The sequence below is a fragment of the Trachypithecus francoisi genome, unplaced genomic scaffold (assembly GCF_009764315.1).
Source record: "Trachypithecus francoisi isolate TF-2019V2 unplaced genomic scaffold, Tfra_2.0 Lachesis_group1, whole genome shotgun sequence".
Lineage (NCBI taxonomy): Eukaryota > Metazoa > Chordata > Mammalia > Primates > Cercopithecidae > Trachypithecus > Trachypithecus francoisi.
In genome coordinates, this window is record NW_022681454.1 from 158738055 (window position 1) to 158954173 (window position 216119).

The 216119-nt window shown below is 39.4% G+C and overlaps 3 protein-coding genes and 2 non-coding genes across 10 annotated transcripts; 2 read left to right on the forward strand and 3 right to left on the reverse strand.

The window, feature by feature from the left end:
- Positions 1-91243: 91243 nt before the first annotated feature.
- Positions 91244-96826, reverse strand: LOC117086093 (elastin-like). The gene is made up of 2 exons (XM_033215615.1): positions 95383-96826; positions 91244-92099 (listed from the first exon to the last, which is right to left on the reverse strand). The coding sequence occupies exon 1, from the start codon at positions 96697-96699 to the stop codon at positions 96181-96183; it is 519 nt and encodes a 172-aa protein (XP_033071506.1). The 5' UTR covers positions 96700-96826; the 3' UTR covers positions 91244-92099; positions 95383-96180.
- Positions 96550-215230, forward strand: KLHL2 (kelch like family member 2). Of its 4 annotated transcripts, XM_033215608.1 has the most exons (15): positions 96550-96895; positions 109563-109688; positions 119387-119493; positions 129081-129202; positions 152977-153139; positions 185356-185465; positions 188763-188879; positions 190474-190623; positions 197715-197832; positions 202988-203185; positions 203600-203701; positions 205332-205460; positions 206132-206272; positions 209932-210075; positions 214114-215224. In XM_033215608.1, the coding sequence occupies exons 1-15, from the start codon at positions 96870-96872 to the stop codon at positions 214140-214142; spliced, it is 1782 nt and encodes a 593-aa protein (XP_033071499.1). In that variant the 5' UTR covers positions 96550-96869; the 3' UTR covers positions 214143-215224. The 4 variants fall into 4 exon arrangements, with proteins under 4 accessions (XP_033071499.1, XP_033071501.1, XP_033071500.1 ...); XM_033215610.1 differs by lacking the exon at positions 119387-119493 and having other exon boundaries at positions 96607-96895; positions 214114-215230; XM_033215609.1 differs by lacking the exon at positions 209932-210075 and having other exon boundaries at positions 96611-96895; positions 214114-215230.
- Positions 142541-142687, forward strand: LOC117086586. The gene has a single exon (XR_004438462.1). It is a non-coding gene; the product is annotated as a U4 spliceosomal RNA (small nuclear RNA).
- Positions 167563-170564, reverse strand: LOC117086092 (glycerol kinase 3-like). Of its 3 annotated transcripts, none has more exons than XM_033215614.1 (2): positions 168634-170564; positions 167563-168543 (listed from the first exon to the last, which is right to left on the reverse strand). In XM_033215614.1, the coding sequence occupies exons 1-2, from the start codon at positions 170294-170296 to the stop codon at positions 168533-168535; spliced, it is 1674 nt and encodes a 557-aa protein (XP_033071505.1). In that variant the 5' UTR covers positions 170297-170564; the 3' UTR covers positions 167563-168532. The 3 variants fall into 3 exon arrangements, with proteins under 3 accessions (XP_033071505.1, XP_033071504.1, XP_033071503.1); XM_033215613.1 differs by having other exon boundaries at positions 168631-170564; XM_033215612.1 differs by having other exon boundaries at positions 167563-170564.
- On the reverse strand, positions 184143-184328 carry LOC117086563. The gene has a single exon (XR_004438454.1). It is a non-coding gene; the product is annotated as a U2 spliceosomal RNA (small nuclear RNA).
- Positions 215231-216119: the final 889 nt, after the last annotated feature.

Below are 216119 nucleotides of genomic sequence, written 5' to 3' on the forward strand. Positions count from 1 at the left end.
AAGGGAAAGGAAAAAGAAAAAAGAAATGGTGCTGATAAAACTGGAGATTCAGAGGCAAAAGAATAAAGTTGGACCCTTTCCTTATACTTTATATGAAAAGGACTCAAACTGGATTAAATATCTAAATTTGAGAGCTAAAACTATAAAACTGTTAGCAGAAAATATAAGGACAAATCTGCATGACCTTGGATTTGGCAATAGTTTCTTAAATATGACACCAAAAGAACAGACCGAAAAAAATAAGTAAATTGGACTTAATTAAAATTAAAAGACCAGGCACAGTGCCTCACACCTATAATCCCAGCATTTTCAGAGGCAGGAGGAACACTTGAGGCCAGGAGTTCAAGACTGGCCTGGTCAACATAGCGAGACCCTCATCAAAAAATAACAAATTTATAAGAACTTATTTATCTACAAAAAATTTTTTTAATTGGCCAGGCACAGTGGTACACATCTGTAGTCCCAGCTACTCCGGAGGTTGAAGTGGGAGGATTGCTTGAGTCCAGCAGATGGAAACTAATAAGCTATGATTACACCACTGTACTCCAGCCTGAGTGACAGAGTAAGATCCTGTCTCAAAAAGTTATATATTATATAATTACATATATAATATTATTTATAATGTATATGTATATTTTTGGACCTATATATATAGTAACAATGAAGCTTGTCATTAAAGAACATAGGAATTAAAAAACAAAAAACAAAAAACAAAACAGGAATAGGCCAGGCACAGTGGCTCATGCCTGTAATCTCAACACTTTGGGAGGCCAAGGCATGTGGACCACCTGAGGTCAGGAGTTTGAAACCAGCCTGACCAATATGGTGAAACCCCATCTCTACTAAAAATACAAAAACTACCTGGGAATGGTGGCATGCATCTGTAATCCCAGCTACTCAGGAGGCTGAGGCATGAGAATCACTTGAACCCGGGAGGCAGAGGCTGCAATGAGTCAAGATCATGCCACTGCACTCCAGCTGGGCGACAGAATGAGACTTTGTCTCAACAACAACAACAGCAACAACAGAAAACACAGGAATAGATTTATAACCATTGATTTATATGTGCTGCAAAAAGATATAGTTAAGTTAAAAATTTAATTTGTAATTATGTATATTTGCTTTTGTATACTTGTGAAAATTTTCTGCAATAATATATAAAAACCATTAAAGGTTATCTCTACTGAGGAGGACTGAAAATGTAGAAAAATATTTTCATTCCAGTTTAAATTTTTCTGCACTCTGAGATTGTTACCATGTGTGACTTTTCAAACTTTATTTAAAAATTTTTAATTATACACATAAATCACGATTACACAGTAAGCAGTTTGGTGTGTGTATTCCTGCAGACTTTTTCCTGTATACTTTTATAGCATATAGTTTCATGTTAAAATATTTGATTTTTCTATTATACATACTTTTTTCATGAATAAAATTATATCATAGTTGCATATATATATATTTTAGACAAGGGCTTGCTCTGTCACCCAGGCTGGAGTGCAGTGGCATGATCTCTCGGCTCACTGTAGCCGTAAGCACTCAGGCTCAAACAATCCTACCACCTCAGCCTCCTGAGTTGCTGAGACTACAGGACTGCACCACCAACAAGGTTTCATCAAGTTTCCCGGGCTCATCTCCAACTTCTGGGCTCAACCTCCCAAAGTGCTAGGATTATGGGCATGAGTCACCATGCCCAGCCTTATTTTTTCCTATATTGTAGAGCTGGTTTTTTGCTAATATATATAGATCCACCTCATTTTTTTTTTCTTTTGAGACGGAGTCTCGCTCTGTCGCCCGGCTGGAGTGCAGTGGCCGGATCTCAGCACACTGCAAGCTCCGCCTCCCGGGTTTATGCCATTCTCCTGCCTCAGCCTCCTGAGTAGCTGGGACTACAGACGCCCGCCACCTCGCCCGGCTCGTTTTTGTATTTTTAGTAGAGACGGGGTTTCACTGTGTTAGCCAGGATGGTCTCGAACTCCTGACCTCGTGATCCACCCGTCTCGGCCTCCCAAAGTGCTGGGATTACAGGCTTGAGCCACCGCGCCCGGCTCACCTCATTTTTTTAAAACTGCTGAATAGTGATTAAATTATGAATACTATAGTTAAATCAGTCCTCAAATAATGGATATTTAGGCTGCTCAGCTACTTGATATTTTAATAAATGCTATAAATGAATGCACTTTTACTTCCTTCCTTGTATATACTTACCCTTCTTGGTGCATATGGGGGGGTATTTTTCTAGAATAGGTACATTATTTTACAATTAAAAATACTTTGAAAAAGAAGAATGCTTTGGGAAGTTAGTAGAAAAATTTCTTTGAGATATAAGTAACCAAAAATATAAATAAAATATATATTTAAAAGATTAAGATGTCTCTCTACATGTCAATGGAAAGTAGCCAAAGAAAATTAAAAAAAAAAAAAAAGACCAAGACAAAAATCCACCCCATAGTCCATATGCCTGACACTTGGACTTTTTAATTTTTTTTTTATTTTTGAGATAGAGTCTCGTCCTGTTGCCCAGGCTGGAGTGTAGTGGCATGATCTCAGCTCACTGCAACCTCCACCTTCTGGGCTCAGGTGATCCTCCCGCCTCAGCCTCCCAAGTAGCTGGGGTGACAGGCACGCACCACTACATCTGGCTAATTTTTGTACTTTTAGTAGAGACGGGGTTTCACCATTGTTGGCCAGGATAGTCTCAAACTCCTGACCTCATGTGATCCGTCTGCCTCAGCCTCCCAAAGTGCTGGGGTTATAGGCGTGAGCCACCGTGCCCAGCCAATTTTTGAATTTTACATATATATAATCAAACTTGGGGATTTGTAACAGAAGAAATAAATTAAATGAACACAAACAGGAATATGGAGAGGAATCCTCAGGGACCCCAGACAAAGAGGAATTGGAGAGTGAAGGTTTCCTCAGCCTTAAGCAGATCGTAGCTCAGGGAGAATGGCTGAACTTGTTCATCAGAAACCATGCCAGTCCACACACTCACAGACACCTGCAAAATGCTGACTGCCCCTTTTGTCCTAACCTTTCTCCAAGCACTTGAAAGTAACAGGGGAAGTGGCACCACTCACTATCACCCCTAGTGATCCACTAGGAAAATTTTTGCTTCCTGTTCCCATGACATTACATTCTGCGGGCCTGGAGGTCTTAGGTCCAGAGGGAGGAACAATGCCACCAGGACACGACAATGATTCCATTATACTGGAAGTTAAGATTGCCACCTGGCCACTTTGGGCTCCTCCTGCCTCTAAGTCAACAGACTAAGAAGGGAGTTACAGTGTTCAACAGAGCTACAGTGTTGTACAGAGTTACAGTGTTGATAGTCCAGGTGATTGACCCCAACTATCGAAATGAAATCAGTCTACTACTTCACAGTGGAGGTAAAGAAGAGTATGCGTGGAATACAGGAGATCCCTTACAGTGTCTCTTGGTATTACCATGCCCTGTGATGAAGGTCAATGGAAAACTACAACAACCCAATCAAGGCAGAACTGCAAATGGCCCAGACTCTTCAGGAATGAAAGTTTGGGTCAATCCACCAGGTAAGAAAACACAACCAGCCAAGGCGCTTGCTGAAGACAAAGGGAATACACGATGGGCAGTAGAAGCAGGTAGTCATCAGTCAACACCAGTTACAACCATGTGACCAGCTGCAGAAACAGGGACTGTAACTGTCGTATTTCCTCCTTATTTATTTAGAGACGAGGTTTCGCTCTTGTTGCACAGGCTGGAGTGTAATGGTGCGATCTTGGCTCCACCGCAACCTCCACCTCCCTGGTTCAAGCGATTCTCCTGCCTCAGTCTCCCGAGTAGCTGGGATTATAGGCTTGCACCACCACACCTGGCCAATTTTATATTTTCAGTAGAGACAGAATTTCCTCATGTTCTTCAGGCTGATCTCAAACTCCCGTCCTCAGTTGATCCGCCCGCCTCGGCCTCCCAAAGTGCTGGGATTACAGGTGTGAGCTACTGCGCCCAGCCTCCTCCTTATTTTGTTAAGAACATGTTTGTGCATATATACACCTGTACGAAGGACAATCTTCATTTTATTTCCTTTCTTTTTCCTTTATCATGTTACATAAGATGTATTGACTTCATATCAGCATTTATGTGCTATTCACTTTATTTAATAGCATTCAGGTTAAGGATTAGCGTGCTTCCAGCTGTAAAAGGATAGCTGTATTATGTTCGGCATAATTACAACCTTATTATTATCTGTATTTGGAGATTAAGTATGATTTCAGGAGATGTGTATGGGTTCAAGTTGACAAGGGGTGGACTTGTGATGGTTAATATTAGCTGTCAACTGGATTGGATTGCAGGACGCCTAGATAGCTGTTAAAGTATTGTTTCTGGGTGTGTCTGCGAGACTGTTGCCAGAGGAGCTGAACATCTGAGTCAATGGACTGGGAGGGAAGACTAACCCTCAGTGTGGGAAGGCGTCATCCAATCCGCTGCTGGCACGACTAGAAAAAAGCAGGTGGAAGAAGATGGGATAAGCCGGCTTGCTGAGTCTTCTGGTTTTCATCTTTCTCTTGTGCTGGTTTTTGTCTACCTGCCCTTGGACATCAGACTCCAGTTCTTTAGCCTTTGGACTCCCAGATTTACATCAGTTTGCCAGGGACTCTCAGGCCTTTGGCCACAGACTGAAGGCTGCACTGTTGGCTTCTCTACTTTTGAGGCTTTCAGACCCAGACTGAGCCACTGCTGGCTGCTTTCTTCCCCAGCTTGCAGATGGCGTAATGTGGGACTTTGCCTTGTGATCATGTGAATCCATTCTTTCTGATAAAATCCCTTTCATATAAATATATATCCTATTAGTTCTGTTCCTCTGGAGAAACTGACTAGTGAAGTAACAATCATAAATTATTTGAAAGCATTTCAGTCGGGCATGGCAGCTCACACCTGTAATCCCAGCACTTTGAGAGGCTGAGGTGGGCAGATCACCTGGGGTCGGGAGTTTGAGACCAGCCTGAACAACATGGTGGAACCCTGTCTCTACTAAAAATACAACATGAGCCAGGCATGGTGGCGCATGCCTGTAATCCCAGCTACTCAGGAGGCTGAGGCAGGAGAATTGCTTGAATCTGGGAGACAGAGGATACGGTGGGCCGAGATCATGCCATTGCACTCCAGCCTGGGCGACAAGAGTAAAACTCCATATCAAAATAAGAAAGTATTTTTTCTCATATATTACACATTTTTTTTTTTTTTTTTTGAGACGGAGTCTCGCTCTGTAGCCCAGGCTGGAGTGCAGGGGACAGATCTCAGCTCACTGCAAGCTCCGCCTCCCGGGTTCACGCCATTCTCCTGCCTCCGCCTCCCGAGCAGCTGGGACTACAGGCGCCGCCACCATGCCCGGCTAATTTTTTTGTATTTTTTAGTAGAGACGGGGTTTCACCGTGTTAGCCAGGATGGTCTCCATCTCCTGACCTCGTGATCCGCCCGTCTCGGCCTCCCAAAGTGCTGGGATTACAGGCTTGAGCCACCACGCCCGGCCTATTACACATTTTTAACTGATGTTTATCTTTTAATGAGAAATCAGCAATGTTTAAACTAGAGATTCAGAGTTTACATGGTCTAAAAGAAGACCTTTAAAACGTTAAAAGTTCTTCTCATCTATTTAAATCCTAATTTGCAACATTTTTTCCATCTGACCCCTAATAATAATTATTTCCTGCAATCACCAAGACTTTCATCATTCTGCCTCATCCCCCTCAACCAAACGGTAGATACTCTAAGGTGTAACCCATCACACACAACCCAGCATTGAACACACAACAAATGGTGTGGAATTGGACTCAAAGAAAAACGAGGGGAAAGGTGTAAAAATAGGATACTAATGGAAGGTAGGAAGTGAAATCAAACAAAACAAGAAGGATAGCTTAGAAAGAGAGATATGGCCAGGTGCAGTGGCTCACACTTGTAATCACAATGCTTTGGGAGGCCAAGGAAAGAGGACTGTTTGAGGCCAGGAGTTTGCGACCAGCCTTGTCAACATAGTGAGACTCTGTCTCTACAAAAAATTTTAAAAAATTAGATGTGGAGCCAGGCGCGGTGGCTCAAGCCTGTAATCCCAGCACTCTGGGAGGCCGAGACGGGCGGATCACGAGGTCAGGAGATCGAGACCATCCTGGCTAACACAGTGAAACCCTGCCTCTACTAAAAAAAAAAAACTAGCCGGGCGTGGTGGCGGCCGCCTGTAGTCCCAGCTACTCAGAGGCTGAGGCAGGAGAATGGCGTAAACGTGGAAGGCGGAGCTTGCAGTGAGCTGAGATCTGGCCCCTGCACTCCAGCCTGGGCGATAAAGTGAGACTCTGTCTCAAAAAAAAAAAAAAAAAAAAAAAAATTAGATGTGGTGGCACGTGACTGTAGTCCTAGCTACTCGGGAGGCTGAGGTGGGAGGATCTCTTCAGCCAAGGAGTTTGAATTGCAGTGAGTTATGATTGCGTCACCACACCCCAGCCTAGGCGACAGAAGACCCTGTCTCTAAAATGAATACATAAATACATAAATAGGAGAGAGAGAGAAAGAGAGAGAGAGATGGAAAGAAGAGATGTGGAGGAATAGTGAGGAGAAGGCTGAGGGGCAGTGAAGGGCCAGCACTCATGGTCATCATGAATTAGATCAAGATACCCACGGGAGGATCTGTGTGAAACAGCAGCAGGGTTGGTAGGAAAATGGAAAGTGCAGCACGCCCAAGGCAGGCAGGGGAGGACCAGCCACATCCACAAACATCCACGCTGACAGGGAGCGGCACGCCGATTCCAGGTGGTAAGCACGTGGCCACGTGGGTGATGGGCTCCTGTCATGTTACCAGACCACCAACAGCAGTGGATTCACATTTGAGCAGGTTTGCTCTGGTTCATGTCAGAGCCTTGCCACTTTACTCCTATAACACCCCTGAGTCTGTGGATGATTTCCCATCCAGGGTACAAGCATTCAATCCCAACAAAAATCTCCAAATTTCATAAATCGTCTAGAGGAAAGATAGAAAAACAGCTTCTCAGGCCACTACTTGATGGTATACCTCAAGCCTGAGATAATAAGCAAAACAAAATGTTTTCACCTCAAATTTTAGGGTCTGAATGAAAAAGTCCTTTTTAAGCCAGATGTAATGGATCACACCTGTAATCCCAGCACTCTGAGAGGCCAAGCACTTTGGGAGTCTGAAGCCAGAGGAACACTTGAGGCCAGGAGTTTGAGACCAGACTGGGCAACATAGTGAGATCTCATCTCTTAAAAAGAACAACAACAAAAAATGTAAATCCTTTTCAGAATGTCTATAGAACACACTTTCTTTGATCCCAAATTATGTGATATAGGTATCTCTGCCTTCCATCTCTGAATGCTTGGACGTCGCCTATTATTTTAGGGGGTCCTTTTATTCTGAGCACATTTGCCCATAATGGCCTGTCGTTCTCCCATAGACGATGTGGTATCAGGGAAACAGCATGGAGTCAGAAGACTTAGCTTGAGTCCCACCTCCTATAACTTACTCCTCTGAGCTTCACTTTCCTTATCTGTACAATGGACAAAATGAGACTTATCTCAAAAGGTGATGGTAAAGATTAAATCCCTTACTCTAGGAACTCATGAAATTTTACCTTCCTTCCTGTCTCCAACACTCCCACTTCTGTATATTGTAAACCACAGAAGAGAAGACGTCAGGCACACACAGTTCTCTCTGTGGGTATCCATCACAGCACTGCATGTAATTAAATACTTGATAAGTGCTTTTTGATTAAGTTCAGCAGCATCATAGCAAGTGAAAAGCACCTTGCTCAATCGCTCTGATTAGATGTTTTTCCTTGGCAGAGGCTCAGATGGCACCAATACTAAATTCAGAGTGTTGTTTTGGCAGATCACATAACGATGCTTCAATTCATTTTTCCCCAAGATGGGAGGATAATTCTCTCTCTCTCTCTTTTAGTTTTTTGTTTTTCTAATTTTGGGAGGATAATTCTTTCTTTCTTTTTTTTTGAGATGGAGTCTTGCTCTCGTCGCCCAGGTTGGAGTACAATGGCACGATCTTGGCTCACTGCAACTTCCGTTTCCTGGGTTCAAGCGATTCTCCTGCCTCAGCCTCCTGAGTAGCTGGGATTATAGGCGCCCACCACCACGCCCGGCTAATGTTTTTATTTTCAGTAGAGACGGGGTTTCGCCATGTTGGCCAGGCTGGTCTCGAACTCCTGACCTCGTGATCAGCCCGCCTCGGCCTCCCAAATTGCTGGGATTACAGGCGTGAGCCACCGTGCCCGGCCGGGAGAATAATTCTTACACCTGTGTTACAACTCTGCTTCTATGCTTCTGGACAGTCAGTTGTCTTGAATTTGAGGGCCTTTGGTCAATAACATAGTTACAGAACATAGAGACAGGGAAGTGTTGAAGCTGGGGTTAGTCAGAGAGCCTGAAAAAGTAGTGTGTCACTCATTACTGTCACCCACCACCTCACAGGACAGGAAGACAGGGGCAGCTATAGAGGTGAGGCTTTCAGAAGAAACCCAGATGGTAGCTGTGATCTTCTTGCCCTCCTCCCTTCCCTGATTTCCACAGGAAACAGTTTACACCAGGTGTTTGTAGATTCTACAGGATTTTCTGAGAACTTGGACCTTCTTCTTTCCTGGTGGCTCAACCTTTTTTTTTTTTTAAATTTTTGAGAGAGAGAGAATCGGGGGGGGGGGCGGTGGAGAGAGAGAGAGAGAGAGAGTGTCTCACTCTGTTGCCCAGACTGGAGTGAACTCAGCTCACGGCAATCTTGACTTCTGGGCTCAAGTCATCCTCCTACCTCAGTCTCCCAAGTAGCTGGGACTACAGGCACGCATCACCATGCATGGCACATTTTAAATTTTTTATACAGAGTCTCACTGTGTTGTCCAGTGTGGTCTTGAACTTCTGGGTTCAAGCGATCTTCCCGCCTCAGCCTCCCGAGTAGCTGGGAATACAGGCGTGTGCTACCATGTCTGGCTAATGCTTGTATCTTTTGTTACCTGAGCAGGCTCTGGACGACCTATACCCCTTTCCCCAAACAGATTATCAAAATGTTTCTTTCAAACAAGCTCAGAGATCTCCATAGGAGAAAGTATTCTGTGGCATGAAACTTTCTCCATCTCATTGCTCCTTCCTTCTCCTTTGCTCCACACAACATTCCCTGCACCACTCTAGCAGCTGCTCTCTAGAGTAAGCAATGAGGTTCGGGCAGGATGCAATGCCCGTCACTATGCTTTTGGGGACTGCAAACTATCCAGAAGTCTTGGGAGCTGACTTACCTCATAATAGCTGAGCAGCTTGATTGTGAGGTTCCCCAAACCACGCTTGCATTCAGAGGTGCAGTTCTCAGACAGACCACTCGGTAGCGCTGTGTCTCTTTTTTTGCTTCAGCTATTTGTCAGCGGGAGACTGCAGACTCCGTGTCACCTTTTCTCATCAAATAGGACAAATATTTAGTGTTTCCGGCTAAGCACTTGGAGATAGATGTTCATGTTTCCTTTTAGTGACATATTTGAAAAAGCTTTATAGCGAATACGAAAGAAGCGAAGTGAGGTATTATTTGAATAGCACTTAGTATGTTTCAGGCATTGTGCTAGGAGGTTGATGTATCTAAACATCCAAAGGCTGAATTTAAAATATGAGACCTCGACTAATGTACCTCAACTATCATCATCATCGTCCTCCTCCTTCTTCTTCTTCTCCCTAATGCCAGATCTTTGAGTGCAACATTAAGTTTTTGCTGTATACCTGTGTATACTCCTCTTTGGGCAGGGAATGAGAGAATGAAGCCACATTGCATAACCAAAATTTTTAACTGTGATTTTGAAAAGAGACGTTCTAGGCGCCTTTATTTTCTCTTTCGCAAGAAGGAGAGCAGGGAAAGGATATTAATATTTATTAAATACCTACATGCCCGCCGTATATCAGATATTATGCTGCTGCTTTACAAAGGTTATCCCATTAAGCAGTGGCTCACGCCTGTAATCCCAGCACTTTGGGAGGCCAACGCGGGTGGATCACTTGAGGTCAGGAGTTCGAGATCAGCCTGGCCAAATGGTGAAATCCCGTCTCTGCCACATAATACGAAAATTAGCCGGGCATGGTGGCAGACGCCTGTAATCCCAGCTACTTGGGAGGCTGAGGCAGGAGAATTGCCTGAACCTGAGAGGTGGAGGTTGCAATGAACTGAGATCGCGCCATTGCACTCCAGCCTGGGTGACAGAGCGCTACTCTGTCTCAAAAACAACAGCAAGGCAGATGTTTCTAGCGGGAAATAATTTTTCTGTTTTCTGAAATTATTCTAAAATTACAAGATTGGGAAACTCAAATAAGATTGCTGTGTTGTCAGAAAATTGATAGTATACATTCACACTTTAAAACAATTTTCTTCAATATTGCCTTTCTAGAAATGTTCGATCACTGGAAATTTTAAACTAAATGGGAAGCAACAATAAAACTTTCATAGCAGAGTCTGAGTCAGTTCATTCTTCTCATTTTTCAGCAGATATTATATTCAGCGAGTCTGCAGATTTTAGGGAGTTTCGGTTTTTGCTCCAAGGAAAGAGATTAAATGACCTTTACATGCTAACGTAACAGCATAATACAGATAGGAGAATAATTTCTCTTCTTTTTGAAATGAAAGTTATTGCTTTATTTGTTTTTGTAGTACTATAACATTTTAAGCTTCGCCGATATGAAAAATAAATACTTTTCTGAGCTACCTTTCACTGCTACATCTGAGAATTCCGTGCTCAATTCCTACCTACATTGTGAAGGAATAATTTCATTTGGTTCCCTGCTTCAGGTTTTCTTCAGCCTATCAACAGAAGATTAAGGAGGGAATGAAACTTGTTTCCTCAAGAGAATCTGTCTGGTTATCGGAATATTTCCTTCTCCTCCACTATTTTCATGCTAAATTTGGGCACCTGACAAACTTGAGGGTATCTACCGCCTGGTTACAGATATCCCTAGCAATTCCAATGACCTTTACAAGTACCTACTCCTATTAACTCAGTAACAGTGAGGAAATCAACCAGAAGCAAAGTCCCTTAGAATGTAGGTATTGTAAATGTTCCAATTTTGCTTCAGCTATTTATGAAACAACTTTTAAGATTTCCTGCCATCTGTTTCTAAAAGGGGAAGGAAAGGGAAATTATTTGCAAGCATTTGAAACATGGTGTCTATATTTAGATTTTGGTTTAATCTCACATTTCTGCAGTATCTTTAGTTGGGGAAAGAAGGCTTAGTTAGTTAGTGTTGCTCCAATTCATTAGGACATTTCCTCATGGTATTGGAGGAACATGGGATGATTCACGTTCACGAATCAAGGATTTTTGAGTTCCTATTGTTTGCAAGGCATCATGTTAGACATCTTCTAGTGTATTGGTAGGTTAGTTTACTAGAGTTGCCATAAGAAGGTACCAAAGACTGGGTGGCTTACACAATAGAAATGTATTTTTCTACAGTTCTAAAAGCTGGAAGTTTGAGATCAAGGGAATGGCAGACTTGATTTCTTCTTATTCTTTTCTTGGTTTACAGATGGCATCTTCCGTCTTCACATGATCTTCTGTGCATGCAAATGTCTGTGCACGAACACTCTTCTTATAAGGATGCCGTTGTATTGGATTAGGACACATCCTAAAGACCTCATTTTAGCTTTTTTTTTTTTTTTTTTTTTGAGACAGAGCCTTACTTCATCACCCAGGCTGGAGTGCAGTGGCCCCATCTTGGCTCACTGCAGCCTTCACTTCCCAGGTTCAAGTGATTTCCATACCTCAGCCACCCAAATAGCTGGGATTACAGGCATGCACCACCACACTCGGTTAACTTTGTTTGGTATTTTTAGTAGAGATGGGATTTCACCATGTTGCCCAGGCTGGTCTCGAACTTCTGACATCAAGGGATTCACCCACCCAGGTTTCCCAAAGTGTTGGGATTACAGAAGTGAGCCACCACACCCAGCCTATTTCAGTTTATTCTTTATGAAGTAGACACTATTACTATTCTTATTTTACAGATAAGAAACTGAGGCTCAGAGAAGTTACATAGGTCGCACATGTAAGTGAGTGGCAAAACAGTCAGGGAGTCTAACTTCAACAAATACATGTTCGATTTCCATGCCAGAGTGAGTGAGATTGTATATAACTGGGGAGGCAGCAAGACAAAAGGAGTGAAGGAGGAAGGCTTGAAAAGGAGGTTGAGGAGAGATAAGAACTTAACTTTGAGACGTAGGTATCTAGTCAGAAAGGGCCTTGTCACCCAAGTGATAAGCTGAGATTTTATCCTATAAGTGATGGGTAGTCACTGAAGTGAATATTTATTTATTTATTTTTAATTTCTTCCCTTCTTTCTTTCCTTCCTTCCTTCCTTCCTTCCTTCCTTCCTTCCTTTCTTTCTTTCTTTTCTTTCTTTCTTTCTTTCTTTCTTTTCGTGAGACGGAGTCTGGCTCTCTGTCACCCAGGCTGGAGTGCAATGGTGCAATCTTGGCTCACTGCAGCCTTCACTTCCCAGGTTCAAGTGATTTCCATACCTCAGCCACCCAAATAGCTGGGATTACAGGCATGCACCACCACACTCGGTTAACTTTGTTTGGTATTTTTAGTAGAGATGGGATTTCACCATGTTGCCCAGGCTGGTCTCGAACTTCTGACATCAAGGGATTCACCACCCAGGTTTCCCAAAGTGTTGGGATTACAGAAGTGAGCCACCACACCAGCCTATTTCAGTTTATTCTTTATGAAGTAGACACTATTACTATTCTTATTTTACAGATAAGAAACTGAGGCTCAGAGAAGTTACATAGGTCGCACATGTAAGTGAGTGGCAAAACAGTCAGGGAGTCTAACTTCAACAATACATGTTCGATTTCCATGCCAGAGTGAGTGAGATTGTATATAACTGGGGAGGCAGCAAGACAAAAGGAGTGAAGGAGGAAGGCTTGAAAAGGAGGTTGAGGAGAGATAAGAACTTAACTTTGAGAGTAGGTATCTAGTCAGAAAGGGCCTTGTCACCCAAGTGATAAGCTGAGATTTTATCCTATAAGTGATGGGTAGTCACTGAAGTGAATATTTATTTATTTATTTTTAATTTCTTCCCTTCTTTCTTTCTTTCCTTCCTTCCTTCCTTCCTTCCTTCCTTCCTTCCTCCTTCCTTCCTTCCTTCCTTCCTTCTTCCTTCCTTCCTCTTTCTTTCTTTCTTTCTTTCTTTCTTTCTTTCTTTCTTTCTTTCTTTCTTTCTTTCTTTTCGTGAGACGGAGTCTGGCTCTCTGTCACCCAGGCTGGAGTGCAATGGTGCAATCTTGGCTCACTGCAGCCTCCATCCCCCAGGTTCAAGTGATTCTCCTGCCTCAGCCTCCCAAGTAGCTGGGATTACAGGCATGCACCACCATGCCTGGCTAATTTTTATATTTTTTGAAGAGACAGGGTTTTGCCATGTTTGCCAGACTGGTCTCAAACTCCTGGCCTCAAGTGATCCTCCCATCTCAGCCTCCCAAAGTGCAGTGATTATAGGCATGAACCACCACACCCAGCCTGAAGTGAATAAATTTAATATAGAAAGATCTCTATGGATTTACTGTGATAAGTAGACTTTGTATGTGTGTGCATGGGGTAGTAGGCTATGGGTGGGGTGTGGCAGGAAATACAACAGTGTGTTCAGGGAAATCAGATAGGAGTCTATGGCAAAAGTGCAAATGCGAGAAAGTGCTGACTGATCTACTGGGCTGAGTACCATTGGTTGGATGGAGGAGGGATGGGTAAAAGGAAGGTAAAAGGATACTCGGGTATCTAACTGGAGCCATTGATGGTGTCAATCATGAAGAAGATCAAAAGAAGAGGAATAGTTTTGAGAAGATTGGAAATGACTTCAGTTTTGGACCTGTTGAATTTGGTTACTGGTGAGAAAATCAAGAAGAGATGAAGAATAAGCAGTTGGATGTATGCTTCTGGAGCTCAGGAAGAGAGATCTGGACTAGAGATTTAGGTTAGGCAGGCATCAGCCTATAGATGTTACCTAAACCCATTAGAAAGGATCAGATGGGCCGAGCATGGTGGCTCATGCCTGTAATCCCAGCACTCTGGGAGACCAAGGCGGGTGGATCACTTGAGGTCAGGATTTCAAGACCAGCCTGGCCAACATGGTGAAACCCCATCTTACTAAATATACAAAAAATTATCTGGACGTGATGGCAGGCACCTGTAATCCCAGCTACTTAGGAGGCTAAGGCAGGAGAATTGCTTGAACCCAAGAGGCGGAGGTTGCAGTGAGCCGAGATCATGCCATTGCACTCCAGCCTGGGCAACAAGAGTAAAACTCTGTCTCAAAAAAAAGAAAGAAAGGATGAGACGACAAGAGAGGACATTTAGAGCCAAAAGGAAAGAGGGCCGAGGATAAACCCTTAGGAATGACAGTATTTTAAAAATGGACATGGAGGCTGGTGTGGTGGCTCCCACATGTAATTCCAGCACTTTTGGAGGCCAAGGCAGTAGAATTGCATAAGCCCGGGAGTTTGAGACCAGGCTGGGCAACATAGTGAGACCGCATCTCTATTTCAAAAAATTAAAAATTATATTTAAAAAATGAACATGGAATAAAAGCAGCAGCAGAGAACTGTGCTGTCAAAGAAATCAAGGTAAGGTCAGTTGAGTGCAGGTAAAAGAGAGCTTCAGGAACGACTGGTCTACATTGTTCACAGCTGCTGAAATTTAATTAGAACTGAGCCACATCTATTGTATTTAACAACAAGGAGGTGCGACTGAAGTTGACAAAAGCAATCCAGTGTAGTTGTGTGAGTGAAAGCCATGTGACTGATGGAGGAAAATAACCATATGACAGAGAATTGGAGACAGTGGAGTGGGGCAACTAGTTTAAGAAATTTGGTTGTGAAGGGTAATAGACAGGGTACTAGGTTGAAGTAAAGTTTTGTTGTTATTTTAAGAAGGAAGAGCCTGGGCACGGTGGCTCATGCCTGTCATCCTAGCACTTTGGGAGGCCTAGGCGAGTGGATCACCTGAGGTCAGGAGTTTGAAACCAGCCTGGCCAACATGGTGAAACCCTGTCTCTACAAAAATACAAAAATTAGCCAGGCATGATGGCGGGTGCCTGTAATCCCAGCTACTTGGGAGGCTGAGGCGAGAGAACCCTTCGAACCTGGGAGGTGGAGGTTGCAGTGAGCCGAGATCAAGCCGTTACACTCTAGCATGGGTGACAGAGCAAGACTCTGTCTCAAAAAAAAAAAAAAGAAGGAAAGAAGATGACACAGAGTTCACCTATATGCTGATGATCAATAGAGAGAGAGGTTGGGGATGCAGGAGACTGAGGAATAACTGACTGAGAAAGATCCTTGAGGTAAAAAGAGAGAGAAGCAACTTATAACTTGAATGTGGGAAAGAGTCTAGGGGATTATTGTAGACCTTTTACACTGGTGGCCACAATGAGCCATGTCTCTCTTGTGTAGTCCATTCCCACAGTGACAGGCTCAATGTGTGATTTGTTTTGCCCACTGGTGTGTTAGCAAGTGTGATGCAAGCAGAGGCTAAGTATTTGTACACCAGGGTTTGTGCTCTTGGAACACTTTTTTTGAAGCAGCAAGCCACTGTGTAAAGAGAAAAAGAACCACCTACCTCAGTCCAGCCCCAATTACATATTTTTAAGCAAATAAATAGTTGTTACTTTAAGTTATCAAGTTTTGAGTGGTTAGTTACAATAGCAACTGAACTGAGATCCAGATGGATCTAGCTTATATACCAGAAGCATCTAGTATGACAGAAATACTAGATGCTGTATTATACTAGAAGCATCTTCTAGTATATAAGCTAATAGAGCAAACCTCCTGCAGATAACAATGATAAACTCTGGAAATAATACAAAAAACAACTATCTGAGGGTTCTGATGAATGAACAAAAGCAATATGTTTTTTATTTTTCTGTGAAGCATGTTGAGGAAAAAAGATAAAAAAGCAGTAAGTTGTTGGAGAAGAGTTGAAACTTAGAGGAAGGGACTATGACAGAGTGGGTTTCTTATTTGCAGCTTTGTTTTGAGTGAAGGGCACAATCACGGCAGAGCACAGAGCAGCTACAACTCCAGTGGAAAGACAGCCATATTTCTGGGCTGAAGAATAAGCTTACGGCAAACAGTTAAGGCATGAGACAGAAATACTAAGAAGAAAGCCAGAAATTTTGTACATAAACTTCAGGAACGATTGGTCTACATTGTTCAGAGCTGCTGAAATTTGCCGTACCCTAATCTGGCCTGACTCCTGAACCATGCATTGTGTCAGACTCTAAGCTGAAGTGTAGCTGAAGATAAAGAACAGAACTAAGATTTGAGCTGCCACCCACCGTAGGTGAGTTAAAGTTTGCTGCTTAATTCTAACCAAATTAACTGTCTGCTAAAACAAAACTATCAACATTCTTGAGAGAAATAGAATAGAATCTAGAATCTTGATAACATGCACAATGTCCAGAATACAACCCAAAATTTCTTTTTGTGTGTGTGTAAGATGGAATCTCACTCTGTCGCCCAGGCTGGAGTGCAGTGGTGTGATTTCGTCTCACTGCAACCTCTGCCTCTGAGGCTCAAGCGATCCTCCCAACTCAGCCTCTTGGGTAGCTGGGACTACACGTGTGCACCATCACACCTGGCTAAGTTTTGTATTTTTAAGTAGAGATGGTGTTTTGCCATATTGGCCAGGATAGTCTCAAACTCCTGACCTCAGGTGATCCACCTGCCTTGGCCTTCCAACATGCTGGGATTATAGGCATGAGCCACTGTGCCCAGCCAACATTTCTTGACATACAAAGAACAAGGAAAATGTGACCCATCCTCGAGGGAAAGAAAATCAGCAGAGGGCAACTATGAGATGACTTAGATGTTAGCATTTAAAGTGGCTATTGTAACTATGCTGAATGAGATAAAGGAAAATATTCTCATAATAGATCTGGATAGGATTTGCAGAAGGAGAAGGAAATGGGGAGAAAGAAGGACAACTGACATACACAGACAAGTTCTTTATTTCCCTCTGTTAGGTCCACAGCAAGTATTTGAATGTCCTTTCATGGTGGCAAGGGTAAGTACCTTGGGAAGGGCAGTGTGTATTTTCTTGAAAAAGCTTAGATAGAAAAGTTACTGTTTCAAGGTAGAGAAAAATGGATCAAATTTGAGTGGATGTTGTGTGTAGGGAATAGGAAAAATGGAAAAGAAGCAGCATGATATGGAATCTAAAGAACTAGCCTAAAACCTGGTTTAAAGCTGTCATTGATTATATAATCTTAGGCATATTTCGTAACTTTTTTGAGCCTCAAATTTTCTCCTTGCAAAAGAGGGACATTAACACTTGCTCCAAGAGATTGCAGAGACCAATTAAATAAATATAATGTATGTGTAAGTATATTTTGTAAAGTATGTCTTGGAAATGTTAAGCATAACACTCTAAATTTGGTGCAAGATATAATAAAATAAGGGTTTTTATTTTGAAGAACATTTGGAAATAAAAACATAAAAATAAAGTAAGGGTGTTTTCAGCAATGTTTTCTGTTGGACTATTTTAGTGAAATTTTTCTTTCTTTCCAGCTACAAATCCAATTAAAGAAATTCAGTTTAGCTATTGAGAAATATAGTTAACTTTAAGTACAGTTTACAAAGATAATTTATGGCTTTTTTGCATATAACTAAAGTCTGACTTTAGGCCAGGCACCAGTGGCTCATGTCTGTAATCCCAGCACTTTGGGAGGCCGAAGTGGGCAGATCATTGAAGGTCAGGAGTTTGAGACCAGCCTGGTCAATATAGTGAAACCCTGTCTCTGCTAAAAACACAAAAATTGGCTGGGTGTGGTGGCCGGCGCCTGTTGTTCCAGCTACTTGGGAGGCTGAGACAGGAGAATCCCTTGAACCCAGGGGGCAGAGGTTGCAGTAAGCCAAGATCACACGACTGCATTCTAGCCTGGGCAGCAGAGCGAGACTCTGTCTCAAAAAACAAAAAAAAAGGTCTGATTTTAAAACACTAAAAAAAAAATTTTGTGTGTGCCCCATCCCATCTAAAATGTTTTTTATATACTATATTTTTCTCACATATAATGGTATGGTGCTATGACTTCATATCTTTATGCCTTTCCGTATAAAGTTCCACCTGTTAAATATTAGCTGTCTCTCTCTCTCTCTCACCCATGTTAAAAACCTAATGGCATTCACTGAGTATTAGGAAGTAAGTTTAAGATAAATTTTGGCTGGATGCAGTGGCTCACACCTATAATCCCAGCACTTTGGGAGGCTGAGGCAGGTGGATCACCTGAGGTTAGGTTAGCAGTTCAAGACCAGCCTGAACAACATGGTAAAACCCCGTCTCTACTAAATAAAAAAAATTAGCCGGACGTGGTGGCGTGTGCCTGTAGTCCCAGCTACTTGGGAGTCTGAGGCAGGAGAATCACTTGAACCCAGGAGGTAGAGGTTGCAGTGAGCAGAGATTGTGCCATTGTACTCCAGCTTGGGTGACAGAGTGAGACTCTGTCTCAAAAAAAAAAAAAAAAAAAAGACAAATCTTACCAGCTATGTTTAACTAAAACATATTTAATCTAAGAAATTATTTTTGCAAAGTAGTAAAAGATCAAGACACTCTGCTGGGTGTGGTGACTCATGCCTGAAATCCCAGTGCTTTGAGAGGCTGAGGCGGGTGGATCACTTGAGACCCGGAGTTCAAGACCAGCCTGGCCAACATGGTGAAACCCCATCTCTACTAAAAATACTCCCCAAAAATTAGCCTGGCATGGTGGCATGTGCCTGTAATCCCAGCTACTCTGGACGCTCTGGAGATAGAAGAATTGCTTGAACCTGGGAGGTGGAGGTTTCAGTGAGCCAAGATCACATGACTGCACTCTAGCCTCAGTGGCAGAGCAAGCCGCTGTATCAAAAAAAAAAGAAAAGAAAAGAAAAAAATAAGACACTCATTGACATTTCTGTAAGCGTATCTACTCCTTTAACATTGAGATTATCACAGAACCGATCTTACAGGTACTATATATAGCTGCCTATGTTGTTTGGCTCAAGTAGTACTTAGATGCCTTTTTTTTTTTCTTCTTTTTTTAGTAATGGGATCTCACCATGTTACCCAGGCTGGTCTTGACCTCCTGGCCTCAAGCAATCCTCCTGCCTCTGCCTCCCAAAGTGCTGAGATTACAGGCATGAGCCTCTGTGCCTAACCAAGATGCCATTTTTATTCATCCCAAAGTGGAGTGATATGAATATCTGAAATTTCACTGTCAGAAAATGGCATAGCACTTTGTTCCTTATTGAAATTAAACTATTTCTAAGAGGAGAATGTTTAAAATTTCCATCACAATTTGTAGTTTTATGTGAGTTAGTTCACTAAGTCTTTGCTTAAGAGCATGAAGAAGATACAAAAATGAAGTTTCTTCTTCTCCAAATTACAGGTTCTCGGACTGTGTGGACAAAGGTAACCAAAATAAAATAAAATGGGTAGAAAAAAGCAACCAAAATAAAATCAAATAAAGACTATACGTATTTAATATCATATATTTAAATGCCTACAGAATATTGCTCCTAGAATGTCTAACAGGCATCTCAAATTTAAAATATCAAAAACAGAACTCTTCGTATTTTTTATCCTTCTCCTCCATTGACTACTCCTTATCATTGGCTAGAAAATCTAACATTCAACCAGTTTCTAAGGCCAAGAAACTTGGAAGTCATTCATGTTAAAGTCAACAGCAAATCCTATTGGTTCTCATTGTAAAATGTATTAAAAATTGATTTCCCAGCCCAGGCGTGGTGGTGCGGTGACTTACGCCTGTAATCCCAGCACTTTGGGAGGCTGAGGCAGGCGGATCACTTGAGGTCAGGAGTTCGAGATCAGCCTGGCCAACGCGGTGAAATCCTGTGTCTACCAAATATACAAAAATTAGCCAGGTGTGGTGGCACACGCCTGTGATCCCAGCTACTCAGGATGCTGAGGCAGAAGAATCGCTTGAACCTGGGAGACAGAGATTGCAGTGAGCCGAGATAAAACTACTGCACTCCAGCCTGGGTGACAGATTGACACTCCATCTCAAAAAAAAAAAAAAAAAAGAAAAAAAAGAAAAATCTGTTTCCCACTACCTCTTCTACCACCTCCCTAATCTTACTTTCCTCATTTTGTAAATGGGGGTATTAATTGTACCTACGTCATAGGGTTATAAAACTTTGAATGAGTTAATAAATATAAATGTAAAACACTTAGAACCAGTTCTGGTACACAGTAAACACTCAGTAAAAGGACATTTTAGCTAATATTATTAGCACTGTATCTTAGTACCTAACCATAACCATCTCATTCAGTAACATAACTGGTCTTAACTCAAATAGTAGTTAATTCCACTTACCTGTCATCAGTCATAGGCAGTCATTTACATGGGCAAAGATAAAGGTTAGGACAAATTTATCCCAAAACTTTTTTTTTTTTTTTGGCTTTTGTTTTTTGTTTTGAGACAGAGTCTTGCTCTGTCGCCCAGGCTGGAGTGCAGTGGCATGATCTCAGCTCACTGCAACCTCCGCCTCCTGGGTCCAAGCAATTCTCCTGCCTTAGCCTCTATAGTAGCTGGGATTACAGGCACACACTACCACACCTGGTTATTTTTTGTATTTCTAGTAGAGATGGGGTTTCACTATGTTCCCCAGGCTGGTCTTGAATTCCTGACCTCAGGTGATCCACCTGCCTCAGCCTCCCAAAGTGCTGGGATTACAGGTGTGAGCCAACACCCCTGACCAGTAAATATAATTTCTGAATAATTCATTTTCATTGTGTTTTCTGAAAAGACTCTTTGTCTGGAATAGGGGCCGACTTAATGAGAACTTTAGTACTTGACTGCCTGAGAAGTGTAACTCAGACTTACCCACCACACAGCACTTAGGAAACTCCATCCTGCCATTCTGTAATATGGCAAGAATTCAAAAAGTTCTTCATGAACCACTTGGAGATCAAAGAGAAATGTAAGCTGTGTGTTCAGCAGTCAACAAACAAAGAAGAATAGTGTGTTGTCAGAGAGATAAAAGGTCCAGTTTGTTTTAGGGACCATTAATCATTTAGCCTTGTTCTAATATTTGTCTTTGACATCAGTTTTTAGAGAAAGTGCAGAATTCTAGAAAGAGGGTAACAGCCTCGATCCACTTTGAGGGCAGTTACAAGGGAGGTAACATGGCATGAGTACTTTTCTACTCTCTGAGGACTTCCATCCTTCTTTTACACTCAGTTGCTCTCCTCTCCTTTCTTCTCCCTACTCTGCAATCCTACTCCTTACTATTCTATCATAGACTCCAAGTACTAATGCTACTCTCTAGTTGTCCAGGACTTAGCATGACATATCCCATTCCTTGACCACTGCCCACCTTCTCACCACTATTTCTTCACCCATCAACCACCCACATCAAGGAGAACTTTTTCATCACATTTTCTCTCCTCAAAGCCCTAACAGGTGACTGCTGCTCACCAGACTAGTTAGCCAAAGGAGTGAATGGCCAATATATATATATTTTTTTTGGAGATGGAGTTTTACTCTTGTTGCCCAGGCTGGAGTGCAATGGTGCGATCTCGGCTCACTGCAACCTCTGCCTCCCAAGTTCAAGTGATTCTCCTGCCTCAGCCTCCCAAGTAACTGGAATTACAGGCAAACACCACCACGCTCAGCTAATTATGTATTTTTATCAGAGACAAGGTTTCTCCATATGGTCAAGCTGGTCTCGAATTCCTGACCTCAGGTGATCTGCCCACCTCAGCCTCCCAAAGTGCTGGGATTACAGGTGTGAGCCACCACATCCAGCCACCAATACTGTTTTTTTTAGATAAGCCTGCAAGAATTTATTTGCTTATTAACAGGGTTTCTGGGAGTGGCAATGCCTTAATTAGAGGAGCAATTTCTCCAATAATAGAATTAGGGACATTTTGGCATCCCGGATGGAAAGTGATTTTCTTTCTTTTCTGCATTATATGATCAACAAATGTAATTTTATTACATCAGTATTATTACAACCAACTGGAACATGTATTACTCACTCTGGTCAGGTATTTTGTTTTTATTTGTTTTTTAAAAATTAATTTTTATTGATTTTGAATTCACATACCCTAAAACACCCTAAATTTTTAACCAAATCTTGAATTCGATCAAAATTCCGTGGTTTTTTAGTATATTTACAAAGTTGTGCAACTATCACCACTAATTCCAATATCTTTTCATCATCCCAAACAGAAAGCTATTTTTAGAAAAAAAAATTGCAAATATTTATGTCTGAAAACATGCCTACCCTGTAAGACTGTGCCTAGTTATGAAAAATAGGTCAAAATGTTCTTTAGAAGTTTTAGAACTATTTTGAAAAAGAGGAATACCCAAGGTAATCACAAAACAACATCTTTCTGCAATTAAATTGATTATATTTACTAATTGAATTGATCAGGTTTATGATTAAATTGATTATATATATATATATAAGTAATAGTAAATGGTTTGCAAGTATTTTGGTCGGTCTGCTAAAGAAAAAAGAACAGATGGGATAAAGGCAGTAAGGGAGAAAATACATCCTTTCTTCAACAGTTTGAAATAGTTATTTATTTTCAGGTAGCATGACAGAAAAAGGGATTTGAGTGTTTTATTTCAAATTCTCCTGGCTGTATGCAGTAGAAACGAACCTTGACCCACACTGCACTAAGGGGAGAGAGAGAGACAGAGAGAGAGAGAAAGAGAGAGAGAGAGAGGGAGAGAGAGAGAGATGCAGGGATGCATGCCCCGAACAGACTGGAACGAGAGCCTACAGCATTGTCATGCAAGGTACTGTTCTTGTAAGCAAGGAAATGGTTCCGAACCATTTCTCTCCATTTGCTGACCAATTTTCTCTGTTTCCCAAGGCACATGGTAGAAAACTTGACTGCCAAAACTTCCTAAATTTTTACTAGCTGACAGTTTCAGCCACCTAGTGAGAACATTTTACATTTCTCAAGGACTGGGATTGATTCACTTGGTGACAGTTGTCCATAGTAGGACCAATCCATTGCTAATTCTTGACATAGACTTCAAGGGTAAGAGTGGGAAAGAGTTCCCAGAGAAAGAGAGATTTGGGCAATCAAATAGATTTTCGCTATAATCACCTTTGATCTTTGTGGTCTTATTCATCTAAATAATATTGTTACTGTTTGAAATTCCTACAGTTCTCTGCTCTAACTACCACTAGCGGGGGGGGGGGGGGGGGAAGAGAAATGTGCCAGCTACCTTGTTTAGAAATTAACTCCCGTCTACACTTCTCATATCCAATATTTTCTTTCAAACTTGAGGAAAGAAGTGGAACTTAATCACACATGGTAGAAAGGTATATAATATACAGTCTATTCAAGCTAGCCTTTGGATGAACTGTGAGGAAAACTAACTAGGAAATAGCAATCAGGAGAAGATAACAAAAGCTCTGTTACTGACAGTCTCAGGTGTCCTCTAGAGTTTTCCATCCCATCATTTAAATAATGAAGAGCTATTGGGAGTTGAAGCCAAATGCCTCCATTACCCAGCCATAAGCTTAAAAGAAAACAGAACAAAGCTATCTCTTGCAGAAAGCATTATTTCTGGGGTTCTAGTAACGGTACTTAAAAATAGGTTCCTGTGTTTGTCATATTTTACCTTAAGAAGTGTTAAGATTTTTTCCATGAAAAACAAATGGCCAATAAAAAATTTAAAAGTGTCTGCCTAGCGCTGTGGCTCATGCCTATAATCCCAGCACTTTGGGAGGCCAAAGTGGGCAGATCACTTGAGGTCAGGGATTCGAGACCAGCCTGAACAACATGGCAAAACCCCATCTCTACTAAAAATATAGAAGAAATCAGCTGCACATGGTGGCACATGCCTGTTTTCTCAGCTACTTGGGAGGCTGAGGCATGAAAATCTCTTGAACCTGGTAGGCAGAGGTTGCAGTCAGCCGAGATCAACCCCTGCACTCCAGCCTGGGTGACAGAGTAAGACTCTGTCTCAGATAAATAAATAAATAAATAAAACTTCATGTTAATAATATTGGCTATTTATTAAGTACTAACTGAATGTGATGCACTTGCTTTTACAGGCATTATTTCATATAATTTTTAGAATAACACTATGAGGTTGCTATTTATAGGAGAGAAAACTGGAGCTCCAAAAAGTTGAGTAACTTCTCCAACATCACACAACTAGAGGGTGACAGGACCATATTTCAAATTCAGATCTGTTTTAACTTCAAAACCAACATGCTCCTATACGTGGGCTGATCTGCCTCTAGCATTTGACCACTTCTTGCACTTCCTTTGTGTAGACCCTCGTATATGATCCCTTTTCCCTGAAGCCCCACCCACACATTGGTAAATAATTTGATCTGAGTTGCCAATTTTGTACTTGATTAGTAATTACTGGTCCCCTTTTAAGGCCTAATTTATCTCTGCTCCTGCTGGTCGTTTCTTAGTTTGCCATCTACCTTGCCTCACCATACCTGAGCAGCTAGCTGACCACTTGTCACTCCTTCTGGGTTCTTTCTGTCAGCCTTATGGGGACTGTCTTGCTCATGTCCTCTTCCCTACCCTTTCTTACTTTCCTTTGACTATTTCTTTTCTTTTCTTTTTTTTTTTTTTTTTTGAGATGGAGTTTCACTCTCGTCCCCCAAGCTGGAGTGCAATAGTGCAATCTCTGCTCACTGCAACCTCCGCCTCCCGGGTTCGAGTGATTCTCCTACCTTAGCCTCCCAAGTAGCTGGGATTACAGGTGCCCGCCACCACACCTGGCTAATTTTTGTATTTTTAGTAGAAATGGGGTTTCACCATGTTGGCCAGGCTGGTCTCGAACTCCTGACCTCAAGTGATCCACCTGCCTCAGCCTCCCAGAGTTCTGGGATTACAGGTGTGAGCCACTGCACCTGGTCTGTTTCTTTTCTTTTCTTATTTTTTTAGACATAGGGTCTTGCTGTGCTGCCCATGCTTGTCTCAAACTCTTGGGCTTAAAGCAATCCTCCTGCCTCAGCCTCCGAGTAACTGGGATTCCAGTTGTGCACCACCATGGCTGGCTGTTTCTTTTCTTAAAACTTCTATTTTATTTTATTTTTTGCACCTAACATGGTGCTATACACATAGTAAATAGTCATTAGGTGTTTTTTCAATTAAATTTAGTCTTCTTTCTATAACAGTTATCAATCTATAATTTTACTACTTTGCAGGGTTACTCTTCTCTATGGCCATCCCAATAGCCTTATCAACCACCTTTCCTTTTTTATTAACTTTTATTTTAAGTTCATGGGTGCACGTGCAGGTTTGTTACATAGGTAAACTTCTGTCATGGGGGTTTGCTATACAAATTACTCCATCACTCAGGTATTAAGCCTAGTACCCATTAGTTATTTTTCCAGATTCTCTCCCTCCTCCCACCCTACACCTTCTGATAGGCCACAGTGAGTGTTATTCCCCTCTATGTATCCATGTGTTCTCATCATTTAGCTCCCACTTATAAATGAGAACATGCAGTATTTGGTTTTCTGTTCCTGTGTTAGTTTGCTAAGGATAATGGCCTCCAGTTCCATCCATGTCCCTGCAAAGGACATGTTCTCATTCTTTTTTATGGCTGCATAGTATTCCATGGTGTATATGTACCACATTTTCTTTATCCAGTCCATCATTGATGAGCATTTAGGTTGATTCCATGTCTTTGGTATTGTGAATACTGCTGCAGTGAACATACACATGCATGTGTCTTTATCATAGAATGATTTATATTCCTGTGGGTATATACCCAGTAATGGGATTGTTGAGTTGAATGGTATTTCTGTCTTTAGGTCTTTGAGGAATTGCTGCACTGTCTTCCACAAAGGTTGAACTAATTTACGCTCCCACCAACAGTGTAAAAGCATTTCTTTTTCTCCACAACCTCACCAGCATCTGTTATCTTTTGACTTTTTTTTTTTTTTTTTTTTGAGATGGAGTCTCACTCTGTTGCCCAGGCTGGAGTGGAGTGCAGTGGCCAGATCTCAGCTCACTGCAAACTCCGTCTCCTGGGTTCATGCCATTCTCCTGCCTCAGCCTCCCGAGTAGCTGGGACTACAGGCGCCCACCACCTCGTCTGGCTAGTTTTTTGTATTTTTTAGTAGAGACAGGGTTTCACTGTGTTAGCCAGGATGGTCTTGATCTCCTGACCTCGTGATCCGCCCGTCTCGGCCTCCCAAAGTGCTGGGATTACAGGCTTGACCCACCGCGCCCGGCCTATTTTTTGACTTTTTAATAATAGCCATTCTGACTGATATGAGATGGTATCTCATTGTGGTTTTAATTTGCATTTCTCTAATGATCAGTAATGTTGAGCATTTTTTCATATGTTTGTTGGCCACATGTATGTCTTCTTTTGAAAAGTGTCTGTTCATGCCTTTTGCCCACTTTTTAACGGGGTTGTTTGTTTTATTGTAAAATTGTTTAAATTCCTTATAGATCCTGGATATTACACCTTTGTCCGATGCATAGTTTGCAAAAATTTTCTCCCATTCTGTAGGTTGTCTGTTTACTCTGTTGATAGTTTCTTTTACTGTACAGCAATTCTTTAGTTTAATTTGATCCCATGTGTCAGTTTTTGCTTTTGTTGCAATTGCTTTCGATGTCTTCGTCATGAAATCTTTGCTCATGCCTATGTCCTGAATGGTACTGCCTAGGTTGTCTTTCAGAGTTTTAATAATTTTGGGTTTAACATTTAATTCTTTAATCAATCTTGAGTTAACTTTTGCATATGGTGTAAGGAAGGGGTCCAGTTTCAGTCTTCTGCATATGGCTAGCAGTTATCCCAGCATCATTTATTGAATAGGGAATCCTTTCCCCATTGCTTGTTTTTGACAGGTTTGTAGAAGATCAGATAGTTGCAGGTGTGCAGTCTTATTTCTGGGTTCTGTATTCTGTTCCACTCGTGTATGTGTCTGTTTTTGTACCAGTACCATGCTGTTTTGATTACTGTTGCCCTATAGTAGTAACTTGAAGTTGGGTAGCAAGATGACTTCACCTTTGTTCTTTTTGCTTAGTATTGTCTTGGCTATTCAGGCACTTTTTTGGTTCCATATGAATTTAATTTTTTTTCTAGCTCTGCGATGAATCTTAATGGTGGTTTAATAGGAATAGCTTTGAACCCAAAAATTGTTTTGGGCAGTATGGCCATTTTAATGATATTGATTTTTTTCTATCCATGATGATGGGATGTTTTTTCATTTTTTTGTGTCATCTCTGATTTCTCTGAGCAGCATCAACCACATTTTCTTCCCAGCAACTTGGCATTTATCTTTACATCTTCGCTAACGTTACCCTTTCTCATAACCAGTGATTTCCTGAGTATTAAATAATTTAACTCATTTTTTATGTGTTCTCATCCTTTTTGATCTTTTAGTTACCTTTAATAACATTTTTATCTTTTCACTTTACCTTAACCTGAGCTCTAACATGCTATTATTTTTCATTTTCCTTCTACCTTTCTCTTCCTCTCTCTTTCTTCTTCACTAAAATTTGCTTCTGTTCTTTAATAGTGAGCTATCTCTTAAATGTGGTCTTTGGCTTTGGTCCCTTTCATAATCACCTCCAGAATGAGTTATTCCAACACCCTGCCTTTCTCCAGTGACCTCTTTATAGTCATAATGAACAATAGATATGTATTTTTTGAGACAGGGTCTCACTCTTTCACCCAGGCTGAGTGCAGTAGTGCAGTCATGGCTCACTGCAGCCGCAATCTCCTGAGCTCAAGTGATCCTCCTACCTCAGCCTCCCGAGTAGCTGGGACTACAGGCACGTACCACCACACCTCGCTAATTTTTTATTTTTGTAGTGACAGGGTCTTGCCATATTGCCCAGGCTAGTCTTAAACTTCTGGCCTCAAGCGTTCCTCCCGCCTCCACCTCCCAAAGTGCTAGGAGTACAGGTGTGAGCTACTGCACCTGGCTCATAATAAGTAGGGTTTATTTTATTTTTTATTTTTTATTTTTTTTTGAGATGGAATCTTGCTCTTTCGCCCAGGGTGGAGTGCAGTTGCATGACCTCCACTCACTGCAACCTCTGCCTCCTGGGTTCAAGTGATTCTCCTGCCTCAGCCTCCCAAGTAGCTGGGATCACAGGTGTGCGCCACCACACCTGGCTAATTTTTGTATTTTTAGTAGAGACAGGGTTTCGCCATGTTGGCCAGGTTAGTCTTGAACTCCTGACCTCAGGGTGATCCACCTGCCTCAGCCTCCCAAAGTGTTGGGATTACAGGCATGAGCCACCACGCCCGGCATAATAAGTAGTTTTAAGTGTAGGATTGCCTCCACTGAATAAGAAGGTAGCAAAAGCAAAGAGGATATTTGTTTGATTACAACCTCTGCTGTGATACCAGAGTTTACCATGGTTCATGAAACTCTGTTTGTAGACTTGCAGAACTTATTGGGTAGATTAATGATCCCTATTTCACCCTCCTGCTTTGACTGATGCTCTGTTTGCCGAAACTTTGCTATCTGATTGATCCCTCCTGCCTGGTCAGAGGTTCACTTCTGGCTGCATCTGGGTAGACCTGTCCAGACCTCTTTTCTTGCACAAAATGTACTCTCTATTCTGTTTTCTCATCTTTTTCAACCCTCTATTCTCTAATGATCACCTAAATAAAGGACTTTCACATATAAAGGTCTAGCACTCATTTCTCAGTTTTCTCCAGATTTGTGCCACCAATTCCTTATGAGAGTCTCACTTGATTATTGACACCTGAAGCTTTACTTATCAGCCATTGGATGGGTCATGTCTAGTCACCCTCTCAACATCTCCACCAGTTACTAGCATCACTGTCAGTCTGGTGTACTTGATATAAAGCCTTCCTGTATGTCTTTTGACTCATTCTTGTTTTATTTTTGCCTTTTTTTTTTTTTTTTTGAGACTGCATCTCACTCTGTTGCCCAGGCTGGAGTGCAATGGTGCGATCTCAGCTCACTGCAACCTCCGTCTCCTGGGTTCAAGTGATTCTCTTGCCTCAGCTTCCCAAGTAGCTGGGATTACAGGTGCCTGCCACTAGGCCTGGCTAATTTTTTTGTATTTTTAGTAGAGTCGGGGGTTTCACCTTGGTGGACAGGCTGGTCTCAAACTCCTGACCTCAAGTGATCCACCCGCCTCGGCCTTCCAAAGTGCTGAGATCACAGGTGTAAGCCACCGTGCCTGGCCTCTTTTGACTGATTCTTCATTCACAGTTTGAATGGTTCTTTTTTCCTGGGCCTTGAGAATCTTCCTGTGCTTGATGTCTCCAATCTCATCATTTTTTTTGATGTATGGCCCCAGACTCCTTATTTCTAACACATCATTTTTTTTTATTCCCTTTTATGCTGAATTCTTCAAATAATTTCTCTTAAACACAGTTTTCATCATAACATTTCCCTTTGCAGAGCTCCATAGTGGCATTTTGTATGCCTAATCATAACAGATAAAAAACCTTCTAACTACATTAAGACTGCTCATTAACTTCCTTTTTATGTGCTTCCTCGAGCTTATTTTCTATCCCAGGTCTTCTGCTCCATGCAAAACTTCCTACTTGCCTTCTCTTGCACCAACACACAAAGGTTATCCAAGGAAAAGTCAAATATGTTAACTCTCTCTGCCCGGGCAATTATTTTGATGAGGAACATGTGAGTCAGCAGACATAGATTTACATCCCAGCTATGCCATTCACATGTGTGACCTTGTTGAAGCAACTTCTTGGAGCTTGGATTCGTCACTTATAGAATAAGATCGATGGTACCAGGACCAGGTTTGTTGTTGTGAGAACAGCCTGAGATAATGTGTGAGAAAGTGTTTTATAAATCACTGGGCAATAGGCAAAATTAAGGATGGTCAGTGAAATGGACAGCTGAATATTCAGAAAGCTGCTGGGTGCAATATGATTTTGTCTGGAGCAGCATGAACTGAATTTTTTTTTTAATTTACTTTTTTTTTTTTTTGAGATGGAGTCTTACTCTGATGCCCAGGCTGCAGTGCAGTGGCATGATCTCGGCTCACTGCAACCTCCGCCTCCCAGGTTCAAGCGATTCTCCTGCCTCAGCCTCCTGAGTAAGTAGCTGGGATTAGAGACGCCCACCACCACACCCCGCTAATTTTTGTATTTTTAACCAAGATGGGGTTTCACCATGTTGGCCCGGCTGGTCTCGAACTCCTGACCTTGTGATCCATCCGCCTCAGTCTCCCAAAGTGCTGGGATTACAGGCGTGAGCCACCATGCTCGGCCTACAGTTTTTTAATAAGAAAAAAGACAAGACTCTTGAATAAAAAACATCAGACTTGGAGATGTCATTCTGCTTGGTCCCTGCCTTTTTCTTGAGAATCTGTTCTCTGCTCAGCGTCTTGGTTCATCATGACAATCTTGGCTCCTTAAAAGTTGGCAAGCAAAATTCTTGTCTCTGAAGATATTTAAATCTTTCTTGGCTCTTGATCGTTTCCTCTTGGGTGTTGAAATGAAATGATGCCTTCCAGCCTCTCTGAAATAGAGCTGGAAGACTCGTGATGCTCTGATTTTGATAAAATAATCTTCATAAATCACAGATATAATGGACTGTGGTCACATTTCATGGCTCCTCAAGGTCTCTCTCATCTCCTACTTTGGTTTTAAATTCCCATTTTTTTAGATTGTTTTTCTACCTCTCTCTTCCTTTTCTCTCTTAGTTTTAATTAACTGAGGATATTGATCTGATATTTTTTTCTCTGTTATTTTCCCAATGCTTGCATTTTTTCTTGTTAGTTCTGACAGACCATCTGTCAAAATTTTGCTGGTTTCACAGCAGTTCCATGCTATTTTTTTCTTTCTGTCTTTTTAAAGTTACACAAATGATACACAAATAAATTCTCATTGCAAATGGTTCAAACAACAGAAAAATTTATAGTGTAACATTACGGTTTCTGTTCGCCCTACTCCCATTCCTAATTCCCTTACCAGAGGTAACCACCACTGTTACAGTTTGATTCATAACCTTCACTTTGTTTTCTATAAATCTGTATTATGAACATATACATCTTCTATGGATCTATGATGTGTGCTTTTAAAAAAATAATGTATCTTATAGAACTTTTTATGTGAAAATACATGTGTCTATCTGAATTTTTGAATGGCTGCATAGTTCTACATACCAATATGCCATCATTCCTTTATCACTTGCCTATTATTGTTGCTCTTCAATGTAGAAAACTGCTCCAGCCAATACCCTTGTTCCTACGTACATTTAAGCATAGATCTGTAGAACAAATTCCTAGAGGCAAAAATGCTAGGTTAGACGCATGCAGTAGAATATAAACTTGGTGATGGCAGCGATTTTAAAAATACATACACTTTGGGCCAGTCATGGTGGCTTACACCTGTAATCCCAGCACTTTGGGAGGCCAAGGTGGGCAGATCACTTGAAGTCAGGAGTTCAAGATGAGACTGGTCAACATGGCGAAACCCCCTCTCTACTAAAAATACAAAAATTAGCCAGGCATGATGGTTGGTGCCAGTAATCCCCACTACTCGGGAGGCTGAGGCAGGAGAATCGCTTGAACCTGGGAGGTGGAGTTTGCAGTGAGCCAAGATCGCACCACTGCACTGTAGCTTGGGCAACAGAATGAGACTCCACCTCAAAAACAAAACAAAACAAGACAAAACCAAAACAAATATACTTATGTCTGTATATATGTATGTGTGTATATGTGTGCATATGTGTGTGTGTATATATATACACACACACACACATATATATATGTGTTTGTTCACCACTGAATATCCAGTGTCTAAATTAGGAGCTGGCCCATGGAAAATACTCAAAAAATATTTGTTGAATTGTATGAAATGGTATTGGCATTTTAATGTAAAAATGTCCATTATATAAAGAGATTAGAGAGAAAAACATATGTTCTTAAATGACAAAAAACATTTGATAAAATGTAACACACATTCTCTATTTTAAAGCAAGAACTAAAACAAAAATTCAGTATCCTGGGAATAGAAGAAAACTTCTTAGTTTGATAAAGAGAATATACCAGAAAACCATAGCCAGTGCCATACTTAATAGTAAAATAGTAGAACTATTGTAGCTAAAGCCAAGAACCAAAATGAACCTGCATAATAAGTAGTACTATTCAACATTTTACTGGATATTCTAGCCAATTCAATAAAACAAGCAGAATTAAGTGAGGTAAAATTATTGGAAAAAGAGAGACAACCCTTTTATGATTATCTCTCTAGACAACCCAAGGCAAATCATAATTCATGAGAAAACAGAAACCATCAAATTTCAACTTCCTCATTTTCCTAACACAAAACTATACACATGCCTATATGGACCTTCAATTTTTCTTTCTTCCATTTGGTTACAAAGGAGTAAACCTCTATCCTTCCATCATCAAAAAGGTATTTGACATGTATGGTACACTAAAACTCAAGATGAGCATCTTTCTCTCCTTTCTTTTCTTTTCTTTCCTTTTTTTGAGACAGGGTCTTACTCTGTCACCCAGGCTGAAGTGCAGTGGTGTGATTTTGGCTCACCCCATCCTCAAGCTTATGGGCTCAAGCAATCCTCCTATCTCAGCCTCATGAGTAGCTGGGACTAGAGCATTTGACAAAACACCCAGCTAATTTTTTTGTACTTTTAGTGGAGATGGGGTTTTCCAAGCTGGTCTTGAACTCCTGGCCTCAAGTAATCCACCCACTTTCACCTCCCAAAGTACTGGGATTATAGGTGTGAGTCACTGTGTATATTTCTTTAGCTGAGAGATTTCCCTATCTATGCTTCCAATTGAAATGGAAATAATTTTTTCTTCTTTTTTAGTTTTTCTTTTAAAAAATTTTAATATAATTGAATTCTTGGGGATGGGGCTAGGGTCTTTGTAGACAAATCTGTGTTTTATCCCTGTGGCAACTGGGCAATTATCATAGACTGCTGTATTGGTGTATAGCCATGGGGTGTTTTAATACATCAAGAATCTGGATAAGTTCCCCTAAAATTTTCTGTAGCTATAATTTGCTGAGTTAAAAAAAAAATCTTGGACTATAAGTCTCTGCAGATGGGCCAAGGTGTCTGGGAATTGTGTTTAATGCTATCAGGGGAATAACTGGCAGTAATTTGAATATGGAAGTATGATATAATTCGATTGAGCTTTTGTCTCTTATGAAGTGATTCTATGGAGTACAGCACAGTCAACAAAAATAAAACAATTATTCCAAATAAACTTTCTAGGAATAGAATTATCTCACTATTCCATTTAATAAAGTTTTCTAATGATTTTGGCTATAATTTAGTTTTATTTTCAGATTAGTTTGCCTGGTTTGGATAATTGAGTTTGAGACAATAGTTCAGTATCCAAAGACTTCTGAAATTGGAATTCAGCCCTAGACAGCCTTAAAACAAATGAATATGCAAACAAACAAGCATATTGTTTGTTTGGCACAAGCATTAAAAAAAAGAGGAAAAATCAACTCTAAAGGAGAAGGCTAGAAAAGCATTGTTAAAAAAAACGAATGAGCCGGTAGTGGTGGCTCACGTCTGTAATCCCAGCACTTTGGGAGGCCGAGGCTGGCGGATCACGAGGTCAGGAGATCGAGACCATCCTGGCTAACACGGTGAAACCCCGTCTCTACTACAAAATACAAAATACTAGCCGGGCGAGGTGGCGGGCGCCTGTAGTCCCAGCTACTTGGGAGGCTGAGGCCGGAGAATGGCGTGAACCCAGGAGGCGGAGCTTGCAGTGAGCTGAGATCCGGCCACTGCACTCCAGCCTGGGCGACTGAGCGAGACTCCCTCTCAAAACAAAACAAAACAAAACAAAACAAAAAAAGCAAGTGAACAAACTTGGAGAACCAATGATTTGCCCATTGGATGTTAGTATCTTTTTTTTTTTTTTTTTTTTTTTTGAGACGGAGTCTGACTCTGTCACCCAGGCTGGAGTGCGGTGGCCGGATCTCAGCTCACTGCAAGCTCCGTCTCCCGGGTTTACGCCATTCTCCTGCCTCAGCCTCCCCAGTAGCTGGGACTACAGGCGCCCGCCACCACGCCCGGCTAGTTTTTTTTTTTTTTTTTGGTATCTTTTTTAGTAAAGACGGGGTTTCACTATGTTAGCCAGGATGGTCTCGATCTCCTGACCTCGTGATCCACCCGTCTCGGCCTCCCAAAGTGCTGGGATTGCAGGCCTGAGCCACCACACCTGGCCTCAGATTTCCCTATTATCTAAAGCAGGCATTTGGTTCCAAATTTCTTTCCTCCCAAAAATGTATAAGTAACTAGAATTTCTGTAAATCTCCGAATTCCATGCTGAAACTCATGTCAGCAACCCTTGCTGACATTAAGACACTAAAATGTCTACAAATGTAATCATTTTCATGACCTGTGTGGCTAATACGATTCGAATTACCCTTAAGCTCCCGCCTTAAGGTCCATAAATGCTCCTAAGGAAAAATCCACTGCAAGGTGCTCACTCCTCTTGCTGAGGCTCCCCAGCTGCAGAAGAGTGCACTCTTCTGTTCTTTCTTTCTAATACACTTTCCTTTCTCAAACCTATACTGTTGTTGGTAATTTTTTTTTTTTTTTTTACCAACCTGCAAGTTAACCACTTCCCAGTCCAGAAAAGTTTCTGTCAGGAACTAAACCACAGATGCAACACAAGCAGCCAACAGAATACATGCAATCAATAGACACTTAATTAAAGATAATACAATAAAATACCTAAGAATATAGGTAACCAAGGAGGTGAAAGATCTCTACAAGGAAAACTGCAAAATACTGTTAAAATCATAGACAGCACAAATGAAAACACATCACATACTCATGGATGGATAGAATCAATATTGTGAAAATGACCATACCACCAAAAGCAATGTACAAATTAAAAGCAATTCCCATCAAAATACCATCATCATTCTTCACAAAACTAGAATAAACAATCCTAAAATTCAGATGGAACAAAAAAAGACCCTTCATAGCCAAAGCAAGACTAAGCAAAAAGAACAAATCTGAAGGCATCACATTACCTAACTTCAAACTATACCACAAGGCTAAAGTTACCAAAACAGTACATGGGTACTGGTATGAAAACAGGCACGTAAACCAATGACAGAATAGTGAACCCAGAAATAGAGCCAAATATTTACAGCCAACTGATCGTTGACAAGGCAAACAAAAACATAAAAGTGGGGAAGGACATGCTACTCAACACATGGCACTGGGACAATTGGCAAGCCACATGGAGAAGAATGAAGCTGGATCCTCATCTCTCACCTTATATGAAAATCACCTCAAGATGGATCAAAGACTTAAATCTAAGACCTGAAACCATGCAAATTATAAAAGGTAGCATCAGGAAAACTCTTCTTGACATTGGTTTAGCCAAAGAGTTTATGATTAAGTATCCAAAAGCGAATGCAGTAAAAGCAAAGATAAGTAGATGGGACCTAAAGCAAAAGAAATAATCAGCAGAGTAAACAGACAACCCACAGAGTGGGAGAGGATACTCACAAACTATGCATCTGACAAAGGACTAATATCCAGAATTTACAAGGAACTCAAACAAATCAGGAAGAAAAAAAACCGAATAATCCCATCAAAAAATGGGCAAAGTACATGAATAGGCAATACTCAAAAGAAGATGTACAAATGGCTAACATGAAAAAATAACATCATTAATTATCAGGGAAATGCAAATCAAAACCACAGTGAGATACCACCTTACTCCTGCAAGAATGGCCATAATTAAAAAATTTAAAAATAGCAGATGTCGGCATGGATGTAGTGAAAAGGAAACACTGTTACACTGCTTGTGGGAATGTAAACTAGCACAACCACCATGGAAAACAGTGTGGAGATTCTTCAAAGAAATAAAAGTAGAACTACCATTTATTCCAGCAATCTCACCACTAGGTATCTACCCAGAGGAAAAGAAGTCATTACATGAAAAAGACACCTGCACATGCATGTTTATAGCAGCACAATTTGCAATTGCAAAAATATGGAGCCAACCTAAATGCCCATCAACCAACGAGTGGATAAAGAAAATGTGAGGCCAGGCATGGTGGCTCATGCCTGTAATCCCAGCACTTTGGGAGGCCAAGGCAGGTGGATCACGAGGTCAGGAATTCGAGACCAGCCTGGCCAAGATGGTGAAACCCCATCTCTACTAAAAATGCAAAAATTAGCCAGGTGTGGTGGCGGGCGCCTGTAATCCCAGCTACTTGGGAGGTTGAGGCAGGAGAATCAATTGAACCCAGGAAGCAGGGGTTGCAGTGAGCTGAGGTGGCGCCATTGCACTCTAGCCTGGGCGATGGAGCAAGACTCCATCTCAAAGAAACAAACAAACAAAACAAAACAAAAAATGAAAATATGGTATACATATATATATACCATGGAATACTACTCAGCCATTAAAAAGAACAAAATAATGGCATTTGCAGCAACCTGGATGGAGTTAGAGACTATTATTATAAGTGAAGTAGCTTAGGAATGGAAAGCCAAGCATCGTATGTTCTCACTTCTAAGCGGGAGCTAAGCTGTGAGAATGCAAAGGCATAAAATAATATAATGGACTTTGAAGACTTGGAGGGAAGGGTGGGAGCAGGTGAGGGATGAAAGACTACACACTGGGTCCAGTGTACACTGTTCGGGTGATGGGTTCAACAAAATCTCAGAAATCACCACTAAAGAACTTTTCCATACAACCAAACACCACCTGCTCCCCCCAAACTATTAAAATTAAAATCATAATAAAATAAGGATAATATATCAGATAAGTAGATGATTGGTTCTGAAAGTTTTATTAAAAAAAAACAAAAATAACATGGCCGGGCGCCGTAGCTCACGCCTATAATTCCAGCACTTTGGGAGGCCGAGGCAGGCAGATCACGAGGTCAGGAGATCGAGATCATCCTGGCTAACACGGTGAAACCTCGTCTCTACTAAAAATACAAAAAAAATTAGCCGGGCCTGGTGGCGGTCGCCTGTGGTCCCAGCTACACAGGAGGCTGAGGCAGGAGAATGGCGTGAACCTGGGAGGCGGAGCTTGCAGTGAGCCGAGATTGTGCCACTGCACTCCAGCCTGGGTAACAAAGCGAGAATCGGTCTAAAAAAAAAAACAAAACAAAACAAAAAGTTCTCTGGTCTTCTCCTCTTAAGCTGATTTTCCCTTCTACTTTTTCCTATATTGTCTTTCCATATTCATCCACTTTAAGGTAGTTTTGATGCTGAATTCCAATTCCCAAGTCCAAGTTTGTACAAGAAACTTGACTATCTGTTGATAGGTACAAAGATCAAGATAACTCAAACCATTCTTTAAAAAAAAGGTCATTGTAATTCATTCCTATTTCCAAAATTGCCCACAAAGTGTTGAGAATTGAGTTACCCAAGTTATGTGAGTTTTTTAACCTCTAGGTTAAAACTGCAAATGTACTTTCTTTTTTCCAGGGCTAAAGATACACATGAAAAGTGAGAATATACTGTGGAAAGTGGGATGATACTTAATGGATGAACTGAACGGAAAACTGTAGCTAAGATGCTATTAAACAGAAAAATGTACTGGAAAGTGGGAAAGTAAATTAACTAAAAGATAAGGAAAAATGTTTAATGTAATATAATCCCAAGTAGATACTTTTTTATAAGAAGATAAAATTGAACAATTATGTGAAATAAATGAATTTAACAATTACGTGAAATAAATGAATTTAGGAACTGATGATAGAAAACAGTTAAATAAGAAGGGGAAAACTGACATTAAAATATATTAATACAAGTAATATTTTAGAAATAAATGTACTTAGAGGAAAAACAGTGAGAAAAACAAGAATAAAGCCAGCATCACCACAGAGAAGCAACTCTGGCTCAGGAGGCGCTGCATGCATTTGCCAAACCGGTCTGGAATCTCTCTCCTGGAGTTCTGGGTAAGCTGGTCGGGACAGCTTGTTGAGCCAATCACAGAGGGGACCTAATGCGGAGAGGTGTAAGAGAAGCCAACAATGCTTTAGAACAATCAGAGCTTAAAAACTGCAGAAAGAGAAGATAATGTCTTATCAAGGATTTGGGGGAAATGACCTCCATTCTAGTTTTCCCACCATGGCTGCATCTTTGTGAACATGATAATATCGGAAAGACAAAAATATTCATTTTATAAGTTTGCTGAATTGTATTGTCATTTCCATTCAATTTTGTTTTGTTTTTCTTTTTTTTTTTTTTTTTTTGGTAAAGATGGGTCTTGCAATGTTTCTCAGGCTGTTCTTGAACTCCCGGCCTCAAGCAGTCCACCTGCCTCGGCCTCCCAAAGTGCTGGAATGACAGGCATGAGTCACAGCACCCGGCCCCATCTCCATACTAGTCAGAGGTCATATGAAAATAGCAGTCTTGCTGCTCAAATGCTCAAATATTACAACGATTCTCCAAACGTTAAGACTCAGTTCAATGTGTTTCAATATTTTCCATATAGTTCTGACCACTGCTTCTTTTTTTTTTTTAATATGGTCTCTCACTCTGTTGCCAGGCTGGAGTGCATGGCATGATTTCGGCTCACTGCAACCTCCACCTCCTGGGTTCAAGTGATTCTCCTGCCTCAGCCTCCTGAGTAGCTGGGACTACAGGCGCCCACCACCACGCCCAGCTAACTTTTGTATTTTTAGTAGAGATGGGGTTTCACCATGTTGGCCAGGATGGTCTTGATCTCTTGACCTCGTGATCCGCCCGCCTCAGCCTCCCAAAGTGCTGGGATTACAGGCATGAGCCATTGTGCCTGGCCTCTGACCACTGTTTTTATATCTATAACTATTATTATACACACATTATTACATGAATGTTAACTACCTAGCTAAGAGAAAGTGTTGAGCAATTGCTTATCTGGTGAATAAAATGCATATTTGAAACCAATTGGTGTAAATTAGTAACCGTATTGTACTTTAGAAAATATATTTTTTCCTTCAAGTGATTTTTGGGGGCTTCATTTACCTGAACAATGCCCTAATTCCTCCATTCTGCCTGAGTAGATGATCTGAGACAGATTATTGAAAGCACAGGTGTGGATGAGGCACTTGGGTTAAGGGTGAACTTTGCTGCAATTGGTAGGATCTGTTCTCATTTGAAAGAACACAAGCCAAACATAATTGTTTTGATTCCCTGGTCTCTGGCTAGATTTCTTGCATAAAAAATAATAACAGAAGGCAATTAAACACATGAACAGACTGAGTAAAACTGTAGTGCATTCACCCTAAAAGACAGCACACCTAAAATGCCATTCTCATGATTGTAAGATCTCATCACATGTTCAAAAGTTCTTGCAGATGTATGTCTGGCAGAGAAGATGGTTTAATTTCATACATAAACCTAAATCATACATGTATATATAAATTCAACACATTCATGACATTGAAACACTTTTTCATTCTTCTCCTAACTAGAATTTTTTCTCCTTTTGTATTATTCTTGGTTGTTGTTCACTGAGTAAACTCCAGAGAGATTTTTCTGTTTTTAACTATTATATAAATAATTCACCCGGCTTTAAAAGCCAGGAAAATAAGTGTTATAATCAGAGTCATATGATTGTCTAGATTTTAACAATAGAGTACTTGAACGCTAGTTTGTTGTATAAAGTTAAGAAGCTCAAGATCTTCAAGGCTCGGAGGGAGATCAAGTCTAAGTATGGTTGGAGAGCTGGACAGAGGCAGGTAAATCCATGCTTTCCAAATGTTTCTATCCATCCTACCTCTGTGTACCTCTGCCTTTAGTTCTAGAAATATTCATTTCTTTCTCTCTCTCTCTCTTTTTTTTTTTTTTTTTTTTTGTGATGGAGTCTCACTCTTCGCCCAGGCTGGAGAGCAATGGCATGATCTTGGCTCACTGCAGCCTCCACTGCAAGGTTCAAGAGATTCTCTCGCCTCAGCCTCCCAAAGTAGCTGAGATTATAGGTGCATGCCACCATGCCCAGTTAATTTTTGTATTTTTAGTAGAAACGGAGCTTCACCATGTCGGCCAGGCTAGTCTCCAACTCCTGGGCTCAGGTGATCCACCTGCCTGGACCTCCCAAAGTGCTGGGATTACAGGTGTGAGCCACCCTACCTGGCCGTGCACGTTCATTTCTAGATCCACCTAGATTTTCTTTAAACTTATTTTTCTTAAACTGTAAGCTTGGTGACTATTTTTCTTTTTTAATTTTCCTGTATGTCTCTAAAATGGAACTAAAGGCAAATGGAATGAAAGGAACATATTTTCCATCTTCCGACTCTCATAATGAGGGTTGGCAAATAACTACGTGGTACACATTTCAATTTAAAATGTTGTAAACAGTCAAGTTTATTATTTTAGTTTTTGATACAAGTTAAAATACACTTACATGTGCCCATTACTGGGCTTCTTTTTATAAAACTGTTTTATTGGTATATATTGTCAACACAGCAGTAAAGATCTTAAAACATATATTTTACTTGGATCATTTGCAAAGTAACCATGTGCTTCAATATGACTATTAAGATGGAAATAAAATTGGCCTCAAAAAAAGGAGAATATAATCTATATGTTTATATCTCTCTTTCCACATATTTTCTATTTCCAGACAACATGTAAAGAAATTAAGAGGCAATGACAGTAAAAGGGAAATGCTGTAGTCTACATTTGGCAACGTAATTTTTTTTTCCTTTTAAAATAGAGTTTTGAAAGAGTGTATTGTTTTGGAAAGGAACTAAGATCACCTGAAATTTGAAGAGCTGCTATGAATACATTATCTAGAAACAATTCATTTGCCAAGTTGATGTGATTTCTCTTTTTCCCCTGAGCTGGTTTCATCCCAATTCTTCACTTTCCCTTTTTTGGTAACAGTAGATCTTCTTGTTTAGGCACTAAAACACTCATTTTGTTATTTTGAACTATCAGAGACTTGGCTTATAGGCATAATAATTCAAAAATTTTAATTAAGATTTTTTGATGGGGTCATGGGGAACATTGCCCAAATATGTGATAAGGACAAAAATCTTTCCTTTTTTTGAGACAGGGTCTCATGCTGTCATCCAGGCTGTAGTGCAGTGGTGCAAGGATCTCACTCTGTAGCCTAGGCTGGAGTGCAGTGCTATGACATGGCTCACGCAGCCTTGACCTCCTGGGCTCCAGTGATCCTTCCACCTCATCAGCCTTCTGAGTAGCTGGGACTACAGGCGAGCACTACCATATTCAGCTAATTTCTTTTTGTATTTTTTGTAGAGACAGTTTTCACCATGTTGTTCGGGCTAGTCTCAAACTCCTGGACTCAGGTGATCTGCCTGCCTTGGTCTCCCAAAGTGCTGGGATTATAGGCATGAGCCACCATGCTGGGCTGGGACAGAAATATTTTTAATGGATAAATCATGGTTTTGTTTGTTTGTTTTTAATTATATAAATACTTGACACCTCTAATTCCTGGACTCTAAGCAAGTAAAAGTTTATTGAGAGACTGGGCACAATGGCTCACGCCTATAATCCCAGCACTTTAGGAGGCTGAGGTGGAGGTATCACTTGAGGCCAGGAGTTCGAGACCAACCTGACCAACATAGTGAAACCCTCTTCTCTACTAAAAACACAAAAATTAGTAGGGCGTTGTGGCATGATTCTGTAATCCTAGTGACTCAGGAGGCTGAGGCAAGAGAATAGCTTGAACCTGGGAGGCAGAGGTTGCGGTGAGCGGAGATCATGCCACTGCACTCCAGCCTGGGTGACAGAGTGGGTGAGACTCCGTCTCAAGAAAAAAAAAAAAAAATTGAGAATTGCTTAAATTTAAGCATTTCTATTTAGTGACAATTAGCATATTTGTAGTAATCATCACTCCATTTACAAAGATCTGAGTTTTACCAACCATTTGCTTGACCTTGCAAACCTATCAGTCTTAGCATCCAAGGCAGACTCAAAACCAAGGGAAAATCTAATTTGGCCATCTTAAGATTCTTAAAAAGTAGTAGATTCTATATTTCTACAACCAATATCTAAACTATGTTTTGGTTTTCTTTCTTTTTTTTTTTTTGAGAAAGAGTCTCATTCTGAGGCGCAGGCTTGAGTACAGTGGTGCCATCTTGGCTCACTGCAACCCTGCCTCCCAGGCTCAAGTGATTCTCCTCCCTCAGTCTCCCAAGTAGCTAGGATTACAGGCGTGTGCCACCATGCCTGGATAATTTTTTTAGTAGAGATCGGGTTTCACCTATGTTGGCCAGGCTGGTCTCGAACTCATCACCTCAGAGGATCAAGCCTGCCTCAACCTCCCAAAGTGCTGGGATTACAAGAGTGAGCCACCGCGCCCAGCCTATGTTTTGGTTGTCTTAATGTCCTTTTAGCCACTAAATCCACATCTTTTTTTACTGCAACACTTTTAGAGCTGTTTGTTAGAGGTGTTTAGAGCTTCTCTGAGGACTTAAAATGAGATAAACTACTTCTGATTCCTTTTGATATCATGACTTCCTTCTTTTACTCCTCAAGATTACAACCAATGTCACCTTTCATATTTACTAAACATTTATGATATGCCAAAAACTACATAAAAGAAAAATTTTCTTCTCTTGAGATATTAGGTTGGTGCACAAGTAATTGTGGTTTTTGCCATTAAAAGTACCAATGCACCACCCTAATAGTAACTTAAAAGTTATCACCTTACTTTGATCTTATTATGGGTATTTGGGAGCTGTTTTTCTTTATCACATGTGCACACATATATGTATTAGCAGTAACTACAGGAGCTGCTATCCATCAGTGAATGGGACATTTTATTCACATATTAGACAAGCTGATTGTGAAAGGAAAGGTAATCAAAGGCTGTTCCTCCCAGTGTCTGCAGTGTGACTTGAAGCTGGTCAGACATTGGCAAAAATGGAAAAAGGACGTGTGGCAGGACCGTGGAAGGAGAAAAAGGACAAAAAACTGATGTCCAAGAAGTGAGAAAGAAAAAAGTGAGATAATAATACATTATTTTTAAGTTAAAAAAAAAAATTAGCTACATGTGGTGGCGTGCGCCTGCAATCCCAGCTACTCAGAAGGCTGAAGCAAGAGGATCCCTTGAGTTTTGCTTGCGCCACTGCACTTTAGCCTGGGTGACAGAGCAAGACCCCGTCTCTTAATTGAAAAAAAAAAAAAAAAGAAAAGAAAAGAAAAGAAAAATGAAAGAAAAACGCAGCTCTTAATAGCTGGGAGCTGACCTGGTACTAGCAACTGGGCCTTAGGGCTGATGGCACTTGCAGCTAAGCCATGGATTCCTCCTATTGAACATAAACAATCTCCTAGAGCACCTGTAATAGGTGAGATCACTCTGTGTCCATGAAGAAGTGAGACAAAAGCAAGACCACTTGGTAACTGTGTTTGAGTGCGACAGGAAAAATCAAGGCCACCGTAAAACCGTAAAAATGCCAACTCACCCAGTAGAGTAACTGCCAGTTTTCTACCAATTGAATTTAGCCCCTCTTAATTTCTCCTGCCTTCTAGATAAAAATTATCATGATACCCAATCATGGAATTGTTCGTTTCCTGACAGCACCCAATCTCTAGCTAATGCCTACTTTCTTGAACCCTTCCCCATAACACCTAACAAGGTGAATTCCTTGAGAAAGTTCTTTCTAACTCTTAATGCAATGCTGTCAAAGTTCCCCCATGGTGTGTGGGCTCCCTGGTTGCAATGAGCCAAGCCGGTGAACTCAAATTTGTTTGACTGAAGGTATGTTACTGGTGGTCTTTGGCTGCAGCTCATCAATGAAGGCCCAGTTTTCTATATATTTCTTTATATGTCAGAATTTCTATGTATTGTCTTTTCTAAATGCATCAGAATCACTGGAACCTGTTTTTAGAAATGATTTCTGGGCTCCAAAATCTCCTTAAGCTGATAAGCAACTTCAGCAAAGTCTCAGGATACAAAATCAATGTGCAAAAACCACAAGCATTCCTACACATCAATAACAGACAGAGAGCCAAATCATGAGTGAACTCCCATTCACAATTGCTACAAAGAGAAAAAAATGCCTAGGGATACAACTACAACTTACAAGAGATGTGAAGGACCTCTTCAAGTAGAACTACAAACCACCGCTCAAGGAAATAAAAGAGGACACTAACAAATGGAAGAACATTCTATGCTCATGGATAGGAAGAATCAATAGCGTGAAAATGACCATACTGCCCAAAGTAATTTATAGATTCAATACTATAAATACTACTGACTTTTTTCACAGAAAACTACTTTAAAGTTCATATGGAAACAAAAAAGAGCCCACATAGCCAAGACAATCCTAACCAAAAGAACAAAGCCGGAGGCATCACGCTACCTGACTACAAACTATACTACAAGGCTACAGTAACCAAACAGCATGATACTGGTACCAAAACAGATATATAGACAATGGAACAGAACACAGCCCTCAGAAATAATACCACACATCTATAACCATCTGATCTTTGACAAACCTGACAAAAACAAGCAATGGGGAAAGGATTTCCTATTTAATAAATGGTGCTGGGAAAACTGGCTAGCCATATGCAGAAAGCTGAAACTGGATCCCTTCCTCACATCTTATACAAAAATTAACTCAAGATGTATTAAAGACTTAAATGTAAGACCAAAAACCATAAAAACCCTAGAATAAAACCTAGGCAATACCATTCAGGACACAGGCATGGGCAAATACTCCATGACTAAAACACCAAAAGCAATGGCAACAAAAACCAAAATTGACAAATTGGATCTAATTAAACTAAAGAGCTTCTGCACAGCAAAAGAAACTATCATCAGAGTGAACAGGCAACCTACAGAATGGGAGAAAATTTTTCTAGTCTATCCATCTGACAAAGGACTAATATCCAGAATCTACAAACAAACAAATTTACAAGAAAAAAATCAAACAACCCCATCAAAAAGTGGGCAAAGGATATGAACAGACACTTCTCAAAAGAAGACATTTATGCAGCCAACAAACATGAAAAAAATACTCATCATCACTGTTCATTAGAGAAATGCAAATCAGAACTACAATGACAGACCATCTCATGCAATCATTAAAAAGTCAGGAAACAACAGATGCTGGAGAGGATGTGGAGAAATAAGAATGCTTTTACACTGTTGGTGGGAGTGTAAATTAGTTCAACCATTGTGGAAGACAGTGTGGCAACTCCTCAAGGATCAAGAACTAGAAATACCATTTGACCCAGCAATCCCATTACTGGGTATATACCCAAGGGATTATAAATCATTCTACTATAAATACACATGTACATTTATTGCAGCACTGTTCACAATAAATGCCCATCAGTGATAGACTGGATAAACAAAAGGTGGCACATATACACCATGGAATACTATGCACCCATAAAAAAGGATGAGTTCATGTCCTTTGCAGGGACATGGATGAAACTTGGAATCATCATTCTCAGCAAAGTAACACAAGAAAAAGAGAAAACCAAACACCGCATGTTCTCACTCATAAGTGGCAGTTGAACGATGAGAACACATGGACACACAGAGGGGAACATCACACACTGGGGCCTGTAAGGGGGTGGAGGGCTGGGGGAGGGATAGCATTAGGAGAAATACCTAATGTAAATGACAAGTGGATGGGTGCAGTAAACCAGCATGGCACATGTATACCTATGTAACAAACCTGCACGTTGTGCATATGTACCCCAGAACTTAAAGTATAATAATAAAAAAAATTTAAAAAAAAAGAAATGATTTCTGGGCTCAACCCTAGATCATCTGAACCTCTGCGGAGGCACAGAACCTGCATTTGAACAAAGTTCCCAGGTAATGCTTATGTGTATGAATGAGTGTGAACATTGATACATTTTCCAAGCAGGCTGAAGAAGTGTACATCCAAGCAAAGCCAGAATGATACTATGCCCCTTACCCAAATGTGTACCCATCTTATTGGGGGATCACTTCCAAACCCTGCCACACCTAAAAATACAATTTAGTAAATACAGTTGATCCTCCACATTATGCACAGATTCTATATTTGCGAATTCCCCTACTTGCTAAAATTCACTTGTAATCCCTCTAAATTAACACTTGTGGCACTTTCTTGGTCATTTGCTGACATAGGCAGAGCGTGGAAAAATTTGTCGCCTAATGCAAACATATCCAGCTGAGGTCACACAAGGCAACGCTGTCTCATTTCAGAGCTCGTGCTGATGGCCAGAGGATGAGGCAGCACAGGGTAGTGTGAAAGCTGCAGCTCTGGGACCAACTGGAACGAGTTTGAAACCCAACTCGCACCTGTTAGCTTATTCGTGAAGCAGCCTCAGGCAACTCACCTAACACGTTTGAACTACATTCTCATTCTCTCTCTCTTTCTCCCCTATCCCCCATGATTTTCTTTTACTTTGTTCAAATATACATAACATGAAATTTACCATTGTAACTATCTTTAAGTGCACAGTTCAGTGGCATAAGTACATTCACAAAATTCTGCAACTATGACCACTATCCAATTTCAGAATTTTTTCCTTATTCCAAAAAGAAGCTCTGTATCATTAAACAGTAACTCCCCATTCCCTCCTTCCTGTAGCCCCTGGTAATCTCCATTCTACTTTCTGTGAGTTTGCCTAGTCTAGAAAACTTATACAAATGGAATTAGAAAATAGTTGTCTATCGTCTGGCTTATTTCGCTTAGCACAATGTTTCAAGTTTCATCCATGTTGTAGCATTTACCAGAATTTTATTCCTTTTTCCAGATGGATAAAATTCCACTGTATGCATTACCACATTTTATGGATCCATGCATCTGTTGATGAACATTTGCATTGTTCCCACCTATTGTGAATAGTGTCGACATGAGTATAGGTGTACACATTCTCTGAATTCTTTTTTTTTTTTTTTTTTTTGAGACGGAGTCTCGCTCTGTCGCCCAGGCTGGAGTGCAGTGGCCGGATCTCAGCTCACTACAAGTTCCGCCTCCCGGGTTTACGCCATTCTCCTGCCTCAGCCTCCCGAGTAGCTGGGACTACAGGCCCCTGCCACCTCGCCCGGCTAGTTTTTTTTATTTTTTAGTAGAGACGGGGTTTCACCATGTTAGCCAGGATGGTCTCGATCTCCTGACCTCGTGATCAGCCCGTCTCGGCCTCCCAAAGTGCTGGGATTACAGGCTTGAGCCACCGCGCCCGGCCCTGAATTCTTTTTTCAATTCTTTTAGGTATATACCTAGGAGTGGAATTGCTGGGTCATATGGTAATTTTGTGTTTTAAGTTATTTGAGGAGCTGCAGCACTGTTTTCCGCAGCAGCCACGTCATTAAAACATTTCCACCAGAAATGCACGTGTTCCAATTTCTCCATGTACTTGCAAACACTTGCTGTTTTCCATTTAAAAAATAATAACAGCTATCCTATTGAGTGCAAAGTGGTTGTTTTCTCTTTAGTAAAACAAACAAAATAGGATCTATCAGAATGCCTTGCTTTTAGGTTTTAAGATTATACATGATGTGAGATACAGACACACACACACACACACACACACACATCTCTCCAATCCCTAGAAGCAATGGCTCAGTATATATTTCCCGTAAGAGCAATGGCTCAATATTTGCTAATTCAATGTTCAATAGCTACTTTATGGAACATAACTACCATGAATAATGAAAATCAACTGTAACTAAAATAAATGAAGATGCCAAAGAAGCTGTGCAAGACAGAACATGCCATTTGATGAACTCAGAGTTAAGTGAGATTTCTCCTGTTTGAAGGATTTTTGCTGTCTGAGCAACAATTTCCTATTAAGTAAAATGAGAATATTTATGCCAACATACGTTAGTAATGTAGCACATGGTCTGCAACCTAGTACTCACTGGAAATATGAGTTCTTATTAACGCCCCAAGAATAGATCTACAGATATAGGCCCAATTACCACTGCTCTTCAGAGTAAATAAGCAAAATAAATTGGAAAAAACAATGTTGAACTGCTTTTTAATTATTTACATACTAACCAATACAAAATTGTATAATATAAAATAGCAAGTATCCAGGTTGTTGCTACCCAAGATGGTTTCATTTGTATCAGATGAAAACAAAAAACAATTTTTTTTTTTTTTTGAGACAGAGTCTCACTCTGTCACTCAGACTGGAGTGCGGTTTAGTGATCTTGGTTTACTGCAACCTCCACCTCGTGGGCTTAAGTGATTCTTCCACCTCAGCCTCCTGAGTAGTTGGGACTACAGGCATGCGTCACCATGCCCAGCTAATTTTTTTGTATTTTTAGTGGAGACGGGGTTTCAGCATATTGCCCGGCTGATCTTGAACTCATGGACTCAAGAGATCCACCCACCTTGGCCTCCCAAAATGCTGAGACTACAGATGTGAATCACTGTGTCCCTCCTAGAATTTTTTAAGAAATAAACTTTATAGGTGATATTGAAATGCCCCTGTCCTCCTCTCTCCAGTTCTACTTTTTTCCCTCTGTTTCCAGACCTAACTACTATAATGAATATGGTGTATTTCCAGTTAATTACTATATATTTGTAATGCACATACAGAATTATAACATGACCATTAAGGACACTGGCCCTGAAGCTGAGACATGAGTCTTTGCTCTACCACTTTCCAGCTGTGTTACCTTGGGAAAGTTCTTGAACCTCTCTGTGTCTGTTTTTGTATCTATAAATGGAGACGCATTAGATTGAGTCCTCCAAAAAGCATATTCTAAGATGACATTAGACACCCAAAGGATTTACTGGGGGAACACTTGTTAGAGAAAAAGAGGATGAGGTTTATTGTCTATTGCTGCATAACAAATTACCCCCTGGAATGTAGTGGCTTAACACAATATACATTTATTATCTCAGAGGTTTTGTATGTCAGGAAACTGGGAGTGACCTAGCTGAGTGCCTCTGCTTCAGGATCCCTCAGAAGGCTGCAATCAAGATGTCAGCCAGAGGTCTTGTCTCTTTGAAGCGTAGACTGGGGAGGAGCCACCTCTCATTTCCCTTACGTGGTTGTTGTCTGGATTCAGTACCTCGTGGGCTATCGGACTGAGAGCCTTAGTTCCTTACCAGCTATTGTCTAAAGTCTTTCCTCAGTTTTTCGCCACTTGGGCCTCTACAAAGAGCAGCTTTTAGCATGGCAGCCGGCTTCCCTTGCAATTTTTTTTTTTTTTTTGAGCTGGAGTCTCGCTGCATTGTCCAGGCTGGAGTGCAGTAGCGTGATCTCAGCTTACTTCAACTTCTGCCTCCCGGGTTCAAGGAATTCTCCTGCTTCAGCCTCCTGAGTAACTGGGATTACAGGTGCGTGCTACCACGCCTGGATAATTTTTGTATTTTTAGTGGAGACAAGGTTTCACCATTTTGGCCAGGCTGGTCTTGAATTCCTGACCTCAACTGATCCACCTGCCTTGGACTCTCAAAGTGCTGGGATTACAGGCATGAGCTACCGTGCCCGGCCCAACTTACTTCACAGTTAAGGAAAAAGCTAAGCGCTAGAGAGTGCATTTAAGATGAAAGCCACAGTGTTTTTGAAATTGACTCTCAGAAGTGGCATTCCACCTCTTTACTATATTCTATTTATTAGAAGCAAGTCTCTAGGTCCAGCTAACACGCAATGAGAGGGTTATACAAGGATATGGTTACCAGGAGGTAGAGGCTGCCTGCCACAGAGCTAGGGAACTTTGGAAGACCTGACAGCCAGTGGCGTATATCTGATCCCCGTGAAGGGGAGAGCAAAGGAAGAAGAGTTGAATTGGCACAGATTTAGATGCAGCATAGTTTTAATAATATTTTAGCTAGGCTGCTAGAACTAAGTCACCTATCAGAGGAGTCTCCATATCACCAGAAGAGTCTTGCTTTTAGAGCTCTGCAATATACAGTCACTGGCCGAAAGCAGCAAGTGGGAAATACGGCCTCAGAGTGAAGAAGTGGTGGATTCAGCATGCAATAGCTGGGTAATCAGTCAATTACATGCTCAGCAGCAGATCTGAGTGGCACATTTTTCATGGCTGCAACAGGGAATAAAAGTAGTACCTCCCTTAGAGGGCTAGGGAATTAAATAGACTGTTTGGAAGGGCACATAGAATAGTGAGGGCACATAGAATATAAGCCCTATATATGCTACAGTTATTTATTATTATTACCTCAAAAATATAGTATTGCTTTATTTTTTAGTCTACATTTTTAGTATATCACTGTATATAATATCCTGCAGCTTGCTTTTATAATTCAGCATCATGTTTTTGAGGTCTCAAATTGTGTGTTACATATTATTCTTTTGCAAATATTTTCTCCCAGTCTATGACTTGTCTTCTCGTCCTCTTGACATTGTCTTTTGCAGATCAGAAATTTTTCACTTTACTGGTATGATCCTAGAGACAAAGCACAGTCAAAGCAATGGCTACCAAGAGGTGGAAGTGGTCCAGTCAAAGCAGTAGTGGGTGGGTCAAGAGCAAAATCATAGCAACAGTTTTTTTAGATGTTCAAGGCATTTTGCTTGTTGACCTTCTGGAGGACCAAAGAATGATAACATCTGCTTATTATGAGGCGGTTTTGAGAAAGTCAGCCAAAGCTTTAGTGTAAAAATACCTGGGAAAGCTTTCTGATGTGTTTAGGGTTTGTCCTTTTATTTCTATGAGTCCATGCATCTTGGATACGTACATATTTTATTCACATAGTGTTTTGTGTGATTTGTCTCATTTTGTTTCTTGCTCTTTTCAGTCAGCACAGGTTGTTGGGATAATCCATATTGCTATGCACATATCTGGCTTTTTACTTCTAACTGTGATACTTCAAGTTAGGCATCTACCGTATTTGCTAGTCTATTTCCCCAGTGATGGATATCCAGATGGCTTCCAACCATCATCATCAGTACTGCAGTGAATGGAGTGACACACGCCTGTTCATGGACCTGTGTGAGGATGTCTTTGGGATATACACGCAAGAGGGAGACTGCCAGGCCATAGATTATACATGTGCTTAATTTGACTAAGCATTGCTAGATTCCTCTTCAGAATGTACAGGAACCTTCCATCCATAGTGCATAGTCCTACAATCTCCATCCATAGTGCATAGTCCTACAATCTCTTCAAAATATTATCCAGCTGTCTCATTTTTGCCAGTCTAATGGGTGCAAGGTGATAACTCATAGTTGTTTTAGTTTACATTAATTTAGTTTTTAATGAGTTTAAACAGCTTTTTATATGTTTGTTAACCTCTTGGGATTTCCCTGTTGTGAATTCCCTGTTTGTATCCTTTACCCATTTTTCGAGTGGGATTAATTCTTTCTCCTTTCATCTGCAGGAGTTCCTTGAAGATTCTAAGTTAATTATTCTAGGTTAAATCCTTGTTGAGTTAAGCATTGCGCTTATCTTCTCTCAGTCTGTTATGTGTCTGTTAATGCTGGCCATTGTGTCCTTTTTTAAGTAAAAATCTTTTCTTTTTTTGTAATCAAATTTATCAATATTTTGCCTTTTAATTCTTGCTTTTAAATTTTGAATTCCCCCCCCCCCCCCCATTTTTAGATTACAAAGATAGGCTTTTCTTCTACTAACTTTATAGTTTTTACCTTTTCCATTTAGGTCTTTAGTCCATCTGGAGTCCATATTTGTATGCAGTGCTGGGCATCCAGTTTTATATTTCTCCATTTGGCAAAGCACTTTTCCAACGCTACTTAGAAATAGTCTCTCTCCTTTAATTTTTTAAAACCCCTATAGCTTTCTACTATATTTTGTTATCTGGTGGGGAAAACGCTCCTTTTTATTCTGCTTTATCAAAATTAAGGCAATTTTTAAAAAGCCGATTACTGGAAAAATTACAAAAAATTAAAACAGTTTATTTTTATTTTATTTATTTTTTGAGATGGAGTCTCGCTGTGTCACACAGGCTGGAGTGCAGTGGCATGATCTTGTCTCACTGCATCCTCCACCTCCCAAGTTCAAGAGATTCCCCTGCTTCAGCTTCCTGAGTAGCTGGGATTATAGGCACCTGCCACCATGCCTGGCTAACTTTTGTATTTGTAGTAGAGACAGGGTTTTGCCATGTTGGCCAGGGCTTGTCTCAAACTCCTGACCTCAGGTGATCTGCCCGCTTTGGGCTCCCGCAGTGCTGGGATTACAGGCGTGAGGCACTGTACCCTGACTAAAACAGTATATTTTAAAATGTAATAAACACATACATAAAACAAAAATTCAGTTTCACAAATTATTATAAGGAAAACAACTGTGTAACCAAACTAGGTCAAAAGAAATCATCACTAGTTCTCCAGTATTCTTTCCCAAATATAAATTTCTCCCTCCCTTCAAAGAGCCATTCTTATAGTTTTAATAGTGATACTTTGCTTTCCTCTACAGTTTTATTATCCACATATCAATTCCTAAGTAATAGAATTGCTATTTTTGTCACTATATAAATGTATAAATTCAGTCAACATTTTATTTTTAAAGTGATCCGTTTTGTTTTAGTAGCTGCAATTTTTCACTTTTCATTGCAGTATGGTATTCCATTGTTCCTTGGACCTTTATGCTTTCATGTAAATGGTAGCATAGATTTATTAAATTTCTCAAAAAAAATCCAGGCGGAATTTTAACTGCAGTTGCCCTAAATATCTAGATTTATTTAGGGAAAATATCCATGTATATATAAATACATTGTCTCAGTCAAGCATGTAGAATTTATCTTCATTTCATCCATCATCTTCTATGTTTATAATTAGAATCTAAAAGTGTTCTCTATAGAGGTCTTGTGTTCTTTGTTCAATTAATTCCTAGATGCCTTATAGATTTGTTGTGGTTGTGAATGGTATCTTAATTTTTCTAATATTTGTAATTGTTTTTTGATATGGATGAATAACTTTGGTTTTAGAAAACTGTGTATGCAGTAACCATACTGAATCTATTTTATTAGCTCTAATAATTTATCCATTGATTTTGTTTGTTTGTAAGTATTTATATTACCTAAAAGAATGATAGTTTTGTCTCATTTTACTTCTTTTTGTTTCCATTTGCTTTATCCAGGGCTTCCAGGACTTTTAAACAGTAAAACAGCAAAAAGAGTAGACATTCTTTTTTTTTTCATATTTAATCATTCATGTGTTTATTGTCTGCCACCCGTTAGATGATAAGTACATTGAAGGAAAGATTTGATCTGTTTCATCACATATCCACAGTACCAAGGACAGTGCCTGCCACCCCACAGATAATCAAAAGTTCTATATTGAAAAAAAGAAATGAGGCCAGGCTCAGTGGCTCACACCTGTAATCCCAGCACTTTGGGAGGCCGAGGCGGGTGGATCACGAGGTCAAGAGATTGAGACCAGCCTGGCCAACACGGTGAAACCCCGACTCTACTAAAAATACAAAAATTAGTTGGGCATGGTGGTGAGCACCTGTACTCCCAGCTAACTGGGAGGCTGAGGCTGGAGAATTGCTTGAACCCAGGAGGTGGAGGTTGCAGTGAGCCAAGATCGCACCACTCCACTGCACTCCACTCCAGCCTGGTGACAGTGCGAGACTCCATCTCAAAAAAAAAAAAAAAAAAAAAAAAAGAAGCACTATGGTTAAAACAACAAATACTTTCCAAATGACTGGAGAATATGTAAAGAAATAAGAGCACAGTCAGTTTAACCAAAAACACTGAACTTAGGAATTGGCCGGGTTTCATAAAACCCAAAAAGCATAAAACAATATGGCAGAAATTAAACCAAATTCATTAGTTGGGTTTAAAAACAAAATCCAATCAGGGTATATGTTGCTTTTTTAAAAATTATTATTATACTTTAAGTTCTAGGGTACATGTGCACAACGTGCAGGTTTGTTACATATGTATACTTGTGCCGTGTTGGTGTGCTGCATCCATCAACTCATCAGCACCCATAAGAGTAGGCATTCTTTTCTAATTCTTTTTTTTTTTTTTTTGAGAGACAGGGCCTCTTTGTGTCACCCAGGCTGCTCTACTAGAGTGCAGTGGCATGATCACGGCTCACTGAAGCTTCAATCTGCCAAGCTCAAATAATCCTCCCACCTCAGCTTCCCTAGTAACTGGGACTACAGGCACATGCCAATATGGCCAGCTAATTATTTTTTGTTTTTTTAGAGATGGGGGTCTCACTATGTTGCCCAGGCTGGTATTGAAATCCTAGGCTCCAGTGATCATCCTGCCTTAGCCTCTCAAAATTCTGGGATTACAGGTGTCAGCCATCATACCTGGCCTCTTTTCTAATTCTTGAACCCAAAGGCAATGCATCTACCAAATACTACTATAGGTTGGCATATAACCAAAGAAGTTCTTGTTTATCCCTGTTTTGCTGTTTAAATCATAAACTGCTGTTGAACATTATCAAATACTTTTTCTACACTAATGTAGGTAAGTATGTAATTATTCTCCTTCAGTCTACTAATGTGGTAAATTATACTACATTTTGTTTCTGATGTTGAACTATCCCTGCATTCCTAAGATAACTCTAGCCTGATCATTAATTCTTTTTTTTTTCATTTCTGCAACATCTTTTTTTTCCCCAATAGTGTTTGGGGAACAGGTCATATTTGGTTACATGGATAAGTTCTTTTGTGGTGATTTCTGAGATTTTGGCGTACACATCACCCAAGCAGTGTACACTGTACCAACTGATCATTAATTTTTAAACACAATGCTGGATTTAGATAGCTAACATTTTAGTTAGGTTTATAAGTAAAATGGGCCTATATTTTTCAAATCCTTGAATCTTCCTTATCTCGTTTTGAAATCAAGAACTAATTTAGCCTCAAAAATCAGCCATTCATCTTTCTCTCTTTGTGCCAGCCAATTGCCTGTTTGCTTTCAGCTCCATTTCTGTCCTTCTCTGTGCCCTACCAGCACCTGGTTCACAGTAGAGACTTCATAAATATCTGTTATGGGCCAGGCGCAGTGGCTCCCACCTGTAATCCCAGCAGTTTGGGAGGCCAAGGCGGGAGAATCACCTGAGGTCAGGAGTTTGAGACCAATCTGGCCAACATGGTAAAACCCTGTCTCTACTAAAAATTAGCTGGGTGTGATGGCGTGCCTGTAATCTCAGCTACTCGGGAGGCTGAGGCAGGACAATTGCTTGAACCCAAAAGGCGTAAGTTGCAGTGAGCTGATATTGTGCCATTGCATTCCAGCCAGGGTGACAAGAGTGAAACTCCATCTCAAAAATAAATAAATAAATAAATAAATAAAATAAAATAAAATAAAATTTGTTATGGTGGAATGGGAATGCCATCAAATCAAAAGTAGGTCAAGCTCGAGGTGGTTTGGGCAGTTGGCCAGGATTTCACTGACCTTATTCTTCTCACCCTTGTTGCCTATTCATCCATCATCTGTCATCTTGCCTCCAGATCACCAGCAAGAAAGGAAACTCATAGTTTCTGTGTATTGCCTTTTTGTTTTCTTAACTGTATCTTTTAAACCTCAGAAGATTTTAATTATGATGAACTCCAATTTATCAATTTGTTTCTGTTTTGGTTTGCACCTTCTGTGTATTCTAAGAAATCTTTGCCTAACCTAAGACCATAAATATTTTTTTCTATGTTTCCTTCCAGAAGTTTTAGTTTTTACATGAATTCAAGCTAATATTTGTTTCTGGTGTATATGGGTTTTTTTCATATAGAGATTCAATTATGCCAATGCTGTTTGTTAAAAAGACCATGTTTCCTCAACTAAATGGCCTTGGCATTTTTGTTGATAATCAATTGACCATATATATAGATGTATTTCTTTACTTTTTATTCTGTTCTATTCATCTATATCCATATGTCTCTCCCCATTTCAATATCACTCTTGATTACTGTAATATTACAGTGAGTCTTGAAAGCAGGTAAGGTAAACCCTTTCACTTTCTCCTTTAAGTCTAAGCTTTGTAAGTAAAAGTTGATTATTAGGTAATTTGGGAAATAAACACCCTTCTCTGCATGTGAGCATCAAACCATCTCTGTTCTTTTTCCTATTACTGAGCTTCACTGAGTTCAATGAGGTTAGAAACGGATGAGGGGAGGGGTGGTGAAGCTCCCATCCCTGTTAGTTGGCAGACCCAACCCAAAGCACAACTCCAATCTTCCCAGTCAGTACCCTCCGTGTGTCCATGTGACTCATTTCTGATTAATAAGACATGATATTTCATCTGTCACATCTGTCACAATATTTCCCTTATGAGAAAATCTTGGCAAGAAAGGGATAATAGGTCAGATAAATTCATCCCTACTATAGGAAAGAATCTTAAATTTTATGTCTATTAATAGTAAATAAATAGTGACATCTTCATCCTTAAGGACATATTTTATAACATTTTCCCCCTCTGTGATTCTTGTTCTTATAAGAAATGCTACCTTTTATGTGATTGATTACCAGGAATTTTATGGTAATGAATTACAGAGTTCAAAGGTATGTCTGACCCTACATAAGTATCATTTTATTACTACTACCAGTAATATAGCCTGAAAGTAGTGATAATACAGTTCTGGATTTAAAAAAAAAAAAAAAAAAAACATTCTTCATGTGGTGATTTTTTCTCAAAGCAGTCCTGTAAGGCAGATACTGATCTCAACAGTTAGATCATAAAACCCCTTAAAATGATATTGCAAAAATTAAATCCAAGTTTCTCAAAGACATATGGCTGCACACATAGTGATTGCAGGTGAGGGCAAACACAGAGGTAGAATTTTTCCTGTGTGAGAACTAAAATCAGTGCTACTGCGCCCTACAGTATTACAATTTCGAAATTAGTCAGTGTTCATTAACACACCCTACTGAATTGGGAATTCGGTATTAAACACAGACTTCATTATGTTTTTCTAAAAGATCCCTAGACCAGACTCTGACTGATTGCCTGAAGCAACGTGATCTTTTAGACAACAACAACAAAAAGATAACTTGGGTTTTGACTAGTGACTTGCATGAGTTGGTGTGGCTTTTTAAGGATTGAAGTGAGGAGTAACTGTCTCAGCATGGTTTTGGAGTCTGACAACAGGAGCCTTCTTAAGGAGGGTGTGAAGCCCGGACAACACTTTCATGGATGAGAACACCTTTCCCTGACAGACAGGTCACTGTTCTGCACGACTTCTTTTGCTTTTTGCATATCCTACCTACCTATCCACCTCCCAACCCACTGCCAGCAGTTTTGTCATTACCTCTGTAGTCAGAAAGACACAGATAATCCACTGAACTTGTGCAGATGTATTTTAAGTTTATGTCTTCCAAAATGTAAAACTCTTTGTTAGGAAAATTGTACAGATCAAGAATATTATTAATCTGTCATTCTCTGGTTCTAACCCATGGTTGTTGGCTGGAAACCCCCATACATTTCTCAGTTTGCATAACACAAGAGGTTTAGAGTGTTCTTTGCTCCTTTGGAAGCAAAACTTCTGTTTTTAACAGGGGATTTCAAAATTCTTAGGCTAGCCTTTGGAAAGAGGGAGGAAAAGGATTAACTACTTCCCATCTGTGATGGCTGATTTTGGGTGTCAACTTGACATGAATGTGGGATACTCAGCTGGTAAAGCATTATTCATTCTCAATGCTTCAGTAGGCACTGAACTTGTTTTTCTTCTGCTGAGAGGCAAACCCAAGTAGATTTGCTTTTGATTCGAATGATTAGGCTGCCCCAGGGGTGACTGTGAGGGTGTTTTCAGAAGAGACTGGCCTGTGAGTTAGTGGACTGAATGAGGGAATATCCACCCTCACTGTGACCAGGCAGCATCCAATCAGCTGGTGGTCCAGATGAACAAAAAGGTGGAGGAATGGGCTGCAATGTTGTGAGAGGCTGAGGCATGAGGATTACTTGAGCCCAGGAGTTGGAGGCTAGCCTGGGCAGCATAGTAAGACCCCAGTCTCTTTCTAAAAGAGGGGTTGGGGGAGGAAGGATGCATTCTTGCTCCCTCTCTTCCAGAGTTGGGATGCCCTTCTTTTCCTGTCTTTGGATGTTCAAACTCGAGGTTCTCTGGGACTCAAACTAACAGCCTCTCAGGCCTGCAGCCTCAAACTGAGAGTTACATCAGCTCTCTTGGTCCTAAGGCCTTCCAACTTACACTGAGCCATGACACCAGCTTCTCTGGCTTCCCAGCTTGCAGGCAGCCTGTTGTGAGACTTCTCAGCCTCCACAAGCGAGCCAATTCCCTAATAAATCCCTTCTTATATACCTCTCCATATGTGTCTGCTATTGGTTCTGTTTCTCTGCAGAATGCTGACTAAAACACCATCTGTGACTCCTTTCCCCCATATAATTTTTTAATAAGAGTTTTATTGAGATATAACTTACATATAATGAAATTCAGTCTTTTAAAGTGGATGATTCCGTGATATTTAGTATCTTCAGGGTTGTGCAACCATCACCACTATCTAATTTGAGAACATTTTTATCAACCTAAAAAGATATCTTGGCCGGATGCGGTGGCTCACGCCTGCAATCCCAGCACTTTGGGAAGCCGAGGCGGGCAGATCATCTGAGTTCGAGACCAGCCTGGTCAACCTGGTGAAACCTTGTCCCTACCAAAAATACAAAAATTAGCCGGGCATGGTTGTGGGTGCCTGTAATCCCAGCTACTCGGGAGGCTGAGGCAGGAGAATCCCTTGAACCTGGGAGGTGGAGGTTGCAGTGAGCCGAGATCGTGCCACTGCACTCCAGCCTGGGTGACAAGAGCAAAACTCCATCACACACACACACACACACACACATACACACACACACAAAAGATATCTTATACCCATCTGCAGTCATCCCCTATTTCCCGCTCCCCTCAGTCCCTGGCAACCACTAGTCTGCTTTTTGACTATAGATTTGCCTGTTCTGGATGTTTTATATAAACGGGATGTGTAGTCTTTTGTGACTGGCTTCTTTCATTAACGTATGTTTTCAAGATTTTTATCCATGTTGTAGCATGTGTCAGTAGTTCATTCCTTTTTATTGCTGAATAATATTCCATTGTCTGGATATACCACATTTTGTTTATGTAGTCATCAAATGACAGACATTTAGGTTGCTACCAATTTTGGCTATTATGAATAATGCTATGGACATTCGTGAACATAGTTTTACATGGACGTGTTTTCACATCCAGAGAGAGGACAAAGTCATGTAGACTGTTTCACTCTCTAAGGGTGAATTCACATGTGATAGTTGTTCCATTTTACAACACATACAATATTTTGAGTTAATTGACTACGAACTTACTCTTCGAAGTTGGACCAAAAAATGGTGGGACTGATGAATTAAATGTTATGATACATTGTTTACAACTGAATTATAAATATAAAATTAATATTGACTATCTTGGACAGAAACCAGAAGCGCCTTAAAAGACTGATACTCCATGGCCAAGTAGGATTTATCCCAGGAATGTAAATATGGCTTATAGCTTTAAAAAACTATGAATATAATTCACCATATTAATAAATCAAAAAAGAGAAACCATATGATAATCATAATAGATGCCAAAAATGGATTTAATAAAATTTAGCGTTCTTTCTTTTTTATTGGTACTCACTGTTATAGCAAGCACTCATTTACTTTCTTTTTTCTTTTTCATTTTTTTGAGACAGAGTTTTGCTCTTGTTACCTAGGCTGGAGTGCAGTGGCGCGATCTCGGCTCACTGCAACCTCCATGTTCCGGGTTTAAGTGATTCTCCTGCCTCAGCTGGGATTGCAGGCATGCGCCACCACGCCCAGCTAATTTTGCATTTTTAGTAGAGATGGGGTTCACCATGTTGGCCAGGCTGGTCTCGAACTCCTCATCTTAGGTGATCAACCCACCTCAGCCTCCCAAAGTTCTGGGATTACAGGTGTGAGCCACCGGGCCTGGCCAGTTCAGTGATTTTTTAAAACTCATTAACATCAGGAATAAAATAGAGGTGCTGCTAATATATTAAGTGAAGGAATCAACTAAGAGCTGGAGTGGAGACCACAAAAGGATTATTTTCAGATGATTTTTGAACCATAAATACAAAATTGATAGTCTGATTACATATAATAAAATTACCTAGTTAGAAAACATATTGTCAGAAAACACACTAATTTATAATAGTAACTAAAATGTAACTTACATCAGAAAACCTTGACGAGAAGGGTTATGTAAAGAAAATGATCAGGGCTGGGCTGGTGGCTCACTCCTGTAATCCCAGAATTTTGCGAGGTCAAGGCAGGTGGATCACTTGAGGTTAGGAGTTCAAGACCAGCCTGGCCAACACGATGAACTCTCGTCTCCACCAAAAATACAAAAATTAGCCGGGTGTGGTGGCACACACCTGTAGTCCCAACTACCCAGGAGGCTGAGGCATGAGAATCTTTTCAACCCAGGAGGCGGAGGTTATAATGGGCCAAGATTGCACCACTGCATTCCAGCCTGGGTGACAGAGTGAGGTTCTGTCTCAAAAAAAAAAAAAAAAAGAAAGAAAAAAGAAAAAAAAAATGATCAAATTTTACTGACTTCTCTCTGATTCCAAATACAATTATTCACCATTGTGGATATATTTATACATATTCACTTATATGATAAAGGTAACATTTCAAAAAACATGGTAAAAAAAATTGATTACTCCATAAGGGTTTTGGACAATAGGTCAGTTATCTGGAAAGAATAAAACAGAGCAAGATTTCAACTCCCAAGAAGAATTGTGGTTATCAGGGGCTGGGGCCGGGGGTGGGGTAGAGCGAGGAGCCCTTGGTCCAGGGATACAAAATTTCAGTTAGACTGGAGAAATAAATTCAAGAGATCTATCGTAAAACATGTAACTATAGTTAATAACAATGTATTGTATACTTGAAAATTGCTAAGAAAGTAGATTTTAATTGTTCTCACCACACACAAAATAATGATAAGTATGCGAGGTAATGCTAATTAGTTAGATTTAGCCATTTCACAAAATATACATATTTTATAACATCAGGTTGTACACCATAAATATATATATATATTTAGTTGTCGATTAAAAAAAAGATTTCCATGCCTTTCACACAAACGTCTTCTAGATGGATCATGGGTGCAAGTGTGACTGATGAAATGTCAGAAGCGCTAAAAGAAAAATAATGGATGTTTTTCCTTTAGGGGATGGCAGGCCTTTTTAAACAATATCACAAAAATTCAGGAGCCAAAAAGAATAAAATTGATAACTTTGACATTTTAAACTTCTGTGTTGCAAACGATCAAACAAAAAAAAGTCACAACTCACTATAAAGAAGGAAGAGAGAGAGGACAAATTGAGAAATGTTTTTGCAGCATGATCTATAACAAAGGGCTGAAAATAAAAAATATATTTTACATACAAGGAAGAATAAACAAAAGAAAAATGACAAAAGACAATGGACAGAAAATTTATAAAAAGAAGATATCCAAATGACCAATACATATATTAGATGCTCTAGTTTATTAGGAACCAAAGACCAGACGATATTAAAACCATCGTTGAAATTTTTTTTTTTTTTTTTTTTGAGATGGAGTCTTGCTCTGTCGCCCGGGCTGGAGTGCAGTGGCCAGATCTCAGCTCACTGCAAGCCCCGCCTCCCGGGTTTACGCCATTCTCCTGCCTCAGCCTCCGGAGTAGCTGGGACTACAGGCGCCCGCCATGTCACCCGGCTAGTTTTTTGTTTTTTGTTTTTTTTTTTTAGTAGAGACGGGGTTTCACCGTGTTAGCCAGGATGGTCTCGATCTCCTGACCTCGTGATCCACCCGTCTCAGCCTCCCAAAGTGCTGGGATTACAGGCTTGAGCCACCGCGCCCGGCTTGAAATATTTTTTTTTTGTCCAATTATTAAATATTTTAAAAGATAGTAACATTCAGAGTTGGAGATGATTTCAGGAAATGGATACTTTCATATCCTATTGGTGTAAATGTAAATTAATATAATACTTCTAGAGGACAGTTTGGCAATATGCATAGAAATAACCCAAACTGCCACATAGAGGAATTAATTCAAAAGGAATAACTGAAAACATGAGAACAGCTGGAAACATAAGGATACTCACTGTGGCTTTGTTCATAATAGAAATTCAAAATCAGCCCAGATGATTAAGTAAATTACGGTACATGCATTCAGTAGAACACACTGCAGCCTGTACAAGAGAAAAGTAGCTCTGTACTGATAGGTAAGGAATGATGTCTGGGACAAATGGTGGACTGAAAGGAAGCATGTTTCAGAACAGCATGTGCAGTATGATTTCATTTATGTGAAATTGTGTTTGTCTATAAATGTGTGTATTTGCCTATAAATGTGTGTATTTGCATAGAGAAATGTCTAGAGGATATTCACCACACTGATATCAAGCTTTCTCTATGGTGATGAATTTTAGGTATATGTTTACTTTCTTTTCTGTACTTTTCTGTTACATGAGATTTTGTTTACATTGAGCATGCATTATATTTAAGAAACAGTAAGTTGGTTTTAATATATTGCCCTACATGTGGCTCCTTTCAACATGGCAGGGCATGTGTTAGCAGTCTTGTACAGACATGAGAGCAATGACCATGTCAACGGTACTTCTCCCCTAAAAGTACACTTAGTCCTAAAGGAAAATGTAAAAACAGCTTGGTGGCTACAGGAAATACTGGAAGGTACATAGTACACTGGAAAAAAAGGGGGTTCATATAGAGTCAGACAACTCCATTCCCCAAAAGGTGGCCTCGAAGAGTTCGAGTAGCATTCATGTATCCCTTTTTACAAATTGTTTATTTATTTATTTATTTAGAATAGAGATGGTGTTTTGCCATGCTGGTCATGGTAGTCTCGAACTCCTGACCTCAAGCAATCCTCCTGTCTCGACCCCCCAGAGTTCTGGGATTACAGGCATGAGCCACCATGCCTGGCTTCATGTAACCCTTTGAAACATTCTACCACCAAAATACCACATTTATATTCAAAAGTGACACTCAGTGTTCAGAAACTTAAATTTTTTGAATTTGCAGACATTCTTGTGGTGAAATATTAAAAAGTAATATATCACAAGACCAGAAAAGGCATTATTGTAAAGCATCATTGACTCCCATGAAAGAAACATACCTGCAGCCAGAAGCCAAAAAATAGTATTATGGCAAGGCCAAGTACATTTGCACATCATTGCCAGAAACATATTTCTGGCAAAGAAACAAAACTTGGTAATTGAACTATCAAATATATTTCAAGAGGTTATTATGTTTCAGAGAGAATTGAATACATTTAGAAGTAGATTTCATCTCATTTTCCCTGACCTGAAGCATGTCTGAATGCCAACATCTATTAGGCAAGATCTCCGTAATATTGAATGCAATAAAAAGTCCTTTATATTTCTTATAAATTTTTACTTAGGAGGGTTTTTTTTCTGTATAACAGACATCCTCTGAAGAAAAGTTTGTCTTTAGTAAGTTTCCTTGAAACCATATAGAGTCAATACAATTTGTTATTGTATTAAAGCATGATTGAGAAATTGTAGACCCTGCCATCTTGAAGTATATTTTTACCTGCAGCACCATTACACTGTTTAGCTTTAACAAACTTCTTTATTTCTAGATTCTGTCAGCCACAATTAAAAACTTTTTTAAAAAAGAGAACATTACTGCATTCCACAGGGAGCAGTAGGGTTATGATGAGATAATATTGATAAATTATTTTGATCAAAAAGAAAAAATACTATGAATAAACATATTGTATATTGATAACTAAAAGGAAAAATATAGTTCCACAATGAAAAACAGGTATAAATTTGAATATTTTCAATATTTCATGTTCATAGAGGAATACTAGCTCAGTGCCTTGCCGAGGAAGATTTAAAAAAAAAATTCAGTTTTAGAAAGCTCAAAGTTCCCAAAGTCAGAGAAATGTGAACAGAGTCAAGCTTACTCCATTGTTCCAATTTGTTCAGCTTTATCCATTAGTTTGTCACTAACTTCTGGATTTTTTTTTTTTCTCAGTAATGTGCATAGGCCAATTTAGTATGAAAGCTACAATGCAGAACCACATATTTTGAATAAGAGATTGAAAACTGAAACCTTGTTTAAACTAGTCAAACAGCTCTCTAAATTTTCTTTAGCATGGATGGAAGCACAAAGATTACCATGGGCTGCTAGTTTTTATTAGAATCGAAAGTCATTATTGTAAAGTTCTAGTATCAACCTAAAACTTAAACATTTTCCCCAGGGACTAGCTACATCCCTATTTATAGCCCAAACTCTTGGTTTAATGCAGTTTAGAATATCTACAACAATAACAACTTCTCTTTAGGATTTTTTCATCAATTTTGACAGTTCACTAGTCAAGCTCCAAAGAACCGTACAGTTAGACTGGTGATTCTTGAAGAGGGCCATGTTGGAAATTGGAGAGTCAAACCCCTCCACTCCTCAGGATGGACAGGAGGAAAATAATTCAATATCATATTTTTATGTTTTTGAAGGAAACACTTTGGTTTTTGTAATAAAACTATAGAAAGCAAAACTTCAGGGAAAAACTATGTGTATATGTTGAAAATGATTGAGAAGCACTAGCAAATACTGATATCTACTGTAAAGGAAGGAGAATATAAAAGAACTGGTCATTTAGATGGAAGCTGAGGAAAATTTTTGGCTGGGCGCAATGGCTCACACCTGTAATCTCAACATTCTGGGAGGCAGAGACAGGTGGATCACAAGGTCAGGAGTCCAAGACCAGCCTGACCAACATGGTAAAACCCCGTCTCTACCCAAAACACAAAAAATTAGCTAGGCATGTGGCATGCGCCTATAGTCCCAGCTACTCAGGAGGCTGAGGCAGGAGACTCGCTTGAACCTGGGAGGCAGAGGTTACAGTGAGCTGAGATCACACCACTGCACCACAGCCTGGTGACAGAGTGAGACTATCTCAAAAGAAAAAAAAAGAAAATTTTCTTGGTGAAAGAGGTGACAGAGGGACAAATAGGATCATGCAGTACCCAGAGTGTTCTGTTCCAGTTTCCTCCTCCATTCCATACTTGTCTAGTTCATTAGCAAGCTGTGAATTTGGATGGCTTAATCTGTGACTTGATTTGCTTGATTAAAGGCCGAGTTAAGTTGAAATATTTGGCACTGAATTTCAGAACTGAAACAGATAAACATCATCCTTGCCAAGTGGCAATTCCAAAAGTTCACAGGTTTTGTTGATTGGGGCTGGAGGTGATTGGGAAAGTAAAGAGGGGGAGATTTGGTAATAAGGAAGGCGGTAGAGGGAGCACTTGGAGAGAGACAGAAAATTAAGAAAAATACACTTGATTTTTAAGTTTAAAAAGAACCACAAGATCACAAATAATAAATCATCATAAAATTGGATCTGTGGTAACAAGTAGAAAATGCTGTTCACTACAATGCACAGGGATTTAACATTTTAGGATAATGAGTCTATTGCTGCCAGAAACTGGAATTACAAAATAATAATCAAAAGCATATATAATTTGGAAGTAAATAACATAGGAAACACAAACGTTTTCATATTTATACCCCTCTGTTTCATAATAACTATGCTGAACTCTTAGAGAAGAAACACATTCCTGAGAGAATAAATGGGGCTTTCCACCTGTATTCCATGGAGGAAGACTTATTTCAAGACCTAAGCAGAGCCACTTGTAGAAGGATACTGCTCCTATCTTTTTGTGTTTTTCATAATCTTTCTCTTCAGGCAATGTGTTGCAGTTTGGTCCCATAATATGCAACTAGGTTTGTCTGGGCTGACTTATCTGGGTTAAAATATTCAAAGTAATTCTCCATTTGCTATCCTTCCCAAAATGCTTTGTTAAAAGTTATCAGTAGGTAGGTAAAATAGCTTAACACAGTGAAAATTCTAATTCAGAATAATTATCTTAAAGGCTCAAGTGAATTAAAATCTGATTTAAAAGTTCTTTTTGATATTTACGAATGTATTTTTAAGTTCTCTCAGAATATGAGCTGATTCTCCGAAATTTCCAAGGAGAGTTCCTTTTGGACCTGTTTTAACAAATAGGTAAAAATCATTTTTAATTAGTTCATAATTCATATGCAAATAAATGCTGCTACAGAATTTCAAGAGTGCCTGAAAGGACTTCCTAAGGAAAGCTAATAGTTCCCTCATGATTTTTTTCTCATTTATAATTTATTTAGAAAACATTTTCTTAGAAAAAGTACAAAGATCGTGATCTTACCTATGCTAGAATTATCTCAGCTTCTTAAATAGTGTTTATTTAATGAGATTTTACTGGAATGCTCATCGTTAGTTTTATCACACAGGAACGGTAATTGTGTCATGTGTATAAACCTTGTGGAAAACATTCCAGACGTCGGTTCCTTATGGTTTGATTTTAGCTATTTCTAGGACACTTATTTTAACATTAAACAGGATTCTGAAAATTTTGTGGATTTTCTGTTGATTTGTCTAATGCATATGTATCTGCATCTTTTTCCTCATAAGCAACATGTTGGGAGATGGTGTAGAAAAGGTAAGGATCCAAATCATCAGTTGAAAGTGACAGCAAGAACAAACATCAGCATACTAAGGTTGGAGTGTGAAGCAGGCCACCCAGCAAAGTCCAGACTGGGTCAGTGTATTAGTTTGTTTTCACATTGCTGAAAAAGACATACCCGAGACTGGGCAATTTACAAAAGAAAGGTGTTTAATGGACTTACAGTTCCACTTGGCTGGGGAGGCCTCACACAATCATGGCGGAAGATGAAAGGCACGTCTCACAAGGTGGTTGGCAAGAGAAGAGAGCTGTGCAGGGAAACTCCCCTTTTTAGAACCATCAGATCTTGTGAGACTTATTCACTATCATGAGAACAGCATGAGAAATACCTGCCCCCATGACTCAATTACCTCCTCCCAGGTCCCTCCCACAACACATGGGAATTCAAGATGAGATTTGGGTGAAGACACAGGCAAACCATATCATTCCACCCCTGGTTCCTCCTGAATCTCATGTCTTCACATTTCAAAGTCAATCATGCCTTCCCAACAGTCCCCAAAGTCATAACTCATGTCAGCATTAACTCAAAAGTCCACAGTCCAAAGTCTCATCTGAGACAAGGTAAATTCCTTCCACCTATGAGCCTGTAAAATCAAAAGCAAGTTAGTTACTTCCTAGATACAATGGGAATGCAGGTATTGGGTAAATACAGCCATTCTAAATGGGAGAAATTGGCCAAAACAAAGAGGTTTTCCCACACAAGTCAGAAATCCAGTGGAGAAGTCAAGTATTAAAGCTCCAAAATGATTTCCTTTGACTCCATGTCTCATATCCAGGTCAAGCTGATGCAAGAGGTAGGCTCCCATGGCCTTGGGCAGCTCTGCCCATATGGATTTGAAGGGTATATCCCCCCTCCTGGCTGGTTTCACAGGTTGTCATTGAGTGTCTGTGGCTTTTCCAGGTGCATGGTACAAGCTGTTGGTGGATCTACTAATCTGAGATCTGGAGGATGATGGCCATCTTCTCACAGCTCCACTAGGCAGTTGCCCAGTACAGACTCTGTAAGGGGGATTCAACCCCACATTTTCCTTCTGCACTATCCTAGTAGAGGCTCTCCATAAGGGCCCTGCCCCTGCAGCAAACTTCTGCCTGGGCATCCAGGAGTTTCCATATAGCCTCTGAAATCTAGGCAGAGGTCCCAAACCTCAATTCTTGACTTCTGTGCACCGGCAGGCTCAACACCACATGGAAGCTGACAAGGCTTGACACTGGCACCCTCTGACACCATGGCCCGAGCCCTATATTGGCCCCTTTCAGCTATGGCTGGAGTGGCTGGGATGCAGGGCACCAAGTCCCTAGGCTGCACACAGCACGGGGACCCTGAGCCTGGCCCATGAAACTTTTTCCTCCTAAACCTCCAGACCTGTGATGGGAAGTGCTGCTGTGAAGACCTCTGAGATGCCCTAGAGACATTTTCCCCATTGCCTTGGTGATTAACATTCGGTTCCTGGTTATTTATGTAAATTTCTGCAGCCAGCTTGAATTTCTTCTCAGAAAATGGGTTTTTCTTTTCTACTGCATTGTCAGGCTGCAAATTTTCTGAACTTTTATGCTCTGCTTCCCTTATAAAACTGAATGCCTTTAACAGCACCCAAGTCATGTCTTGAATGGTTTGCTGCTTAGAAATTTCTTCTGCCAGATACCCTAAATCATCTCTCTCAAGTTCAAAGTTCTACAGATCTCTGGGTCAGGGAAAAATGCCTCCAGTCTCTTTGCTAAACCATAACAAGAGTCACCTTTGCTCCAGTTGCCAGCAAGTTCCTCATCTCCATCTGAGACCTCCTAAGCCTGGACCTTACTGTTCATATTACTATCAGCATTCTTGTCAAAGCCATTTAACAACTCTCTAGGAAGATCCAAACTTTCCCACATTTTTCTGTCTTCTTCTGAGCCCTCTGAACTGTTCCAACCTCTGCCTGTTACTCAGTTCCAAAGTTGCTTCCACATTTTCGGGTATCTTTTCAGCAGCACCCCACTCTACTGGTACCAATTTACTGTATTCGTTCATTTTCACACTGCTGATAAAGACATACCCGAGACTGGACAATTTACAAAAGAAAGATATTTAATGGATTTACAGTTCCACATGGCTGAGGAGGCCCCATAATCATGGCAGAAGGTGAAAGGCACATCTCACATGGCAGCACACAAGAGAATAGAGCTCTTGCAGGGAAACTCCTCTTTTTACAACTATCAGCTCTTGTGAGACTAATCCACTATCACGAGAACAGCATGGGAAAGACCTGCTCCCATGATTCAATTACCTCCCACCAGGTCCCTCCCACAACACATGGAACTTCAAGGTGGGATTTGGGTGGGGACAGAGCCAAACCTTACCAGTTGGATACCCTAGAAACCTGTGAGTGTTAGAAGTAATGTCAAAGCCACTAAACCATGGCGGGGGGGGCGGGCAGCAGGAGTTAAATGCAGCATAATCATGGCAATGGCTGACAAAGATATAAGTGGTGACCATTTTATTATTAACTTAAACAAGATAAATGGGAAGAAATTAAGGCAAAAAGAAATGTTATAATGGCAAGATAGGTGGAAAAGATTTTGGTCAAGATCCAGGCAAATGTCAGCCAGAGTTCAACTGAAGTCTGTGTTGCATGCTAGGACATAGATGAGTTCAACTGAAGTCTATATTGCATGCTAGAACAGAGATGACTTGGGTGGGGGGGCAGGAGAGCTTCAAATTTTCATTTTATAGAGGAAAACTGAATTTCAGGGAGATAGAGTTACAAGCTTACTGCATGGCAGAAGTAAGTCATTATTTTTATCTGTCATCTCTGCAATGGAAATCCTACCCATACTTCAAAGGTCAGTTCAAAAGCCACCCTCTCTTCAATCAGGCAGGAGAAAGAAATAAAGGGTATTCAATTAGGAAAAGAGGAAGTCAAATTGTCCCTATTTGCAGATGACATGATTGTATATTTAGAAAACCCTATCATCTCAGCCCCAAATCTCCTTAGGCTGATAAGCAACTTCAGCAAAGTCCCAGGATACAAAATCAATGTGTGAAAATCACAAGCATTCTTATACACCAATAACAGACAAACAGAGAGCCAAATCATGAGTGAGCTCCCATTCACAATTGCTACAAAGAGAATAAGATACCTAGGAATCCAACTTACAAGGGATGTGAAGGACCTCTTCAAGGAGAACCACTGCTCAAGGAAATAAAAGAGGACACAAACAAATGGAAGAACATTCCATGCTCATGGATAGGAAGGATCAATATTGTGAAAATGGCCATACTGCCCAAGGTAATTTATAGATTCAATGCCATCCCCATCAAGCTACTAATGACTTTCTTCACAGAATTAGAAAAAAACTACTTTAAAGTTCATATAGAACCAAAAAAGAGCCCACATTGCCAAGACAATCCTAAGAAAAAAGAACAAAGCTGGAGGCATCATGCTACCTGACTTCAAACTATACTACAAGGCTACAGTAACCAAAACAGCATGGTACTGGTACCAAAACAGAGATATAGACAATGGAACAGAACACAGCCCTCAGAAATAATACCACACATTTACAACCATTTGATCTTTGACAAACTTGACAATAACAAGAAATAGGGAAAGGATTCCCTATTTAATAAATGGTGCTGGGAAAACTGGCTAGCCATATGAAGAAAGCTGAAACTGGATCCCTTCCTCACACCTTATACAAAAATTAACTCAAGATGGATTAAAGACTTAAATGTTAAACCTAAAACCATAAAAACCCTAGAATAAAACCTAGGCAATACCATTCAGGACATAGGCATGGGCAAGGACTTCATGTCTAAAACATCAAAAGCAATGGCAACAAAAGCCAAAATTGACAAATTGGATCTAATTAAACTAAAGAGCTTCTGCACAGCAAAAGAAACTATCATCAGAGTGAACAGGCAACTTACAGAATGGGAGAAAATTTTTGCAATCTACTCATCTGACAAAGGGCTAATATCCAGAATCTACAAAGAACTCAAATTTACAAGAAAAAAACAAACAACCCCATCAAAAAGTGGGCGAAGGATATGAATAGACACTTCTCAAAAGAAGACATTTATGCAGCCAACAGACACATGAAAAAATGCTCATCATCACTGGCCATCAGAGTAATGCAAATCAAAACCACAATGAGATACCATCTCACACCAGTTAGAATGGCAATCATTAAAAAGTCAGGAAACAACAGATGCTGGAGAGGATGTGGAGAAATAGGAACACTTTTACACTGTTGGTGGGAGTGTAAATTAGTTCAACCATTGTGGAAGCCAGTGTGACGATTCCTCAAGGATCTAGAACTAGAAATACCATTTGACCCAGCCATCCCATTACTGGGTATATACCCAAAGGATTATGAATCATGCTGCTATAAAGACACATGCACACGTATGTTTATTGCGGCACTATTCACAATAGCAAAGACTTGGAACCAACCAAAATGTCCATCAATGATAGACTGGATTAAGAAAATGTGGCACATATACACCATGGAATGCTATGCAGCCATAAAAAGGCATGAGTTCATGTCCTTTGCAGGGACATGGATGCAGCTGTAAACCATCATTCTGAGCAAACTATCACAAGGACAGAAAACCAAACACCGCATATTCTCACTCATAGGTGGGAATTGAACAATGAGAACACACAGGAAGGGGAACATCACACACCAGGGCCTGTTGTGAGGTAGAGGGAGCGGGGAGGGATAGCATTAGGAGATCTGCCTAATGTAAATGATGAGTTAATGGGTGCAGCACACCAGTATGGCACATGTATACATATGTAACAAATCTGCATGTTGTGCACATGTACCCTAGAACTTAAAGTAAAAAAAAAAAACCCAAAAAACAAAAGCCACCCTCTGTTACTCACTTCTCTGTTTTTCCTAACTCCTGATCTCTTTCACCTCTGAATTTCTGCAGATTTTAGTAGTGTTTATGTAACAATTTCTACTTATGTTTTGGTCACTTGTATGTAATGTCTTAACTTTCATAGTCTTCAGACTGTATACACCATGTACGTGACAACCATAAACTTTTGTTGATATGAATAAATGAATGGACCAGGCACAGTAGCTCAAGTCTGTAATCACAACACTTTGGTAGGCCAAAGCGGGAGGATCTTTTGAGCCCAGGAGTTTGAGACTAGCCTGGGCAACATAGTGAGACCTTGTCTCTATAAATAATAAAAAATTAGCCAGGTGTGGTGGCATGTGCCTGTAGTCCTAACTACTCAGGAGACTGAGGCAGAAGGGTCGCTTGAATCCAGGAGAGACTGCAGTAAGCTATGATGGCACCACTGCATTCCAGCCTGGGTGACAGAGTGAGACGTTGTCCCAAAAATAAATAAATAAATTTCAAGACCATGTAATGGACAGATTCCTTAGCCCTGTCTGAATTTAAAAGCTAAACAGTTTTGTCTTATTTTTCATGGCTTACTATCCTGTTCCTGTTGCAGGCTGCTTGAACTCAAAGAAAGAGGCTCACTGATGAGTATGTAGGCAGGGAGGGCCTTCAACATAGTGTGTCCTCTTGCTGGAGAGAAAAGAATAGGAAGAAAAATGAAATGTACCCTGTCCTCATCATTTTTTTCTCTTTTTCAATAAATGACCTTCATGGATTCGACTTGTTTTATTTCTCCCTGTTCCTATGAAACCAGAAGGTACGTTTTTTAGGGTTTCTCCTTAGAGCGTTCTATCACCTCCATGTTATGATTCCAGTAAATAAATAAATTCTAGGGACCTTTGGTAGACTAAAGGCCAGACCATGTTAGCTTTTCTCTGCTTTCTACTTTGAGTGACAGTCAGGTAGTACAAATGCAACCCAAACTTGGCTAGTGTGGTGTGGGGTCACAGAACCAAATAAGTCAGATGTATGATAGCTTACTGATCATTTCAAAGTAAGAAAGGATGGATTTAAAACTTTTGCTATTATTATGATGATGGTAAAAGAGAAGTCATTATGAAATTACGTTAAAAGAAAAAAGATGGTTTATACCTAAAGGAGGAATAAACAGCTGGGAAATAAAGATTTTTTTTTCTGTCAGTGAGCACTTGTGAATTTAGAAACCCCAAGGAGTGAGTCACTGAAAATGTCCCAACAGATAACATATTGTTAATCTTTTTCTTCTCCTGGAAAATCCAATGTGAGAGACTAAAAATCTAAAATAAAGTCCATGGCCTATCAAATATCTGGAGAAACTAATGGTAGAACAGTGATGAGATCAAAACAAAATAAAACAATCAGCTGATCTAATTCCAAGAACTAGAGAGGGTGTGTTTTGATTTCTGCAAAGTTCTAGAAAGCAAAGCATCTGGGCAAATTTTTAACTCCTTAAGGGCAGAGCTATGTTTTATTTTACCTATGAATTCCCTTTAGTGCTCAGCAGCAGAGTAGGTGCTTGGTATATGTTTGCTGCATTAAAAGCTTTGAGACACACTTGGCATAGCAAAGGCAACCATGTGCCTATGTTAGTTACCTCTCATATCAAGCCTTTCTTTTTTTTTTTTTTTTTTTTTTCAGGTCAGCTGGATTCTTTTTGTTTTTTTTTTTTGTTTTTTTTTTATTATACTTTAAGTTCTAGGGTACATGTGCATAACGTGCAGGTTTGTTACATATGTATACTTATGCCATGTTGGTGTGCTGCACCCATCAACTCGTCAGCACCCATCAATTCATCATTTATATCATGTATAACTCCCCAATGCAAACCCTCCCCCCTCCCCCCTCCCCATGATAGGCCCCAGTGTGTGATGTTCCCCTTCCCGAGTCCAAGTGATCTCATTGTTCAGTTCCCACCTATGAGTGAGAACATGCGGTGTTTGGTTTCTCTTCTTGTGATAGTTTGCTAAGAATGATGGTTTCCAGCTGCATCCATGTCCCTACAAAGGACGCAAACTCATCCTTTTTTATGGCTGCATAGTATTCCATGGTGTATATGTGCCACATTTTCTTAATCCAGTCTGTCACAGATGGACATTTGGGTTGATTCCAAGTCTTTGCTATTGTGAATAGTGCCGCAATAAACATACGTGTGCATGTGTCTTTGTAGTAGAGTAATTTATAATCCTTTGGGTATATACCCAGTAGTGGGATGGCTGGGTCATATGGTACATCTAGTTCTAGATCCTTGAGGAATTGCCATACTGTTTTCCATAATGGTTGAACTAGTTTACAATCCCACCAACAGTGTAAAAGTGTTCCTATTTCTCCACATCCTCTCCAACACCTGTTGTTTCCTGACTTCTTAATGATTGCCATTCTAACTGGTGTGAGATGGTATCTCATTGTGGTTTTGATTTGCATTTCTCTGATGGCGAGTGATGATGAGCATTTTTTCATGTGTCTGTTGGCGGTATGGATGTCTTCTTTTGAGAAATGTCTGTTCATATCCTTTCCCCACTTTTTGATGGGGTTGTTTGTTTTTTTCTTGTATATTTGTTTGAGTTCTTTGTAGATTCTGGATATTAGCCCTTTGTCAGATGAGTAGGTTGCAAAAATTTTCTCCCATTCTGTAGGTTGCCTGTTCACTCTGATGGTAGTTTCTTTTGCTGTGCAAAAGCTCTTTAGTTTAATCAGATCCCATTTGTCAATTTTGGCTTTTGCTGCCGTTGCTTTTGGTGTTTTAGACATGAAGTCCTTGCCCATGCCTATGTCCTGAATGGTACTACCTAGATTTTCTTTTAGGGTTTTTATGGTATTAGGTCTAACATTTAAGTCTCTAATCCATCTTGAATTAATCTTCGTATAAGGGGTAAGGAAAGGATCCAGTTTCAGCTTTCTAATGGCTAGCCAATTTTCCCAGCACCATTTATTAAATAGGGAATCCTTTCCCCATTTCTTGTTTCTCTCAGGTTTGTCAAAGATCAGATGGCTGTAGATGTGTGGTATTATTTCTGAGGACTCTGTTCTGTTCCATTGGTCTATATCTCTGTTTTGGTACCAGTACCATGCTGTTTTGGTTACTGTAGCCTTGTAGTATAGTTTGAAGTCAGGTAGCGTGACGCCTCCAGCTTTTTCCTTTTGACTTAGGATTGTCTTGGCAATGCGGGCTCTTTTTTGGTTCCATATGAACTTTAAAGCCGTTTTTTCCAATTCTGTGAAGAAAGTCATTGGTAGCTTGATGGGGATGGCATTGAATCTATAAATCACCTTGGGCAGTATGGCCATTTTCACAATATTGATTCTTCCTATCCATGAGCATGGTATGTTCTTCCATTTGTTTGTGTCCTCTTTGATTTCACTGAGCAGTGGTTTGTAGTTCTCCTTGAAGAGGTCCTTTACATCCTTGTAAGCTGGATTCCTAGGTATTTTATTCTCTTTGAAGCAATTGTGAATGGAAGTTCATTCCTGATTTGGCTCTCTGCTTGTCTGTTACTGGTGTATAAAAATGCTTGTGATTTTTGCACATTAATTTTGTATCCTGAGACTTTGCTGAAGTTTCTTATCAGCTTAAGGAGATTTTGGGCTGAGACGATGGGGTTTTCTAAATATACAATCATGTCATCTGCAAACAGGGACAATTTGACTTCTTCTTTTCCTAACTGGATACCCTTGATTTCTTTCTCTTGCCTGATTGCCCTAGCCAGAACTTCCAACACTAGGTTGAATAGGAGTGGTGAGAGAGGGCATCCCTGTCTTGTGCCAGTTTTCAAAGGGAATTTTTCCAGTTTTTGCCCATTCAGTATGATATTAGCTGTGGGTTTGTCATAAATAGCTCTTATTATTTTGAGGTACGTTCCATCAATACCGAATTTATTGAGCGTTTTTAGCATAAAGGGCTGTTGAATTTTGTCAAAAGCTTTTTCTGCATCTATTGAGATAATCATGTGGTTCTTGTCTTTGCTTCTGTTTATATGCTGGATTACGTTTATTGATTTGAGAATGTTGAACCAGCCTTGCATCCCAGGGATGAAGCCCACTTGATCATGGTGGATAAGCTTTTTGATGTGCTGCTGAATCCGGTTTGCCAGTATTTTATTGAGAATTTTTGCATCGATGTTCATCAGGGATATTGGTCTAAAATTTTCTTTTTTTGTTGTGTCTCTGCCAGGCTTTGGTATCAGGATGATGTTGGCCTCATAAAATGAGTTAGGGAGGATTCCCTCTTTTTCTATTGATTGGAATAGTTTCAGAAGGAATGGTACCAGCTCCTCCTTGTACCTCTGGTAGAATTCAGCTGTGAATCCATCTGGTCCTGGACTTTTTTTGGTGGGTAGGCTATTAATTGTTGCCTCAATTTCAGAGCCTGCTATTGGTCTATTCAGGGATTCAACTTCTTCCTGGTTTAGTCTTGGGAGAGTGTAAGTGTCCAGGAAATTATCCATTTCTTCTAGATTTTCTAGTTGATTTGCATAGAGGCATTTATAGTATTCTCTGATGGTTGTTTGTATTTCTGTGGGGTCGGTGGTGATATCCCCTTTATCATTTTTTATTGCATCTATTTGATTCCTCTCTCTTTTCTTCTTTATTAGTCTTGCTAGCGGTCTGTCAATTTTGTTGATCTTTTCAAAAAACCAACTCCTGGATTCATTGATTTTTTGGAGGGTTTTTTGTGACTCTATCTCCTTCAGTTCTGCTCTGATCTTAGTTATTTCTTGCCTTCTGCTAGCTTTTGAATGTGTTTGCTCTTGCCTCTCTAGTTCTTTTAATTGTGATGTTAGAGTGTCAATTTTAGATCTTTCCTGCTTTCTCTTGTGGGCATTTAGTGCTATAAATTTCCCTCTACACACTGCTTTAAATGTGTCCCAGAGATTCTGGTATGTTGTATCTTTGTTCTCATTGGTTTCAAAGAACATCTTTATTTCTGCTTTCATTTCGTTATGTACCCAGTAGTCATTCAGGAGCAGGTTGTTCAGTTTCCATGTAGTTGAGCGGTTTTGATTGAGTTTCTTAGTCCTGAGTTCTAGTTTGATTGCACTGTGGTCTGAGAGACAGTTTGTTATAATTTCTGTTCTTTGACATTTGCTGAGGAGTGCTTTACTTCCAATTATGTGGTCAATTTTGGAATAAGTGCGATGTGGTGCTGAGAAGAATGTATATTCTGTTGATTTGGGGTGGAGAGTTCTATAGATGTCTATTAGGTCCACTTGGTGCAGAGATGAGTTCAATTCCTGGATATCCTTGTTAACTTTCTGTCTCGTTGATCTGTCTAATGTTGACAGTGGAGTGTTGAAGTCTCCCATTATTATTGTATGGGAGTCTAAGTCTCTTTGTAGGTCTCTAAGGACTTGCTTTATGAATCTGGGTGCTCCTGTATTGGGTGCATATATATTTAGGAGAGTTAGCTCTTCCTGTTGAATTGATCCCTTTACCATTATGTAATGGCCTTCTTTGTCTCTTTTGATCTTTGATGGCTTAAAGTCTGTTTTATCAGAGACTAGGATTGCAACCCCTGCTTTTTTTTGTTCTCCATTTGCTTGGTGGATCTTCCTCCATCCCTTATTTTGAGCCTATGTATGTCTCTGCATGTGAGATGGGTCTCCTGAATACAGCAGACTGATGGGTCTTGACTCTTTATCCAGTTTGCCAGTCTGTGTCTTTTAATTGGAGCATTTAGTCCATTTACATTTAAGGTTAATATTGTTATGTGTGAACTTGATCCTGTCATTATGATATTAACTGGTTATTTTGCTCGTTAGTTGATGCAGTTTCTTCCTAGCCTCGATGGTCTTTACATTTTGGCATGTTTTTGCAATGGCTGGTACCGGTTGTTCCTTTCCATGTTTAGGGCTTCCTTCAGGGTCTCTTGTAAGGCAGGCCTGGTGGTGACAAAATCTCTAAGCATTTGCTTATCTGTAAAGGATTTTATTTCTCCTTCACTGATGAAACTTAGTTTGGCTGGATATGAAATTCTGGGTTGAAAATTCTTTTCTTTAAGAACGTTGAATATTGGCCCCCACTCTCTTCTGGCTTGTAGAGTTTCTGCCGAGAGATCTGCTGTTAGTCTGATGGGCTTCCCTTTGTGGGTAACCCGACCTTTCTCTCTGGCTGCCCTTAAGATTTTTTCCTTCATTTCAACTTTGGTGAATCTGGCAATTATGTGTCTTGGAGTTGCTCTTCTGGAGGAGTATCTTTGTGGTGTTCTCTGTATTTCCTGAATTTGAATGTTGGCCTGCCCTACTAGGTTGGGGAAGTTCTCCTGGATGATATCCTGAAGAGCGTTTTCCAACTTGGTTCCATTTTCCCCCTCACTTTCAGGCACCCCAATCAGACGTAGATTTGGTCTTTTTACATAATCCCATACTCCTTGCAGGCTTTGTTCATTTATTTTTCTTCTTTTTTCTTTTGGTTTCTCTTCTTGCTTCATTTCATTCATTTGATCCTCAATCGCTGATACTCTTTCTTCCAGTTGATCGAGTCGGTTACTGAAGCTTGTGCATTTGTCACGTATTTCTCGTGTCATGGTTTTCATCTCTGTCATTTCGTTTATGATCTTCTCTGCATTAATTAGTCTAGCTGTCAATTCTTCCACTCTTTTTTCAAGATTTTTAGTTTCTTTGCGCTGGGTCTGTAATTCCTCCTTTAGCTCTGAGAAGTTTGATGGACTGAAGCCTTCTTCTCTCATCTCGTCAAAGTCATTCCCTGACCAGCTTTGATCCGTTGCTGGCGATGGGCTGCGCTCCTTTGCAGGGGGAGATGCGCTCTTATTTTTTGAATTTCCAGCTTTTCTGCCCTACTTCTTCCCCATCTTTGTGGTTTTATCTGTCTCTGGTCTTTGATGATGGTGACGTACTGATGGGGTTTTGGTATAGGTGTCCTTCCTGTTTGATAGTTTTTCCGTCTGACAGTCAGAAGGACTGTCTGTAGGTCTGTTGGAGATTGCTTGAGGTCCACTCCAGACCCTGTTTGCCTGGGTATCAGCAGCAGAGGTTGCCGAAGATAGAATATTGCTGAACAGCGAGTGTACCTGTCTGATTCTTCCTTTGGAAGTTTCCTCTCAGGGGTGACTCCACCCTGTGAGGTGTGGGGTGTCAGACTGCCCCTAGTGGGGGATGTCTCCCAGCTAGGCTACTCAGGGGTCAGGGACCCACCTGAGCAGGCAGTCTGTCCGTTCTCGGATCTCAACCTCCGCGTTGGGAGATCCACGGCTCTTCCCAAAGCTGTCAGACAGAGTCGTTCGCGGCTGCACCGGCCCCCGCTGCTTCCCCTATTGGACTTCAGCTGTGCACTGTCCCCAGAGGTGGAGTCTACAGAGACAGGCAGGCTTCCTTGAGCTGCTGTGAGCTCCACCCAGTTCGAGCTTCCCAGCGGCTTTGTTTACCTACTGAAGCCTCAGCAATGGCGGGCACCCCTCCCCCAGCCTCGCTGCTGCCTTGCGGATAGATCGCCGCAGACTGCTGTGTTAGCAGTGAGGGAGGCTCCGCGGGTGTGGGACCCTCCCGGCCAGGTGTGGGATATATTCTCCTGGTGTGCCTGTTTCCTTAAAGCGCAGTATTGGGGTGGGAGTTACCCGATTTTCCAGGTGTTGTGTGTCTCAGTTCCCCTGGCTAGGAAAACGGATTTCCTTCCCCCTTGCGCTTCCAGGTGAGGCCATGCCTCGCCCTGCTTCAGCTCTCGCTGGTCAGGCTGCAGCAGCTGACCAGCACCGATTGTCCGGCACTCCCTAGTGAGATGACCCCAGTACCTCAGTTGAAAATGCAGAAATCACCAGTCTTCTGTGTCGCTCACGCTGGGAGTTGGAGACTGGAGCTGTTCCCATTCGGCCATCTTGCTCCGCCCCCTCCATCAAGCCTTTCTGAGTCTCTGCCAATCTTCTGTGTTCTTTGTACTTCACAAATTGGTGACAGAAAAGCAGATGCCCTTAGTCTTTTGTACTATCTGTTCTAGCCTGGGTTTCACAGTTACTTCTTTCCATTTTTGTGTGTGTGCTAGTGAAAAAGTGATGACTTTTCTGGTAAATGATGTATGTTTCCACTGTGTCTAAAGATGCTACATCAAAAGACCTCCAGGACTCCTATTTTTCCTGCCTAGCAACTATTATTGATTGGAATTCAGTCTCAGAGTTTAATAATTTCATTCCCAAATCTCTGGGGTGCAGAGAGCTAGACTTGGGGCAGGGGGAGCTCCATGTTTGACTTAAATACCTGTCCCTCTTGTTTCCACTCATAGGCCCATTTCACATTAATGAGCCAGACAGCTCTGCCTAGAGAGCCTATTGCTTTTTTAAAAAAAAAATAATTTTCTTGATCTTAAAAGCATACATTTTATTGTTAAAAAGTGAGTGCAGACAACCGTATGGAGTAAAAAGGAAGAGTGTTCCAATCTTTTGCCATCCTATCATTGATCCCTTTCACCAGAGGTTACCGCTGATAACATCCTGACCTTCAGAGATTCAGACAGATTACATCACTGCCAACGTTTGAAAAAAGAAAAATCTTACATTCAAAATAATTCTGTCTGCATGCCTTCCCATAGTTCATTTTACAGTTTTGATGAGACACTGGTCAGGTACTATAAAAGATCTGAAAGTTATTACTCCCAGTACATCCTGTGTGTGGTAGAGACTGTCAAACGTACACCTTGTATTATTCTTCATACATCCTGGATTCCTGGGGAGAGGGTGTATGATGTGGGCGTGTTTCGTGTGCTTGATATCTATAAATACACTCAGAGGCTGCTCAAAGCTGCTCACTGTTATTTCAGCACATTCACTATTCCCAGTTTTTACATACACCCGCACCCTCACAAAAAAGGAGTAAAACTGAATTTATTTCTGTGATCATGACCATGATTCCAGATAATTTGCTACAAAACTAGTCATCATTTTCTCAGTGGACCTCACCCCAAACATGCAAAATTAACTTCTAGTTTTTCAGCAGCAATGTGTAGAACACTCTGTTTCTACTCATTTTCTTGACCTCCTTCAGGGCTGACTTCTGAGATACTGACTTCTATTTATGCCTCCACCTGCCTTCTGCAGTTTGACTCAGGGATCATCTTCTTTTAGCTCGTGACTCTGACACCATTTTTCTGCTAAAGCTTTTCTTTTTTTTTTTCTCCAGGAATCCCAACCCACAGGTCTTCCACCCACTGCTGCCTGTATCCTGCCCTTGCAGTCTGCACTCATCTGGAGGATGAGACCTTGACAGTGTTCAGGGCCCATCATGATCGGCCCCTATTCACCCAGCCGGCCTTACCTTGCATGGCTCTTTCTCATATGTAACATTGTGGTTAGGAGCATAGATTCAGGACCCAGTGTCTGGGTCCAAATCTTGCCTTTGTTTCTTATAAGTTGTGGGTTACTTAACATCGTATGAACTTCATTTTCCTCATCTGGAAAATGGGGATCTTAGTCCAGTTACCTACATCACAGGGTTTTTATAACGACAGTGGGTGGACTGTTGCAATAATAGCAAACCCAGTGAATCATGCCTGAAACCACGCTCTTGCAAAGTCCCCTTTGACACTGATTTTGGGTTTGGTCATGTGGCCTGCTTTGACTGATGGCACAAGCAGGTATTTGATATGTGCTTGTACGTTGAGTTTTGTACTCATTTGCTTGCTGGTTTTTGGAACTTGACCACCACCTGAAAAAGCCTAGGGTAGCCTGCTGGATTCTGAGAGATGCTTGTCTCAATGGACTCCATCCCCCAAGACAACTGAGACATGCAGGTAGGGGGACATCCAGGACTAGCCAGCCCCAGCTAACTTGCCAAGTGATTGCAAATACATGAATAATTCCAGCTATTATATGGAGCAAAAAAATGGACTGTGCTAGCCCAAATTGCCAACTCACAGAATCTTGAGCTAATAAATGGTGAAGGAGTCACTAAGTTTTGGGGTGATTTGTTATGTAGCCACAGTTAACTGATAGAAAGACAAGTGAGTTTTTACTTGGTACATGCAAAGTATTTAGAAAAGTGTCTGACACATGGTATGTCAGTAGTTGTTTATTATTATTTATCATTAGCTTGAGTCATAAGGGTCATCCTGAAACTCCTGAATAGGCTGAGCCTTCTTATGCTTCCACGCCTCTGCATATGATTACAGTTTTCAAAAATGCATTCACTGACTGCCTACCTCCTATGTGTCCCTCAAGAAGGGGGATATTTAAAATATTTATCCATTAGTGTGGCATGGGCACCATTAATCAGAATCAGGTGTGTACCACCTAAATGTCAGGTATGCCTTCAAGACTCTGATGAAGCAGCATCATCTTCGGTCATCTGGGTTATTGTAATACCTCATCAGATTTCTCTGCTTCTCTTCTTACATGTCTCCATCCTCACCCCATAGTTTGCTCTAAACGTGGTTGTCATTTTCCAATGGAAATGATCCTTTAAAAATATAAGTCAGATCATATCACCACGCAGAGAATCAAAGCTGCAATGGTTCTTCGGTTCACTCAGAGTAAGATCTAAGGTCCTTGCAATGGTTTACAAGTCCTACAAGTTCTGAGTCTTCCACTCCTGCTCCTTACCTCTGATTTTTCTCTCCTTCCTTCATTGTGCTCCAGCCACACTGGTCTTCTTGTTCTTTCTCAAAAATCCTACCTTAGAGATTTTGTTCTAGCTGTTATTTCTTCTCAAAATGCTTGTCCTAAAAGAACAGACTTGCCTAACTACTTCACCTTTTCCAAGTCTTTGTTCAAATACTTCTCAATGAAACCTAAACTATTAATCTGCAACCTGCTCCCTAATGTTACCCTACACCCTCACTCTCCCTTTTACTCTATCACCTTCTGTAATAGTCAGGAATCCCCCAGAGAAGCAGAACCAGAAGGATATATATATATATGGATATATATATATATATATATATATACACAGAAGGATGTGTGTGTGTGTGTATATATATATATATACATATCCTTGCAAGGAACTGGCTTATGCAACTGTGGGGGCTGGCTAGGCAAACCAAGATCTGTAGGGCAGGCTGTCAGAAAAAACAGACTGAATTCCCAAGCACAAGCTAAGGCTTCAGTCCATAGGCAGAATTATTTGTTTTTTAGGGAGACCGCAGTTCTACTTGTAAGGTCTTTCACCTGATTGGATCTGTTCTAAACTGGCCCATCTGGATTTCCAGGATGATGGTCACAGCAACACCTACACTGGTGTTTGATTGAATAACTAAGGACTATAGCCTGGCCAATTGGCACATAAAATTGGCCATCACATTTTCTAATATACTATCTAATTTTCTAATTTCTTATGTCTATCATCTCTCTCCTTCACTAAAATATAAGTTCCATGAGCATTGGGGATGTTTTTGTTTGCTGATATATTTCATAGTAAATATTCAATAGATGTTTGTTGAATTAAATAGAAACATCACATCCCCAGGAAGTCTTTTGACTACCCGCTGTCCTCAAAACAGACACCTACCTACCCTAAATTAGGTGCCAATCTTCTTCTTTCTACCTCCTGGTTAGCTAAATCCATCCACTTTAATTAGACTGATGTAACCTCATTTCAAGAGATTAAGTAAAGCACCAGGAATAACTAAGCATCTTATGGTTTTATTTATTTAACTTACCTCTTTGCTCCCATTAGCCTCCTATTTTGCATCTATTCCTTTAGCTTTCTTCTACTTCTTTCTTCTATTCTACTTCGAATCATTAGGAAAAATAAAAAGGAGGATGTATTATGATGAAATCTATAAAAATAAGCCTTACACTAAAGGCAGTGTTGACTTGTTTGATATCTCCACCTGCAGAAACAGTCTTTCAATTTAGCAGCATGCCTCCATTTATTTTACCATCATTTATTAAGCACCAAATATGTCAGACATTGTATAAAGTACTGAGACCATGGAAATAAAAATCAATGTCAATGCTTATAATCTTTAGTAATTATTAATTGTCATATATTATCGATCATACAATTAATCCTATCAATTATTTCTTATTTCTCATTAATTAAGCCTTTATTAATTATTAGTTCATTATTGGTATACACAGTGTTTGATATTTAAATCGGCTGTTCACACTGAAAAATTGGGCCGGGTGAGGTGGCTCATGCCTATAATCCCAGCACTTTGGGAGGCCAAGGCAGGTGGATCACCTAAGGTCAGGAGTTCGAGACCAGCCTGGCCAACATGGTGAAACCCCGTCTCTACTAAAAACACAAAAATTAGCCAGACATGGTTGTGGGTGTCTGTAATCCCAGCTACTTGGGAGGCTGAGGCAGGAGAATCGCTTGAACCCGGGAGGCAGATGTTGCAGTGAGCTGAAATTGCACCATTGCACTCCAGCCTGGGTGACAAGAGGGAAACTTCATTAAAAAAAAAATTGAAATATTAGAATATTTTACATAGAAAACAGAATTTCTAGCCTCCCTTGAAATATCAAAAGATGTAACAAAGTGGCCTGCATTTTTACATAGAATAAGCAGCTCAGATTTGAGGCAGGGGCTCTCCATTTCTAATTCACCATATTCACTACTTCTCTGCATTGCTTCTCAACATTAAGGTCAGGTATCAGTTGCTATTTATCATCTTACAGCTAGCCTGATTAGTTATTTAGCTACCCTCCTGGCCTCCTGCATGGATTTCATTTGTGTATCCCTAGTCTAGTGCATTATATATGAGAATACATTACTAAAGCACTTTTTAACTCTGCAAAATAATTCTGCTTCTGTGATATAATTTGATGTTCACAGTAAATCTAAGATGTAGGTAGGCCAAGTACTATTGGCTCCATTTTTTTACACAACGTAATGAAAAATTGAAGTGGTTAATTTATGGATTTGGGGTCTAGTGGTGGTTCTAGAATTTACACATCCCTGTTAGCTACCTTAAGTCTAAAGAGTGTTGTAGAGGGATCTCACCGCCTTCCTCACTTTCCCCAGTGAGAGATTTTAGACTGAAGTAGGTCAACGACTGGAAGGGGCAGAAAAATGAACACAAAGTTAAATTTGGAATTTTAACTATTACTTAAGACTGAGTTGTGGCATTTTAGGACTAAGTGGCTGGGGGACTTTTATTATCTGAGAGTCATGGGCCTGTTCGATATTTCATCTTAGGATAGAAAAAGATCACACCAACGAATACATGTGTAAAGGCACAATGGAAGCAAAAATCAAATTGTTCTATGCAATCAAGATGTTTCATATTTATTCAGCTTACCAGTTAGAGAGATGCACACACACCACACAGACACTTTTTTTTTTCTTTTACATACATGGGCTCATACTATCTACAGTGTTTTGTTGTTGTTGTCGTTGCTGAGAGAGGGTCTCACTCTGCCATCCAGAATGGAGTGCAGTGGCGTGATCATGAGTCATTACAGCCTGGATCTCCTTGGACTCAGGTGATCCTCCCACATCAGCCTCCTGAGTAGGTGGGACTACAGATGCATGCTACCATACCTGGCTAATATTTGTATTTTTTATAGAGACGGGGTTTCATCATGTTGCCCAGGCTGGTAATATTTTCTAACTTGCTTTTTCCTTTCAACAATATGTCATTTTTTATGACATTAAGTTTTCTTATACTGCATCAATTTTAATGGTCTCATAGTAGTCTACTATATGGTGGTTTTTTTTTTTAATACTTGTTTTCTGTCTTTATTATTATTATTATTATTATCATTATTATTATTATTATTATTTTTGAGAAGGAGTCTTGCTATGTCGCCCAGGCTGGAGTGCAGTGGCGTGATCTGGGCTCACTGCAAGCTCCGCCTCCCAGGTTCACGCCATTCTCCTGCCTCAGCCTCCGGAGTAGCTGGGACTACAGGCGCCCGCCACCACGCCCGGCTAATTTTTTGTATTTTTTTAGTAGAGACGGGGTTTCACCGTGTTAGACAGGATGGTCTCGATCTCCTGACCTCGTGATCCGCCCGTCTCGGCCTCCCAAAGTGCTGGGATTACAGGCTTGAGCCACCGTGCCGGCCTATATGGTGGTTTTATAATAATATTTATCCAGTAACCTGTGGGCCAATTTGGTTTTCCAATGTATTATTTATTTTTATTTTTATTTTATTTTTATTTTTTATTTTTTTTGAGACGGAGTCTTGCTCTGTCACCCAGGCTGGAGTGCAGTGGCCGGATCTCAGCTCACTGCAAGCTCCGCCTCCCGGGTTTATGCCATTCTCCTGCCTCAGCCTCCCGAGTAGCTGGGACTACAGGCGCCCGCCACCTCACCCGGCTAGTTTTTTGTATTTTTTTAGTAGAGACGGGGTTTCACCGTGTTAGCCAGGATGGTCTCGATCTCCTTACCTTGTGAACTGCCCGTCTCGGCCTCCCAAAGTGCTGGGATTACAGGCTTGAGCCACCGCGCCAGGCCTCCAATGTATTATTATATAAATAAGTTGCACTAAATATTCTTGTAGCTGACTCATGTGCATGTATGAATACTTCTTTTTTTTTTTTGAGACTGAGTCTCTGTTGCCCAGGCTAGCATTCAGTGGGACCATCTCAGCTCACTGCAACCTCTGCCTCTCAGTTTAAAGTGATTCTCCTGCCTCCGCCTCCCAAGCAGCTGGGATTACAGGTATCTGCCACTACGCCTGGCTAATTTTTGTATTTTCAGTAGAGACTGGGTTTCACCATGTTGGCCAGCTGGTCTTGAACTCCTAGCCTAAAGTGATCCACCTGCCTCAGCCTCCCAAAGCACTGGGATTACAGGCCTCAGTCACCACACCTGGCCATATGGTTACATCTTTAGGATAAATTCCTAGAAGTGGAATTGCTGTATCACAGGATACATGTATTTTTAAAATTTTGATGCACGTGTAATGACTCCTTAATCAATGCCCTTCCTTCCCAAATCTCCCAACTCCTAACTAGGTCTAACTACTTCAGCCAGATAAATCTCACTAAATATCATACTTGAATATTGTATTCCCTTGTTAAAAAGTCTCAGTGGTTTCTAGCTTATTAAATTTAAAAACTCTGGGGGTGCGGGGGGGGGGTGCCCTGGGAAAATATCTCATCTTAACTTCTTTAATCTCACTTACCACTCTTCAATTCCAGTTGGAGCTGACCTGTACTTTTTGCTAGGTCCAACATTTCTATTTTTTTTTTTCCCTACATGAGGAAGCTGCTCCCTTTTCTTCTCTGCTAATTTAAAACCTATATATCCCCTGAAGTCTGGATCAAATTATACCTCTTCCAGAAAGTGTTCTGGAATAATCCCACCCGCAAATTATCATTGCACCCATAAATCATATTCCTCGATAATTTTAGTACGTATAGTCTAAAATTTCCTCGGGGTGAGCAAGCTGTTTCTGGGCAGGTTATATTTTGAATCTGCCTCCACAGCAAACACAGTGCTAAGTTCTGAATCTTGAAAAGGACTGTAAAAGTGTACAATGAGTTATGGGAGAAAGTTCTTGAATATTCCTTGAATGCCTTTAAACTTGGTTATACTGCCATTTGAAATTAGGTAAATGGACTAAATGAGTTTTCAAAGAGGCTTCAGCCATATTTTTCTAAGAGTATAATTATAATTAGTTATTGATGAAGTATGAATCATTTTCAGCTGGCCCTGTGAAAGATACCTCCACTTACTCACAAAAATTATTTGGTATGGAATAAGGTATGAGGAAAAAAATCTCTCAAACATCTCAAAGATGATTTAATCACCACAATTACCAAAGTAGTTGGTGGTGGTCACATGATGGATTTTGAAAACCACGTAAGGCCGGGCGCAGTGGCTCAAGCCTGTAATCCCAGCACTTTGGGAGGCCAAGACGGGCGGATCACGAGGTCAGGAGATCGAAACCATCCTGGCTAACACAGTGAAACCCCATCTCTACTAAAAAAATACAAAAAACTAGCCGGACGAGGTGGCGGGCACCTATAGTCCCAGCTACTCGGGAGGCTGAGGCAGGAGAATGGGGCATAAACCTGGGAGGCGGAGCTTGCAGTGAGCTGAGATCCGGCCACTGCACCACTCCAGCCTGGGCGACAGAGCGAGACTCTGCCTCAAAAAAAAAAAAAAAAAAAAAAGAAAACCACTTAAGTGAGGTTCCATTGTATAAAGATATTTTTATTTACAGCTTATGATACAAAACTGAACCAATGAATTTTCAAATTATCCTAGATACTGAACATTAAGAAAAACTTTGATTCATTTAATACATAAATTATTTTCATTTCACCCCCCCCAAACTATGGTGCTTCACTGTTCCAAAAATACTACACATTCAAATAAACTGTAATTATGAACACATATAGCTTTCCACAGTTAGAACTTTAAAAATGAATTGTGTTAAATAAAATGCATGTTGCTGCAATATTTAAATATGCTTTAAAGTAAATCATTATTATAAGTAGGCATGTAATTACTATGGCTTTAGGAAGGTTTAACTGGGAACTAAAATATAAAAGAATAAAATTTCTGCAGCTTTTGACCAAAATACAATGAATAGATATCTACCACAACTCAGCTCTCTAATCCCTCATTCCAGGTCTTCCCAGATGACGTAACTGGAATGAAAAATCATAGACAGAAAAAGTAAAATTTGGAACAAAAGATATGAAAAATAGAGATAGAGAATATAGAAATATTAAGAACTTCAGGCATTGTAAAATCCAATTTTTTAAAAAACCAATCTTTACTGGAGGAATAGTGGCTTTGAATCTATCTCCCTAAGGATTAGAGCAAAAATAAGGTTTCCAAAAGAGTGGGTGTGTTTTGGTCAGAATGGAGGAGGAAGTTGTCTGTGGTACTAAGACGCAATGTAGTACTCACCTGGCACTAGGTACTATTTAACCTAATGCATTAGTCAACCTTCTAATATTCAAGTTTTCCCCTGAAATTTGTATTATTTTAACTCCTAGATGTACTGGCAACTGGCAGCTGAGCTCTCTCTGCCTGGGTCTCCCACAGCTACGGCAAATTGGCAGTAAGCCTTCCCTAGCAGCTGCTAATGGGCTGAAGGTACCTACAGCATGATTCCACTTACATGAAACAAATACAAACCCACCTATTTCCGTGTGTACCACATATATATTCCACTACACAGAAAAATGTTAGAAAAGATACACTTAAAACTGTTAACATGTGCTACTTCTGGTGAGAAGATTAAGGGAAAGGTCAATGAGAACTTTCATTTTATGGTTTGAATTTTTACTATAAGAATGTAATCATTTTCTTTCCAGTAAAGCCTTATAGAAAAAAAATGTAATCATGTATTATTTGCTTTAAATTATTTTAAAAAATTAGCAACCAAGAAAGCAGCCCTGCGATGCCAGCTAATGCCCAGAGCAATATGAAGAACAATGTAGTTGACCACAGAAAGCTGCATTACCAGTTTCTTCAGGGGCCAATAACTTTATGAGAGTGAATCTATCTTTATACCAGGTATCCTTGATCTGGCTAATCTACAACTTTCTGCTAGACATTTTACTGGGATATCTTGAGGTTACTGCAAACTCTGTAGGCCTAAAACCACACACATCATCATCTATCCCATGTGACTTTCTTATTTTTACCAGCTCTATCATCGTATTTTCAGGCTACTTCATCCTCCTTGTCCCCCATATCAAATTAGTCACTGAGTCATGTTTATTCCACCATTGCCATTTGGCTTTTTCATTTGTGCCACACTACGCTACTTCATGCTTTTATCATATCATGCATACACGTTTTTTCTTTTCTTTTTTTTTTTTTAGATGGAGTCTCATTCTGTTGCTCAGGCTGGAGTGCAGTGGCACTGTATCAGCTCACTGCAACCTCTGCCTGCCAGGCTGAAGTGATTCTCATGCAACAGCCTCCTGAGTAGCTGGGATTACAGGTGTGTGCCACCACACCAGGCTAATTTTTGTATTTTTTAGTAGAGACAGGGTTTTGCCATATTGGCCAGGCTGGTCTTGAACTCCTGGCCTTAAGTGATCCACCCACCTCAGCCTCCCAAATTGCTGAGCTTATGGGCCTGAGCCAGCACACTTAGCCCGCAGATAAAGTCTTGTAATAGTTTCCCAGATAATCTTCCTGTTTTCAGTCTCTCCCAGCTGTCATTAATTTTGTAAAGCAATGCCAGATTAAAACTCTTACAAGTACAGTTTGTTTATTCTACAACCTGGACAAACACACACACACACACGCACACACACGCACGTGCGCGTGCGCACACATACACACACGGACTTACCCCTCTAATAACTGTCTACTTACTCCACATAAAACCTGAAAGGATTTATGGAATCTGATCTTAACATTAACAGCTTGGCTTTATTTCTTAACATTCTATTCTTGGATTATTTGCTTAAAATCCTCCTTTATTATCCACTAAACATATTCTCTTTTCCCACTATGTACTCTTCTCTTTCTTAAGCGCTCAAGTCAGAGTTTATCTTACTTGTGAAGACTCTGTTGTCTGGAATTTTTGTTTAATTAGTTTTGATTTATTTTTAATTTTTTTTTGAGATAGAGTCTTACTCTGTTGCCCAGGCTAGAGTGCAGTGGCAACATCTTGGCTCACTACAACCTCTAACTCCCAGGTTCAAGTGATTCTTCTGCCTCAGCCTCCCAAGTAGCTGGGATTACAGGTGCCTACCACTATGCCCAGCTGAGTGTTTTTGCATTTTCAGTAGATAACGGAGTTTCACCATGTTGGCCAGGCTAGTCTCAAACTGTTGACTTCAGGTGATCCGTCTGCCTCAGCTTTCTGAAGTGCTGGGATTACAGGCATGAGCCACTGCTTCTGCCCTAGTTTTATTAATTTTTTTAGAGACAGGGTCTGGCTGTATCACCCAGGCTAGAGTACAGTGGCACAATCATAGCTCACTACAGTTTTGAACTCCTGGGCTCAAGCAATCCTCCCACCTTAGCTTCCCAAAGTGCTGGGATAATTAGTTTTATATAAAATTTGGATTTATTTTTGTGACTGAAGTTTATTACAATTATCTTAAGGGGAGAATCTTTGTCCTAAGTTTCATGTTATTCCTAACTGCTCCCCCAGATGGACTCACCTATCACAGTGTAATCATCAAAGAAGACATTCAATAAATTTGTTGGCTGGTTGACCGACTGAAATCAAAGAAAATTTCTCCCTACCTTCTTTATTTCTGGGGACCATTATTTATATGCTTCCAAAAGTAAAAAAGAATGAATTTGATACATTGATGTAGCCATATATTAAAATGCACATTGCTTGAATTTTGAGTTGGAATAAATGTTCCTGGAGGTAAACACTTTGGTTGGTGCCAGTTTATTCACTCAACAGTATTTGTTGAATGTATAATATGTTAGGTATTTTGCTAGGCCCTGGGACTGAACAGGCTAAAATTCATGACTTCATAGAGCTTACATTCCAAAGAAGAGAACAGACAATACACGAAATAAACAAGTAAGACACAGAGTTGGTCAAATTGTGATAAGCGCCTGGGGAAAAAACAAATCAGAAAAGAAGTTTAGGGAGTGTTGAGGGTGCAGGAGGAGTGCTAGTTGCAATTTAAAATAGGGTGGTCAGTATTTTCCCTATGTGACATAGAAAAAAAGTTGATACGTATATCTAAATATAATACAATCAAGATTGGCTTGAATCAGTTTGCCTCAGAAAATATGACTTGGAATATTTTTCTCATGATTTAATTTTAGTTGGCTTTTAACAAAGACTTCAAAATGGCAGCTCAGGTTCATTTTTAGTTCAATGAAGAATAGTTCTCATGCATATGCAGCCTGGATTTAATTCTATTTCTTGGGTTGGATTATTACCAAGATCTTAACAAGGAAAATGAAGAAATATGGATGCCTCAGGAATTGACTAACCACTTATATCCTGCATTAAACATGCTTCTTTGCATCCAGAAGCTGACTAGTACCAGATTAAGAACTAGAAAGGATTTCTTGGCAAAGGACCCTTTCATGCAAAAATAATTCCAAGACTTGGGCTGAGCTCAATTTTAGGATTTATGTGGAAATTCAAGACTTATCTTTTTATATTAGCATGTGAACAATTTGAACAAGTAATACAAACTCCCTGAGGTATGGTCTCAAAAGGTCTAGAGTTTAAGAAGAATATTTTTTATCTCTTATACTCTGCATGTCACTTGTCGAAGTAAAGCATTCATTTCACAGCGTTATTCAGTAACACCTTTATTAATGAAAGACACATTTAAATATCACAACTTGTAAATAATTTTGTAATTAAAATAATATAGATGACATTGGAATGCATTCTAGGAAGGAGAATGGGGTAGGGTATTAAGATATTATTTAGCTCAAATAATACCAGTATGAGGTTACCCCATGTCTAAAAGCCATTTGTTTTAAAGTATAGTTCACTAATCATTCTGTTAGCTGATGTCTGATCATTTCTAAGTTTTGATTAGGGATGGAGACAGGATACTGGAAACCTGTAGATGGTGTCAAAGGTGAGAGATGTGTTGACGCATGAAAAAAGAGAAGAGAATGGGAAAAATGAGAATGCCAAAGCAAACTTATTTCACAATTTTGCTTAGGGCCTGTGCTATTAACACTCAGCTGTAATGGACAGGCAGAAGCTGTGGGGCAAAGTTTTTGTGTATGTGCAGATGCATAATTTCAGATGAATGACAATAACCTAATAATGCTTCGCATAATTTATCAAGAATTTTTACTTGCTTTTTCTTCCCCCCAGCACTGCTGACTGTGTAGAAAGATGTTCAGTCCTAGATAATTCTATAATGAGGTATTACATCACCAGACTACATAAATAGATACCATAAAGCTATATACAAGTAAAAATAGATTAAGTAAATTTCCTTTTCTTAAAGCACAGAGAAACTGCTTACCTGATATACATTAGTGTGAAACCTATTTTTGGATACTTCCTGTACCAATTCCAACAGATTTTCAATTAAACTTTGCAGCAAACAATTTGCATTCATTTCTCCAGGAAGCTCAGACACAGGGTAATGGAGAGGTATGCTGTGTTGGAAGTAAAGTTGGTATCTTAAAGACTACAAAAACAAGGAGGCAAGCATTTGAAGAGCAAATTGGATTCATGGAAACAAGGGACTCCATCAATTAAAGATTTTCTATTGATCTGGAGCACAAGACTCACATCACCCCATCTGACACCATAAAGCTTGTAATAAATATCTTAATGTATTGACAAATCCATTTGCTAAACAGCAAAGTATCACAAGAACATTTTGAAATGCTTAATATATTATGCATGCGATGTTTCTGCTAGTCAAAATTTTAAAAGCAAAACCCCTAATTGAAAATTAGTAAAGCAACTTAAACTAAGTCTTTAGGATAGAAAATGAGACTTTTTAGAAGGCCTTTATCTAAAGTACCTAATTTTGAATGAGTGAATCTTTTCATACTTGCTATCTTTGCACTGGAAGGAATTACAAATATAGCATCTAATGGTTTTGTATTCTTCGGTGAAGTTAAGTCTTTTCTTTATAGGAGCAATTCTTAGCTCCCGGATAGTTGCCATGAGATGTATTTGTGCCTGCCACGTCATGTCATCAGTTCTATTGCAACATCTGATTTCAGCTCAATCTAAGGAATTTTTGCCACTAGCTACTCTCATGGACTTGTTCATCTGAGTGGTTCCATTTTCTTTACAAGTGATACATTCCAATTACTTACATTAGCTTTAGATTATGGTTACTAATATGGTTAAGGAATTGTTCTATCTCAACAGTATAGCAGGCAGACGGACTTTTGTAAGATCTCATTCCTCTGCCAAGGGTGTGAAGGGCTCAGCTAAAGAATGATGAAAACGTGGGTGGAGGTAATAACCTAAGCAAGGGGAGCTCAACACCGTTACATGTTTAGTCAGACCTTATGTCAGCGGAAATGAAAAAGAGAAGAGCTTGGTGGTCTTAGACAGCTGCTCCTAATCCTTAGTGTCCTTCACTTAAGAAGATGGTGAAACTGAGAGTCAAAGGAAGAAGTATCAAAAAGTTTCTTCCCCACTGTAGTGTTGGATTTGGGCTCAGCCTGTCAAGCATTTTTGTTTACTTTCTCTTGTGAGGGGAGAGACAGGTTAAGGGTGGAGGCTGTAACTGGCTGAGCACCAGTTTTGGTGTGACATTTAACTCCAAGTAAGGCTGAATGGTATGTGGGTAATGTACTCTTTCCCAGTCTACTTGTGAAGCCTACAAATGGGGGTGGTTGTGAAAAAGGAAAGGTTTGGGTTGACATTTAGCATGCTAGATGAGTCGAACCCCTTAAGCAAAGAATTATGATAAACAAAACTAACTCAGAGGAGGATGTGAGAGGGGCTATGGTTTGAAGCGATGTGCCTGTCAGATGGACACATCTTAATTTTTTAGTATTTATTTGTACACATAACACTATTTTGGGTGGGAAGATACAAAAGCAATAGAAAAAGTCCACCTCCCACCCCCCGCCTCAAAAGAGTTCCTGAAATGGCTGATGAGTCAGCCCTACTCACCGAGCTTGCATGCAGAAGGAAGTCAGGCCAAAGGTTTGGTAAAACCTAAGTTAGTATCTCCTGGTTCTAGGACTTAACCCAGTTCCTAGCAGAGTCAGGTATAACTGATGGCCACAGAAATGTACAGAAATAATAACAGCAACTAACATTTATTAAGTGCTTCCATTATACATTTATGTCCTATATACTTTACGTCAATTATTCCATTTAATTCTGAAAACAACCTTGTAAAGTGGGAAGTTTTAATATGGCTCTGAACAGAACCATTATACAGAAAAGTCCTCATGCTAAAGTGTACTAAGGTTTTTTTTTTTTTTTTTTCTGGAACCTTTCACTAGGCTGCCAAGACACCTGCCTTGGATCTCCTTCTATTTCCCTGGTTGTTCCTTTACCATCTCCTTTGCTGAGTCCTCCTCCTCTTCTTTTTTAATGTTGGAGTGCCCCAGGGCTTAACTTCTTGGTCTACTTCTTTTCTCTAGCTACATAATCTAGTTGATCTCAATACCACCTGTACACTAACAACTTCCAAATTTGTGTCTACCCCAGATACATATATCTAATCGTCTACACCTATCTTCACATGGATGTTTAACAGACATCTCAAGCTTACCATATCTAAATCAGAGTTTACAAATACAATGTCCACCCCACCCTCCAATACTTGTTCTTTCTCAATCTCCCTAATCCCAGTAAAGGGCAACTCCATTCTCGCCAGAGCTCAGAACAAAATCCTTAGGATCATCTTTCTTTTTTATACGCGAATCTACCAGCAATCCTGCATACTTTACCTTCTAAACAGATTCAGAACCTGACCACTTCTCTCAATCACTCGGACTCTAATTCAAGCCATCCCTACTTTTCATCCCAGCCAGGTTAATCTCCTTGCTTGCTCTCTTGCCTCGCTATGCATGTTACCCATACAGCAATCAGTCATCTTAAAAAAAACAAAAAAACCAAAAACAAAACACACACACAAAAAAACTTTGTATTATGAACTTCTGTTTATTTACGAATTTTGAGACAGAGTCTCCCTCTGTTGCCCAGGCTGGAGTGCAGCGGCGCGATCTTGGCTCACTGCAACTTCCGCCTCCTGGGTTCAAGTGATTCTCCTGCCTCAGCCTCCCGAATAGCTGGGATTACAGGCACCCACCACCATGCCCGGCTATTTTTAGTAGAGATGGGATTTCGCCATGTTGGACAGGCTGGTCTTGAACTCCTGACCTCAGATGATCCGCCCGCCTTGGTCTCCCAAAAAGTGCTGGGATTACAGGCGTGAGCCACCGCGCCCGGCCCATTATTAACTTTTAAAACATACACATAGACACACATAAATGATGACCACCCACCCCTATGCACCCATCACTTAGCCTCAAAAATTAACGTTTTGCAAATCTTCATCTGTTCACTTCTCTGTCCTTTTTTTTTTTTCTTTTGAGACGGAGTTTTGCTCTTGCTGCTCAGGCTGGAATGCAATGGCATGATCTACGGCTCACCGCAACCTCCGCCTCCCGGGTTCAAGCGATTCTCCTGCCTCAGCCTCCCCAGTAGCTGGAATTACAGGCGTCCACCACCATGCCCAGCTAATTTTTTGTATTTTTAGTAGAGACGGGGTTTCTCCATGTTGGTCAGGCTGATCTTGAACTCCCGACCTCAGGTGATCCGCCCGCCTCCGTCTCCCAAAGTGCTGGGATTACAGGCGTGAGCCACCGCGCCCAGCCTCTGCCCGTCTTTTTGTGGGATATTTTCAAACAAATCCCAGAAAAGTCATCCTTTTAATGATCAGATCAAGCTACTCACCACTTTCTAATTGCTTCTCATCTCAGTAAAAGCCAACTCCTTTATCATGGCCTACAAGGCCTGGGTGATCTGTGATTACTCCACACAACACCCATTCCCGCCGCTGTCCTCCTGACCTCACTCTGCTTCATTAGAGGGTCTCCCACCCTCGCGGCCCCAGCAAGCATCATCTGGAGAGCTTGTTAAAGCGCACGCTGCTGGGCCCCACCCCCAGAGTTTCTGGTTCAGTAGGTCTAAAGTGGAACTGGAAAATTCGCATCTCTAACAAGTTCGCAGGTGCTACTGCTTCCAGCGGGCATACTTGGAGAACCACCAGCTGCATTGTTCTCCTTCCCGTTCCTCAACAAGGCAGACAGGATCTTGCTTAGCAGTCTCCACGCTGCTCTTCCCTCTGCCCTGGGCATTCTTTACATTATTCAAAGTCCCTGTTACTCCATCTCTGTTTAACTCATGCCTTTTGAGTCCTTCCCTCACCACTCCTTATAAAATCTCTTTCCCTCTCCTCATCCTCATTTATGTTCTTCGTGGTAAGTATCACTTACTGTTTCTGTCATCCCGTCTAGATGGACAGCTCCACAAGCACAGAGACTTGCTGTGTTTTGATGTCACGGCCCCAGCACTAAAACCTTGCCTAGCAGATGCTCACTCACTTGTCCAAGGAATGGATAGCATACTGAGGAGGGACAGCTTCTTGCTTGGGACACTGGACAGGCAAATCATTTCTTCTTGACTCAATTCCACCATTTGTAAGGGCACTGGTTGGTTATGCCTACCCTTCCCATCTCCCTGGGTATAGGCTCAAATGAAAAGAATAACGTGTACATGCCCGCGAAGCAGAGCAGTAAGTGGATACCGGGCATTATCCGAACGCCGTGCGTCCGGCCGCCCTTTTTCTGCACGGAGAACCCCCTCCACTCCCATTTTCCAGCGCCTCAGTCCCACAGATCCACAGACCCGCTGTGGGCGGCCGCCGCCCGCGTCCCGGCCTGCGGGCCAGCGTCTGGGCACGCCCGCCCCGCTCCCGGCTGACACCCGCCCGCCTCCAGAAGCAGCAGAAACAGCAGCGGCAGCGGCAGCGGCAGCGGCAGCGGCAGCAGCAGCAGCAGCAGCAGGAGGAGGAAGGGGAGGCGCCGAGGGAGGGGTCCTCGGCAGCCGCGGGAGGCCGCATCGCAGTCCCGTCACAGCGTCGGCGCCGGCCGGGGCCAAACCCGGAAGTGGCTGAGCCCGCGCGCCCGCCGGTCCCGCCGCCGCCGCCCCGCACTCGGGCGAGCGCGGGAGCCGCGCAGTAGACGGAGCGCGCCTGGCCGAGCCGGCCATGGCCGCGGGGGCCGCCGCCGCAGGTGGTGGCGCGCGGTGAGGAGAGCGCTGCGCCCCCTCCGGGGCGGATGGAACGCGGCTCGGCGGGCGGGCAGTGCCGGCGTCCGCGGCTGGAATGGTGCTGGCGGCGGCGGTCGGTGCCTGCGTTCTGAAGCCCGAGAGGAGCCACAATGGAGACGCCGCCGCTGCCTCCCGCGTGAGTGAGCGGGCTGGCGGGCTGCGCCGCTGCGGATAAGCGCGCCGCTGCGGCGCATGTCGCTGGCCGCGGGCGCAGCTCTGGGGACGGCCGCCTGGAGCCGCCGGGGCCGGCGGGAGGTGGGAGATGCGGGGCGTGACGAGGCGCGGTGCCCGCAGTCCGAAGCGGACGCGGACGGAAACTCATCCTGGCCAGGCGGTGACTTAAAACGCTGCCCAGCATTTCTGGGGAAGGGTCTTCCCCATCTCGGGCAAATAGAAGATTCGGGGTGGGGCTGTGCATGGGTGACCCTGCCGATCCTGTGTGTACCTTCCTGAAATGCATGGGCACCTGGTGCCCAGCTTGCCTACCCCTTTATAAGAGATTAAGCTAGGATGCACTGAGTCCGTTGAAAAAAGGAAACTGGAAAGTACCAGTCGCCCGCTGTCTAAATGAATTGATTCTAGGTTGCTTGATTCCCCGAATTTCTAACAAAATTAATATCCGAGGAGCTTTTGCATCACTCTAAATGAGCGGCGGTCGCTCAGGGCATGTGACCTCTTTTACCTGGCACTGCAGAACGTTTTATCCAGAAATCAGAGCATCTTCTGTTTCCTTCGTACCTCGGGCTAATTAGTAGCGTATCGACCTGCCAGGCACAGGTGTCTTTTTTCTTTGGTACCCAAGTACATTCAAGATCACTGGCAACAGAATTACTTTCTAGAAATAATAGCTGAAACATTATGTAGAAGACATTATTGCATTATTCAGAAAAAGGTTTTTTTTTTTTTTTAAATTTTAGTTTTTAGTTTTAAAAACATCTTGGTAAAAGTGAACTGTAAATACCCAGGAGTTTCGAAAATTTCAATTTTGGTTCCCTCTTAGGAACAAGAGTCCTTTGAATCTGACTTTTCAAATCGCAGACAAACCTTATCCTGAAGAATGGTGTACCTTTTCATGAGAGCCTATTCATGGAGGCTTGTCGTTCTCCGGTTAGATTGGGCAAGCTTCACTCCATACCAATTGTACCGCACCAGCCTCTTGTGGTTATTTGGCAGAATTCCAGCCAAAATAAGGATACTTGGCTTGGGTTGAATAATTTTTTGATGGTCAGCCCTTTAAGGAGAGCTAATAGGATTCTGAAACGACAGTTTCTAAAAGTGCGTTTCAGAATTTTTAGCTTGAGTGGAACAGGTCGTGGAAATCTAGGGGGTAGACGATAAGACTCTTGAATTGTCCTTCCTGGGCTGACAGAAGCAGGGGCTTAGTCACCTCTCGATAGCTGTGGCTTTGAGGGCTGTGAGATTTGGTCATGTTCTTCAGCAGGCTGGAGGAAGGCACCTGAACTCGTAGGAAATATGATGGTGGATGGTTTACATCAGCAGCATGAGCACACGGGGGTCTGCCCAGGCTCAGAAGCACTTAAGGCAGGATATGCTAGCTGTATTTAGACAGCACATGGTATATAATATGTAACATGTAGGTATGTTATCTGTAGTAAACCTGCCTTCTATATAAGTTCCTGCAGTTCCTTTTTACTTTTGGAACAGAGGGAACTAAAGGAAAGAATAAGGGAATCTTAGAATGCAGGTGAAAAGAAGGGTGTGGAAAAGTAGGCTCTGGAGGGAGGGTATAGAGACACAGATGATTTAAATTGAAATAATAAAAAATGAAATTGATGTATGCATTCAAACATTGGTAAACTGACTCTAGGGTAGATCAGCTAATCATCATTTTGATGACCAGCACCATTTTTTGGCATTGAGATTCCATCAATAGTGCTGAAACAGTGAGAGGTTGAGATACAGTGGGAAACCTGGAATGCCAGCCTGGATGAAAGAACTGTTAAAACTTCTTTCAATCATGGGTGGCTGAAGTTGGTGAGACCTTTTCTTTGTTTCTGTCTATTTAATTATAAATACAAGTAGGTTTTTATTTTCATTTGGTTCTATCCAGCATTAAACCTAATTCAAGAACTCGTTACGGTGTTATTTGCCATTCTTTCGATCAGAAATAGTTTTTTTCCTTGCCACTCCTTGGCCTGTTTGCTTCCACTCCCGTTAACATCCTTCCACCATGGATCCCTTGTGCTGGATTTGAGACTTGCAGGCAGTGTCTTTAGGAAGGAACTTTACCGGGCCTCACTGCCAGAGCTGGGCTAGGACAGAGGCCAGTGGAAACTATTAGGAAGACTCAGCTTTTCATAAGGTTAGATTTTTAGCCTGAGCTTTAAGGCAAAGAAAGATGTTTGACCTGGACTTAAAGTGCCTTGGATGGTGTGATTGGAAGCACGGCCCCAGATTCTCTTTGTGTAAGTGTCTGTTTATTAATGCGTTCAATCTGCAAATGTTTGAATGCCTGTCTCTGCCTGGCACTGTGTGTGGTGCTTTTGCTTGTGTTTCTCTTAACATCCAGATTTACATTGTTCTGAGATCGCACCTTGTTCTCCATTGGCCCGTTGGCACATTGTCTTGGAGGGATGTCAGGCATCTGTACCCACCATTCCTGTTTCTTTCAGGATGGACTCCTTGAAATTAGCTTTTGATCTCTTGTGCTTTTTCTCTTTCTTGCCTCCAACTTCTCATCCTTTAAATTCTCATATAATTAAAAATTGTTGGACTATATATTTCTGCTTATTGTTTTTTGCATACTTGGGTATATGTGGCGTTTAGATTCTGTTTCATTTTGGGGTCTGGGTGATATTGGGACTGTGTTACATTTGCTTCTGATCAAACCTGAAAGGTGTGTAACTAAAAAATTAAATGTAGATTAGTAAAGGAATTTCAGGTAGTGAATTGAGAGATGGAGTTTAGATGTAGATTAGTAAAAGAGTTTCAGATGGTAAACTGAGATGTGCAAAAGGCAATGTAAATTGACCAGCCCTGACCTTAGGAATGTATTTTATAGTCTGACTTTTATAGTCATTTGTGTAAAGGATTTTCATAATAAGTTGAAGGAAGACTGTGAGGTATAGGCCTCAGTGCATCCCTCTGATCTTCTCTTACTGATCAGTTTTCTTGGCACTTGTTTTTTTACTGGCTCCGTTGTCACAAGTCGGCTTACTCTCTATAAGCCTTGATGTTTTTGCTCTTGCTTCACAAAACTAAGCAAACATCCCTCAGATAGAACCATATCTTTTGTCAGTCGATGGTTCCACATTACTAGAGACTTGTCATCAGAGGTGTTCATGCATAGGCAGATAAACAACTTGTTGACCATATTCTAAGGCATTTAGGCAGCAGAAGATTGGTTGGATTAGAGCAGAGGTTCTCACATTTTTGAATTTCACTGACCTGTAAAATTTAAAACAAAAAAACAATTAAGTCTAACAATTCCTAAGTTTTTTGTTTTGCTAAGTAAAAGAATTATTTATAAAACAATGATCAACTATCACCATCTTTTTATGAAAGAAAAAAGCATTTTAATATCCTTCCTCAAATATAAGGAAGGATATAATCTGACTAAAGGATTGTCTTTAAATTTAAAACATTTAGCCTTATGAAAACTTATTACCTTGTCCTCATTTTGACATGGATCAGTGAAAAGTTCATTGAAGCCTGACATTTGCAGTCCACTGGACCAGATGACCTTTCATATTCTTTCTAAGATTCAGTTGCTATGAATTTGGAACCTTGCTATGGGTTACCCAGTATTCATTTGTTTGTCTGTTATAGTGCATTGGAGTGTATTCTTATTTTTGTTTAATTAAATGTACCTTGGGCATCTGTCATCATTTCATAGGTGAATCTCCCCAGTGATAGGCAAAGATGTTTAAAATATTTAGGAGTAATAATGGCCCACAAACAAGGTCATGGTGAAAGAAGACATGTGGATCAATGTGTGTTGAAGGAAATGTTACATATAGGGACAACTTTGAGGTGCATTTGGGAACTTAAGAAGTGAATACTGGAAATAGGTAGCATTTATGTGGTAGTTTAAAAAATTTCTGATGCTGGAAAATCACTCCACCTACTCCCCACAGAATGCCCCAAACCTTTTGTTTCTGATGTACATGGTAGGCGTTCAGTAAATATTAGTAAATGTGCTTTTCCAAAGGTGACTGTAAGTTTACCCATCTATGGCTGTTACGGATTTACATTAGTAGTGCTTATGAAGACCATTGAACATCTTTCTTAAGATCAGGCAGAAGGTTTTTTCAAGGTGATCCAGAGAAGGAAATTCACTTTAAGTTGCATTTCTGTAGTGTTCTACCAAATCCAAATGCATTTACTTTTTATGATGAGGCAGTCTGAGTTTTTAATTTATATTTATTGAGTGCCTACTGTGGCCAGATTTTGGGGATATCTCAGAAAACAAAGTTCCTTTTCCTATGATTGAAACTAATAGCAAACAAATATGTAATATTGTTAGTAGTAAGTACAATAAATAAAAATGAAGCAGGATAAAAGGGTAGAGAATAATAATAATAGCTCAGATAGGGTCAGGGTGTCTTTGGCGAGGTGATATTTTAGCACAATCCAGAGGGGGAATAGCATTCCTGGTATAGAGAATAGCAAGTGCAAAGGCATTCTTTAATTCTTCCCCTGAGATAACTGCTGCAGGGAGGGGGTCAGTATACTTTTTGTGTGTTATGCACTGTACTTTCTTACATTTTGGACTGTTGGCATTTGCTAAAATATTCCTTTGACCAGTTCCATTCTCTGATTTTACCTTGAAAAACAAGCCCCTGCTTTTTATGATAGCTCTTTTTCTGGTTTTCCTTCTCTGGTTTTTAGGTTGCTAAATGTGATTTGCGTACTTTATCACTTAATCTCGCTTAATCTTGTCAACAACCTTATAGTAGTACGTGTCTTATTTATCAGATGAAGAAGTAGAGTTTAAGTTACTTTCTCAAGCTTATCAAGTATTAGAAAAACAGGGATTCTAATCTCTCTGTTGAATCACTTTTTTCTGTCTTGCATGGCTTCTCTTCTGTCACTGTTTGTGGGCAGTATTTCCAGGCCTTGGCCAGTTCTTTTCAATCGACTGTTAATCTCTGAGTTCTAGCTCCATCTATATCTTAAGTCTGGGCTCTAGGTCTGTGCTTTGGTGTGGAATTTTGAACTTCTCACATCTCTACTCTTAGCTTATACCTCTAAACCCAAGATATCCAAAACTGATATTCAGTCAGAAACTGACTTCATTTTATAACATTTTCACTTATTTAATGGGATAACCATTCTTCTGGTCCCTGATAACCAAAATATTGGAATAGTTTTTGATTTCTCTCTCTTTCTTTATCCTCCATATCTTATTAGTCTCCAGGAACTGTAGTCTTGATTTCAAGTGTCCGTTCTGGCTGCTACTATTCTGATGAATGGATTTCATCACTTGATACCTGAAGTTTTTCACTGGTCTCCTGTTGAGCTCTCTATATTCTCTCCTCATCCTTCAGTCCCCATACTGTTTTGACCCTCCAACATCTTAGAGTCATGTGAAGCGACTTGACTTATCAAAACCAGAGACTCAGGCAGTTATAGCCCTCCATCATTTTGTCTTATCCTATATATCCAAGATCATCATGTGCTTTTAAAACTCTCCCTTGTCCACAAGCCAGGATTCTCCAGCCTTTTCCTATGCTTCTCTTCTTCCGTCCCCTATTATAACAACTTGAAGTTCCTCCAAGGCCCCATTGGAGCCCGATCTCCTTCACAAAGTCTTTCCTCTTCGCTCCAACTCATTCCAGCTCATCGTTGCATTCCTATAGTGTTTGTCGCTGCACCTGTGTACTGACTTGTGCCATTCTTTGGTGGTTTCCCATGTACCTTCCCATTTAGATGGTAAATGGAGGAAGATCTCAATTCAGGCTTCCTAATGTTTCTTACCCTTCTTAGTACAAGGCATGCAGTGGGCATCTAGGCAGCACTTAAACAAATACTTAACTCATTAGCTTTGGTCATTTTGAATATTGCTATTAACTTTGAGTTGAATGTTGCAATTAAAAATGAAGGCCAATAAGATCCATAAAAATATATCTGCATATTCAGCTTAGCTCCTGAACTCAACTCAACAATTTTCTTCTAAACTTTGCTTACATTCATGTAGTGCCTAGTGCCTATACAGCTCCCTGAGATAAGTAGGTGAGGTATTATTATCTTTGACTTTCATATTACATTTCACATCAGACATATTTGTGAAATAAATTTTATAAGTAGTCTGAAGCCCACAGAGGCTAAGTGACTAATCCAGGGTCTCTTGGTTAGTATTTGGCATAGACAGAACCACAATTTAGGGCTTCTTTCTGATTCTGGTCCTCATCTAGTACCTTTTCATTCAAGTGCTACAAAATGTATCCCAGTCAACTGAATTGCCGAGTCATATTGCCGCCCCCTGCCAACCAAGTGATGGCAATACTAGGAAGAGGGGCAAAAGAAAAGTCAGAAATATAAGTGATAAAAGAAATGGAAATGTTTGAAATGGATCATCGACCTCCTTTTCCCTATTGTAGCACCTCACAAATATCCCACTCTGACAATGCTTTGTTAGTTGTGTATAAAATATTCCTTAGGAGATTAATCTTGCATAAGACATGCTTTTACCCTGGTCCTTTTCCTGGTAATAGTCACTGTCAGGGACAAAAAGTGCCTGATTGTGTTCTGTTTGTCATGTAGGTGGGAGGGAAAGAGGGAGAGAAAGCTGAGTTGAACTGAAGCAGAGCTTTTTACAGCTCTATTGTTCTACTATCAGAGAGCAATTATACTCCAACTTCCATCAGCTTCTCCACCTCAGACGTCCCAACCTCCTCCTCCTGCCAATGCTTCCCTACACACTTAACATACAGCTGCACAAGGGAGAAAAAGGGTACTCTTTAATACCTCCCTCTGCCCTTCAGTGAGTTCAGGGCTCTGCTTTTTAACTGTTAATATATTTTAGTAAATTTGGCAATTCAAGCTTTTCTAGATGTTTCCTTTTCAGCTCTGGAAAATCAGAAAAATAATTTTTAACTATATATATTTAAAGTATTCAGTGGCATTGTGATATTGTCTGAAAGGCATTCTATAACTTGATGCAAGATCAGATTTTTTTTTTTTTCTTGGAGAAGTGAGTAATAAAAAGAAAAAAGAAATCGAAGTTTTTAATCTCACAAGATACCTCGTATTCACTTCTAAGGGTCTACATACTGAAGACCTAATCCAAGTTCTTACATGTCTATAAGGCAAATTTTAACATTTTTAAAAAGCTGTATTTATTTGGTAATATGAACATATGTTTGTAGATTAGTCTGCTGTTTCCATACCTAATGAAAGTTTAAATTCCAGACATATGAAGAAAATTTACAGTGTGTCTCTTTGCCTTAGCTAACTGCAAAAATTGAAATCACAACCCTACTGTAGACCCAAATGTGTTTCCAATTGAGAAAGTCCTCTACCTTCACAGCCTCGTAATATAGTGGCTATTTGTTTGAAGGATGTGAGAGTGTTTTGTTGAGAAACTGTAGAATGACATAACAAATTTTAGTTAAAATATTAGTTATGGTTGACTCTCTACTTCTGATATCCTGGATTTGTGTATGAGAGCAATGCTAGTAAGATGCCTGCTTCTGAATGCAAGTTTAGTTGGGAAGACAGCAGAGAAATAGAAGAAATATTATAAAATAATGGAGAAACGTCAAAACAGTACGGTATGGATGTTGACTTTGAAAACAACAGCTGCTGACGTGAACTTGGCAGAAATTCGTGAGTAATTGTGGGTGACTCATTGCAAGCAAGGGAGTCTTGCAGCTTTTGAGGTGAACAGGCAAAGGCGAGAACAGTGATGGTGGCCACCCAAGGGCCAAGTATTTGTGTCCTAAATGTCAAAATGTCTTAGATCCCCTGTTAAACTTCACAGCTGCATTATTCACATGAATAGTTGCATTTTTTTTTTTCTAAAAATGCAACATATTTTCTAAAGCATTTGTTTTTAATCTGGGATGATTCTGAGGTGGGAGGTAAGTTAGTGGCGGGACATATTAACGTGACTTGTGTTATGATTATTTTTAAAAATCACACATTGCTGGCTTTACCCTATACCCCTGGAGATGCCATCATGTACGTATAGCTAATTGTTTTTTTTTTTTTTTTGAGACGGAGTCTCGCTCTGTCGCCCAGGCTGGAGTGCAGTGGCCAGATCTCAGCTCACTGCAAGCTCCGCCTCCTGAGTTTACGCCATTCTCCTGCCTCAGCCTCCTGAGTAGCTGGGACTACAGGCGCCCGCCACCTCGCCCGGCTAGTTTTTTGAATTTTTTTAGTAGAGACGGGGTTTCACCATATTAGCCAGGATGGTCTCGATCTCCTGACCTTGTGATCCACTCGTCTCGGCCTCCCAAAGTGCTGGGATTACAGGCTTGAGCCACCGCGCCAGGCCACGTATAGCTAATTCTAAAAAGGATTTGTGTGACTTTTCATGTGAGAAGGGGTGGTTATTTGTGGCTTGAAAAAATTGCTTGGGTAATTCTGATCTTTCTCTTTCACTCTGCTGAAAACTGTTGTTCCAAAGCCAATAATACATATCTAAAGAAGTTTTACTTCATTTCTGTGGTGTTCTCAGAATTGTTACAGTAGGTTTAAACCTTTGCCTGGTTTGGAAATCTTGACTATTTGAGGGAGACAGCCCTGTTAGAGTCTTTATTTTCTTCCTCTCTGAGAATTCAGTTATCATCAATAGTGTATTCTTAGGCAGAGTCAGAAAGTCATCTCATCTGAGAAGCCACCCGTGTCCACAGCTAGGAATTTGCAGAAGTCAGTCACTGAAGGAAGGCTTTAGGATATCTATGAAAAAACTTAGCAAGTGGTACACTGGGATCCAAACCCTGGGAAACCTCAACTATTTTAGAGTATGTGTTGATAACAATAGGCTATTGGATAATTGCCAGACTACTTGAGGAGTCTCAGAGTTGGGGAAAGAGTTAAAAGTGAAAGGAACTTGGAAAAATATCTTCAGGTATTTTAAGGAAGACATTTCTCAGAATGAGAAGCTTTTCTGGAAAAGGCTAGCACTTTGCTTCAGAAGGGAAGCAGGGCAAAGGTGTAATTCTTGATTTAATGTGGTACAACCTAAAGGGTAAACCTTTACCCTCACTTAACTCGTTGTTCCTAGTATATATATATTTCTCACATCTATAGTTTTAGACATTGTGCTTCATTTTCTGTTCTGCTTCTAAATGAGAAGCCATCTAACATAAAGCCACACAGGGAATGGAAATTTATGGAAAGGGCATTAGTTTTGAAAATGGAAGTTTGCAGAAAGGGGTGATGTATTTGTAAGTGACTCTCAGTACAGAGAACACTTAACAAAATTCAGTGTTTTTTCTTACTTACTCCTTTAAGCCTTTGAATAAAGTCTTCTTTGCAGAGTTTCTGTAGTACATCAGAGAAAGGAGGAGCTGAAAATAGGTTTAAGAGAGCACCAGTATGGGCATTGATTGTTGTATGGCGGCTGTCTTAAAGTGAATTCTCCAATGCAGGGAATTTTAATTCCTAAGTTCTTAAACAAATATAAACACTCCTGACTCTTAAATAATGACATTCTTTCTGGGGCAGAGTTGCTTTTGCTTCCGCTTTCAAACTCTGAAATTTCTTTTATGATAGTTTTGCTAATCCTCAGTATAACATTCTCCCTTTGTTGCACTTTCTAAATTATTAAACTAGAAGTAGATATAGAGTAAGTATTGCCTTGCTATCGTATACGGACATTCAATGTTACATGGTTAGAAAGTTTGCATGGGTTGCATATATCTATGCAGTTTCCCCTTTCCCTGGTTTCCTACAATTTCCTTATAGGTAGAATGAGAATATCTGTCTTATACTATAAAGTGTTTCCCCAGTCCTCTCCCTCCAGACATGAATGTTCTGCCATCTTTTTGGGTTCTAGACTTACCAGTGCTTTTCCTTTCTTAGACTGGGTGTAACTAATTCCCTACACACACACCTTCAAGAGGCCGTAGGGAGTAGAGCGGAACCTCCTTATTCTCCCACTCCAGCTGTGGACTTTCCCCGTGGAGGTAGAGCCTTGCGTTAATTCATTTGTTAGGCCTCTTAAAAAGTGTCAGGCGGTGAGGAAGTAGAACTGACGGGCACCTGTAGTAGGCAAACCCTCAGAGAGGCCGGTGCTTCAATTAGTGCTGAATCTGGGGCTTGGGGTTTGGTTAATTTTAGAGGTTATCTTAATGTTGAGTACTTGTTTCATGGCTTAATGTACCATCCATGTAACCAGTGATTCCCACATTTCTGCCTCCAGCTAAACTTTTCTCTCCAACTCTAGACTCCAATATTTATCTGATGGTTTGATGCCTTCACTTGGATGTCTGATATTTTAAAACCAGTTTGTATAAAAACAGCTCTTGATCTTCCCATCTCAAACAGTTTCTACCTGCAGCCTTTCCCAACTTAATGAACAGAAACTCAGTCCTTTCTCTTGTTCAGGCCAAAAGACTTGGAGTCATTCTGACTTTCTTTGACATGTCATAGGGTTATTTAAACAGATCTTGTTGGCTGTATCTTCAAAATATCCAGAACTCAGCCAGTTTTCATCACCTCCACTGCTACTATCCTCTCTAAGCCACTGTCATCTCTTGCTGAATTACTGTAATATCCTGCTAAATAGTTGCCCCCTTTTAATCTTTGACCCTTGTTGACTGTTCTCAACCAGCAGCCAAAGTGGTCTTTGGAAAACATAAGTCGGATTGTGTCACTCTTTTGCAGTGTCTCCTCATTTCACTCAAAGGGAAAGGCCTTAGGATATCCTAAAAGGCCCTTTGTGATCTGCACGCCCCTCTCCTGCTCAGCCCCAGCCTTTTGCTCAAGCTGCATGGGTCACAGTTCCTGGAACAGACCAGGTACATATTGGCTTTTGCTGTAGTTACTACTTCCATCTGGACGTTTCAACCCCTCTAGTCTTTTGTTCAAATCTCAGTTCTCAACTAGGCCTTCCCTGAGCACCATGTTTACTGCAGATTACACCCCTCCACCATCCCCACATTTCTCACTCTCTTCACCATGCCCTGCTTTTTCTATTTCCATAACACCATTTCCTAACATGCCAGTTGCTTCCCTGACTTGTGTTGTCTTCTGCTTCCCCCCACCAGACTCCAAGCTCTATGAGGACAGGGATCTTTGTTTTATTCACTGATGTATTCCAAGTGCCTTAAGAATAGTGATTGGAACATGGTTGGCACTAAAAAAAAAATTGCTGAATGAATTAATGAACAATTAATGTTTAAAAATGAATCATCCTTTTAAAAATGGGTCAGGAAAGGAAGAGAAGTGCAGCAATTAATAATAATGTTTGCTTGTTCCTTGATATATATACAAGTATGATATTTTTAGACTTCATTTTTAAGCCTGATTAAAAAATTGGTGCCCTGATTTTTTATGTAATAGCTTTATTGAGGTATAATTTACATACCATAAATCCACCCATTATAATTGTGCAATCCAATGATTTTTACTAAATTTATAAAGTTTTATAACCATCACTTCAAAAAGTTCTCTTCTGTTCATTAATTTGCAGTTAATTCTCTGCCCCCCTCCTCATTGGACCCTGATTTTTTGGGTTAATTTTTGGGTCCTAAGTCTTGAAAGAATAATTCATGTAGCAATGCTAGTATAGCCTTGTGTACTTAAAAAATGTAAATTTAAATATTCACTGTCCAGGGTAGGAAATGGTATTGAAATATTAGTGAAAAGAACAAGATGGAGAATCAGACTGGCTATACTTTTACCCAGCCCTACCATTTACCACGTTACTCACACTATTCTCTTCATCTGTTAAATGGGAATAATAATAGTAATTTGCTCAGAGAGTTGTTGTGAGGATTAACTAAATAATGAAAGTAAAGTACTCAGCACAGTGGCTGCCATATGGTAAATACTCAATAACTATTAGCTAACATGATTAATCTTGATTAATCTCTTGTTAGTATAGGTCCAAAATATATGGGATAAATATATCCTGGCAGGTAGAGAGCAAAATTTAAATCAGATTCTAAGTTTCTGAACTTTGTGTAAAATATAATCCTGCTCTGTCTTGGTTTGTTAATAACATGTGACTACAGAAGTTTGTAAAAGCAAGTTAATTTCCAATGGAGAAGATCATTTCTCAGCAGTTTTATTTGGAGATATCTGTTAAGCCACTTTTACTGAATATTCTGTGTTGATCTTTGACAGAACTTTGACACCAGGGAAGTAATTACCCACTTTTTAATTGAAACCATAATGTCTATCAGAAACTGTTCTCAGCCAGGCGCGGTGGCTCAAGCCTGTAATCCCAGCATTTTGGGAGGCCGAGATGGGTGGATCATGAGGTCAGGAGATCGAGACCATCCTAGCTAACACAGTGAAACCCTGTCTCTACTAAAAATACAAAAAATTAGCCGGGCGTGGTGGCGAGTGCCTGTAGTCCCAGCTACTCGGGAGGCTGAGGCAGGAGAATGGCATAAACCCGGGAGGCGGAGCTTGTAGTGAGCTGAGATCTGGCCACTGCACTCCAGCCTGGGCAACAGAGCAAGACTCCGTCTCAAAAAAAAAAAAAAAGAAAAAGAAACTGTTCTCGATTGTCTTAACCTTACATTGGGATATTCTGTCCATGAGACTTCCTGTAAATAAGTAGGGAAAGAGACATTCATTGTATCTCTTGTAGTTTGATAAGCTGAACCAAGTGATCTTTAATAAGACCTTTTTCTGTTTTTGTTCTTTTCTTTTGTGTACAGATGCACAAAGCAGGGTCATCAGAAGCCTCTCGATTCAAAAGATGATAATACCGAAAAACACTGCCCAGTGACAGTGAATCCTTGGCATATGAAGAAAGCTTTCAAAGTCATGAACGAATTAAGAAGGTATCATTATACTAATGTACATGCAACCATTGGTTTCGTCCCTTTATTTTTCAGTTGTTTGTAGTGAGTATATAATCAACCTTCTATTGTTGCTTTGTCTGGTACATGGAACATTAAAAGCTTTTTCTGCAAGTTTATTTAAAGGAAGAGAGCAAATAACTGATCAGAAGTGTGGATGGTGTGGGGTCCTCTGTTGTGTGGTAACCACTTAACCATCCAGCTAGTCTGATGTGATAGTTTGGAGGTGAAAAATACACGGGGGATTTCTAAATGCAAAAAAAAAGAAATGCAAATATTTTATTAATACTTTTAAATATATTAATTCCATGTAGAAATGATAATATACTAGCTATTTTGAGTTAAAAAGAATATAGTAGGCCAGGTATGGTGACTCATGCCTATAATCCCAGCACTTTCAGAGGCCGAGGCAGGAGGATCACTTGAGGCCAGGAGTTTGAGACCAGCCTGATCAACACAGTGAGACCATGTCCCTATTTTCTTTTTTAAAAGTTAAAAATAAGAGAATATATTATTGAAATTAATTTCTCTTTCTGTTTACTTTTTTAGTGTGATTGCTATAAAATTGTGACTTGCATTATATTTATATTGGACAGTGCTGGTCTAGGGCTTCTAACTTACCGTGGCAAAGAATATGGAAATAAACTTTTAGACAGAGAAAAATGTAACCATTTTTTTTGTGGGAGTGGTGGTAGTTTTAGGGGACAGTGACCTGCCTGTTGCTGAGGTACTAAGGATCGCAGGTGTACTAAGGATCACTGGAACTTTTAAGTAGTATTAAAAGTTGATTGAAAAATGAGTAGCTTTTTTTTTTAATTAAAAGACTAATGTATGTATTAAGAGTCTTGGTTTTATTAGCACTTTATGAAAGATCTGCTTTTTCCCACCATTCCCTTTGTGAAAGTACTCTGCATGTATCTATCTGAAATGCTGAAAGCCTGTCTTAAGAAGGGATTAAACCTTCCCTTAATCTTTCTATGCCTCCTAAAAACTCTCCCTTTTAGGTCCATCATTTCTTTGTTTCTTCCTTCTTCAATTAGTGATTCAATAAATATTTATCTGCTAGGTACTGTAGGTACAATGGTGAGCAAGAACAAATATGGTTGCCACCCTCATGGGCCCATAGGGGACTGCACGAAGCAGGCATTCATCAAAGAATCACAAAAATAATTTACTGTAATGACAGTATGTGCTGCAAAGGAGGGCTGCTGGTGCCAGAAAGGTAGATAACAGTGGTCAGGAAAGGCTTTCTTAAGAAGACAGGAATAATTATGCTGGTATCTAGAAGGAAAAGAAGATAAGGGGATGAAGTCAGGATGGGAGTGAGGAGAGAGAGAACAGTGTTCCAGGCATGGGGAATGCTGTGCCACATCTTAGGGTAGGAAGGAGCTGGCCTCATTGGAGGAACTGACAGTGTTGCTGCAGTGCACATGGTGGTGGAATCACACAGGAGAGGCAGCTGAGTTGGTAGGAGGGGCCATTGGACTGAGGTCCTGAAATTTTGGTCTTAATCAAGAGTTGCCTTGAGAGGGCCGGGCGTGGTGGCTCAAGCCTGTAATCCCAGCACTTTGGGAGGCCGAGACGGGCGGATCACGAGGTCAGGAGATCGAGACCATCCTGGCTAACACGGTGAAACCCCGTCTCTACTAAAAAAAAAATACAAAAAAACTAGCCGGGCGAGGTGGCGGGCGCCTGTAGTCCCAGCTACTCGGGAGGCTGAGGCAGGAGAATGGCGTAAACCCAGGAGGCGGGGCTTGCAGTGAGCTGAGATCCGGCCATTGCACTCCAGCCTGGGCGGCAGTGCGAGACTCCGTCTCAAAAAAAAAAAAAAAAAAAAAAAAAAAAAAAAAAGAAAGAGTTGCTTTGAGAGGAAGCCCGTGGAGAGTGTTAAGCAGGAATGTGACCTGATGAGATTTATATTTTGAACACACTGGCTGCTGGGTGGAGAATGGATTCGAGAGAGATAAGAGGAAGTTAAATTGAATATTGGATCATTTGATTTGTTTTCTATTACTACTTTGACAACATTTTCAAAATGTGGGTTTTCACTTATTCTTTGCGAGAATATATAGCTGGGATAATCCAACAAGTCTGAGGGTGCTCTTTCGGGTTTTTAATCCTGTTTTGACAGTAGTTATTAGAATGTAAAATACATTGGTTACTAAGTGGAACTGCAAGAAAAGTAAGAAAAATAGTCTGGTTGTTTTAAGACGGATCTTTAATGGCTCTTTTTTCTCTTTGAGAAGTCCAAAAAGATTGACTTTTAATAGACTATTCAAATGTTCTTTTTCCCCACTCCTATGGGTGGGGCATGGGTAGCCTTGGCGTTCTGCTGGTGTTAATGTGAGTGAGTCTCTGTTGACCTGGGCATGACTCACTAAACGGTGGGGAAGGTTACACCAAGTGCTCCTTCTCTTGGGGTGAATGACCTGAGTTTTGGGACAGACTCTGGCCTCGAGCCAATTGTTTTACTTGTTTGAGCCTGACTATAAAATGAGAGGAATGGACAGGATGGTGTCTAAGGTTCAGTGCTGCTCTGACATTCTCAGCCTAGAGATGTTTTTCCTGCTTACCTGCAAGCCCTGTGGTATCCTTGCCTGGCCCTAGGATTATTTATAAGCTCCAGTCTTCCTTCATCTGTTTGCCCCTTTTTGGATGTAAACCGTGTAACTGTCAGATAGTACCTTCTTGTTCTTCGTGTGGCACCCTTTCAGCAGCTAGTATGTCACTGGGCTGGTAGTCAATGCTGATTTTCAGAACGAAGAATGACCTTTGAATAGCTAGAGTGTTGGCTGCCAGGTCTATAACCTGGATTGTTTCGATGAAAGCGCCAACCAACAGTATTTTTGAAAATGGACTGTTGTTGGGGTTCATCAGACCTTTTTAAAAATGTCATTCTCTTCCATTCTTAAATCTTATAGCCATTTTGAGTAATTCTTTAAAAAAAATCTCTGAAGAGGCCTATTCTTTGTACAGCTGAAAATCATTAATTATTTCCTGTCCTTCTGTCAACTTCCTGTTGCCCAGAAAGGGTAGCTGAGAGTGGTTTCCTGACTTCTGGGAAGGGAGAACTTCCTTGTTCTCACCACTCTGCTCTTGGGCTCTAACCTCAAAGTGGTAGAGCAACAGCTGTATGCCGAAGAATGTTAATGTGAACCTTCGGCTGATGGAAGCAAAATTTTAGGAGTAACAGTCACTTTCAATTATGGCTGATGTAAGGTGTGATTGTGGGAATGGGGGTAAGAAGACAGGAGTTCTGTAAGGTTTAAGTTACAGAATTAAAATTGTTTGATAGAAAAAGTACATGACATTTTATTGTTTTCTTAAACTAATTGTTTTTAGACAGGAGGCTCAGAGACCTAGCTTTATATCCCAGCCTGGTAAGAGCTTGAATATCTTGAAATTATTTGGTTTAAAAACCCTGCAGTCACATGTAAACAGTGTATTCAACAAGTATTGGTGAGCACCTAATCAGCTAATATGCCTGAAAGGCTATGTGGGATCCAAAAACAGTATCAGACTTAGCCCATGCCCTTTGAGTGTCTACAGAGCTGCCGGACACATACAGAGAGGAGGATGAGGCAGTGAAAAAGTGTGCAAATCATGGGTGCCCAAAAGGATTCTTATGAGGAAAATTCACATAGTCCACAGAGGTGGGCTTCAGTTGGACCTTGTTGGGAGTGCAGCAGGATTCACTGAGGGGATGCGGTGGGAAGGTCTTTCCTAGTAGGATTAATTGCACAAGCCAGGGAGGGAATAAGCATCATCTGTTGGATAAAGTGAATCAAGGGTTCATCCTGGGGAGTCTGTGCAGAAAAGGTTAGGAAGCAACAGAAGGGCAGAATTGTGGCAGGCCTAACTAGTAAGATGAATTTGGACTTAATCCTCTGGGCAGTGGGATTCAGTGAAGGCTTCTGAGAAACGGAGCGTCATGCTAAGATGAATGATGTTGGAGTTGTGAAAGGATGGCTTTTAGGTCAGCAATGCATCTCTGGTGGGAAATTCAGCTCTTAACTCGAAGTTTCCCAAGTGTGGATGGGGGAAATTTTTCAAAACACCAACATTTTCAAAACCCAGTAGATCTTCACAGAGTGCTTATCATGTGCAACATACTGTATTAGGTCTATAGAGGGGACAGAGAAGCAGACTGTACCCCAGGTAAGTTTTTTTCTTTTTCTTTTTTTCAAGACAATCTCACTTTGCCACCCAGGCTGGAATGCAGTGGCGCGATCTCAGCTCGTTGCAACCTCTGACTCCTGGGTTCAAGTGATTGTCCCACCTCAGCCTCCTGAGTAGCTGGGATTACAGGTGTGTGCCACCACACCCAGCTAATTTTTTTTATTTTTAGTAGAGATAGGATTTTGCCATGTTGGCCAGGCTGGCCCAGATAAGTTTTATTGACAAAATTAGATGGCTAGCTTTTGGAGATGACCAAAGAGCAACTGTCAAAAGGTGGCATTTTGTCTTTAAAATTAAAAAAAAGAAAAAGAAAAACTACTGTTTTTTAGGCTATAGGATAAGACTGTACTTGAGCCTTAATAATTTCAATGAGTATTAGTGGTGGGGGCACAGCCTATTAGCTTTATTTACAAGGAATATAAGTTTGATCCTTAATATTTAGGTGTTGAAAGTGTTCGGTAAGGATGAATCATATGAAGCAATTCAAATGTTCACCTTTATATCCTGCATAACCCATAAATATTGAGTTGTTCATTCATAACAGCAGTTCTTAACATTCCAGAAGATATTTAAGCAAAATAGCCCGACGTGCCCTCTTAAAGGAGTGGTTATTGTGTTTTTCCTCCAGGATTTTAGGCATCATGGGACCTATATTACTAACTAGGATTAGATTGTCTGTTGTGCATCCATAAAAAATTTGATTTGTGGCTGTTGAATTTTGGTGAAATTGTTATTGTGGCTCTTGTATGAATTCATACTTTGTTACTTAGATGGCAAGTGAATTAAACAGTGAACTTAAGTGAGCCTCCTTTTTTCTTCAGGGATACCTAAGATATTTTGGTACAGATATACAATGTATAATAATCACATTAGAGTAAATGGGTTTCCATGACCTCAAGTATTTATCATTGGTGTTATAAACAATCCGGTTATACTCTCTTAGTTATTTTTAAATGTATCATTAAATTGTTATTGACTACAGTCACCTTGTTGTGAGGCATATTTTACTTTTAAGAAGATAGACGCTGTGCATTTTAAAAGCAGTGACAGATTTTTCTCAGTCTTAGGAATTCATTCATTTTTTATCAGAAAACCCAAGGATTCCTTACTATGCTCAGGCATGTTTCATGCCTTTTCAAAGCAGTTTTTTTTTTTTTTTTTTTTCCTGAGAAGGATCAATTTTCATGATATAATTGTATTAGGAGATGGAGTGCCTTTCTTTATTCTGTGCTATTTGAGTTTTACATTAAGCCTATCTAACTCCTTTCTTTTCCCTTTAGATTTGAGCTTAGAAGCCACTTCATTCTGAAGCTTTCCTATAAGGTTGGGCCTACCCTCGCCTGTATGTTTCCAAGTATCCCGCACTTGTCCCATCTTAATAGTCATGGGTTCATTTTATAATCACTTATTTCCTTGTCTTTCTCCCTCACGTGACTGTAAACTTCATACTGTCATGGCTGTTAATCTTGTTTATTTTGGTAAGCTCAAACAGTCCTTGATGAATGAATGAATAAATGCAAATTTTGCTAAATAACAACTTTATTTATTCCATTATTTTGAAGGCCTTCTTTTCCTACAGTTTATTCCCTCATTAGATTTCAAGTAATAGGAACATAAACTTAGAAATTCACCATGGAAGACTTTGCATATGGGCTGCTAAAAGAAGTTTTTCTTATTTTTAGTGCCAGACTTTTCATTCGTAGCTCTCTCACTCAAAAGTCATTCAGCTTCTTGTAAGCATGCAAATTTGGAAAGAGGTAAGGGCCGGACTCAATGTACACACACTGATATACACTCATTGTATACTCAGTGACACAAACTAGTAACAGTTTGTTAGCTCTCTCATCTCTAATGCTGTTTTAAAATATGTTATTACTGAAGACAGATAAAAAATTGAATACTAAAACTAAGCATGTTCTTAATTTGTAAAGTGACTCTGGGACCTAACCCAGGATGTGTCTGCATAATATTTTAGCAGTGTTTTAACCTTATTAGTTAACTTCCATCAACTAATAAGTCAGTAAGGCCAAGTCAGTAATATAAGTGACAGCCAGCAGGTATTATGTTAGAAGGTTTGGATCAATGAATAATTGTAATTGAAGCCAAATGTAATTAGTTATGTGATTTTTGAGGTGTTCAAGTGTAATTCCACTTGTGTTCCATCTTGAAACTAAAGCACTAGGAGGGATTACTGACAGAAGGAAAATAGGCATAAAGATGCACTTATACACTTGACTCATCTTGTGTTCAAATCCCCAGGTCACAAAAGAGAAACCTGAATTGCTTTGTTCTAGAGAGATCATGCATGCTCTGCTGACCCTACTTACCTCCCACCAGAGTTTCTTCGCTCCCACCCTTCTCTCTCCCCACTCTTCTTGGCCCACAGTTCCACATTCTGCTTTGCTGCTTCAGGTCTCCATGCAGTAGTACATCGTGTTCTCTTTGGGATTCTTGTGCTTATTCTTGATCCAGCTGACTCTTACTTGTTTTTAGAACTCAGCTTAAGGCCAATAACTGCAGCAAGCCCTTTCTGACCCCTAGTCTGATTTTAATGCACCCCCACCCACCTTTCCATAACATCTTTATTACGGTGCTTTCCACTTTATCCTATAATTTTTGCATTGCCAGTTTTTTCTGCTGGTCTTCTTAAGGGCAGAGATGGTCTTGCAGTACTTTGTTGAATGAATGAGCAAACTCTGATTTTTAAAAATATTCTGTAGAGGTAGTGCTAACACTAAAATTGGAGCTTTTATTAGCTTTATATATAACTTAAAAGTAATTTCTAGTATATAGTATGTCAAAAAGTAAATTATTATTTATAATTTATTGTTTCTCTTTCTTGTTTTTTTTTTTTTTTTTTTTTTTTTTTTGAGACGGAGTCTCGCTCTGTCGCCCGGACTGGAGTGCAGTGGCCAGTTCTCAGCTCACTGCAAGCTCTGCCTCCTGGTTTACGCCATTCTCCTGCCTCAGCCTCCCGAGTAGCTGGGACTACAGGCGCCAGCCACCTCGCCCGGCTAGTTTTTGTATTTTTAGTAGAGACGGGGTTTCAGCGTATTAGCCAGGATGGTCTCGATCTCCTGACCCCGTGATCCGCCCGTCTCGGCCTCCCAAAGTGCTGGGATTACAGGCTTGAGCCACCGCGCCCGGCCTCTCTTTCTTGTTTTATTCAAACTTTAACAGATCTTAAAACTGTATAGCTTTCCAGCACTTTGGGAGGCCGAGACGGGCGGATCACGAGGTCAGCAGATCGAGACCATCCTGGCTAACACGGTGAAACCCCGTCTCTACTAAAAATACAAAAAACTAGCCGGGCGAGATGGCGGGCGCCTGTAGTCCCAGCTACTCGGGAGGCTGAGGCGAGAGAATGGCGTAAACCCGGGAGGCGGAGCTTGCAGTGAGCTGAGATCCGGCCACTGCACTCCAGCCTGGGCGACAGAGCGAGACTCCGCCTCAAAAAAAAAAAAAAAAAAAAAAAAAAAAAAAAACTGTATAGCTTTAGGTTTTGTGTAGTGTCAAGAGGCTCTGGAGTCAGCCTGTGGTTTTGAATCCTGGCACTGCCACTAGTTGGAGGATTTTAACCTTGGTTTCCCCAGCTATAAATTTGGGGATAAAAATAATACTTTATAACATTGTGGTGGGCACTAAATGAAATAATACATGCAGGTAAAACTCTTGCATAGTTCCTTCCTGAAAACACCACTGACACTGCTGACTTTTCCCACCCTAGTTGTATGTGAACCCATAGAATTCATAGAATTGCAGAATGCTTTTATATTCTCAGGGCAGATGGTAGACTTTGTCAGTTCTCTAAAATGATCTGGAGGAGTTATAAATTAGTGATACTGTGCCACCTTTTATGACTCCAATATGGGACCTGCCGTATGTCTCATACAGCATCATGAGCCATTAAACTGTAACACACAAGCCATACTATAGTCTAAATGGCAAAGCAATCTCCTCAGCAATGAGGCGCTGGGATGCAGTCATCACTGATGCTGGGGTACTCTTTTTTTCTCCCATTTCTCCTAAACTGGAAGGAGAGTAGTTACCAGTAGGCTGTCCAAAAGTTTTGGCATGAACTTTATGGGAACAAGTTTGTAAGCAGTATGGACAGGTGGAAAACTTCAAGGACTTGGTCAAGCTCATGGCAAATGTTGCTTGTAAGCTACTAGAAAATTACAGAAGGAGGCAGGCCACCCTTTTAGGAAATAGAACAGTAGAGGAGGGTGCCAAGTGTGACCTGCATGCGCTATGCACATAGACATAAATTCAGTGCTTGGGTATGTGAGGTGTGGAAGGGACATTTGCTTTCACCACACCCATTTCAGTCATTCATAGTATGACTGCTAGCAGGGCAGGGCAGGTTTTAGGCTTCGGAGCCTTCTTGCTTGTTCTAGAATAAGCATCAGCAATGTTTTCTGTTAAAGATATCCTGTGACATTATGAATTACCTGGAGAGTGTGATCTGTCACCACATACTGCTTGTCAGAAATGCTTACCACATGTTTTCGAGTGAATTGCAATGGCTGTTTTAAAATTAGAGATATAATAATTATGGTTGCTGAATAATGGTTTGTTTTGAGGTAACAAAATGCTTTTTTTTTTTTTTTTTTTTGAAACAGAGTCTCTGTCACCTAGGCTGGAGTGTGGTGGTGCGATCTTGGCTGAATGCAACCTCCACCTCCTAGGTTCAAGCGATTCTCGTGTCTCGGCCTCCTCAATAACTGGGATCACAGGTGTGGTCTACCATGCCTGGCTAATATTTGTATTTTTAATAGAGCCTGGGTTTCACCATGTTGGCCAGGCTGGTCTCAAACTTCTGGCTTCAAGTGATCCACCTACCTTGGCCTCCCAAGGTGTTGGGATTACAGGCATGAGCCACTGCACCTGGCCAAAGTGCTTTTTGACTTTAGATGTAATATTTTCTGGCCTTGAGGGATGAGATATTTTGCGTTTGTAAAATGTTGTGATTAAGTTAAGCTTCAAATGCGCAAAGACTTTTAAGCAGCAGGTGTAATTGAATATAATTTTACCATTGCCTGATGAACTAGGGTCTTTAAAGATTTTTGTTGTTGTTGTTGGGAGGGGGTGGGTATTTGACCCAATTTAGTTTTCGGCATGTGTTTTTTCTTCATCTTCATGTCAGACTACACCTGCCACTTCTGCTGCTACTTCTTATTCAGACAACCTCATCTTTTGCAGTCCATTGATGGTTTGCTGCCAGTAATTGCCTTTAGGTTGAAAAATCAGTAATCAAGTTTGGGAAGATTTCTGTGTTTTTCAAAGGCAAGATTCTTAATGAGGATCCAAGGCATGTTGGGTGTTTATCCCAGCTGTTTTCTATGTACTTCATGTTTAGGGATCATGTCCCAAAGGATGGCTGTCTTTTACGTGAGTCTCCACTTGATGAAAGTGGGCTTTACTGTAATATTTTTGCATAGGATGTTCAATACATTCATTGTTGATATCATTTACATTTTTTCTCTCTGCTTTTTACACAGTCAAAATTTGCTGTGCGATGTCACAATTGTGGCAGAAGACATGGAAATCTCTGCTCATAGAGTGGTGCTGGCTGCCTGTAGTCCTTATTTTCATGCCATGTTTACAGGTATGAAATATTTTAGTTATGGGCATTTTAAAAAATGTATTCAGATCTGAGCTTTTCTTACCACATTTTCTTTTGTTATTAACATTTTACTTTTATGAAATGAATTATAATGGAAGAAAATGTTCTTGCTTTGTTCCAAATTCCTCCTCCTCTTTGTTTTTTATTGTTGGGTGTCAGTAAGCCTATACATATGGACACTCACAATTTTATGCTCAACTTTCCCCCTGTAAGTTATACTTATGTATATTAGTTCCTGCCATTTATAATAGCTTTTTGGCACTTTATTATTTTGACAAAAGAAAAACACTTTTACATTTTTTAAAATGATTTTTATATTTGTTTCATCTAGTATTACATTGAACAAAAAGATGTTTATTTAATATCCTTCATTTGGAAATACAAGAAAATAAAGCGGTTTATCTACAAGCTTAGATTTTACTTTGGCAACTGTGAAAATGTATAGAATGATTTTAGTACTTCTGGAAAAGAAGTAATTTATGTCTGTCACACTTGAATCCTTTACTCTCATTCTTTTTAAAAATATACTGTACAAAGAAATGAAGTTTTTATCTGTTACATCAATGAGTTTATAATCTTAGGGTATTGGTATGCCAAATAGAAAATACAAATAGAAATGTAGTTATATCAAAAAGCAAAAATACAAAGCTCTTCTTACTTTAGAAACTATTAAGTATTTTTGGTGCTACTGTTTTACTAGATACTTCAAGACATACAAAAACAGTGTGAACATGCTTCCTGCCCCAAAAGCTTCCTGTGTCGCCAGGGAGATGGATGTGCACCCTTTAATAGGTAGTAGTGTATGCAAGATCTGAGTGCCCACAGCAGTGATCAGACATTGAGGGCTGTGATGGGCAGCACTGAGAGAAGGATTTCCCCAGACCTGATGGATTGAGGAGTTTACACAGATAAAGATGAGTGTAGAAGGTCAGATGGAGAAGGTGGACTGAGTGAAAACTTTTCTGGGTGTCTTGGGAGTAGTGAGGAGACCAGAGCCCCACTCAGTTTTCAGTCTTTTATGATCTTGCTGTTCCAGAACAGAGTTAAATAATCAGGAATGAAGAAGGATAGCAGGTGGGCTCTGAGCCAAGTTGAGGATGTAGTTTGGGAGGGTTGCCTTTCAGCTGAGATTGATCTGAAAAGTCAATACCCATGAAGCGAGACTAGTCAGATTTTTATGTCTTGGGGTTCACGTTAGTCTCTTGATTTACATCTTATTTATTACTGCTGGACACTTTTCTAGAGAGAGAGAGTCTCTAAGGCTTGTAAGAAGGATTCGATCTGGAATGTGTTGGGCTACTTCAGGAATTCCCTTGTAAAGTGCTGTCCCCCCTTGGTGGCCTTCCTTCAGATGACACTGCTGTTGCCACTTACTTGTTGGAACTACAATCTGTGCTTCGGTTTCCCTATCTGGAAAATGGGAATAATAATATTACCCACATCCTAGTGTTTTTGTAAAGATTAAATGAGATCATATGTGTGAATTTCTTAGCACTTGACACATAGAAAATGATCAGTTAATTTTGACACTAATTATTATGGTCATCATCACCATTCTTTTTTATTCTAACTTTGTAAATTTCTTTATATTCTGTACAAGATTGAAAAGCTGTAAGCTAGACTCTTTTTTTTTTTTTGATAAATGTTTTATTGTCCACAGAGTGACAAAAATAGAGTGATTAACTTATACCTGTAAGATCAAGGTTAGTTTCCTTTCCCCTCAAAAGGCTTTGGAGACTTAGTGTCTCCAAATTCCTTGAGCCTTAGACATCCAGTGAAATGGCTGCTAGGTAGAGATAGGAGGTCTTATTATTATTATGTCTTTAGCTGTCTTTTCTGTTTGCTTTATAATCTAAACTGCATTTCGGTTTCCCTCTTCTGTGTTTGTCTAATGGTTCTCTGTGCTTCATGATTTAGCTGACATGTGATGTATGAATATGTGAGCTTTGCCTAAGGAAGGGAATGAGGCATTGAAGACATTCTGATTCTCTAAGTATTTATAGTGTATCGCAACTAACTAGTAGGTAGGTGCTTTTGCAATTCAACTGGTTTCTGTCTGAGAATATACCTTTTATGCTTAGTCAAATTTTAGATTGCTATGCGCTGAAGTAGTTGAAAATAGGAATACTGTTAATTTCTGGCACATATGCAAAGTGTGAATTGAGTACCTAACGTGGTTTTTTTTTTTTTTACTAGTTTATTGAGGCATATTTTATATATCATAACATTTACCCATTTCAGGGCTGGACGCAGTGGCTCACACCTGTAATCTCAGCACTTTAGGAGGCTGAGGCAGGTGGATTGCTTAAGTTCAAGACCACCCTGGGCAACACGACGAAAACCCATCTCTATCAAAATACAGAAATTTAGCTTAGTGTGGTGGCACTAGCCTATAGTCCTAGCTACTCAGGAGGCTGAGGTAGAAGGATCACTTGAGCCTGGGAGGCAGAGGTTGCAGTGAGCCAAGATGGTGTCATTGTACACCAGCCTGGGTGACAGAGTGAGAGGAAAAAAAAAAATTACCTGTATTAAATGCACAACTCACTGATTTTTAGTAAATTTACTGAGTTGTACTGCCATCACCATAAATCAATTTTAGAAGATTTTTGTTCCCACATAATGTTTATAAGGTTCATCCGTGTCACTGATGTTTCAAAGGAAGCTGTTCTTATTGCTAAATAGCATTCCATGTGAATAGACCACTTTTGACTTTCCATTTACCAGTCAATGGATGTTTTTGTGTTGTTTCAGTTTTTGGCTATTATGAATAATATTGCTATGAGCATTCATGTGCAGTTCTTTGTGTGGACATGTATTTTTATTTCTCTTGGGAGTAGATATCTAGGAGTGTAATTGCCAGGTCACATGGTACATTTATACTTAAAAAATTCTGCTAAGCTGTTTTTCCAAAGTTACCGCACTGTTTTCCATTCCTGCTAGCAATGTTTGAAACTTCCTATTTCTCCACATCCTTGCCAGCACTTGCTCTTGCTTTTTAAAAAATTATAGCCCTTCTAGTGGGTGTTGAAGTAGCATAGTATTGTAGTTTTAATTTCCATTTTTCTAATGACCAATGATGTTGAGCATCTTTCTATGTGCTTATTATTTAGGCTAAACTTTTATGGTTTTTCAGCAGTAGATGCTCTTTGACTTTCTGGCTATCTTTGTATTGTTTTTTTTCTACTTTTGAATCTACTGTTTAGCCCACAAGTTGGCAGAGATCAGATAAAAAAGATAAAGGCAGGGCGCAGTTGCTCATGCCTGTAATCCCAGCACTGTGGGAGGCCAAGGTGGCAGAATTGCTTGAGCCCATGAGTTCTAAACCAGCCTGGTAGAAATAGGGAGACCTCATCTCTAAAAATATTTTTTAAAAAATTTACTGAGCATGGTCACACATGCCTGTATAGTCAGTCCCAGCTACTGGGGAGGCTGAGGCAGGAGGATCGCTTGAGCCTAGGAAGCAGAGGTTGCACTGAGCTGAGATCATGCCATTGCCCTCCACCTGGGCAACAGAGTGAGAATGTGACCCTGTCTCAAAAAAGAAAAAAAAAAAAAAAAAACGAGGATTGGGTCTAGGTAATTTAGTGTATGTAGACTCATTTAAGTATTTGCCAGAGTATAAGTACTTTATTTCTTTATTTGTTTTTCATGGTCTGAAGCCCTGGTAAGCTTTTTTTAAAATTATGGTGAGGTTAACAAGTAGACCATTGGATGCTTTCATTCCACCAAACATCAGGTACATTTACATTCTCTTGCTCAGGGACAGGGAGTTGCCCTACTCTTCTTTTGTTTTCGTGTGACTAACCTATTAGGAAATGGGGAATATGCAGATGTTCTTTGTTGGCTCTTACTTTTAATCTCATAAACTGTAGGTGAAGTATTCATTTAAATTATATCACCTAAGAAATAATTCTGTTACTCGTCATAGTTCCAAGTGTTTGAGTAGAGAAGGGAAGTGAAAAGTAATTCTGTGATGTAGTCACAGGGTTTTTACTTTGTGAAGTATGGGCCTATTTAGAGCAAGGCCAAGTTGTTTAACTATTACTTAAGAAAGAACATACCAAATTGGGTTCTTGTGTTTTTAGATGACTTCTTGGTTACAAATGTGGCATTTAGAAAGCTGTTTGCTTAACACATACTTTGAGATTTATTTGTGCCACAGGCTAACATTTCTGAAATCTGGTGAGAAGTACTGAATACTAAATTTTTATTTTTAGCCTTTTTTTTGGTGTGCTTTTTGATTTCTTTTGTCATATTGAACATGATTCAGTAAAATAAATTAGAATAGGAAAAGACAGATTATTGTTTGAGTTACTAAGAAGTGAGATTTTAAAAAGCTGTGTACATGGTTATGTTTGTCTAAGATTCATACTTTCATTCATCAAGGAGTATTTATTGAGCATCTTCTTTGCTAGGCATTGTCCTAGGCTTTGGGGACTCGAGTGATGAATAAAACAGATAAGTTCCTGTTCTCGTGATTCTAGTTAGGAAGAAGAAGAAAGGTTAGACAGTAAGTAAACACACGAAAGATAATTTCTGATATTGATGATGGCTCTGAAAAAAATTAAATAGAATGTTGCACAAAGAACTTAAGATGGAATGCTTTAGGCTGCCTGTAACAGCAAGCTCCATTCAAACTGGTTTAAATAATAAGAAAGCAGGCTGGGCACCAGACATGGTTGGATGTACAGCTTGAAAATTTCATCAAGAATCTTCTTCCTTCTGTCTCTCTACCCTTCTGTCCTCAATAAAAACATCCTAAGGTTTGTTCCCCTCTTAAATGAAAGATGCCTACAACAGTGGACCCAACAACCACTTCCTTGAGTGGACTCAAGGAAGGAGGACGCTCTCTTTTAGGAGCTAAGGAACCTTTCTCAGAAGTTACCCAAACCAGATCAAAACTGGAAGGGCAATGCAGTTAACATGTTGGCCTTAGAATTGCTGTAGAACTGGAGAGTTACATGCTCTGACCATCATAGAGAGTGGCTGGTGGGGCACCTGGGTCAGCTTGCCGAACTGAAAATGCCTGTGTGTCAGTAACTGCTTTGTAACCCAAGAAGAAAAAGGTGGTAGTGATTAGAGTAGATGATAAGTAGAACTTGTAAAGTAATGGAATAAAATTTATTTATTAAACATAGCTATAAATTTGTTATTTATTTCTTAGGGTTTCAGCACAGTCAGTGTTTCTGTGTTATGCTTTTATGTTTTCTTTTTTTTTCCAGATGTTTTGTGTGCTAAATAACTGAAATTAGAATCATAGAATTTAAAAAATGAAATGAATTTTAGCGTTTATCTTTTTAAACCTATTCACTTTTCGTGTATTCATTGGATAAATTCATTTTACAGTGGGTAAGTGAAGTTACCAGTTTATGTTTGGCTTCAGGAGTCCTGATTAAAGGTCCTTGAGATGGATTGTTTTTTTTTTTTGAGATGGAGTCTCGCTCTGTCACCAGGCTGGAGTGCAGTGACACGATCTCAGCTCTCTGCAACCTCCGTCTCCTGGGTTCAAGCGATTCTCCTGCCTCAGCCTCCTGAGTAGCTGGGACTACAGGCATGCGAGATAGAAATGTTTTTAGCTATATATGTGTTTTTACACTTTCATGATTTGGAGGACTTTCTTTTTTTTCTCAATAAAAGTAGATATGAGACTGGGTGCAGTGGCTCATGCCTATAATCCCAGTACTTTGGGAGGCCAAGGCAGAAGAATCATTTGAGGCTGTGAGTTCAAGGCTGCAGTGAGCTGTGATTACACAATTGCACTTCATCCTGGGCAACAGAGTGAGACTCTGTTTCAAACAAAAAAAGAGAAAGTAGAGATGATGTGGTATTTGCTAGTGAAAGTGCTTAGCTTACCCTGTAATGTATAGTGATGTTCAATAAATGTTTGTTGACTGAAATCCTTCATAGCTAGAATATCCATATTTAAGACTAATTTTAAAGTGCCATTAGTTATGTTAAGTAAAAATGCTATATTTTATGTATTTATTCAATTAATTAATTTATTTACTTACTTATTTGTTTGGCAAGACAGAGTCTTGCTCTGTCACCCAGGCTGGAGTGCAGTGGTGTGGTCTGAGCTCACTGTAACCTCCGCATCCCAGGGTCATGCAATTCTCCTGCCTCAGCCTCCCAACAGGCATGTACCAGCATGCCTGGCTAATTTTTGTATTTTTAGTAGAGACAGGGTTTCGCCATGTTGGCCAGGCTGGTGTTGGACACCTGACCTCACGTGATCTGCCCACCTCGGCCTCCCAAAGCACTGGGATTACAGGCGTGAGTCCCTGCGCCCAGCCAAAACGCTACGTTTTAAATTGGCACTTGCTTTACTTTTTATTCATCTAGTCGTTTATTTATCCAACCAGTATTTATTGGGTATCTACTAGATGTCAGACATGTTATACAGAGATAAGAAAGGCTTCATCCCTGTTCTCAGTGAACTTAAGAATTCAGAGGAGGAGAACTAGGTAAAGAGTTGATTATGACAGAGTGGATTTGCATGAATTACCCAACTGTACCTAGAGTGAGAGTGTTAATCCAGCCTTGGGCCACCAACAGATAAGGCTACCTAGAGAGGTTCCAGTGGAGATTAGCCTGGGAAATGAGTGGGTGGGGAGACAGAGAGGACAATGTTCAACAGGAGCATCAGGGGTAAGACATTGCCTGGTGTCTGTAGAAAACAACAAACAGCTTCTCATTAATGTATTTCAAGTTTAGAAATGGCGGCGGGGAGAGAGAGAAGGCTAGATAATCAATCAGGGGCTGGACATGTGTGCTTGGACTGGGAGAAACCAAAGGATTTTTGAACTCCATGCTCAGATTTGTGGAGTCAGTACTGGAGGCAGGAAAAGAATTAGGAGGTGGCTCCATTGGTGTTAGCAAGAGATTATAGGACCCCCAAGGGCGAGAAGGTGAGAAGATTTATTTGAGATCTATCCAAGGTTAATTCTGCAAGTTTTGGTGAACTGTGGGATTGGTGGGTAAGGAAGAGGAGAGAGTCAAGGATGACTGTCACTTAGGTTTTTAGTATAGGTGTTTGTATGGATTGCATAATGTAGTTTCAGAGTTCTGATATAACTTTAGAGTTATGTGATCAAAACATAAACAAGAAACTATAATCTCTATAGAGATTATGTGAGGTTATAAATGGTAAGGATAAACTATGTACAGTATCATTGGATAGCCTAGCTTTTTTTCTGTTTGTTTGAAATCCGACAAAGTCTTGCTATGTTGCCCAGGCTGGTCTTGAACTCCTGGCCTCAAGTGATTCTCCTGCTTCAGTCTCCCTAGTAGCTGGGATTACAGGAGTGAGCCACAGCACCTGACTCTCCTTGGATAGTTTTAAAAATGCATTATCAGTCATAAATCTCACAAAGCCATGCCGTTTAAAGATTTCCTCTGAAAACACAGCAAAGGGCAAAAACTAAGGTAATATGTAACTACTGGAATTAGATATAAATAACTTTTACAATTCTCTTTAGTATGTGCTTTGATTCATAGTAATTAGCATTTTTAAACCATTAATGCAATCATGGGCAAGTTTTTTGTTTTTCTTACTGTTCTTGTAAATTAATATAAAAATATTAAAATGTTTTCAAAACAGTATATAATTGAGATTGAATTTATTGGAAGCAGATATAGTTTTCTGGGGAGAAAAATAATCTTAAAAATGACAAATATTTGAATTAGCAAAATGCATCATATAGCAATACCTTAACAATATTAAAAACTGTTTGGCAGAGAACTAATTATTTTTCAGCCATACATGTAAATTAAAGTCCCACTTGGTTTTGTCTAAGATGAGTCCCGTTTAACTGAGTACTGGCTGTTTGGCTTTGGGCTCATGTGGCCCCAGGCCCTGAAGGGCTTCGCATATTATTGGGGCCCTGTAGGTGAATCAGTTATGGGCTTTGTCTAAAGTCCAGGTGGGAATCACCAGAATGTCTTAACTTTTGGCACAAAAGAGTCTTCAGTTTATACAAACCCCAACTATCCACAGGATCCAGCAAGAGTAGAATAGAGGAAGGTGCCTTATATGTGGCTGAAGACTTATTTTTCTGTATTCCTTGACCTTCCTTTTCCCCCCTTTCTGTAAGAAGGGAAAAAACATTTGCTGCAGCACCGGACGTACAACTCAGTCCCTTTTCATCCTGCTATGTAGGTATAGGTACACCTTTCTCATTAACTCTCCTACTTCCCTTGTCATACAAAGAGATGTTTTTCTTCCTGGAAAGTAGCAGGGTAGTTTTTGGGATATTTTAGCTCTGAGGTGAACAGCTTCTTTCTGAGATCTTGTCAGAGATAATCTCCAGGGAAGCACACAGTTAAATGTACACGACGATTGTTATTTCTCTCCTCCCAGGGTTTGTGTTTACAAAGGAATTTTGTGTAATTATGATTTCCCATAGACTTTTCTGATAGTTTATGGTCGCTGACAGTGCATTGTATCTGAAAAAGAAGCGAGCTTTCAAGAAATCTTGAGGCAGTGTTGTTTTAGTAAGAGATGCTGGGTTAAAGTGAAGGTAATGAAGGCACGTTCTCATGCTTCTTTTATCTTTATAACTTAGTGAATTCTAGAGCCAAATCTTTTTTGCCCATGGCCCTCAGCATTATTCTTGGACTGTCCTTTTAATTTTTAATTGAATCCCTCCCCACCCCCATTCAATTGCTTGTGTCTCCAAGTATCATGGTTCACTTACGTTGTCCACACCTAGGTGCTTAAACTTGCCTCCTGCTCTCCCCAAGTCTCCCTGGCTTAGGGACCATCCCTTCTCTTTTCTCTTTCCCTATTTCTTTTCCACAAGTGGGTATTAGGAAGAAAGTCTTGTACTGTTTTTTTACAGGCAGTTTTGTAGAAGGATACCTGGTTTTAGTAATAAAGCTGGTATGGAAATGACTTCAGCGTGAAGTTGCTGCAGATGACAAACAGGAACTGAATCTGAGCTAGAAGATCTCTGTAACAAGCTTTGTTATTGACTAACCCTTTGTTATTATTGTGATCCCTGTTACGCCTTGCATTTTCTCAGCATCATAAGTAATTTGTTTTCTCCTTGTCTCCGGAGTGAGGGTTGTGACCTCTCACTGAGGGTGGAGCCTCTGTGTCTGGTGTAGGCTATGCATGCCCCTGCAGGCATTTGTGTGTTTGTTGAAGGAGTAATGCTAACCAGGTGGGTGCTTTTTAGCAACCGTGCATTGCTATTAGCCAAAGGCAGTAACATCGTTACTCTTCTAGTCATGACTAGAAATCCATGAAGACAATAAATGCCCCAAAGCAGGGACAGCCTCAGCTACTGATCCTGTAGCCACAAGAATAGTTCATGCAGCTGGACATACGGCACATTCATTGTTGTGATACGATTTTGAGGTGCAAGTGGGTAACAAAAGTACATTTTATGATTTGCTCAGGTAAGCTTTGGAAGAGGAAGGGGAGTGTTTTCGGCCTGCAAAAAGTGGCTGATTATGCTGCCCATTGAATACAGTGAGTGGCAAGAAGGTGTATCAATCCGTATTGGCATTGGAACTTCCACAGTAGTGTCTTGCTGTAACATCACTCTTACTCCTTTGTGTTTTAGGTGAGATGAGTGAGAGCCGAGCAAAGAGAGTTAGAATAAAAGAGGTAGATGGCTGGACCCTGAGGATGCTAATTGATTACGTTTACACTGCAGAAATTCAGGTTACAGAAGAAAATGTACAGGTAAGAGTAAACACTTCACACCATCTAGCTATTTATGCATATAGTTTTTTTAATAAAAAAAAGCATACCCACACAGTATACATTTTGCACCAAAATAATAGGATTCATTGTGAAAACTGTAATTCTAAAAAATATTTGGAATGATTGCATCTTTTTAGTAATGTTTCTGAGTTCAGTATCTTTTATATTCTTTAAGATCTAAGATACAAATCCTTTAGTTCTCTGAATGATACTTGTTCTTTCATGAAAACACTGTCATATTCTTTTATAACTGTTGATTGATGCTGCCCACAGTTTTTCTTTATTCCTTGGAGAAGGGTATAGTCTACAAAGAATGTTTTTGACTGCCGATATTCTTTATTTCTGCCTTTTTTTTTTTTTGGATACACGATCTTGCTCTGTCTCTCAGGGTGCAGTGTAGTGGCTTGATCATGGATCATGCAGCCTCGACCTCCTAGACTCAAGCAGTCTTCCTGCCACAGCCTCCCAAGTAGCTGCGACTACAGGCATGTGCCACTATGCGCAGCCAGTTTTCTTATTTTTTTGTAGAGAGGTCTCACTATGTTCTCCAGGCTGATCTCAAACTCTTGGACTTCAAGTGATCCATCCTCTTCAGCCTCCCAAAGTGTTGTGATTATAGGTGTGAACCTCCATATGCCCAGCCTATTCTTTGTTTCACTATTTGAGCATCCTCTTTAAGTGATTCTGGAGTTTAGCTAAAAGTTGGCATTGCATCTTATTTCCTGTAAAGAACAAATGTTTCATGTGTGTTACATAAATGTTTAAATAATACAGATGAATGTGGAGTAAAAGGTGAAAATCCCTCTTTAGAAAACTGCCCTTCTCTTTGAACCTACTCCAGTCCACATACATTGATTCACTTCTTCTTCCCTAGAGGGTAGCTTCTGTTATCTACTGTGAATCCCTTCAGACCATTTTCCATGTGTTTATTCACACACACGTACACATAGATTTTTTACATAAGAAATACTATACTTGTTCTGAAACTTGCTTTTTCAACTGAACAGTGTCTTAGGGGTCTTTACACATTAATGCATATGGGTCTAACTCATGTTAATCAGCTATATACATGTATGATTTTTCACCTTTATATAAACAGTACAATGAGTGGACAGTTTTACATTTGCATACCCAAACTTTATAAGCTGGATTCCTCAAAATGGAATTGGTGAATCAAAGAGTACATGCGTATATTAATTTTTTGATAGCGATGCCAAATTGCCATCTGAAAATGTGTGTTTATTTATATTCCTTCTAACAGGGACACTGTGTTTTAAGGACAACAACAATAACTAGGGCTAAATTCTTAAGAAATAATCTTTAAATTCTACTTACACAAATAGGAAGTTGTTGGCTTAATCCTTATCCCTGCTAGCTAGTTGAAATATGCTACAAAATGAATTTGGAGATTGAAATCTTTGCACTTTTTAAGACATGCTATCGATTGTTCCATGTGAAATATTGGCAGTAGTAAGGTCTCCTGGTGATCTTTCCCAGATGGCCTCATTAGCCTTTGCTTGGAAGTTCTAGTTATGAGGTAAGGCATTTGAAAAACCTTGGTCAATATTGGGGATGTTTCTAAATGTATGCATCAGATGCCAGATGAATTTTTTTTTTTAACATAGAAGAAAGTGTTTGGTGTATGTCATGAGATCACTGTGCTAAGATGTCATCTCATTCTTGTCTTTTAGGTACATTTAAACTATTCACTAGATTCTGGGGCATTATTTTCAACAGGAGTTTATCTTGGTTTCTTTTTGTTCATTCCATTTATTCATTTTAGCGCATGGGCCTCATTATACCCTTATATTTGACCTTCAACAATTGAATTACTGATTTCTTTGATTCACAATGGACCACATGGGAGAAAATTGAGAAAAATCATTTAGGCATTAGAGACAAAACTGTGTGAATTCAGCCCTGAATGTTGTTTGTAGTAGTTCTTGTGGTGGGGACATGGGCCTATTAGGAGTTAGGAGAACGCCTCTCATGTTTCTTTTAATAACTGTCATGTTCCAGTCCTGAAATACTAGTCATCACAGCCTTTCAGAAAACTCTTGCCATGCTAATTTGCCTCTTGTATATATTGCTTAGCTTTTAGAATATGCAGGAATACATTCTAAGAGTTACATTTGGCAGGCTTATTAGATGCTTAACATTTGTATAGTTTCATTTTGTTTTTAAGAGGGGGAGGGATATCTCTTCAGCATAGGGCTATCCTGGTTTGTAAAGCTTTCTTTTATTTTCGATTGAAAAATACTTGTTTTGGAAAAGGCAGTTGAGAAATAAATTTGATTAAAAATAGCTACTTTTTCCATAACATGTGTTTTTCAATGAAAAAAAATAAGACTATACCATATCAAGATACACCAGACTCCTCTTTCCTGTTTTATATGTTTTTTGTCAATCTGTGTTTTGTTACATCTTTCTTGTGAGGTGCTGTCCACCTTAAAAAAGCAGTATGGTGAAAAAAGCAGTATGGTGGAGGTGTCTGGTGTTATTAATGTTAAGCTGAAGTTTTAAGTGGCCCTAACTGAAAGCCGTGCTCTGAATTTGTATGCCCCGAAGGTGCTGACAGTGGGAACAGAAGTTTCTGTAATTCAAATGTTTCTTGTTGATGGTATATTTTTCTCGCTAGACCTAGACTCAAATCTTTTACCAGGTGACCTCCCTTTTGTAAGTTTCTGTTTTAGTAATAAAGTACAGTATTGGGCTAGAAAGTATTTTTGGGATTGCATGTTTTGATGTAGAATCATTGTGCCGTAGAATGCTGAGATCCAGCCATCTGTTGGCAGTCAGTTGGTGACAGAACAGGGCTATAACCCTGTTTTCCCAGATTACTAGTTTAGGGTCTCTTCCATGATACCGTACGGTCTCCTTATTACACTAACTTTAAACAATATGATAGCTATTTGAAATGAAAGTTGTTAACTTGGAGTCAGAATGAGGGAATGAGTAATTTAAAAAATTAACTCCAAAGAAGGGACTACTGTTATTATAGTCCCTTCTGATTTATACAAGCAATAGGGCTTTAATTCTTGGCCATTCCAGGTCTCCTAGCTTTTTATGTGTTTGTGTATGTTGCTGCTGTTGTTTTTTTGTTTGTTTAGGTTTTTAAACTTTGGCTTTAAGTTTGGATATTTGGTTTTATTTATGGCAAAATTGGAGGATAATTTGAGCTAAATGAATTTACAGTTTTTTTTTTTTAAAGGGAATTAAAAGGAGAACCAATATTTTACCTATGACTACACTTGTAATTCAACTTTTTTGGTGGTGGTTGTTGAGAGAATTAAAATTTAACTTGTGTCTAGAGTTTTAAAGCAAACTTTATGAACTGCATAAATCTGGGAAATAGAGAAAATACAGCCAAAGGCTATTGAAAAGTATGCTCTTGGACATTTGGTGGTTATGGACACCTTTGAGAATCTGATGAAAAACTGTCAACCCTTTCCTAAGGAAAGGACACATTAGCTTATCTACACAAAGTTTTGCATACTTTTTCAATACACTTTCAGAGAATCCGTGTACCTTGCTGCTTGCCTCACCTTCCACTGTTAAGAATACTTGGCTTTATTTTTAAATTTTTTAATCTTTTTATTTTATTGAGACAGAGTCTTGCGCTTTTGCCTAGGCTGTGGTGCGGTGGTGTGATCTTGGCTCATTGCAACCTCCGCTTCCCAGTTTCAAGCAATTCTCCCGCCTCAGTCTTCCGAGTAGCTGGGGCTACAGACATGCACCACCACATCCGGCTAATTTTTGTATTTTTAGTAGAGATGGGGTTTCGCCATGTTGGCCAGATTGGTCTTGAACTCCTGACCTCAAGCAGTCTGCCCACCTTGGCCTCCCCAAGTGCTGGGATTATAGGCATGAGCCACCACTCCCGGCCAAGAATACTTGTCTTTAGATATAAAAAATACAAATATGTAAGTGAGTGTGTGTCTGTGTGTGTGTGTGTGTATGAAGGATTTTCACATGGGTATATTGCCAGCTATATGCTAAGCATTTTATATGTAGCTCATTTGATGTTTATGCCTCCATGTAAGATAGGTGTTACCCCAATGTGATTGAAGAAATAGGCTTAAGAAGGTTAAATAATTTGTTCAACATCACACAGCAACTATTAAATTGTCGTTAATTAGTATTGCTTACAAAGAGAGTTTATAAATTCAAAAATGTAAATGTCTTTATAACTAAAAAATTTTTTTCATGATCCAAAAATTATTCAAGATATATGCTTTGTCATTAGATGTATTAATTAACACTTTTGGAGAATCCTAAAAGATCTTGAACTTCTTCAAGCATTTACTTCATTGCTAAATTTGTAGTTTTGTTACATGAGTTTAACTTCTCAGCCTTTGGGTGTTTGTTTTGGCTTCCTAAAAGTAGGTAAGAGTTTTCCACTTGATGTAAGTGTTAAAAACAAAGGTAATGATGTTAATAAACAGTGCCCATGAAAGTAAATGCTCTCATTCCTCAATTAATATTATGAGTACTCATCTACAGATTCTTTCTATATTAGAACTTTTATCATCTAGAAGAATTTAAGAAACATCTGATGATGTTGAATGGATGGGTTTTAAAAAGTTCATGAAACATGTTAGACGAATTGGAATTATTTGAGACAGAAACGTCTCTTTAGAAATGAAGCAGAATTTAAATGAGAGTTTTTCAAGGGACATCTAAAATCAATTATTGGTAATAAACAGACTTAATTGTTTAACACAATCTCAGTATAGTAGAAATTCAACGTAGTGTGTCCATTTTATTGGTGGTGTAGGGCAGGTTGTTGTTTTGCTTCAAACTAGAACTGCTGGGAGTATGCTATGTAGATAGTGTTTTACTCTGCATATTCCCAAAGGAAGGACGTCACATGAAGGGGCTTACATGATACCAGGCCTGTTGACATAGTTGAAAAAGCTTTAAGTTGGCTTAATAAAAAGCCTGCCAAAGTAGAGAAATCACCAAAACAATACATGTGTACCCTAAATATTTTAACCTCAAACATGTAGGTTTACAATTGTATGCCAATCTTTGTTTGTAAAACTAAGTATGGTCAGCTGTTTCAAGAGCTGCAGGTCCTTTTTTGCACAAACCACACCATAATCATGCACCAACTATAATTTCCAGGCTTTCTTTTTCTTTTCTTTTTTTTTTAAGTGCAGCAAGAACTGAGACACTTGAAAAGAAATCTCAATGCAAAATCTTCTTTGAATTATACAGTTTCTCTTTCATTCCTCCCATGTCTAATTGGATTGAAAACATTTATTTTTTTTCCAGTAACACATTGATCAAGCCGCTCCAAAGCAGCCAAGTTAGTTTTCATAGAAAGAGCTCTTTTTACATTCACATTTCATTGAATTCATTTACTTAAATTGTGTAATTTCAATAAGTGCAAGTGTCATAAACAGATGTGGGAGGAAATCCAACACATATGAGTTGGTAAAATGCATCCCAGCTGGAGGAGCAGATGTGTGCAAGCACAGTAGAGTGTACTTACTGAGGTCATGGAGAGAGTTGGTTCATCAGGTGAGTAGGTAAAGTGGATTTTGGTGAAGAGTGCTTTTGCTTTTTGTATTTCTATATTGTGTGAGTAAACATTGAAATGAAATTCCCATTAGGTGGAGATTTGTTTTAAAAATCTGTCTTAAAAATAAGACACTCCATCAGTTAAACAGTCATTGATGGAGTATCTGATAAGTACTCGGTCCGGTCCTGGTGCTACAAAAAAAAAAAAACAAAACAAAAACAAAGCACAATGAATACAGTATATACTTAGACTGGGTTTGGATCTTGGCTTTGCTGTTTAAATACCATGTGACCTTGCCTAAGTTGCTTAACCTCTGATTGGCATTGGAGCTTGAGCCAGAGATGAATAGGACTAGGCATAGGAGCACTGACCTGATGGAGCAAGTACTCAACAAGTATTTTTTGTGTGTTTGTGTTTGTTTTTTTCTGACATTTTCAAAAAAGTAATTTTTAAACTGAAGGTATGCTGGGCACAGTTTCTCACACCTGTGATCCCAGCACTTTTGGAGGGATGCCAAAGGAGGTAGATCACCTGAGCTCAGGAGGTCAAGGCCAGCCTGCCCAACATGGTGAAACCTCATCTCTACTAAAATTACAAAAGTTAGCCAGGCATGGTGGTGCACACTTGTGGTCCCAGCTACTCGTGAGGCTGAGGTAGGAGAATCGCTTGAATCTGGGAGGCGGAGGTTGCAGTAAACCAAGATCGTACCACTATACTCCAGCCTGGGCAGCAGAGTGAGATTCCATCTCAAAATAACAACAACAACAAAAAACTGAGGGTAGCATGCAGTCCAAACTGAAATGTTTAGAGTTGAGTTACAAATTCAGGTCTGAATGAGATGCTGCAGAGAACCTGGCAGCAGGAGTTTTGTGGTGTTGGTAGTGGTGGTGGCATCTACTGTTAGGCTGGTGGCAGTGCCTTTATCCAGGAAGAGCTGCCCTGGGTGAACACTCAAGCCTACAGCTTTTAAATTTCTGGCTTGTGAAGAGACTTGATAAGGGCTGGGCAATTGTAATGACCACAACCAAGTAAGTTTGAGATTGTGAAGGGTCTGCATGCCCATAGGAAACTGGGCAGCAAACCCAGGATCTGGGGCTTGTTATGTGGGGCATTAGGAGTCATGCTGTGGCTTGGCAAGCATTAGGGTACTTAGGGGAGCATATCACGTTTAGAGCAGCAAGATTAACGCCAGACTGTAGACACTGATTAGGTGCCCAATAAGCTTTGTGGTATTGGTCAGGATTAGTTTAAGACCGAATTGAACTGCCCTTGAAGATCTAAGATTTTTAAGACCTGTAGCTGGATCAGGCCAGATCAGGTATGGATGAAGAACCACTTTACTGCTTTGTATACATGGCTTGCCCTTTACCTTCTCTATATCTAAGCTATTGAGCTTACCTCTTTATTTTCACTGCCAGTATTGATCCTGATGAATTCCATCTTTCAATCAACAGTTTATTAAATATTTATGGGGTATCTATTCTATGCCAGACACTGTTCCAACCATTGGTGTTACAATGCCAAGCAGGACAGATAAGGTCCCTGTCTTGAAAGGCTTTACATTGTAGAGGAGGGGTAGGGACGAGACAAATAATATACCCATAGATAGAGAAACAGGTGAATTTTACATTATTCCCTGTGGAGGAGTCATTTGAGCAGAGACTTGCATGAAGAGAAGGGAGTGATGTAAAAGTAAAGACAGAGAACATTCCAAGCAGAAAGAGCAAAGGACCTGAGATGGGAATAAGTTTGGCACATTTTATGGACCAGAAAGAAAAGGACGATTATTATTTGAGCAGACTAAATGATGAGAGAGTGGAGAAAGATGAGATTAGGTTAGAAAGGTAGATAGGGCCAGATAAAGCGGGTTTGTAGCCTATGATAAGGAGGTTTGGTTTTGTTCCCGTTATAGTTTGGGCAGGGAATTTATGCTTTAGACAGGTTGTTCCCCTTTCCCATCTGCTAGGTGGAGGATGGACTGTGGGGGCAGTAGAAGAAGTTGGAGGCCCTTTAGATACCTGTTGGGGTAGGCTAAGTGAGAGACTAGTGGCTTGGGCCTGGGTTGTTGGCGTGAGATGGTGAACAATAGATTTGGGAGATATTTGGAGGTAGGGCCAATGGAATTTACTAATGGATTTGCATGATGGGATGGAGGAAGGAGAATGATCAAGAATGGCTCCTCCATTTTTGGCGTGAGCAACTGGGTGGATTATAGTGCTGTTGTCTGAGATAGTGAAGACATGGGATGGGGATATATATTTGGGGTGGTGGGAATTAATGGTTCTATTATGGTTGTGTTAACTTCTACCAGTTGGACTTTTCAGTGGAGATGCTGAATAAGTTGGTTCTGTGATGGGAAGGGGTCAGGTTAGGGAGGTAGATTTGGCATATTGGTGGCATATTGAAGTGAACGAGGTCACTTTAAGAGGTAGTGTAGACAGAGAAAGGAAGCCAAAGACATAATCTGGGGCATTCCAGATGTTAGATGAGGAGATGAGGGAGATGGAGTACTGGTGTCGTAGGAGGAAAAGCAGGTGTATGTGGTGTCACAGAATGCAAGTTCTAGAGAAGAAAGTGCTTCAAGGAGACAGTGTTTGGCTCTGTCTGATGTTCCTGATAGGTCAAGAAAGTGAATTGAGCCATATCAGTGTAGGTGTCATTGCATTCGTTTGCCTGAGACAGTCCTATTTTATGCCTGTTAATCTGGTGTCTTGTCTGATTAGTGTTTATTTTACTCCAGAAATGTTCCGGTGTGGATGATAAATTATATGGTCACACTGGTCATTAATGACCTTGGGAAAAGCTATTTAGAGGTGACGGTGAGAATGAAAACTGGTTTGGAGTGGACTAAGAATAAGTGGACTCAGAGAGTACCGACAATTCTTTCAGTGCCTTTTCTGTGAAAGGGGAGAGAATGTGCTGGCTGAAGGGGATGATGAGTTTAAGGGTGTTTTTGTTTGTTTGTTTAGTTTTGTTTTTTGATGGGTAATATTTTAAAGCATGTTTTTATGTTAGTTAGAATAACCTAGTAGAAAAGTTAAAGTTGATGTGATAAAGGGTAGAAAGAAACAAAGGGTATAATTGCAAAAGTGAGAGAGGTTGGCATCCAAAACAAAATGAAGGGGTTTACCTTAGATGGGAACAGGAAAACTCTGTTAACCAGAGAGAAGGCAGACTGTGTTGTCAGATACAAGTTAGTGGCTTGGATGGTGGAAAGGTAGGTATTTTATCAGCTTGCATATAATTATGAAGGCTGTGGCAAGTAATCAGCCAAAAGGAAGGTGAGGAAAAGAGATGCTGGAGATTTGAACTAAAGATGATAAATCATTGTCTTGCAAAGGATGAAGGTGAATTTACTAGTGAAGTGCAGTCGAATTGTCAGGACATATTGGGAACTCCTTTGAGATTTGCAGTCATAAATATCAGGTAGAATGGTTGTGTGATTTTCTTCAGCCATGTTAGACTACTTTTACTTAGGTATAGAGATGATGAATGTGTTAGTTAACTATTGCCACAAAAATGCCACAGAACAAAGTATGCCAAAGCTCAGTGGCTTAATAAAAAAATCATTTATTCTTATGGATTTACAGATTGGCTGAGGATCAACTAATCTAGGCTGAGGTTGGCTGGGTGATTGGCTCTACACCATGTTTTAAAATTTTTTCTGGAATAAGAAGTCTAGAATAAGACTACATGAGTGGGGTAGTTGAGAAAGAATGGAGGAGGAAGTGGTAGTTGGAACTCAGGAAACTGAGATGTTCTATTTGGATGTGTATGTCATCAAAAATTGTCAGCAATTGTGGTGGAGAGATTGGTGATTTAGGTTTTAAAAAGTTCTCTCTCTCTTGTGTATTTGAGTTAGCGTGACGACAACACTCTGGGGTGATTGTAGTACCGTACTAAATCTTCGATTTAGAACCACCTGTTCCATCTTAGTATATTAGATGAAGTAGGCCAAGTAAAAAAAGTCATCTGTAAATGAGTAGGAGTGACTGAGGTGTCATTAGATGGTCCCAATGAGGAAGGTGAGCAGATGTGTGCTTCCAAGGAGTAGGGGTTTTTGGAGAAAAGAGAAAGGAAGTAGCAATGGGAGCCACATCTCCAGGCCTTGGAGCAGCATTTTTGTTTTTCAGGTGTGGATGGTGATCAACTAGTGGGTCAAGAAACAAACTTAGTAGGTCATTATTAGCATTTAAGAGAAAAATGAGAGACGAGAGTAGGAGATGCTATTCAAGCCTAAAGTCTATTTCAGAAGAAAATAGCAGATCCTAGCAAGTCTGTATGTTTTGTGAAACTTTGAGTTCTAGGTTGTGAGATAAAAAGTCTTACTATGTAGTGTGGTCAAAAGAATTGGAAAATTCAGCTGTAAGTTACTTGGAGTGTGAGAGAGAAAAGTTTCATAAATAGTAGAGATGTGACTGAATATGTTATTGATTATGCATAAATACAGTGATTTTTATGTTATTTGTGTATGTATTTTATTTTTCTAGACTGTATTCTTTAGCATGCATTTCTAGCATGGAAATACCCGATAGTTGACTAATAGATGTTGACTGCCTGGATGTCAGGAAGACATAAGTACTCAGTGGTAATCCAGAAAGTATGCTTTATTTTCTACGCTGGCTCATGGTGCAGGTCCTGGAACAAGACACAGAGATTCAGCTGGACCTGCTTGAGATGGTGAGCGATGAAGGTGACGTCACAGTGGGGGTTAGACATCGCTTGTCCAGTCTATTTCTTGGCTTTGCAGGTCTAGAGACTATTTTGTTAGCTCCTTCAGAATTGATCAGACTTTTGGGAAATAGCTCAGACTAGCCAAAATCAGAACACTAATACATGAACCATAATGATCTTAAACTAATTTTCAGAGGGGTAACAGGTGTTTCTAGGGACTATGTTTACATTATCCGGTGTACATCATTCTCAGGATCTGGATACCCAAGTGATAGAATTGGTAATCAGAGCATCATTTGGTTAGCAGGGAATCACAAGGAAAGGGAATTTACTTCAAAGGGATAATGGAAAGTCCTATTAAACTGGCATCCCACTGCAAAACATACCTTTCTAGTGATTTGAGTATTGATTACATACTGTGAAATCCAGTATCTCCTTACCTTTCATGGTACTGGGAAAACTCTGACGAATAATTGACCTTTGGATAACCCATTTCTGAATTTTTTGTAATCTGGTAGTTGTGTTTTTCTGTCCCCAAGCACTTGAGGATGTGCCAAACTCCACCAGACAACAGTGGTTCATTGACGCAGAGATTCTCAACTAGAGGGCAGGGGGCCCTGGTATTTTTAATTCTTATTTATCCTCTTATGGAGATTTAATAATGTGGACCATTTTAAACCTCACGTTAAAAATAGTTTCTTCTGGCCGGGTGCAGTGGCTCATGCCTGTAATCTCAGCACTTTGGGAGGCTGACGTGGGTGGATCACAAGGTCAGGAGATCGAGACCATCCTGGGTAACACGGTGAAACCCTATCTCTACTAAAAATACAAAAAATTAGCCGAGTGTGGTGATGGGCGCCTGCAGTCCCAGCTACTAGGGAGGTTGAGGCAGGAGAATGTCGTGAACCCAGGAGGCGGAGCTTGCAGTAAGCCGAGATCACCCCACTGCACTCCAGCCTGGGCGACAGAGCGAGACACCATCTCAAAAAAAAATAAAAAAGTTTCTTCTGACAGAGACTATCACTATATACTTGATTATGTTTTGAGCTTAGTTACAGTCACGTTCCAGATCTGCTCCTCCAACACTGCCCTCCACCCATTTTGAGTGGATGACCATGCTTCGTTTGCAGCCACACATTTAGAAGTTGCCAAGTAGCAAGGAGTTCTGTAGAAAGTTCATCTTCAAGGTGAACAGAAACATCTACTGAGCAGTTTTTTAAATGTTGTTAATGACTCCTCAAGATAAAATCATTTGAATTGCATGTATAATGCTGCATATTTACATTAATGTGGAACAACTCAGAAAATGATAAGGAGCCCTTAGTTTGGCTTTCTGCTGGTAAACTTCATGGCCCAATAGACTTTGGCTAATTACCGTATTAAAATTCAGAGCTCAAATCTTAAATTTATTACTGACTTCAAGAAGGGCCTTGAGTAAGATATTAACCTTTCTGTTTCTCAGCTATTAAATGAGGCCAACAGTGCTTTGCCACTGCATTGAAATGATGTAAAAATATACCGGTTAAAGCTTGCAAAAATATATAAATGCTCTATAAATGTTGAGCAGAAATAAGAGATGGGCAGGAATAAAAAGACTTAGGACCAAGAAAAAGAATAACTCATTAAAATTATTTGGGATCACTGGGTAGAAAATAGCTCATATGATTTTTCTTTCCCTCTTTATATTCTGAATCAGGACATATAAAAAATGTCCCTAATTTGCTATGGAGTTCTCTCTGTCTTGTGCATTTGAGTTGGTGAGGAGACCACCCTCGGGTGATTGTATTACCATGCTAAATCTTTGATTTAGAATCACCCATTCTATTGGTTTGACATGCAGTGGCTGGAGAAAAAGTTATGTATCTCCCAGCAGTGTCTATGGAGGGCTTATTGCTTTTCCATTTCTGTTTTCTTTCTCTTATGAGATGGAAGTACTTTGTGAGTAAAAGGGTTTGGCAGATGATGTGCTTGGTAAACACAGGTTAAAACTTAAAAAAAAAATACATAAATTCGTGAATCAAACCTTCAGGATTAGTGGTTGTTTATGATATAACCATGGGAACTTATATCATTGTAATGAATTTATCTGACATTCTAGCACCCAGAAATCAGTTACCTTGATATTTTATCACTTTACCTGATTAGTACTAATTTATTATTATCCAAATGCATAAAAATTTAAATTATTTACCATTTGAGTTTTGATGTTAATTGTATTTTATTATATTTTAAGTCTGAATTTGGAAATCCTCATAGTTTTAATCAAAATATTAGACTAACTAGAACATCCGGTCTCCATTCTAGTTAAATTATTTTTATTCAATATAAGAATATAGAATTTAAAAAGTCTTATTTAAAATTTAATATGGAAAGGCCATTGAGCTCAGCTAGTTTGAGAAAACCTAGAAACCTTAGTATAAGAGCATCTAATAAAACTAGATGGATGTGAAACCCAAAGTGGTTTTTAAAAAATTTATTGTTCAGAGCAAGGCTAGGTACTCTAGAAGCATTAGTAATTGAGTTACTTGTGGCTTTGTATTATTAAAATATATGGTCCTTGAAGTTATCTCCACGGCTGAATCATTTTGAGATTCATGTTTTAAGTAGTTTCATGTGGTACATAAAAGGCATTTATCTTGATGAACAAAAAATGACTCCATCCTGATTATGATTTAGCATATTATAACAGCGTCTTTGTAATTTGAACTAGAACAAGAAAAATAGAAACAATTCAAAATCCTTATTAGAAATAAATCCAGTTCAAAGTGGATTTTTTTTTCTTGATTTGTGATGTTTGCCTCATGTTGTGTAGGTATGGAGCCTGTGTATAGGATAGCACATTTGTTTCAGGCTGGTTGCTAGTGTTCAGTCCAGTCCAGGTGGTCACAGTCTACAGTTGTTAAATTATATGTTCTGGCATGTTTGGTTTGACAGCAGCCAAAGGTTTTATAAACCCTAGCATTATTGATGTATAGTCTTAAAAACTATTGTTACCTCTTGGACCTTAACGTCTTAATCTCATGGTTAGGTTAGTAAAATTAATGTGCTTCTGATAATCTGGTTTAAGTGTATTGTGCCTTTTCTTAGGCTATATAATTTATGAAAACTTTATTTCTAGCTTTGTACAGTGGCAGTATCATAGCCAATGAGGTTTATCTGAGGCATGATTATTGCTAATTGAAAACTTTATTTCTTGGGAAAATAGAATATAGCTATATCACTGACACAGATGCACAAGCTACTGTTTTAAAATAAGTTTATTAGTGCTAGTTTAGAAATTTGGTCACGTAAATGCATTTTTGCGGGATTGCCTCTTATTTTGGATTCTATCAGGTAGGATTATTATTTTCTATTTGAAAACTTATTTCATGGCTTATAAATGCTGTCCGTTGACCTCTGGTTAATCTATTATGGATTTAAAGTACAGTTGTCCCTCAGTATCTGTGGGAGATTGGTTTCATGACTTCCCTTAGGTACCAAAATCTAAGCATACTCTAGTCCCTGACATAAAGTGGCATAGTATTAATATTTGCATGTAACCCATGCACATCCTCCTGTATACTTTTTTATTTTTTTGAGACGGAGTCTCGCTCTGTCACCCAGGCTGGAATGCAGTGGTGCGATCTCGGCTCACGGCAACCTCCGCCTCCTGGGTTCAGGCGATTCTCTTGCCCCAGCCTCCTGAGTAGTTGGGATTACAGGCACCCACCACCGTGCCTGACCACTTTTTGTATTTTTAGTAGAGATCGGGTTTTGCCGTGTTGGCCAGGCTGGTCTCAAACTCCCGACCTCAGGTGATCCACCCGCCTTGGCCTCCCAAAGTGCTGGGATTACAGATGTGAGGCACTATGTTCAGCCCCTCCTGTATACTTTAAATCATCTCTAGTTTATGTACAATACCTAATACAGTATAAATGCTGTGTAAGTAATCATTAATATGGTATGGTTTAGGGCATAATGACAGGGAAAATGTTTGTACATAATCAGTACAGATGCACTATTTTTCCTGAATATTTTTGATCTGAGGTTGGTTGAATCCCATGGAGGGTTGACTGTGTGTACTTGATTGTTTTTCCCCTAGTGGGATATAATTTACATACCATAGATCTTAACTGTACAGTTTGCTAAGTTATAACAAATGTACAGATCTATTAATCCACACCCAAATCAAGGTATCGAGCATTTACAACCTCAGGTCTTTTCTCAATAAATCTCCCACTCCCTTTCCAGGCAGCCACTGATGTGATTTCTATTATAATAGATTAGTTTTTCCTGTTCTTGAACTTCACATAAATAGAATCATACAGAATGTATTTCTTTTAAGGCTGATTTCTTCCTCATAACATATTTGTGAGAGTCATCTATGCTGTTGTGTATTTCAATAGTCATTCCTGTTTATTGATGAGTATGGCATTGTAAGGGTTTACTGCAGTTTAGCATGTTAATGGATATGTGTCTCCTCTGACTAGAGACAGGATGGGATCCAGATCCAGTGCTGCCAGCTGTAGGAGTGAAGGATGCAAGGGCAGGAGCCAAGCCATCATTAAAAAGACCAGTAGAACACTTTCTTTACTATGTCCACTATGTGTTAAAAATACCTGGTGTGGAAGTGTTCAGTAGTTCGTTCTGTTCGTGTCAACATTGTTTTATTTTCTAAGTTTCCTGAGATCAGAGGAGCTTGTTGTCCATTAAATTTTTCTAATATGATGATAGGTTATAGCTGTGTGCCAAGTCCATTTAATTTTATAATAGGATTGTTTGTTATAGCAAATACTTTAGAAATGTTAGTCTTTTTAAAGCCATTATTAGTCTTTATTATTACTGATAACATTTCATCATGTGGATTTACCATATTTTACTTAATTGTTGCCATATTGTTAGATCTTTAGTTGGTTCTGGTTTCTTTCCTACTCTTATAAGTAATGCTAAAGTAAAAGTCACTTATGTATCTTGTTCCATTTTTTGAACTTTGTTCTCAAGGTAGGTTTTCAGAAACATAATTTTAGGGTCAAATGTTTTGAACGTTTGTATTTTTTGGTATCTATTGATCAATATTCCTTATTTTCTAAGATAGTTGATTAGTTTACAGGGACAGCAAAAATATGCTAAGGGACAAGGCTTACTATAGTTTGAATATATATTGTCTGGAAAAGTTTTGTTGTTTGAATTGGGAGGTGCTAGAAAGAAAAGTAAAAACATTTTGTATCGTAGTTATAAAATGCACTCTCATGGTTTTATATTTATTTGATAACTAATGAGGCATCAAGTACATTTCTCATTTTTGTATGCTATGTTTCTTCTTTTGCAAATTTTCCCTGATTACATCTTTTATGTTGAGAATATTTGGTCAAAAAAGGAAGCTACCTATATTGTGAATGATCTGGGATAAAACGTCTTCTTATGCGGGAGAGAGTAAATCTTGCTGTTCCATTCTCATGGGGTAGAATGTTCAATCCAAGAAAAAAAGCCTTGAGTCAGAGCTGATGTACTGCATAGTCATTGCCATGCATTGTGTTAAATGGCTGACTGATATTTAATTTTTCAGCAACCTTGAGAGGTAGGTGGTGTCTTCATTATCCATTTGAGCCACTGTCAAATAAGTTGGACTTTTAAGAGAAACCTTGGGTTAAAAGTAGTAGAAGTAGCAACTGGAAAAAGGATAGTGTAGGAGAGATGGCTTTTAGTCTGCCTGAGGCCGCTTTGCCCCCAAATTTGTTCTCTCCATACTACCTTTGCTTTTCTACTTCATTAATTATAACGTTGGAAATTCCACCAATTGCAGTTGTGTTCTGCTTAAAAATCAACCTCTCTTAAAATGTTAAAAACCCCTAGAAGGGATTTATTCTGGAAGATCTTGTGTTATTAGCCATTAATATGAGCTAATAAGATAGTTTTTTTGTGTGGGGGGAGGTGGTTGTTTTTGTTTTTTTTGAAACTCTGGGACATACCTATTCCTAGGGGTGGAGTGTTGGGAGGAGGCAGGCGAGGTTGCATGTGGGGTACAGGAAAGGAGAAGGAAGAAAGTTTCCTTCCTGTTTCTGGGACGTAGGGGGCTGGCCCAGTGCAGAGTTTTGACACAGGAAATGTTTGTCCTTGGCATCCTGCCATCTCCTTATTCATACTTCTACATCTCAAAACCCTACGCCTTAGCTGCAAAACCCAGCCCTCTGCTATGTGCATCCAGCCATGACTCTCCACCCAGATCTGCCTTTCTTGTCACTAAGTGTTTCATCTTCTAAATGCATCACCCTTGCCTGCCTCCTCCCCACACTCCTCCCCAAGCTCCACCTTGCAGGATAACTACGGCTAGCCGAGTCAAAAACAACAGCAACAACAAAAGCTGTCTTTTCATGCTTGTATGTTTTCTTAGATATCTAGAAGTTATATGTATATGGAACAATCAGAACCCTTGGTAGTCTTTTCCTAATAAACAAACTGCTAATGGCTCAGGATTTAAAAGACATACTGCATAAATTATTTCTCCCTATGGAATAAATGCCCAAGCTGAAAATAAACTACACATCCTAATAGCCAAGCAGAAGGAGTATACTTGTCTAAGCGAAACATCTTATATGTAATTTGGCTTGTCAGACAATGTGAAGTAGGATGAAAGCATCTTACTTTAAAATGTGCAGCTGGTGTGAGAATGTCACACGGATGCTAATTGTTTGGCTCAGTGTCTTCCATTTCTCATGCTCTACAGTGTCTTCACTAATCCTTGGTGTCTTCTCCCCCCGTTTCTTTGTTCATTGCAGAAAGTATAAAATGTGCAGCCTTATATCTGTCTCCATTGGTTGGAAATCAACATATACAAATAAAAAAGTTTTTTTTTTTCCTATTTTACAAAATGACAACATTTTAAGTTAAATTTATTTAATCGGGGGCTATGTCCTTCTACTTCATGTTTCTCCAAACTCTAAAGCTGTTGCTGTTCACCGAACAGGAATAGTAACGTGTAGAGCCTGGTGACTGTTCTACAAAACACTGGCTTGATGATCAAAGGTCTTTCAGACTCCAAAGGCCTTTCAACATGCCAAAGTGAGGCAATCTCTAGTGAGTGGAGGGTAGTACTTCCCGGAGAAGCCACAGTCCATATATAGCTCCCCTTAGCTCTTGTTATATTTGCTAGCATTGTAGAAATCCAGAAAGACATTCCTTTACTTCCTTCTCCCTGACATTCTTTTAAATAATATTTGACCATTTAAATGGTACATAGAAAATGTACCAGTTAACAAATACATAAAATCTAACAAATACATAAAAATAAATAGGAAATGTTGGTATCACACCTAACCAGAGACAAACCCTATTCACAATTGTGGTATAGCCTCTAGTACTGTCTGTTGTTATGTACACGTGTGTTTACCCAAAAAAGGGGTCATACTGTAGATCCTTTTAGAAACTAGCTTTTTATATTAAATGTATTAGAAATATTTTTCCAAGTCACTAAATATTTGTCTACTGTATCTCTTTTAAGAGCTGCAAAATATTCAGTTTCACTGATATTATAGAATTGACTTCATTTTTCTCTTGTTATTGGACATTTAAGTTCTTTTCAATTTTTTATATTTTAAACAGCACTATAATTAATAGTTCTATAGCTAAGTATATTCACATTCACAGTTTGTTCTATTGTGTAATATAACAGCTTGGGGTTCTTCTGCAAGCAAGGCTTATGTGCAGTTCATTTATTTGGGAAGTGATCCCAAGGAGCCACAGTAAGTGAATGGAGGACTTGAGCTGGAAAGGAGGGAAAACCAGTTCATAGGTGCAGTACAGATCTGGCCATAGCTACATGTGACAGGACCTTTGAAAGCCTTATGAAATATGTCTCAGAACTGTCTTCTAGGAGAGTACCGGGGGAAGTATTTCTCTTCCTTTGATCCATTCTTCACTAGTCAAAGGTGGTCCCACAGCATTATTTCCCACATACTTCCAGATTGTGTGGGTATGAGCCCAGTGCATCACTGAAGTCCTAGGATAGGAAGCCAGAGAGAAGTATGGGTGGGGGCTGGGGTGAGGCCCTGTTACGTTACATCTTCAGAAAGATGGTCAAAGCCTGCTAGGGCCTCGTTGCTGCAGTAGTGGCTTGAGCCAGAAGTAAGGCTGAGGGACTTTGTAGTAGGATGCAAGAAGTGTCTGGTACACATACATTCCTGGAAACAGAGTTTGTAATTTTGTCTCAAAGGACACACAGAATTGTATCTCTTAAAATACAAATACACATTGGAGTCATAAAATTATGTTCAGGTTGATTCATTTATGAGGTATACATTCTAAGACCTGCGGATGTGGCAGGGGGCGAAACAGATGCAATCCTACTGCCACAGAGCTTACATTCCTCTGCAGGAAGGTAGTAAACGTGGGAACAAATACATAACATCAGTGCTGACAGCAGTAGGTGCTGGGAAGCAAATGAAATGAAGCAGTGCTGTTAGTAGTGACTTGAAAGGGACTGAGCCCATGCTGAGAACACCAGGTTCTCATGATTTTAGATGGCACACAGATAAACTCAGAGTGAAGAGATTCGGGGTTGGGTCGATGGAACAGAACTAAAGGAGAAGGATGTAGGAAGGAGGGGCGAGGGCCTTTTTACATTCACTGTGTGCTTTACATTTTTCCTAGAGGCAGATATACCCAAGAGAGAGATTTTGGCTTTTGGAGTGTGGCCTTCCCTCAGTATATACACTATATGGAATTTAATTGCTCTTCGATTCTTAGAAAATATCATTAATATTCAAAATATATAGCAAATTATAATTGCTTCATCTTTGATGTTTTGGAATATACTTCAGGATCAGGATCATAGCGTGCCTTGGGGTTATTTTAAATCAATCTCAGGGTTAACACCAGTGCAGCACAAATAGATGGAAATTTCCATTAGATGGTGACTGGGGGTTTATTGTATCAATGTAATTCTACTTCATAGACGAAGCAGCACTGTTCACCTGTTCCTTTGCTTTAGAGAGCTCAGAAAACAAGTTTCAAAGACATAAATTTATTCATTGGACCTTTTAGTTACAATGCCCAAGATATTTTTGTGACCTAAATAGCAAATTAAGAAATCACCTCTTTACATTGCTAGGTGTTTCTCACATTTGTTACCACTAGTACAGTTTATCCACTTCAGTAGAAAATAAGCCATGGGATTATGATAGCTCCAGATTAAAGCACATTCTTCTTTTTCAGTGATATGTAAAACCACAGGATCAGAATTATATTAGATATTGAAAGATTAGAATATTAAATCTGATCTCCTAAATCAGGGTTTTCCAAATTCTGATCACTTGTAATCATTTGTGTGCCAGCTTCAAGATTTTGCTATATTCTACAGGTGCTGATGCTATTACATTTTTGTTTTTCTCTACAATGAGTCAATTTTTGCTTAAATAAGTTTACTTGAGAAGGAATGTTTATATTATTGTATTATTGAAATAAATGGAAAATAACTTTAAGAAATATATTTCTAACTATGAACCTATATTCTTTTTTTTTTCTTTGAGAAGAGTCTCACTTTGTTACCCAGGCTGGAGTGCAGTGGCGTGATCTTGGCTCACTGCAACCTCTGCCTCTGAGGTTCAAATGATTGTCCTTCCTCAGCCTCCCAAGTAGCTGAGATTACAGCTGCGCACCACCGTGCCTAGCTAATTTTTGTATTTTTAGTAGAGACAGGGTTTCACTATGTTGGCCAGGCTGGTCTTGAACTCCTACTCCTGAGCTCAAATGATCTGCCCACCTTAGCCTCCCAAAGTGCTGGGATTACAGGTGGGAGCCACCAAGCCTGCCCTGAACCTATATTCTTAACTGTTGATGCAAGAAGTTTATCTGTGCATCATCTAAAATCATTATGCACATTTTGGTTAGTACTGCTCTCATAGCAGGCGTGGCCTGTCCCATACCAGGTGTATGACCTTTAGCAAGTTACCCAACTTCTCCTACCCTCTGTATTCACTTGTGTACTATGGAGATAATGAGATATTGTCTGACAAGTACTTAGCACAGTGCCTGATGTAGTAATTACTCAGTAAATGGAAGCAACTGCAATAATGTATTGTTGAAGTGGTTGTTGCCTTTATTATTATTCATGAAAAGGACAGTGTTGGAGATTTAGAAATTATACAAATACTTCCATTCTGCACCTAAATTTGGGGTTGAAGGTATTAGAACAGTAGACCAAAGAGTTGACCAATTTAATTATATCCCTAGCTTTCCATGACTCGCTGTATGACTTGGTCAAGCCGTTTAACCCCTCTAGGGTGTGGTTTCTTCATCACACAAATTAGGAGGTTTGATTTGATTTGATCTCAAGACATTCAGCTTGCGGGGTGCCAGCTGTTTGAGTGGTTTTGATCATGGGATGTGGTTTATCTGAAGTCAGAGCATTTTAAATTTTGTTTTAAGTGGCTGTTTGACACACAAAATAAGCTAGGAGTCGACATGGCCCCAGCTGTTTTCCTGTTTTCATTATGAGTGACTGATGGTCACGAGGCGTCATGTTAGCAAGCTGGGTCAATTAGTAATTGCTTTTGAAGCTGAAGTATATAATTAATTACATATATGAGCTGTTGAAGTTTAGTTCTAGTAAAACTACATCATAAAACCAAGGCAATTTCAAAAGATTGACAAAAGAAAAATATGAACAAACTTTTTGTACATTTGACTTACCTTATTTTATGTTTAATATATATTTGTCAAGCATGTAACCACTTTTCACTGTCATCAATAAAAATTATATGTGAATATATTCTAGCCACATGGACCACTGTTGAAATAACTTTTATATTTCTACCTAGATGACTTGTTATGCCCCTTCCAGATAGGAGAATCTACAGTTTTATGAATTTCAATCTCCTAATAAGGTAGATCTGAACTTGGTAATGATTAAGTTCAAATCAATAAAGCCAAATAAAATTTTAAAAGCCTGCTATAAATATATACATATATATAAGTGTGGGTGTATATATTAGTATAATATACCAAAGACTATTTTTTTTCACTCAGAAATATATTTTAGAAATTATCTCATTTATTTCCTCTTTTGTTTGAATGACTGCCATTGAATAGATGATTCTAATTATTTAATCAGTCTCCTTATGATGGACATTTGGGCTTTTTTCTAACTTCTATTACCCACAATAATGCTGTAATGAATATCTTTCACGTGAGATTTTGTGCATATGTTAGCATATCTATAGTTTAAATTGCTGGGTCAGAGGACATGTGCATTGGTAATTTTGAATTTGAAATAAACAAATTGTTCTTCATGGAGGTTGGACCAAAATGTGCTCCCACCAACAATGTGTAAGTGAGCCTATTTTCTGCCCAACCACTTTTTCCTCATCATTCTGTGTGACCAAACAATTTAAACGTTACACTGTTTTCTCTAGGAAAATGCTAATTAGAGGGGCGATCGTACTATTTGTGCAGATTTCACAGAGATCGAATATTACACTGAAGACCACTTTCTAAACTATATGTAGAAATTTAATTTGCTGAATTAAATGGTTAAGCATCTTGGAACGCACTTTATGTTGCTTTAGAGCGCAATTACACTGGCATGGAAAAACCTGCAATTTGAAAATTATCAAAAAATTAAAGCCTTCTGTGGATATTCATTCTCATAATGAAACCTACTATACATATCATGCAAAAAGTTTTGCTATAACGTTATTTATACTTTATTTTCTATTTTTATTTTTATTTTTTGAGACGGAATCTTGCTCTGTCACCCAGGCTGGAGTGCAGTAGTGTGATCTTGCCTCACTGCAACCTTTGCCTCCAGGGTTCAAGTGATTCTCCTTCCTCAGCCTCCTGAGTAGCTGAGACTACAGGTGTGTGCTACCACACCCAGCTAATTTTTGTATTTTTAGTAGAGATGGGGTTTCACCATGTTGGCCAGGTGGTCTCAAATTCCTGACCTCAAGTGATTCACCTGCCTCGGCCTCCCAAAATGCTGGGATTACAGCTGTGAGCCACCACACCTGACCTATTTTTCTTAAACTCAGAAGGAAAAGTCCTTATGTCTAGATACTGTTTCTCTTTTTTCTTGAGCCTTTAGGTTCATAAGTTAAAGCTTCTGTGCTTCCTTTAAGAAAGTAAGAAGTATGTTACAAAGAGATGTGAATGATGTCTTTCTTTTCTATGTTTAGGACTTATTCCATAGATTTAGGAAAGTCATAACATATAGTCATAAACCATTATTATTTTTCTGTCTTTGGGCTGCAGTGTAACATATATGAATGTCAATTTCTGAAGAAACTTAGGTCTTTTTTTAACACTAATGTAGTCTTTTCTAAAATTTACCATTGTTCGAATAGTTGAAGGTTTTTTTGTGGGGTTTCTTTGGCTTTTATGAAGGATCACCAGATATTCAATACCTTTTTTTTGAAGTTTTTCCTCCTTAATTTGACTTTCAAATATGATCCTTTATATAACACTGTAATAATTCACTTACAAGGAAAAATATTTTTCTGTTATTGACTTATTTGAAAAGTACTTGTAGTGTTGGAAATAGTATTTATAGTGAAGATAGTGGTTCAATCCTACAGAATAACCTATAATTAATATAAAATTACTTGGAGTTATTCAAATAAAATGCAAATTAAAGTTATTAGATAATCACCTATTACATTTTCCTTGTTAGCACATATATTACATTCTAGAGAAGCTGTCTGCTTACAGGTAGAGGCTGTTGTTGAATTTTAAATTGTTCTACCCCGTAAGGAAAGCAGTTGTTATGATACTCACACAGTGGAAAAACAGGCCTTCAGCAAAATGAGGCTTTGTTGTGATATGGATTACTCTGGGGCCACTCCTTCCCCACAAATCACTGAAACGCATGACTGCTTGAACTAGGAGAACAAAACCATTTTCATTGAATCACAGCACCCCCCAGCATCCTAATAATTTACGGGTTTTGTTGTTGTTGTTGTTTGTATGTGTGTGGTTTTTTTTTTTTTTTGATGGAGTCTCACTCTGTCACCCAGGATGGAGTGCTGTGGGGTAATCACAGATTACTGCAGCCTCAACCTCTCAGGCTGCAGTGATCCTCCCACCTCAGCCTCCTGAGTAGCTGGCATTACAGGTACGTGCCACCACACCGGGCTAATTTTTGTATTTTTTGTAGAGATGAGTTCTTGCTATGTTGCCCAGCCTGGTCTCAAACTTCTGAACTCAAGCGATCCTTCTATCTTGGCCTCCCAAAGTGCTGGAATTACAGGTGTGAGTCACCATGCCCAGCCAAGAATTTGTGTTTTTAGAAGTCAAAGGAACATTTTGTTTATGCTTATAAAACAAACCATGAATCTAATAAGATCTGATAACTCATATTCTTCTGACCAAGGAGAAGAGACCTTTGAAAGATTCCATGGAAATTATGGGGAATGTGAAGAGTCATCATTGTTATTGCAAATAATTGTTACATTTGTTTTCTATGGAATATGGGGGTATGAATGCAGATAATAAACTATGGCTGAACCTCTTGTGTAGAAGTGGTCAGAGAGACAGTGTTTTTCCGGCCAAGTGCCTAAGAATATTAATGTGTGTGTTGCAGGTACTTCTCCCAGCAGCTGGTCTCTTACAGTTACAGGATGTGAAGAAGACTTGTTGTGAATTTTTGGAATCCCAGCTTCACCCTGTCAACTGCTTAGGAATCCGGGCTTTTGCTGATATGCATGCATGTACCGACCTTCTGAACAAGGCCAACACCTATGCAGGCAAGTGGAGTAGACCTCAGCTGAATTTGGGAGGAAACTGGCTTGATTTTTGATATGATTCCACAGTGGTCTCTGGAAAGTCATGTCATATTTCTGGATCTGGGCTTTATAAAAATACATTTAAAATCTTATAATGGTCACCCTGCATAACTGAAGCATACTCATAAAATTCTGAACTTCACAAACAAGCAACTGTACATTGGGATTGGGCCTGAATAATAGCTAGGAATAGCTAGGGTTTTGTTTTGTTTTGTTTTGTTTTTTTGAGACGAAGTCTTGCCCTGTCACCCAGGCTGTGGTGTGGTGGTGCAATCTTGCCTCATTGCAACCTCCACCTCCAGGGTTCAAGAAGAATAGCTGTATGTATTTTTCTTTCAAATTGTTAAATGAATAGGCATATGAGAAAGTGTATGCATGTGAAGTTATTTTAGCTCTAATTTTTTATGTTCTTTTTTTTTTTTTTTTTGCATTCATGAAAACAATTTTGTGGCTTAAAAAATCTTCAGAGCAGGCCGGGCGCGGTGGCTCAAGCCTGTAATCCCAGCACTTTGGGAGGCCGAGACGGGCGGATCACGAGGTCAGGAGATCGAGACCATCCTGGCTAATACCGTGAAACCCCGTCTCTACTAAAAAATACAAAAATGCTAGCCGGGCGAGGTGGCGGGCGCCTGTAGTCCCAGCTACTCGGGAGGCTGAGGCAAGAGAATGGCGTAAACCCAGGAGGCGGAGCTTGCAGTGAACTGAGATCCGGCCACTGCACTCCAGCCTGGGCGACAGAGCGAGACTCCGTCTAAACAAAAAAAAAAAAAAAAAAAAAAATCTTCAGAGCAGTGAAATGTAGATACGTTTGGTGGAGTAGAAAAGTAGACCACCAATAGAAGCAGCCCACTCCTTGCACAATGGTTCCATGGCCTACTGCTGGCATCTCCCTGTGGTGGAGGGAGGGCCTGTTGCTGTTTTCAAGGAGCCCTTGCTTTAGCTGCTGTTCAGGTCCTTCAGGCCTCTCATCTCTGCAGTTGGGGAGGGGAAATTGTTATAGCTTTGAATGTACACACATAGTTCACAAATGTAATCTATATTTTATTTAAGATTTATAAACAATTAAAAATATATATTAAAAGTGATTATTAGGAAATTTCTTTCATTTTTTTAGTTTCTTTATGCTTTCATTTAATTATTACATCCTTTTTTGTTGTTGTTGTTCTAATAGCTTTAGGAGTACAAGTGCTTTTTGGTTACATGGATGAATTGTAGTCATGAGGTCTTGGATTTTAATGTACTCGTCACCTGAGTAGTAGACATTGTACTCTAATTGGTAGTTTTTCATCCATCACCATCCTCCCAACCTCCCCACTTCTGAGTCTCCCATGTCCATTATACCACTCTGTCTGCCTTTGCATACTGATAGCTTAGCTCCCACTTGTAAGTGTGAACATGTAGTGTTTGGTTTTCCATTTCTGAGTTACCTAACTTAGAATAATGGCCTCCCATTTCATCCAAGTTGCTGCAAAAGACACTATTTCTTTCTTTTTTTATGGCAGAGTAGTATTTCATCATATATATACACACATACGTACGTATATACACATGTATATATGTATATATGTCTGTGTATATATATATAACATTTTCTTTATCCACTCATTGGCTGATGGGCACTTAGGTTGATTCCATATCTTTGTAATTGTGAATTGTACTGTGATAAACACACACATCCAGGTGTCTTTTTGATATAATGATTTCATTTCCTTTAGGTAGATACTCAGTAGTGAAATTGCTGGATTGGATTTTAATTCTTTGAGGAATCTCCAGACTGTTTTCCATAGAGGTTGTACGAATTTACATTCCTACCAGCAGCATATAAGCATTCCTGTTTCACCACATCCACGCCAACATCTATTGTTTTTTCACTTTTAATAATAACTATTCTGGTTGGGGCAAGGTGGTATCTGGCTGAGGTTTTAATTTGCATTTTCCTGATGATTAGTGATGTTAAGCTTTTTTTTTTCATGTTTGTTGACCATTTGTGTATCTTCTTTTAAGAAATATCTGTTCATGTCATTTGTCTGCTTTTTGATGGGATTATGTGGTTTTTTCTTGCTGACTTGTTTGAGTTCCTTTTAGATTCTGGATATTAGTTCTTTGTCAGAGGCATAGTGTGCAAATATTTCCTCCCATTCTATAGGTTGTGTGTTTACTCTGGTGATTATTTCTTTGGTCTTGTGGAAGTTTTTTTTTTTTGTTTAATTAGGTCCCATTTATTTATTTTTGTGTTTGTCACATTTGCATTTGGGGTCTTTGTCATAAATTTTTTTGGCCAATGCCCAGAAGTTTTTCCTAAGTTTTCTTCTAGAATATTCATGGTGTCAGGTCTTAGATTTAAGTCTTTAATCCATCTTGGGTTAATTTTTATATGTGGTGAGAGATAGGAAACCAGTTTTATTCTTCTACATATGGCTATCCAATTTTCCTAATACCATTTCTTGAATAGGATGTGCTTTCCCCAGTTTATTTATTTATCTGTTTTTAATACTTTAGGTTCTGGGGTACGTGTGTACAACGTGCAGATTTGTTACATAGGTATACATGTGCCATGTTGGTTTGCTGCGCCCATCCACTCGTCATTTATATTAGGTATTTCTCCTAATGCTATCCCTCCCGCAGCACCCCATTGCCTCAACAGGCCCCGTTGTGTGACATTTCCCATTCTGTGTCTGTGTGTTCTCATTGTTCAACTCCCACCTATGAGTGAGAACATGTGGTGTTTGGTTTTCTGTCCTTGCGATAGTTTGCTGAGAATGATGGTTTACAGCTTCATCTGCGTCCCTGCAAAGGACATGAACTCATCCTTTTTTAATAGCTGCATAGTATTCCGTGGTGTATATGTGCCACATTTTCTCAATCTAGTCTATCATTGATGGACATTGGGAGGTTCCAAGTTTTTGCTATTGTGAATAGTGCCACAATAAACATACGTGTGCATGTGTCTTTATAGTAGCATGATTTATAATCCGTTGGGTATATACCCAGTAATGGGATGGCTGGGTCAAATGGTATTTCTAGTTTTAGATCCTTGAGGAATTGCCACACTGTCTTCCACAATGGTTGAACTAATTTACACTCCCACCAACAGTGTAAAAGCATTCCTATTTCTCTACATCCTCTCCAGCATCTGTTATTTCCTGACTTTTTAATGATCGCCATTCTAACTGGCCAGAGATGCTATCTCATTGTGGTTTTTGATTTGCATTTCTCTGATGACCAGTGATGATGAGCATTTTTTATATGTCTGTTGGCTGCATAAATGTCTTCTTTTGAGAAGTGTCTGTTTATCTCCTTTGTCCACTTTTTGATGGAGTTGTTTTTTTCTTGTAAATTTGTTTAAGTTCTCTGTAGATTCTGGGTATTAGCCCTTTATCAGATGGGTAGATTGCAAAAATTTTCTCTCGTCCTGTAGGTTGCCTGTTCGCTCTGATGATAGTTTCTTTTGCTCTGCACAAGCTCTTTAGTTTAATTAGATCCAATTTGTCAATTTTGGCTTTTGTTGCCATTGCTTTTGGTTTTAGTCATGACGTCTTTGCTCATGCCTATGTTCTGAATGGTATAACCTAGGTTTTCTTCTAGGGTTTTTATGGTTTTAGGTCTTACATTTAAGTCTTTAGTCCATCTTGAGTTAATTTTTTATACAGTGTAAGGAAGGGATCCAGTTTCAGCTTTCTGCATATGGCTAGCCAGTTTTCCCAGCACCATTTATTAAATAGGGAATCCTTTCCCCGTTGCTTGTTTTTGTCAGGTTTGTCAAAGATCAGATGGTGGTAGAGGTGTGTTGTTATTTCTGAGGCCTCTGTTCTGTTCCATTGGTCTATATCTCTGTTTTGGTATCAGTACCATGCTGTTTTGGTTACTGTAGCCTTGTAGTATAGTTTGAAGTTAGGTAGCGTGATGCTTTCAGCTTTGTTCTTTTTGCTTAGGATTGTCTTGGCAATGTGGGCTCTTTTTTTGTTTCCATATGAAATTTAAAGTAGTGTTTTCCAAATCTGTGAAGAAAGTCAGTGGTAGCCTGATGGGCATAGCATTGAATCTATAAATTATCTTGGGCAGTATGGCCATTTTCACAATATTGATCTTCCTAATCATGAGCATGGAATGTTCTTCCATTTGTTTGTGTCCTCTTTTATTTTTTGAGCAGTGGTTTGTAGTTCTCCTTGAAGAGGTCCTTCATATCCTGTGTAAGTTGGATTTCTAGGTATTTTATTCTGTTTGTAGTAATTGTGAATGGGAGATTATTCTGATTTGCTCTCTGTTTGTCTATTATTGGTGTATAGGAATGCTTGTGATTTTTGCACATTGATTTTGTATCCTGAGACTTTGCTGAAGTTGCTTATCAGCTTAAGGATATTTTGGGCTGAGACAATGGGGTTTCTAAATATACAATCATGTTATCTGCAAACAGAGACAATTTGACTTCCTCTCTTCCTCATTGAATACCCTTTATTTCTTTCTCTTGCCTGATTGCCGTAGCCAGAACTTCCAACACTGTGTTGAATAGGAGTGGTGAGAGAGGGCATCCTTGTCCTGTGCTAGTTTTCAAAGGGAATGCTTCCAGTTTTTGCCCATTCAATATGATATTGGCTGTGGGTTTGTCATAAATAGCTCTTAGTATTTTGAGATATGTTCCATCAATACCCAGTTTATTGAGAGTTTTTAGCATGAAAGCAATTGAATTTTGTTGAAGTCCTTTTCTGCATCTATTGGGATAGTCATGTGGTTTTTGTTGTTGGTTCTGTTTATGTGATGGATTACGTTTATATGTTTGCATATGTTGAACCAGCCTTGCATCCCAGGGATGAAGCCCACTTGATCGTGGTGGATAAGCTTTTTGATGTGCTGCTGGATTTGGTTTGCCAGTGTTTTATTGAGGATTTTTTCATCGATGTTCGTCAGGGATATTGGCCTAAAATTCTCTTTTTTTGTTGTGTCTCTGCCAGGCTTTGGTATCAGTATGATGCTGGCCTCATAAAATGAGTTAGGGAGGATTCCGTTTTTATATTGATTGGAATAGTTTCAGAAGGAATGGTACTAGCTCCTCTTTGTACCTCTGTTAGAATTTGGCTGTGAATCCATCTGGTCCTGGACATTTTTGGTTGGTAGGCTATTAATTATCACCTCAATTTCAGAACCTGTTATTGGTCTATTCAGAGATTCAACTTATTCTTGGTTTAGTCTTGGGAGGGTGTATGTGTCCAGGAATGTATCCTTTTCTTCTAGATTTTCTAGTTTATTTGCATAGAGGCATTTTATAGTATTCTCTCATGGTAGTTTTTATTGCTGTGGGATTGGTGGTGATATCCTCTTTATCATTTTTTATTGCATCTATTTGATTCTTCTCTCTTTTCTTCTTTATTAGTCTTGCTAGCAGTCTATCAATTTTGTTGATCTTTTCAAAAAACCAGCTCCTGGATTCATTGATTTTTTTGAAGGGTTTTTTTGTGTCTCTATCTCCTTCAGTTCTGCTCTGATCTTAGTTATTTCTTGCCTTCTGCTAGCTTTTGAATTTGTTTGCTCTTGCTTCTCTAGTTCTTTTAATTGTGATGTTAGCATGTTGATTTTAGATCTTTTCTGCTTTCTCTTGTGGACATTTGGTGCTATAAATTTCCCTCTACACACTGCTTTAAATGTGTCCCAGAGATTCTGGTACGTTCTGTCTTTGTTCTCAATGATTTCAAAGAATATCTTTATTTCTGCCTTCATTTCGTTATGTACCCAGTAGTCATTCAGGAGCAGGTTGTTCAGTTTCCATGTAATTGTGTGGTTGTGAGTGAGTTTCTTAATCCTGAGTTCTAATTTGATTGCACTGTGGTCTGAGAGACAGTTTGTTTTGATTTCTGTTCTACATTTGCTGAGGAGTGCTTTACTTCCAATCTGTGGTCAATTTTAGAATAAGTGTGATGTGGTGCTGAGAAGAATGTATATCCTGTTGATTTGGGGTGAAGAGTTCTGCAGATGTCTATTAGGTCTGCTTGGTCCAGAGCTGAATTCAAGTCCTGGATATCCTTGTCATTAACCTTCTGTCTCGTTGATCTGTCTAATATTGACAGTGGGGTGTTAAAGTCTCCCATTATTATTGTGTGGGAGTCTAAGTCTCTTTGTAGGTCTCTAAGGACTTGCTTTATGAATCTGGTTGCTCCTGTATTGGGTGCATATATATTTAGGATAGTTAGCTTTTCTTGTTGAATTGATCCCTTTACTATTATGTAATGACCTTCTTTGTCTCTTTTGATCTTTGTTGGTTTAAAGTCTGTTTTATCAGAGACTAGGATTACAAACTCTGCTTTTTTGTTTGTTTTCCAGTTGCTTGGTAGATCTTCCTCCATCCCTTTATTTTGAGCCTGCATGTGTCTTTGCATGTGAGATGGGTCTCGTCAGTACAGCACACCAATGGGTCTTGACTCTTCATCCAGTTTACCAGTGTGTATCTTTTAACTAGGGCATTTAGCCCATTTACATTTAAGGTTAATATTGTTATGTTTGAATTTGATCCTGTCATTATGAGGTTAGCTGGTTATTTTGCCTGTTAATTGGTGCAGTTTCTTCATAGCATCGATGGTCCTTACAATTTGGCATGTTTTTGCAGTGCCTGGTACCGGTTGTTTCTTTCCACATGTAGTGCTTCCTTCAGGAGCTCTTGTAAGGCAGGCCTGGTGGTGACAAAATCTCTCGGCATTTGCTTGTCTGTAAAGGATTTTATTTCTCCTTCACTTATGAAGCTTAGTTTGGCTGGATATGAAATTCTGGGTTGAAAATCTTTTCTTTAAGAATGTTGAATATTGGCCCCACTCTCTTCTGGCTTGTAGGGTTTCTGCCAAGAGATCTGCTGTGAGTCTGATGGGCTTTACTTTATGGATAACCCGACCTTTCTCTCTGGCTGCCTTTAACATTTTTTCCTTCATTTCAACCTTGGTGAATCTGACAATTGTGTGTCTTGGGGTTGCTCTTCTCAAGGAATATCTTTGTGGTGTTTCTCTGTATTTCCTGAATTTGAATGTTGGCCTGCCTTGCTAGATTAGGGAAGTTCTCCTGGATAATATCCTGAAGAGTGTTTTCTAACTTGGTTCCATTCTCCCCATCACTTTCCGGTACACCAATCAAACGTATATTTGGTCTTTTCACATAGTCCCATATTTCTTGGAGGCTTTGTTCATTTCTTTTCACTCTTTTTTCTCTAATCTTGTCTTCTCATTTTATTTCATTAATTTGATCTTCAATCACTGATATCCTTTCTTCCACTTGATTGAATCGGCTGTTGAAGCTTGTGCATGCATCACGAAGTTCTCTTGCTGTGGTTTTCAGCTCCATCAGGTCATTTAAGGTCTTCTCTATACTGTTTATTCTAGTTGGCCATTCGTCTAACCATTTTTCAAGGTTTTTAGCTTTCTTGTGATGGGTTAGAACATGCTCCTTTAGCTCAGAGAAGTTTGTTATTACCGACCTTCTGAAGCCTACTTCTGTCAATTCGGCAAACTTATTCTCTGTCCAGTTTTGTTCCCTTGCTGGTGAGGAGCTGCAGTCCTTTAAAGGAGAAGAGACGCTCTGGTTTTTGGAATTTTCAGCTTTTCCTCTCTGGTTTCTCCCCATCTTTGTGGTTTTAACTACCTTTTGTCTTTGATGTTGGTGACCTGCAGAGAGGGTTTTGGTGTGGATGTCCTTTTTGTTGATGTTGATGCCATTCCTTCCTGTTTGTCAGTTTTCCCTCTAACAGTCAGGACCCTCAGCTGCAGGTCTGTTTGAGTTTGCTGGAGGTCCACTTCAGACCCTGTTTGCCTGGGTATCACCAGCAGAGGCTGCAGAATAGCAGATATTGCTGCCTGATCCTTCCTCTGGAAGCTTTGTGCCAGAGGGGCAGCCCCTTGTTTGAGGTGTCTGTCAGCCCCTACTGGGAGGTATCTCCCAGTCAGGCTACATAGGGGTCAGGGACCCGCTCGAGGAGGCAGTCTGTCCATTCTCGGAGCTCAAACGCCATGCTGAGAGAGCCACTGCTCTCTTCAGAGATGTCAAACAGGAACGTTTTAAGTCTGCAGAAACTGTCTGCTGCCATTTGTTCCCTCCAGTTTATGTTTCTGTATGCTTTGTTGAAGATGGGTTGTTTGTAAATGTTTACTTTATTTCTGGGTTCTCTATTCTTTTTTTTTTTTTTTTTTTTTTTGAGACGGAGTCTGCTCTGTTGCCCAGGCTGGAGTGCAGTGGCCGGATCTCAGCTCACTGCAAGCTCCGCCTCCCGGGTTTACCCCATTCTCCTGCCTCAGCCTCCCGAGTAACTGGGATTACAGGTGCCCGCCACCTCACCCGGCTAGTTTTTTTTGTATTTTTTAGTAGAGACGGGGTTTCACCGTGTTAGCCAGGATGGTCTCGACCTCCTGACCTCGTGAACCGCCCGTCTCGGCCTCCCAAAGTGCTGGGATTACAGGCTTGAGCCACTGCGCCCGGCCCTGGGTTCTCTATTCTGTTCCATTGATCTGTATATCTACTTTATGCCAGTACCATGCGGTTTTGGTTATGATACCCTTACATTAATATAATTTGAAGTCAGGTAATGTGATACCTCTAGATTTGTTCTTTTTGCTTAGGATTATATTGGCTATTGGGGCCTTTTAAAAAAAATTCCGTGTGCATTTTAGGATTTTTTTTTCTAATTCCATGAAGAGTGATGGTGTTTTGATGTGAATTGCATTGGCTCTGTAGATTTCTTTGGACAGTATGGTCATTTTCATGATATTGATTCTTCTAATCTGTGAACATGGGATGTATTTCATTTGTTTGTGTCATCTATGATTTCTTTAAGCAGTGCTTTGTAGTTCTCTTTGTAGAGTTCTTCACCTCCTTGGTTAAATATATTCCTAAGTATTTTATTTTATTTTGTAGCTATTGTAAAAGGGATTGAGTTCTTGATTTGATTCTCAGCTTGGTCATGTTGGTGTGTAGCAGTGCTACTGATTTATGTACATTGATTTTGTAACCTGAGGCTTTACTGAATTCATTTGTCAAAGCTAGGTGCCTTTTGGAGGAGTCTTTAGGGCTTTCTAGGTATAAGATCATATCATCAGCAAACAGAGATAGTTTGACTTTCTCTTTTCCAATTTGGATGCCCTTTCTTTCTTTCTTTTGCCTGATTGCTCTGTCTAGGACTTAATGGAAGTTGCTAATTTGTTTTTAAACCATATTTCTGGAAGATAAATCTGGTAGAAGTTACAATCCACCAACTGCCTGCAAGACTCTGCTTTGCATCTATGAGACTCAATTTAATAGGCTCTAGAAACTGTAACTTCCCCCAGCCTTCAAATGCAAGAGCCCTTTGTCTAAACTCTGCTTCAGTGTGCTTACTCTGATGAGTAAAGAAGCTTTTGGTACATAGATCTGGGTAAGGGAGAATGCATGTGCATATATATGTGTGTGTTTCTGCCTGCACAGAGCATTGGAGAGTAGTAGTCCTAGAATCCCTATTTCATTTACCAAATAAATAATGGGTCAAAGTGGTTAGTTGAAAAAACAAAAACACAGTGCTTCACTAAAGTACAGTAGGTCCAATAAATTTAGACTTTATTGATTTCTATTGGGTGGCCCGATGGCCTAACTGCCCTTTAGAAAATTATTTCAGTGAAAAAATGTGATCTGAGTTCTAGGAAGCCGATTTACAGATGAGCTTTTAGAACACAACCCTTCTGTAAGTTGGGGAATGCCTGTAGTGTTTAACAATATTCATGCAGCCCTTTTGAATAGGATGAAGCATTTCATGAAAAACCAAAGACAAATATGAATTTATTGGTGTATTCCAATGCAACCAATTCTGTTCAACTAAATAGAAAATATTACTTCTAAATTCAGATTCCATTAACTGCTAGACTTAATGCACCTGTTATAGGTGACGTCTATTAGGAAAACCAAGAAAACTTTCATATTTTTAGATATTTTTTGCTACATGAAACAATCACTGTGTAACATTTTATCTTTCCTGGGCTGCCAGTTGTCTTTGTAGTGCTTGATAAATGTTACTGACTGCTAATGAGGAAAGGAGGGTCAGTGCCTGGGGAGAGAATGAATAAAGTAGAATTAATGCACAGGATATCCAAACATAATTCATATGATATACTAGAACTCTTAATTTTGCCTATATTAGAAGCAACTCATTCACTGTGTTTTTAGGAGATCATTAGATTTTTAAAAATCTTTCTCTTATTTAAAATCTTAAATTTATTCTAGTATACTACAAAATATAAACAATTTTCCACCAAAATTAGAACACCTGTTTCTTAGTTTGTAGAGTCCTCCTTTGTAATTTTTCATGAAAAATTATTCACTTTCAGTAAAATTATAAAGAAGCATTGATTCTTCATTTTTAATGCACTGTATTTTGCATCTGAATCTAGCTTTAAAGGATGTACTGCTTTTATACCATGCTTCTGAATCTTGTAGTTGCTTGAGTTTCTTAGGTTTTAGGTAACATTTTAAAACATCTTTCATTATGAAAAATTGCAAGCATGTACAAGAATAGAATAGTACTCATCATCCAGCTTCAACAGTTGTCAACTCAGGGATAATTTTGTTTTAATTATAACCCTCATTACTTCCCTTCCCTTTTTTTATATGCAAACATTTTACTGAAGTCTAATGTACATGTAGAAAAGTGCACAAATCGTGTCTATAGCTTGAGGAATTTTTTACATCCTCTTGTATTATCTTGAAGCAATCATCATGCTTTAACTATATATTTCATCCTTGTATTTTAAACAAATGCCATTACAAAGACCATGCTTGTATAATGAAGCTATTTCCATATCTTTGGGTATTGATAACTAGTTGCAACAAACTTTCCAAAATAATCCAGAATAATACTATAAAACAGTTTGATATGATTTGGTTGTGTCCTTCCCCACCCCGCCCCCAATCTCATCTTGAATTCCCATGTGTGGTGGGAAGGACCCAGTGGGAAGTAGTTGAATCATGGGGGTAGGTCTTTCCTTTGCTGTTCTTGTGATAGTACGTCTCACAAAATCTGATGGGTTTTAAAAATGGGAGTTTCCCTGTATAAGCTCTCTCTCTTTGCCTGCTGCCATCCCGATAAGACATGACTTGCTCCTCCTTGCCTTCCGCCATCATTGTAAGGCCTCCCGAGCTACGTGGAAGTGTAAGTCCATTAAACCTCTTTCTTTTGTAAATTGCCTAGTCTTGCATATGTCTTTATCAGCAGTGTGAAAACAGACGAATACACAGTTGTTCTTCATAGTGAAACTACCTGATTGTTGTTGACATTTTAAGCAAATAGGAGGTGGGGAGATAAGGAGTCCATGCAATAAGATGTCTATAGCTCCTTTTCTACCATAAACAGGTAATTGTTTAGGTGATTTGTCTTTAAAGCACTCTATTTGTCCAGAAAATTTACCCAAACCTTCAAATTACTTTCAAGTCAAATCACATAGCATGTGAAGAACTCCAAGAGGGTGACGGGACACAGTGACAGTAAAGTTAATATTTTTCTTTTTCTTTTTCTTTTCTCTATCATAGGCAGTAGGACTTGTGACAGGCTTTTCTAGGTAGGAAAGAAAAGAAGGAAGGGAAGAAATAAATAGCAATAGATGACTCAATACGTACATACATATATGTATGTAAAGCAGAAGGGAGGAGAAAGAAGCTGAGGGAGAAAAGGATGGGTAAGGAGAGAAAGCCTGCAGGACTTCAGGGTATTGTGTGGTCCATGGTGTGACTGCACATAAGAAGAGCACTGTCTATCCTTTGAAAACTCACTAGAGATTCTGGACATAAGAACTGCTTCATTTCTTTCTCTTGCCCATTGGACACAAGCTTTCTAGAATTCATTATAATTAAATTAAATTGTACAGATATAATGAAAAAATTACAGTGTTCCATGGAGATCTCTTCCATGCACTCATGCTTATTTTTAATAACATCAGTATCTTTAGGGAAAGTAAAAATGTGAGCAACCAAATGGGTAGGTTATAGAGTGAGAGTAGGGGAGGACGTGGAATCCGTGCTCCTCACCCTCAGATGCTCTTGTGGCTTCAGCAGTGTGGTGCTGGCAGTGACAGCCTGTCACACTGACCACGCTGCTTCTCCAAGGCATGGAGTGACAGCTCAGTGTCACCAGACCACCCAGGTTAAATGGCCTGTGGGCTGAGGCATGGTGTTCTGGACTATGGTCAGCCTTTGTTATACTCCTGAAAGATTTATTTTATTTTATTTTAGCTGAAAAAGCTGTATGAAATTATTTTTTGCATCATGTCTAAAAATGAAATTTTTCTCAGTTAACCCCAAATGTACTGACTTATTCAGAGAGTGCTGGTTTGTGGACTCTTCTCATGTTTTTTGGGTGGTATCTATATTTTAACCATTTCTGAAATCATTAGCACCTTTATTTTTAGCATTTTTGGCAGGCCGAAAATATACAGGAGATAAAAATTGAACTCATCAGTTTAAATGCATTTTAATAGTTCTAGCAAAAGACTCTTTGGAAATTGGATTTTAATTGTAACTTGAAATATGAATTTTATTCAGTGTTTCTTATTGATAGCCAAGCACATTTAAGGGGAAAAAAAATTGTTTCAGATTTTTAGTCATTCCTATACCTCACCACTTCCCATACTGAAAATTTGAGAAACTACTTAATACTAGTTCACACTGATCTTTGGGGAAGTTTGTGGTATCATTTTCCTTTTTAAAATAGAGATGGGCTCTTGCTGTGTTGCCTGGGCTGTTCTTGAACTCCTGGCCTTAAGCAATCCTCCTGCCTTGGCCTCCCAGAGTCGGGATTACAGGTGTGAGCTACCACACCCAGCTTGACTGTCATTTTCAAGCTAGAGCTGTAGCTGAAATTCTGGGCTTGGTAAGCACTCAGCATTCCTCAATAACAGGACTGCCTATGGAGAATTCCTTCAGAGCCGGGCATGGTGGCCCACACCTGCAATCCCAGCACTTTGGGAGGCTGAGATGGTCAGATTGCTTGAGGCCCAGAGTTCGAGACCAGCCTGGCCAACATGGTGAAACCTGGTCTATACTAAAAATACAAAAAAAAAAAAAAAAAAAAGGAGCCAGGCATGGTGGCATGTGCCTGTAGACCCAGCTATTCAGGAGGCTGAGGCACAAGAATCACTTTAACTCAAGAGGCAGAGGTTGCAGTGAGCTGAGGTCGCACCAGTGCACTCTAGCCTGGGCGACAGAGAGACTCTATCAACAACAACAACAACAACAAAGAAGTCCTCCAGTTACTGATGTGCTTTCATTTTATTTTCCATTCTTTGGCTCTTAACCCTGTTATTAGTTTATATATCCCAGGCCCCGGCAGTAGTAACTACTTTATCCAGACTTGTTCAGGCACCCCTCACTATCCTGCTTCTGTCCTTTCCACTAGGCCTATAAAATGATCACACTTTTTTATATGCACAACTGTTTTCATGTGTGTCCCTTCTGTCTTTGTTGTAAATGAAACTTTGTGTTTCCCCCAAACCTGTATGTCATGGGCAGACTTCTTGAAGGGATTTCTACCCACAGCTCACTGGGAACCTAGGTGAAAGGGTACCACTTCCAGACCATTGCTCTCTCACTGCCATCAGCCTCACTTTTTTTTTTCTTCACTGTTTACTACAAAACAAAGTAATTTTAAGATATTTTTAAAAATTGGCGTTGAGAAGCTAGATTAGATAACTTATGTGACATTAAATATTTTGAGAAATTCTTGGTTTCGTTGGAAGGCATTTGTAATGATAAACCTTTCTTCAATTATAATGAGATACTACTGAGTAGAGATAATTCTGTCATCCCAGATAGCAATTTCTTGTTAACAATTGATAACATTTGAACTGAAAGAGATTCTTGGCTTTATTTCTATATTTTTTTCTACTTAGGTATTTAACTCCTTTGACATCCTCTTATCCCCTCAATAGGATCCAAAATATGTCTAAAATTAATTCAAAAGAAAAATAACTATTTGAATTATTGCTTGTGTTTGAAAACAATATTTACTGTAGTATTCCACAGTTTCTTCTTCTTCTTCTTTTTTTTTTTTTTGAGACAGGGTCTCGCTCTGTCACCCAGGCTGGAGTGCTATGGCCGGATCTCAGCTCACTGCAAGCTCCGCCTCCCGAGTTCATGCCATTCTCCTGCCTCAGCCTCCCGCGTAGCTGGGACTACAGGCGCCGCCACCTCGTTCGGCTAGTTTTTTTTTTTTGTAGTTTTTAGTAGAGACGGGGTTTCACTGTGTTAGCCAGGATGGTCTCGATCTCCTGACCTTGTGATCCGCCCGTCTCGGCCTCCCAAAGTGCTGGGATTACAGGCTTGAGCCACCGCGCCCGGCCCTCTTCTTTTTTTAAGTTAAGACAATTAAATAAAAATGTAAGGGATAAGAAATATAGTTGAAGTCACAATAAAGTATATTTTCTTTTATGGATATAAAACAAATTTTAAATGTTGGCTCTTTAAGAAAAAAATTCTCTTGGTAAATATTATGCATAACTGTTGCCCAAAAATGTATACAGCTGTTTTCCAACATATTTATGTATATAGTGGTTCACTTAAGACCAGCCCTGTTAGAACCTTCTGAATATAATGTGCTCTTAATTTATAAATGGGCTACCCTCAGTGTATAAAATATATAGGCATGTATGTTATACATACAAAGTAAAAAAATATATAAAGGAAAGATGGAAGAAAAAAGGAAGTATCCTTTCCTTTAAGATCCAGACAGAAAGTCATTATAATTAGTGGGACCATGGAAAATATCTGAAGGATTTCAGTTTTGGCAAATAATTTTCAGAAAAATATCCAAGCTGTGAGAACACTAAATGTCTATTTTAATAATTTAGTAGAGGTTTCTATTCAAACATTCAGTGAAGGTGTTGCCATCTTCTACTATGAAAAAGAAGACTATGAAAAGAAGACTTTTGGGGTGTCTGTTAAAAGCAAAGAGCTGCTCATTTTTAACAGGTTACTAATAACCTTTTAATCAAGTATATGTCATGCAGAGACTCAAATCCTGATCCAACAGTGTTTGAGTCTGTTTGATGGAAGATTCCAATGGTGAGGATCCGAATTCATCCTACATCTGAGAGGAGCAGGATGTTATGGCAGTGGAGGGGGTCAGCCCCAAAGGTAGCTGGCCCAACCTTAACTGTGGATGTTAAGCAACAACAACAACAGAAACACCAAATGTTTCTTTTTGCTGCATTTTCTTTATTTTAAGGCACAGGTCTACTTGGAGGGTCATGCAGCAAGTAGCTAATAAATAAAATCAAAGTCTATGAATAGTGTCATCACATTAAGAGACAGAATTGCTGGGTTCTTTCATTATTTGAAAAGCTCGCATCTTGAGAATCCATGAGTTGGTAGGTTTTACGGAATACCTGAGATGTACCTTGCTCCAATTAACATTACCATGCTACTCACTATAAAGAAGCCCAAGGGCAGACTAGAGAAGATACTAGGGTCACCACTTTCTGGAGATTGATTTGTAACCCAACCCATTGACTTCATCACAGCTTTCTTCCATGTAGAATAACGAATTTCACTTTCCTCAGCATTAATCTGAGGTTCAAACCGCTCCATCGTGACGGCGGACAAATCCTCGGGTTCAAGACTCCATACGTTGACTCCTTCTGCAGCCCCTGCCGCCATGGCAGCACCCAGTGCAGTGGTTTCGGGCATCAAGGGCTTCACTACTGGAATACACAGAATGTCTGCTTGTAGCTGCATAAGAATTTTGTTGCCGGTCATTCCTCCATCTACCTGCAAATGACTGAGTGGAATTCCACAGTCTCGATTCATGGCATCCAAAATCTCTCGAGTTTGGAAACAAACAGCTTCTAATGCAGCAAAAGCAATATGGCATTTATTGGTGAACTGAGTGAGTCCACAGATTATCCCTCTTGCGCTGGGCTCCCAATAAGGTGCATATAACCCCGAAAATGCTGGGACGAAGTAGCAGCCATAAGAAGTACCTACTTCTTTAGCAAGTTTTTCAATTTCTTCTGAGGTCTTTATAATTCCAAGATTGTCTCTTAGCCAGCGAACAACAGCACCAGCTATAGCTACAGAACCTTCCAAAGCATAATATACTGGTTTGTCTCTGCCAAGTTTGTAAGCCACTGTGGTGAGAAGGCCATGATCAGAAAATACACACTTATGGCCTGTATTACATAGTAAGAAACATCCTGTTCCATACGTATTTTTGGCTTGTCCAATCTGGAAGCACATTTGTCCCACCAATGCAGCAGACTGGTCCCCTAAACACCCAGATATTGGCACACCTTCCAAGGCCCCAGCTTTCATTAGGCCATAGATCTCAGAAGAACTCCGGACATTTGGAAGAATTTCCATTGGAATTCCAAAAAAATCGCAGAGTTGTTTATCCCATTCCAAAGAATGAATGTTGAAAAGCATAGTCCTACTTGCATTTGTTACATCTGTACAGTGGACACCTCCACTGACGCCTCCCGTCAAGCTCCAAATAAGCCATGAATCAATAGTCCCAAAAAGAGCTCGTTTGTCTTCAACGGCCTTTTGAACTTTTCTCACATTGTCAAGGAGCCAATGAAGTTTCACTGCACTGAAGTAAGTGCTAAGTGGAAGGCCTGTCTTGGACTTGACAAAGTTATTATTTCCTGGAATTCTTTTACTAAGACTCTCGACGGTAGACTGGGTTCTTAGATCAAGCCACACCACAGCATTGTAGAGAGGCTCTCCGGTTATCTTGTCCCAAACTACAGTGGTTTCCCTCTGGTTGCTGACACCGATAGCTTTTATGTTGGAAATATCAATATTGAGCTGTCCAAGTTTCTCACATGTTTTCTCTATACACTCATAGACAGAATGTAGAATTTCCTTAGGGTCCTGTTCCACCCATCCTTCTCTTGGGAACTCTTGTTTTATTTCCACTTGATGATGACTAAGTAGTTCAGCTGTTTTTGAATTGAAAACCAAAAAGCGCGTCGAACTGGTGCCCTGGTCCACAGCCCCCACCAGTGGCCCCCAAACTGCCCTCTTGGAGGCTGCCATGAGACCAGCTTCATGTCGGCCGGCGATTGCGGCCGGTTTCCTGGGTGACGGCGGCGCGAGGGGGAGGGGCGGGTGACGAGTCCAAAGAGCGAGGCCGCGCATGTCCGGTGAACCAGCCTCACTTTGCTGGCTGGCTGGCGGGCTACTGAGTTCTCTGTGCAGCTCATTTTCTCTCTTGGCTTCCGGGCATACTTCTGTCTTTAACACTGAGATTTTCTTTCCCTGTGTATTTTGTTTCTTCTGCCATCAACGCCCTTCAGAATCTATATTGTTGGCTCACGTGAGACTCTTTCATAGCTCCTTGTAACCCTCATCTTCCCCCCACAGACCCATTCATCACCTTAGACTACAGTTCCAGGGTCTGTTGGATCTTTCTGGTATTTAGAACTCTGGGGTTTCCACCTTGGTTTCGACTACATGTGTGCCTTCTCACTCTCTTGTATTTCTTCATAAATCTGTGCTCTTTGGTCCTTGTTCTTCCAGCCAACTGTTGACCGTTCAGCCCAGACCCAGTAGTCAATCATTTCAAAGCTATCCTCTTTATGTGCCTGGCATTGCCCACACTGTTGTGGGTGATAGATAACAGGCTCAATACAGTTTAACCCTTGCTTATAATCTAACTTTGTAGTCCAGTAACAATAAACTCACATCCTAATTAAGTATATTTGGAATATACGTTATTCTCTGTAAAACCAGTTTTTATAACAATTTCTTCTATAGAAAATTTACTTTAATCATTTGCCCACCTTTCTATAATTTAGGCTAGGAATCACTGCTTGAAATAAACATCGGTTAGAATAAGCTCATGATTTGAATACTGCCCTCTTGAAAGAAATTTGTGTTGAGTGAGTGGTTTTAATAATAGTATTACTAGCCTTAGCCATGGGATATGCATGCCAAAGAATAGATGCTGATTATTCAAGGGTCTATTGCAATGTTAATTTACTGATACAGAAGATTCTTCCTTTGGAGAACTGTGAAAGCACTTGATACCCAGCACTTTTTAGCTGAAGTCATGCCAACTCAAATGACGCTTCTTGAAAGAGTTAATTATTTGTATACTCATGCATTCATTATGGTCCTCTTTATTCCTTAGTAAACGACTTACAGTCTTTGCTGTGCCTTGTTGGCAGGTTTTTTTTCTGGCTTACATGAGTTAACTGTTTTCAGGTTTCATTAAAACTGCCTTGTGTTAATAGAACTGCTGGAGACATATATGATTTTTTTCTCCTAAAGATTAATAGTGTTGAAAGTCAAAGAATCACAGAGTATTAATGTTATAGGAAATCTTAGCAGTTATCTAGTCCCACACTTTCATTTTATTAATTAGGAAAATGAAGACCAGAGAGATGTCTGTTTTCCCAAAAACACTTTGTCTGTTAGGGATGAGCTGCTTGTGGATCTAAGATGCTATTGTTATTCATACTTTTGCCCTCACTTCTCAAATGAGACTCTGCATTGAGTATAGAGGAATTATGGAGACCCATCATGGCATTTTAATTTTGTTCAAAAAAGTGCTTGGCATTTAGAAATCAAATACAAAGGGTGCTTTGTACCTTATTACAGGATATAAAACAGAACAAGTAAGACTTGGGACTTATATTGTTGATTTTGTTACACTTATTTGGGTGAGGGTCCTAACCTGATTGATGCTCTCTCTTTTTTTTTTTTTTTTTTTTTTGAGACGAAATCTCGCTCCATCACCCAGGCTGGAGTGCAGTGGCAAGATCTCGGCTCACTGCGAGCGCCACCTCCTGGGCTCTTGCCATTCTCCTGCCTCAGCCTCCCCAGTAGCTGGGACTACAGGTGCTCACCATCATGGCCTGGTTAATTTTTTGTATTTTTAGTAAAGATAGGTTTTCACCGTGTTAGCCAGGATGGTCTTGATCTCCTGACCACGTTATCCACCCACCTTGGCCTCCCAAAGTGCTGGGATTACAGGCATGAGCCACCGCGCCCGGCCCTGATGCTCTCTCTTGACCTGGTATGGCAAATTCTAGGAACTGTCTTTCATTTCATGATTAGCTTATTTTATTTCCTGGAGGGAAACAGAAAAATTCAGTTGCTCTAGAGAGTAATGAACATATATGTTCATTATAGGAGGAATGAAATGTATATTCCATATACACATATGGAAGGATGCATATATATACACATTATATGTGTGTAGTTTGTGTTTAACGTATATAGCATATTGATAGCATAGTCTTTACTACTGGGAATTGTACCCTATTGCAGTTACGGTATTTGTTCAGAGAGAGAAACCGATGATTAAACGTCAGTATAACTATGTTGGGCTTTATTCAGTGGCCAGTGGTGAACTACTGAAGGTACATTACTAATGTCACAAGCTATGATCCATAACAAGATGTCCAGTGAATATGTGGGTGAAAGGTTTGGAAGCAATCATTGAGGTTGGTAATAGGGTTAGAACTAGGGTAATGAACATAGAGAGGAGGTGAATGAAGCAAGATCATAGATATGGGAACTAACTCTGAGTATAAGTGGAGGAAACAGATTACACTCTGAGATGACCTGCCTTTTAGCATTACAGTTTAGATAAATTCTTTGTAGGTACATTTTAGTGTATGCATATTTATAGCCAGTGTGCAGTAGCTGCTGATTTTTACTGTACCTTACTGAGATACAGTAGGCTGAAAAAGAATTCATTCTCTGAAAAGGAAGAATTTTTCACTTTGGCTGTGTTGTGTTAGGCTTTTATTAACCAAACGAATGCAAAGATGTTAGGCTTTTAGTTGATGGTGTATTCAATGGGAACCAATTATGTAATCGTATCCAGAAAGGTGTAAGGTGATTATCCTATTCTGTTCCGTCCAGATCAGACCATAGCTATGAAATTGAGTTTATTTTTAGGTTCAGTGTTTTGAGAGAGACTGATGCACTAGAGCCCTGAATTTATAGCAAGGGTGATGATGAAGACCCCAAATCATGTTGTGCAAGGAGTGTTTGAAGGACATAGGATTGTATAGACCATTGAAGGATAATTTGGGAAAATACAATGCTCTAAGATTTTGAGGAATTTAATCTTGTTCTGTTTATTGTGGTGGCAGAATTATCAGTGTTACAATATAAGAGTGAAAAAGATTTTAGAGCAATGTACAGAAAAGCTTCTAATAGTAAGTGTTCATATTAGTCCATTTCCGTGCTGCTGATAAAGACATACCCAAGACTGGGCTTATTTACAAAAGAAAGAGGTTTATTGGACTTAACAGTTCCACATGGCTGGGGAGACCTCACAATCATGGTGAAAGGCAAAGAGGAGCAAGTCGTATCTTACGTGGATGGCAGCAGGCAAAGAGAGCTTGTACAAGGAAGCTCCCATTTTTAAAACCATCAGATCTCATGATACCCAATTCACTATCACGAGAAGAGCATGGGAAATACCCATCCCCAAAATTCAGTCATCTTCCACTGGGTCCCTCCCACAACACATGGGAATTATGGGAGCTGCAAGATGTGATTTGGTGGAGACACAGAACCAAACTATAGCACTCCACCTCTGGCCCCTCCCAAATCTCATGTCTTCACATTTCAAAACCAATTATGCCTTCCCAACAGTCCCCCAAAGTCTTAACTCATTTCAGCATTAACTCAGAGGTCCATAGTCCAAAGTCTCATCCCAGACAAGTCAAGTGCCTTTCACCTATGAGCCTGTAAAATCAAAGGCAAGTTAGTTACTTCTTAATACAATGGGGATACAAGCATTGGGTAAATACAGCCATTCCAAATGGGAGAAATTGGCCAAAACAAAGGGGCTGCAGGCCCCATGCAAGTCTAAAATCCAGTGGGGCAGTCACATCTTAAAGCCCCAAAATGATCTCCTTTGACTCCATGTCTCACATCCAGGTGACACTGATGCAAGAGGTAGGTTCCCACAGTCTTGGGCAGCTCCTACCTCCCAGCTGCCTTCAGGGACTGGTGTTGAGTGTCTGCGGCTTTTCCAGGCACATAGTGCAGGCTGTCAGTGAATCTCCCATTCTGGGTTCTGGAGGATGGTGGTGCTCTTCTCACAGCTCCACTAGGCAGTGCCCCAGTAGGGACTCTGTGCGGGGGCTCTGACCCCACATTTCCCTTCTGCACTGCCCTAGCAGAGGTTCTCCATGAGGACCCTGCCGCTGCAGCAAACTTCTGCCTGGGCAAACAGGCATTTTCATACATCTGAAATCGAGGTGGAGGTTACCAAACCTCAATTCTTGACTTCTGTGTACTCACAGGCTCAACACCACATAGAAGCTGCCAAGGCTTGAGGCTTGCATCCTTGGAAGCCACGGCCTGAACTCTATGTTGGCCCCTTTCAGCCATGGCTGGAGTGGCTGGGACACAGGGCACCAAGTCCTTAGGCTGCACACAGCACAGGGACCCTGGGCCTGGCGCATGAAACCACTTTTTCCTTCTAGGCCTCTGGGCCTGTGATGGAAGGGGCTGCTGCAAAGCCTTCTGACATGCCCTGGAGACATTTTCCCCATTGTCTTGGTGATTAACAGTTGGCTCCTTGTAACTTATGCAAACTTCTGCAGCTGTCTTGACTTTTGCCTCAGAAAATGGGATTTTCTTTTCTGTCATATTGTCAGGCTGCAAATTTTCCAAACTTTTATGCTCTGTTTCCCTTTTGAAACTGAATGCCTTTAACAGCACCCAAGTCACCTCTTGAATGCTTTGCTGCTTAGAAATTTCTTCCACCAGATACCCTCAATCATCTCTCTTAAGTTCAAAGTTCCACAGTTCTCTAGGGCAGAGACAAAATGCCTCCAGTCTTTTTGCTAAAACATAACAAGAGTCACCTTTGCTCCATTTCTCAACAAGTTTCTCATCTCCATATGACACCACCTCAGCCTGGATTTCATTGTCCATATCATTATCAGCATTTTTGTCAAAGCCATTCAACAAATCTGTAGGGAATTCTAAACTTTCTCACATTTTTCTGTCATCTTCTTCTGAGCTCTCCAGACTGTTCCAACCTCTGCCTGTTACCCAGTTCCAAAGTCTTCCACATTTCTGGGTATCTTTTCTGCAGCACTCCACTCTGCTGGTACCAATTTACTGTATTAGTTCACTTTCACACTGCTGATGAAGACATATCTGAGACTGGGCAATTTACAAAAGAAAGAGGTTTGTTGGACTTAACAGTTCCACATGGCTGGGTAGGCCTCACAATCATGGTGGAAGGTAAGGAGAAGCAAGTCACATCTTACATGGATGGCAGCAGGCAAACAGAGCTTGTGCAAGGAAAGTCCCATTTTTAAAACCATCAGATCTTGTGAAACCCATTCACTGTCATGAGAACAGCACAAGAAAGACCTGCCCCCGCAATTCAGTCATCTCCCACCGGGTCCCTCCCACAACACATGGGAATTATGGGAGTTACAAGATGAGATTTGGATGGGGACACAGAGCCAAACTTTATAAGTGTTCAAAGATGATATGACTATCTTGCCATCTGTTGATGTGTGTAAACTATAGCTAGATAACCATTTATTGTGAAACTTTTTGAGGTTACACATACATATTATAGAAGCTGTGTCAGGTGACCTTTCAGATCCCTTATACCATTAAATCTTACCATTTTTATGGCATTACTGAGAAAGAATTAACAGGGTTTATGAAACAATTCACATTAGAGGTTAAAAAAAGATTGGGATGACGAGGGAAAGGGTAGTTATTTAATGAATTTCATATTTGCAAGATGAAAATGTTAGATCTTTTTCATAATAGTGTGAATATACTACTTTTTTTGAGATGGAGTTTCATTCTTGTTCCCTAGGCTAGAGTGCAGTAGTACAATCTTGGCTTACTACAACCTCCGCCTCCTGGGTTCAAGCAATTCTCCTATCTCAGCCTCCCAAGTAGCTGGGATTACAGGCTCACGCCACCATCCCTGGCTAATTTGTGTATTTGTAGTAGAGACGGGGTTTCAACATGTTGGCCAGGCTGGTATCGAACTCTTGACCTCAGGTGTTCCACTTGCCTCGGCCTCCCAAAGTGCTGGGATTACAGGCCTGAGCTGCTGTGCTTGGCCCATGGCCCAGTGTGGATATACTTAACACTGTTAAACTTTACACTTAAAAATGGTTAAGGTGGTAAATTTTATTGTTTTTATCAGATAATAAAAGAGAGGGAGAGAGGTGAGAATGACTGTGACTAAGACTTCATTCAGCCTTAGAATCAGAGTGAAGCCATTAGGACACAAAGGGAACATGGGAGGTCCAACAGGTGTCTGGAGAAGGGCACTGAGGCGGTTTGAAACGTAGGTATATCCTCGTCTTGTTTGCTTGAGGGAGAGCCAGCAGTGAAGTGCAGTATCAATTTAAAGGTTCTCAGATTGGGCAAGATGTTTAACAGTAGCCAAAGACAGCTTGGCCAGAGGAAGCACTTGATTTATGTTGAGAGGAATATCAACAGACATAGAGAATCTTTGTCAAGTATCAGGCCAAAGAGTGAAGCACAGCATCAGTGGAAAAATGCACAATGATGAAAAATCAGACTATAGAGCTCAAAACAGGCCAAGGTAAGTGGCCCAAGGTAGTAATTAATGTGAGGGTTTTAGAGGACTGCTTGTATGTGGTACTGGTTTCATGGTGTGAGGGTGGCTCTGTCTTGTTTAAAAGAGCCATGACGATTAGATCATCTTCATATGGAGACTAACAGACAGCTAGAAATTCAAACATTGGAGTTTGGGGGAGAGGTTGGATCTGGGAGCAACAATATTAGGGTAATAAAGATAACTGTGGACAGTAATGTACATGAGATAGTTAAGACAGAACAAGTGGAGAATCAAAAGTAGGCTCAAGGCAGGCAGGACCATAGTAATACCTAGTTTTAGGGGAGGTAAAGGAGGCAGATTGACTGGTCAGAAAGGTATAAAAATACATAGAATCCTAACCAGTAGAGAAGGCCATTAAGGTTAAAATCAGCAGAGGTCGAGAAGGACTAATATCAAGAAAAAGACTTCCAAAGAACTATTTCAAGGTAAAATTGAGCCAGAGGCTATGCCATAACATAAAGATGTGAGTGTGCATCAGCACGCAGAGGCTTCAGTATTCAGATCTGCTCTTGAGAAGTCTCGTATGGAGGCTGACAAGGTAGGACAGCGGCCAAACGTAGGGATGTTAACCCAGTGATCTTTGTTTTTTAGCAGAGCAGGTATTTGTCCACTGAAGTCAAGACAGTGACGTGCATTTACTGTCTATAGCAACACTTCCTTTCTCACTGGGAAAGGAAAGTAGTTGGATCTAGTTGCTTGTTTTGTTTTTGTATTTGTTTTTTAATTTTCATCACCAGTGTTTTTAAATGGTTATAAACTTTTAAAAATATTTGTGGTAAAGAACATGTAACCTGAAATTTACCAACTTAGCCATTTTAAGTGTTCCATTCAGTAGTGTTATGTGTAAGTATTTGCTTTGTTGTGAAACAGATCTCTAGAACGTCTTCATTTTACCAAACTGAAACTCTGTACCTTTTAAACAACTTATCTTTTCCACTTTCCACTAGTCCCTGGCAAGTATTATTACACTTCCTGTTTCTATAAATTTGATTCCTTTAGATACCTCATACAAGTGGAATCATACGATATTTTTTTATTTTTGTGACTGGCTCACCACACTTAGCATAGTGTTCTCGAGCTTCATCCATGTTGCATTGTGACAGGATTTCCTTCCTTCTTAAGGAATTTTATGTATATATAGTGTGTGTATATGCCAGTTTCACTTATTCATTCATTAATCAGTGGATACCTGCTTCTGCCTCTTGCTATTGTGAGTCATGCTCCTGTGAACATGGGTGTACATATATGTCTTCAAGACCTTGCTTTTCATTCTTTTGGATATATACAGCAAAGTGGGATTGCTGGATCATATGGTAGTATGATCCAACTTTTAATTTTTTAATTTTTTGAGTAAACTCCATGCTTTTTTTTTTGAGTAACCTCCATGCTTTTTAAAATAATAGTTGGATTATTTTATAATCTTACCAACAGTGCACAAGGTTTCTAATATCATCACATCTTTGCCAACAACTGTTATTTTCTGGTTTGTTTATTTGTTTGTTTTGTAGTAGCCACCCTAATGGGTGTGGGATAATATCTCATTGTGGTTTTGAGTTGTATTTTCTTTGATGATTAGTGATACTGAACATCTGTCATCTATTCATATGCTTATTGGCAATTTGTATATCATCTTTGGAAAAACTTTTATTCCAGTCCTTTGCTCATTTTTAAATTGGGTTATTTGATTTTTGTTGTTGAGTTGTAGGAGATATTTTTATATTCTGGATATTAACTCTTTGTCAGATACATGACTTGCAAATATTTCCTTCTCTTCTTTAGGTTGCCTTTTTACTTTATTGTGTCCTTTGATTCACTGAACTTTTAACTTTGATGTAGTCCCATTCATCTTTGTTGCCTGAGCTTTTGGTGTCATTTCCAAGAAATCATTGACAAATCCAGTGTCACGAAACTTTCCCCCTGTGTTTACTTCTAGGAATTTTATAGTTTTGAGTCTTACATTTAGACCCTTAGTCCATTTTGAATTAATTTTTGTGTATGGTGTATATGATCCACCTTCATTCTTTTCCATGTGGATGTCTAGTTTTCCCAGCACAATTTGTTGAAGAGATTGTTCTTTTCCCATTGAGTAGTCTTGGCACTCTTGTCAAAGATCATTTTACCATATACATGAGGATTTAAAAGTGTTTGAGGCCGGGCGCGGTGGCTCAAGCCTGTAATCCCAGCACTTTGGGAGGCCGAGACGGGCGGATCACGAGGTCCGGAGATCGAGACCATCCTGGCGAACACGGTGAAACCTCGTCTCTACCAAAAAAAAAAAAAAATACAAAAAACTAGCCGGGCGAGGTGGTGGGCGCCTGTAGTCCCACCTACTCGGGAGGCTGAGGCAGGAAAATGGCATAAACCCGGGAGGCAGAGCTTGCAGTGAGCTGAGATCCGGCCACTGCACTCCAGCCTGGGTGACAGAGCGAGACTCCGTCTCAAAAAAAAAAAAAAAAAAAAAAAAAGTGTTTGAAAGGTATACCTTGAAAGAGTCATCCTTTTACCCTTTTTCCTCATTTCTCTTCCCTCTAAAGATAATCACTATTATTAGTTTCTCAGTTTTGTTTTGTTTTCTTGCATGGAGAGAATAAGTAATCCTTTCACATGGTTCATAGAACAAACAATCTAGCCACTGAAAAAATGTATTCCCACATCTGTCCTGCTTCCTTTCTAAGCTGACAGTATTTCCTAAAGCTTTTTTCATATTATGAGCTTCCTTGTTCATTTTTACAGATGCAGGATAGTCCACTGTATGGATATACTATGTTTTAAACTAGTGTCTACCTAATGAACTCTCTTTTGTAATTGTTAAAAACAGTGCTACAGTGAATAACTCAGAGTATGTCATTTCATGAGTGGTCAAGTATATTGTAGGATGAGATTTCAAAATTGCTCTCTGTAGAGATTGTGCTGATTTATACTCCCACCAGCAGTGTGAAATAGCATACTGTTTCATAATAGGGTTGTTGCTTTTTTTTCTTTTAACTTTGATCTTTGTGGTTTTGTGGCTTGAGGCCAGGGAAGGAATGTTCAAGTTATATCATTTTTATTAGTGCTAGTGGTAGTATAAGAGCATTTACAGTCATGAACTAAGCACCAGAGAGACTGATAGTGATTTATTTGCATCAAGAACATATAAAATAACAGGTGAGCTGCACTAGCCTTCTTGCCTTTCTTCCTATATAATTTTCCATGCATATCTTTGAGTGACTTTGCCAGTCATCTAGTGCTTCCTGTGTGAAGTGTTGGGTCCTTAGGAAGTGTGTTACAAGCAACAATCTCATTAAATCGCCTATCAGTTAATGCTGTAGAACACTTGAAGAAATATACAGTTAATATAAATAGAAGAAAGGTAGGCCCTAAAGTAAACTAATTTACTCCAGATGTTGCCAAATAGTGCCCTCTATATTTTAGTAATGTTCCGTGTATATTAACCACATCCTTTCCAAAGAAAGCTCAGTATAAGAATGTAAACATTAGATACCAATACTTAAAAATTTTTCTAAGGAGGAGGGATTGTTCCAATAGAAAATAAAAGTATTTGAGAATTGGAAGTATTTAAAAACATGTATATGTTCACAATGAAAGTTACTTTTAATTTGACTATTTCTTCACTTTTCCTTTAGGATAATTTTTTTTTTTTTTTTTTTTTTTTGCAAGTGGTGAAGGGTTGGTGTTTGTTTGAGTGATAGCTATGTTATGGTTTTGTCAATAAAATTGTAATAGTTGACTATTTTCCTTACCCTCTTAACCTTCTTTGATACACTAGGAAAGAATACACAATGAATTTAGATCCCAGACTTGGTTTTGGATAGAGTTTACTAATGCCCTTCTACATTTATGTAATTGCTGACTTTTAAAAAATCACCACCAAGTTGACTTTTTAGCAAGTCCATTTTTTTCTGATCAGTGAAGCAGAGACTAAGACAACACGTAGTCACAGTATGGAAGAGTTATGTTCTCTCAGTTATGTTTGTTACCACTGGAGAGTTCTTTTCCCTCATGAAAAGCATAAGGAGGCCAGCAATCTCTTGCTTCGATTCAGATTTAAAATATGCAGAAGCAGCTTAACCCAAAATCACTGTAGACATACATTTTGAAGGTGAAAATATTTTTATAACAGATAGAAAGAGGTTTATGTTAGCTTCTCTTTTGTTCAGTGGCTGCTATGTTTTCTGTTTGAATTTCCAAGTTGGTATACATAAATGTTTCTAAATTTATATACTGTTTGCCAGCTTTTCATTAAAATGAATTTATTTCTCATTATTTTAGAACTCTTTTGTTTTTTGTTTTTTGTTTTTTTTTGACACAGGGTCTCACTCTGTCGCTCAGGCAGGGGTATAGTGGCACGATCGTGGCTCACTGCAGCCTTGACCTCCTGGGCACAGGTGATCCTCCCACCTTAGTCTCCCAAGTAGCTGAGACTACAGACATGCACCACCATGCCCAGCTAATTTTTTGTAGAGATAATGTTTTATTATGTTGTCCAGACTGGTCTTGAATCCCTGGACTCAAGTGACCCACCCTCCTCAGCCTCCCAAGATTCTGGGGTTACAGGCGTGAGCCACTGCACCTGGCCTACTTTGGAACTCTTAATATAAAGAACCTTGTTTTTTGTTTGTTTGTTTGTTTAAATATGTTCAGTCTTTAAAAAACAAACTCAACTATTGAAAAAGTTTTCCCTTTTTTCTTAGCGTATAAAGAAAACTTTCTTAGCATATAATATTTTTTATATAAACTTCTGGTAAAGCCAGGAATTAGCGGGATTATATTTTAGATATAGAAGGTACTATTGCAATTAGTCATGATGGCTTTTTAAAATCTGTAATCTGGCTGGGTGCGATGGCTTATACCAGTAATCCCAGCATTTTGGGAGGCTGAGCCTGGAGGTTCACCTGAGTCAGGAGTTCGAGACCAGCCTAGCCAAGATGGTGAATGAAACCCTGTCTCTACTAAAAATACAAAAATTAGCTGGGTGAGGTGGCATGCACCTGTAATCCCAGCTACTCAGAAGGCTGATTCAGGAGAATTGCTTGAACCCAGGGGGTGGAGTTTGTTTGATTTTGGAAGAAACTGCCAAACTGATTTCCTACCAGCAGTGAATGAAAGTTCCTGTCATTCCACGTCCTTGTCAGCATTGGTGTTGTCAATGTTTTGGATTTTAGCTATTCTAATAGATATGTCAATGGTATCTCATTGATGTTTTAGTATGTAGTTCTCTAATGACATGTAATATTGAGCATCTTTCCATATGCTTATTTGCCATCTATGTATGTCTTCTTTGGTGAAGTGTCCATTTAGGTCTTTTTGCCCATTGTTTAGTTGAGTTGTTTATTTTCTTATTGTTGAGCTTTAAGTGCTCTTTTTATATTTTAGGTAACAGTCCTTTATCAGTTATGTGTTTTGCAAAGATTTTTCCCCAGTCTGTGACTTGTCTTTTAATTTCTTAAGAGCATCCTTTGCAGAGCAGAAGTTGTTAATTTTAATGAAGTCTAACTTAACCATTTTTTTTCCATGGGTAATACTTTTGATGTTGTATGTAAAAAGTCATTGCCATACCCAAGGTTCGTTCAGTTTTCTCCTATGTTATCTTCTAAAAGCTAAGTTTTGTGTTTTACATTTAAGTCGCTGATCCATTTTGAGTTAATTTTTGTGAGAGGTGGAGTCTGTGTCTAGATTTACTGTCTTGCATGTTCAGTTGTTGCAACATCATTTGTTGAAAAGACTGTTCTTTCTCTATTGAATTGCCTTTGCTTCTTTGTCACAGATCAGTTGACTGTGTTTTTGTGGGATCTGTTTCTGGGCTCTCTATTCTGTTGCTTCGATCTATAGTCATCCCTCGGTATCTACATCCATGGGGTATTGGTTCTAGGACCCCCAACAGATACCAAAATCCATGGGTTCTCCAGTCCCTTATATAAAATGGGGTAGTATTTGCATACAACCTATGCACATCCTCCCATATACTTTATTTTTAATTTTTTTTTTTTTTAAAGAGACAAGTCATTACCCAGTTGCCTAAGCTGGAGAGCAGCAGTGTGATCCTAGCTCACTGCAGCCTCAAACTCCTCCTGCGTCAGCCTCCCAAGTAGCTGGGACTACAGATGTGCACTACTGTGCCTGGCTAATTTTTAAATTTTTTGTAGAGACAGGGTCTTGAACTCTTGGTTTCAAACAATTCTCCTGGCTCAGCCTCTCAATATGCTGGGATTACAGGTGTGAACCACTGTACTCGGCTTCCCATGTACTTTAAATAATCCCTAGATTATTTATAATACCTAATATAGTGTATGTGCTATGTAAATAGTTGTTTTCTATTGTATTGTTATTTTTTTCCTCAATATTTTTGATTTGAGATTGGTTGAACCACTGGTTGGTTGAATCTGCAGATGTAGAACTTGTGCATATGGAAATCCAACTGTATTTGTCATTTTCATCTTCAATTTCATATTTATTTCAGTGCAGTACCTCGCTTGGTCAAGTCTGAGTTTCAAACAATTGTGTGTCAAAAAATTTTTGAGTTTCAAAAAAGTTTGTAAATACAAACATTTTAGAGCTGCTTATTATTTTTACAGTTATCTTGGGGTGAACTTTTTTTTTTTTTTTTGGAGACAGACTCTTACTCTGTTGCCCAGGCTTGGGTGCAGTGGCGTGATCTCAGCTTACTGCAACCTCCCCCTCCCAGGTTCAAGCAATCCTCCCTCCTCAGCCTGCCAAGTAGCTGGGAGTACAGGTGTGTGCCACCATGCCGGGCTACTTTTTGTATTTTTCGTAGAGACAGGGTTTCACCATGTTGTCCAGGCTGGTCTTGGACTCCGGACCTCAGGTGATCTGCCCACCTTGGCCTCCCAAAGTGCTGAGATTACAGGTGTGAGCCACCATGCCCTGCCAACCTTTTGTAAATTGAATAGTTTTTCATGAGATTTATGAAAATGCAGATTTTATTTTTCAAATATCATTGAAGGGGAAGCCAACTGTTCCTTTTTATGGGACGTTGAAATACATATTTGAAATGAATCTTTTATTTCACCTTATAAAACAGTTTTATAAACCCTATTTATAAGGATTTTATAAGGTGAAATAAATATGGTTCATTGTGATGACCTAGAAATTAACCTAGTTTTTCTAGCAAAATTTTACTTTAGAATTTAGAATATTAACAAGAGTTAAATTATTGAATCCTTACTGTCTACAGACACAGTTCTAGGTGCTTTATAAACCACTAGTTTATTTAATCCTCACAGCAATCTTATTATTATTTTTATTATCCTCATTTTACAGATGAGGAAACCAAGGCTTAGGGAAATTACATACCTGCCCAAGGTTGTACAAGCTAGCATGTGGCAGAGCTGGGATTCAACCCTGGTATGTCTGACTCCGCAGCCCATACCACCACATTTCCTTGTGAGGTGGATTCGCAAGAAAGGTTATTTTATAAAAGATTCGTTCTTTGTAAGTTTTTCACTCATTACACTTACAGTCTTTTCCCCCCTTGGATGGAGAACGTATTGGATGTTAAACTGATAAGAACAGATACTACACTTGATCCTAGCCAAAAGGCCAAGAAGCGATCTTTTTTCCCCTTGGGAAGAGTGGCCATATTTGTGAAATCAAGGGAAAATTTTTTTTTAAGTATTTAAGAATTACTAATTTTACAAGTTTCTGGAAATGGGTTGAAGCATAAAATCCTGGAAATTGATCCTGAAGTAAACTGTTAATTTAGAATTCAGAGCTATCTATATCATAAACCAATTCTGTCTCTTTTTTTTTTTGGAGACGGAGTCTTGCTCTGTCGCCCAGGCTAGATGCAGTGGCGCAATCTTGGCTCACTGCAAGCATTGCCTTCTAGATTCAAGCCATTCTCCTGCCTCAGCCTCCCAAGTAACTGGGACTACAGGGGCCCACCACCATGCCTGGCTAATTTTTTTTTTATTTTTAGTAGAGACGGGGTTTCACTGTGTTACCAGGATGGTCTCAATCTCCTGACCTCATGATCTGCCCACCTTTACCTCCCAAAGTGCTGGGATTACAGGCATGAGCCGCCACACCCGGCCCCGTTCTGTCTCTTTTTAAAAAAATGTTGGTCATAGATTCAGATTGACCAGCATTTGAGATTTCTTTAGTTTCCAAATAAAGCAAGGCTTTTTTCCTTACTCTGTAAGGAAGAACCCTCTAATGTTTCACATGATGTGACATGTAGGATATGACAATATAACATCATGTTCTTTATCTGATTTATATAATCAAAAGGTTTTCCAAATTTAAGTACTGATAGTGTCATACCATATAAGGAATATATTTTTTAAGCCTAAAATACCACCATGTAAAACAAGAGTGATTCAACTAAGTGCCTGTATATTAAGGCAACTTCCCTACTTGGACTGCTCCTGTGCTGTTGTATAAACAAATCACTGAAGGTACATCCCCAAGTATCTATAAGTTTCTTTGGGTTTGTCTTGTTAGTTCTTTCCTGGAGGCGTGCAACTGGTTTTCTCATTCTTAAGTTAGATTAAATTAAGAAAAACCTTTTTTAAGCATTTTGAAACTATGAGAATGGAATGTTGATATTAATGGATTTTTCTTTTTAATTCCCAAACAGAGCAACATTTTGCAGATGTTGTACTTAGTGAAGAATTTCTCAATCTTGGCATTGAACAAGTGTGCAGCTTAATCTCAAGTGACAAACTTACCATTTCTTCAGAAGAAAAGGTAAGGATATTTTTCTTTTCCCAGTGTGCAATGATGTTTCCCTTTTTTTATTTTTATTTTTTTATTTCACATTTTTGTGTAGCTTTGTGATCCTGTGTGTGTAGTGACAGCCAGTGATGTTTCATCTGGAAGTTAAGAAACTCAGCTAGTTACTTCAGGAAAAGATTCCAGGAGAAAAAAAAGAAACTCAGGACTTGTTGATTGTCTATGTAAATTACTCTGTGTCTTCACTTCGTGGGAGATTCCCTAAATTTTTAGCCATTACAATTTTGTACTTGACCTTCACAGCAAGAGCTTGCACACATTAAACTATCTGAAACAAATGCTTTTTTGGAAAGTAGTTTCTTCCTACAACTCGATGCCTATAGGAATTACGATGTGAACATAATGTTTGTCACTAAAGTAGTTTCCCTGTCTTCTGAGTTGAAAGAGGTTACCTAGGATGGTGAAGTTTTGGTAGTTCTAGACAGAACATTCTTGATTGTCACCTTCCTTTAGATTGGTTCTCTGTGACATAATATCTCACCCCTGCCAGTCCGTTCAGCCTCCCTGCCTCCCTCCCTCCCTCTCTCCCTCCCTCCCTCCCTCCCTGTCTCCCTCCCTCCCTCCTCCCTCCCTCCCTCCCTCCCTCTCTCTCTCCCTCTCTCTCTCCCTCTCTCCTCCCTCCCTCCCTCCCTCCTCTCTCTCCCTCCCTCTCCCTCCCTCCCTCCCTCTCTCCCTCCCTCCCTCCCTCCCTCCCTCCCTCCCTCTCTCCCTCCCTCCCTCCTCTCTCCCTCCTCCCTCCCTCCCTCCCTCTCTCCCTCCCTCCCTCCCTCCTCCCTCCCTCTCTCCCTCCTCCCTCCCTCTCTCCCTCTCTCCCTCTCTCTCTGTGCAGCTACTGCTTCTGGTTGTAGTCTTTTATCTCTCCACATTTTAGATTACCTTTGTCATCTACCTGCACTTTTCATGTAGTTGGAGAGACAAGCTCCTTTTAGTGGGCTGTTTTTCTTTGGTTGGGTTTTGTAGCACATGGGAATCAGAACACAAAAGCTGTACTTAGAGGAAATGAAACTTGAGTTCCTCCTTTGTGTACTTTGCATTTCAAGTTGTGTAAATTCTGATTCTCTTTCTCAAGGATATTCATTTCACCTGGAGGTAAAAAAAACATTTACTTTAATATTTACAGTATTAAAAAATGTGGAAGCATTTGTGACATATATAGTCTTAGCATCCTAGAAATACAGAGGAAGATGACATTACTTTCACACTTAATAGACATGTATTGAGTGCCTACCATGTACTAGACACTGCCATGGGCTCCTAGAAAAGAGAACATTAGCAAAATAGAATTTGTTACTCAGGGACTAGTGGGCCAACCAGTAGAGTAAATAATTGATTACAGAATGCTGTAAAGAGTGCCTTAGGAGCATTTAACTTTTCCAGGAACGGGATAAGGATGGGGATGGTAGTTCAGCTTGGTTCAGATGTATATTTCAAGTCTTTTAAAAATGAGTCTGAGTTTGCCAGAGAAATAGGGATGGGTGGGAATGCAGAGGGCATTCCAGGTAGAAGAAGCAGAATATACAAATATAAAGAGGTGTGAAAGAATAATTGTATTCAATATATTCAGTATGATGGGAGTTTAGAATATGAGACATTGGTGGAAGATAAAATGGGAAGATGATATAATAAAATATCTTCTCAGCTATGTTAAAGAAAATTAACTATATTGTTGTGAGCCTTAAAGAGGTTTTAAGCAAGAGGAGAAAACCGTGCTAAAACCTGCATTATAGAAATATCATGAGGGCTGTTCTGGTTTTCTGCTGCTACTCAAGTCATTGCCAAGTGTAAAAGCATAAACGAGAACCATTTTATTATGCTAACAATTCTATGGTCAGAATTCATGCAGAACAGTAGGGACAGCTTGTCTCTGCTCCACAGTGTCTGAGGCCTCAGCTAAGGTGACCCAGATGCCTGGAGATATCTGGCATGGTTCTACTGGAGCCACAGATCTGGAGCTTCAGTTCTGCACATGGCATCTTATGGATCTGTGATGTCCAAGGTGGCTCCTCTACTCGCTTCTGTCTGGCTCTGGGGCTCAGGGTTGATTGGTTTCTCTCTAGGTCTCCCTTCTCTCCCCTCCTTTCTTCTCTGTAACTTGCATGGGTTTCTCATGGTGTGGTGGTTTCAATAGCTAGACTTCTTATATGACATTTGGCTTCCTTCAGATGAGCATTTCAAGAGAGCACAGTAGAAGTAGTGAGGCTGCTTAAGACCTACCTTCATATATCACACACTGTCACTTCCTCTACACTCTACTGGTTACACAGGGCCAGCTTAGATTCAGTGTGAAAGGTTACTATATAAGGGTATGGATCTGGGAGATGTGGTTTATTAGGAGGCTATCTTTGGAGATGAACTGTCATGGTGGTGGTGGGCAGTATAGACCAAAAATGAGGTGAGGGCCAGATGAGAGGATGTTGAAGTCATACTAGTGAGCATTAGGTTCTGATGTGGGATGATAGAAGCAGGGGGGAGAGAAGACAGAACTGAGAAATATTAGATAGAATTGCCAGAAGGCCGACTATCTTGTTCACTTAATCTCTGGCACCTGGCACGTAGAGACACTCGATAAATACTTGTTGACATAATGAATTAAAGAGGGGTGTTAATTTTAATGTGCATTATTTTTAGTTTCTTGCTTTATTCCTGGATCAAAATAACCTATTTTGGGTCACAGTTATCCATTTGCATTTTGTCAAACATTTCCTGCAAACCTTTAAAGATTATTAAGTGATATATTCATCAGTTGAGAAGGAAATTATGTAGACAGTGTCTTCATATTAGCTTATTAGCTTTCTCACAATTATGTATTGTAAATAATAATGCCCATATTTTTTAATTTGTAGAAAAAAAATTTCAAAATACTACATTTTAGTATATTATGCTATTTCAGAGCTGAGTTGATCTATTGTACAAACCTTCAATTTATGTGTATGGTCTAATATTTGTTTGTAAACCTGAAGGAAAAGCCAAACGTGAATTGTTTCTAAGGGTACATGATTTTCATTCCAGAATATCACTTTGCTTTATTATTTTGGGTAAATCAAAAAAAAAAAAAAAAAAAAGAGCAGAAAAGAAATGGGGTGAATGGCTTTGTAAGTACTTTGCAAGTCAGGATTTTGGAAACATTTGAGCTATGAATTAAACTTGAATGTCTTAGCAAGAGTTGTATATAAAATGTAGTCTCATATTTTATCCAGCTGTCTTGGTACACAACTCATTTCTTATTTTTTCTTCTCCTATATTTTCTGCAAGGTATTTGAAGCAGTAATAGCATGGGTGAACCATGACAAGGATGTGAGGCAAGAGTTTATGGCCCGACTGATGGAACATGTACGGTTACCTTTGCTTCCTCGGGAATATTTAGTTCAGGTAAATGCATATGCAAAACATACGAATCCACACAGCACCATGTCACTGGACTGACAGCATGTAGATCCCTGTCAAGCAGTGATAAGAGCTGTAGAATGCAGATCTGTGGAGTACAGGACAGAAGACAGTAAAGGACCCTGCAGGCTGGAGTGCAGTGGCTTCATCTTAGCTCACTGCAACCTCCACCTCCTGGTGATTCTTGTACCTCTGCCTACTGAGTAGCTGGGACTACAGGTGCATGCTACAACCATTCCCCATTCTTAGCAATTTGATTTTGCTCCTATTTTTTGATTTGGGTAAGCAAGTATTAGCGCTTATCAAGGTAGTATTTGTGGTCGTTTAAATACCTGTAAATAAATGTCCCTGTGGCTGTCACGGCTTTGCATCTTCTTTACTGTTTTTTTCTTTTGATAGTCTCTTCTGATTCCCCTGCAGACCTGGAATTCTGAGGTCTGACCCAAATACTGTTTAATTTTACTTTGTAATTTAATAGTGGCGTGCATTTGATTTCTGTCTTTATTTCTAAACTGAGGGAAAACATTATTTGAAATAAATATGAATAAATGATTCTTTAGTGGTCTCCAAATAATTTTAAATTTGCTCTTTTTTTATTAGAATCCCACTAGGAACATTTCAGCATTATTTTAATAATTGAAACCATTGAAAGAATCATTTATTAAGAAATTAGATTTGAACATTTTAGGCTTTCTTGAAACCTCATTACTTTTTGTGATCCATGTAATCATGGGTCTTCTGGTATTAAGAAAATGATCCAAAAGGCCATGCACAGTCAGTGGCTCACGCCTGTAATCCCAGCACTCTGGGAGGCTGAGGCAGGCAGATCGCGTGAGGCCAGGTGTTCGAGACCAGCCTGGCTAATATGGCGAAACCCTGTCTTTACTAAAAATGCAAAAAACTAGCCAGACATGGTGGCAGGCGCCTATAGTCCCAGCTACTCAAGAAGGTGAGAGAGGAGAATTGCTTGAACCTGGCAGGTGGAGTTTGCCAGGATTGCGCCACTGACCTCCAGCCTGGGCGACAGAGTGAGACTCTGACTCCAAAAAGAAAAAGAAAAGAAAACAAACCTCAAAGCCTGTCCTGCATTTGAGGTCAGGCTAGGCAGCACAAGATTTATAGGTACATTGCTTTAAGGTATTTCTAATCTCTTTTTGGGATATTTTACTTGCCCACTTATGTTTGAAAAAGGTATCATTAACGTATTAGTATTGTCTTCTCCTGAAGGATGCATTTATCTAAATTTTGTTTCTTGTTTTGCTTACTTTTTGACTTAAAAGTTAAAGATTAACAAGTGGATATAATATCTAAAGAGTTTGTCATATTCCATAGCTAACACTGAAGTTTATCATTTCTCATTGCAGTTCTTTTTATTACCTATATATGTTTTTCTCTGCAGGCCAGATACTTGAGCATTTTTGGTTTTGTTTATTTTTCTCTTAGTTGTATTTATAAACTTTCCTCATTTACTTTTAGATTAAACTAAAGGATATAGTTACTGCTTTTTTCCTCTCCTTCTTTTTCTTTGGCAATTTAGTTATGAAATAGCGCTACCCTCAGGTCTGATTTCTTGTTACAGAGGGTTGAAGAGGAAGCATTGGTCAAGAATAGCAGTGCTTGCAAAGATTACCTCATTGAAGCAATGAAGTATCATTTGCTGCCAACAGAGCAGCGTATATTAATGAAGAGTGTCCGGACCCGGCTGAGGACACCCATGAACCTTCCCAAAGTAGGATCTGTTGCTCATGCTTGTTATTCATGCGAAAGGCTTGTAGTGAAGCTGTTAGTACTCTGCTTATTTGAATTTCCGTGATTTATTATTTGTTTTAGTTTCCCTTCAAGAGAAAATGTGCCTAAGAATGCGTTGTAGTGTATGTAATTCAACCTCTATTGATTTTATATGTTAAGGGTGAGGATTGTTTGGTCTATTTAATTTTTATAAACTGCATGATGTCACTCTTCTAGAACAGAAGACAACTGGTTTTTATCCCCTCTGAGTTTTATTAGCTCTAATTATAGTAGAAAACTCTAATTATAGTCCAAAAAAATCAGACCAGGTAGAAAGATTTCTCTGTAGGCCAGGGGCGCTGTGGTTCATGCCTGTAATCCCAGCACTTTGGGAGACCAGGACCGGCGGATCACCTGAGGTCAGGAGTTTGAGACCAGCCTGGCCAACATCGTGAAAACATGCCTCTACTAAAAATACAAAAATTGTCCACGTGTGGTGGCAGATGCCTGTAATCTCTGCTACTCAGGAGGCTGAGGCAGAGAATCACCTGAACCCAGGAGGTGGAGGTTGCAGTGAGCCGAGATGGTGCCACTATACTCCAGTCTGGGCAACAGTGCAACAGGCTCTGTCTCAAAAAAAAAAAAAAAAAGAAAGAAAGAAAGATTTCTTTGTAAGCTAGGTGTTTATTTAATAACTGAAGACCCCATGGTTTCACAGAATTACACGTTAGAACTACGGATGATAAAATAGCTTGTTCATGTCATCTCATTCTTGTTCCCTGTTGTATACCATCTGATGGTTCCCTGCACATCATGTGTAGCCGCTTCAGCATACATTCCCGTGTCTTCCCATGTCTCTCGTATTCATGTTTTCCTATGTGAATGTTTATATTCTACCTTGGTCTTTTTAGCTGTGGCCATTCATGTTTTACCAATTCAGTTTTTCTTATGAAATAACCCCTCATTTCTGTCTCTGTTGGCAATTCCTTCTGCTCTGTTTACATCTTTATAGTACGACCAATACTTTAAGCACCATTTTGTGCGTGGGCTCATCAGAATGATTCATAATATAAAGACTTTATTTATGTATTTATTTTTAACTCTTGTGTATGTTTTGGGCAATGCTGGATTAAGAAATAAGAATCTGTTCTCTCTTGTTTTCATATATCGTCTTTAGTTATTACTCTCTCCTTTCCACTGGATTATGTTTTTTAAATTCTTTCACTTTAATACTTGTATTTAATATTTTTCTAAGTTTTACTTTGGAGTCTACATTTTTAATTGCTGCAAATCTATATTGGTATTGTTTTTCTGTTTTGCCTATTACTAACAACAGTTCTCAATTTAAAACTAACTGCAGATTTGCCAGGGTGCTGTTGACTTATTTTTCTAGATCATTAGTAAATACTTTAATTTAGAATTGATCTCAGAACTCTCTTGGTGACACCTTGTTAGAAGTACCCAGCCACTGACACAGTCTGTAGAAAGTTTCATTCTATGTGATTATGTTTATTATCTAAGCCAAAATAAGTAATTTGGCATGTAACATCTGATGAGGTTGAGGATCAAATGGATTCAAATTTGGCATGACTTTCTAAACATCCTTCTGTGTGTTATTTTATTGGCCCCTAGAAGTTCAAATGCTTTTCTCAAAATCTTCTTAATTTTTACTCAGAATTATTATCACTTAACAAAGTGCATTTACAAGGCATTCACTTCCTATCCTGGTTTGAAAATTGGTATTTACTTTCTTTACATTTTCTGATCTATACTCAGTTCTCTGAGATTTTTCAGAAATAATTGTAAGTGGCTTAGTAAGTACATTAGCTCATTCCCTTAATACCTCAGTATTCATGGTGGGTCTGCTGATTTTATACATGTTTACAGTTTTCAAATACCCTTACACCTGCTTTTGTAAGTACCCATCTTTTAAGTCTTCATTAATTCGTATTTGTCCATCCTTTTTGGTGTCGGTTTTTGTTCTTACAAAATAATCCATTGATAAAAATTGCTCAGTCTTGGCAGTCAATTCTAAGGTTGCCATTTATTTTATTTTATTGTTTTATGTTAATCTTTGCAACTTCCTTCTAAATAATGTGCTATATCTTTAATACTTTTTAAATACTTCATATTTGTAAAAAAGAATTTCTTCTTGTGTATTCCTTCTTCTGGCATCTTCAGACTTTCCTATATTTAGCTATGCTGCAGAGACCTTTAGAATGAAAATGATTTCTGGAATAAACATGTCATTTTTGAAATCTTGTAGAGTTCTCGGTAAAAGCCTATCAAGTACTTACTTTCTGTTTTGTGGTGGTGTGTTTACATTGTTTACGTTGTTTCTGGGCTTCTCTGGTTGTGGTTTTGGAGTAGGACTCCTGTAGCTGTGTTATACTTTTAGATTTCTCAGTTCTCTAGGTGTTATTTTGTGGTGGGTATGTGGGTTCCTGGAGGTTCTCTTTCATTCTGCTGTATTAGGGTGGTGGGAGGGGCAGCAGATCTGCTGGAGAGCAGTGAGCAGCCCTGTTGCTTTGACTTTGCATGTTTACTTGTGTGATCCCTACTCAGTGTGTTTGTTTATCCACACATATTTTCGAAAAGGTGCTGGTGATGAACGATTTTCCAGCACCACCGTTTGTCATTTTAGAGTTGTTATGTTCAGATTAAGTCTAAGGAGTTGGGTAAGAATGAAGCAAAGATTAATTTCTTATGCTTATTATTTCATAGTAATGATGCCTTTTATCATCGTAATAGTCAAATTGAACAAAATGTGGTAGTCGTGCTGAAGAAATTACAAGGTTTTGATAATATTTTACCATGAGAGTGAATTGGTACTTTTTATATTAGGCTCTGATTTTTAATTTGCATGAATGATTCTTTTCATATCTCAGACATTAGTTTTGGCTTCTCAATAAACAGATTGTGTAAGGCATCCTTGGATTTGTACATCATAAAAATTATATATGTTTTGCTTCTTTTGTATTTTGTTAGCTTTTCTCTTTGGAATCTGTATTTTTGTAAGTGCTGTCATATTTCTGGGTATATATTATATTTTAAAAATATTTTTACTCCGTATATTTATTGAAATTTTCAGTTAGAAACTTGATTTTTCAGGAGTTAATTTTCAACTAATATTTAATAGGTAAAGAAAATAAAAAGAACAAAGTTTAATTGACCTACATTTCAGGATGATTACTGAATTTGCTTAACCTTCTACCTCTTGCCCTCTTCAAATATGTTACATTTAACTTTTCCTTACAAAAGGTCTTATTTTCTTGTTCCTTCATCATAGCATAATTAGTATGGTCTTTTCTCAAATATCTGTGTCTTTTACAAATAACTGGGGTGTCAGCATTATGAGCAATTCTTTTGGCAGCCACACAATGGTTTATGACACAGTCTCTTGGTTTTATATAAATATTCCTGCCTTCTTGTCCCCCCATTGCACCTTCTCCTTGTCTCCTTTATCCCTAATTCCTGGAGATCCAAATCCTCACCCCATTTACCTCCCTTGGGTGAGTATAGGGCAAATATTACCACTGTTCTCTGTATGTAATAGCACAGTTTTCCTTTTATCTTCATTTTAATGTGTACAAGTGAACTATTGCATGGAAATGGAAATCTTACATTCAAACTTTGAGGATTATGAAATCTATAACTGAGTATTATTTCTCAAAAAGTTTAAAAGGTGTTCCCTTCTGAAATTTTAGAAAAATTGGTCTTCATCTAAGACCCTTTCAACTGTTGTCTCTTGGGCAGTTTTGAAGTTTTGAACAGAGCCCTAAATACAAGGTTTATCTTTTTTTTTTTTTTTTTTTTTGAGGCGGAGTCTCGCTCTGTCGCCCGGGCTGGAGTGCAGTGGCCGGATCTCAGCTCACTGCAAGCTCCGCCTCCCGGGTTTACGCCATTCTCCCGCCTCAGCCTCCCGAGTAGCTGGGACTACAGGCGCCCGCCACCTCGCCCGGCTAGTTTTTTTTTGTATTTTTTTAGTAGAGACGGGGTTTCACCGGGTTAGCCAGGATGGTCTCGATCTCCTGACCTCGTGATCCGCCCGTCTCGGCCTCCCAAAGTGCTGGGATTACAGGCTTGAGCCACCGCGCCCGGCCAATACAAGGTTTATCTTAACATGCATCCCAATTCTATGATTTTTACAACCTTGCCCTCCCCCTCTTCTTGGGTGGTCAGAGGTGAGGGTATTGTGTATTTTCTTTCTTAAGTATGTTTATTTTATTTACTTATTTTTTGAGATAGAGTCTCACTCTTTCACTCACGCTGGAGTGCATTAGCACAGTCTCAGCTCACTGCAACCTTCGCCTTCCAGGTTCAAGCAATTCTCATGCCTCAGCCTCCTGAGTGGCTGGGATTACAGGCGCGTGCTACCACGCCTGGCTAATTTTTGTATTTTTGGTAGAGATGGGGTTTCATCATCTGGGCCAGGCTGGCCTGGAACTCCTGATCTCAAGTGATCCACCCGCATTGGCCTCCCAAAGTGCTGGGATTACAGGAGTGAGCCACCGTGCCTGGCCAACCAAAATGTTGTTGGTTGGTTGGTTGTGAGACAGAGTCTCACTCTGTTGCCCAGGCTGGAGTGTAGTGGTGCAATCTCAGCTCACTGCAACTTCCACCTCCTGGGTTCAAGTGATTCCCATGCCTCAGCCTCCCTAGTAGCTGGGATTACAGTTGTGCACCACCATGCCCTGCCAATTTTTAATTTTTGTTAATTTTGTTTTGTTTTGTTTTTTGAGACGGAGTCTCGCTCTGTCGCCCAGCCTGGAGTGCAGTGGCTGGATCTCAGCTCACTGCAAGCTCCGCCTCCTGGGCTTACGCCATTCTCCTGCCTCAACCTCCCGAGTAGCTGGGACTACAGGCGCCCGCCACCTCATCCGGCTAGTTTTTTTGTATTTTTTAGTAGAGATGGGGTTTCACCGTGTTAGCCAGGATGGTCTCAATCTCCTGACCTCGTGATCCGCCCGTCTCGGCCTCCCAAAGTGCTGGGATTACAGGAGTGAGCCACCGTGCCTGGCCAACCAAAATGTTGTTGGTTGGTTGGTTGTGAGACAGAGTCTCACTCTGTTGCCCAGGCTGGAGTGTAGTGGTGCAATCTCAGCTCACTGCAACTTCCACCTCCTGGGTTCAAGTGATTCCCATGCCTCAGCCTCCCTAGTAGCTGGGATTACAGTTGTGCACCACCATGCCCTGCCAATTTTTAATTTTTGTTAATTTTGTTTTGTTTTGTTTTTTGAGACGGAGTCTCGCTCTGTCGCCCAGCCTGGAGTGCAGTGGCTGGATCTCAGCTCACTGCAAGCTCCGCCTCCTGGGCTTACGCCATTCTCCTGCCTCAACCTCCCGAGTAGCTGGGACTACAGGCGCCCGCCACCTCATCCGGCTAGTTTTTTTGTATTTTTTAGTAGAGATGGGGTTTCACCGTGTTAGCCAGGATGGTCTCAATCTCCTGACCTCGTGATCCGCCCGTCTCGGCCTCCCAAAGTGCTGGGATTACAGGCTTGAGCCACCGCGCCCGGCCTTAATTTTTGTTATTTTTTTGTGGAGAAAGGGGCCTTGCTGTTAACAGGCTGGTCTCGAACTCCTGAGCTCATGATCTGCCCGCTACAACCTCCCAAAATGCTGGGATTACAGACGTGAGCCACCACACCAGGCCAATTTTGTTTCTTTGAATTCAACACTAGAAGAAACAGGCCTGAAAAAAATTATATAGTTGGTTTATGTTCAGTCTTCTTTTAAGACTTTTAAAATTAATTCTGCTCTCCAGTTACCAAAAACTAAAATGGGCTTCTTTTTGGAAACAGGATTTGCTCTCTGATTCAGGAATCATTTTTTTCTATGTAGATTTCTTTAATTCTAAGTACAGGTAGCTCCATTGCCTGGTCAAGGTTGCAAATTTCCCCTTTTTGTGTATCTGAGTTACTCCATATTCTGTTTGTTTTTATTTTTTGTTTCTTTCTAATATCTTTCTAATCATTATCTCATCTTTTCATGAAGGTCCTTGCCATTCTTTACAATTTTTGATTTGAGACATCATTAATGTTTACATTATTCTGATTTGACGGCTGTATTTTCACTCTTGCCAGAGAGTGTCTGTGTATACTCAGTAAAAGACAGACACATTGATTTCTAAATTCTATCAATTTAGCAAGACCATAGATCAGGCTCCAGGAAGCTTTCACTGAATTACGGCAGCTTTTCATTTTCTGATCAGCAGTAGCAATTAACGTCTATACTAATCACATAATTTTTTGATCATATCTAATGGTGTATTGTTCTTGAGTTACTTCATAAGTCTTGTCTCAGTAACATCTATAAAGTCTTAAAGGGTAGAGACCACGTCTCATATTTCTTATGTATAACACCTGACATAGTTCTGGACACATATAGATGGTAGGCATTTAGTAAATAGTTGTTGGATTGAGTTGAGGGAGTTTACAGACCTCATTTGTTCTCAAACGTAGACTGTAATGTATTTGTTCATTATGATATCTAGCATCTCCATGACCTGTCCTGTTAGGTTGTTTTATTTGTGGGGCATCAGGAAAGGTCTCTTTACTGGAGATTTGGGAATCTATGCTCTTGTGAGCTCCAATTCAATTACCCCTCCTTTTTCAATAATTGTTTTCCTTCTTCCGTCTTTCTTTTAATACTTATTGTCCTTTTCACCTCACCTACCCAGTAACATATGTTTCATTTCTGTCTTCGCTCCTGGATTATGGAGATCTAATGCCTGGTCATTGCAAAACCAGGATCTAGTTTGTAGCAAGCCCTATGACATACTGCAGCCTTGCCAGTAATGACTGCCTGCCGTTTTTTGGCTTAAATCACTCATTTTGCTTGAAGGATCAGAAACTTACTTTAGTTTCAGAAGTCCTTATTTTTGACTAAATGTGTTGGATGATAGAATTGTAGTTCTAACATGTGCCCCCTTTGTTGATATTTGTGAAATGTTGGTTAGATGGTTGCATTCACCAGCTCACCCTACCATCTTCATCCTAACACTTCCCACACCAGTGTCTTTGTAGGACATTTTAAATCCTGAATATGTAGTAGTCATTTGTTCAAGTGCTTACATTTCTGCCCTTGCAGTTGATGGTGGTGGTTGGGGGCCAAGCACCAAAGGCTATCCGGAGTGTGGAATGCTATGACTTTAAAGAAGAAAGGTGGCACCAAGTAGCAGAGTTGCCTTCCAGGAGGTGCAGGGCAGGTAAGCATGATGCATCACGGTCAATTCTCTACTCCTGGGTCATTGAGAGTTTCTTTTTCAGGTCTCATTTTATTAATTAGAAAAATCTCTATCAAAAAAACTTTGAGTGAAATAGCTATGTAGTTAAACAATAATTCAGGGGCCTCGTACACCTCTCAAGACACTGATGGGATAGCTACTCTGTCTCCGTCTTTACATATCTTTCTGATTGTTTAGTGTAAAGTGGAGGAGCTAGTAATTTGCTGGATATTTCCTAGTTACCTTTGCCTGAAGTGTTGAGAGGGGAATTCTTTAGGTTGGGCCTTAGTTCTAGGAGATTCCCTCAGTTTATAAGGTACTGTTAAGTCCCTCAGTTATAAGGCATAATTGCCTTCTTCAAGGCATCTGTTTTACAAACATTTGTTGAAATAGACTTTCATTTAGCCAAAGCTGTGATCAAAAGAAGCAGTTATTATACAAACTCAGGATTTTTCCTGGGACTTAAACTTGGATCCATAATTTCTGTCTCCCATAGCAAAATGAGTTCTGTATGTAATGGAACATTCTATGATGGTAGCACTTTAACAGTACATCTTGGAGATCGTTACTTACTAGCATATCTGGAGTTACCTCATTTAGTAGGAGCTGTCTAGTGTTTTATTTTGGTCTGGACATAGTTTTTACTAGTTTTTTAATAGAGCATTAAAAATGTTTTTAATCTTAATGTTGTTATAAACAGTGCTACAACAAATCTCTTATACATACATCATTGTGTATATATGCTAATATATTTTGGTAGGATAAAACTCTAAAACTAGACTTACTGATTTAAAGGATGTCCTAAGAGGATATACCAAGTATTACTCCCACTAACAGTAAAATATGAAGGTGCCAGTTTCTCTAAACTCCTGACAGTACTTTGTAATTAAATGTTTTGAGCTTTGCCAATCTGGTGGGTTAAAAATGCCTTAATTTGGCCGGGCGCGGTGGCTCAAGCCTGTAATCCCAGCACTTTGGGAGGCCGAGACGGGCGGATCACGAGGTCAGGAGATCGAGACCATCCTGGCTAATACGGTGAAACCCCGTCTCTACTAAAAATACAAAAACTAACCGGGCGAGGTGGCGGGCGCCTGTAGTCCCAGCTACTTGGGAGGCTGAGGCAGGAGAATGGCGGAAACCCAGGAGGCGGAGCTTGCAGTGAGCTGAGATCTGGCCACTGCACTCCAGTCCGGGCGACAGAGCGAGACTCCGCCTCAAAAAAAAAAAAAAAAAAAAAAAAAAATGCCTTAATTTGTGCTTATGTAATTATGAGGAAAGTTAAATAGCCTTCTCTCTGAATTGTCAGTTCATGATTTTTGCCATTTTAATAGTTTTATTGATGTCACAGGTACAGTTATATGTTAAGGAAAGTAGCCTTTTTGTCTGTGATATGTAGTGTAAATATTTGTTTGTATTAATCGTTTATCTTTTGACTTTGTGCTATTTTTGCCATGTAAAAACTTTATCTTTTAATGTAGTCCTGTACCAAAGTTTTGTGTCTCTGGACTTAAAAATTTGTTTCTTGCATGGAAAGCCATATGCCAAAATTATCTATATGTGTGTGTGAGTGTGTGTATACACACACAAACATATTTTTAAAAAACTTTATGTTGGGCCAGGCGCAGTGAATCATGCCTGTAATCCCAGCGCTTTGGGAGGCCAAAGTGGGCGGATCACAAGGTCAGGAGCTCGAGACCAGCCTGGCCGACATGGTGAAATGCCTTCTCTACTAAAAATACAAAAAAATAGCCGGGTATGGTGGCAGGCGCCTGTAATACCAGCTACTCAGGAGGCTGAAGCAGGAGAATCGCTTGAATCTGGGAGGCGAAGGTTGCAGTGAGCTGAGACCTCATCACTGCACTCCAGCCTAGGCAACTCCGTCTCAAAAAAAAAAAAAACAAAAAAAACTTTATGTTGAAATAATTTTACTTACAGAAGAGTTGCAAAGATAGAACAAAGAATTCTGGTATATTCTTTCCCCAATGTTAACATCTTACTGTGATACAGTTATCAAAACTAGAAATTAGCATTGGCATATTAATAGCAACTGAAATACAGACTTCATTCATATTTACCATTTTTTCCATTGATTCCCTTATGCTGTTCCAGCATCCTACTTTGCATTTAGTTGTCATATCTTCTTATCTGAGATAGTCCCAGACTCTTTTCTTATCTTTTATGCCCTTGATTCTTTGAAGAGGACTGGTCAGATATTTTGAAGAATATCTCTCAAGCTGGATTTGTCTGATATTTTCCCATGGTTAAATTGACTTAGTATGATTATTTCTTGTGAGGGTAACCTTGTTCTCTTGGTTAAGGTGGTATCTGCCAGGTTTCTACCCTATGACAAAAGTATATTTTGAAAACATTTGTTGTTCTAGTACCTTTACAGTTTTATTTATAAATATATTTACAGTTTTATTTATAAATACATCTCTCTCTCTCAGATATCTGGGCTGTATTTTAGTCTAAGATGTAAGCTATAGATTTTGGCTTTTAATGGCAAATGTCAGTTGTCCAAATACCCCTTATTGACTTACCTGTCTCCATTCATTTGATGAAATCCTGCCTTTATCATGTATTAGATTTCCACATTTACTTGGTTGTATTCTAAATTTTCTGTTCTCTTCCATTGATTTGTCTTGCCTATTCATGCATCAAGACATAGCCACTTTTAGTTACTGTGCTTTATAATATGTTTTACTATGTTGTGAAACTAGTGATAGGACTCCTGTCTTCTTTTATATCCTTCCATAGATTTTTAACACTTTCTTCCAATGGTCCTCTGTGTTTCTTGGCAAGTTTGTCTTTAGGTATTTTATCTTTATTGTTACTACTGGAAATGGAGTTTTGTATGCCATTTACTAACTGATTTCTTAATTCATATCTGATTCCTATTATAGTTCCCTTTACTTTGGGGCCATATGTCATTTGACTCAATTTATTGCAAAATGTATTATTTACTTATTGGGTACCTATGAATACATTTTATCTTCATCATGCCCTCTTCCCTCTCCCTCCCTCAGATTAGAACCAATGTCCTTAACTGTGCAAACTTGGCCAAATTTTAATAAACTGTGTAATTAAACTTCTGGGCACTTCAGGTTCCTTATTATACTTCTTTTAGTTCAGTCCCTTCTCCAGACCCAGAGCCTTTGGTGGGGGGCACTTCGTAGATTGATTCATTTATTTTCTTCTTCTCTGTGACCTAAAATTCCCTAAAACTTGGTGAGCATAAACATTACTTCTAAGAGGTGGCGTATTTGTTGTGTTATTTTGTGTGGCGAGAAAGGAAAATGAAAATTGCAATGGGCAAAATTCTCACACTGAACATTCCCTGGAGTTAGTTATGATTTTGGGATACAGGATTGTTTTATGCTGAAACATGCTGCCTGCTATGTTGCTGCTCACTGGTCTCCAGGCCCTCTTAGGAGGCCTATTAAATTCTGTGCTAGCAGGGGGCCAAAACAGGCAACTTCATTTGAACTGGAAAGGTCTTGTTGCCATATGGAGGACTGCATTTCCATGTATTTTTAAGGGGGTGGGGGAATAAAGCACCAGAGGCTAAGACAATAAGGGGTAGAGGTGCATCTCTTGCCTGATGACGTCTGTAAAACATTGAGCTCGTCAAACATATCTGGTGATTCCAGTTCTCCCAACAGGGATTCAGAGAACTGTGAGCCACATTGCCTGCCCTCAGGCTGGCACAGGGACATAAACATTATAGAACTAAGAATAATAAAAATTTGAACAATGTAAAGTAATTATATTATAGACTCTGTACATTTATTAAACCTTAAGTGCACTATATAGATGTTATTTTCTATAGGGGTTCAGGAGCTGGACTAATCCCTTTTAGGCTAAAGTGGACAGGGAAGGCATCACAGAGAATGTGGAACTTTAACTAAGGATTCAGAGTTAAAGAGAACAGAGTGGATGGTGATAGGAGCCTGTCCGATTAGGATAACAGCATGAAAAAGTTGAGAAAAGTGAAAAGATGGTTGAAAACTGAGTCTAGCAGTCCAGTTTCTCCATTCACTGATTCCGTAATATCTGTTTAGCCCAGGGATCAGCAGACTTTCTCTTGAAGGACCAGAGAGTAAGTGTTTTAGGCTTTATGGTTATATGGTCTCTGTCACAGCTTCTTATCTACTGCTATAGTGCAAAACCAGCCATATGGAAGTGAATAGGTGAGACAGTGTTCCAATAAAACTATATTTATGGATGGTGAAATTTGAATTTCATATAACTTTTTATAAGTCATGAAATATTATTCTTCTTTTGGTTGTTTTTCAGCCATTTAAAAATATAAAAACCATGCTTAGCTTATGGGTTCTACAGAAATAGTCCGGTGGACCATATTTAGCCTGTAGGCTGTAAATTTGCCGACCCCTGATTTAGCCCACTAACGTGATAAACTAGGAGTACGTTATGCAAATAAATTATAAGTGTATAGAGTTTCATTCTAAGAATATCCACTAGAAGATCCAAAATTGAAAGCTATGGGAGGTGAGTACAGGTGCAAGTAGTTGGAAAATAATGGCTCATTATTTAAGCGTGTAAATTGATGTTTGAAAAAAAGTAAGAGTCAAAATGGTACTTTAGCCTGTGCCATTGCATTTTTTATAACCTTAGAAAGAAGACTGGGCGCAGTGGCTCACGCCTCTAATCCCAGCACTTTGGGAAGCCAAGGCAAGCTGATCATGAGGTCAGGAGATCGAGACTACAGTGAAACCCCGTCTCTACTAAAAATACAAAAAATTAGTCGGGCGTGGTGGCAGGCGCCTGTAGTCCCAGCTACTCGGGAGGCTGAGGCAGGAGAATGGCGTGAACCGAGGAGGTGGAGCTTGCAGTGAGCCGAGATCACGCCACTGCACTCCAGCCTGGGTGACAGAGCGAGACTCCGTCTCAAAAGTAGTAATACTAATAATAATACTAATAATAATAACCTTAGAAAGACAGACAATTTAGTGATTGGATGTTCTTGCAAATGAATAGCATTTTCAAGGATTTATTTAATCAGGCTCCCCCTAAGAGTAGCATGTTCTGACAACAGCTATAGACTAATTAGCAATCTTTGGTTATTGGTGGTAGTCTAGTTGCATGTTGATCTGTAAATGCCGTACTCCTTTTGCAGGCATGGTCTACATGGCTGGACTTGTTTTTGCTGTTGGTGGCTTTAATGGTTCATTAAGAGTTCGTACTGTAGATTCCTACGACCCTGTGAAGGACCAGTGGACCAGCGTTGCTAACATGAGAGACCGGAGAAGCACTTTGGGAGCTGCTGTGTTAAATGGATTGTTATACGCTGTGGGGGGCTTTGATGGGAGTACAGGTAATTTCCTTTTCATCTCTTCTACATTGCTGCTAAAATTAACGTAGTAGTCATGTTTATGGAATAAATCATGGCATCATTAGGGCACATGTGAGATTTTAACTGGTATTTTAAGATAAATTTAAAATTTTATCAAGAATTTCCTTAAATGATATGAGTGCTGAGTATATAAATTTTCTTTCTTATGCATCAGTATCAGTCATCAAGTTTTAAAAGCTTATAAATGTCAGTAGCTTAGGTGGGAGCCTTCTGGAAAACAAGCTGTTCCTGTTTTTCATGTAACTGATGTGTTTACATTCTGCCATTTTCTTCTCTTAATTTTAGCCCAATGTTACATACCTGAAGTATTTTTCCATATATATTAACTATTGACTTTTTTTGGAGAAGGAAATGCAGACTTGTGTTTTATTATAGGTTTATCATCTGTGGAAGCATACAACATAAAGTCTAATGAGTGGTTTCATGTTGCTCCCATGAACACAAGGAGGAGCAGCGTTGGTGTGGGTGTTGTTGGAGGTAGGTGCTGACAGTTCTTTCAGGTACATATGGCTGTTTTTGATCCTTGAGAGTGATTCTTCCAATAATCAAAACATTAGTTTTCTGAATGGGCAAGCTAATTATCATTTTAGAAAGAAAAGTTGTAATTACTGTAAAATTGCAATTATCTGCTTTTCAAAACTAGCTTCTCTATATAAATCAACCTATATAAGGCCTTTTCTCTCCCTCTCCATCCCCCTCCCTTTATCCTTCTCCTTTCTGTGTGTGTGTGTGTATGTTTGACTTATATAACAGCAGTCCCCAACCTTTTTGGCACTGGGGACCAGTTTTGTGGAAGACAGTTTTTCCATGGACGGGGGTGGGTTAGGGGATGGTTTTGGGATGAAACTGTTCCACCTCAGATCATCAGGCATTAGTGTGTCATAAGGAGCGCACAACCTAGGTCCCTCACATGTGCATTTCAAGATAGGGTTCGCACTTCTGTGAGAATCTGTGAGAATCTAATGCCTCTGCTGATCTGACAGAAAGCAGAGCCCAGCCGTAGTACTTGCTCACCTGTCACTCACCTCCTGTTGTGCAGCCCAGTTCCTAACAGGTTCCAGACAGGTACTGGTCCATGGCCTGCGGTTTGGGGACTGCTGCTATGTAAGACTGTCAGCTGATTTTAATACAGTTGTTTGGGGGAACAATTCAGGTGACATAAATGTGTAATTTTGTATCTGGAGAAGGGCTGTTTAACATTTAAGGGATGGATTGCCACAGTTATTTATTTATATCCTACTTTGTCTCCCAACAGAAGTTAAGGAAGGCTCTAAGTATTATTTTTTGGTATTTTTTTTTTTTAATTGACTTGGGCAAATTTGCAGGTTTCCACCCCCTCCTCATCGTAGGTGTAATTCTCTGCACTTAGAAAAAAACAGCTTTATTGAGATATAATCCACGTACCATACAACACCCATTTTGTGTATACAGTTCATTGTGCATCCATCACTACAATTCATTTTAAAACATTTTTCTTATCCTCTAAAAGCAGTCCTGCTTCCCTTAGCTCTTACTCCTATCCTACCCAACCTTCAGCAACTGCTAGTCTACTTTCTATCACTTAGGGATTTGCCTCTTCTGAACATTTTAGTCGTATGGTATGTGATCTTTGGTGACTCACTTCTTTCGCTTAGGGTGATGTTTTCAAGATTTGTTTATTTATACTGAGGCATTTATTAGTACTTCATGCCTTTTTATTGCCAAGTAATATTGCATTGCATTCTGATACTAATTTTTGATTTAACCTTTTTTCCAATTTCCTAAGATAACTTTGGTATTTAATTCTGTCTTACAGGATGTTGTTCACTTATCAAATAGTGTTACCTAAAGATATAATGAGTGTCCTTTCTATTTTATCAGATTATTGAGGAAAGTATAAAATTAACATCATCATCTATACCCTGCAGATCTTCATAATATGATTTGATTACTCCATCTGTCACCATTAGGCAAGACTCTAATATAGTTCATAAAAATCAGAGCACTTTACGGGGAAACTCTACTGCCATGAAGGAAAATATATTAAGATTTTCTGGCTTGAAAAAATCGTGTTTTTTGTTTGCTTGTTTTTTAATAAATTTGGCTTTCTTTCTGATTTTACGCGTAGGTTTGCTCTATGCTGTAGGAGGTTATGATGGAGCGTCACGTCAGTGTCTTAGCACAGTAGAATGCTATAATGCTACAACAAATGAGTGGACCTATATAGCAGAAATGAGCACCAGGCGGAGTGGAGCAGGTACATGTGAACCTATTTTAGCAATTGAAGCACAAAAATGATGGAAAATAGTTAAAGTAAAATGATTCAGTGGCATCACTTTACATTATCTGAAAATATATGATATGCTGATTTTAATGGCACTGCTGAATGTCTTTTGAATTGTGCAGTTAATGGGAGTATTTACAAAGTAATTTTACTTTAAAATTTAATGTCAAAGTGCTGTAGACATTTCTGTTTCATTTATATATTCACATTGTTAGCACTCCTTTTAGTTTCTTCTTTTTAGTGCTTATTGGGGAACTTGCTTAATAATCAAATCTTTTCATGTGTATTTCTTAAAATTTTGTGCTTTAATTCGGGGTTATTTTATTATGGATATTTTTTTCAAAAGGATTACATTAAAGGACTTTTCCCCTCCCTGTGTTTCACCTACATATTATTAATATTTTTATTCTGTTTGACATGCCTCTTTTTTCAGAATAATAGTTTGTTGAGATGCTTATTTAATCATCAATTCTATTGATTTCCATTTCTTAAATTGTAGGCTATAGTATCAGCTTGCTTTTATTATGAATTATAACTTCAAAAGTTTTAGTTACAGTTAAATAAACATATTAGTTAAATAAACCATATATGATATAAATCTCTTGTTCTTTATGCCCCTCTATTTGGCTGGTTGTGTTTTATAGGTGTTGGTGTGTTAAACAATTTATTGTATGCTGTAGGAGGTCATGATGGCCCTTTAGTACGAAAAAGTGTTGAAGTGTATGATCCTACCACTAATGCATGGAGACAGGTTGCAGATATGAACATGTGCAGAAGAAATGCAGGTATCTGTCAGTTTAAGGTTATAAAACTTACGTTGAATTTTATTTTAAGTTTCACTAGTATCACTGTGTATTTTCATTGTTCTTTTACTGATCTGGGTTCCCTGATAGACTTTGAACTCTTTAAAGGCAGAAACTTACATAGTAATCCTGTGAAGTTAATGCCTGCCACAGTTTCTGGAACATAACAGGTTGTCGTGACACTTCAGTAAACTTATTTCTACTAGCTGCTACTTTTTGGTGATAAACTTGGAGACTAATTAATTAGGAGTAGACCCTTCATTTGATACTTGAATTCATTCATTCTTACAACAAATATTTTTTAGTGCCTACTATGTATCTATCACATACTGGAGATCCTACTTCTCAGGAAATTTAGTCTAGTTGAATAAATATTTATACTAGGTTAAAAAGCTAATTGGTTATCTAAATCTAGAGGGGAAGTCTGCAGAGGTAACCCTAGCTTAATACAGTTCAGGATTTCCAGGAAAATGGAAAAACTAAAGCAACAACAACAACAAAGAATTTTAAGAAAGTAGAGAACTTTAAGATTAGGGAACTAACCACTTAAAAAGAAGAATCAAGGAAGGGAAATACCAGTGGAAAATAGACTCAAGATAGCTACATAGCCTTTCAGGAAATGCTAGGATTCTTCAAAATGCCATTTTCTTCATGGCATTTCTCATAGTGTAAAATAAGTTCCTGGTGAGTCTCAAACTTACTGTACACCATGGGACATCCCTCCTCCATCAGCACTCACCTTAGTTCCTCTTTAAAGAAGTGTGATTACTAAGAAAGGCTAAGTATGTGGAACTGCAGATACTGTTAGCCACAGACCAGAATTTATAATTAATTCTGTTTGGCCTTGCACATCATCTGGTCAGTTGTATTTAGTAATCAGTTCGCTCAATGGTAAGACCCTCAAATCTGGGTCCTTAGTGGAATAAGTGACTCCAGTACACATGAAGTTAGAAAAGCCATGGTGATTTGTGCAAGTGTCCTTTCCTGGATTAGGAAACTTAGTTGCAATTTGAGCTTTTTATAAATATTTTCTTAAAGGTTAGAATAATCTTATTTTTTCTCTATAGGTGTTTATTGTTTTCATATCAAAAATTACTCATTTATTTTAGGTAGAAGAATAAAGAGATAATTTGTATTTATAGAGCTATAATGATAGCTCTATCATTATAGAGCTGTTCTTCAAAAAATTGTGTGGGAAAGGGTAGGATTTAGGAAAAAGACTTAAGTCTGTTGAAAAGTTGTTTCATACTTTGATTTAGACATTACTTTATTTGATAATAAGGAAGAGAAAGAAATCTGAAAGCTTACTTTTCAGTTTGTTTTTCCTTCTCAATCAATTATGTTTATTTTCTATACAAATAACAGAATTTGAATTATTTACTTCTATAATTTACAAGATACAATATAATCCAATTGAGCATATATTTTAAAATTATTTAAGTTCATAAGAATATTTTAAAATCTCACCCTCATTCCATATTCCTGGTAATCTGAAAAAAACTTCTGAGAAGATCTATTCAGCTCTTCCTTTTTAATAACCTAGGCTCAGGACCTCATCCAAGTGCCTAAATTACGGGGAAGAAAGAACTAAGCTGGCAAAGAGTGGAGGACACGTATTCAATGTTAAATGGGGAGAGGTGAAAGCAGCCATATAAATTTGAAATAGCAAGCAGCTTACAAGCCAAATTTCAAAAGTTTTCATAAGTATGGTAAATTATGACACCAGGAGTGGAGTAAAAATGAAATAAATTTGAATTAGATGATTATATATAGACTTTTAATACGTAGCACGTCTGTAATAGGTTCTCAATATGAATTTGATTGTGTTGAAGTAAACTGAATAAACTGGAACCATCAAACACTGCAGGAAAGCGCATCCTTTTGGCAAAGTGATTTGGCTCCGATCGCCTAAAAGGAATCTGGTGTTGTGAGTTAGTGGGTTAGTAAAATTGATGTCTTCTGAATGTATAGCTAATATATTCAAATGGATGTATGGACCAACCTCCCTTTCGGCAGTGGGATGCTCGTTAATCTGTGAGCCCCTCGTAGATATAATTGGGAAAACTCTTTAGGACGATATAATCTCCTTGTTCATGCCTTCCATCATAGCAGGGCCATTTTTGAGATAATTTTTTCTCTCACAGTCCTATGTTGTCCATCAACAGACTGAAATATAGTGTTGCATACACATATACCTACTGTATGGAGCTTGTGTGGCAGCAGCATTTGGCTTTTAAGTATTTGAACAACTGAAAATGGTATGAGTTTTTTTCCTACAAAGTTTTGTAGATTTGGGCAGCATTCTGGATTCTTTGATGCCCTCTAGTACAAGTTCATAGTAGCACTGAACTTTTTATAAGATGTTAAATGCACTTTAAAAAATTACATTGAATTAGCTTTTTAAAAGCATTTACCATTTGACTCAGCAGTTTTCTTTCTAATAATTTATATTAGGAAAAATTGCTCAAGTGTGCAAAACACTATTCAGGGGATCTTTGTTCATTGCAACATCATTGGTAACAGCAAAAAAATCAAAATTACTTAAATATCCATCAGTAAAAAAAAGATTAAATAAACTACGATGATATCATGCATAAACATTACATTTATTAACTTGAGGAACTGTCCAAAGTATGTTGGTTGGCCAGGGTGGGTAAGTTATTTAATAAAGTAGCATGTGTAGTGTGAGCTACTTTGGGGTTAAAAAAGAAAGTATCTGAGTATATATGCGTAGAGAAAAGTTAGCCAGAGTAGAGATCAAAATTTTAATGGTCATTATTCTAAGTGACATAAGGTTGGAGGTCATCTTTTTTTCTTTATACTTTTCTAGATATTTTGAATTTTTGCAAAGAAAATAGTTATTTTAATAGATAAATAATATTCTCTTCTTTAAAGGGAGATAACATAGCTAACCATTTAGTGTGATAATTAAAATTAAGAATATTTTTACCTTCTACTAACATATATTTTCTTCCTTAGGATTCCCTAAGTAGCTGACTTTGACTTTTTATTTAAAAAAAATAAAAATAAAATAAAATGAGGGTCAAAATAGTTTCCAACCTATAATGTTGTGAAAATTAAGTACAATAATGCATATATAAAGTAACTACTGCATAAATGACAATCGGTAGGAGCTTAGAAGTGGTACTATAGTCTCCTAATAAAGAATTCTTTTTTTTTTTTTTTTTCTTTGGAGATGGAGTCTCACTTTGTTGCCCAGGCTGGAGAGCAGTGGTGTGGTCTTGGCTCACTGCAACCTCTGCCTCCTGGGTTCAAGTGATTCTCCTGCTTCAGCCTCTTGGAGTAGCTGGGACCACAGACACACTCCACCATGCCTGGCTGATTTTTGTATTTTTAGTAGAGATGGGGTTTCGCCATGTAGCCCAGGCTGGTCTCGAAACTCTCCTGACGTCAAGTGATCTGCCCACCTCGGCCTTCCAAAGTGCCGGGATTACAGGCGAGAGCCATGGTGCCTGGCTATCCTAATATAAAAAGAATTCTTTACATGTTCACTATTTTCTCTTCTTGCCTCCTTTCAAAGAAATTAGTGTCTCTGGATTACCTCACTAAACATGTACAGGGATACTCATATTCATCCAACTTTTTAAATAATCATTTTCTCTCTGTGTAATTTTTTAAAGGAGTTTGTGCAGTTAATGGTCTGTTATATGTTGTTGGAGGGGACGATGGTTCCTGTAACTTGGCGTCAGTAGAATATTATAACCCAACAACCGATAAATGGACAGTTGTGTCATCGTGTATGAGCACAGGGAGAAGTTATGCAGGTAACTGGTCTCTAAAGTCAATTATCATACAAAAAGATGACCTCATTATGATTTTTATATTAACAAAGTTTTTCTGTTATAAGAATAAAGTCTTCTGAAGGTATAGTTTATATCTTACTCTTAAGATGATTAACATTGGCTGTGTATATTCTGAAATAAAGCACCAGTATACTTTTGTCATTCTACAGTCATTTGTATTCAAAATCCCAAGTCTTTGATATACAAAATCATATAATAAAATTTAATGTAGCTAAAATCTGTATGCAGACAAGAAGAATTCACTATGTGGCAAGGCTTTAATTCCTGAGATGTCCAAGAAATAGGATAGGATTACTACGTCTCCCCATGGTGCGGCTCCATGAGACAGTATTATAGTGAGGCTGTGGAATAATTTTTCTTTCTTAAGCATAGTACTGGTTGAGTTATAAAATGTGATTTTTTGTTCCATTCTCTTAGTAAGAAATTATAATTTTAATAAATTTTATCAATCTTTAAACTGTTATTTATTTCAGTGATATTTATCTGGCTTTTAATAGTATAATATTTCTGTAACAAAATTGATCCAATAGTGGAGAAAGAAAATGTCTAAACTAATTAACCATTACTGTTGCTTATGTATCATTCAAAACAGCACTTAGAAGAACTATGTACGGTAGAATTCCAATATAACGTGGCTGAATACTAGATTAATTTTTAAAACAACTTTATTGAGGTATAAACTGACAGAATACATAGTGTACAGTTGACCCTTGGACAACACAGGTTTGAACTGTGTATGTCCACTTATATGTGGATATTTTTTTGAAAAATAACTATGTTGGAAAAATTTTTTTGGAGATTTGTAAGTTTAAAAAAAACTCAGATAAACTGCATAACCTAGGAATATTGAAAAAATTAAGTAAGATTATGAACACAAAATATATGTAGATATTAGTCTGTTTTATCATTTACTACAAAATATCCAAAAATCTATTACAAAAAGTTAAAATTTATCAAAACATATGCACACAAACTCTTACAGGAACAAACACCTACAAACCATAGATGGTGTCATTCACAGTCCAGAGAAATGTGAACAAACCACAAAGATACAATATTAAATCATAACTGCATGAAATTAACTGTAGTATGTTACTGTACTACTCTAATAATTTTGTAGCCATCTCCTGTTGCTGCATTAGTGCGCTCAGCTGTTGTGAGTATCCACTTAAAAAGCTGTGGGGCACTAATCACCTTTGAAAGAGCAGTTTGTCTCTTCAGTGACCGTATCTCAGTAAAAAGTTCTCTCTCATGGTTCTGCGTTATTTTTCATCATGTTTACTGCAATATCATAAACCTTGAATAACACCACGGGACCAATGCAAAGTGCCACTGGTGATGATGCTGGGAAGTGCTCCAACGAAGCAGAGAAGAGTCATGACATGACAAGAAAAAGCAGAATTGCTTGAGATAAACCATGGACTGAGGTCTGCTGCTGCACTTGCCCACCATTTCAAAATAAATGAATCCAGGGTCGGGATCATTGTAAAAAGGAAAAAGGAAATTCATGAAGCCATCCTTGCAGCCATCCCAGCAGTTTTGAAAACTTCACACTTTTTGTGAAATCCCTTTTTATCTTGTGTTGAACATGCAGCTTTTATGTGGGTGAAGGATTTTTCTTTTTGAGACAGAATCTCACTCTCGCCCAGGCTGGAGTGCAACAGCGTGATCTCAGATCACTGCAACCTCTGCCTCCCAGATTCAAATGATTCTCATGCTTCAGCTTCCTGAGTAGCTGGGATTACAGGGGTGTGCCACCACACCCGGCTAATTTTTAAACTTTTATTATTTTTGATTTTTTTGTTTTGGTTTTTAGTGGGTGCAGGATTGCTGTAAGAAAGGCATACCTGTCAACTCTAATATGATTTGAGAAAAAGCAGTCATATGACAACTTGAAGCAAAAGGAAGGTGAAGGACCTGAAACTGGAGAATTTCCTCAGACTACTCAAGCAAAGGATGACTTGATAATTTTGGAAAGGGGTTTGGCTCAAAAAATGTCAAGATAACAGGAGAAGCAGCTTCTGTCAAACAAGGGGCAGCAGATAAGCTCCCAGATGCCATTAAGAAAGTTGTTGAGGAGAATGGATGTCTGCCTGAAAAAGTTTTTAATGCAGACAAATGTCCCACCAAGGACATTTATTACAAAGGAAAGTGAGCACCAGAATTTAAGGCAGAAGGGGATAGGCTAACTCTACTATTTTGTGCAAATGCAGTTGGGTTTATGATTTGGACTGCTCTTATCTAAAAAGCTGCTAACCCTCAATCCTTGAAGGGAAAATATAAATACCAGCTGCCAGTCTTTTGACTGCATAACAGGAAGACCTAGATAAGAACTCTTTTCCTGGATTGGTTCCATCTGTGCTTTCTTCCTGAAGTCAGGAATTACCTTGCCAGTAAGGGACTGCTTTTTATTTTGATATTGGACAGTGCCGTTGGCCACCCAGGACCCCATGAGTTCAACACCAAAGGCATAGAAGTGGTCTACTTGCCCTTAAACACAATGTGTCTAATTCAGCCTCTAGATCAGGGACCAGAGGAACCTTAAAGGTTCATTATATATGGCACTCTGTGGAAAAAAATTGCCAATGCTATGGAAGAGAATTTCAACAGAGAAAACATGAAAGTCTGGATGGATTACACCATTGAATATATCATTGTTGTTATAGAAAAAGCTATGAAAGTCATCAAATCCAAAACAATAAATTCCTCCTGGAAAAAAAAAACAAAAAACCTGTGTTCAGATGTTGTGTATGACTTCACAGGAGTTATGACAGAGCCAGTCAAAGAAATCATGAAAGAGATTGTGGATGTGACTATAAAGGTTGATGGTGAAGGATTTCAGGTATGGATCTTGGAGAAATTCAAGAGCTAATAGTTACCAAACCAGAGAAATTAACAGAACATGACTCAACGGAGATGAGTGCTTCTTAACCACTGCCAGACAATGAAGAAGACGTAGAAGCAATGCCAGAAAACAAACGGACTTTAGACGGTCTGGCAAAAGGGTTCTGGTTATTCAAGACTGTTTATGACTTATTTTATGAAATGGGCCCTTCTATGATATGTGCACTGTAACTGAAGAAAGTGGTGGAAGGAGGATTGGTATTGTATGGAAACATTTTTAGAGAAATGAAAAAAACAAAAAAGTCAGACAGGAATTACAGTGTATTTCCTTAAAGTTGCACCAAGTGTGTTTGCCTCTCCTGTTTCCCCTGCCTTCCCTTCCACCTCCTCCACCTCTTCCGCCTCTGCCACCCCTGAAACAACAAGACCAACATCTCCTCTTTCTCCTCCTCCTCAGCCTACTCAATGTGAAGAGACAAGGATGAAGACCTTGATGATGATCCACTTCCCCTTAATGAATAGTAAATATAGTTCCTCTTCCTTATGACTTTTTAAATAACATTTTCTTTTCTGTAGCTTACTTTAAGAATACAATATATAACACATAACATGTTATGACATATATAACATATATTACATGTAAAATATGTTAATTGACCATATCAGTAAGGCATTTGGTCAACTGTAAGCTGTTAATAGTTGAATTGTGTGGGAGTAAAAAATTATACATGGGAGGGTCAGCACCCCTGACCCCCATGTCGTTCAAGGGTCAACTGTATATTTAAAGTATATAATTTTATTACTTTTGACATAGTATATACCCATGAAACCATCACCACAATCAAGATAATGAACATATCCATCATGCTCAAAAGTTTCTGTGTTCCCTTTTGAGTATGTTTTCCAAATTGTAACTACAAAGAGGAAGAGACTAGTTCTGGATTAAATAGTCTTATATTTAGTCCATAACTAAACAGAGATTTCACTGTCATTTAGATTAACATGATAATACTACTAAAGTTTAAGAAAGAGATTCTGAAACATGATTTGTATGGTTCCTCCTGCCTTCGTATTATAATAAAGAATTGAGTGTTTTCTCAGAGATACAGAATGCTGCCTGTGACTTCTTTTTTATCTCTTCATTTCTTTGCTCAGGGGTCACAGTTATTGATAAACCATTATGAGCCTGAAGGACATTTTCAGCATATTTATACATGAGAAACAGCCTTCAACAAGTATTTCTGAAGTGACTGAGAATCTAGCACTTCTCCACTTGTAGCTGCACTTTACGTCTCAGCAGAAGATAAGATCGTCTGCCTTTATAGGCCTCGGATACTGAAGATTATTTTTGGTAGAAGCACCGTGTAGGCTTTTTCTGCAATGAGCAGCAGCTGACTGAATTTTCATAAGAAACTTGGACTGCAGGACTTAATCTGTAGTCTTTAGACAACAGTTGCTTTCATAAAGACTAGTTCTTATCAACCTTGAATGACTACGGATTATTTTGTGAAGGAGGATGAAATGATGCGTGTTCTTGTAAAATTAAATTTTATCTTTATTTCTTCTAAAAATCTGTATACCAGGAACTGAAAATCTTTGAACAGATATTAAAATCTACGTAAGTATACAAACTAGTTGAGGGATAAACTGTTTGCTTTTATAAAATAACTTTGATTACATGAATATAATAAATTATGTGCATATAAATGTGTGTCTATATGCTTTCCTTTAAATATGTTTGAAAAGATGTTTGAAACTTGATTATACTATTTATAATTGGCACAGTACTTTGAATTATGCCAGTACTACATTGTAAAACAGAGTTGTATTTTTTGATATTTAACAATGCTTAACACTTTAAATGCCACTTCTGAGGAATGGACCTGGTGTAACACACTTGAATATGTGTGATGCCAAACTTTTTAAAATAAAATATAAATTATGCTTATTTATTAATTTTCTTTAGTTTAATCTTGGTCATGTTTTGGTGTGTATTTTTTTTTCTTAAATTAACACTTTGGCATGAACATTACTGCAGGTTTTTGATGAATATAATGAATGTATGGAATTCAACTGAATTTGCATGGTCTTAAGAATTTTTCTGTGTGTATAAATTTAGCTGCTATTAACAGAAGAGAGAACTTTCTGTGAGTAGCCATGTGTGTTGATCAGATACAGTTTTTCTGAGATCTTCAATTAATCTCACTTTAAAAATGACCAAAACATGTCTTTCTTGAATTATCTTTGAATAAAGGTTTGTATATTATTTGTTTCACAGTGTTCTTGATTTTTATATATTTAGTTTTGTATTAAGAAAGTTTCCTGTTAGTTTTTTTTTTTTTTTTTTTTGGCTCTTTTATAAAGTTTGCATTTTGTCACTTCAGAAATCTGCATTTTTAATTTATTGCCAAAGTGACCTGACCTATAAGACAAAACTATTAAATGAATAACCAAAGTCAATAAAAATGGTTCTCTTTCCAAGGAAAAGCAACCTCAACTATCAAGGAGAGGTCTGTCAAGGATGGGTAAAGTTTAAACGTTTTGTATTTTTGTGTCCCTGATATGGGTAAGTCATGAGATAAGGATAAAACAAATAGCATTAGACCAAAAAGAAAGTCAAAGAAAAAATATACTCCAAAGTAACTGAGAAACTGTGGTTTTTGATACCAAATAAAAGGAATTGAGGAAATAGGAATAGTGGAGTCAGGTAAGCAGCTGGGGTGCTGGCACAGCAGAGGAAGGGAAGAGGGGGAAGGAGGAGGTGATGGAATATTGTGACCATTCCTCAAGAATTAAAAAAGTTGGCATGAGCTGTTGCTAGAACAGTTGATAATCAAGAGGAAAGATTGCTATGATAACATTTCAATTTAAATGTAAACATGGAGCCATATTTCATACTTAGTTGAACTTTCCATTATAAATGAATTTAATCAGAAAAAGCCTATGCTGAGTTGATGAAAACATGAATTTATGCCTTAGTGTAGCCTTACAGCACATCATTGTCATAAAACATGTTGAAGGTCTAATGAACTTGGGAGTACTGTCGGCTGTTTCTGACAGAGGCATCAAGAAAAATGTATGAGGTCTGTCTTTCCTGATCAGTTCCAAACACTAATGTTTCATGAAACTGTTTGAATCTATCAACGATTTATCTGAAAACT

What these genes read in the sequence shown, in the direction of transcription:
- LOC117086093 (XM_033215615.1), bottom strand. Translation starts at nt 96,699, where the DNA reads ATGGCCGGCTCGGCCAGGCGCGCTCCGTCTACTGCGCGGCTCCCGCGC.
- LOC117086092 (XM_033215612.1), bottom strand. Translation starts at nt 170,296, where the DNA reads ATGCGCGGCCTCGCTCTTTGGACTCGTCACCCGCCCCTCCCCCTCGCG.
- KLHL2 (XM_033215608.1), top strand. Translation starts at nt 96,870, where the DNA reads ATGGAGACGCCGCCGCTGCCTCCCGC. An exon ending in GGGCTTTGATGGGAGTACAG is followed by an intron (nt 203,186 to 203,599) that starts GTAATTTCCTTT and finishes GTTTTATTATAG; the next exon opens with GTTTATCATCTGTGGAAGCA. An exon ending in CACAGGGAGAAGTTATGCAG is followed by an intron (nt 210,076 to 214,113) that starts GTAACTGGTCTC and finishes TTCTTTGCTCAG; the next exon opens with GGGTCACAGTTATTGATAAA.